The sequence below is a fragment of the Erpetoichthys calabaricus genome, chromosome 3, assembly GCF_900747795.2.
Source record: "Erpetoichthys calabaricus chromosome 3, fErpCal1.3, whole genome shotgun sequence".
In the NCBI taxonomy this organism is placed as follows: domain Eukaryota; kingdom Metazoa; phylum Chordata; class Cladistia; order Polypteriformes; family Polypteridae; genus Erpetoichthys; species Erpetoichthys calabaricus.
In genome coordinates this window covers 258,689,924-258,978,281 of record NC_041396.2, presented here as the reverse complement: position 1 = coordinate 258,978,281, position 288,358 = coordinate 258,689,924, and the positions used below count along the sequence as shown (strand labels likewise).

Below are 288,358 nucleotides of genomic sequence, written 5' to 3'. Positions count from 1 at the left end.
GTTTATTTGTTTTGAACCTATTTTTGTAAAACTTGACTTATTTGTATGGAATGTTATTTGATTTTCTGGATTTTATTGATTTTATAAAATAAATGCTGGGAAGTTAGTGTAGGTGAGCCATTCTCCATGCAGCTGCTATAAAACAGCATAACTGGCTCTATGATGATATCCAGTTCCAAGATGGATAGCATGCACTGAAAAAACGTCAATTAGTTGTGCTATTTACACTTCACAACAGGAGATATATTCTTTCAAAAAGATGTAGTTTTTTAATAACATGTAGTCAACAAAAAGGCACTACACCCCCACAATTTGAGGGATATATTTCTTTAAAACCTGAACAATACAAGAAACACAACCTGAAAACTGAGACAAAAGTGAAGCAGGCAATCTATTCTTTCATGGAAGAGAATGGCTGATGATCACTCACATATTTAATGGAACTAGAAGGAACCATGGTCATACAAATAATGTTCTTAGTATTGCACTGCACACTCATATCTGTATACAGTACAGTGGCTTCATACAACTTTAGCTTTACCTGGTATTGAATGAAGAAGCAATTTTAAAGGTTTGGCCTAAACCTCTGAGAAAGTCACCCTCATGGTACTCTTAAATTTTTTTTTATCACTGAGTGTGTTTCTTCATGGTGGTACCATGCTTAGGGTTGCTGGTTTACAACTCCAGGAGACAGATTTTTAAATCCCAATGTCATATTTTACAAATTCTATCAGGTATATGCCAAAGATATATAAATGTACATCAGTAAAAATAAGTATTGAACGCGTTAATGTGTGGATTATTTGGACCGTTACCGACATCTGGTGTAAATTTCATGTCAATTGTTCCATTAGAAATATATCTACTGAGAAAAATGTTGACGCGTTCATTACTTATTTTTCCCACTGTATGTGATGAGTTGTTACTTTGTACACACTTGGCTGACGTCCTGATGCTGCTGAGATAGGATCCAGCCCCCGGTGGCTCTAACAATGCTTTAAACACTCATTAAATAGACTCTCTCTCTCTCTCTTTCTCATTTCAAGATCTAACAATGTAAAATTTTATTACTCACAGGCAAAAATTAAAAGTTATCATTCCTCCTCACATGGCCTATGGCAAACGTGGATTCCCACCCTCAATTCCAAGTAAGTGTCAATTTGGTTCCCTTTTTCTCTTGGTACTATGTGTGGGACAAACCATAAAATAAAATCAGTTTTATTTTAAATTAGTTATTCAATTAATTGAGCAATTGAGGGTCAACAAGCGCCCAATTGCAATTGTTAAAAATTGAAAATTAACACTTTAGGAATAAATGAAATGTGTAATTTTCCATCCTTTTCCCAGAGATGCAATACAGATAGAAATATGTGAAAGGCAGTGGGTATCCTACAGTTAAATGTTCAGTCAGTGGTCTTCACTAAATCCCTGGACCCTTTGTTAAATGACAGTGTCAGTGGGATGGAAGTGTAGATATTGACTCCTGCAGCCAACAGTGACTGAATAAAAAGAAAACTATCGCACAACAGTTACCTGTTGTTGACAAAATATGATATTGTGCTTATACTGTTAGATATCACAGTTGTGATACATCTTGCATTATAAAGGAAAAAAAGCAGAACACTCTCCAGTACCATGTGACAAAGTTGAACTCCAGTAATGCAAAATAGAAAATTAACCTTACTTCTAATATGGTGTCAAAAGACTGAATCTATGTTATCCAAACTGCATTGGTTCCTAACTAAAAAGCATAACTTGTAATATTAGTTTACAGAACTGGTGACCTATGTTATTGAATTACTGAATCACTAATTATAATAAAACTGCAAAAGTAAAACCTTAATTCAAAAGTTTATTTTCCCAAAGCACTAACTGTCAAGGAAGTAATTGAATAATAGTAATGTCTCACATTAGCCAACAGTTTATTTTTCTGTACAGCAGTAGCCTCTATTGGCTCTATAATATACAGCCAGTTTCAGCTGTGCATCAAAGTTTCCCCTGCACTTATAAATATGGGATTGGATCTCAGTGGGTATAGGCAATGCAAAATGGATAGCATGTTATTTTTTGTATAGCTTGTGATTATTTTGGAATAATTTTCATTTATTTCATGCCAGATGAAATTTATTTATAGATGAGGTAGTAATATTATTTGGCATGCAACTTTTTTTTACTGCACATTTTACTTACTGTTGGTGTGTTTTGGGAAGGGCTGATTTTTTGTGTGCAAGGAGGGGTGTTGAAATGAAGTTTAAAGTTTTTTATTTAGTCATATTTACATATTGTAAGAAAATGTAAACATTGTCTTCTCATTTGGATCAATTGACCCAGGCATAAAAAGCACATAAAGAAAACATGTTAGAACTTTATAAATTCAGAAACCGTTACATAATTTACCAGTTAACAAAGGTTCATGATATACAGTACGTAGCATGCCTTTGAAGATACTCGCTATACTTCTGATATCACCTAAAGTGTGTTTAGCCCTCATTAAAAACTCATATGGAACTTAGGGAGAAAGCAGTTCCTGGGGTGGTCTGTAAGGGCTGTATCTGGTGGTTTGCTGTCATTAGCTGAGATGATTCCCAGTTTCTTCATCTCCCTCCAGCACACACAAATCAACTTGTCTACATCAACTCCAATAATTTTGGTTGTCTGTTCTGCACATGGCTCCTTCTTTATCCTCTTTATAGAAATCATCACCTATTTTGGAATGACATTTTGTATATGCTGTGCCTAATTTAATTTTAAACATTGTTTTGATGAGTCAGTTCAGCTTGAGCTTAAACACTCGGTTATTGTGGTGTTGTGGCCTTCTGGTAGCACCCTATTATAATGTGTATTGTGTAACAGTAATTTCAGTTTGGTCACTTAAGAAGAGGGGTTAAGTCAATAAAAAGATGAGAAATTTGATCTTTGTTTTGTGACCCTGAATTTCCATCTAGCCTAGTTGATGTGTTTGGTGGTTGGCTCACTGCATTTTGCTTTACCCTTCTATTTTGCCCCAAGCTCTGTTTTTTTGTTTTGTTCTCCTTTTCTGTTTTATTCTTTAGTTTTGTTGGGTTTTCAAGGTTTTAGGTTCTTGTTTAAGGTTGCTATTTATAGTTGTCTCTGTAAGAAATTCTAAATTATGGTTTGATTTTCTGCCTTTGCCCTTAATTTAGGAATAACTGTTCTTCACTTTTTTTTGTTTTTAATATTCAGGGTTGATTTTAGTTGAAGATTTTTACTTGTATTTATTTAGTAAAAGTTTCTAATTTCTTTCCAAACTTTTAAGCTTTAAAAAATCCTTTATTGTTTATTACTGGTAAAGAGCATTTTGCTTAAGTGTAAAGGAAGGTCTTTGGGCCGTTAGTCATGGTAGTTTTCTTTTTATTGATAATAGTTGGTTAAAAACTTTTTTTAAAACATTTACAATTACTTATCTGACACTTTTATCCAAAGCAATTTACAACATTTGAGATACAATTGGTTATATTTCTTTATTCCAATAGGAGCACAGGCAAGTGAAGTAACTTGCTCAGGGTCACACAGTGTCAATGGTGGGATTTTAACCCACAACCTCAGGGTTTGAACTCTAAAGCCTTATCCACTGCGCCACACTGTCTGACTGCTGGCCTATTAACAGTAATTAGTTTTGGGTTGCTGATCAGTTATCTCTTTTGTAGGGTTTTTTTTTTTCTCTTTCCAGTTTTACTTATTAATAAACTCTTATGCTAAATATTACCCCTTTTCCAGAATATTTACGGTTCTTCAGAGTTAATTAGTAATTTTTGGTTCATTAAGTGTAATAAAAATCCATATTGAAAACTAGCTCCATAAAAATATTCTTGTGTTGTATGTTTTTTAAATAAGTTACAGACTCTTCCCAGTCATTTAGTTTTGAGGACCTGGGTTGGGCTTTAGTTTTGGTCAATTCTGGGTGGTCCTGGGCTTTAACTAAGCCTCCCTTCTAATAACTTGCTATAGTATTATTTGTATATTCCCCATGAAACAATTTGGGAGTGTATTGGAGGATGCACAGCTACATGGGGCAGAGTGCAGGAATATGCTCGACATGCTTTTGTTTCTCCATAAATACTACTTTGTGTGTATACACAAGTGGGAATGATATGGAAGACTATGGCATCATTAATTTTTTTTCTCATTCCTATGAGAGATTTTGTGACCAAGTATTGTGCTCACTTACTGTACTGAAACGAATGCTTGCTTAAAATAGGACTAGGTTAGGAATTTTTTTTTCTGTCGGGAAAATGTTGCAATATTTGTCTTGTTAACCATTTTTGTAACCACAGTAGTTAGGTAAGTATTGACATTGGCTACATTTGGTTAGTATCTTCAGTTTTGAAGTCAAACTACTAACATATTACTTGGCACCAAGTGGTTTTTCATATTCCTGTCTAAATTTCTGTAGCTATCCTTATTTGTAGCTAAAATGCTTTACTCCTCATCCAAATCAATCAAAGTAGACATTTGTGATTGAATGGTACAGTGTCTGATATTCATGCAAAAAGTTTCAAGTGTATCAGCAAATATAAGTACTGTGAATTTAGTGACTGTCAAAACAAAATAAAAAACAATGTGATGTTTCACAGTCCTACTTCCTTTATAAACATGAGCATGACTTCCACTGTCTCCAGCCAGATGATGGCTAGATGATTATCTTGGATACCTTGACTGAAGTGGTTTTAAGTGCAAGTTGACTCAGTTTTAAAGGTTTAAAATTTTAATATCTACATTATTAAATTAATCTGAAGAAAATAGTTAAACAATAGGGTGTCAATAGTGTATGTTATAGAAGTATAGAAATAGAATTATTTAATTAATTCTGTTTTTATGCTATTGATTCAGTAAACAAAACAAACAAAAAAAGGAACAATGCTTAGGTGGCTAGGGTAATAGAAGACCACCATGGGCAGCATAGCAGCTAAATATCTGAATAGAGATTGGAATGAAATAACCTGTGTATTTAGTAAACTGAAGTTGTCGATGTTTGTGTTAACAATTTGCTTTGTTAAATAGTTGTGACATCAGGATAATTCTTACCTCTTCTGCACCACTTTTCTTTATGAGAGTTTATGGTGGTAACATGTTTAATAAGATAGGACCAGATCACTTTCCTCTCCTAACAGTTTCACCAGGGGATTTACCAGGTGATCCCACTTTAGTTAAGATCTCTAATCCATTTAGCAGGTTCTGATTTGGCAATTGGCTCCATTCCAGTGAGCTGTAACTGTTACATATGCCAAGATGCTTTGAAAGCATAATCACTAGATGCTTAAACTACCTCAGCTGGCTCATGTTCATTTGGAGTGGTCCGCGAACCCTGCGAAGTTTGCTTCCGTGTGAGTTTGGTATGGGCACAGAAGTATTCACCCAACTACGCAAAATGTTTTGAAGCCAATGGGCAAGGAGGAACTGAAATAGTTTTATATTTATATTATTAGTTATATAATGGTCTAATGGTATTCAGTGTCTCTCAGGACTAGGGAAACATTTGCCAAATATGCTGGACCAATTATTGTTGCCAGAAGTTTGATCTGAGCTGTGAAACAGAGGTACTAACTACTTTGCCACCATGCCTCAAACAACAAAAGATGCAGACAGAAATGCAAGAAATGGCATTAAAACTAGCAATAATTTTAAAAAGTATATATAGATCATTGTGTTCACAGAGTTCTGATCTTGGGCATGCTTTAACGACAAATCAGCGGTGTGGGACTGGCTCCTTCCATTGTTTAAAGTCATGGCTCTGGGTGCAGCTGGAACATCTTTTTTATTTCCAATTTCTATGCAGATGCTTTGCACTTTTTTTCTTCCATCAAAAACATAGAAATGCCTTGTAAATAGTAATAAATTGTTATTGTTTTTAATTTCACAGTGTCTCGTGTTTTCTTTCTAAGGGAGGAGAACAACTCCCTTAAGGCTTCCTTTGGCTCATAGCTGACACATGGCTAATTATACATGCAAAATTTGCTATGTGGCATAAGCCAGTTTACAAGGATCAGTGGTTCTCATTATGGCCAGCTAATGTACCCCTCAGAATCAAATTCTACTTTTTTTTTTTTTAATTCATGCAGGTGTAAATCCTCTGGAGTACCAATCAGTGTTAAGATCAGGAATGCACGAAGTAGATCAGGTAGCGATTATACAGTATTATAATATACTGTACATACCCAACGTTCCGTGCATGGCTGCTACAGCTCTGGCCTTGCAAAGCATCATGGTGTGGTGCACTGGGAAGCAATGTTCATGTAAGCAAACTGCATGCCAATTTTCCAGAAATATATTTGGCGAACAAAATCACTAGTGAACACATGAACATATTCAGTTCAAAAACCACTTTGGCCAATCAACACTAATTTGTAGCTACAAAACTACAGTATTATGTTGGGATTTAGGATCATCAAGTTCCACACCCTATCACAGAACATAAAAGGCACAAACACTCTGGCACTGGAATATGAATTTGACTGCTTATATCCACAGTTTCATTCTTTCAGTAGCAAGCCAAAATTCTGCCACAGAGAGGTGGATGTGGAAATAAACCAAATAAAAAATTGAGAGTTTAATTCAAAGACATAATTCTTTCTTCCCTTATTGTCTTATATTACACCCTCTGTACTGCAGACACCATGTAAGTCTCTTGGCCATTCAAATATTCCTTTCTACCTTTCCTTATTAAACAATGTCAATGGGTATTTACACTTGTGGTACCTACTCCTCCATCACCTTGCACAGAGTAAACCAATTTTCTTATGGTATATAATTGTGACAACGGGCAGGAAACCATTCTAGTAAATGCTGGAGACTGCAGCCAGATGATTCTTAAAGGATAAGATTATCCTCAAAAACATGGAATTTTCAAAACTCTCTTTCTCCGAAACATGATATTCTCCAAGGTAAAGTTGCATCTTTATATCCTCTTTATGAGGATCACAAACCAGTTGGGGGACAACATGCATCCCACATGGAACACATTTGACTTAACACTAGAAATTTGTATATAATTGTTAGTGTGCAAATACAGAGATAAGATGGCATGAGACCGCTTTTTGGGATTCTGTACTCTCACAGCTCACATAAACTTAGTAAGCCCTAAGCAGTCAACAGCATGCTTCCACGAAACCGGTTGCCTAATGTTATATACCCAACAACTCAATCCAAGTAGTCTGCTATTCACTCCAGTTTGATTTAGTCATAGGTGTGAGTTCTGTATTTTTGAGAATTGACAGCCAATAAAACTTCATCCGATAGTACAATGCATCTAGAGCAGCGACAAGGAATAAGAAACAAGCAAGTTTTGGAGTACCAGGTGATAGCACACATGAAAATGATACAGTTTGCATGCATTCTCCAGTCCTTGAGTTGGGAATCAGACCAAGGTGCCTGAAACTGTGAAGTAACATTGCAGATCACAATGATGCTGAGCAGTCTTAGGTCCAATGCAAAATTATCCAAATAGAAAATAAATGGTGGAAGTATTATGGATATATAAAGAATCTGCAAATGTCATCAAATCGGAAACTAAAATAAACAAAGTACATTTGAGTCATTTGACATCACAACAGAGAGAACATTATTATTGAAGACAGAAAATAAGTAAAGATGGGAATCACAAACATAAAATGAAAAGGAGGTGGATTTTCAGATGAAATTTGAAAGCTAGGATTGATGTTCCAAATAGTAGGAGCTGCAATGGCACAAATGGTGTGTTTACCTGCATAGCATATTAGGCCTTTGAGAGAGAGAGAGGGGAGGTCACCGTCACAAGATCTTGGGTGTTCTGGAGGTGTATTGAGTATACAGAAGACTATTTTTGAGTGCTTCTTTGTTGACTTTATAAATAGTAATGGCATATTTAAACAGAGAGAGAGTGGTCCTTTACCAGCAGCTGGAGGGAAAAAAATCAGCCAACCACAAATGGTTTACTCCTCTTGTTTGTAAAAATACAAAAAATGATGGTTTGGCTTGGTCCTAAATGTATTTTTGGTCAAAGCTCAAGAATGGTAGAGCCAATTAGAGAGGTTTTATTTTTGTAAAAAGTACAGAAAAGATTGTCTAGGAGCATTTAAATTAAAAAAATGTCAAGATTTTTTTGTTTAGGATAAACAGTATTTAGCCTTGTACACATTATGAGTACTTTGTGAATCTTTTGGATAGAGAGGAGGAATTGGTTTGATTGGGTTTTGATAGTTTTCAAGGTGACATTGAGAACAAGAAAACCAATTCTAATTGCTTGTGAGTTTAGTTTTGGAGGTTAGAAAGAAAGAAAAGTGTACTGTAAATGTCTGTGTAAGGCAAAACCATATTTAGATTAAACACTTAAATTATCAAATGAGTGTTTGATCATTTTCTGAAACTGCTGAATCCAATATAGGACACCGGTTATTTTTACAATGTCTGGTATTTTCAGCTGTTAAGGTAAAACTAAGGCAAGATGAAAAGAAAAAAAAATACTGTAATAAAAATAAAAGCACATGAGCAGATTTAGTTTTTCACCAGTTTGCAGACTCTGGACCTTCTTTTCTAGCTACAAAAGAATTATACGTGTTATTCAGTAGAGATACTGCCAACCGAATTATTGTACGAGCTGAAGTTTGTGTCACTTCACTGTTAAACAGCCTTTCTAAACCTTGTGATTTGTCAACAACAGTATTCTGCTCAAGCATGTAAAGTGTAGAGAACAATTTTATTTTCAAAAAGGATTTCTTAGTACTGTGCAAAGTAAAAAGCAAGTTGTTGTCAACAAAATGCAAGCACCTTACAGGTAAGCTAAAATGTTTATCACTCGTGATCAATATCCAGGATGGTCCATTAGGTGTTTCAAATAATGGTTTTGAGGATCAGTACTTTTCAATGTCAGACTATCAAATTATTATATAGTATAAGTGTAAGAAAAGCCAGCAGCTCATTATAACTGACATCAGACCACATAAGTAAGTTCAGTCACAATTACAGCTAAAATGACATAACAACGTATTAACATGCTGAAATTCTGTGCAAGATCATCTGTATCTGCTACATCTTCCTTGCCACCTGGAGATCAGTCAATGTTAGGTTTGACAGTTGCCCAAACCTAATGTTACACCAGCACATTTAGAAGTGGTGTCAGAGTTTACCATTCATCCATAATCATCACCTTCGTATGCTTCAGTGACCATTGCTGAACAACTAACATGACAAATGGCTTTTTTCTTGACATTCTTTCCTTTCTGACAGCCTTTATCTCTCATGATACCAAAAATGCTCCAACAGCCACCCTCCTTCACTGCCTGCAATTCACTGGACACACGTAAATTCAGGGATGCCTGGATTCATGTGACTAGCGGTGGATGAGTGATCTCAGTAATAACTGTAAAAGGGACTGGATTGTCCAGGCTAGTGGTAATAATGTTTATTTTAAAAAGAAAAAACAATGTGTTCTTCAAACATCCTAAATAATTTTGGGGTTCTGAGCTATAGCTTTGGGCGGCACGGTGGGTTCGCTTCCCGGGTCCTCCCTGCGTGGAGTTTGCATGTACTGCCCGTGTGCTCCGGTTTCCTTCCACAGTCCAAAGACATACACGTTAGGTGCATTGGTGATCCTAAATTGTCCCTAGTGTGTTTTTGGTGTGTGGGGGTGTGTGTGCCCTGCGGTGGGCTGGCGCCCTGCCCGGGGTTTGTTTCCTGCCTTGCGCACTGTGTTGGCTGGGATTGGCTCCAGCAGACCCCCGTGACCCTGTAGTTAGGATATAGCGGGTTGGATAATGGATGGATGGGCTATAGCTTAGGGTTATCCCATGCAGAAGCCCAGCCATGGGTATACTTATCAGATGGAGTTAGTGAAACTTGATGAAGGCCACAGAGCTGAAACAATGCATCTCTGATTTTGTTTTCTTTACTTTACATACCTATCACTGCAATTCACTTTTAAATTCTACAGACTGCAAAATCAATATTTTAGAGAACTTTTGGAAATGTGTTATTTAGGAGGCTTGAATGTTTTTTATTGAAAAAAGGCAAGAATATTGCTGGGGTATAAAATTGAATCAAACCCTCCTTTTAGCTGGTATGTGTTAGCACAATTCCACAATTGTGTAATCAACAGTATTTATGGGGTTAGAAGGTGATAATTCTATACCATTCTGTACCACTGGTATAATTTAGCAACAGATTGAACTGGAAAGTAAACCTTTTAATTGCTAACATTTCTTCCACTTAACATATTATTTATTTATTAACAGTTTGTAGTGAGCCCAATGGTAATTTATGTTGAGTTTTATATAGCCCAGAACAAGGGGCTACTGTATATTCACCAATGGGGAGACAATTTATTGTAATAATTCAGGTGGCTTGATTAACTGTTTTATGTGTTGTTTGTTACGTGACAACTTACTAAACATGTATTTAGTTGCTTCCATGTAATTGATGTTCTAAAATGGAAAACTTACCCCAGTTTGTATTTAAAATGATTACCTATTGTCACTGTATTCTCAAAAGACAGCCTTTAGGGCAGGACATGTTGTGTTGTACAAGACACTGGAAACAGAGGATGCAATGATATTCCTGTTAATTTGTAAACACACAAATTTGAAAAACAGCGGATTATATTGCCAGAGTAGATTCTGGGTGAGGAAGAAATTAGCTTCAGCAAGACTAGCAGTTGATGGCCATTGAGTCTGTATCATCATTTGAATCTTTTCTCTAAGAACAGACTTATTTGACTGCCTGGTGAAGGTATCTAATCCCTTGCCCTCCACAGCAGGTCGTAAGAGTTTGTTTTATACTGTTTTTACTTTTCTGATGTTAGCCAGGTAATTCTGCTAGATCTCATCATCTGTGTCAGGACCTTCCTACAAAACCCTATCTCCACTCTCTGACATAAGTGTCAGTGTAATTAAAAAAAATGATAGTGTGAAAAGAAGCTAGTTGCTGCAGTGATGGTGACTCAAACCTAACAGCCTGAAGTCCAGTTGGCATTTGCTAAAAAGCAAAGAGTATGTGCAAATCCATCTTCCAGAAATGAGGTACAGTACTTGGCTTCTTGGAATCGCTTTTGTCTGGATATACAGTAGCTACACAAAAACAACAGACACAGCACTTGGCAACGCACTTCATATTTATTTCATCACCTCCTTTGTAAAATAAATTTTCAGTTTAATCTCTGTGCTCAATTCTGTTGTTCTAAATCGATTTGTAAAGTTTGAATAAACTTATTCACTGTGCTAAGCACTTTGTAATGGTAGTTGAAATAAAAAGAGTTTCAGCACAGCCAGCAATTCTTCTTTTAAATTCATAAAACATGTGTTTGCAGGTGATGCGGCGCTGGAGTTTGAAGTGGAGGTGGTGACCCTTTCCAAGCAGACACCCTGGCAGCGAGTTGTAAACAACGTCATACCTTTGGTCTGCTTGGCACTGGTGCCTGGCTTGCTCTGCCTAATAGGAGTCTACTTGTATACCAAATCTAGCACACCCAAGGTATCGAAAAAGAAGTTAAAGGAAGAGAAAAAAAAGAGCAAAAAGAAATAAATTGGTTGTTTTTAACAAAGGTCTCCTACTTTTCTTTTATTCAGTAAGTACAATCTTCTAGATTTGTTGCTATCAATGCAGCTTTTTTTTCCAATATTCCCCTCGGGCAGATTCATAAGAAGCTTAATCTTGTGCTTGTAGTAAGGTGGGAACAGAAAACCAGTCCACCTCAAGGTACACTCATGGAGAGAAGGATCAATTTAGAGTTGTAAATCAAAGGAATGTCCTTGGATTGTGGACTGATGGGTAAATCCCTAAAGGAAACCCACAATACATAAACCGATTCCCAAATATAAAACTCTTTAAATGGCCTAATCTAAAAAGTCAATATTAATAAGCAATCAAAGCAATTTTTAAAATGGAGTCAGGCTCCAGATCCATAACTTAAGAATATATTATTACTAAATAGAGAACATTAGTACCTGCTGTAAGCAACGCTGTTCCTGATGTATTATTAAAAGGTACAATAAGGACTTTCTTGATTGGTAACTGCTCCTCTCAAAAATTATATTATTATATTATATTATATTATATTATATTATATTTTTTTTTGTTTCATTCTAGCAAAATGCTTGATTTTGAAATAGGTAACATTTTCTCAGATTAAGTCAAATTAAATGGGAAACGTCCTACCAGAGAAAAGAGTAGGCTTTAGTGTAGATTTTTTTACAATTTATTATCTACTAGGGGGCTTTGCCCCCTGGTCGCTTCGCCCACCAACCCACAGACCTGCGCTACGCGGTTTCGCGTATGGGGATGCAGATGTACAATTTTAACAGATTTTTATTTCTATAGGAATTGTTACATATGCATAATAGAACTAACTATTTTACATTACAGAGAGTAATTAACCATATTAAAAAATAGTAAAACGTAATCATTTGAAAGTAAATTATGTTTCATGTTGCGTTAGAGTTATTCAGTGAGTAATACAATTTCATTCTGTTTGGCTTTGAACTTCACACACAAATACTTTTTAAACTTATATTTGTATTGTAAAACTTCAGTAAAAACAATTTTTGAATTACCCGTGACCCTGTAGTTAGTATATAGCGGGTTGGATAATGGATGAATGGATGGATTTTCCTCAATATCACATTGAATTTTGATTCTATGTTTGGACTTTCGTCGTAACAACACAACGTATAATTGCCTGTGACTGAATTTTGTTTCTTTCTCTCTATTAAATAGAACAACTTTTTCGAATGTTTGGCTCTGAGATTTGTTAATTGTCTTTACAAAAGCTATTCTAATGGGAAACAACGTTTTAATATGAATGGCATATCAAGATCTCCTTTGTTTGTCTAATGTTATCCGCAGAAGATTTACTACATTACCTTTCGTGGATACATCCTTCTTTCTACAGTAATTCGTTTTTTGGAAGACCGGACATTGTTAACAGTTGTAGATATTCTTCGGGATATTGTAAGTTGATGTTTTCATGTTCTGCACGATCACCACATACTGTTTCAGCATAGCCTATTGATACACATTTATCCAATTTGCTGTGTAACCGATTGACATTTTTGGTGTTTATTCGTTTGACTTCATCGTTTCTCGGTGCTAGGATTGCCCGTGTACTCATTTCTTCTGTTGATAACCCTTCAGGATGAAATTCTTCAATAAGATTTGGACATAATACGTCTTCTTTAATTCAGCTCTTAAAGTGAGGACAACATTAAAATTTCTAAGAGCTGAGAGAGCAGGAACTGTGTCTGAAAAAAGCATTCACACGAATGAAAGGTGAGAGTACCATGTGTGTTGTTGAAAATGGTTGAGAAGAGGGCGTGACTTGAAAAAATCTCTTCAAAAAAAGTCTTGTCTCGTCACAGGATTTTTTTTATAATAGATATAAATCTTAAAAGATTATAGGATGAAGATAGATATTTTTTATCTCTATCCCTTTCTGTGTACTTGGCTTAATATTTATTTGCTTTTATTTACCTTTCTATAGGTTCCACTAAATTGGATTATATGGATTCCTTTCTCAATTTTATAACTCCTTAATGACCCTGTTTTTGAGAAAGATTAAAAGTGCTGACAGTACGGTAAAGCACAAATTATAAAATTAGTGAGTAACCAAGCTGTGTGATTTATTGACTTGTCAAATACCACAGGAGGTGGCTCAATATCTGAATTTTTTGTGAACTTTTTTTTATCGCACTCATTATAAAGAATTCTAGAAATGTGACTTGTGACATTTTGGAGAGACTGGCTATGAACAGCATCAGTGAGGGTTAATGCTACATTTTATCAACAAGTTAATGGTGAACAGAACCTGAACTGCCTTAACGCTTTCCCAGTCAGATTAATTTTTTTCTATATATTTAGTGCCATCAGATATTTTGTGATGTGTTACAAAGTGGACATTGCCTCATTTTGTTGGGTTTTCATTGCCACGCATGACATTCACCGTAGAACACAGCAGAATGGCAGAGATGCAGAAAGCCAGCTGCACGCCTCTGGCAACTGCAATCTAGGAAGACACTACATTGTGGCTGAACTATTCTGCACCACTACCAATATTTGGTCAGCTTCATTTCTGAGTTTCCATTTATAACAAGAAGTGTAAATCAAAGATGTGCTGACATGTTTGCAGTGACACATACAGTAAAAGGACATTCATCTATGCAGACACAAGCTGAGTTAACTACAAATGTACTTTGGTCCACACTGCAGTGGTAACACCTTCCTTTAAAACATAGCTGTATGCATCTCTTTCTCTGTTGAAATTAATTTTTCTTTTTATCAGGAAGGCAATCCACCCATCTTTGAAGCTAGCAGGTTCATGTATCTTTTTGGGGACTAGAGGCTTTTAAAGCTTGAATCCCTCAGAACAGTCTTGGAAGTGCACAATAGCATTGGAACCCGCTTTTCCAAGACATGCTACAGTATTTGCCAACAACTGAACCCAGCTTGGGAAATCTGAAAAGAAGCTTTACGTATAATTCAGTGCTAACCTTACTTAAACTCTCATGCCAGAAAGAGTCCTGCTTTTCCCTACAAAGTTGCAAAGAACTTAACACTAGCAGCAAGTGAATACAATGTCATACCATGGATATGGACAAATGACCACACGTGAATAAGTGCACTCTGTGGAAAGCAAAGTTCAGCACTTGAGTTACATGCAACTCCTCACAGCAAAGAACATCATCATCCTTAAAGACTTGATACCTTAAAACTGTTTTACCCGAGCCAAGAAATATTAAAAATCAACGTACCTAATACAGAAATCTAAAGACCTGCCTTCTCATGTTCAGGAGTTACAGTGTAACAAGCTCATGACTGACTATGTCAGGTAACCTTCTAACTTTAATAAGCGTTTAGCCAATTTGGAGACAAAAGAGGCTGAAGTCGCAGCCTAATGATTTAGTTCACTCTCACCCACAACTGTGCATTATAGCAGGGAGAGTGGACCGCGACATTATACTAAAATTCCAAAAGCAAAGTGCTAAACAAAAGTGCTTGTAAAACACTTAATAAATTTGCAGACTTTTCTGAAAACATGTTTTAATACACTCAATTGTATTATTTCTTAAAAGAGTTGTATTATTGCTCAATAGTTATTCTGTTATTTCACAAAGATATTGCTTGCTGTGGGCGGCAAAATGCACGCAAATGCGCCGATCATCTAGTGACAGCTAGTAAGGAGGAGGCTAAGTGCATGCATTGAGTCAAATGACAAGAGCTGAAGAGACATATATCTTCTTCTTATTTTGGCTACTCCTGTTAGGGTTCGCCACAGCGGATCATCTTCTTCCATATCTTTCTGTCCTCAGCATCTTGTTCTGTTACACCCATCACTTGCATGTCCTCTCTCACCACATCCATAAACCTTCTCTCCTATTTTCCTCTTCCCTGGCAGCTCTATCCTTAGCATCCTTCTCCCAATATACTCAGCATCTCTCCTCTGCACATGTCTAAACCAACACAATCTCACCTTTCTGACTTTGTCTTCCAACCATCCAACTTGATCTGACCCTCTAATGTACTCATTTCTAATCCTATCCATCCTCGTCACACCCAGTACAAATCTTAGAATCTTTAACTCTGCTACCTCCAGCTGTCTCCTGCTTTCTGGTCAGCACCACCATCTCCAACCCATATAACATAGCTGGTCTCACTACTGTCCTGTAGACCATCCCTTTCACTCTTGCTGATACCCGTCTCTCACAAATTACTCCTGACACTCTTCTCCAACCATTCCACCCTGCCTGCACTCTCTTTTTCACCTCTCTTCACCAATCCTCATTACTCTGTACTGTTAATCCCAAGTATTTAAACTCCTCCACCTTCACCAGCTCTACTCCCAGCATCCTCACCATTCCACTGACCTCCCTCTCATTTACACACATGTATTCTGTCTTGTTCCTACTGACTTTAATTCCTCTCCTCTCCAGAGCATATCTCCATCTCTCCAGGGTCTCCTCAACCTGCTCCCTACTATCGCTACAGATCACAATGTCATCAGCAAACATCATAGTCCGCGGGGACTCCTGTCTAATCTTGTCTGTCAACCTGTCCATCACCATTGCAAATAAGAGGTAATCCCACCTCCACCTTGAATGCTTCCTCACTCCTACCGCAGACCTCACCACTGTCACACTTCCCTTGTACATATCTTGTACCACTCTTACATACTTCTCTGCCACTCCCGACCTCCTCATACAATACCACAGTTCCTCTCGAGTCACTCTATCATATGCTTTCTTCAGGTCCACATTAAAGAGATATTATCAGTTTACATTTAATTCTGCATGTGCTGAGGGGTAAATTTAATCGAACCAGTTTAGGGTCGGCAAAGTAGCAAATGCACTGGTCCTTTGCAGAGCACAATTGAATAGCCAATCAGAAAGAGAGTGCTGCATGCAATGCAGTAACAGAAACCTATAAATAAATTACCTGTTTATTTTTAACCCAGTTTTTTGCCATAGACATTTAGAAACTGTGTGATCAGGTGGCACAGTGACCAGCATTCATACCTCAAGTCTTTGGTATCTCAGGTTGGGGAATGGAAAAGGGGATGGATTTTGTTTACTTCACAGCATGGGAGGAACTAAAAGTATTTTATTAATGGAGAATCATTACTGACACATTTCTAGTATTCTGTGTTAAAGCAGGCGATCTTGTCCTTCTAAGCACACTCATTAATACCAATCAAAATGCCTGGGCAGAACATGCAAACCCTGGCACTGTGAGAGTTGAATGCTAACTCTGCACGGCCACTCTAACTATATTAAAACATCTGTACTAAACTTACTGAACTTTAAGCTGTTAAAACTAAATGTGCACCAATAACTTTTGTTCAGTTCTTGTCACCTGTTAACATGCACACCTAATCGCTCCCTTAACAGCAAGTCACTAGACAACCGTAGTATGCACATGCTCAATATAGCCTACAGTAGGAAATATCTTTGCAAAATAATGCAATAATTATTATGAAATAATGCAACACTTTTGGAAAATAACACAATAAAAATTCTTTTTGAGTGGTTGGAATAAGCTTCGGTAGGGAATCCCATTTACAGAGAAAATAACAAGGGAGCCTAACTGGAATGTCTCATTAATTTTTATAGTTAGCAAAAGCAAAGCTTATACTTGATTACATGATTGACATCAATCAGTCCAGTTCCTCCCGCCTTCCACATGCACAGGTCTTTGATCCATCACATCCCTCAGTGCTGATGGACTGAATCGGCCACTGTTGTGAAGTATTTCCACGTTCCAGGTGCCTTTCCTTCATGTTGCTTACCATATGACATTCTCTTGTAGGAGTCTGTCATTTCCAAATGAGTAAGCAACAACTACGAAGGGAAATGCCAATCCAGCAATAAACATTCAGCTCTCCTGTGTTATGTGGCTAATATGCACCAGGAAAATGCTTCTTAATTCATCAGTGCCGGCCTGCCATGCCTGACTGTGACTGAGCTTTTTTATGTTTATGCAAGTCAGAAGTTTCCTTTGTTTTTAGTAATTCTGGTGTTTATTATTTACTGACCAGTAACGGCGCACTGCACGATAACGTGCATTGATACACTTGACTTGAGCATTCACAGTTTTCATATTCTTTAGCATCAGTTTGCTCAGAGGTTGATGCCCTTGCTGCTTCCTGAGCAGCTCTTCTTTTCTCCACCCTAGCGGCCCACTTCTTCTCTTCTTTCGCCGTCATCTTTTCACGTTAAAACTGATTAAGTCAGTGTTTGTGTTGCAATTACTTAGTACGTTTTCCTTAAATTTTCATTTAAGCTGGCACTTAAGTCTTCAATCTGCCTCAATAAGATATGAAGAGGTAGGGGAAGTGATGGCAAAAGTGGTAGGGAATGAGAACAGCGTCCGTATGTATGAGCTGCATGGCCGCCCTTGCTGGCCGCTGCCGAGAGTTGGTCCTCAATAAAATAAAAAGTGGAATAACCTTTGAGGTCAATCATCACCCCGAAAGCAGACAGTAGACATCACGTAGTATATGTGTACCAAATTTCAGGTCAATAGGTCAAACGGTTTGTGAGCTACAGGTGATTTAAAATCCCGGACAGACAAATGGACAGCCATTACATAAGAACATGTTCTATAGAAGCTACATATCCCCCCCTTGGGACAAATACAATTTTATCTATAGTATCTATCTATCTACTATTTATCTGGGGAAAAGATCTGGGATTCATCCAGTTCAGATGACATTTGTAGGTAGTTGTCCACTGTCAGTGTTTTTGTGTCTACTGTAGCCATTTGTTTTTTTAACGATAGTCCCCTGCTGCTACTCCCCATCCAGGACTGGACCTGACACAACTTTGTTTCACTGTGCCCATTATTTTGGTGATTTTAGCTAAAGTTTCAGCTTGATGGTTTCGCACCTCACATTAAGGATCATTCTATGGTTGGGACAATGTTTAAATGTTGGCCAGCTGACTGTACGCCATCCACCTCTTTGTATGAAGACAAACGTTTCTACAGCCATGTCTGACGGCGACTGTCAGTCTGTGTTCTAAAACCACCCTGTCTGCAATGCCTACTGCATTTTGTAAAGCCTAACGTAACTTGTGTGAAGTTATCATGGTTGGATTAAGTCTTGTACAATGATTAAAGAGCTGAAGCTACAAACTGGCCTCTGAACATATAAACACAACTGATAACTTGGGCCCTCACTGCTCTGTAAGCTGCAGTAACACATTGGATCACATGGGGGCACCCAGTGTTCACAAAGTTCAAAATCTCAGCCATGCTTTCATTTTCCGAACCTGCCTTTTCCCACAATATGGTGACGGGAAGGACAATCGTGTCTCAGGTGCATCAGGAACACAAGATGCTAAAGTTGATCCGCAATGACACGGCTGAAATTTCATCACTTACACTGTTTGTACTTCCATCATAAAAGACACATTCAGACAGTTAGGGCCTGGATTTGTATTTTGTTAAATGCTTTGGGATGGTGTTCATTGTAAAAAAAAGTCCTGTATAAAATAAAACAATCATATATTTTGTGTTAAATATCTACTTTATTTGTTACAAATCTATAGTTGTTTGCATACTTAAGTTCTGCACTCATAAGCTGTTCTGCACTTGGTGTGACATTCAATATAAGTGCTATGTACAGTGAGGTCCATAGGAACAGTGACACAAGTTTCATCATTTTGGCTCTGTACACCACCATAATGGATTCAAAATGAAGAAATCATTAAGTGATTGAAATGTAGACTCTCAGCTTTACGTTAAGGGGTTTAATGTAAACATTGGATGAGTCGTTTAGGAATGACAGCCATTTTTATACATGGTCCCCCTATCTTCAGGTACTCAAAGGTATTTGGACATTTGACTGATGAGCTGTTCCATAGCCAGGTGGGAGCAGGTCCCTTATTATTTCATTAAATGTTATGCATGTAGAAGGTCTGGAGTTGATTGTAAGTGTGGAATTTGCATTTGGAAGCTGTCCCTGTGAACTCTCAATATGTCCATTCAAGTGAAAACAGGCCATCATTAGGCTGAGAAAACAAAATAAACCCTTTAGAAAGATAGCAGAAACACCAGGAGTGGTCAAATCAACCATCTGGTACATTCTTAAAGAGAAAGAACACACTGGTGAGCTCAGCAACACCACAAGGCCTGGACAACCATGAAGGACAACTGTGCTGGATGATTGCAGAAGCCTTTCTTTGAAGAAGAAAAAAATAATTCAAGACATTTAGTCAAACCAAGAACACTCTCCGGGATGTAGGCCTATCATTGCCAAAGTCTACAATCAAGAGAAGACTTCATGAAAGTAAAGACAGAGGGTGTACCACAAGGTGCAAACCACTGGTAAACCTCAAGCACAGGAAGGACAGTTTAGACTTTGCCAGAAAACATTTTTTCCAGACCAGTTCTGGAACAGTTTTCCTTGAACAAAGGAAACTAAGATCAGTATGTACCAGAATGTTGCAAAGAGAAAAGTATGGAGAAGAGAAGAAACGGCTCATGATCCGTGAAACATGGAGGAGCAGTTTAATGGCATAGGCGTGCATGGCTGCAAATGGAAGTCAGTCACCGGTGTTTATTGATGATATGACTGCTGGCAGAAGTAGCAGGATGAATTCCTAAGTGCCCAGGGCTATACTGTCTGCTCAGATACAGCCAAACACTACAAAACAGATAGGACAACACTTCCCAGTACAGATGGACAATGAGCCAAAACATAACGCGAAGGTAAATCAAGTGATTTTCAACACAAAGTAGTGGAAGTCTCTTGAAAGGCCAAGTCAATCAACTGACCTCAACCCAATTGGACATGCATTTCACTTGTTGAAGACAAAAACGATGGCAGAACGTCCAACTAACAAGCAGCAACTGAAGACAGCTGCAGTAAAGGCCTGGCAAAGCATCACTAGGGTGGAAACCCAGCACTTGGAGAAGGCCATGGGCTCCAGACTTCAGGCAGCCATAGACTGTAAAGGATTTTCAACCAAGTATTGAAAATGATCACTATATTTATGATTATGTTAGTTTGTCCAGATACTTTTGAGCCCCTGAAAATAGTGGAACCGTGTATATAAATGGCTGTCATTCCTGAACAGCTCATACGATATTTTTGGTAAACCACTTAAATTAAAGCTGAAAGTCTACACTTCACATAATTATTTCTTTATTTCAAATCCATTGTGTTACTGTCCAAATACTATTGGACCTAATTGTAAAACATTATTTTGTGGTTACACTGCCAGTGGTCAAACATTTATATGCAAATAATAAGCACAGAAAAAGGGAAAGATTATTCCCATGCAAAAAAAAATATGGATGAGAAAGATAAAGACAGTATTTTGATGGTGTGGCCTACAGAGGGCACTCCTGCCACCCAAACCTGACACAGACAGACACAGGACACAAGTTCAGCAGACAATTTTTATTTTTCTCCCTATGAAAAATGCCTTTGCCTGTTTCCCACCTGCACAGCACAGCTAGAGCACAAGCACAGTACGCAAAAGCACACTTCTCTCTTATATTCTTCCTCTCTCTCTCTCTCTTTCTCTCTCTCTCAATCTGCCTCTACTCCTCCTGGCAAGCTTCATCGTCCACCTCCCGAATCTGGCTCCCGGAGTAGTGGTACTAGTATCGTAGATAGATAGATAGATAGATAGATAGATAGATAGATAGATAGATAGATAGATAGATAGATAGATAGATAGATAGATAGATAGATAGATAAAGACACTATATAACAATGACAGACACATAAATAAATAGACTGTCTTTACCTGTCCCAAGGGAAAATTTAGCTTTTACAGATAATTGTTAATAATAAAAAAAAATTGTTATAAGTGATGCCCACATTTGACATTACAGCTCTCTCCAATTACATTAGTTGTCCAGTAATGAACTTAGTTAACAAGCAGTATGGCCTAGCAGCTGATGTTTTTATAGGTTTATGAAGTCATTACTATCATATGTACAGAGTACGGTGAATTTCATACTTGCATGTGCTAATCAATAAGCAACACATCACCAATCTCTTTGCCTGGAAGCTCCTGTCTTCCTTATCTGAACAAAGTTGGGGGCCTCACACCAGTGACTGAAGCTGCAGTTTTTTCTTTTTGGTTGCTAAAAGCACAGTGTATGTTTGCAAATAAATGCATATTCGGGGTATATTCTTGTACTTTGTTATCACCACCAAATGTTTGCCACACCACTCATGATTAATACAGAATACATAATGTCACCAAGGCTCCAAGTATGGTATTCACAAAATAGAAAATTTACAATCCAACTGAGCAATCCAATAGCAACTTTTTAATTTGAATGATTCTAATAAGATTTAATTATGACAGTATACTGTAAGACTGCTAGTTTAGTCAAAGTCAGCACTGTGCTCTGTGACTTGAGCAAGTCACGTCCAGCTGCAGACTTCAGGAAATAAATGCAATGTTAACTTATGGTGGGCAGTCCTGGGTACTGCCCATGTGGAGTTTGTACCTTTCTGCTATTCTGCTGTTCGTGGGGTTACCATCCTACGTCCCCAAGACATGCAGGTTGTATGTTTCTTATATTTCATGATATAATTAATTGTACACCTGTAATATTCATTGACTGTTGTTTGTGCTGTATTACTCTCACTAGTCTGTGGGAGACATGCAAGTAAGAATCCCACTATGCTGTGTATACAACAGTGAATTCAAATTTAAAAGCTAAACTATCCAAATATGAGTGGGTGTGCTTATGTTCAGTAAATGTGCCCTGAGATGGACTGGCACCCCTTTCGGGGCTTGTTACTACATTATGCCCAGTAGCCACATGTTCCCTGATAAACTGAACTGGATAAGCAGATGGATGGATGTACACTTGTGACTTGTAAGACACTTTAGGCAGAAGCATCAGCTAATGTTCTTTAAATGTGTATTCAATGGATTGACACACATTGCGTGCCATTTCACATGATTGTAACAGCTACAGCACAAAGAGCTGATGTTCTGGCCCAAGAGACAGGTGATGCTGTTATGTACTGTATAACCATAGAATTAAAATATGACAAGGAGTTAAAAAAGACAAAACCAATCTGGTCAGAAAGAATTCTTAATTAAAAAAAAAATCTAAGAATTCAAGATATAGCTATGAAAAGTCAAGCAATTCAGATTAGTGAGGACACCCACCTCCCCTGGGTGCCCGCTCTTCTAAATAGTGCGCTGAACAATGTGTGCTGCCTCTATGATGTTGTGAGATGGCCTTGCCACCCTGTTTTCTATGACAGGCACGGCCACCGGCTCTGCTCTGACATTTGTGCGGTGGTTGACAATGAACAGGGGATTGAGCTCAGTCAGAATTTCATCGCTCACAGAGATTCCATCAAGGTACTGCTTGAGAAGAAGCCTAAGCTGGGAGTTTTCCTGGAACAGCCTTCTCTTCTCGCAGTCCAGAGCTAATTGGTCCAACTGGACTTTGTTGTAACGTTGCCAGAATTTTTCCATTGTTGCATAGTCCTTCAATGCCTGTAAGGAAGGAAAACAGAATCTTTACTGAATTGCAAAAAAAGAACTCTACGCTGATAAATGACAGTTTTACTGGGATGAGGAACTAGGCCACAAGAAAAATCACATTTATTAGGTGACACCAACGTCAGCTGGGCATATGTGTGTGTGAGGAGAAGCATTTGAAAAGTCACTGACAAAGAATGTCATGTCGTGTTAGGGTACAGAAAGGTTTAACTGGGAAAGATAAGAAGCAGCAACATGCCACACCATATTGTAGTCATACATAAAAACAAGAGAAAGCAGAAGGAGACTTAGAGAATGGCATTCACATGCCAATCCGATGGGTACCTGTGCCAGTGGTTCAACAGCAGGCTGTGCAGCCACAGATTCTACCTGGCTTCTTTCTTCTAAACCTAGTGAGGAGTTATAAAATGGCAACACTTTCTCCTCTTCTGTTTCCAATTTGCGACACATGTCCGCCAGCTTCACAATGCGTTCCCCCTAAAAGGCAGGGATAACAGAAAAGGATGCAATGAGAATGTGGAGAAGCATTATCCCCTGAATTATTGCAAGCAACATTTTATAAACATCTAACAAATAATCATTCTGTTTAGTGTCTTTCAGAACAATATACACAAAGGAACAATAACTTTATAATCTCTATGTATCTAAAATCCAGCGTCTGTATGTTTGTCCGCTTTTCACAACAGAGCTACTTAATGGAGGCTGCACGGTGGCGCAGTGGGTAGCGTTGATGCCTCACAGTTAGGAGACCCAGGTTCGCTTCCCGGGTCCTTCCTGCATGGAGTTTGCATGTTCTCTCCGTGTCTGCGTGGGATTCCTCTGGGTACTCCGGTTTCCTCCCACAGTCCAAAGACATGCAGGATTAGGTGCATTGGCGATTCTAAATTGTCCCTTGTGTGTGTGTGTGTGTGTGCACCCTGTGGTGGGCTGGCACTCTGCCCGAGGTTTGTTTCTTGCCTTGCGCCCTGGGATTGGCTCCAGCAGACCCCCATGACCCTGTAGTTAGGATATAGCGGGTTGGATAATGGATGGACTACTTAATGGATTTAGATCGGGTTTTTCCTATAATTTGCTTGAACATTTCTGTTGATTTTGCGACTTCTGTCATTGCGCTATGTATTATAGTTCACTTGCAGTACCCATTTATTTGCGCAAATCCGAGAGTCATGCAGCGGGGCGGGGACCTCCTCACTGATGCAACAGCCTCGGGGTGTGTACCTTACCTCCACTAAGCTAGCGAATGAGAGAACTACTTAACGGATTTAGATCTGTTTTTTTCTTTCATTTCTTTGAACATTCCAGTTGATTTTGTGACTTCTGTCATCGCGCTAAGAATTATAGTTCACTTGGGAGGGTTACGTCAGGAAGGGCATCCAGTGTAAAATATTGCCAAATTAATATGTGGACAACAATACAAATTTCCATACCAGATCAGTTGGGCCCCAGGTTAACAATGGTGCTGGCGGAAATTGGGCTACTTTTGGCCGAAAAAGAAGAAAGAGAAGAAGAGGGGGGAGACGTGTCTGGAGGCAGGAGGAGAAGAGGAAAGTAAAGAGAGTGGAACTGAGGGTAGGGACTTTGAATGTTGGCAGTATGACTGGTAAGGGGAGAGAATTAGCAGATATGATGGAGAGAAGGAAGGTTGATATATTGTGCGTGCAAGAGACTAAATGGAAGGGGAGTAAGGCCCGGTGGATTGGAGGTGGATTCAAATTGTTCTACCGTGGTGTGGATGGGAGGAGAAATGGGGTAGGGGTTATTCTGAAGGAACAGTATGTCAAGAGTGTTTTGGAGGTGAAAAGAGTGTCAGGCAGAGTAATGATTATGAAGCTGGAAATTGGAGGTGTGATGATGAATGTTGTTAGTGCATATGCACCGCAAGTTGGGTGTGCAGTGGGTGCGAAAGAAGATTTTTGGAGTGAGTTGGATGAAGTGATGAACAGTGTACCCAAGGGACAGAAAGTGGTGATTGGAGCGGATTTCAATGGACATATTGGTGAATGAACAGAGGAGACAAGGAGGTGATGGGTAGGTATGGTGTCAAGGAGATGAATGAAGAAGGTCAGAGGATAGTGGATTTTGCCAAAAGGATGGGCATGGCTGTGGTGAATACGTATTTTAAGAAGAGGGAGGAACATAGGGTTACGTACAACAGTGGAGGAAGATGCACACATGTAGATTACATCCTATGCAGAAGAGTTCATCTGAAGGAGATTGAAGACTGCAAAGTGGTGGCAGGGGAAAGTGTAGTTAAGCAGCATAGGATGGTGGTCGGTAGGATGACGTTGGAGATCAAGAAGAGGAAGAGAGTGAGAGCAGAGCCAAGGATCAAATGGTAGAAGTTGAAAAAGCAAGACTGCAAGGTTGAGTTTAGGGAGGAGGTGAGACAGGCACTGGTGGCAGTGAAGAGTTACCAGACAGCTGGGAAACTACAGCAGATGTAGTAAGGGTGACAACAAGAGGGGTGCTTGGTGTGACATCTGGAAAGAGGAAGGAGGAAAAGGAAACCTGGTGGTGGAATGAGGAAATACAGGAGAGTATACAGAGGAAGAGGATGGCAAAGAAGAAGTGGGATAAAGATGGAAAGATGGAAACGTACTCACAAGTGAGGAGAGTGTGTTGAGCAGATGGAAAGAGTACTTTGAGAGGCTGATGAATGAAAAGAATGAGAGAGAGAGAAGAGGTTGAATAATGTGGAGATAATGAATCAGGAAGTGCAACGGATTAGCAAGGAGGAAGTAAGGACAGCTATGAAGAGGATGAAAAATGGAAAGGCCGATGGTCCAGATGACATACCTATGGAAGCATGGAGGTGTTTAGGAGAGACGGTAGTGGAGTTTTTAAACCAGATTGTTTAATGGAATCTTGGAAAGTGAGAGGATGCCTGAGGAGTGGAGAGGAAGTGTACTGGTGCCAATATTTAAGAATAAGGAGGATGTGCAGGGCTGCAGTAACTACAGGGGAATAAAATTGATGAGTAGTGGAAGCAAGGGTAAGGAGTGAGGTGATGATTAGTGAGCAGCAGTATGGTTTCATGCCAAGAAAGAGCACCACAGATGCAATGCTTGCTCTGAGGATGTTGATGGAGAAGTTTAGAGAAGGCCAGAAGGAGTTGCATTGCGTCTTTGTGGACCTGGAGAAAGCATATGACAGGGTGCCTCAAGAAGAGCTATGGTATTGTATGAGGAAGTCGGGAGTGGCAGAGAAGTACTGTACGTAAGAGTTGTACAGGATATGTACGAAGGAAGTGTGACATTGGTGAGGTCTGCGGTAGGAGTGACGGATGCATTCAAGTTGGAGGTGGGATTACATCAGGGATCGGCTCTGAGCCCTTTCTTATTTGCAATGGTGATGGACAGGTTGACAGATGGGATTAGACAGGAGTCCCCGTGGACTATGATGTTTGCTGATGACATTATCATCTGTAGTGATAGTAGGGAGCACGTTGAGGAGACCCTGGAGAGGTGGAGATATGCTCTGGAGAGGAGAGGAATGAAGGTAAGTAGGAACAAGATAGAATACATGTGTGTAAATGAGAGAGAGGTCAGTGGAATGGTGAGGTTGCAGGGAGTAGAGTTGGCGAAGGTGGATGAGTTTAAATACTTGGGATCAACAGTACAGAGTAATGGGGATTGTGGAAGAGAGGTGAAAAAGAGAGTGCAGGCAGGGTGGAATGGGTGGAGAAGAGTGTCAGGAGTAATTTGTGACAGACGGGTATCAGCAAGAGTGCAAAGGAGGGTCTACAGGACAGTAGTGAGACCAGCTATGTTATATGGGTTGGAGACGGTGACACTGACCAGAAAGCAGGAGACAGAGCTGGAGGTAGCAGAGTTAAAGATGCTAAGATTTGCATTGGGTGTGACGAGGATGGATAGGATTAGAAATTAGTACAGTAGAGGGTCAGCTCAAGCTGAACGGTTGGGAGACAAAGTCAGAGAGGCGAGATTGCATTGGTTTGGACATGTGCAGAGGAGAGATGCTGGGTATATTGGGAGAAGGATGCTAAAGATAGATCTGCCAGGCAAGAGGAAAAGAGAAAGGCCTAAGAGAAGGTTTATGGATGTGGTGAGAGAGGACATACAGGTGATGCGTGTAACAGAGCAAGATGCAGAGGACAGAAAGATATGGAAGAAGATGATCCGCTGTGGCAACCCCTAACGGGAGCAGCCGAAAGAACAAGAAGAAGATATTCACACTAATCCGAGACAGAGGCTGTGGGTACAGGAGGAAGTGTGACGTCAGGAGTAGGGAGCTGGGCGAGGCCCTCCTCACTGTCCTGCTTCAGTGGGGCAGCTAGTAACAAATAAATTGGAAATAACAAGACTAAACAGTAGTACAGTGATTAGTTTTCTTCATCAAAGCTACAGACGCCTGACCCAGGCATGTCCTGTGGAGTTTGCACATCTCCTTATGTCATCACAGGTTCTCATGGTGGTTTCCATCCAACAACTCAAAGACATGCAGATCTCTCTGACTTGGCTAGGTCTGAGTCATTGTGACTTTCAATGGATTGGAGTCTCGTTCAGGGCGGAGTCCTTCCTTGAATCTTGTAAAGAAATAATAGTAAGTAGGCTGATGTAATGGATGGCCTAACTTAAAGACATCTGGCCTGCTTTGTGCCACGTTTTTGGTTCCTTCCTTTCTATTTTTGCATACTTTTGGACTTTTTTTTGTGTAGCGCCTATCACTGTCCTGTGTAAATCTCTGAACAATCAAACCCAGTAAAAATTAAAGAAAAAAGCCATTCATCCAAAGTGCAAACAAGTAACATGAGAATACAACCTAAAAAAGTACTGAAGAACAGAGTAGATTATATAGCAAAGTGTAAGAGCTGATATCGTACTGTAATGCCGGCAGCACTGTGAGAATTTTGTTTTTTGATTTCTCCGGTGCCTACAATACCATCCAGCCATCCCCTTTAAGTGGTAACTTAGAGATATGCAGGTGGATGAGCGTAAGGTGTCCTGAGTAATGGACTATCTGTCGGAAAGACCACAGTTTGTGAGACTGAAGGACTGTGGTACTGATATGGATGTGAGAAACACTGGAACACATTAAGGAAAAGCACTGGAACATTCTGTATACCTCAGACTATAAATATAACAGCAGGTCATGTCACTTGCAGAAATTCTCTTATGATTCTGCACTAATAGGGTATATTGATAAGGGGGATGAGACAGAGTATAGGAGTCAGGAGGAGAATTTTGGTTCTTGGTGTAGAAAGAATTGTCTGCAGTTCAACAAAATATCTGGTTATTGGCTTTTGCCACAACAAAGAGGCTCTACATCGGGTTACTATTCAGAAGTGCTGACATGGGGGTGCTGCATTCCTACAGTCACCTGTGGATCCACACCAGTGAAAATCAGGTCTGGTCTAGTAACACACAGAAACTATGCAAAAAAATAGCAAGCACACTGTTTTTTTCCTTAGGAAACTGATTTCTTTTAACATATAAACAGACATTCTTCCCATGTTCTGCAACTCTGTGATGACCAGTGAGATTTTCTGCAGGTAACATCATCTCAACAGAGACTTAAAAAAAATCAGCAAGCTGATTAAGAAGGCAGGCCCAGTTAAGTGAAGCACTGTTGACCATCTGGAGATAACAGCTGAAGAGAGAATGAAGACAAAACAGATGGTTTCTGAACAATGCTGTACATCATCTCTATGACACCCTATTAAATAAGAAAACTATGCCAACCAGTTGTTCAGCAGAAATGTGTCACAAAACTCTGCTGGGGCTCCGTCAAAACTATGGCAATATGCCTTTATGATGCCTCACTGTGACTGCTCTCTTATCTTTAGCCAAATCAGAAGTTTTTTCTTCTTTTTTGTAATGTGTGTCTGAGGAGGGTTTGTTGTTCCATGATATAATATTTTTATGTTCTTGAGCTTCTGAAAAAGCTAAAAAGTAAGACAGCTAGTTACTTACTTACTATCTATCTATCTAGGGTAGAAAAAAGCACAACCTGATGTGCCCACTGATCATTTTATTTCTCCACCCTATCGACCCGCTGCGTCTCTTATTTCGTCTGCATCTTTTCGCGTTAAAACTGATTAAGTTAGTTTTTGTGTTGCAATTACTTAGTACGTTTTTCTTAATTTTTCACTTAAGCTGGCACTTAGTCTTCAATCTGCCTCAAGAATGATTTAAGATATGAAGAGGTAGGGGAAGTGACCGCGAAGGTGGTAGGGAATGAGAACGGTGCACGTACACATGAGCCACACGGCCGCCCTGCTGCGCGCTGCTGAGAGTTGATTCTACAATAAAATAAAATAAAAATAAAAAGAGTAATAAAAATCATCACCCCGAAAGCGGATAGTAGACGTCATGTAGTATATGTGTACCAAATTTTAGGTTAGTAGGTGAAACGGTTTGTAAGCTACAGGTGATTAAAATCCTGGAAAGACAAATGAACAGCCATGGTAGCGTATTATATAAGAAGATAGATGGTGCAAATAAAATGCCTACCAGTCATTACTAACTATTACCAAATGACATTTTCTCAAATAAAAATAACATTCTTTCACAATATTCACTATTCCAGGATAGATTTTGTTGCATCAAGATCTTGAGCTGGATAAAGTGGATTGAAACAAGTTACAAAATGCATGCATGGCATAACACTCAAGTGTGTTCAGGGACTTTGTAAATTGTTTGTAAAGTTGAAACATGTTTAATTTTTGTTTGTTTACTTGACATATCACATTGATGAAATACATTTAAAACAATGAGCTATATTCAAAAACAACTGTGATTATAGAATTAAATTATATATATTGCATGAGTACATCAAATATATGTTTTAAAAACATACTACAATAACAATTTATTTCATGTATAGCCCAAACTTACACAAGGAATGCCTCAATATGCTTTAACAGGCCCTGTTTTTTTTTTTTTTTTTGCATCTCCCCCAGCCTTGACTCCCTAACAAGACAAGAAAAAACTTCCAAAAAAATAAACCTTGAAGGGAAAAAAAATGGAAGAGATCTTAGGAAAGGCAATCCAGAGAGAATTACTCCCCCCCCCCCACCCCCCTTCCAGGTATGTTGGGTGTGCAATGGGTGTCACACCCATTCAAATACAATGCACAAAACAGGACACAAGCAGTCGTGTACAATATCATGTAATTAGAAACTAAGCCCAAATGCTGGCTCAATAACTTTCACAGATGGCAGATTTCAACTCAAGTAATGTAAAACTTACATTATTTGATAATCTAATTTTAGTTGTTGGTTGTGGAGAGTCTATGGCTAATTGTATTTTTTTCTTTAAATTTTGAAAGCAGTTCCCAATGGAGAGATGCCAATCTACATTCCAGTCCAATCATGGCTCTTCTGCCATTACAATAACTTATGTTGGGTATTTCTTTTTTCCTTCTACAGTGGCTATTAGATTTATAAAAGAGGAAGATGTGCTAAGAGTAAATTAGTCAGCCATTGAGGCCACACCAGTGACCTTTTTTTGGCCATGCCCCACCTAGGCCTCTCTAAAATCAGGATGTCCCCCACTGTAACATATACCTTATTCTTATTATTAACTATTCAAAAAGTGAACTCCTACTTCCGTGGAGGAAGCCCATAATATCATTAATTTGGTCTAAACAAGTGTCCAAAGAACATGGAAACAAAAGAGGGAAAGGATAGCTGAAGTACTGACAAAGAAATCACTAAGAAATTGTGAAAAAAAAAAAATAATAATATGAAGTAATATGAAAATACAGCAAATGCAGTTTTGAAAACATAATAAGAGACGTGATATTCGTAAATATGAAATAACTTGAATAACAGCTTTTTCTGTAATATTCTGATCATTTTATATTTTTGTTATATTCCAAAATTGTATAATCATTGTTACAATTCATATTATTTTAATGGTAAAAACGATTTCAAAGAAGAAAAACCTAAGCCGGTTGTAAAATCATAAATTAAAGGGTTCTTCACCATCCCTTCTATGTTTATATAAATATATAAATGTCTCTATAAAAAATAAAAATAAAAATTATTTGTTTATTTTTTTCTATCATTTTTAACAGTGAATTTCAGTTTGTTCATTTTATAAATTGTTTAATGTACCTAAATTCTCGAATTGCCCCCCTAAAAAATCAAATTTCCCCCCAGTGGGGCATGCGCTCCATGTTGGGAATCACTGGGCCACAAAGAATGTTCAAGATAGGCGATTTCAACAGTCTTCTGATTCGTTTTGCAGGTAACATTTTGAAACTTTCATAATTTGTACAGTATGCTCTATTTGAGATGTCTCAACAAAAAATGAACTTATTTGATATATTTCCTAGAAGAATACATGTATTAAAATTCATTGAAATCAATGAGTTGTATTGTTTCATATCGGCCAAACGGACAGACACAACAACATTTATAGGTACAAAAGCATTAAAATGAAAAGATCAGTTCATCCATCTGCCAAAGCGATGTTTTCCCAAAGCCAGATTGCATGGAACCAGAGCCTCCCAACAGTACTGAGCTTTTACAGATCAAGAATATTCTTGCAAGTTTACTTTCTTACATATGAAACAACATGCCATTATTTATTGTTTTCCCCAGTGAATGGTAATTAGAGTGAAATACACTACAAATCTGATGTGAGTGCTCAAATTAGGGGTTAATATATGGAAGACATGTGGCACTTCCAAAGGTCCAGGGAATGAATCCTTTTTTTAATGGCCCACAGGATTGAGGTAAAGTCTGTGGCCCATATTGCTCTTACCTTGCTCATTATGTGGTTGAGCTTTTTTGCTGTTGCACTGCTCTGTAGAGTGAGCTGCACCAGTTGTTTCTTCCCTGAGGCACGAATCTGGTTCATTTCAGCCTTGACCCCTCCAGATTGCTGCTGAAACCTCTCCTTCTGCTCCTTCAAGCATCGAATTTGTTCTTCGCTTTCCCGGGCATTTGTTGACATCTGGTTACGAAGACCTGCAATCGAGTCCTGTGATAAAAAACATTCTTTTCAATTTTTGAGACCAAGAACGTACAATAGCAAATCTCAAAAAGATGTGTGGAGTAACTATAATTTACATTAAGCCATCTATCTATCTATCTATCTATCTATCTATCTATCTATCTATCTATCTATCTATCTATCTATCTATTAGTGTCATTTTGACTTTCAGTTTTAATACTGATTCAAACACATTGGTTTTCTTCAAAAGTGACATCATTGTATTTAAACATACTCCATCATGATCTATCAGTATGGATAAAAATACAATCACAAATCACAAAACACAAAAACAAATGCCTCACATTGCTGAACAGCCATTTAAATGAAGGGTCACATGATCCAATATCCTGATTTTTTCATTTCCCAGCCTCTTTTTTTAGACTACCTTAATTCAATTAATTCTATCAAAAAGGTTTGGTACACACAATTGTATTTCAGAGATTAGTGAGAAGTCAAATAAAATGACACCTTTTATTGGCTAACTAAAAAAAATTACAATATGCAAGCTTTCGAGGCAACTCAGGCCCCTTCTTCAGGCAAGATGTAATCAGAGATTATAAAGGTAATAGTCTTCGTTTCTACGATCAAGATGAAGCTAAAAAGTTCTGTAACAAACTCAATAAAGCTGTAGGCCAGACAGAATAAATGGATGCCTGCTTCAGATATTACAGGATTTGCAACAGCAGCCCAAGCTCTGGACACATGCCAGTGGTATCCAGTTTGCCACAAATGCACACTCAAAAGTCCCGAATAAATTCAGAGCAGGTGCCTTAACTTCCCATATCATTAAATCCTTTGGAAAGCGGATTAAAAGGGAGTTGATAAACAAACCACAGACTGATGCAGCCTCTTTGCCAATTTACAATGCTGATTTACCAATGCTGATTATAATAATTCTCAACTATAGATTTGTAAGAAATTATTTGTGTTATTTATGAAATGTTTACGTGTTTTTTTTTCCATTGTGTATAAATGTTATCATTATGGTGGTGACACCACTGCTTCAGCATCTTTTAGATGTAAGTGGGCAAGTCGTTTATGGCAATGACCACAGCTGGGGTTAACACAGTAACACACTATTGTTAACCAATTACAATTCCCAGTGTAACTCATTTGAATTTAAAGTGTAATCACATTATGGTTACAGACTTACATTAGTTGTGTTAAACAAGTACGTCTAACCAAGTAATATATAAATGCTGTAATTGCCTTGAAGAGCCAGAATTCCACTTCATATAATGTATGAAGAACTGTGACTATCTGATCTTCATCCCTCACCTGATTTGCACTACACATGCACATTATTTTCATGTTGCTGTGGAGTACGTTGAGTTTTAGAATACTGTCAGATCTGCACCAGAGATGCAATATTACATGATAAGTTCATTTGACTTCAGAATTATACTGAGCTCAACTTTATGTCTGCTAAGAAATAAAGATTTCAAGGTCATACTGTGAAAGGTAAAACTTTTTAGTTTTACAGTGTATTGAAATAATATGTTTAGAGAGAGAGAACTGGGGCAATTTTTAAGAGAACTGAATTCTAGTTTAAGGAGAGAAGAAGACTGAGAGAATTGGACCAAAGCATGTATCTGAGAACTTTATGATTAAACATATCTGTGTTAATATTTTTTTCCTTGTGATGTATGGCCTCTTGAAAAAATGACTAATAAGGAATTAGATTTACACAGGCAAAAAGGGCATTAGATATCAAATCAAAATTGGAAACACTTTAAGCATCATGTGTTACACAGTGTACCCAGATGTCGGTCAGTCAGTCATTATCCAACCCGCTATATCCTAACATAGGATCACGGGGGTCTGCTGGAGCCAATCCCAGCCAGCACAGGGCGCAAGGCAGGAACAAATCCTGGGACGGGCACACACACACACACGCACACACACACATACACACACAGCACACACTAGGGACAATTTAGGATCGCCAATGCACCTAACCTGCATGTCTTTGGACTGTGGGAGGAAACCCATGCAGACACGGGGAGAACATGCAAACTCGACTCAGGGAGGACCCGGGAAGCGAGCCCAGGCCTCCTAACTGCGAGGCAGCAGTACCCAGATGTGCATTTCGATTTTTTTATCATGTTCCCACAAAAATGGAGATGTCTATGTACAAATAAATTATCTCAGACTTTACCTTAATTGTTAGAGAAAGTAAGATAATAAATTACAAGATGTAAATGCTTTCTGTTTGACCATCACATGTCTTTTTTGATAGTGTAATGAGGACCCAGATGACAGAAACACAAATGTATTGATTGTTTTACACAATAAACTCTGCAGGTAGCTGGAGCAACCTGATCAATAAGTGCTCTTGTCTGCTAGCTATCATGTTAGCAATAACTTTATCATTTACCAGTTCCATGTTCGCAAGTGTTTGAGTGAATAAGTCTGTTTTACTTTAAATTGCTAAGATTTATTTATTCATTAAAAATTCTTTTATTGAACTAATGGTCGTTTACTTGCTGGTTCATAGCATATGTAGAAATGGCCCATTTAATGTAAATTATGTACAGTAGTTTTTTTGATTAACTGCTGAATTCACATTCACAGATATTAGTTATGTCCAACTTATTGAAATTCTGAAAGGACATTTGGGTGTTACTTTTCTGCTTTGGAACTCATATATATTTCTACAGCTTTAAGAAGTAATGTAAAATTAAAATAATTAGTAATCTGATTACTTTTCCAGAAAGCAATGAATAAAGTAATCTGTCTACAAATTCAGAGAAGGCATTAGTAGTTTAGAATGGATTAATTTGGTTGAATAACTACTCCAACTAATGCCAATGAGGTATGTTGCTAGCCACATGACTAGGCATTGTCACAACCTGTGACATAATATCTAATAACTAAATCACTATTTAAGATGTCAGCATCATATTATACGTTAATAAAGTATCAGGTTCTTTTAAAGAATAAAAACTAAGTGTCAAATTTGTTATGAAATTTTCTGGCTTTATTTTGCTTCACTGTTTTGTGTCTCCTTCTTATTTTGGCTACCCTGTTTTCCAATGCTATTACACTCTTCATCATCAAAACAAATCAAATCAAATTGTGCTTGTCACATACAAATTATACACATAGTACAATATGGAGTGAAATGCTTAATTGCTTAACTCCAATGACCGTGCCTTTAAAAAGAATAAAAAAGGACAATAACAATAATATTTTATATTATTAGAATAGTATTTATAGAATTGTAAATACATGATAGTATAAAATAATATCTAAATAAATAACTTAATAACTTTATGTGAGAAAGTTAACAATACGACACCATGTAGATCTAGACACTTTCCTTATTCAAGATGCAGATGGACTGTGGACAGAAACTCCTCCTCAGTCTCTCCGAGTTGGCCTTCAGGCAATGGTACCAGTCCGCAGTATAGAAAAGAGGCCACTGTTTGAATGGCTGGAATCATTGATAATTCTTCAATAATGCCCTCGTCTGATATCACTTGGTGCTGATGCCGCAGAGTTGTAGAGTGCACACCCAGTGATGTTGCCCAATTCACTAATATCTGCTTAGGGTTCTTATTTAATCTTTTCCTAAGAAAGTCTCTTCCCTCTTTTTTGAATCCTCTTGATTAAAATAATGTGCTGTCCTTCCTTGGCGACAGGCTCTGGAAGTCAAGCCTGGCACACCCTCACTCATCTGATCCCATCCAGCCTGGGATGCGCTTACAAACAGCTGCCTTGCAGTCTTGCCGGCCTGCAAAGGGCTGTCTGCACTCTGCTACAATGTTGTCTCTCAAACTCAGAAATGGGAATTGTGCAATTTATAATACAACATGTCTTTAAGTTTTTTTTTATTTGGGGGGGGGGGGGGAGAACCCCACCATAGTTTTGATTTTCAGGCTTTTGGAGGGTATATGGAGTTTATTAGAGTTCTCAGGCCCCATGGGACCTCGGTCATTTCACACACTGTCTCAAGGTCCTTCTACTTTATCCTGCCACTTTCTATGCAGGTAGTGAAGGACTACAACAAGACTGTTGTTTGTATTCATGGTTGCGTTTGTGTTCCTGCCCTTTCTGCTGTTGTACTGTTTTGTTTTACCATAATAATTGTTATTGTAGAAATGAAGGTTGAAATTTCAGTCCATCAACAAAAGTTGCATTTCTTTTTGATATTGGTATAGTTTGTACAAAAAGTGCACAGACATTTTAATAATAATTCTTCACATTTATATAGCACTTTTCTCACTACTCAAAGCGCTCTCCACACAGGGAGGACCCGGGATGCAAACCCACAGTCTCCTTACTGCAAAGCAGCAGCACTACCACTTCGCTGTTTAAGTGACTCACTCACTCAGGTCACACAGTGAAAGAGTGGCATTGATTAAACCAGCAGCTTTCTGGTGTAAAGTCAAATGTTAAATAAAATGAAATACAAACCAAGCTTTTTTCCAGTTTGTCTTCTAGTTAACTGGTTTGCTCAGAGTCACAAGTGAGTTAATGTTGAAGATTGAAGTGGCAAACAATAACTTGCCCACTATGCCATTACAAGAAATAGCACACATCTTTATCCATCGGCATACAAAGAACAGGAACTTGTGCAAACTGTAACCCAATCATTCTTATTGAAACTCCATATGAAAATCTTTGATCTGCTTATTTTCTACTTTAAATCTCTAGCTGACAAAAGTCCTTCTGAGTGTAACAGACTGGCCGCAGCATGGCTATTGTCATCATTACTAGAAATGGTTAATAGAATAACCCGAAAGTAGGAGGTACTGTATCTTTGTGGCCTACGACAAAGTGTGACACATTTGACACCCCTAAAATTGTCACATTTCCCACATTACTAAGCAAATGAATATTTCATAGAGGCAGAAAACTAAGGGAAGAAAGAGAACAATACACCCACCCTATCATCTGTTACACAAATAACCATCTCCTGAACATTCAAAACTGCTGATGCCATCTCTGTAGTGACACAAGCTTTAAATTTTACCATCTTTGGAGAAATTCTAAATGAAAATATAGCAAAACTTGAACAGTACAGCATGTGGTAAATGGCTATCAGGAGTACAAATGACAAAGGGCAGAACCATAACAGGGCACATGCACTGCAGGATTCATAAATAAAATACAAGACCACATTGGTAACTAGAAAGGAATTAAAAATATCTCCTGTGAGTGATGTGCCATAAATGTTTACAGAGTGTCCTGAAAGGAATTACTCAGAGGCAGGCCATTATGAATGGACAGAAGACCCTACAGCATGTGGTGGAGGACAGGCAGTACTAGCACCAGCAAGAGTGTTAGGTTACTTTAAGTCTGTACTGGGGCTGAGGAATGAAAGAATAATTGGGTTTCATAGGGAAAGATCTGGGTGAGATGGCCCCAGAACTTTCAAGGAGCAACTGAGTGCAGAAATGATTCCATGGAGGGCTCTGAAAGTAACCCAATGCCACCCCATAACCATGGCTCCCTGAGCTTAAAATCACAATGAAACTTGAGTCAAAGTATTGACTGGAAAATAGACCGCCAGATTGGTCAGAGGGGCCTAGTAGCCAGTTTAGGAGGTGAGTGGCAAAGCAGCACACGTATGAGGCTTGGTAGTTTTAAACCATGGGATTGCAACCCCACAAGACAGACAGGAGGTTAAACCCAAGACTTTCAAGAATAGGGCCCACTTATTTCTAACTGCTTAATGTAAAAACTAACCATGTACTCAACATTAAGATCAGTATCTAGAAGTTACAGGTCACAAACTTTCCAAAAACACTTAAGGTCCAATCTAAAGTAATTTGTAAAACATGTTGTATTAATACCAACACATTTTGCAGTACAGGTCTGTCCCTGAGATTCTCAGCAGCAGAATGCTTTGACATGGTGTAGTCATGGTGAGCACAAATGGAAGAACATAACAGGCCATTCAACCCAACAAAACTTGTCACTCAATATTCACCAACATGTTCACATGATGTGAATGTTCTCAAAGTAACAACTGCTTAGTATGATGAACGAGTACTATCAGCTGCCCTGCCACACAACATATCCCACGTATCTATTGTTATCTAAATAAAGAAAAACATTGTAACATTTGACTGTAATGAACCTTTATCTTCATCTCTAATGTTTTCAACAATGTTTTTAAGGAAGAAGTGAAAAAAAAACTACATTGGCACCCACCCTACTCACTTTTATACTATTTTATTTTATCATGTCACCTCTTACTTAATCTCTAATGTGTCAAAGACTTATGGAGGTTCTTCCCAAAGCATCATTATGGTATTCATTATAGGTTTATGGGGTCATTATTGTCAGGTGTACAAAGTACAGTGAAATTCCTGTTTGCACATTCTAATCAACAAGCAGCATGTCACCAAACACTCACATGTGCCATGATTGAGTAGAACTACCTTAATTTAATTGTTGGCAATAGAGACAGTTGCAGATTCTTTCCAAGTTTACATCTGTTCTTGGGCCTCAGTTATAAAGCTTCCATATGTACAAAAAGAGGCTTGAAATGTTTGTACACAGCTTTCAACACAAACATGGGCATTTAAAAAAGAAAATTTGAATGGAGAACGTGTGCATATTTAACAAGTATAATTCTGACCCAAGAGTACGCAAAATTATGGAGAAACTGAGAAATGACAACACCCTTGATCAAGCGGGGAAATGCAGTCAAACCAACTAAATGGCAACTCACGTAATTTATATCACCAAGCCACTATTATAATGTGCATTGATGTGACAAATAAATTACACCTCAAAGTGATGAATATGATGTACAGACTGTATTTTAATTCCCTTTTAAGGGGGCCAATATCACATTTTTGTACTGAAGAACTGGTTGACAGATAGGAATATCTGAGCCAAGCTTCATTCTGTCATACCCCTGTGCTAGAAGCCTTTAACTGACTGGTGAGGTGTTACATCCACTTTTCGTATAGTGTGGGTGCACATACATAAAACATAACATGTTTGTGCCAAAATAAAAAGTCAACCTGCAGCAGAGTCCAGTTCACCTAATGTAACTGGAGCACTTAACTGCACTCATGTTGCAATAAGGGCACCTAGCGAGAACGAAGCTGCTTTTTTAACTGTGAGCAGTGACATCCCATTAACACACCAGTCATCTGTGATGCCAAGGTGAGACTGACAAACGTCATTGCTTGGTGGCCTGGCTCAACTCATGATTCATTTATTTTGAGGTAAAGTAGCTTTGACAGACATGATGGTGCTGTACATGGTGGCTAGCTTATGGGTAAGTTAAATGGCTGAACCGTCTGTGTTTTATATGGTCTGTACTATTTATTGCAACAGCAATCGTGTCAAATAGTAGTGGCTATCTGCTCAGAAACTGGCACCTTAAGCCTTTCTCTGACACCCAAAATGCAGAGGAAGGGTGCTATAATGATAAAAATGATCTTGTGTGCTTAGTTGCAGAGCGCAGCCAGATACTCCTGAATGCAGTTGACAGGGTCTCGATGCATCAGGAGGTAGACGCTACTCTACCAGCCAATGAAGTATTGTGATTGCCAGTGTACAGTAGGAGGGTCATTCAAAGCGGTGTTCAAGGTGCATTCATGTATGCGCACTTACAAGGTGATTGTGATTTATAAAGGGTAAATTACATACAAATTTGTTTTATAAATTTGATTTATTTTTCTCATACACATTTTCCTGTTGTTTTTTTTTGTTACTGTGTGCATGTTTTCACACTCAAATCCATGTAAAGTTTTATAAATGGGGTCCTTGGTCTTTGTATTCCAGTGATTTCCCTTATCCAAACTAAATGCTTGTTACGTTAACTGATGGCTCTAAACTGGCCTGGCATTAGTAAGCATGGATGTGTACATGAGCATACCTTGTGATTGACTGTCATCATTTTCAGTGTTAATTTTCATGTACCCAGAGAAAACAAACATAGGTACATTGAGAAAGCGGCCCCACACGAACACTGACGGAGCCAGGATTTGAGTCTAATGTCTTGGAGATGTAAAGATAGTAGCAGTGATATCAACTGCACCATACTGCTGACCCATGCTGATCCAATTGTTCAAAGCAATTCCTGTGTGGCAGCTATGGCTTCTAGATATTGGAATAAATTAGTCTGAACATAAAACAGAAGAGCCAACCTGGATCCTTTGTATTTTTTTCATCTGCATATCAATTTCTTTAGCACTCTTCTCATCTTTAGCTTTCAGTGTTTCAAAGGCAATCCTGCGGTCCTCAGTAGCTTCAGTGTAACTTCGCTGAGCCTGCTGAAACTGCTGCCAAAGGTCCTCAACTCTGCCTTCCAAAAGAATCCGTAAAGAGTGTTTCTCTTCGATATTCTGAAATAGAGTAGTAGAAGTTACACAGTTCATAGTCACTCATGCTTACTACAATGTTTTTTTGGAGGCATTCTAAAATGTTCTGTACATTTCAATCCCGTAATAATCACCTCACTTTCTGACAGAGCCAAGCAGCATCTGTGCTGTCAGACTTTGATATGTGGAAGCAGCTTGTGTCAGCAACAGAGCAAAGTACAGAATTGGAAAGAATAATCAAAGAAAGCTATGGTTTGTGAACTCTCTGTCTTAGCTATGTGTACCTGTGGGTTGCAAAGGAAGAAAGAATTTCTCTAATGCCATAAAAAAGAAGTCTGAACCAAAACTGTCTGTACTGATTACACTATGTTTTCAGTAGGACCAATGTGAATTTCTTAGGGTGGGAATGTGTACCTTATTTTTGATGTCATCTCGAGTGCTGTGGAATTCTTGCCTGAGCTCATTTTCCCGGTCTGTATAATTCAGTTCCATTGCAAAGCATATATCTTCTAGTCGGGAGATCTCCGTTTGGTGTTGGGTGATAATCAACTCCCTGTTTTAAAATATCACATATAAAAAGTACAGATAGTAAATTTTGTATAATATTGTTATATTACAGAACCAGATGCAACTTATACAACTAATATGGTGACAGTTGTAGTGATTTTGGTTTAGTTTGGTTCACAACACAGATACTGTCATTGTAGATTTGCATGTTCTCCCAATGATCAAGTGTTATTTTTTCTTGCCAGTTTAGTTTCCTCCCAAACACCAAGGACGTATGTATTAGGTCATGTGCTGGTTAAATTATCCAATCATTAGTGTGTGTATGCACATGTGTTCTACAATGGATGAATGTCAAGATAATTAAATGGGACTCCTTTCTCTGTCCTTCATGAATGCTACAAATGAAGCCTTTTGAAGTCAGCCTTGTCCCAAAACCTCGTAGCAGTACCCTCGGCAAATTCTTATTATTGAAACTTACAGTACTTTCTTAAAATCTGTCCTATAGTCTCACTGTTAAAAAGTAGGGTAAAAGCTCTAATTGTCTATGTCACGTTAATAGGTGCATTAAGAATCACCATGCAACCATTTTACTGAACTTCAATTTTAGAATTAAAGACCTAATTTATTTAAAGTGCAAATATTGATCTATGGATATGGATATGGATACAGACACACATGAATTATAAAGGGGTGCCTGGCTGGCAAGAGACTGATAATGAAAGCCTTTTTCTCATATGTTACAGTTTGGATGGTTGATTATTTTTTGGTATTTTATTTTTGGTTTTGATTCTGTCTACCACACATGTGGTATGTTGAGTAGTTGAGTATAGCAATTGTTATGTTATGTAGAGTATAGCAATTTAAATTAAAGTAGATGATGTCTTTTAGTTTTCTTGAGTAGGCCCGCAATGCACCCTGTTTCTTTGCATTCATATATATATAGTGGCAGGTGGCAGGCGGCCGGGGTCCATGCCCAGCTGGGATGCCTTTGCACACTATATTCAGGGGGAGCAGCCCTGGACAATGCAATACCTCCCCCTGGACGCTAGATGGCCGCCCCCCTGGGTTGGAGCAGTGCCTCGGTTTCCCACAGGGCTCCACGGGAATTGGAGTTGGGTGCAGCCCTGTTGGGTCCCGCAGGCACCACCAGGGGGTGCTGTGTTTGGGACTCCTGAGCCCGTGTGGGCAGCCTGTCCATCACACCCAGAAGTGCAGCCGGAACTCGGTGATCAAGCACGTGGAGCACCTCTGGGCGAACTATAAAAGGAGCCAGCGACCACCACTCAGCAGCCAGAGTCGGGTGGAGGAGGACAAGGTTGCCTGGGAGGAATGGTGGTACCAGAGAGGTGTGCTTGGGCTTGTACTTGGGCTTTTACTTGTGTGCCTAGTACTTGGGACTGTGTTGTGTCTGTGGGTACAGGGAAGGCGTAGCCCACAGACGAAGAAAAATAAACAGTTTATTTATTTTACACGTGCCTCCTGTGTCAAATCTGTGTTGGGTCGGGCGCTATATAGCATTTTCTTACTATATTATATATATATATATATATATATATATATATATATATATATATATATACACATATTGCATAGTTTACTGTCAAATTATGCAAAGAGTACGCGACACGTGTTTCGCCCTCATTTGGGCTCATCAGGCGTACACACTCTACTGCTCCCCTCTCAGAGATCGAACCTCGGACGTCAGCGTCAGAGACAAAGCCCCTTTACGCTGCACCACGGCATGTGGTTTGTTTATTTGACAGCCTGTAGGTCTGGAGTAATTACATTCATTGCATTCGTAGTCTGAGTCCCGACCTGAATTGTGTGGGTGGTTGGTTACCTACCAGGTAATGCCGATGAGCCCAAATGAGGGTGAAACACGTGTCGCGTACTCTTTGCATTATTTGACAGTAAACTATGCAACATTCCATGATCTCCTTCTCGCAACTAAAGAGGGAACCATGGCGGATGTTTGCCGAATGGCAGACCAACCACAAGCGTTACCTGGTAGGTAACCACCCACACAATTCAGGTCGGGACTCAGACTACGAATGCAATGAATATATATAAATATCTACGTGTGGAAGTGTGTCTGTCTGTCCGTCCCGGAAGTGAGAGGTGGAGATGGGGTAAGGGCTCCACATCCGAGGATACACAAGCGAGGCCAGCACATCGGCAAAATGAACTCTCCAAAGAAAGATTCACACGCTTAGTGGCTAATACAGAAGCAAGGCAAGCACATCGGCAAAACGGTATCACTTTTACTTTTCCTCCCACCGCTAATACACAAGCGAGGCCAGCATGTTGGCACAACGAAACCACTGAAGAAAGAGTCACTTACTTAACAGCTAATACAGAAGTGAGGCGAGCACATTGGCAAAACGGTATCACTATTACTTTTCCTCCTGCCGCTAATACACAAGTGAGACCAGCATGTCGGCAAAACAAAACTCCAAAGAAAGAATCACTCACTTAGCGGCTAATGCACAAGCGATGCGAGCACATCTGCAAAACAAAACCTCCTAGGAGAGAGATGCCCAGAGTAGTGCAACACCAGAAAGACACCTAACCAAGCCCCCTGAGCGCTCCTGGAGATCCCGCCCCTTCCAGAGAGATCACTATTATATATGGTCATTCATTTCAGGACCCGCATACAGCGAAGGCAGTGTTCTTGTACTCCATGCAAGCCTTTTCTTTGTTTAATTCACAGCAGTGGCCATTTTCTTTATTTTCTTATCTTTGAACCCCAACCCTTAATGTATGTTTCATCCAATCCGTGATAATATACAGTATGCGTGTCAGCTATAAACATATGTATTGGTATTTAGTGTTATCATTTATATTTTTTATCATCAGTGGCATGGGGTAGATACTAAATTTGTAACTGATGTTACGTTTAACGGTATAATCAGGAGCTGATTTTCTCTACTTTTTCAAAACAGGAATGGTACCTCTCTGTACTGAACTGTTTCTTCAGATCTTCCTCCTCTGCGCAGTATAGCTCCCATAGACTATGGAGCCGTCCCCTTTGCAGCTCAAATAGATGATCCAAGTTATGAAGGTGGGCCCTTATCGCCATGGCATACTGATCCTGCGCCTCTTCCAGATCTTGAACTAGAGACTACAAGGATGCACAGGTAACAATTAAGTCCATTTTTTAACAAGGGTCTTTAAACTAAGCAACACTAACATTTTTGAATCTCTAACTCTTCTTGTAGACATAAATGAGTCGGTTCCTAGTTTAGTTTTGACACTCACCACATTCTGCTAAACTACTGTATATTGCTGACATTGAGTTTTAAAAAGGGGCAATGAAGGCATACTGCTTGAGTTAATGGTTACTCTGTCATTGTATTGTTTACCTGCAAGTACAACAGACACTGAAGCTTCAGATGCAATATATGGAATGCTTACAGTTTCTCTGGCTTGGAACAAAAGGCCTATTCCATGCTAGACTTACCTTGATGATACTGTCCTTACGGTCAACAACTCTCTCAAATGTCTGGCTCAAGATCTCAATGTCCTTCTTTAGCTCTCGTGCCTTTGCTTCCCTCATAAGAACACGCCACTGCTGAGTGAGCTTGTTCAGATTAAGTTTGCTGTTCCGTTCTTCTTTAGCAAGCTTGTCCTAAAATTAGATAAACATATTTCATTTAGATAGTGTGAGAATGCAGCATTTCTTACTCAGAATGAATAATTCATTAATTTTAATGTAACAGCTGAGTCTGCCTTAGGTGGACATCCATCATTGTCTCATATGCATGGATAGTATACCTCTCAGGACTGGCAATAAGACTCAAGTAAGTGACCAAGTTACAAATTATGCAAGTCTATGAGAGACACTGCTCCTTGTCACTTAGTCTAAGGATACTCTTATTTAACTCAATTGAGTTCACAAGGAGGTTAAAGCAGGCAGCAATGATTAATGGCTGAGGTAGTGGACTTTAAAACATAAGGCCCACAGCTCAGTCCCCACTTCTGCTTCACTGTTACACCCCAAAAGGTCACTTGACCTGCATGTGTGGAAATTCTAAAAAAGGGTGTAACAAATTGTGATGTATATTGATGCAAGTCAGCTTAAGTAAATGCATTAGCCAACTATGCAATATTAGTAATAAATGCTATATCCCGAGTAGGCATCCAAGAGAGCATGACCATCCTGACTACAGTACTGTTTGAATCTGCTGCACTCCCGTGATAGCATGACAAAATCAGATGTTACCATTTTCAACGTAAAAATATTGCCAGAATAAGAGAACAAAACAGAAAGTCTTAGTTGCCAACAATAGCAAGAAGAACTTATACCTAAGTTTAAAACAACTTAACTTCTCCTGTTTGCCACAAAGTTCCATAGGCAAAGTGGTGGTTCTGTGGCTAAAGATCTGCACTGGCATCTGGAAGATTGCCGGTTCAAATCCTGTTACTGTCAGAAGGGATCCTACTCCACTGGGCCCTTGAGCAAGGTCCTTAACCTGAAAATTCCTACAAGGGCACTGTACAATGGCTGACCCTACACTCTGACCCCCAAAGGTCATGAGAAAACACAATTTACCCTTGTGGATTACTAAAGTATATCAAATCAAAAAATCTCTAATCAAAATCAAAATGATCAATTTCAGTAAATTCTGATATGTAAAAACCAAACAAAATGCCCCAATAATGCACATAATTGCATGCCTGAAATAAGGCCATGAACTCAAAATGTCTCAAAAATGGTAGAACTTCTGTCAAAGTACTGTCTATTCTTTTACTCTTGTGTCTCTCTGTCTTTTGCAAACTTTCACTCTTGAAGCAGAATCCTTGAGAACTTTTAAGAAAAATCTGCATGAGTTATTGGGACAGCTTACTTGTTAGCTAAACAAAGGGGCTTGATGGAGTGAATATTCTTACTGTCTTCTGTCAATTCAGGATAAAGTTACAGTAGCCCATAGTGTCCTCCTATTTGTAAGTGCTTCACAGCCCTTAAAGGGCTAGGACTCCAAGACAGCTCCCAAATAATGGTGAAAAGCTGACTCCAGGATGCTGGTCTTAGAAACAACATCTAAAAAAAGCCATATCTGAAAATGGAAAATAAAATAAAGGGTAATTTTATTTTATGGTGGATGGCTGTAATATGGCCAGCATCCTGCAGTCATCTTTTCACTGCTGCAAATGCCATTAGCATTTGGCATGCATTTATTTAAGTAAGAAGCCAACTGAAGACCTTTGTTTCTCAAATTACACACTTTGATCTGCTTATCCTCTTCTGCATTTGTACATTTGGGATGTCTGCTTCTTTTTCTATCTGGGTTAGAGCCAGTTTACACTCTGAAGACAATAGTGGACACCTTAGTATGAAATCTTGCATTTCTTGGCAATCAGTCACTTGGAATAACTTCAGTTTTACAAGATAACATTAGACTGATGTGTTTCTTTTGAACCCGGTATGGAACTTTAGGAATACCAGTACCTTGCAACTCAAGGAAAGACAATTTACTTCCTTTATTGATCAAAATAACACGTCTCATCTATGCTAACACAATTACAAAGGTTCCTCTAATAACCAATTAGCATTTAAACATGATCAGTTACGGATAAGCTAAGACAGTTTACCATTAGACACTGGAATAATGTCTACTGAAAATGGAGCTTTGAAGCCATATGTGAATAATTTCTACTATATAATAAAGCACTAAGGTCTATGTGTCCAGTCCTTCAGAGAAACCTGATTAATCAGTTTGGCTTTGGTGTGAGATCCATGAGGAGGAGGAGGAAAGGTGCACACTGAGAGAGTTGTCTTCAAAGACGGCAATTATACAGGACAGGAGGTGAGAAAGGCACCTCAAAAATAAAGACGGAGTCTGAGAAGCACTCTTGAGAGGGAGCACCGGTGAAGAGACAATTCGCACACAAGCAAATACAGAGGAAAGGCACTGAAGGTACATGTAGGGCAAGAGATGGCAAGTATATTTTAATTACTTTGTTACCTGTCTTTGACAGGTACCATGGCAAATAAATTATAAATCAGTTATTTCAAATATACAGATATACTGTGTCACAGGTGGCTGGGGGAGGACCGGAAGAGGGCTTACGCCCTCCACAGACCACATGGGGGCGACAGCCCTGGTTCCTTTGGGGGCCACGTGTACAGAGCTGTGAAGCTCAACCCTGTAGGGGCCCGTGGTCACTGCCAGGGGGCGCCCGGATGCCTTGGGAGCCCTGGACCTCAGCACTTCCGCCACACCAGAAAGTGCTGGGGGGAAGAGGAGCAGGGACAACTGGAGTGCTTCCAGGGATGCAGCCGGCACTTCCGCCACACTGGGGCGTGTCGGTGGAAGATTGCCGGAACACACCTGGAGCACATCCGAGGGAATATAAAAGGGGCCGCCTCCCTTCATTCAAGGCGAGAGTCGGGTGGAAGAGGACGGAAGTCAAAGGAGAGGAGTGGAGGTGGTCCCGAGAGAGAAGGCATTGTGAAAGGGCCTGGACTTGTGGGGTGATTGGTGCTGCGGCACTGGGTTGTGCTTGATTGTTACTTGTAAATATTGTAAATAAACGTGTGTTGTGTGACTTTAAAACGATGTCCGTCTGTCTGTGTCCAGGCCAGGTTCCACAACTGATATGAATAATTTAGAAAGTCCAATAATGTAACACCATACAGTTTAGCTATGAGAGACCATTTACTGGAGCTATACAAAACCCTCATGAACATGCGGCAGAGACCACAAGTCCAGGCAGCAAGTAGGATCTGTGGAGGAGATGACAAAACACATCACTCCATTATTCATTCATGTTGACCCAAGATCCTTCATCATGGCATCAGAGGATGGCATTGTGTTCTTGTTGGTATGAAATGCAAGTAAGAAGTTCATTTTAATGTGTACACATGACAATAGCTACTACTACATTACATGTTGAAGGCAGAAATGTTCAATCGATATTTTAATATCCTGCCTTCTCTAAGTGGTGGAACCTGATCACTGAAGTACCTTTAGGAACTGTGTCAACATTTCCTCCTTTTTTTTGCTCATCTCCTCTTCAGCCAGCGCCTTCTTCTGCAGGTAGAGAAGCCGTTCTTCCTCAGTCATGCTGCTCAGCTTGGCTGACTTCTTCTGGGATTTCTTTGGCATGGTGCCAGGAAGATACAAGAACGCCTAGAAAAGAAAAGTTGGAAATTTATCTTTGAAAACAGTTCCAAAAAACTCCACTTAATCTGTGTGACTGGGATTTTGTTTAAAATACATTACAGTATATTTCTATTGCTCTTTAAAGAGTTCATATTAAATTTATTTCTCAAATACGGTTATAAAATGTGAGACTCAATTCATAGGTACTGAAAGTCATTATGAAATTTCAGATTCGACTTTCAAACATTAGCAGGGCTTAAACAAACCCTGGAAAGGATGCAAGGGCATCGCTGGGCACAGATCTACTGTATATTTTCTAATGCCAGGGTAATTCTGAATTGCTGTTTAACATAGCATGTGTGTTTTTGAGATCCACAGATGTCTCGTGCAAACAACAGGAGCTGGAAGACAGCAGTTCTAACCACTAAATCCCTTTTAATCTATCCATCCTGCTATTTCTGAGGCTGATTAATTTACTTTAAGGATATGAGGACAGTACCCTATGCCAGCACCATAGAGAGTAAGGCTGGAGCCAGCTCTGGGAGAACATCCAGTCCATCACAAGGTACAGTCACATACACACCCACACTTTCCCAAGTAAAACCACTTTAAAATCACTAATTCACATAACACAATGTGGGAGGTAGCTTCCTGAAAGAAAAAAAGCCCTACACAGAATTGGGGAGAACTTGCAATCTCTACATTTACTTTGAAAAGAGTAATACAAACTCAGTCTTCTGGAAGGGCATTAACCACTGCACCATCATATTGGTTGTTTTTTGTTTTCCAAAAGTAGTCATGAACACAATGGATTCCCAAATAAAATCCACACAGACGGTGCCTGACCAGGGATTCAAACTCTGGACTCTGGAGGTGCAAGGTAGCATTGAGAAATACAGAGTAACAAATCAAGCAGGGACTTTAGGTGAATGTGGCATTTCCATCTAATCTAATCTGAAAGGGCACTGTATTGTAGTCAAAAAAAAACTACAATTATGAAGTATACATTGAAGTGTTGGCCTTTCTGTAACAAACACAGACAAGAATGACACTGCTGTAATATCAACTGCTCTAAATTTTGAACTATTTAATCAGAAAAGAGAAAGAGATACACATGGTGCTTATTCAAATACACGTCAAATATGCCACCTCTCTCAGTACTGCTTAGGAACTTCATGAACAAATATTAAATCAACCACTCAGTGGACAAGGAGCAACAATGTATTTATGGCATGCTATGCTTCCAAACAGAAGAGATTTCAATCTGAATATTTTTTGTTCTCACAAAGTATAAAATACCACCCTGTGATAATATGGTCCAACATCTGAATGAATAGCTATGTGAAAATGATATTCTTGTTGTGCATTCTCATTGCATATTTTCCACACTTTTTTGTTTAATTAAAATTTTTGGTTTGGTTAATTAATTTTTTTTTATTCATATAAAGTACTCAGTTTGGTTCCCAGGTACTTTCTTCAGCAGCTATTCACAGTCTTAGTCTGGAATGTTTACTACTTCCATAATGCCTGCAATGCATAGCTGTTTCCCAATCCAGCTTAGCGTCCAACCAATGTCACATATAGTAGCATATAGTAGGGAGACAAAATCTACCCAGGCAGTGCTAGACACAAAGCAGGAAAAACACTCAATGGAGTACCTGTCCTGTACATGTCACAATAACACACACACCCACACTCCCTCACACCTTAGAACTTAGAATGAATGACTTTACTTAACATATGGAGGAAAACCAGAGAAAGCAGAAAAAAGCAAACAAACACAATATACAAACTCTTACTATATAGTAGATTCAAACCCAGGACTGCAGAGTTATGAAGCACAAACCCTAAACATTGCACTGTCATACAACAGCTGAGTAATATAAGCTCTCAAGTCTTTAGTAGATTCCTGCCTGCACAAGAAAGAGGTATACCTGTATATAAGGATGATTAATATACAAATTAAACTTTAAATTAAAGAATCAGCAGTTCTTGAGCTTATTTTGAGACATTATCAAATTTACTAAATATAGTCATAGTTCTGAAAAGGTAGTCACAGTTTCTAAATCTTTCATTGACAGTTACTATGTCTTAAATTATTTAACATATTAACACAATTCATACATTATTTAATACTATTTGTGACAGACAAACACAGAGCCTTTTTCTCCAGATAACACCCTCAATAATTTATGTTAAGTACATGCTTACTGAATTTCATTTCTTCGTATAAATTCATTTCACCAATGGCCCATTGTTATTTCACTAAGATAAACACCAACATCATTTCTTTCAGTCTCATCAGTCAAAAACATTTAACCCTAATCACTTTGATGTCATTTCTTTCAACATTAATTTTTTTCTATGTAGTTGAGTTCACTTCTGTGACAAATATGGTTAATTGATGCCTGAAGTATATAACAAAATGATCTGCAAAAGAATCTTGTTAATTTGAAGCCTATTGCTATTAGCGCTGCAAATGCATATTTCTGTTTAATACACTATACAGCAGTGGTAGTGCTGCTGCCTCACAGTAAGAAGACCTGGGTTCACTTCCCGGGTCCTCCCTGCATGGAGTTTGCATGTTCTCCCTGTGCCTGTGTGGATTTCCTCTGGGTGCTCCAGTTTCCTCCCACAGTCCAAAGACATGCAGGTTAGGTGCATTGGCGATCCTAAATTGTCCCTAGTGTGTGCTTGGTGTGTGTGTGTGCCCTGTGGTGGGCTGGTGCCCTGCCCGGAGTTTGTTCCTGCCTTGTGCCCTGTGTTGGCTGGGATTGGCTCCAGCAGACTCCCGTGACTCTGTGTTAGGATATAGCAGGTTTTATAATGGATGGATGGATGGATGGATGGATGGATGGATGGATGGATGGATGGATGGATGGACACTATACACATCGTACAGCATGGCAAACCTCTTCTGAACCTAGGTTGGGAGCATGCGCTGATGGTGCATTGCCACACAACAAATCACCTGGATTGGAACCCGAGTGCAGCGGGTGACCCCGCAGCATCCTAAATTAAATTGATCTCTCTCTGTGTGCCTTCTTCTTCTCAAAAGGAAATCAGGGTGTGACATAAGATGCCTTACATTTGTGACAAATCAAACCATAAAGTACAATACAAAAAATAAAAGGAGAAACTTTATATAATGTTAGGCTTTGACTTGTAATCTAGTACTGGATTAAGTGAATTTAATACTGGATTTATGGATAGACTTAATGTGAGTGTCACTGTGGTGCAATGGTAGTGCTTCTGCCTCAGATCTCTGGCTTGTCAAGTTGTTGCCTCTGTGGTGTTTGCAAGTCCTACCAGTACCTGCCTACAGAGCCTATAAAAAGGATTCACTACTTATAAGTTTTCAAATTTTATTGTTATGAAAGATTGACCAACTGAAAAAGACTCTTTAACGTCAAAGTGAAAGCCGTATAGGGGCTGATCAGGCATCACAGCCAGAAGAGGGGATGATTTCTTACCCGGACGGGAGACTCCTAAAAGGCAAATGAGCATCCCGGCCAGAGAGGAGAAAGGGATCAGACCCAGAAGGAAGGACCAGAAGAAATGGATGGACAGCCCACTGAAAATGAAAGATGCCGATGGGGTTTTGTTCTCCACCAGCACTCTAGATAGCAGCAGCCCCTGATATCCGTGCCCAGTGGCACCCTCCTTGTTATAATGGACTTCTGTGTGACCCAGAAGTGCTTCCATCGGGCAATCACCTTGGCACCCGAAGTACTCCCAGGTCAGTAGTAAAAGGGACCACACTCCCTTATCCAGGCGAGTCAGAGCTGGGAGGAAGAGAGGCAACATTCGACTGGAGGAGGGCAGTGCGGTGGTAAGACTTGAAAGGAGAGAGAGATTTTGTGTTTAAGGAGAGAGAATCCTGTGTTTTGGTGCTTTTGTTAATGGTTTAAGGCAGAATCTGGTGAATGAACCAATTTTTATTTCAACCCGGGACCATGTTTGTGTGTTGGTGTTGGGGTTTGGGCTCACTGACGCCCAGTTTCCATCACAGCCGATATCTACAAAGCGGTCTAAGTTAACTACAAATATATCAAGAAAGCCAAATTAAATCCACTGTAATACAATGTTACATAATAATAAAATATGAAAACTTGCAAGGGGTCTTTTTAACTTGTTATAGATACTGTATATTTTCTCTGATTCCCCCAGAAATACATGCCTTAGTTTAATTGGCATTTGTGTGCACCTGTGATGGAATGCTGTTCCACCTAGGATAGAAGGACGGATGGAAGGGGTACTTGATATTCCCTTCTTATGCACATTCTGCTGTATGTCAGCAATCCAGTAATTAATCAACTCTCATTCCACATGAGAGATCGGGCATCAAATTAAAAGAAGTGGAAGTTCTGAGTGTTGTTGTTGATAGATGCAAAATTGGCTCAGACACAGGAAGCAGAGGGTTATGGTGTGAGGAACCTCTTCAGAATTGGCTGATGTTAAAAGTGGTGTTCCACAAGGGGCAGTGCTAGGGCTGCTGCTATTTTTAATATATATATAAATGATTTAGATAGGAATATAAGTAACAAGATGGTTAAGTTTGCTAATGATACCAAGTTAGGTGGATTGGCAGATAATCTGGAATCTGTTGAATCATTACAGAGGGACTTGGCCAGCATACAGGCTTGGGTAGATTTGTGGGAGATGAAATTTAATGTAAATAAATTTAAAGTATTACATGTAGAAACTAAAAATGATAGGTTTAAATACACAGTGGAAGGTCTGAAAATCGAATATACCCCTTATGAGAAGGATTTAGGAACCATAGTGTACTCAACACTATCAACTGCCAGAAGCCATTAAAAAGGCTAACAGAATGTCATGTTATATGCGGCTGATGTGGCTCATCTGGAGTACTGTGTGCAGTTTTGGTTTCCAGGCTACAAAAAGGACATAGCAGAGCTAGAAAGAGTCCAGAGAAGAGTGACTAGGCTAAGTCCAGGGCTACAAAGGGCGAATTATGAAGAAAGATTAAAAGAGCCGAGCCTTTTCAGTTGAAACAAACAGAGATTAAGAGGAGACATTATTGAAGTTTTTAAAATTATGAAGGGAATTAGTCCAGTGGATTGAGACTGTTTATTTTAAAATGAGTTCAACAAGAACACAGGGACACATCTGGAAACTTGTTAAGGGTAAATTTTGTACAAACATTTGGACGTTTTTCTTTACACGGAGAACCACAGACACATGGAATAAGTTACCAAATAGTGTGGTAAACAGTAGGACTTTAGGGACTTGGTGTTATTTTAAAAGAATTAAGTGGATAGGAACATCAAGCTTTGCTGGTCTGAATGGCCTGTTCTCATCTAGATTGTTTGAATGTTCTAAGCTTAATTTTAACATAACTTAACATTTACAAACCCAATGCAGGTCTGAGGAGGGCCAAAGCTTGTGCCAGTAACACCGAGTAAAAAAGAGTAATCAACCCTGGATGGGGTGCTAGTCCATCACACAGCCAATTCATTGACACAATCATAATTTTAATTCACTTTATGTAATTCAGCTATAATTTATAACATTAAAACACAACTGTAGATATACTCTTGCATAGCTCAGCATTGTGGATGGCACAGTGGTTAACACTGCTACCTCATGGTTTCAGAACCTTGTACTCATCCTTACAAATACATGCCAAAGTGTCTGAGTATAGAGTGGGTGTGTTTAGGCATCATCAAAAGAACTGCTTTCAGTCTTGTGCTCAACACTGCTGAGATAATGCTACAATAAAGTCAACAGGTTGAGAAAATGGATGGATGGATGAAAACTGCATGGTATGTGTTTTTTATTTTAATTTTGGATAAAATCTTTATTTACAATTATATTAATAAACCAGCTGCAACATATCACATAGAGAAAATTTAAGGCATTTTGTTATATGGTTTACCAATGAGAATTGAAAGGATCATCATCTGCAATAGAACTTAAAACATCACATATTCCCGATACTTATTCTGACTCTCTCAATTTGATTCAAAACATATATTATGCAAATTACATTCTCCTTCTCCATTAACTTTAACAATTAATGAAGTTTCAGTGGTTAAGGTTCAGGTCGTATTATGCGTTGTTTTTAAAAGTGCGGTTTTGTGCTGTTACAGGAAAAATATGAAAACTAAACTGTGTTTTTCGAGAGGGGGCTATCAAAAAATAAAAATTACTTCAGAGAGAATGATTCCTACTCTTGTTTTGTTGTCGAAATAGATAGATAGATAGATAGATAGATAGATAGATAGATAGATAGATAGATAGATAGATAGATAGATAGATAGATAGATAGATTATTCACGTTTCCGAGCTATGCCCCTTCTTTTAAAATTGGCCATGATTCTCCGCCTATTATAAATATTAAACACTGAAGCTATTTACACCACTTAATCAAAATATAGCAAATGGATAAATATAGTTTGCATCTTAAATGCATACACTAGTAGATATTTTTTGCGCTAGAATTATAAGGAAAATTTCTCAAGATTATTTAATATAATACCAAAAGCAAAATCTCGTTTATTTTTTTTCAGGAAAGGTCCAGCTTTCCTTAAGCTTTTACTAAACATTTGAAGATTTAAACTTAAACTAACATAATTGAAACCATCAGTTTATCCAAACGAGGCAATGAAAGTTTATGTCTAATTTCCTTTACTGTATTTTCCCAGTCCTTCTTAGAACTGTAACTAATCTCAACTCTTACCTTTATAGTACAGACTCCACGCTCCGAGAAAAGCCAAGGCAGCCGACTGAAGTGTAAACAGTCACTTAGCAACGCGGTTCGGCCCTGTCTTGATGATGTCACTCGTGCGCCGACTACTTTGCCGTCCCCTTCCAGCTGTTTATTTTGCGGTGTCAAACTGAACTTTGCTTAGTTAATACAGAATCAACAGATAACTAAACTACGAAAAATTGGTGGTCGATTCTCAAAAGTTATGTACTTAAAAAATAGTTGTTCAACTTTTGCCCTGTTTTCCACAGTATTTTTGTGTATGTTGGTAACCTTGAATGAGATTTCGAATTCGACGTAATGCGGCGTTGGAGTCGAAAGCTATTAGGGAAACGATAAGACTACAGTAGTACAGAAATGGTGAAGTGACACTTCATCAGGTTGTTGTGTTCAACTTTCCTTAACAATCGACCGGATGCATCTGATTTTTTTTATCACATCGTATAGACGTTTAACTGAAACTTAGTGTATGAACGAGTGTATGGCGCGGCATCCGCATACACTACCAAAAAATAGACGTGTACCGTTTAAGTATGAGAATTACGGTAAAGCGAAATAGTGACGCGGTATGAGCAGTTAGGGGATTTGGAAAAAAAGGAGACTAGGGAGACATCCATCCATCCATTATCCAACCCGCTGAATCCGAACACAGGGTCACGGGGGTCTGCTGGAGCCAATCCCAGCCAACACAGGGCACGAACCAATCCCGGGCAGGGTGCCAACCCACCGCAGGACACACACAAACTAGGGCCAATTTAGAATCGCCAATCCACCTAACCTGCATGTCTTTGGACGGAAACCGGAGCGCCCGGAGGAAACCCAGGCAGACACGGGGAGAACATGCAAACTCCATGCAGGGAGGACCCGGGAAGCGAACCCAGTTCTCCAGGTCTCCCAACTGCGAGACAGCTGCAGCGCTACCCACTGCGCCACCCACTAGGGAGACATGTCTTTTCCTATTTTATTTTATTTTTTATTAATAGTTATAATTTATTATTGTTTATGAAATATATTGGCTCATTGAAAATCGTATCCCTGCGTTCACGCAAAGGCAAAGTTAGCGAGGTGGAGGCGCTTAACTTTTGGAGTTTAAATTACTAGACTGACCTACCCCAACCACAAATACTAACCTTCAAGTTAGTTGGGGTGGTGCATAGTTGCCTATAGGTCTCTAATGTTGATGTCCCGTTTGGGTGCCTAATGTTAAAAACGAAAATCCGATTTGCGTCACGATAATAGAAAAGGGTACTAGCCGTTCGTGTCATCCTTTTAATACTCAAGTACTGAAACATTTAGCTGGCTGGGATAAAGGAAAGATTCATACCCAGCAAGGAGGCCAAAATGGAAGGATTGGGCAAACGGGCTCACAGGAAGCAGTTCATTCATCCATATGGCAGGTGGCAGTGTTCCCCAGAGCTAAATTCAATTAGGACACCCACAGAGTGGCGTGCTAGTTGGAGTCCGGAGATGCAGCCCTGTCGGGATCTTTGGAAGAGGACTGGTTTTCATATGACACAGAAGTGCTTCAGAGGACTTGGACAGGAGACCAGAAGCAGTTCTCGGGTCTAATTTAAAGGGAAGTCCACTGCCTCACTTAAGTTGGGTCAGAGTTGGGAAGCAGTAGGCTCTGCTCTTTAGGAGGAGGAAGAAGAAGAAAGAAGGAAAGTTGTGGATAGAGTATTTTGCTGGTGTTGGGTAGAAAAGGTGCCTTTGTCAAATAAAAATTGTTTATTTGAACCTGGAATTGTGTGAGGTATTGCTGTGACAGTGGGGCTTAGGAATCAGTGGTGCCACCTACAGTAGTTGTTACAATTATAACTGTGGCAGGACAGTCCTACCCCAGCAGTGCCCTACCACACTAAACCAATAGCATGATTTGTGATATAATCGCTAATCATCAAGACAGAAAAAAGGGGTCAGAATGTCATTTTAAGTTAAATGCCTTCCTGAACAAATGAGAGGAATGAGCTCAGGATATGTTATGGAGGTGGAAAAAAAGAAAGTTTCTTATTGCGATTTATGTGGATAGAATAAGAAAGAGAAGATTCTAAAATATTTCTTCTGCTTTGTCAAGGGAACATGTGCAGTGCCAAGCTTGTAATCGGCAGTTCATCTCACCTCTGAAGTATTTCACTCACGGGCTTTCGTGTATATGTGATATTAATTTGTTTATGGAGTAATCCGGGATCCCATAGCCAGCAATTAAGTCACTTTCATTTTTTCCACTAAAAATTTCTTTAGTTGTCTGATAACCATTTAAAAATGCAAGGTTTCTAGTAATACTTTGTAGGATTCTCCACAGTTACACTCGGCATGTTAGGCAGAGCCAACTCTTACATGTTGGGCGACTTTGAATTGTCTGGCAAAATCTTGTGTGAATTGGTTTATTTTCATTACAAAATTTCTTAATGCGATTTATGTGGGTAGAATAAGAAAGAGAAGAATCCAAAATGACACTTAGATGCTTAGCAGAAGAAGAATGCCTAGTAATACCACCATTAAGAGCGATTGAAAAAGGAGTTAATTTTCATATATACTGAACTTTAGTGCCAATTAGCATGACTTTGGTTTTGTTGCAGTTTTAAGTTTAAAGTGTTTAAATTCCATCCAGGTGGGATTAGGCCACTGTCGGTTCTGTATACTGCTTCCCCTCATTTGGAGCATTTTGGTTAGTTCCCACTTTTTCAGTTTCCCATTAACTTGGTGGACTTCTGTGTAATGCCATGCCCAAGCATTCACATTGCTTCTTCTGTTAAACTACGCCAGACTTCCTTTGAGATATTCTCACCTTCACTGTGTTTCCAGGTCTTCTATACTTTAAGGTCTCCTATTCTTTACACCATCTCTGGGTGCTCAGTAAGTTGTTCAACTTTCCCACAACTTACTAGCTGTCTAATTTATTCTTGCTGCATCTCTGTCATTTAACTGGCACCATAGTCTCAGTTGACCACAATGCCTTTACTATCAATCGCTTCTGTTAACAAACCACAAATCCAAAGAATGCAGCAGCACCCTCTGCTGTTTATTTGATAGTCACTCATTTACTGCACTGTCTTGGCACTAAAACTGATTCAACCAAGTTCAGTTACCCTAGCTCAAAACATTTCATTCGCTTCTCTGCTTGCATCCAATAAACCCAACTGTAAGAAAATATACGCTATAGTCAAATAACATGCCTGAATAAATACTGTACTGCACGAGTCTCCACATTTGTAAGGAACTGCTCCTTTTTAAAATCATACTTAAACATCTCTATATATATTTAGCTGGGATTGTTAAGAACTTCAGGAAGTACAAAACATACAACATTGCAAAGAGAAGGCGGAAGAATCTCAATTATCCGCACAAATGAGGAGGAGCCGTCTGCTTAGCTCTGCGATTTTACCAAGGACTCGGCGCCTTCTGCAGTTGCCGCACATGCGCATATTCGCCTATTTTGCCGCGGTGCACTCTGGTCTCGACGAGATGCACGACTTTTCAGATCATACGGCACATTCACTGTAATAATCCGCGACACTTCTCTAGTTTTATCTGACATTCATAGTAGTCTTATTTAATTTATTGTACGTATACTCATAGGGTGTTACAGTGTACCCTGTGATTTTAAACGCAGAAAGCAGATAATCGAGATTGTCTGTGAATATAGTCCCTGCGGAAGGGTATTATTTAAAGGGCGGTACTGCGGCAGCCGGCCCTCTTTCTGCCTCCTGTTCCAAGATGGTGAGTGAGTTTGGTTGTGTTTAAGGGTAGATTGTTATAGTTTATCTGCATTTGGGTAAACCTTTTTCAAGATAAGTTAGTGAGTAATTACGCAGGCATGTGCTGTCGAGTGGACGACAATCGGATAAAAATGTAACTAAACAATGAGTGGCTTTTATGGAAGTTAGTGGCCTCGTGCTCGACGCATGGAGGCGTACACTGTAGGCCCTGGGCTCCATTAGAATGGATGTCTGTGAGCACACGGAATGGAAAGAGAATTGTCAGTGCATCCTGTACGGCTGAGTTTTCAGAGCTTTGTCAAGGGAACATTTGCAGTGTCAAGTTTGCAATCGGCAGGCCATCCCCCTTCAAAATATTTCACTCATTGGCTTTCGTGTATATGTGAGTTTAATTTGTTTACGGAGTAATCTGGGCTGCTATACCCGGCAATTAAGTCACATTCTTTTTTCCCCCCACTTTACTTCTTTGTCTAATAACCGTTTAAAAATGCATGGTTTCAAATAATACTCTGTACGTTTATGTATGGTTACAGTCGGGCATTTTAGGCGGAACCAAGTCTTACTTACTGGGCGAGTTTGAATGACAGTCTAGCAAATCTTGTATGAATTGGTTTATATTTATTATAGAGTGACCACTACGTTAAGTATTTCTTTAAACTTTTAACCAGACCTCCCGCTTTATATGTGTGCTGTGCGAGTAACTGAACTAAAGGTAGTTAAGTTTTTGTCGTCATTGTTTGGACTTCTCAATAAGATGTCAAGTTTAATTGACGTTGACGGCAGGTACAGTTACACACTGGGATTCGACATTAATGCCAATTTCTAGCCCGATTTCTTGTTTTTTTTGGCTCTATTCACATTGTGTTCTCAGTATTTTTAAAACGTGTGTACACTATAGTACAAAATGTACGTGATATAGTAAACCATAACTTGAATGAATTAACATCCCTTGGTTAATTGCAACAATGATTTGAGATTAATCTGATCTAAATTTCAGTTTTACTTCTGACTGGTATTGGGATAAAAGTTTATAGTAATTTTAGTTTAATTTGGATATATCTGTGGAAAATAGACACAATGCTTTATTTTCTGTTGTATGGTGTGATTTCAATTGAATTTAGCTGTAAATATTTAAGGGTATATTATTATCAAAATAAGCTGTTGTTAGTTTGACTCTTCAATGCATGTTTGTTCTTCGTGTTATTTGTAAATAATCAAACCTAACAAGCATACATCTCAGTGGCATTGTGTGGTTCTGCCGCCTTCATAGGTGGTTAGTTGTGTTGGGTTCCTGCTTTATGACCTGCTGTTTATGTTCCAGACCAAAAAAAAGAAGGAATAACGGGCGTGCCAAGAAGGGCCGTGGCCATGTCCAGCCCATTCGCTGCACCAATTGTGCTCGTTGTGTCCCGAAAGACAAAGCAATCAAGAAGTTTGTCATCAGAAACATCGTTGAGGCAGCTGCTGTCAGAGACATTTCTGAGGCCAGTGTGTTTGACTGTAAGTAATTCCCTGTTCACTTATTTCTGTAAATTAAATTCTCTTAACATGTAACTGACAAGGTAATAAATCTTACATTTAGAGCTATTTCTCCTAAAGTGTGCAACTACCTGTGAGCTTTGAAGTATTGAAACATTAATTTCATTTAGGAATTTCAGGTAGAGTGGTGTTCCAATATGTTTTACAAGTATAGAAAGACACTCTTTGCTTACATAAATTTTTCGACAGTTGGGGAATGGGGTTTAAAGCTGTTTCATTACACAACTTTTAATTTGTGGGGTATGTCAGATTTGTTGATCAGTTAATGTTGTCGTCTTTGACAGAGCAGTATCAATTTATGTGACTGAAAAATCACTGTGTCACATTTATTGACTGAGTCGCCCACCTTCCTATAAAGTTCTACTTGATGTTTTTTTCTGACTGCCAAAAGTGTGCTGCTTGATGGAGTCCATGCTGTATGAAGGGTTAACAGCTACCTATAATCCTTTTTTCCATTCTGTCATGGTACGTAAAACACAAGTCATCAGTGAGATGTGAGCAATCTCATACACACATTCCTTATTGCTTAGCTATATCTATTGTACTTCCAGACAACGACTCATTGGTTGTTAGCTCATATATATACACACACACACACAACCCACTAGAGGTGGGCGGTATGACCAAAATTCTATATCACGGTATTTTTCTAAATTCTGCCGGTTTCACGGTATTAGATGGTATTTTTTTCCCCATGCATGAGTGGATGTTAACCACATTTTCCACTGCAATTACTGCAGTAGACTGGCTAAGAATAACCTATTAGACTGTTATGAGAATTGTACATCGTACAAAAAGACATTTTAATGTGCACACAAGTATTAATCCATGTTTGCATGGCTCCATAAAGTGATAGTTTTCAAGGGGGTGGCACTAAAGAGAAGGAATCACATTGCATGACAGATGCAGTCAAAATATAGAACCTTTAATTGAACAAATTTTGCAAAAGCTTAAACTATGATTTTGACAACATATTTTCAACCATCCAAAGAGGCATTTAGACTTAGTAAAATATCCAGAGGTGTTTGTCAAAAGTTGGATTGCACTGAACACGTCTTAGAAAAGGAATAAATAGTAAATATTTTTTGTAAACCAACTACACTTTCTGTTAATGTTAACAATCTCTGTCCACTGACACGTTTAAGTGACTTTTTAAACAATTTTGCCATCATTAAACTGCATAATATTTAAACTAATAAATAACAACAATAAAATACATAATAGTATTACTGATAGCTGCACCATTACTTCAAGGCTTCAAGCCCAGGTGCATTACACAGTATTCACCAAATTAAAATAAAATAAAACAAGTGCAACTTGGTGATGACATCTTACCAACTGTATCATCATTTAGGCAAACTGCATTAATATGGACCTTGTTTCAAGCTAAGCTATATACATAAATAATAAAAACTGCAACTTGCATTTATATTGCTGTTTGTGGTATAGCCCTATGGAAGCGCATTAGGGCCACTGTGAAGAAAAAAAAATATGGACACGGAAGAAAAAAAACAAACTATATGTCGAGAATAAATTCGACATGTTGACTATGTCAAGATTAAAGTCGACATTTCCACTTTATTCTCATAGTTTATTTTATAATTAAAGTAGAATGTTGTAAACTAAACTTCATCCTAAAATCAATGTTTAATTTACTAGATTTTCTCAAACCCCGTCACAAGTTAATGCAGCACATCAAATACTTTGTGTTAAGTGTTCCCCGACCCAGTCGTTAATCACTACGCTTCTTAAACTGACTTCCTCCGCACCAACAGCAGGCGCCTGCAGCAATCACCGCACAGATAAACGTCTTTGTGAAATTAAAACTAGTTATTAACTTAGCCGACGGAGTATTCAGAACTTTAAAAATATCTTCGTTATACATGTTTAATTATGCCATCCATTCAGAGTTGCGCCCATCTCTGAACGAGTCGCCAGCACATCGCAGGATCAATACAAGCAAAACATACACTAGCAAGTACAAAAACAAGTACAACTTGGCTTGCAGTGTTATCCAGTAGTATAGAAACAGTATTTACACATCTGACCTTTTAAAACCAAAGTATCTCCAGGAAACGGACGTGATTCCTTTTTTTTCGGCAAAACTTCTTCTGTGTCATTATGTTTAACTTTATCGTCAGCTTCAGTTTCGGAATGCTCTCTGTTCCTTTTCACCGCACGGCATACCTATGCTACCGCCCACTATTTGGTGGTGTAGCAGTGAAAAAGAGCCCTAGTGCAACAAATCTGTGTTTAGCAGTGTAGCAGTGAAAAAGGTCCCCACTTGAACAGTTTCCCGCTGCGCCACTTTCCGAACGTCGTTTAGGCAATTTAAACCGGTGTTGCGGTATAAGAAAAATCCATATCATAAAAAAAAATTAAAAACGGTTTTCGGTACTAACCGGTATACCGCCCAGCAATACAACCCACCCCTACGACTAAAGACAGGCTCAGACCTGTGATTTTATTTGAGCAAGTTAGACACTAGCTGGATTGAGTCGCTAGTCATGTCATATTACATGGCTGGATTCATGGGAGCATGCCACCTACTGCCTCCGACTCATTAAATTATGTAAACGAAGGCAATAACTGTAAATCGCTGGAAACGAGGCATAATGTGACACAACCTTAAGTGATCATGTTTTGGATCAAATTGCTATGGTCCATGTCTGAGAGCCCTAGCCACTGTGTTGCTTTGCCAGAGTAGTAGTTTCATGCAAATAAATTTTGACTAGATAAAAAACACATGCAGCTCTCCTTATTTTGAGTTTTGTCCTGAGCACCTGGATTGAATCTTTCATGTCCGCTGAACCCAAAAGTAACAGAATGATACAGCTGAATGAACTCTGCTTACAATTATCATTATTATCAGCAGTCTGTCAAAATGTGTATAATACATCTTTTTCTTTTCCTGACCAAAATATTGAATTGGATTCATTATATTGTCACGAGGAGTAGCTTTTCTTTGTACTCTTGATTTTTGTATTGTTTGTGCTGGATCTGTAAAGTATGTTCTTCCCTAGTAACAGAGTTGAAGTTACCATACAGCTGCATATTAAAGTTCTGAAAGTTATTTATTTTATTTATTTTTTTTTGAGTATTCTGATTAAGTTCAAATGAGAGCACTTGGCAGATTGTTTTAGATTACACAGTAAATGCTTACTGTGCTGTTTGATCTTTAGAAATTTTACTTTGTAATTTGTACACTTTTTATCTTGTTGACTGGGAAACAAAGTGAAGAAAGTATGGCAGCAGGTTGATGCACTGACTTGCGTCTGATTGTGCTACAGCTATCTTAATGAAACAACATCCTGTAGGTATCTTCCCATGTGTTCCTCTGATAAACGTATTTGTGTTTAGTTTTGTGCACAGGTTATGCAGCACCTTGGTGTCATCCACATCTTTGTTGATTTAAAGATGTGCCTGATTTGTGTGTATATTTTATCTATGCATGCATGATGAGCGTTCTTATATTTCACCAAGTTGTTCTCTACATTATATAGAGCTAGGCACAAACGTGTTTTCACTTTAATCTTCATCTATTTGATTAAGTCTAATGGATTTAACTGTGCAATCACTGATCTATTCAGATGTACATGAGAGTTAACAGCTAGACTGCTGATTACCTAATGAACCTTTAAAATCAAACAGCCCAAGTTTGGCCTGTTCAAAACATTTTGTAACTTGATCTGGACCAGTGTAACTTTTAAATACAGAGGATAGATTTAGTGAGTGCATTAAGACTGTAGACTGTTCCCTAAAGTCAGAACACATTTGCTTTATGTTGGTGCAAGTGAATATATTTGTTGTGTGTTACATTTTACATAGCTGATGTTCGGCAACAACCACAACCTCTCCTGAAGTATGTAAAGAAAATCAGGTTGCCATTAATCCTAATTTGCCCACTGCAAAAAAAAATTGATTTTAAAGTAGTTTATGTGCTGTATGTTGTATTCTTGGAGTTTGCATCTAGGTAAGGTCTGGTAACACGCAGGCATACTGCATATAATCCATCTGCAAACTGAGTATACAGAAAACAGCCATTTGTGAAATACAGTGATACCTTGGAATCCGAAATTAATCCATTCCAGAACCCCGTTCGAGTTCCAAGACTATTTTTCCCCTCTAAAATAATCTGTTCTTGGGTCCCACTAACTCAAATTTATAAAACGATTTTAACAATAAATACGCTAGATTTTAATGTAAAATATTAACAAATAATACTTGAATAAAAATGTAAGTTAATAAAATTAAAAATATAAAAACCTGTATTTACCTTAAAAAGGAATGATGATGGCACATGAGGAGGAGGAGAGAGATTATTGCTTGGAAGGCTTTCCTCTTACTATTATTTTCCTCACTACACTTTTTAGGACCCATGGCGAATACACTAAGTTGTTATTATATAAAAAAAAAAAATAACAAAACAGGCACAAAAGCATAAAATCACACAAGATGCTTTCACTACAGCTTCCGACAACGAACTGAACAACAGAGCGTATGGGTGGCCCGAGCCCTGGGGAAACGTACACACACACACATGAACAACGTGCTGGGCATTTGGATTCCAGGGCAAAATTTGCTCAAATTTTTTGTTCAGATTCCAAGTTGAGTTCTGGGGCGTTCAGATTCAGAGGGCAATACTGTATGTGAAAGTGACCAAATAATATAAATACTTTAGAAAAGCGGAATCGGACAGATGTAAGGTTTTATTGTTGCACATTACATCTAAGGAAATCTAGAGTATCTTGTGAGACGGGAAAATTTTGATCTGCATTGTAAGTGTCCTGATACAGTTCTTTTTGAATCAAACTTTCCAAGTTTGAAGGGGTCTGAGACTGAGTTACTTAATAACCTGTCATTGGTATCTATTTTAAATTCTAAAAAATAAAATCAGCTACACATAATGTGTTAAGATCGTATTTTCTTTCAAGTTGCTGGAAGGCAGTTGGTAACTTCAAAAAGAATTGTCCATTACACTCTTGATGTTGTAGGGGAACTGCCAGCTGCTAAATGGGTGGTTGGTTCCTTCCTCATAGTTAAATACCAAACTAAAATTTACTGAATATGGTATTGATAGCATCGACATATCGATTTCTAAAAACATAGTGACCACAGAGTCGGCAGTTAATGTTATGTTTTGTAATTGACAATTCAACTGCTTTGGCAAATAAGATTAGTGAGCTGGTTGCAAAATTGAGTGCAAGGGAACTGTAAACTACAGTTCTGAATAATTGTAAGGCCTCACATTATATATATCGAAGAGAGTCAACTAAAGTATCCTACAGCAGATTAAACAGCAAGTGAATAAACATTTGAACCTTGTAGCCGGGGCTTTGGAGTCGGTACACACAGCCTTCGACTTCTTCTCAATTTATGGTACCTCTGACTCCTCTATTTGTAATTAGTCTAATGTATTTACTGTATTGATTGAAAGTCTAGAAGATACAAGGCATTTCTTCACTACCAGCATGATTCATCAGGCTACGTTTTTACATGCTAACCCAAGTTTGAGTTTAAAGGCTGTAGTAATGCCATTGTGGCCCTTTTACATTATTAAAGAAGCTACAAGCTTTGAGTAGCATTACATGAAAGACAAAACTTAGAAAATTAAAGAGGCTATGTTTTCAGAAAAAATACTTTAATCGATTTAGTGTATGAAAAAATGCAAATTGTAACAATGTGTTAAAATTTCCATTTATCAGCAGGAGTGGACGACTTGAGTCACGTGACTTGCCTAGAGTTGGACTCGAGACTTAATTTTAGTGACCTGTGCTTAACAATATTTAAAAAAAAAAAAAAAAAAAATGACTCGCCTTAGTCTTAAGAGAGATGACTTTCATAGTCTCATGTTATAGCACCACAGTTTTTTTTTTAAATACATTCCTTTAATTTACATTCCATTGATATATTGTAAGTACTCCTTCTCTGCCTAAGTCATCTGGACTAGTTCACACTTTAGAAAGTGACAGCAATGGAGGGATCAACAACAGGGATTATCACTTTTAAATATTTTCAGTGTACTGCAAAGAATGGATTGGCAGTCTGTAAGACTTGAGGGTCAAAAATCACTGACATGACAACATCTTCAAACTTTGTTTGAATATTCATAAAGGAGTTATGCTTGCTTGAGAGTTGACCCCAAATAAGGTGAAGTGTCAATGTACCACTTCAGTTCAGAGCCAGACGCCGGTCTCCAAGTGCATGCCAGCTTTGCTGACCTTGTTTCACGCTTCCCCTCTCCAATCTAGATCCAGAGTCTGTTGTGTTGATTTGGATGTTGAACTCTCAGCATTTGGTCAGCTCGACGAAACATGTTTTCTTTGAATTCCCTCTTCCAATGTTGCTTGTTCCATTCATTAATGTACTCTTTTGACGGAAGGTTTTTCAAAAATATTTTTCATTTAATTCTGGTGTTTTATTTATATTACATGAAGAAAATTTCCTTTTTGCCTTTTTGTTATGTTTTCATGTTACCTTTTTGTTGTAATAAAGCATATCCCCATATGTGTTACATATCTGTATTCAGTGATCTACTTGTTTAAATTATCTTGACAGTCCAGTGCTCCTTTGTTGCCATCATTACATTGTTATATATGTTTATTTTTTCTATATTTTATTTTTCTCCATCGATGTTCATAGTGTGACTTCTACTTGAATTGTTTTTCATAGCAGTTGACACTGCCTCTTGATTCAATAAGGTAGTCTGGAACAAGATAATTGATTAGCTGTTGATAGCCCTTTGCTACCGTTTTATTTACTCATAAAATTGTCATGTTTTGTCATTGTTCACACGTTCTGTGTGATTTTCTCTGACCATCATTCATCGGTTTTTATTTCCTAATGCTGCTAAACATGGTGTTGCACTTTCACTCTGGAGAATATGGTGTGGTCGAAAAATCTGTATTATGATAGTTAAAAATTCTGTTTCGGTAGACATTAGTATTATATACAGTGGGGCAAAAAAGTATTTAGTCAGCCACCAATTGTGCAAGTTCTCCCACTTAAAAAGATGAGACAGGCCTGTAATTTTCATCATAGGTATACCTCAACTGTGAGAGACAAAATAAGAAAAAAATTCCAGAAAATCATTGTCTGATTTTTAAAGAATTTATTTGCAAATTATGGTGGAAAATAAGTATTTGGTCACCTACAAACAAGCAAGGTTTCTGGCTCTCACAGACCTGTAACCTCTTCTGTAAGAGGATCCTCTGTCCTCCACTCGTTACCTGTATTAATGGCACCTGTTTGAACTCGTTATCAATATAAAAGACACCTGTCCACAACCTCAAACAGTCACACTCCAAACTCCACTATGGCCAAGACCAAAGAGCTGTCAAAGGACACCAGAAACAAAATTGTAGACCTGCACCAGGCTGGGAAGACTGAATGTGCAATAGGTAAGCAGCTTGGTGTGAAGAAATCAACTGTGGGAGCAATTATTAGAAAATGGAAGACATACAAGACCACTGATAATCTCCCTCGATCTGGGGCTCCACGCAAGATCTTAACCCGTGGGGTCAAAATGATCACAAGAACGGTGAGCAAAAATCCCAGAACCACACGGGGGGGGGACCTAGTGAATGACCTGCAGAGAGCTGGGACCAAAGTAACAAAGGCTACCATCAGTAACACACTACGCCGCCAGGGACTCAAATCCTGCAGTGCCAGACGTGTCCCCCTGCTTAAGCCAGAACATGTGCAGGCCTGTCTGAAGTTTGCTAGAGAGCATTTGGAAGATCCAGAAGAGGATTGGGAGAATGTCATATGGTCAGATGATAAAAACTCTACTCGTCGTGTTTGGAGGAGAAAAAATGCTGAGTTGCATCCAACGAACACCATACCTACTGTAAAGCATGGGGGTGGAAACGTCATGCTTTGTGGCTGTTTTTCTGCAAAGGGACCAGGACGACTGATCCATGTAAAGGAAAGAATGAATGGGGCCATGTATTGTCAGATTTTGAGTGAAAACCTCCTTCCATCAGCAAGGGCATTGAAGATGAAACGTGGCTGGGTCTTTCAGCATGACAATGATCACACCGCCCGGGTAACGAAGGAGTGGCTTCGTAAGAAGCATTTCAAGGTCCTGGAGTGGCCTAGCCAGTGTCCAGATCTCAACCCCATAGAAAATCTTTGGAGGGAGTTGAAAGTCCGTGTTGCCCAGCGACAGCCCCAAAACATCACTGCTCTAGAGGAGATCTGCATGGAGGAATGGGCCAAAATACCAGCAACAGTGTGTGAAAACCTTGTGAAGACTTAGAGAAAACGTTTGACCTCTGTCATTGCCAACAAAGGGTATATAACAAAGTATTGAGATGAACTTTTGTTATTGACCAAATACTTTTTTTTCACCATAATTTGCAAATAAATTCTTTAAAAATCAGACAATGATTTTCTGGAATTTTTTCCTCATTTTGTCTCTCATAGTTGAGGTATACCTATGATGAAAATTACAGGCCTCTCTCATCTTTTTAAGTGGGAGAACTTGCACAATTGGTGGCTGACTAAATACTTTTTTGCCCCACTGTATATTTGTGTATATTCATCAAACTAAAACTTGTTTTTAGCAAATCTGATACTGATAAATTGTGTACAGCGATGGACGTCTTTTTGAAGTGCTTGTTTACACAAGATATCAAATAGATTCAATGGGAGATGCTTGTCTCTCTTGAAAGGTTAAGTACTGTAAAATCTTCCTTTAGCATTGAATCACCAATCGGGTTTGAACCACACAGATCTCTGGGAAATATTCCTAAAGGCTCACATTAAAACGCAGTTCACTTGAAAGTCCATGAGCAAAGACATTACTTTTAAGACAGTAATGCACAAAGGGACAGTTGCATTTCCCAATTCTTTTGGCCTATGTTTTATCTTTAAATTGTTCCACGGTTTCCACTAATTTTTAGCATGCCTGTAAAATCAATACTCAAAAAATGAGTTTCATGCAGTATACTGCCCAATACAAATTTTGTTTTGTATGTGATAATGGATTATAGATGTGCCATTTTTCTGTTTCGGCACAGTATTAGCTTTCACTGAGCATCACCCTCTTGCTTGAAATGTTCCAAATTCAAGCTATGTTCAGTTTGCTCCATTTTCTGGATGAGAAACAGTCTGTGTAGCGCATATCTTGCACTAATGTCTATTTAAGTGGACATTTCTCATAGTAAGTTGCAGTGGAATGCAGATTCCCAAAAAAGTTCATATAATCAAAAACATGACTTTAAACTATTAGCATAAATTGATTGAATAATCTTCAGTATTAAGCACAATCTCTGTTCCAGATTAGTCTTGTTTTAGGACTTTAATTGTTCTAGCTTGATCACATTTTATTCAGCATTGCAGACAGAGCTATTGGCAAACCTAATTTCCGGTGGAAACATTTATGACTGTATGAGCGTTGTAGACCATAAAATATACATCTGAACAGTCTGTCAAAATAGTGGTATATTTTCCAAAACCCCCATTGAAGTGTTGTCTGTGAAAAATAACGTTGAAATCGGCTTTTAAGTGTTTTTGTATACCGCGGGCAACAACCCTACAAAGCAGAAATAAATGAGTATTTGCAAAAATATTGGGTCTTTTTTTTTTTTTTTTTTGTAATTTTAAGGGTTGGGTATATACTCTGAACCAAATATACTGGGTACTATTTCATTCACATTTATGCTTTGTGCAATAATGGTAGATTACAGAAAGCTATAAGCAGAAGCCACATCATTTACACTTCTTCTGGGTATCCCAGACAACATTCTGGCTCTGTGTGAAGAATGAGTAATTAATGGTTCATGTGAACAAATTTTTGTTAGTGGTAGGCTGTGTATGGATCATCTGTCTTGCCCTTCCCTGCACACAAAAATAAAACTAGCCTTTCTCCAAGTATCAGTCATGAAAGACAGAAAAATAAAAAATTGCAATGAAAAAGAACACCGTAAAGCCTCCCTAAATCGGTCTTTATTTATTTAACTGGTCTAAGTAATTTTAGGTTGTTGCCATCAATCACATTGTCTGTGACTAATGCAGGTAAACTTTATTGGAAAATAGTTTTTTAGTTTAATGTTAATGTTTCCATATACCATGTACTATAAATTCCACAGTTTGATATTTTGTGCTTGCCTTGGTTCTTTTTTCAGTGGATGCTAGTTTATCCTTCAAATTGTTGTTGCATTAGAGGGGAATACTAAGTTTTTGAAAATGCTTAGATTCCCTCTATGGTATTTTCGCACCTAAAGAGGCGAAAGTTTGCCCGTGGATGTGAAAAGCAAGTGAAGGACCTTTATTGCTACAATAAGTATGAGCAATATGCATGAGGTTTTCTATTAAGTGATAACAGCATGAGCCATATTTTACATAAGCACCAGTGTTGCTTGATTTACATTTTCTTTTGAAGACCCTTTCTTTCTCGCCATACTCCTGCCTTACTTGTAACTTAACCTAAGATGGTATCATGGTTGAAAGATTACGTTTTACAGATAATAGGCCATTTGTGGCATAACGCCTCTAACAACATGATGTTTATAGTTGTTGGATAGATGCACTTGAGAGAAACAAAACCAACATTATACTTCAGTAATTTCATTTAAAAATGAATCCTGATGCATCTGGTGGGTCTTTCGGTTATACATGGTGGAATTATGTTACGCAGTAAGCAACACCAGCATACAGGCAATAAAATTCATATTGAGTGTCTGCATGGTGTCTCCCTCTTAAGACATTTTGTCAGAGTAGGCAACATTTCATTACCTTGCTTGGTCATTCCATGTTGTAAAGAAATGGTCTTCAACCTGGACTGAATTGCTGGTATGAAAGAAGCTTAAGGTGATTATTGTAAGCCATGTTTTACAGGTCAGGGACATTTGTTTGGTAGCTGAGGTTATTAGGAGTGGAGACTCTTTGCTGTTCATTACTGCAGGATTTTATAACACCTAGACACTTGTTTAGGGCGTTTTCCTTAAAAAGAAACCGGATATGGCTAAGCAAAATACAGTAGTTGGGTAGGGCATAGTGTTAGGAATTGCAAATGCTGATGAGCTTTGCTGTTAAGTTTCTAGAACATGTTACTTGCTTTGTCGGCAGTGCACAGTTAGAGCAGGTAGTATCTTTGAAGCCTCATCACAGTAAGTGAAACTAAAAAAAATGAAGTATAAACCTCTTTTGTATTTGTGCTTCCCTTTCATAGCAGGAAAGGGTCAAGTGAGCTTGGAGGGCAGAGCTGTCATTTGTTTTGATTCCATCAAACTGTACATAAAGGCAGCGTCATCCTCAAGGAATATTACAGTAATCATTTCAGCGGGTTTTGGGAACACCTTTAAGAATAAGCTTTTTATTTTGTTTCACGCTGTTTGCCAACATTTGCCCCCCAGGTGTATGAGTATATAGTCTAAAGCACCTTGCTCACAATTTTTTTTTTTAATAAGATTTCTAGATCATCAGTCTTCAATATTAGGATATTTAGTTTAAATTTGTAAAACTGGCTTTTGGCTTTCACTTTATCTAACCCAGCAATATTTTCTGCTTTGTCCATCTCTGAATGCTTTAAGGATATTTTGAATCCCAAATGAGAATTGATTTGCTACCAGCAATTCCATATTGACGATTTGTTGCGTTTTCTCTTTCAGCTTATGTTCTGCCCAAGCTCTATGTAAAGTTGCACTACTGTGTGAGCTGTGCCATTCACAGCAAGGTAGTGAGGAACCGCTCCCGTGAGGCTAGGAAGGACCGTACTCCTCCACCAAGGTTCAGGCCCAGTGTGAGTATGACACTTGACATGGTATTGAGGGGCTGTTTTAAGAAAGATGATGATTTACACTTTGTTGCGATATTTTGCTTATGGGGAATTTTACTGAGCACTTTGTGTTCAGTTTGGTCATTGGCTAATTTTGTTTTCCTTTTCTTCTCAGGGTGGTGCGCCCAGAGCTCCTCCAAAAACCATGTAGAGAGCTGAAGATAATGTACATTTATTAAAGAAATAAAGCCTTGATTGTGAGAAGAAACACTTGAATGTATTTTGTTTAGGTTTTCTACCATTTTGCTTTCAGAAGTGTGGGGTTTGGTCATGTGGTTAAGGGGCTTCTGCTACCTTGTTTCTTTGACTACATAGTTTATAGTTATTGTTGCACCATATTTAGCAGGCTATATCCACATCAGTGTAGCTTAGCAATGTAGCGCTCTTTTATGTCATGTCTTTTTTTAATATACATTTATTTTGTTTAAACTACATCTTGTAACAATTTTTATACTTACATTTGTGTAGTCTCCAATAGTAAATTGGGTCCCAGTTTTGTCGCCTTTTCTATGACTGTGCAATATCCAGCTTCCAACCTTCTATCCATTTCTTTAATAATTAATACACTTTTAAGACCTATGAAGAATTGAGAAGACCCTGATGCGGTTACACCAGTTGTGTAGTGGTATTATGGATACAAGGACCCCTCTAGTCATGTTTCAGTTTGCTTAAATATACCAAGCAACATTGAAAGAGAAAAATGTAACTTTGAAGCCTTCACTACAAGAAGTCCTGTTGCAGTTTAATTCTAGGTTGCATGCTAAATTTTTTCTGATGGAGGTTTAAACTTCAAATTTTGTAGTTTTAAGAAACCTTAATTTTTGTAAGTATAACTAGTTGCCGGGGACAGAAGAAATAGTTTGGAATGCTGTAATACAATATGATGAAAACAGAAAGCAGGCGATGTTGTGATCAAGTCCCAAAGCCAATGGAGTATAGCAAAGGTCACACTGCTGCCATCAGTTGGTTTTAGGGAATCCATTCCCGGGCTCCCGGACATTTTTCATTCCCGGGAATGAAACTGCTAAATTCCTGGGAAAACGGGAACGGCTAAGCTTGCATATATAGCGTGTAAAAGTGTTAAAATCGATCAAGAAATAAGTTGAAAATAATTAAGGTGGTGCCATTGCTGCAGCTACACTTCATCAGATAACAGCTTTGAACAGCAACTTGAAATTGCAAAGTGTCAGTCCGTTGCATCCGCATTATCAGTGCTAAGAAACTTGCCATCACAGAATGATAACAAGAATCTGGATGCATCAATAAAAGCTGAAATGGCAGTGTTTCAGAGCAACGGCAAGCGCGGGTGTTGTTTAGAACAAGTGTACCAGCGGCTGGCGTACTCTGCACGAAGGTACTCTCGACTGGACGACCGCACGCTCGACACGTTAATAATAATTACATTTATATAGCACTTTTCTCAGTACTCAAAGTGCTATCCACACAGGGAGGAACCGGAAAGTGAATCCACAATCTTCCACAGTCTCCTTACTGCAAAGCAGCCGCACTACCACTGCGCCACCTGTGAGGACGTTGTGCTTTCTACACTCTCACTACCACAACTAACTAGATACGTGTACTTATATGACAGCATGAACTGCTTGTAGTTAAGTTTAGTCCTTTATTTGTGTCAACATACTGCAGTAGTTTTATTAAAACTAAATGTTGGTCGTTCCAAAACCGTTCACATGTCAGATGCCCGTGCACTGTGTCATCCCCAGGATTCCCGGGAATGAAATGCGGGATTCCCGAGAACGGATTCCCTAGTTGGTTTTGATGACGGTGCTGCCATGAGCTTTATGGTATTTTGTGAAGTGTTCTGCAGGCCTGGCAGGTGGTGGTGTGTGCGTCTTTCACACAAGTAAGTTTTGTCGGGTTATTCACAAGGACTTTGACGAGTAGGCTGGCCCTTTTGTCAAATTGTGGAATAAACTGGATGATAGGTTTCCAACCTGCATTGGATAATGGAAAGTGGTTTGTGTACCTACAGCTGGATAAGTAAGTGGTCCTAGACAAAGACACAAGAGGTGTGGATACATATCAAGTGTGGTGTATCAGAATGGAAGTGATGGCAGACATAACTGCTACAGTGGCACACCAGAAGTGTCCCCTTGGACCGTCCAGAATTTTTGAAGGACTGCAAATTGTATTTACCCCTGGTCAAGACTGCGGTTTACATGTCACCACCATAAATTACAAAACAGTGAAACATATTAGCGAAATTGTCCATTGAAAACACTGAATAATATGCAACATTCACATTGTCATTTGGTACCTCCTTTTTTTGTTTTACAGTGCATCCAGAAAGTATTCACAGCGCATCACTTTTTCCACATTTTGTTATGTCACAGCCTTATTGCAAAATGGATTAAATTCATTTTTTCCTCAGAATTCTACACACAACACCCCATAATGACAACGTGAAAAAAGTTTACTTGATGTTTTTACAAATTTATTAAAAATAAAAAAATTGAGAAGGCACATGTACATACGTATTTACAGCCTTAGCCATGAAAGTCAAAATTGAGCTCCGGTGCATCCTGTTTCCCCTGATTATCCTTGAGATGTTTCTGCAGCTTAATTGGAGTCCACCTGTGGTAAATTCAGTTGACTGGACATGATTTGGAAAGGCACACACCTGTCTAGATAAGGTCCCACAGTTGACAGTTCATGTCAGAGCACAAACCAAGCATGAAGTCAAAGGAATTGTCTGTAGACCTCCGAGACAGGATTGTCTCGAGTCATAAATCTGCTGCTTTGAAGGTCCCAATGCGCACAGTGGCCTCCATCATCCGTAAGTGGAAGAAGTTCAAAACCACCAGGACTCTTCCTAGAGCTGGCCGGCCATCTAAACTGAGCGATCGGGGCAGAAGGGCCTTAGTCAGGGAGGTGACCAAGAACCCGATGGTCACTCTGTCAGAGGTCCTCTGTGGAGAGAGGAGAACCTTCCAGAAGGACAACCATCTCTGCAGCAATCCACCAATCAGGCCTGTATGGTAGAGTGTCCAGACAGAAGCCGCTCCTTAGTAAAAGGCACATGGCAGCCCGCCTGGAGTTTGCCAAAAGGCACCTGAAGGACTCTCAGACCATGAGAAAGATTGAACTCTTTGGTGTGAATGCCAGGCGTCACGTTTGGAGGAAACCAGGCACTGCTCATCACCAGGCCAATACCATCCCTACAGTGAAGCGTGGTGGCAGCATCATGCTGTGGGGATGTTTTTCAGCGGTAGGGACTGGGAGACTAGTCAGGATAAAGGGAAAGATGACTGCAGCAATGTACAGAAGAGACATCCTGGATGAAAACCTGCTCCAGAGCACTCTTGACCTCAGACTGGGGTGATGGTTCATCTTTCAGCAGGACAACGACCCTAAGCACACAGCCAAGATATCCAAGGAGTGGCTTCAGGACAACTCTGTGAATGTCCTTGAGTGGCCCAGCCAGAGCCCAGATGTGAATCCGATTGAACATCTCTAGAGAGATCTTAAAATGGCTGTGCACCTACGCTTCCCATCCAACCTGATGGAGCTTGAGTGGTGCTGCAAAGAGGAATGGGCAAAACTGGCCAAGGATAGATGTGCCAAGCTTGTGGCATCATATTCAACAAGACTTGAGGCTGTAATTGCTGCCAAAGGTGCATCGTGAAAGTATTGAGCAAAGGCTGTGAATACTTTCCGGATGATCTGTAGTGTATAGCTATCTGTATGCTCATTGTAGAGTGGTAGAACATTAAGCTGTACTGTTTTATTAAACTGACCATTAGTAAAATATCACAGTTAAAATAATATTATGCCATTTGTCCTCATTGCTCATTTTTGCCAGCAAAAGAAAAAAAAAACAATAATGCAAAAATAGGTTAAAAAGGTTATTTATGTGTGCAATGTAACCTACACGAACTTCACGTTGGAATCGCCAGAGGTGGCTTAAGTGAGGCAGACGTCTCTTGATACTTCAATATAAGACTTGAGTTCTTTATATTTGTAAGTAATTTCACCAGCATATCAAATGCCACACTGCACAGGTCCGAATAGCCACTGTACCGATGCTTTGTGTTGTGAACACCAAAAGGCGCCTTTGTGAAGCTCTTTCCGCAGTACCTAAACTAAAGTGTTAATGTGGAGTATTCATTTAAATGGTAAATGTCTCGGCTAAGTTGGACCTACGTAAGTTGCATATTTCCAAGTTAAATAGGGAAATTACCTTTAGCTAGCATGTTTACTATATAAATGACATATTTCTTGTGTAAAGTTGCACATGGAACCTAGAAATGGTGTTACTTCTGAGTAGTTAAGTCTAAATGACAAAGTTAGTGCAACTCTGAACTGTCACATGTAAATCGAAAATGCATTAATATGTCAAAGTAGAGAGGGACAGACAAGGGACCCATTTAGTCCCTGGAATCCACAAGAAGGGGGGGGGGGGGGGCTGGACATCTCTGCTTCATACAAATGATGAAGCTCAAAGTGCTTAACAAGACGAAAAAAGAAAAAATATATAAAAATAAAATTAGGCAATACTAATGAACAAAGAATAAAGTAAGGTCCGATGGCCAAGGAGGACAGAAAAAAAACAAAAACTCCAGAGGGCTGCAGAAAAAAACAAAATCTGCAGGGGGTCCAAGACCACGAGAGCACCCAGCCCACACACTGATCTCAATCAGTCCGCATGGTTTTCAGGCTTCATGTAGAAGAATTAGTTGATGGTCAGGACTTGCATGTTTTTATGAATGTCCGTGGACAGCCATGTCCTCTCGTCTGCAGTAAGCTAGAGGCCGCTCAACACAACACTTCCAACGCATTCTGAGTGAGCTCACAGCCAGCCTCGTGTCCCAGAAATCCATGGGGTCATCACTGCGCACCAACGCAGTCCAAGAAAGCCACTCACCATGTGGTCCTGCCGCTGGCACTGACTGCTGCTACTGCCACCCTGAGCCTGGAGAAAGTCTGCACATCCTTTAGAGTGCCACGTTCACAGCTGCTGTGGGTGACAGCTCTCTCAATTTTTGGATGCCAGTCCTTGCCGCTGCTCTGAACGGCTCGTGCTGCGTTTGTGGTGTTGCCCCAATGGCCTCTTTATGCAGTACAGTGAATTCAGAGACTTTCACTTTATTATGTAGGACAGCGACAAATTAGCTGGTGATTATCACCCCTCTCTGCTGTGCCTGACTGCGCAGTGGTGGGAAGTGCCAGGCATGGTGACGAGACAGAATAGAGGAAGGGGCTGGACAGGTTTGTTGACTGGTGGGAGATGAATCAGCTAAAGAACTGGTGGTGGATTTAAGAAGATCACGATCTCCAGTTACCTACCCTTGGGTCTATTAGGGGTAGGGATGTGGAGATCGTTCAGGAATACAAGTATCTAGGGGTGCTGCAGCTAATGGCAAAGTGAGAACAAATGTTCACGTCAAGGATAATTCAACACCCAGCAGCCATTTGAAGTGGCACAGCAGAGGGTCTGAATACTTACAGAAAGGCGAAATTTCACTTTTGGAATTTTAGTAAATTTGCAAATCTTTCTGAAAACACTTTTTCACTTTGTCATTATGGGTTATTAAGTGTAGATTGCAAAATGTATCCATTTCAAATTACAGTGCATCCGGAAAGTATTCACAGCGCTTCACTTTTTCCACCTTTTGTTATTTTACAGCCTTATTCCAAAATGGATTAAATTCATTTTTTTCCTCAGAATTCTACACACAACACCCCATAATGACAACGTGAAAAAAGTTTGCTTGAGGTTTTTGCAAATTTATTAAAAATCAAAAAACTGAGAAATCCCATGTCCATAAGTATTCACAGCCTTTGCTCAATACTTTGTCGATGCACCTTTGGCAGCAATCACAGCCTCAAGTCTTTTTGAATATGATGCCACAAGCTTGGCACACCTATCCTTGGCCAGTTTCGCCCATTCCTCTCTGCAGCACCTCTCAAGCTCCATCAGGTTGGATGGGAAGCGTCGGTGCACAGCCATTTTAAGATCTCTCCAGAGATGTTCAATCGGATTCAAGTCTGGGCTCTGGCTGGGCCACTCTGGGACAGTCACAGAGTTGTCCTGAAGCCACTCCTTTGATATCTTGGCTGTGTGCTTAGGGTCGTTGTCCTGCTGAAAGATGAACCATCGCCCCAGTCTGAGGTCAAGAGCGCTCTGGAGCAGGTTTTCATCCAGGATATCTCTGTACATTGCTGCAGTCATCTTTCCCTTTATCCTGACTAGTCTCCCAGTCCCTGCCGCTGAAAAACATCCCCACAGCATGATGCTGCCACCACCATTCTTCACTGTAGGAATGGTATTGGCTTGGTGATGAGCAGTGCCAGGTTTCCTCCAAACGTGATGCCTGGCATTCACACCAAAGAGTTCAATCTTTGTCTCATCAGACCAGAGAATTTTCTTTCTCATGGTCTGAGAGTCCTTCAGGTGCCTTTTGGCAAACTCCAGGTGGGCTGCCATGTGCCTTTTACTAAGGAGTGGCTTTCTGTTTGGCCATTCTACCATATAGGCCTGATTGGTGGATTGCTGCAGAGATGGTTGTCCTTCTGGAAGGTTCTCCTCTCTCCACAGAGGACCTCTGGAGCTCTGACAGAGTGACCATCGGGTTCTTGGTCACCTCCCTGACTAAGGCCCTTCTCCCCCGATCGCTCAGTTTAGATGGCCGGCCAGCTCTAGGAAGAGTCCTGGTGGTTTCGAAATTCTTCCACTTATTGATGATGGAGGCCACTGTGCTCATTGGGACCTTCAAAGCAGCAGAAAGTTTTCTGTAACCTTCCCCAGATTTGTGCCTCGAGACAATCCTGTCTCGGAGGTCTACAGACAATTCCTTTGACTTCATGCTTGGTTTGTGCTCTGACATGAACTGTCAACTGTGGGACCTTATATAGACAGGTGTGTGCCTTTCCAAATCATGTCCAGTCAACTGAATTTACCACAGGTGGACTCCAATTAAGCTGCAGAAACATCTCAAGGATGATCAGGGGAAACAGAATGCACCTGAGGTCAATTTCAAGCTTCACAGCAAAGGCTGTGAATACTTATGTATATGTGCTTTCTCAATTTTTTTATTTTTAATAAATTTGCAAAAACCTCAAGTAAACTTTTTTCACGTTGTCATTATGGGGTGTTGTGTGTAGAATTATGAGGAAAAAAATGAATTTAATCCATTTTGGAATAAGGCTGTAACATAACAAAATGTGGAAAAAGTGATGCGCTGTGAATACTTTCTGGATTCACTGTAAATGTACACCACAATGAGGGCTCAGAAGACGTTCAGAATCCACTGTAGGTCTTTAAGGTGATTTTTGGTTTAAGTCGTAACTGCACAAGCAGTGCTCACCATTACAAGCCAACCCACCCATACAGAATTTTAATCAATATATGATCATTTTTACAATTTAATACAAGTATATACTTAAATGAAGCTATAACAATGAATGATTAAATATAAGAATTGAATGTATGTAAAGGATTACCGGTAACTCAACATGGCTTAAAGCTTGGGCATGTGAGGCTTTTGCCTCATGTAGAGGAGCCACCAAGATAGTTGCTAACGTTAAAATGAAGTAGATGTGTAATGAAAACCCTTTTTAAAAGTGAGAACAGACTAGTTAGAAAACCCAAACTTATAAAGATGGGATAAGATCAACGGGAAAACCTGCAAGACAACCCTGTTAACAAAGCAATGCTTTGAATAAATGAAGAATCGACAGGTCAACAAAGTTGCTGGTGGCTGTAATCGATTGGCTAAGATGATAGAATTCTGCATATTAAGAGTCAGTTGACGTGATGTATTATTAGACAGGATGAAAGGGAACGAGTTGTATATTAATGATAACTCACTCCATGGACTGAGCCATTTGTGCATATCGATGTGCAAATAAAGAACCGTTCTGCATTCTCATCTGATCTCTACAAATGACTTCTCTGAAAATGTAGATTTTTTTTTCCCACAACACCTGCTGCTTGCTTCAGATATCAGGGGTGATGGGTTTTTAGTTTTGGGGTTCATAATACGAGGCCAATGCAGTGCCCTCCAGGGAGAAGACGCTAAATGTTGGGTGATAAAGTGACCAGAGGCTATTGGAGATTAAGAAATAGACCAACACATTTACCTTTATAAAAGCAGATGATGAGCTACTGCAGTCGGGGTGTTGTCTTCTAGGACCATCATGACCAAGACACACACAAGCAGCCGTGAAGATGCCAAACAGAAACACAAACGACTGACCAGTGAGCGCCACCAGGTTGTATGGATTGTGGGGATTGTCATATCTCGGTTTTCTTTTGATTGTAGAGTGTTGTTGTTCTGAACATTACGGTATTATTAAATTAAATTCATTGCCTGCTTCTCTAGCTTGCATGTCTCTTGAGTCTACCGCTGCCATCATAAACTACATAATTGCATTAGGCGGTTAAAGCAATGAGAGGCAGATGACCGCGTTGGTCCAGATAAGTCCTCAAATGTTCAATGGTGTTTTCATCGAAACTCACACCTTGAAGATCTATATGGGTAAAGTTCTGAGAGATAAGCCAACTCACCGGACATGGCAAAGGAGCTCCACTTTCCCATCAAGTCTAGTGAACTGCTAGAAAGGAGGACGTGGAGGACATCATCTGCTTTAGTGCAGTCACTGCTTTACACCAGTTTTTGGAACCACTTGAGAAACTGAAGGGGACTCGTCACCTATGGAGAGAAAAATGTCGGAAGGGTGTTCTGTGGTTTCCGATGAGAGATGGTCAATGAACTATGGTGAGGCGACTACTTGTTAATTTAATAATTCTGACCAAAAACACTGGACATGCTTCCCTAGAAACTTTCAAGCTAAAGACAAATAAAATTTCAGATTGACTGCACCTCATAAGAATATTGAGAATTAGTCAGTTAGTGTGTTTAATCTCTTAATGTTGCTGACAACACTGCATTAGTTCAGTTGAGCTATAAAAGGTTTTGCTGCCAATGTTTGTTTCTACTGGAGTACGTGAATTTCCCCTTGGGATTAATACAGTAATCTAATCTAATCTACTCAGCGTCTGATTCTTCTCATGTCCCGAAATAGTTGGCCACCACCGATGGATTCCCTGTTACTGGTTTCTCATTGTTTCAATGTCCTGGTGAAACCTTTCATCAAGTTCATCACTGACTGCACCATCACTAACTGGGAAGAAGTCCAAGTGTGAATGCAGAAAATGAATCTTTAGTGACATGTTGCACTTCATGGCTTTGTACTCTTGAAGCAAGTTGTCAATCAGCTGGATGTAGTTCGGTGCTTTGTAGCTACCAAGAAAATTCTCAGCAGCAACCTTGACTGCCTTCAAAGCAATGTCCTCCTGTTCCACTAGCAGACCTTCAAACTGCATGTCATTGATGATATGTCTGATTTGTGGACCAAGAAAAATGTCTTCCTTAACCTTGGCATCAGTTATTAGTAGAAAAATCTGTCTCAAATGACAAAACCTTTAATCTATCTTGTTCGGCACGTTCAAAAAATGTTTCATCAGTCTAAGTTCTGTATGAATAGGAGGCAAAATGTTGGGTCAGCAAGTCATGTGCAACACTCTTCTGCCCTGAAACTGAACGCTTATGGAGTGGCCAGCAGTTTTCAATGTCATGAGACTTTCATGCCCAGCCATCCCATTCCAGCACTTGGACTATCTGAGCTGCAATCCTAGCAGCAGTGCTGCTTCTTTTAGATCAACCCAGATGTTCCAGTTGTTGTATTGTATACAGTGTCCTCCATAATGTATGGAACAAAGACACATTTTTGCTTGATTTAGCCCTCTGCTCCAGAGTTTAAAACTACAAATCAAACAATTCCAGACACGATTAAAGTGCACTTTGCAGACATTTGTATACATTTCAGTCTTAAGTAGAAATGACAACACATTTTATATATGGCCTCTCATCCCTATTTCAGGAAGTCATGATGTTTGGGATAATTGGCATCACAGGCATTTGTGATTCCTCAGGCTTGCTTCTACTCTTTGGAGTCTGGAGTTGCCATCGTTCAACATGAGGACAAGAGCTGTGCCAATAAAAGTCAAAGAAGCCATTATGACATTGAAAAACAAGAATAAAACCATTAGAGACATCAATAACACCTTGAGATGAACTAAATCAACTTTCTGGAGTATCGTTAAGAAGGAAGAGCACACTGGAGAGCTCAGTAGTCGCAAAGGGACTGGTAGGCCAAGGAAGACCTGCACTGCTGAGGACAGAAGAATCCTCACTATGGTTAAGAAAAAGACCCAAACGACTGTCTGACAGACCAGAAAGAGAGGCAGATGTGGATGTGTGTGAGATGACTATCAGCAGAAGACTTCATGAATAGAAGTAGTGAGACCACACTGCAAGATGCAAACCACTAGTTAGCCACAAAAACAGGATGGCCAGGTTAAAGTTTGTGAGAAGTACTTAAATGAGCCAGACGAATTCTGGAAAAAGGTCTTGTGGACAGACAAGACAAAAGACGAACCTGTACCAGAGTGATGGCAAGTGTGGAGACAAAAAGATCTAAAGTGGACCACCTGATCTGTTAAACGTGGTGGTGGGGATGGTATGGCTTCCACAGGCACTGGCACACTTATCTGTATTGATGATAGAACTGCTGATGGCAGTCACACAATGAATTCTGAGGAGTATAAAAACATCTGATCCGCTCAAGTTCCAGAAAATGCGTTCAAACTCATTTAATGGAGCTTCATCCTACAACAAGATATGATCCCAAACATATTGCTAAGGCAACACAGGGGTTCCATCCATTCATCCATTTTCCAGCCCACTGAATCCGAACACAGGGTCACGGGGGTCTGCTGGAGCTAATCCCAGCCAACACAGGGCACAAGGCAGGAACCAATCCTGGGCAGGGTGCCAACCCACCGCAGGACACAGGGGTTCTTCAAATCTAAAAAATGGAAACTTTGTGAAAGGCCAAGCCAGTTACCCACTTTAAATCCAATTGGGCATGCTGAAGAGTAAAGGAGACAAGTCCCCACAACAAACAGGAGCTGAAGATGGCTGCATTAGTGCTGATGTCTGTGAGTTGCAGATTTCAAGCAGTCACTGCATGCAAGGGATATGTGAAAAAATCCTAAATATGACTGCGTTAATAGACCTGCCATTTCTGTGTGTCAAACATTACGGTGCCCTGAAATGTGGGGATCATATAGAAAAAGTGTTGTCTTTTCTACATGGTGTGACCAGAATTAATGCAAATCCATCGAAATGAAAAGTCTGCAATGTGCACTTTAATCACATCTAAATTGGTTGATTTGTAATTTTAAATTGTGCCGCTGGGGGTTAAATCAACATGAAAATATGAGTTTGTACCAAACATTATGGAGGGTACGGTAAGTATACTTATAATGTGAGCGGAAATCAAAAAATGAGGCGATTGCAATATGACGCTATGTGACAGGATCATTTTAAGGGGATTTTTGCGATCAGCAGGACAATATACTGTAAGATATCCCCCAAAGCATTCAGGAGGCAGAACCTTCACTGTTCAGTGTATTATCAGTGAAACATGAAACCTTTGCAAATGGACGGTCCTCAAAGAGTGTGGCCATGACTAATATGTGACTAGAACGCCATCATCTTGGGGTAGCGATGGGCTATTCTTCTCGTCTTAATGACCAAGTCTTTGCTATCCCTCTCAGAAGCCACTGCTCAGGCTCTCCTCACTAATTGTATTTTGTAGTTCTTGTATTTGTAAAACGCATTACAAATCTGCTAAATTTCATTGTTTTTATTTATAATAGACCTTCCGCCAATACAGTACAAAACTTACAGTAGTTATCTCCATTACACAAATATATCTAATTACATTATTATACAGAAACAAAGGCTCTGCAGTAGAATTTTTTTAAAGCGATCCATACCGTTCACAGGAAAAATAAGTAAAACGCAAAGACACTAGCAATCCAGAACAAAGTGTACAAATTGAAACATTTTCAGACAAAGGTTAAAATCAAGAGTGCAGGGAAGGGAAAAGGCATATTGCACTTTGGAATTGTATACATTAGTAACAAAAGAAAAAATAAAAACAGTTTCTGTACAAGGATGTGCTAAGACTGGAATAGAAAAGGTTTAAACGTCGTCAGGGACCTCCCGTCTGGGAGCTGAGCCCCGTTCAGTATAAGATGTTAGAAAAACATTACAAACTTCAATTCTTCATTAAGTAACGTAACAAATATACTTCTGTTTTAGGCCAGGTCTCTAAACACCTGTGGAACAAATGCCGGGGACTTCACTCCCCACTCCCAAAAAAAAAAAAAAAAAAAAAAACCCACAATCCTCCCCAAAGAGTGTGAAAAGGTCCTAGAAATACCATCCAAGAACCTTGACATCCCAAAAAACCCTTCAAGGATGGGTTTTGGTTGAAAGGCTGTAGAGGCAACTGTTTTTCATTCCAGATCTTTTATAACAGATGAACCACTCGACCCTGCTAAGCTGCAATGGTCTGCAACTGGTAGACTCCCATCATCTCCCTGGGGTGTTTTAATAGCAGCCTGCACACGGGGATGTGACCTCCCCAAAATGCTGAATATAGAAAAGTGGAAAGATGAGTTCATCTCCTCAGACCAATAGGTTTTCTTGCGTGTCCATCAAAATTTCCTCCGAAAACTTGTTCTGCTTCTTCGGAAAAAACTGCACTTGAGTTGAGGGTGGTAGAGACCTTATAATCAAAGGCCATTCCCCACCTTTCTGGCGTTATTACTAACCAACATCGAAGTGACAGCTCGATCAATGACAATGAAAGCTGGCTACTCAACAATCAGGCCAATGAAACAGACACTGAAACTGGCTCCTCAGCAGTCAGACCAATACTACTACCTCAAAGCCCCCGATATATGAAGACCTTTACATATATAAATAAAAGCATTCTTCACACAGTGTCATCAGCAGGAAAAGAAACATTTTCAAGTGAGGTCACCGAGTGGCAGCCATGCTGTCCCTCCTGAGTGTCACCCAAACCTGACCAATGGTCTGAACAAACTGGAGCTATTTAAATAACTGAGGTCCATGTGTGTGTTTCACAGTCCATATAAATTCACCTCCTTACTTTCTTTCAGTACTTTTACACTCAATCTCATAATGTTTTTTTTAATCTCACAAAAATGAAGAATGCTAAAAGCAACCCAGGTTTTTCATAGGATCAGATGTCTGAAAAATGCATATTTCAATTAGAAAGATAAAAAAAACAAACAACAAGGTGAATTATGACATATATTGAAAATAATTTAACCCAATAATGGGACAAAGTGGCCGAGTGTATAAAACAGCACAGGAGGTTTAGGTTTAGCTTCCATAAACAAAGTTGGAACTTCTGCCTCTTTGTAAAGCACCCATGACTGAGTCGTTCATAAGACCTCAGTGTATGACGTGAAAGCAGCATGTAGGACAGCGTAGGTCAGACGACACAATGGAAGTACCACGATAGGCAGCCAATAATAAGCCAACCTAAAGCTCCCGGCACTGAACTGATGACACAACGGTGTAGCAGCAGTCTTCTGTCTGTGTGTACATGAGGTTCTGCTATGAAGTCACGTCAACTGTGCCCAGCCAAAGAAATGTCACTCGCTCCAGCTCTGAAACCTGCAACTTAATGACTTCCTACAGAAAGACATGCCAACCATTCAACACAGCAGATCAATAGGCTGCCGGCCACACCGAGTTTAGTCAACATATGATTAGAGTGCAAGAATTACTCTCTTTGCTCAAACCTTGGCTTTTACTTTCATTCTGCACTTTCAAATGCAAAAGTGCTTTTCTTTCACTTTGTGAAAATATTACCATTTCATGTAACATTGGCACTTGGCAGCAATTTTTTTTTCCTTTTCTTCTGTTCACTATGGGCTAAGGAGCTTTGCTCTAACAGTATCTGCAGCTGCCATCACTTCTGTATTTTTTTTCTCTTTGAACTGAGAGGATCTGAACTTTAATAAATGATTCTATTAAACACATATTAAGAAGTTCTCTGTTATTAAACAAGTATAAAGTACCACGAGAGTCATCACTCATCACTGAAGGCAGAATGAGGCCAAATGGCTGCTGGAAACATTTCAGCTCAAGACACTCTTATCCCCTTGACATGCATTATGCTTATTTAGTACATTTAAGTGTTTTTTTTCTTTCATTTTTTTAATTTCTTACAGCTACTACAGGGTTGGATTTAGTACCATAACTCCTTTCCCTTCTACTTTCATCTGTTGTATGAGAATATTTCAGAACTACCCAACATGGCCACCAGTCTTACAAGATAATGGAAAAGTGCTTAGTTCATCTTTATTAAAAATATGGTATTTTATTTTTTTTAAACGAAATAGTTAATTAACTTTTTTAATAAATATATAAAACATAATCCCACCTCCAATAAAAGCCCCCCAAGTTCAGCACTTTGCTTGATTTGACCAACTCAACAGAGTACCTCTGTCCTAGAAGAGCATCAGAGCCTTCTTTTGTCCCCAGTCGAAGGAGGCAGATCAGGGCAGGGAGCTGTCATTTCTTCATTTGTTTTTTTTTGTTTTTTTTTTTAAATCAAAATCCAGCACAATATAAATTAAATTAAATACAGTGCCATTTAAAGCTTAGAAGTTGAGGGCTTGATAAAATGCAGCAACATTCCTGAAGCATTAAGACAAACCCCAGAGCAACACTCTGTAGACAGAGAATTAAAGCTCCTTCTGAACAAGCAGACATCCTACAGTGGAGGGCCTCTGCCTCCCCCCAAAAAAATAAAGAAAAATGTGTGCACTGCTCTCTCTTAGTAGGTTAGCAGTATCCCTGTAAAGTCTGCCACAACTTTAACAATCTGAATGTGTAAAAAAAAAAAAAAAGAAAAATAGAACACATTTATAATCAGAATTACAATTAACAGCAGCTAGAAAATAGCCAGTTGCAGCAAAGGCCTTTTTCCCCCTTTAGTAAAATTACTTCATAGAAAAAGAATGTTCAGAAGAGACCACAAGTCATCTTTTCTTCCCGTTTGCCTTTTCTTGGACCACTTCCCTACTTTTTTTTTTGGTTTTGTTATATGTAAGTCAAGGTGTTTTGTGCTAAAATGAAAAGTGTAACCAGTACTGTATCTTGAAAACCTAAAAAACTGTTAGGTGTGAGTGTAGGCAAGTGAGAATGTGCCCCAGCTATGGCGCAAGAAGCGGAATTAAAAGCAGAAATCACAAACTTGAAAAATAAACCTCTGATTTGCACCCTTACAGATTTTAAGAACCGTTTTAAAATATTTTAAATTAAGAAGTAATTAAACACGGCAAACTTTTAAAACAAACTCGCTTCTCAGATGGGGCAATACGTTTGTACTTGTCCGGAAATGATGAATCCTGTCCAGCAGGTGGAGCTCTACGAACAGATACATGTTAATTATATACAGCACTTTTGGATAGAGAACAGCATTAGCTTAAAACAAGTTTGCTTCTTTTCAATAGAGATGTGCAGGAAAAATAAAATAAAAAAATGGCTTAAGTGTTACTGTACACAAACACAAGATGTTCAGAACTTTCCCCACTGGAAATATCTTAAAACCCAATCAATGCAAGGGGAAAAGCTTTCCTTAGCTGATTCCTGCAAAGCACAGGTCCTCAATGCATGAATGTAAACATCAGATTCAGATCTGTTATCATTTTTGTACATAAATCTGGGAACAACAGTGCAAATTTAAGTATAATGACCATGTTTAGTATGAGTTTCACTGAAAGATCCACTGAAGAAGGGGATAAAAAGAAAAACAAAACTGACAGTAACAAATTTGTTTCATTTTCTGCACACCTCTATTTCTAATATGCAGAAGTCAGTGCAACAAGAGTACTAAAAATAGACATGTTAAGTGCAGTACTTAGTTTAGAGGCAGAAACCCACCCCATCAGCCCCATCCACACTGATTCAGCCAACCTTGTGCTCACCCCGCACAATATGTGACGAGAACTCATACCGGTCCTGACTATGATAACCACAGATGTTGCACTCAAAAGGGTCTCTGAATCCATGGCAGCCCATGTGGATGGTGAACATAACATGGTCGAGAAACAAGATGCGGCAGTGTTCACACTTGTATGTGCGCACCGTTTGGCCCTCGCCATCTACCACACGGACAGTCTCTTTGGCTGGGCTGCTGGCAGTGGCTTTGGTGGGGGTTCCCGTTGACACCAGCACTGGTTGTGTGCTAGCTGGCAGAGAAGGGGGTCCAGGGTTAGGGCAGTCCTCTTTGGCGTGGCCTGGGCTCTGCCGTTCTTGTCTTGTGCTGCTACGTTGATGCTGATGTTGCTGGTGGTTATGGTCTTCAGTAACACTCTCTGTATCTGTGGAGTCATGGCACCCATTACTGGGTGAGGCTGCGAGACTTCGGCCTTGCTGTAGGTCTTCATGACCTTCACCTGCTTCTCTGTTGCTAGGCATTCCTCCAGGGCATTCCAGCCGTGCTCGGAGTGGTGCCAATTGAGTGTATACTGAGCTAATAACCGGAGTCATGTCTGAGAGACAAGTGGAATGAGGTGGGGGCAACCGCAGAGGTCTAAGAGGCTCAGGACACCCTCCTCCCATGTATGCTCCACTTCCACCAAAACCAGCAGCATCTCCCACTCCACTGTGCTGGGAGCCAATCAGTTCATCTTTCTCAAAGCTGCAGTTCATCTCAAAGGGGATTTCAGACATGTTAAGTCTCATGTGCTTCTCTCCTACAAAAAAACAGAAATTAACATATAGCTTTAAAAAGAAAAGATTATTATTTCAGGTGGAAATCAACTTGATACAGAAAAAGTGAACTGTTGGAAAATTATCACTTTTTGAATGACTTTATTCACCTATGAATCGTATAGACAAAATGCTAAATTAATATTATAGATATATATATATATATATATATATATATATATATATATATATATATATATATATAAGTCAATGTATGTGTGTGTGTATGTATGTTCCAGCATCACGTTCGAATGGCTGGAGTGATTTTCAAGAAACTTGGTAGACATGTTTCTCATTGGTCGACTAAAAATACTGTAGGGTGAAATCAACTTAACCCACCCCCTTCTGTGTATGGTGGGGGGGTGATCTTGGGTGTCTTGTATGCATGTTATCATCCAGTTAACACTTGGAATGAACCCAGACGGCGAACTGGAGGTGACTGCAAGCATTCTTTATGTTTGAGCACCAACGAGCGCCTGCTGCTTTTGATATTAAATAGAGTCGGCCGGGTTGGCATCCCAACTATTTTTGGTACTCATTCTGTCTTTATGACTTGAGATGCCAAATATATACAGTATATATCAGGGGTGTCGAACTCCAGGCCTGGAGGGCCGCAGTGGCTGCAGGTTTTCATTGTAACCCTCTTCCTAATCAGAGAGCAGTTTTCACTACTAATTAACTCCTTTTCCCTTCATTTTAATAGACCTGCTTTTAATAATAATAATTCATTACATTTATATAGCGCTTTTCTCAGTACTCAAAGCACTATCCACAAGGATTCTGTCCTTTGAATTGATCCTGTTCTTCATTAAATGGTAGTCAAACAGAAAGAGATGTGAAACGAGTCGACAGATGGATCAGCAAAATTGGTGCTTTAAACTCCAACCAATTTCACTCCAATCAGTCTCTTAACAACAAGAATCAGCTTCTCCTTAATTAAACCCGTTATTTAATTCCATGGCTTGTTGCTGCTCTCCAAAACTTGATTTTTCTGTTTTTTCAAAGAACATTGTGAAAATGTTTTGGTGACCGGAGAGATCAACCTTACTGCAACCTTCACCATTCTTTATTTTCAGATATTGTGTGATGGGCACAGGTGAGCTGGTCATGTGGCGGCTTGTTTTGTTTCTCATTATTGTTTAGCTGCTAATTAAGGAAAAAGAAACAACTAAGGGGTCTGAGCCACGTCAATTAAAACTAAAGCAAAATAAGTTAATTGGCAGCAAAAATTGATCATTAATGAAGAAAATGGTTAGAATGAAAATCTGCAGCCACTGCGGCCCTCCAGGACCGGAGTTCGACACCCGTGAGATATTATATATATATTATATATATATATATACATACATACAGTCATATGAAAAAGTTTGGGAACCCCTCTCAGCCTGCATAATAATTTACTTCCAACAAAAAAGATAACAGTGGTATGTCTTTCATTTCCTAGGAACATCTGAGTATTGGGGTGTTATCCAAACAAAGATTTTTAGTAAAGCAGTATTTAGTTGTATGAAATTAAATCAAATGTGAAAAACTGGCTGTGCAAAAAATTTGGTTGGATTAGCTCGATAAGCCTTGAACTTCATAGACAGGTGTGTCCAATCAAGAGAAAATGTATTTAAGGTGGTCAATTGCAAGTTGTGCTTCCCTTTGACTCTCCTCTGAAAAGTGACAGCATGGAATCCTCAAAGCAACTCTCAAAAGATCTGAAAACAAAGATTGTTCAGTGTCATGGTTTAGGGGAAGGCTACAAAAAGCTGAGAGGTTTAAACTGTCTGTTTCAACTGTAAGGAATGTAATCGGGAAATGGAAGGCCACAGGCACAGTTGCTGTTAAACCCAGGTCTGGCAGGCCAAGAAAAATACAGGAGGGACATATGTGCAGGATTGTGAGAATGGTGACAGACAACCCACAGATCACCTCCAAAGACCTGCAAGAACATTTTGCTGCAGATGGTGTATCTGTACATCGTTCTACAATTCAGCACAATTTGCACAAAGAACATCTGTATGGCAGGGTGATGAGAAAGAAGCCCTTTCTGCACTCACGCCACAAACAGAGTCGCTTGTTGTATGCAAATGCTCATTTAGACAAGCCAGATTCATTTTGGAACAAAGTGCTTTGGACTGTGACAAAAATTGAGTTATTTGGTCATAACAAAAAGCGTTTTGCATGGTGGAAGAACAACACCGCATTCCAAGAAAAACACCTGCTACCTACTGTCAAATTTGGTGGAGGTTCCATCATGCTGTGGGGCTGTGTGGCTAGTTCAGGGACTGGGGCCCTTGTTAAAGTCGAGGGTCAGATGAATTCAACCCAATATCAACAAATTCTTCAGGATAATTTTCAGATAGATACTTTATTAATCCCAAGGGGAAATTCAAATACTCCAGCAGCAGCATACTGATAAAGAAAATATTAAAGAGTGATAACAATGCAGGTATACAGACAGACAATAACTTTGAATAATGTTAACGTTTACCCCCCCGGGTGGTACTGAAGAGTCGCATAATGTGGGGGAGGAACGATCTCCTCAGTCTGTTAGAAGAGCAGGGAAGCGACAGCAGTCTGTTGCTGAAGCTGCTCCTCTGTCTGGAGATGATACTGTTCAGTGGATGCAGTAGATTCTCCATGATTGACAGGAGCCTGCTCAGCGCCCGTCGCTCTGCCTCAGATGTCAAACTGTCCAGCTCCGTGCCTACAAAAGAGCCTGCCTTCCTCACCAGTTTGTCCAGGAGTGAGGCATCCCTCTTCTTTATGCTGCCTCCCCAGCACACCACTGCGTAGAAGAGGACGCTCGCCACAACCGTCTGATAGAACATCTGCAGCATCTTATTGCAGATATTGAAGGACGCCAGCCTTCTAAAGAAGTATAGGTGGCTCTGTCCTTTCTTACACAGAGCATCAATATTGGCAGTCCAGTCCAATTTATCATCCAGCTGCACTCCCAGGTATTTATAGGTCTGCACCCTCTGCACACAGTCACCTCTAATGATCATGGGGTCCATGAGGGGCCTGGTCCTCCTAAAATCCACCACCAGCTCCTTGGTTTTGCTGGTGTTCAGGTGTAGGTGGTTTGAGTTGCACCATTTAACAAAGTCCTTGATTAGGTTCCTATACTCCTCCTCCGCCTGCCCACTCCTGATGTAGCCCACGATAATAGTGTCATCAGCGAACTTTTGCACGTGGCAGGACTCCGAGTTGTATTGGAAGTCCGATGTATATAGGCTGAACAGGACCGGAGAAAGTACAGTCCCCTGCGGCGCTCCTGTGTTGCTGACCACGATGTCAGACCTGCAGTTCCCGAGACGCACATACTGAGGTCTGTCTTTAAGATAGTCCATGATCCATGCCACCAGGTATGAATCTACTCCCATCTCTGTCAGCTTGTCCCTAAGGAGCAGAGGTTGGATGGTGTTGAAGGCGCTAGAGAAGTCCAGAAACATAATTCTTACAGCACCACTGCCTCTGTCCAAGTGGGAGAGGGATCGGTGTAGCATGTAGATGATGGCATCCTCTGCTCCCACCTTCTCCTGGTATGCGAACTGCAGAGGGTCGAGGGCGTGATGGACCTGTGGCCTCAGGTGGTGAAGCAGCAGCCGCTCCATGGTCTTCATCACATGCGACCGTCAGAGCAACAGGCCGGAAGTCATTCAGCTCACTAGGATGTGATACCTTTGGGACTGGGGTGATGCAAGATGTTTTCCAAAGCCTCGGGACTCTCCCCTGTTCCAGGCTCAGGTTGAAGATGCGCTGTTGAGGACTCCCCAGCTCCAATGCACAGGCCTTCAGCAGTCTTCAAGCATCAGTCACAATGTTGTAGTTACGCAGGGGTTGGATATTCCAACAAGACAATGACCCAAAACACAGTTCGAAATCTACAAAGGCATTCATGCAGAGGGAGAAGTACAATGTTCTGGAATGGCCGTCACAGTCCCCTGACTTGAATATTATTATTATTATCATCGAAAATGTATGGGATGATTTAAAGCAGGCTGTCCATGCTCGGCAGCCATCAAATTTAACTGAACTGGAGAGATCGCGTATGGAAGAATGGTCAAAAATACCTCCATCCAGAATCCAGACACTCATCAAAGGCTATAGGAGACGTCTAGAGGCTGAAATATTTGCAAAAGGAGGCTCAACTAAGTATTGATGTAATATCTCTGTTGGGGTGCCCAAATTTATGCACCGGTCTAATTTTGTTATGAAGCAAATTACATATTTTCTGTTAATCCAATAAACTTAATGTCACTGCTGAAATACTACTGTTTCCATAAGGCATGTTATATATTAAAAGGAAGTTGCTACTTTGAAAGCTCAGCCAATGATAAACAAAAATCCAACGAATTAAAAGGGGTTCCAAAACATTTTCATATGACTGTATAAGATAAGTAAGCAATTTTATTTTTATCTACCATAAACATTATATATTTATTGTGTAGATTCAGTGGCACTCTTTGCGATTTTTGTTTATTTATTAATGAACTAAATGTCATTTGTTTCACAACATCATAGCTAATGTGTTGGTGTTACAAATTTTTTGTAAAAAAAAAAAAAATTTTTAATACATTCATAATCAAAAAACTAATTTAATTAACTTATCAAAATCGAAGGTAAAGTATACACCAAATATTGCTATGATATTTAACTTATATTGGAAGAGATTAATTGAAGATTCAGTGTTGTATGTCTTATATCATCCACTTGACGTTCGGAACGTTTGGACAATCATTGAAAATTGCTGGAATCAATTTGGACACAGCCTGTTTCTCACATGAACAACTTTATGTGGCATGTTCAACAGTACGAAGTCATAAGAACCTTTATATATTGGCTAAACATTATATATAACATGGCACTTCAGTAAACAATACAAGCACATTAGTGAGTCTTCATTGTTTGTTAATTTATTTTTAAAGTTATGTTTTTGTTTTTTTTTTTAATTATATTTTTCTTAAACAATTAAAAAATACTATATTTTCCTCCCAAGCAATGCCAGGTATTTCAGCTAGTAAGCAAATAACGCAAAAAAAAAATCTCTACTAATTGATCTAAATGTATTAGAACAATTAAAAACAAAATAATAAATTGTCTAAAAATCCACCCCCTTAATGTCAGTATTTAGTTGGCAAGCCTTCAGCAACCATTAAAGCCTTGTGTCTATGTGGATGGGTCTAAGCTTTGCCCACCTGGACACTGCATTCCCCCTCCTCCCCTCCAGTCTTCTTTGAAAAACTGCCCAAGTTACCTAAGGAACTGTGAGTGAACAGCCTTTTCATGTCCAAACACAAATTCTCAATTAGCTTGTGATTGGGATTCTGACTGGATCGCCCTACAACATTTAATTATAGTTTTCAAGCCATTCCAGTGTAGCTTATTCTTAATGCTTGGGGTTGTCATGCTGCTATAAAATAAATCTTCTCCAAGGCGCAGGTTTCTGGCACACTTATGGAAATCCAAGAGGGAAACCTGTCAATTTAGCTGCACTGATTGTACCCCTCTACCTTCAAGCCTTTCAGGATGGGCCTGCTGCAGAGAAGCATCCCCACAGCATGAAGTGGCCGTCATCAACCTTGACTGTGGGGATGGTGTATTTTTTTTAAAGATGTACAATGTTTGGCTTAAACCAAACACACAACAGTTTAGGAAGGTGAACAAAAAGTGCCACTGTGGTCTCATCAAGACCACAGAACCTTTTTTCACTTTATTTCACAGTTATTTGGACGAAAGCAGTTGGATCTCTCACAAATGGGTGATATTAGTAATAGAATCACTTGAAACACACTGATGCACAAATAAGACTATTGTGTGACTTAAGCCATCTGGCAGCACCAGAGTTGATTTAGCTGTGCCATATTGAGGGTCTGACTTCTTACGCAATCAATAATTTTTTGCTTAATAATTTCAATATATTTAGATCGATTTACAGAAAGCTCTTTTCACTCATATGTCAAGGACACTTTTTCTGTTGATCAGCATCAAAAAGCCAAATTAAATACACTATAATTCAATGTTGTTAAATAATAAAACATGAAAAAGTCCAAGGGGTGTAAATATTTTTACTGGCACTTATATAAACCCATTTTCCCGGCTCAAATCTCTGTTAATGTTTATAGCCTTTAAGGCACAGCAGCCCATAAATTATTTTGTAATTTTCAATCACCTTGCTGTTAAAATGTGTGCACTTAACTTTTTTCCAACTAGCAACAAATTAATCAAATACAAAAAGCAATATGATTAACAGCAGAGCAACTAACTTTGCACCATTTGCACACCTGTATGTTTACTATGACTGTGTGAATATGTGCTCCATGCTGGTCACTAGTCTCTACTGAAGCAAACTGATCTGCTAATCTATACACCTGTTAATTTCTCCAGCCACTGTTTATTACTCTATATGCTTATCCATTTATAAACACAAATAGTTGCTAGCTGGACCAAATGATAGGCTGGCATAGCTAATGTCTCACACTTAAGTTTTTACATTACTTGAAAATTTAAATAGCAAAGGTTGAGAGTCATTTCGTGAGGGAATAAAACAATATATTGAATCCTATGTGCAATGCTTTGACCCCTAATGTGACCCACAGAAGAAAGGGTTCTCTTTACAACAATGGTAACAAATATAAATCTTTGCTGGCTGGCTCAGTTTCTTGTATCATTTATGACACACTGTCCAACACAGTAGTTGATCATGTTACAGTGAAACAGCAAGTCTCTATAATAATCTTTTAACTTTTTGTTGTTCTTGGACATCTATTCAATTCCTCACTATAGCCCATGGGGTGACATCTTCATTGTTGTAATCTTAACTATACTGCTAGAAATAGAAATTTATCTGAACCCCTCTGTCATGTTTCCTCATTCAGTGACATGTTGATTATTCAGACAAAAATAGAAAATGTCTTGAATAACTAAAAAAAAAAAACTTCTGATCAAAATGCACAATAATTACATTCATTATGTATAGGGACATCATTCTCTTGACCAGGCATGATCATCATTTCTTGTTTGTACCACAAGCACTCCCATATTCTACTCCAAAAATATACTTTTTGTGGGTGGAATTTTCTGGCTAATGTACTGTCTAATTCCAAAATAATCATTTCAGGGTTTAGAAGAGAAAAACTTCTAGATTATACGAAATCCTAAGAGGGCTATGGCTACAAGAGAATTAAGTAATACAGGGGAAATTTTGGAGGTTCTATAAAGCAGGCATGTCAAACACGCGGCCCACAACAGAAATCTGTGCGGCCCACATGACAGATCCTAGTTAGCACTAAACTTGTACAAAATGATTGCTATCGTTTGTGATTGAATCATTCTGCATCTTCGGCGTTACTTATTGACTTTTCTTACTTCTGCCTTCTGACAAAAGCGCGTTTTCTCATGGCCTTACGGTACCGGAAACGTCATCTGCTAGTATAGCCACGAGCCTTGTCCAATGTTAATGAGCTGCGATGTCGTAACTGAACTGCTAGGCTGCTGCTGCAGCAGCCTGGCAGCAGGGGCGGCCTTAGGCATGTGCAAACTGTGCACCTGCACAGGGCCGCCACGCCAAAATATATTGAATATAAATCAGAAAGAGAAAATAACGACACAGCTGACGGCAATGTGGCTGAAAAACATTGTGTTTCTTGTTAATTAGTACGCTGTATTTACTAATGTTGCTCGAGTCGGAGCAGTAAGCTATATGTAGTATTAAAACGTTCTGCTGTAATGAGAATATCATGGGCCGCCACTTGGTTTTCAAGTTGCGGACATGTGCATATAGAAGCGTGTCATGAGCACGAGGCGGCTATGCAGTGTCTGCAACTGACGTGGTCATCCGCCGTGCATAAGATACCATATTGACATTGGCGGGCGAAGGGGCCACCGATTCTTTCTCTGCCACGGCCGCCACGAGCCGCCCCTGGCAGGCTACACTACTGGCTGGGCTGTTGAGACTGGCCACTGGGCAGAACTGACCATCACGAGTAGTAATAGAGCGTATATTTTCACATTTTTTGCTCTAGTTTTATGTAATTTGGTGCTAGTATTGTAACGAACAGTTAGTGCAGACTACAGCTAAAGGTCTGAAGTGGACATGAGAAGTTGGTGAGTTGTTTATTAACAAATTTTTGTGATTTTGAGTTTGTAAAATTAGTGTAGGTCAGGGGGCTTTTTGCATATCGGCTTATTTTACAATATAAACTTTGAAGTAAACTTAGTAAAGTAAAATTTGATTTTTGGAGGATTTGTTTTCCAACTTGAATTACTGAGCAATGAATTCAGTGAGCGTTTCAGTTCACACAAACAGGACTTTGCGCTGTTTACGTCACCCTACTCTTACAACATTGAGAATGTGCCTGAGAATATCTAAATGGATTTGATTGAACTGCAGTCAGATTCTATTCTGAAGGCAAACTACAATGAAGTTGGTGCACCAGGCTTGTATGCTTACCTGCCACCCTCGTATGTGCAGATCCGTAAGTTGGCATCGAGAGTACTGTCTATGTTCGGAAGCACTTACCTTTGTGAGCAATTGTTTTCGTTAATGAAAGCTACCAAACCCCCACATCGCTCAAGACTTACCGTCGAGCACCTTTCATCCCTCATAAAAGTTGCAGCTGCACAAGAGTTCAACCCTGATATTGACGAACTGGTTATTAACAAGAGATGTCAAGTGTTGGGATAAAAGAAATAGATCTCACACTGTAAGACTCCTACATAAGCAATGAATATAATATAACGAATATAATATAATAATATAAGGACCTAGCTAAGAGGCTAAGACTCTAATTGTACGATGTTGTATGGAGATTGTATGGAAATAAATTGCTTTTCTTTAAACTTTAAACTTTAAGTGTTACATTTTTTAAAGTTTTCAGTATTGGAAAGAACGCTACAGTGACTTTGTATAATACGTATTTGTTACAGTGCGGCCCTCTGATGCACATATGGCAGTCGAAGCGGCCCACCAATGGTAGCGAGTTTGACATGCCTGCTGTAAAGTATGTGAAGTCTTCTTGGACTTCTGTACTTACCCACAAACTTCTGTGGAGTAGACCTCTTTCTTTTGGTGATGCTATTGGCGAGGCGATCAATGAAGGACATCCTTTCAGTGGATGAGTGAAGCATTGCATCAGGCATCAACTCAAGATCTCTCATGTCTTCTGTAGAAGGACATGAATATCATTAAGTAATTTATTTTGCATTTCACTAAAAGGTATTAGATTAACAAATACTGTATCTTCTAATAAGTAAAAACATGAAGGCTGTCCCTGAATATTAACAAGTGAAGTCTGATGGGCTTAGAAAACATGGCCCAGTAACAAAGTGGGTGTAAAGAATAGAACAAACGAAACATTGATGTTTCAAAGAAAAACTATTCAGAAAATGAAAAAAACAGCAGTGGACAGCTAATTCAAAGAGATCAGCTTTTATTTCAAAATTAAACAAAGGAGATACGATTACTCAAATTACCACATTAATATTTTCTTACAAACATCATCATTCAAGCAATGATGCAAAACACAATTATTTCATAAAGGTTAGAAAATGTTAAAAAATAAATTATGTTCGAGACTTTACCAGTACGACTTAACATTAAACTTGTAAGTGGAACTTAAACTTCAAATTGTGAAAATCAAAGGCCTAGCTAGCCGATTACTGGATAACTGTAATCTGGAATGATCTGAAAGGTAATAAAAACCCTGAAACATTACATAAATTGTTACTGACATTAGACAACTGAATTGATACAATAGTATGAATAAAGCTCATACTGACAATCAGCTTAAAATGGTCTGAAAAAATAAATGCACTTAAGCAGGATTCAGAAGATAATGAAGAATGGAAAGCTACAGACAGTACTGTCCAACCTCTATTTGTCAACACGATTATATGGTGTTTGTATGTGCAAAATACTGCGTAACGTGCGGCTCAGTAGCGGTACACATACCGAAAGAGCAAGCAAAACAAAAGTCTTCCTGAAGGCATCCATATAGGTCTAACCTCTATTTGTCGAAATGATTATATGGTGTTTGTATGTGCAAAATACTGCGCAACGTGTGGCTCAGTAGCGGTACGCATACCGAAAGAGCAAGCAAAACAAAAAAGTCTTCCTGGAGGCATCCATATTGTTTTTCCAAATGTTTTACTGTAACACGATCACCCAGGTGTGACATCATTCCCAGCTCCGACATCCTAGTTCCAAGGTAAGTGGAACACAGCAATATAGTCTCTTTCTCTGTCTGCTTGTTTAATGGCCATTTTATGGGATCACCCTTATAAGGCTCGTTACCCTTGTCAAGTAAAAAAAAATAAAACAGAACAAAACATTTTTTTCCTTCCCTAACTGATTTGATCACACAAAGGAATGGACACCTAGAAATAATTAGATCTATTCACTGAGTGACCCATATAATGAAAAAATCAAATAATTGGAAAGGGATACAAAGATATTATTTCTTTACCATTTCTATTCAAAATATTTGACACATACTGTACAGTATGTCACAAGAAAGCCTGGAGCTGTGAAACTCTGATGAAATAATGGCAAAAATAAATACATCTAGTAAAGCTCCAAAATGGCCAAATATACAATATGCCAGAATGAACAATTAAATACCAATATTTCAATTAATCCAACTACACTTCAGCTTTTTGGAAATAAATATTTTCATAGACAAAGAGCTTTGAATTGAACCAACCACTGTCTAAATGTAAACTGCTCAAACTTCTATTTTATATTAACAGAAAAGTTCTCACTAGAGACAAACATCATGCGCCAATCAAAAAAAAAATAACATAAAATAACAAAAAAAAAAAAAACTTAACTGATGCATCCCAATTTCGAACTGTTCACAAAACCAGTGATTAAAATTAGGGCCTTAACTGAAAGTCACAGTCCTAAAATGAAAACAATATGGGACAACACAGAATCTGATCATGTGGATTCCATGTTAGAATCACTATTAAGATTAAACCATTCAACATATAATCCACTCAACATTCTCGAATACGTAGAGATTATATAATAATCGTATTATTATATCCCTTCTTGGATCGAGGCCTTGTGTGGTCTAGTGATCCTCGGAATTATGTTGTCGGGAGCTACATGCTCCTGGTAGGGTTTTCCAAGGCAAACAGATCTGAGGTGATGATCCAGACTAACTCGATCCTGAGACCCCACATGGATTTAAATCAAGGATCGGCGTTTCCCTTGCCTGGAAAAGGGTACCCGGGACCCCACCCTGGAGCCAGGCCTGGGGAAGGGGCTCGCTGGTGAGCACCTGGTGGCTGGAGCTTTGACCACAGGGCCCAGCCAGGCTCAGGCCAAAGGAGCAATGTGGTTCCGCTCTCTTGTGGGCCCACCACCTGCAAGAGAGGCCCCATAGGGGTCGGGTGCAATATGATATGGGTTGTGGCCGAAGGTGGGAGCCCTGGCATTCCTACCCTCGGTTACCGAAACTGGCTCTTGGGACATGGAATGTTACCTCTCTGGCGGCAAAGGAGCCTAAACTGGTGCGAGAGGTTGAGAGGTACCGGCTAGATATAGTCGGGCTCACCTCTACGCACGGTCTGGGCTCTGGAACCATTCCTCTTGAGAGAAGCTGGACTTTGTTCCACTCTGGAGTTGCTGTGAGTAAAAGGCGTCGGGCAGCAGTGGGCTTGCTTATGGCCCCCCAGCTCGAGGCCTGCAGATTGGGGTTCTCCCTATTGGATGAGAGGGTTGCTTCCCTGCGCCTTCGAGTTGGGAGAAGGACTCCGACTGTTGTTTGCGCTTATGCGCCGAATGGCAGTTTAGAGTACCCAGCCTTCTTGGAGTCCCTGGAGGAAGTGCTGCGAAGCGCAGCTCCTGGGGACTCTATTGTCCTGCTGGGAGACTTAAACGCTCACATCAGCAATGACAGTGAAACCTGGAGAGGTGTGATTGGGAGGAACGGCCTCCCCGATCTGAACTTGAGTGGTGCTCAGTTGTTGGACTTCTGTGCTGGCCATGGACTGTCCATAACGAACACCATGTTCAAGCATAATTGCACTTGGCGCCAGGATGCCCAAAGTCGCAGCTCGATGATTGACTTTTTAATCGTGTCATCGGATCTGTGACCTTATTTCTTGGACACTCGGGTGAAGCGAGGGGCTGAGCTGTCAACTGATCACCACCTGGTGGTAAGTTGGATCAGATGGAGGGAGAGGCTGCCGGACAGACCAGGCAGACCCAAACGTATAGTGAGGGTCAGCTGGGAACGTCTGACAGAGGAACCGGTCAGAAAGATCTTTAACTGCCACCTCCAGCAGAACTTCAATCTCATTCCGAAGGAGGCGAAAGACATTGAGTCTGAATGGGCCATGTTCCGAGCCTCCATTGTCGAAGCAGCAGAACGGAGCTGTGGCCGCAAGGTTGCCGGTGCCTCTCATGGTGGCAATCCACGAACCCGGTGGTGGACACCTAAGGTTCGAGAGGCAGTCAAGTTGAAGAAAGAATCCTATTGGGTCTGGTTGACCAGCGGGATTCCAGTGGCAGCTGAGGGGTACCGTCGGGCCAAGCGTGTGGCGGCATTGGCTGTTGCAGAGGCAAAAACTCCGGCATGGGAGGAGTTTGGGAAAGCCATGGAAAACGACTTTCGGTCAGCACTGAGAAGGTTCTGACAAACCGTCAGGTGCCTCAGGAGGGGAAAGCGGTGCTCCACCAACACTGTGTTCAGTGGAGATGGAGCCCTGCTGACTTCAACTGCAGACGTTATTGACTGGTGGAAGGAATACTTCGAGGATCTTCTCAATCCCACCAGCATGTCTTCCTTAGAGGAAGCAGAGCTGGAGGACTCTGTGTAGCCCGTCCATATCAGAGGCCGAGGTCACCGAGGTAGTTAAAAAGCTCTGAAGTGGCGGGGCCCCTGGGGTGGACGAGGTCCACCTTGGGTTCCTCAAGGCTCTGGATGTTGTGGGGCTGTCCTGGTTGACACATCTCTGCAGCATCGCATAGACATCAGGGGCAATGCCTCTGGATTGGCAAACCGGGGTGGTGGTCCCCTTTTTTAAGAAGGGTGACCGGAGGATGTGCCCCCACTCCTCAGCCTCCCCAGTAAGGTCTATTCAGGGGTGCTGGAGAAGAGAGTTTGGTCGATAGTCGAATCTCGGATTCAAGAGGAACAATGAGGATTCCGTGGAACACTGGACCAGCTCTACACCCTGGCCAGGATCCTAGAGGGGCATGGGAGTATGCCCAACCAGTCCACATGTGTTTTGTTGATTTGGAGAAGGCATTCGACCGTGTTCCTCGAAGCATCCTGTGGGGTGTGCTCCAAGAGTACAGGGTACAAGGCTAGTTGGTAGGAGCCACTCAGTCCCTGTACAGGAGGAGCAGGAGCTTGGTCCACATTGCCGGTAATAAGTCAAACTCATTTCCTGTTGAGGTTGGACTTCGCCAGGGCTGCCCTTTGTCACCGATTCTGTTCATAAGTTTTATGGACAGAATTTCTAGGCACAGCCAAGGAGCAGAGGGGGTCTGGTTTGGTGACCTCAGAATCTCGTCTCTGCTATTTGCGGATGACGTGGTTCTGTTGGCTTCATTGGACAGCGACCTCCAGCTCTCACTGGAGCAGTTTGCAGTGGAGTGTGAAGCGGCGGGGATAACAGTCAGCACCTCTAAATCTGAGGCCATGGTTCTCTGCCGGAAAAGGGTGGAATGCTCTCTCCGGGTTGGGAACACATTACTGCCTCAAGTGGAGTAGTTCAAGTATCTTGGTGTCTTGTTCATGAGTAAGGGAAGAATGGAGCGGGAGGTCGACAGACAGATCGGTGCGGCATCCGCAGTAATGCGGGCTCTGCAACGGTCCGTTATGGTGAACAAAAAGCTGAGCCAAAAGGTGAGGTTGTCGATTTACCAGTCGATCTATGTTCCTACCCTGACCTATGGCCACGAGCTTTGGGTAGTGACCGAAAGAGCAAGGTCACGGATACAAGCGGCCGAAATGAGTTTTCTCCGCAGGGTGGCTGGACTTTCCCTTAGAGATAGGGTGAGGAGCTCAGTTATCTGGGAGAAACTCGGAGCAGAGTCGCTGCTCCTCCGCATGCCCCTGACGCCTCCCTAGGGGAGTGTTCCAGGCATGTCCCACTGGGAGAAGGCCATGGGGCAGACCCAGGACATGCTGGAGGGATTATATCTCCCGGCTGGCCTGGGAACGCCTTGGGGTCCACCCAGAGGAGCTGGAGGAGGTGGCCGGGGAAAGGGAGGTCTGGGCTTCCCTGCTTAGGCTGCTTGTGTACATATTCAAATTTCAAGCTTATTTGATAGTTCTTATATCTGATTAGATAAATTTCCAATTATGGTGCTTTTTTGTGTTTGTACCATGTAATTTCTTTGCATCGTTGATAAGTGAAATAACAGTTAAAAATAATAATATGCGCATCGTAATTAATAAATAAACTGTTACTAAATAAGATATATTATTGTAGCCCTGTCTTTAACTCTTTCACTCTGTTTATATGAAAAAATCAGAGCGTAAACGTGTATGCAACTGATTAATTTTCTTCTGCCTTTCTGATGCTGTTTGCTTTTTAACTCTGATGTTCAAATAAAAAATTAAATGTAGGTAATAAAAAAAGTTTAGGCAATCCAAAAAATACGGAAAATTAGAAGAAATGTCAATAAATTCACACAGAGTACAAAACTGACTGAAGATCAAAACATATATGAAACATATATATAAGCACAATTCATGGAATTAAACATAAGGACAAAGAAGTAAATGCATAGCTCAAAGCAGAAAGGTACGGTATGTAAATTTCAAAAATTTTAATTTTAAAGAATATCTATATTGTAATTAAAACTATTCTCTTACCAGAATAATTATAAAACAATGATTTCATTGATCGTAATATAATTTATTAATTAGTTCAAACAACCACCGTAATTACCAATAAAACGAATTTCGTTCGTTGACAAAATAACGTGTAACAATGGAAAAACAAACTTACCAACTGTTAGTGTTAATATGTAACCAATCATACATGATAAGTATTGAATACAAATACTAATACTAAGTTTTGTAATTTCACCAATGAATTAATAACCTTTTGTGGAAACTCGGAACCAGCACAATGAAGAAAATTTCACAAACACTATTAAATCACTAAACGTACTATATTTTAAGCACAAAACCAAAAAAAAGCAAAAAATAAATAAAAAAAAACACAGCTCAAAACAATTTGCCTTAAGACAGACAGCAACAAGTACCTAAATGACGAAATATGAATTTGTTTAACAGATAAATCTGCTTCAACAACATCACAGAATCAACTGTCAAAAAAGCCCATTGAAATGCTGTCAGTCAATCAAAGTGGTGGGATGAATTCTAGAAAAATCCCTAGTTCTGGGTAAAAAAAGGTAGACACAAATCTGATGTCCATAAAAACGTCAATCCTATGAGGCAATAAACTTTTATTATACTAGATGTGTCACAATGATCCATACCAAATGTTGGAAGTACCATATACTACAGTTATTTTGTTCAGGGCATTGATGAGTGTCAATTTGCCAGTCTTTGTAAAGCACCACATGCAAAGCATAAAAAATCTGGACTGTTCTCCACTCAGCTTTCCTTATACCTGTTCAGGTAAAGTAGATGCCACTTCTGGTTGTCCGATTATAATGAAACTTCATATCTGCGTGTTTCTTACAAAATTTCAATCACTTACCTTTGTTTATAATGTAAGTTTATATGGCAAAGAACAACTTCCGGTTAAACCGATTAAACTGAAATTTCAAATCTGTTTTTTGTGGTCAGTAATATACTACTTCCTCAGTCACCTATTCAAGGTCAAATTTTATATCTAATGATAAGTAATGATCATACAAAATTTAAACGATTTACCTCTATTTATATAATGGTAGTAATGCATACTGTATGTAATTGATACCAGTTAAGATATCATTTCCGGTTTTCCGATTAAGGTGAAATTCTGTATCTATGCATTTCTTACCCTAACTAACGACAATATAAAATTTCAATTATTTTTCTCTTCTTATAATGCAATTTCACATGAAAAACTACTATACAAAATTTCAATTAATTGTTTATTTAAACTATTTACCAGTTTTTTTGTAAAATTTTGAAACATGTCAACCAGAAGTGGTACTTTACCTTAACATATGTTACCCAAAAGTTGATAGAAAACTAACATCTATATGCCAAATTTCATTTGTCTAGCTCAAAGCGTTCTCAAGTTATGGTGTTTCCATACATACACACAGACAGACATAATTGCAAAAATGGTCAAAACGTGTTCAGGAGTGCATGAAATGTGGACATTCATCAGAATCTCAAGGTCGGATTTTTTCATGATTATTATACTTTCTCTAAACTACGTATACGAGAAAGTAACAAGGAAAAAACACAGAACATCATGCACATACTGTATCTGTAAACCTATAGTCTCAGCTGATGTCCTTATTTTCATATTTTTTTATAGAAATTGATACCTTTTTTATCAAGATACCAATAAATTGATTTAAAAATACAGTCTAGACATTACTACTCCCAAGACATTACTAGTGTCTTAAAATACTTCTTGAAATGACTCATTTTTATTATTTATGTATGACTGCAATGCCCTATTTGTAGCAACCATTCCTACAATGCCCTAATGGTCAACACCCTTATCTTTAATTAGTCATAACCTGTAGACATTATTTAGTTAATACTTAAGTTATATACGCTAATTGGTCGTATTATTTTGTTCACATGGATTGCAATGTATTGGCATTCCTAAAGTTAAGTTCTGGGCTCAAAAATGGCAAAAATGAAACAGCTTTGTCAAGAAACATGTCAGTTTATGTATTTAATTTTTGTGGAATGCAAGTTATTCCATGTGAATGATTGCCAAGAAACCAGGATAAAAAAAAGAAGGGATCCATATCCATAACTGCATTAAGCGCATACACATCAGAATCTGTAGTTTGAGAAACAAACATCTTACAGGTTCTGAGTTAGCTTCTTTTTTAACCTCCTTGGTGTTAATCAGGAGTGTGACCTGGGGCTCGAAACCTAATGTAATAACAGTTATATCTGAGTCAGAACTTTGGGTGACATTTAATGATCCGCTTTACAGCGTAAAGCCCGAATAACTCCCAGGACAGTATTCTGCTTCCGTCTAGTGGATAAAATAATAATATGCTGAAAAAATCATGTATATTTCTGTGTGTTTTGGTAATGCACTAAGGTAAACGATCAATACCCATGAGTGGGGTAGAGCCTTCAAACAAAACACAATAATCTGTAAATGAGAAGCTGTAATGCCAGTTTTACAATAAACTAAACCATTACTAGAATTAAGAGAAAATTAGGACAATGTGAATTGGACAGTAGACATTGAAACAGAGAGTGACACTGATGTACGACAGATTCACTGTGATATGCCTGGGGAATTCTGCCATCTGAAGGTTCACTGTGGTGCAAGTTGCTGCATAGTAAAAAGGACAAGAAAGCCTTCTAAGCACTGTTTACATTGCAGCAACTGTCCATTCGTGTCAAGGGAAATGTGGAAGTCAATAAACCTTGAACTGTGCCAGCCTTCAATAACATATGGGTCATATCAATTATGCAGATCAGGCACTGACATTCTACCCTCTCATGCTCAAGTAACAGAAAAAAATATTATAAGTGTGCAAAGAAACACGCTTTTACTGTCCCAATTGCAATGTCGGGGTGTGTGTTGGTGATTGTTTCAAAACATGTCACACGAAGGATGCGTAGTAAATCTGCATCACTACAACAATGAACACTAGACATACCTTTACTGTATATATGTTGATGTTTTGATATTTACACACTTCTGTTACATGTAATGACATTTTTTCTTGTTGAAAAAAACTGAATTGTTTTTCCAGGGGTAAACATAACAGAGAACAGAGAAAGTCGACTACAGGATGTTAACCATAACATGTTTTTCCAGTCAAATTCTGCCCAATGTCAGAGTTGTTTTGCTCATTTAACCTTTTCTTTTTACTAGCCAGTTTTGCAAATGGCATTTTCTTTGAAACTCTGCCTTTTAAGTTAGCATCCTGGAGTTGTCTTTTTATTGCCGCAGATGACAATGTATTTGGCATTACAATGGTATTTGACATTTATTTAAAACAGAAGCCAAATAAGGACCTGTAAGGCACTTGTTTCTCAAACTATAGACTCTGATGTACATATCCTCTTATACAGTTGTGCATCTGGGCGTTACCCTTCCTTTTCTATTCTGATTAGATCCAGTTAGCCTTTTTTGCCAGACAGCAATAGACATCTTTGTATGAAATCTTCAGCTTCTTCATAATCTGTCAAATAGAATAACCTTCAGACACCATGTTTCTTGAGAAAGCTGTTCCATTGAGGCCATTTTTGAACCTCGAATGGAACTTTAGTATTGCTAGTACCTTGAAACCCAAGTCAAAAGAATAACACATTTCAGCAGTGCTAATGCAATTAGAAAGGTTGCTCCAATGACTAATTAACATGTAAAATGGCTAACAGAAGACAAAGGAGCTGACCATTAAGACACTGAAAGACTGGAAGGTGAAAATGACGATTGGCAGTCATATTTCAACAATAAATGAAAAATTAGTTATTCAAGCAGTAATAGACAGCAACAACAAAAGTAATATGTCTTGGATGTATTTTTAAATCAATTAAATGGTATTATGCTAAAAAATTTGTAGTGTGTCCATGCACAAATGTAGAAGAGAAATTAGATACTCAGCTCACTGCAAAAAAGACTGATAATGATAATAAAAAAAAAATATGATCATAAAACAATATAAATCCACTTCACAGAGATGGTGCCTATTTCTGAACATTATTTGACATTACATTATCTTGTAAAATAGGATTGAAAGAAGCATAAATTCCCATATACTATAGTGACTGGACAATATACAGTGATCCCTCACTATATCACGCTTCAACTTTCGCGGCTTCACTCTATCGCGATTTTTTCTCATACACACTTTCGTCACTACGCATGCGCTTTCTGAGAACTTTTATCTAAGCCCCACGATGGCTCCTAAACGTGCTGCTTTTTCTAAGCCTTCTGACAATGAAACTAAGCGCCGGAGGAAGATGCTTACCATCCAGGAGAAGGTGAAACTCTTGGATATTTTCAAAGATGGCAATACCCTACAAAAGCCTCCTCACGCATATGAAAAGACAGTGCCAGCAACTGCCTATCAAGATGTTCTTCAGCCGCAACCCAGACACCCACTGCCTACTCCTAGTACTCCTTCAGCGGAAGAAGACAACGACGCACCTGCTGAAGATACTGCACCACCTGAAGACTCTCCTACTGAGCTCGTGCCTTCATAGGTTATTGGTTGTGTGTAAGAAGTGTGTGTGTGTGTAATTAAATGTACAGTACAATAATAATAATAATATGATATTTGTAACGTCTAATATGTCTTATTTTCTCTTATTTTGTCTAATATATTGGGTAATACGAGTGTAATGGTGACTAAAGGGTGTTATTTCATGTCTAGAGGGCTCTAATAATGTTAAAAAATGTATTCAGAAGGTCGTAAACAGGTTTTCTATACTCTAACTGCAAAAATATTCGATTTATAAATAAAGAATCCTACTTCGCGAAAATTCATTTATCGCGGGAGAGTCTGGAACAGATTAACCGTGATAAACGAGGGTTCACTGTACACCAATATCAATTTCTTTAATTAACAGCAGATTCTCATCACAGCAGACAAAAGATAGGATAACTTTCATGTCTACTTATATTTCCCTTGAAAGCAGAACTTGAAAAGATGCTTGCAGAGCTGGATGCGAGACATAGTAAAGGTATGTCTAGAAATTTCCTGTCCTATTTCCAACATATCATCTATTTGAAAACTATTCACAAATGTCATAAAAAGATATCAAGTGGGATGAGTGTGACATGGTGCCCTAAGCCTCTTTACTTTCTACTTAATTAAGTAATTTTATGTATGTAGAGCTGATGAATTTACTAACACACAATGTAATATCAGATTGTCTATAGTTTTAAATTAAGTGAAAACTTCAAATGGTAAAAAGTGCAACATGTAAGGTAGAACAGACACCTAAAAATAAAGAAGTTCAACAGAAAGAAGAGGCTTATGTTTCGTATATAAATTAGCAAAAACTTCACATGCTGTTTAAAACATGAACAGGTAAGATCTTTAATACATAACTCCCAGTAGGTCAAGTATATCACAATTAAATAAACCGTTTAATTTTTCCGCAGGTGGAATTACATTGTTTACATTTTTTTTTAATATCAGCTTATATAGTGAGTAAAAACAACAAACATTAAAATGTCGCACACTACAAAGACACAGACAAAACGAATAAAGGAAAGCAGCCAGTCAAGATTTGTAAACATGGTGGCAGATTAAACAAAAGTAGACTACAAATAATTATTAGACAACTAGAGGAGTTTCAATCATCTTAAGTAACAATATCTCTGTATTAGTAGTGGTTTAAATATCAATATGCTAATAATTGTTTATATTTTTTAAATCCATGTAAACACTTTTCAAAATGAGTATTAAGGACTTTGTACAGCTAAACATTTCATATTGTGCCTAATAAACCAAATACTGTAACTATCACCACATCAATATTGTACTACAAATCTGTACTCATGTAACCATTCTTACCCTGGGGCTGCCCAGTAGGAGGTGGCTGCTGTGGGTCTATGCTCTGCAAATAGCTATGACAACGTTCCCTGTGCTCTTCCAGTGTGCTTTGCTGCTTGTAGCTACGACCACAATAACTGCATTTGTAGGGCTTCCCAACTGTTGGAGATGACACTGAGGAAAAGGAAAGATCATGTTAGACCATGTGTTATTTTCAGTAAGCAGCAAAATCCTTTAGCAGCTAATTCTTGACTGTTTGCGCAATCACTCTCTGCCAATTTCCCCTAACTACTAAATACTATATCCTCACACCAATATTTTCTTCCGGCTCTGAACTCATCATCCTCTCCTGCAGTAGTTATTTCTTCAGGAAACTTCTTCCACTATGTCCCACTATTTACTGCATTTCCAAAGTTTATGGGTTTAAAAGCCATCATATAACATTTAAAAGCCTCCAAGACAACTCCAACTATCACTCAAATATCATATCTCTATGTACCTGTTAAATTTTGGAAGGCAGAAAATTGTAATATGATGAAGTTAGCAAATTCATTGTTACAGCTCTGTCTTCAAAATGAAACAAAAGTAAAGCTTAATCCCTTACTAAGGAAAAAGTTAGACATACAATGTCGACTATTTAGCCTTCATTTTATGTTGAAACCTTCTTTTCTTTTTTTCAAAGTGGGAATAATCTATATTTTTTTCTTTTTGCAGAACAGAATACATTTTAATTGTTTCACTTATAACATTATCCATTTCACTCAATTAGATGTTCTATTTGCCCAGTATTAATTCTTTTTCCACATTCCTCTTAATTAAATCTGGGCAAGCAAAGAGCAAAATGCATCTAAGATCAAAGCTGTACCCAATAAAATCAATTATATTCTGAAGAATAGTTGGGCTAATCCTTGTAGAGTACATCTGATAATGTACTTGTACATTTACCTTTGTAAAATTGCATTCCTTCATCCTTGAAACATAGCCAAACTCCGTCCCTACCTCTCTCTCTGTGATGCTGAAAAGCTGGTTCAAGCCTTTGTCTCATCCAGACTGGACTATTGTAATGCACTCCTCATCGGGATACCCAACAAGAGCCTTCAAAAGCTCCAACAAATTCAAAATAGTGCTGCAAGAATCCTGATGAGGGTGCGGAAATATGAACATATCTCACCAATCCTTCGGTCACTCCATTGGCTCCCTATCCATCTCCGTATCAAATACAAACTCTGTTTGTTTACTCACCAATGTATCCATGGAAATGCTCCACAATATCTTAAAGAACTCCTTATATTACAATCCATTACAAGAAACCTCCGTTTTACAAATACCTACCGCCTTCGCCCCCTTGTGACCAAATTTCATACAACGGGAGACCGAGCCTTTGCAGTTGCTGCTCCACGGCTCTGGAATGCCCTACCAGAGAGCCTGAGAACACAGCAGATTGTGGGCTGTTTTAAAAAACAGCTAAAGACTTTTCAATTTAGGAAAGCTTATTAACAAGAATGCTATAATTATTGTTGTTTTATCTCTGTTTTTATCTTGCCGTTGTTTAATCTTTTTATGTTGCACTTTGAGATTTACTGCTAATGTAAAGTGCCCTATATATAAAATGTATTATTATTATTATTGATTGATCTCCAATAATATAACAATTGCCACTCTAAAATATAGGATAGTACAGGCTCTTTTAAGGTAAACAAAATTAAGCGTCAAGTAATGAATTATACTATACTATCTCTTTCTGAGGGAGAATGCTCCATTTGTGATAAGACGGAGAAGGTTTAGCTTAAACTTCCAAAACAAAATTAAAAAGAGGTATAGCAGAGCATACATTAAGGGCAAAGCCAAAATATGTGGCAAAATTTGGCTTGTACAATATCTGATTACAGTTCTCTCATGCTGGACCACCTCAGTTAGATTTACACTTGCACATCTTTCTAAAACTGACTAAACAATTCATAAATGTGTTTGTCCCAGCTTTGCTCGACTACAGTTTGTCTCACTATGTAGTGCTCTCTAACATAAATTAAACTTCTTCCAAATCTTTGGGCCTTCAAATTCCATTGATTGTGATAAGTCAGCTCCTGTCCTCTCACTTAACTAATGAAAACTGGAGAAGAGGCAATAAGGCAGTATAAATACACAATATACAGTGTAATTATTCTAACACAAATTTTATGTATACTATGTATCATAACATAAGAGATAGCTCACAACAATACTATGAATCCAGGAACTCTTTGATGGTGCTCCTGTCCACAATGTTGTGAGCATATTTAGTGAAATTATGCAAACAAGGCAAACAAGTAATGTCAGAATGCAATTTATATTAGTCTCCATATTGATAAAACAACTAAACAGGGGCTATTCAAGCTTTACAGGTACATGTAAAAAAAATGGGGAATAATTCAATGCACTGGAGTAACTGCAATATTTTTCATTACAATATATTAGCAATAAATTGAGAATAATTGTTATGAATTTTTTGCACTATATAGGAATTTATAGGCAATGCATTTTATAGGCAGTTGCACATATAAAGGTATTGCTTTTAAATTCCTATAGATGATGTAGTTCTAATGTTTGTACTGCTGATAGGATTCAAAGTGTTCTGTCTATATTTAATTTGACTGAATTAGGTCATTCTGGATTTCACAAGGGAGGAAAAGTAAACTTTATATGAATCATGCAATTCTCAAACACTGTCATATAAAGATCAAATACTGTGGCGACACTACAAACTAAGTCCACCTCTCTTCTTCATCTACTCAGAGCACTTGAAGACTCAGTAAAAATAATCTTTGAATTCCATGATGTAAAAAGTAGTGGAGCACACACCTTTCCTTATACATCTGGTTTTGCCTGTCACACAACGGGATATATGAATTTTAATATGACAAAACTTTCTCAAACCTGGTTAATCTGATTTATGGTTACATGTGGCTGGGGCCAATCCTTGCACCAATGGGCTTTAAATTGGGAACCACTTATGGATACTGCACCATACTCTCACAAAGCAAACTTATGCACACACCGATACATATTGAGAGTCAATGTTGAAATAAAAATTAAACCAGTGCACATCTTTTGGGATGAAACTAGTGTAACCAGAGGTAAAACCAGGCAGACGAAAGGAAAGAAGGCAAAGTCCACACAATGATTGTACATGGATTTCAAAACCAGGATAAAGGATAAATGAGGCAACAGCCCCTACCACTGTGTGATCTTGCCACCTTCTGTGAATTATGCACAGAAGAAACCTCAGCTAAAAGGATGTTATCATTCAGCTGCAGCGTTCACACGTGTCTTGTGGGTGTTTTGTTTGCTGCTTTCTCAAGTACTTAATATACTGCAAATTTGATAAAAAAAATGCTATGCATTCAAGTAGCTTTCAGTGTACACATGAAAGAAACTTAATGTAATATTGACATGAAATTACTTGAGCAAAAATCAATATTTTTTTTAGCAGAGGATTGAAATAATAATAGAAAAGAGGAATCTACCATAGCTAGACAAAAAAAAAACAGATTTCAATTTCAAACATAAAGTAGGAGGCAGAGTTTTTAGCATAGAAACACCAAACTCTGGATTGATCAGTACTGAGCACCACTGGTTGAAGACTCACTAAAGTTTGTTCTTGTTTGAACTTTTGCCAAGGACAACCATATTGCTTTTTAATTATTATAGTCAATCTACTGTGCACATAAGTTTCTTGACTTCTCTGCATCAGCTATCCAGGATTTGTTTGTTTTTTTTCCCCTCTATGTAGCAGATTAACTATTACCTATGAAGTCCTTCAGCAACAAAGGCCTGTGAATCCATTTACTCAAAGAGTAATACTCTTGTTGGATCTGAGCAGCAAAATATAGCCAGGAGTGTAACTGGGGGTGGGTGCCACAAAAAACAGTAGAAGCATGAGAGACCACACTTAAAAGCAATCTTTGCTTTAGCAAGACAGATAAAAGAGTTAACTGATCACTCACTCTCAGTAGAGATATGTTATGGTAGCAAGGTATGACCACCGGTGGAATAAGTACCTATAAGCTGCTCTATTGTGAGGGTGCTTTACTTTCACTTCATAATTACAATAATACTTCCTCTGCATCAATTTAATCTAGAGCATAATTTTATAATTTTGAAAATTGTAAAAATCAAAAACTGACTAATAAAATGAGTGATGAAACATAAATGGCATACTTTGTATAAAAAACTAGCCTGAAACTCCATGGAGTTAAATGTGCAGATCCTCATCATTCTGTTATACTATACCTTTCAGAATCAATGATTCACACTTTAAATAATGTGTAAGCATAAAGCAATATTTTACCATAACTTCATTGTCCACAAAAATGGATATCAGAATTTTACTGTCAAATGATCAATACGTCTTTCTAGAAGTTCACTGTCTATTCATCAATATGCAATGGTGTATTTGAGCTGCATTTTAAATTCTCAGGTTTGCACTGATTTGATTGTGGGTGTATGTGTCAATGTAATGCATGATAAATTGGAGTCTGTCCAGGGTTGGCTCCTGCAAAGCATAAAGTGTGAGGCATTTGAGTGAACAAGTAGTTTTATTAGCATGAACTTGTTTATTAAGAACCACTATATAATTAAAACAATCATGATTAGCATAACACACGGAAGAAATAAAACAGGAGCAATTCTGTAATTCAACAAAAAAAAAATGAAAGCTATCTGTCCATCTATTTCCATTCATCAAAGTATTGCTGATCTTCTTAATTAATCTACCCACTTCTGACCTTTTAATCCAGTTTAGGATTAAATGGGGCTAGAATTTGTATTGGAAACACAAAGTTGCAAATATGAATAATGTGGCAGTTCATTACAGGATATATATGTATGCACACCCAAGTTCACGAACACTGGGGGGATTTTATAGTTGCCAAGTAACCCAACACTCTTGCATTTGGAATGTAAGAAGAAAGACAGAATGCTTGCACACATGTACTGTATAATCACAGGGAAGGGAGTGGTCTAGAACTGTAAGGCAGCAGAACTCACTGTAACATAACCACTTAGCAGGTGATCAGATTTGAATGATAGCTCAACAAATTAAGTTTGTGTTAAATGTTAAAAAAAACATACAAACAAAACCAGACATATAAGTCACCATGTAAACTTGAAACATTTGACGAAACACAATTAAAGCAGAAATGGAAAAAAAATTCTCTTACGTTACAGAATAATTTTAGACACATTCGTTTACAACAAAATTAATCATATTTAAATAACATACACAGAAAAAGTAATATTAATTTTCATTATTTGATATGAATTACCTTATTTGAGTATAGTATTTCACAGTGATTTCAGCAGCTTGAACAAGAAGCTGAATTACAGACCTGTATATGTGAGAACTAGGGGGCTCCGCCCCCTGCTCGCTTCGCTCGCCAACCCCTGGTGTTGGGAATGACAAAGAGCGCGATGTATGAATGAGATATAGAATAGTGTGACGGTGTAGATGATGCAAATAGAAAGCAAACAATAAAGTGTGTGGCACAGTGTAAAGGTTTATTTGAAAATTTCTTTGTACACGCCGTTTAAGTGTAAAAGGTAATTCCAGCTCAGAACTTGTAAGGTCAATGAAGATGGTTATTGTTGTGATCAGAGTCAAGTTTGTCAGAGCTTAGAAAGAGTTGTGTCTCTCCAGGAAGTAATGGAATGACTTGGGTATTTATGTTTTGCACATTAATATTTTTTGGACCTAATATAGTGCATTGTGTTAAAAGGGGCATTTGGTCTAATGAGATTGCTGTTCCAAATCTCTCTGTAACTAAGTTGTCGCAGATAAAGGCTTGAGGAATTGTAATAATATGTGGCTGAAGTCCATCTGTATTGGTGAGTGTACCATCTCTCAGTTGTAATAAGTAATTGTTATGATTTGGTTCTGGACATCGTATCTTTTTTACTAACTGTATCTTTTGAAAGCAATACCAATTGTCTGCGTATTTTAAGGTGCACTGAACAATAGCTGAGTGCAAGGCATCTGGAAGAATAGCTAAGCACTGTCTAAAATCTCCTCCTCATAAAAGTAGCTTTCATCCAAATCGAATATTATTATTCATAAACGTTTGTAGAAGTTTATGAATGGTGTTGAGTAAGTGACTTCATGCCATTGCACATTCATCAATAATTAACATTTTTTCAAGACGGATGTCACGTGCAGTGCCACCGTTAATGTTCATAGTGGATACCGATTTGTAGGATCTAATGCAGTTGATAAAGATTTCACTTTCAGGTACATCGTTAGTTTTCGTAAGCTTTTGTAGATATTCAGTATATGAATGTAAAGAAGGCAGTCTAATTTGACCCTTTTGACAACAACGTGTAAATGTATTACTTGTATTGCCAGTTGTTTCTTCAGGGAAGTGAACTGAATGACAATGATTGCAAATGACATTCATTAATCCGAATGAATTTTCCTGGTGTATATTTTGCTTGTGCCATTTGAGAGGCGTGTTGTTGCATGTGTAGTATTTGGGACGTGTTGTTTTGGAGCTGTAATCGATTTGCCTGTGCTGTGTGAAAAGCCTGTTGTAGCCTTCCTTGCCGTTAACGTATGTCTGAGATGGGAGGTGTTTCGTTTTGAATCCGTGACTGTTGCGATGCAGCACTTTGATTGATAGCTTGCGTCATGTGGATCTAGGATGTAGATTTGTGCATATTTGCGTTGTTGATTTGTTTCAGGGTGCACTGTTCCAATGCGATTCAGTATTTGTGCACATATGCGAAAGCAGTATGGGCCATTGCCTTTTGGTGGGCTGATATTTACTCCGGTAGATGCAAAAGCAAATGAACTATTGTAGGATCTAATGCAGTTCATAAAGTTTTTACTTTTAGGTACATCGTTAGTTAGAAGCTGTAGTTGAGCTTTGCGTTTTTGGAGTCGAGACATTTTTTCTTTTAGAAATATGGATAAGTAATAAGGAGTATTGCACTCACTGTTAATATGGAGCCTTTTCTGCAGTTGAACGGTTAATAGTGCCTTATTGTAATGAGATCCACCTATGCTGCATAGCCGTCTATTTTGTTGTTTCTTTCGTGTTCGTGTGTTTGTTCCTGTTATCCTTTCCTTTTCGTTTTGTACCCGTGACCGTGTATTCAAGACTTGTTTCTTTCTCAGCATGCGAAATATGGATAAGTAATAAGGAGGATCGCAGTCACTGTTAATATGTTTCCTTTTCTGCAGTTGAACGGTTAATAGTGCTTTATTGTAAGGAGATCCACCTATGCTGACACCTATGCTGTCTAGTGTGAAGGTGTTGACGTTCACTTTAGAATATGTGGCTTTGGGTGTCACTTCTTATGGATGTGTGTGTGTGTGTGGGGGGGGTGGGGGGGGGGTGAGGATTGTTGTTGCGCGAGCGTCTTCTTTCTTTTTGTGTTCCTGTGTCTTGTTGAATCCCCCTCTTTGTGTGTGTCCCGTCCGTTGCTTGTAGGGTCTGTGGGGTGGTTTTGTTGTGTTCTTTTTTTTGTGTTCCATGGGCTTGTTGAATCCCCCTCTTGGTGTGTGTCCTGTCCGGTGCCTGTAGGGGGGGGGGGGGGGTTGCCTTGCTGTTGTGCGCGAGCCTCTTTTTTTTTTTTTTTTTTTTTGGGTCTAGTTTCGTGTGCAATGTGTTTCGTGCTTTGCCTGCATTTGACTACTTTTTTATGTGCCTTTTCCTTTTTTCGGTGCTCCTTGCGCGTCATTTCTCCTTTTTTGTCTTTTTTCTGTGCTCACTCCTTTTTTCTGTGGTCTTGTCCGTCTGTCGCGGCCCCTCATCCGCCTCTCGCGGCCTCTTTTGTCCCCCTCTCGCGGCTCCTCATCCGCCTCTCGCGGACTCTTTTTGCGCCTGCGCAGTACGTCTTTTTGCAGCTACGGCCCATGGCCGGATGTGCCTGCGTCCATCATCCGGTTTAGCATTCTCGGTTAGTAATATGGATTATTTTGTTACTAGTTTGCATCTAATAGATAAAGGGAAAACTGCTTTAGTAAGAAGTAAGAGACTAGGGTGACTGAACTACAACATAACTGCCATCATTAATTAAAACATATTGTTAATAACAACAAAGCTTGAGAGACATACAATAAACAATTTTGCATTACTCTGCACACATGACAATTATCTTGAATTAGTAAAGAATTAGTGTATCCCCAAATATCCACAGTATTTTATTTTTGTCCTTTGTTCTAAACAAAAACGTTTCACATTTCAATTGCCTTTATATTTTTATATGCGAAAAGGTATTTTTGTTGCTAGAGCACACAAGTTATTCAATGGGTTATCAAGTAGTACTAGGGTGTTGTACTGTGTTAGCCATTATGAATGTAGTGAAAAGTCAAGCAAAATGACACCTTTTATTGGCTATCTAAAAAGATTACAATATGCAAGCTTTCGAGGCAACTCAGGCCCCTTCTTCAGGCAAGAAAGCTTGCATATTGTAATCATTTTAGTTAGCCAATAAAAGGTGTCATTTTGCTTGACTTTTCAATACAATGGGTTATCAATAAATTTAAAACCATGAGTTAGTTTAGGTATCAGCACCAATAATATAATCCAAAAATATTTTAAAGGATACTGGAACATAAAGCACCTCTAAAAATGATTTTGTGGTGAAGTAAAAATCCTATTTTTTAAGGAACTACTGTACATACAACACAGCTAATAAAGGGGCTTTTTGTAAACCAGCATTTAAGTTGGGCCAGAATACAGTTTTGGGAAATGACCACACTGTATTACTTAGGACAGCCCCTCTTCTTCCTGTAATACTATATCCATTCCATTTCTAAACCAAGCCCACTTATCTAGTTCAGAGTCATAATAGGGATGTGCCTATAAGCAGTTTCTGAACAGCCGTCAGAATATCACAATACTAGGAACTTCATGCACTCTGAATGATGGACAGCTAGTGTCAATAACCAAATGTAATGCTGGGAACAGTTAAGCAAACACTTTCAGAACAGTATGGCACAGCACTGGAGCAACTTCTAAAGAATGACAGTGCCACATCATTTGTTTTTATCAGTTTACTGTATATACATTTAATGGTAAGACCCACATGGAGCCAGTTCAGGACAACCATTTTTCATATTTTATAATTCTCTGCAAATTTTAATAATATTGATTTTAAAACGCATATCCGTTTACCACTGCTTAGAAAACCACTTTCACTTTGGAGATTTGTTTTCAAAGTGGGGAAAAAAAAACAATTTCTTTTACTATCTGATCTGAGAGTTACTTGTTCTTCTCTCTTTGGGTGATATCAGGAAGCACAAAAAATGAAAACTAAAAACAACTTTTAATGTTGATTTCATGTTCAATTTAGAAGCATTATCTATGACTACTTACCAAAGGAGAACAAAACTATGAGATACCTGTTCAGAAAAATGAGGTAAATTACAGTCCTTGAGGCTTTATAAGCTGCCTTACTTCTACCAAACTTGTGTGGCTCACTCAAGTTGCCTCTGCATTCATTAAATGGCATTAACTGGACATTTCCTATCTCGAGTGATGACCTTCTTTTCTAGAATTTTTGCCTGTCTATGTGACACCTGTGAAATTTTATCATGTAGTCCCAATCTCTAATGAACCCATATTGTGTTACACTATCTATAAAAAATGTCTTATATCTTCTAATTAACTGGCTGTTGTTTGACAGGTTCCATGTCTATTAGCAACCACTTGTGTGATGTTGGCATATTAAAAATGGGCATTTGTTGCCATTTTCCTGGAATAAGATCTTAATTGTACTCAGCATATTCACAGCTAACAATTTTAAATGAAAGATTCCTGTTTTCTGTAAGTTTTGTTGAATTAGCACAAACATTCACTGTGTTTCTATAATATAGAAACATTGTGATACACAACACTGATAATAGAGTTTAATGATAGTTCTACAGTCGGTGATTAATTGGTCTAAGACAGTGCTCCCCAAACTTGGTCCTAGGGACCCACTGTGGCTGCAGGTTTTTGTTCTAACCAGCTTCTGTTTTTTAATTGGACTCCTGGGCTAATTAAGAGAACTGTTATTTCCTAAGTTCTATGTTTTGGGAACAATTTAGAAATCTAAGTTTGGCATTTAAAAAAAAAATGTACCAAGCGTATAAAAGTATATGGGAATAATGTATTTTTTTCATTTTAATAATATTTTTATCTTGATTTTCATTCTATTTTTCCAGGTGTTCTAACTATTTAATTAACCCATTATTTACTAATTATTGGGATGGATGCTAAAGTAGTTGCAGCCTTTTGATTATTCAGTACTGTTTGCCTGGGTGTCTACTCTGCTCGTTTTTAATTGTCATTAATAAGATACAACGAAGTGGGAAAAACTACACAGAGAAAGGGCAAACTATAATGAAGTCAACAAAAGATGGTTAAGCACTTACATCTATAGCAAAAGCAGAAATATTTCTAAGTGTCTTATAAATGTAAAAATCATGCTGCTGTGCTTTTCTGACTGTAGAATAAGAGAAAAAAAAACAGCTAATTAAATGAGATCAGTGCTATCAGGTGTTGTCACTGATTAAGAATCTGGTTGGAACAAAAACCTACAGCCACAGTGGGTCCACAGGACCGAGTTTAAGAAGCACTGGTCTAAGAAATATTATCTGCCCACCAGATTGTTACCCAGGCACATGCACTTTGAGGTTTATATTCTTGCCCTTCCTAATCTGCTTAAACAAATGTCGCTGGCAGCTGCATTACAGTTTACAAAAACAGAATTTAAAAGTGTACTTTCTTAGCTGGAGGTTAGCAGTTAAACAGATATTATGTGGGATGCAAACATGGCAAGAGCAAGCTAATGGATTAACATGTGTGGTGGTATCGACTTAAGTTTTGCAATAAGAAGATGTGACTGCTGATTAAATGTTGAGCATGGTTGTATGTATAAAGTGCAACAACATACACAATGCAATGTCTGAAAAATGACTCGCATCCAGAAATTAGTACAATATATAAAAAAAAGTCACAACACCTAAATTGGAGCTAATATATGGGATTGTGCATAGAATGTCACTTCACCTTATGCACAGTGGGATCTGTATTGTTTTGACAATTTTTAAAATGGGTTTTGCATTGTAATTCAAGCCTGTTTTGTGAGCTCACAGCATCGCCTTATATTGCTGTTGTTTTATACTGAAGGCAAGTTCCCTTAATATTTTTTCTCCAAAATAAAGCACTGAAACTGGAACCAATACTTGTCCTATACTTATTGCATATGCAAGCAAGTACATTCTAAATGTTACTTAAGTACATCATGTCTAATATCTGAATTAACTATTAAAAAAAAACCTTACTATAATGGAGAGCATTTCAGTTTTATAAAAATGAAAATTCGATACAAAAAGTATGTTAATTTTGCAGGCAGGATATGCATTCATAATATTTCTATTGATTAAACATGAATAATTAATTTGAACTACTGTATGTTTTTAGCAATTGCACAAAAGCTGCTGATACCCAGTAAGTTTACTAAGAAAAACAACAGAAATTTTTTTTATGTCTACTTTTCAACAAAAAATGATTAATATGTCATTGCTACAGCATCAACAATAACATACAAAACTTTTGTGATTTTTCAAGGGGAAAAAAACAACAACAAAAATGATACAGTTAATAATATGATTTATTGCACTGATGTGCCATTTTTTTTTCTTTAGTCGAATCACTGGATTATTCATGACATTACACTTAAGTATACTGAGCTACTATCCATTCAGAATTTAACATCTGTATATTGCTATAAAGCCTCCTTAAAATCAACTGATTAATTATTTTGAAAAGGTGAAGGAAATAATTTTTTTATATATAAATACAAAAATAATGATTTTATATAAACTTTTTATTGTAGATGTTGTTTACATTAGCATGACTGATCTAGCTATAAGATGCAATAATATTCTGTAGCATTGTCACTACTAATGAAATAATGACTAGAGGGAATATCTATTAGATGAAAAAAGGGACATAGTGATAAAGATGTTCCTCAAATAAATTAATAGCTTGAAATGGGAAATGCTGATTACTTTTCAATTATGGGAGACATTGCCTTGTTTTCAACAAATGTGAATTTTGACATAAATGCATGGTTCTATAGAAATGTAAACTATTTAAAACAAATCAGTTAATTGAAGATTTTTTTTTATTCTATATAAAATTCATTAAATATTCAAACTCCTTGGCACAAAGCTTAAAAACAAGGTAAGTCTTTTCACCACCCCAGGATTATCTAACCTGTACCACATAAACAAGTAAATCACAAAGGGTGGAGAAATTATTTAACTACAAGACTGCTACAAGATTGGTGTCACAATTTGCTGTGTTACAATAGTTTTATTTGGATTTTTTAAAAATGTTATTGGCAGATATACCAACGAAATAACGTCTGTCCGTGTGTAAAATTAAGTGTGGACAAAACCTAAAACAAAGACACTCCATCCAATTAAAAGTTTTTAACAAAAGTGCAATGCTAGAAGCCCATTGATTCCGAGCAACATGGGGTCAAGATTCAAAATGACAACTTTGTGGGTCAAGTCATGTGCTAGATATATCAGATTTCTTTTACTTTTCTACTACTAAAATTTATTATGTCTTATCAAAATAAAAAATATGCTCTGTTAGCCATGACAAAAAATATCAAATTTAAATATGCTGCAACTTTTGGTTGTAGAAAATCCTACAGACAGTCTAGGTTGGGGTGAATTCTTTCTATACCCACTTATTTCTTTTTTGAGAAAAGTCTTCCATGCTGCGGTCACTAGCAGCCAGTTATAATGGAGAGAAATCGTACAACTAAGTGCATTGCTTTAATGTGCTTTTATGAAAAGAAAAATGGTGATTTCCACAAAATCTGAAAAAAAGAATGTTAACAAAATGAATGTTTTTAGTCTATACTGTTTACTTCCAACTGTTTGGTGTAAAATATTCTGTAACTGAGGCTTTAATGAAAAGTTGTTTATAATAAAAAAGGTGCCATAAAAACAAGCATGTCCTGTACTGTGGTTTAACCTTTATAAGAGTGTTTTTTTTAATATTGGCTCTGTGATATGAATAGGTTAGACTCTGTAAATTCCCGTTAACCACACACCTGCTGTAGTTGGGGAAAAAACTAACTAAAGATTAATGGATTGTAATTAATGAGGGCTGGTTATATATTCAATTGTGTTAAGAAAGTAAAATTGGCCTAAATGTTTTCAAGAGCACATCAATAGAACCTCAGGTGCCATTAGATGACAGATGTAAAACAAGCAGAAATAATCAGAGGTGTAAAGATGGTTGGTACATTATTTACCAGGGTTATAAGAAAATTAGAAGCTCTTGATGAAAACACTATAGTGTATTAAGAGAACTGGATTAATCTAACACAGCTTTCACACTTCAGCAGGCAAGAGAAAACTCAGTTCTGAAAAGGCTAATGAAGAAAATATATGTTTGGACCAGTCAGAATATTGTCAGAACGAAGGCTGAGAAACACACTTAAACAAGCTAAGTCTGTAAAGGCTCTTTGAGACCAGCATCTCTATTTAAAGAGCACATGTGACATTGATTGGACTGGGAAAATAGGGTTACACAATATATAGCACAGTGTTTTCTTGATTATAGCAACTTAAATCAGATACATTGTTTTGTGACCAATATGTTAATAAATAAAATGAGAGGTTTATCAAATAACACCAGAATCTTACAAGATGATGAGAGGACTCCAATTCTAGATGGACAAAGTAATCTACATTACTTGAAATCTATGTTAATTTTTTAACCTAACAAATTTACCTGAAAATGTATATGTTATAATAAAGAAAGTCTGTATAACATGCTAAGAACTATAATGAGGTGATCCACTGAACATAGTTCATAACCCACTGCAATGCAAATGCTTCCATACTTCTTTCATGATTCAGCAAAGGGAAGTTAAGTGACTTGCTAAGTTTATCAAGCGAATCAATGTGGTGAAACACATTTATTTATTTTTTGCTTGTGTAGCTCTGTTGCAGCTTGGTGCCAATTTCCCCGTTAGCTGGAGATGCAAGGATAAAAATTCTCACCAACGCTCCATTAGCTAACAGGACCGGTTGTGCCAAGTTTCAGATGATCTATGTTGAGAAGCTAGCATTTGAATAGCAAAAGGTGCTCTCTCTCTTCAGTTAAAAAACTGTTCACTGCATTCATGATAAAGAAAGGTTATACAATCAAAAATACAAGTGTGCTGTTACTTGAAGTGATATACGAGTACAGTCTTATACACACAGTCATTTTGAGAGTAATACAACGATCAGTGAGGAATAAAAATTTTGAATATTGAAGATGTAATAAATAGTGGACATGCATGTGACAGACATAAAAAAATTCTCAGACCACACAGAGTCGGCAAGATAGTGGAATTAGCAACTTTGTGGTTTTACAGTCTAACATGAAAACTAGTAAACCACATTACATGCTTAAATTTAATGTTTTATACTGTCTGGCTTTGTGATTGAGGATAGAGAAATCAAAACATTTATAAAAAATACACTGAAGTTTGATCATGTCTCTTTAAAGTCCTTTTTTGGGGTGTTTTTCCTTTGATGAATGAGTTATGGTTTGGAGCCTGATCCTATCCAGAAACATCTGGACAAAAGATAGGAGCCTTAAAGCCTTGACAGAATGCCAGTCTACTATAATAATAATAATAATTCATTACATTTATATAGCGCTTTTCTCAGTACTCAAAGCGCTATCCACACAGGGAGGAACCGGGAAGCGAACCCACAATCTTCCACAGTCTCCTTACTGCAAAGCAGCAGCACTACCACTGCGCCACCTGTGAGGATATGATACTATAAGTCACAAATATGCAGAAAACAACACCAAGTCAATTTAGAAATGCCAAATAACCTAATATGCAAATCTTTTGAATGCAAGAGGAAACTGCAGTGTCTGGAAAAAAAACACCATCGGGGATACATAAGTAATACAGAAACTCCAGATAAACAAGAAGAAATCAACCCCTGGTCTCTGGAGACACTGAGATAGTAATGTTAACCACCGTTGTTAATGTGGCACACTAAATTAATGGTAAGCTAAAAATATAAACTAAGACAACATAGCATTCATTGGGTACAGTTTGGCAGGATGTTTACATTTAGCTACATGGAAGAAATAATGTGGCATCCTATGAAATCTTTAAAAAGAAAACAAAATAAAGAATAAATTCAAGTAAAATTTATTTTTCTACTTCAATTGTCCATCATTTTATTAAATAAATAATACATATTTTTATTCCTCCCTAATGTATTTTTAATGAATAATGAATGTATATAGTTTTTCATCTTTCTAGCTGTTCTACTGTTGTGTAAAAGAGCAAAGTTTAAATAATACTTTCTCCAGTAATATTCTCCAAACACCTTAATTCAGTTTAACTGTGGGGACTAGAGCAAATCCCTGCTACATCAGGAACAAGACAGAGGGCTATACCTTATCCTGGCGGGGCTGTATGGTGCAAAAAGCAGAACCAACTCTTGATGGAACACAAATCAATTGCTTGGCCCACTGTCAAAAACCCTATACTTGGTATATTTGTAATTTACAAGATGCCTAATATACATATTGGCATTGTGGCACAGTAGTTTGTACTGTTGCTTCATCACAGCTACAGAGTCCAGGGCTTAAATATCAAGTCGGTGTGGATTTTCTGTAAGTGCAAAATTTCTTTGGATTAATGGGAACACGAAATGTGCACGGGTTGCTAGTATGTCAGAAATTAAACTTTCCAATGGACTGGCACTCTGTCCTGTCTTAGTTTCAATCTTGCCTAGGTATTCTCTGGTCCCCTATAACTCTGCATGGAATAACTTGATAAAATGTTAAGAAAATGTTAGCCTTTTGGCTTCAATATACTATATATAAGTTAAAAAGAGGCAAATACTACATGTTTCCCACAAGGGCTGACAATTCACTATATATCATAACACTAAATATTTTCAAGCATTATAATCTAATTTTTAAAATGTCACCTGAAATAACAAATTACGCTTTACTTCATATTACATGAACAAAGTTATCCAACACCAGCTATGCGCTTTATGAAAAAATAATTGCCCCTTTACACTGAATAAATTACTGAGCCATAGGGTTTTCCTAACATAATCAGAGTAACTGACTACACTCAGATTGCGATAAGGGCACCCGGCAAGAATGAAGCTGCTTTGTTAACCGTGTCTTTCCATTAACACCCAAGTCATCTGTGATTCTAAAATGAGACTGACAAATATTATGGCTTCGTGGCCTGGGTCATATTCTGGCTTGTTGGTAAGGTAACTGGCTGAACCATAAGTTTTTCATATGACCTGGCACTATACATTGTAATAGTAATAATACCATTACATGTGCCATGTGATAGTGGCTACTTGGTCAGATGCTGGCACCTAACTCCTTTCCTTGACTCCTAAAATGCAGAGGAGAGATGCTATAATGCCTTGCATGCTCAGTTGTGGAGTGCAGCATTGGACTACTCAAATGCAGGTCATGGTGTCTAAATGTGTCAGGTGGGAGGCTGTTCTACCAGCAAATGAAGGTCTGCAACATTGTGATTGCTCTTGCTCTTACAGTATCTCTCAACATTTAAAAGAATGCCACCATTAACTTAAGGCTTCATCACATCTGTTCGAGATGTACCTTTCCCCAAGTTGTTTGAATTAAATTCTGCTAAAAACTAATGTGAAACTAATTTTATTATAACTACTGGATCCTAACAGGATTCTAACTATTTAAGAAAGGTATTATGCCTTGATTATTACAAAATAGTAAATTGGAACAGACTTAACTTTCCATTAGCAATATGATTTGAGTTTAAAAACAAATGTGTTAAATTTTGGAATTACAGTTCTTGAGCTTCACTATTTGCTTAATGTTCTCAGTTTATATTAAGTTCTTTCAAGCTTCTCATCTCTATAACATCACTCCTATATATCTATTTTTTGAGGATTATAAAATCATTTATTTACAATACTATCTTCATTTTTAGTCTATCATAAGTTTGTATGCTTAGTAGTTTCTTTCTAGCTCTATTATCCTAAGAAGTGGTTCATCGCCCACCTAAGGAAAATACAAGGCTGCACTTCCATATTTTTAAATTAGTTGTTTTTAAAATGCTTATGTAGGTATAAGCCACGCAAAACTGTCGAAGACAGGTAATAGAATAGGTAATATAATAACTTAAAATATTTGCAAACTCTTACCTAAAGTATACCTGTGGTGCTTTTTTTCGGAATCTGCTATTGTCTGAACCTCTCTTCACTGGTGCTCTTTCTCAAGCATGTTCCTGTAAAGCCTGCTTCTTAGATTCTGTCATTATTTTTGAGGCACCTTTCTCACATCCTGTCTGCTTTTATACTTGCTATATTTGAAGGTGACTCTTTTCATGTCTCCTATGTTGTTTTCCTCCTGTGTCTCAATTGTGCACTTTCTATTTTGTCGCATCACCAAAGCCAAACTGACTGATCAGATTGTAAAGAAGGAATGGACACACACACTATTGTTTTAAATATAGTAGACAGTTCCTCGTAAAAACATTTAGACCCTTGACTGTCTAATTTTACTGAACAACAAATCCTACAATTAAATTTTGTTCACTGTAATATTTTTATTTCAAAGCAATGACACTCAAATTTTCTTAACAAAGCATTTTTTGGATAACACTACACAGTTAATGGGTCATTATTCTAGTTGAAAATCTGAAGAAGAGCTTTGAAAATGAATACTAAAGATCTCTTCAAAACAATAAAACATAAAATCACATAAAAAGGGTACATATCAATATCTATTTGTTTGAATGTATTACTGGGCAAAAGCTACATGAAATTAATCAAATGCTATCAAATGTTGTATATAGTACCTGTCATCTTGTTTTGTGATCTGAATAATGATGTCCTGCATAGGAGGGTACCACAAAAGCCATTCCTCCACAAAAAAAAAAAAAACATGTGAAAGCACATCTGGAGTTTACCAAAAAAAAAAAAAACATTTTGGATGTGGAAAATATTTTTAATGGTCAGAAAAGACCAAGATAGAGCTTTCTGGCTGAAGTTCAAAGAGATGTGTAACAAGAATGTAAAATTGCCAACACCTTGAAAAAAAAGAAAACAAAAACCATACCTACAGTGAAGTATGCTGGTGTTAGCATTATGTTGTATAGCTGCTTTTCATCAGCAGAGACTGGACATCTAGTTAAAATAAAAGGAACAACAGAAGGTAGGAAATACAAACAAATATTACAAAATAACCTGTTTTAGTTTGCTAAAATCCTAAAGATTTGTCAAAACCAATCACTGCAAGACAATGATCTCAAATACTAGACCAATGTAATTTTGGCGTGGCTCAATGGCATAAAGAGAAATATTTTACAATGACCAAAGCTTGGCTCTCAGACCAATTGAAAATAGTATTTTAAATCTGCAATGCACAATTCTCATCCGGCTAACCTGAACCTGGAGCAAATTTGACGTGAAGAATTGGTCAGAATCACTCCTGAGCAGTTAGCAAAGCTAGAATATGCGAACGCCAAAAAGAATATTACTACACAATGCAACTCTACAAAATATTATATAGTTGGAGACTGAATACTTATGCAAATGGTATGTGAATGGTATGCTTCCTTTTTCCTCCTAGTAAGATTTTTTTCCTATTATAAATCAAAGTCCCTGATAAAAAATTAAATATTATAATGAAATTATAATATTATACAAAATACACTTTCAGTATAGGATTTGCTGTTAAGCTAAACTAAAAAGCTGGTCTAGTGACATTTATCGTTCTTATCTTTGTCTATAGCAAAGCACAACTCATTTGCTTTTGAAACTTATCACCATGTGCAGAAATGTCTCCCATACCTAAATAAACCAACAATTATGGGTGCAACTCTAACTACTGATATTCTTAATAAATGAGTATATTACCAGTATGACTTTCCTCGGTAGATTGGGAAAAGCTGACCTATTAGGAATAATTTGTTCTATGGAACAGCTTAGAGGACTCAGATATGACACTAAGCTCTGCAATCTGCTTAAAACAGTCGGACAACTCAAAACCCAATTGAAATGTTTTCCCCTCTTAAAAGACTCCCAAATGTTCACTTATCAAAATGATCTTTTCTTGCAAAAGCTAACAAGAAGGGAGTGAGAGGGTGATCAATATGTTATAGATAAAAACTGGATTGTTTTTCTAACAGGCATGTTTTTTATTATAGTCATATCATATGAGTAATGCTCTGTATGATGTCAAAAGGAACTTGACCACATATCACCATTTTTTCCTTGAATCTTGTCTGGGCAGTTTTCAAGTAATACTTTACAAAGTTAAAAAATCTGATAATGCAGGATATTCACATAGATACACGTAATATTGCTGAGAAAAAGACTAAAATATTATTGTCAAATCCACTGGAATATTTTCAATATGTCAATGAATTAAACATTTTTGCGGTCTTTTAAGGTATATAAAGAGATGTCTGTAACTGATAGTGCCAAAACATAAGTACAACAAGTCAAGGCCTTGTTCATAGGAAAACACTATTTCTGCACATATACAGTTAAGCCCATATATATTTGAACAGAGACAACTTTTTTCTAATTTTGGTTCTGTACATTACCACAATGAATTTTAAATGAAACAACTCAGATGCAGTTGAAGTGCAGACTTTCAGCTTTAATTCAGTGGGGTGAACAAAACGATTGCATAAAAACGTGAGGCAACTAAAGCATTTTTTTAACACAATCCCTTCATTTCAGGGGCTCAAAAGTAATTGGACAATCTAAATAACTGGAAATAAAATGTTCATTTCTAATACTTGGTTGAAAACCATTTGCTGGCAATGACAGCCTGAAGTCTTGAACTCATGGACATCACCAGATGCTGGGTTTCCTCCATTTTAATGCTCTGCCAGGCCTTTACTGCAGTGGCTTTCAGTTGCTGTTTGTTTGTGGGCCTTTCTGTCTGAAGTTTAGTCTTCAACAAGTGAAATGCATGCTCAATTGGGTTAAGATCAGGTGACTGACTTGGCCATTCAAGAATTTTCCACTTCTTTGCTTTAACTCTTTTAGGGCTGATGTCGACTTTTGTCAAAAGGAGGAGTTGACGATGCTAATTGACTGTAAACTATGACAAAACCACCCATTATGTTTTAGTTGGACTCTCGTTGCTAGAAGAAAAGTTAGATTCATTGGTATGACTGAGATTTCCTGCACTCGCATGAGTAGCAAGGCGTAAACAGCGGCAGAAATGGTACTGACATCTGGCGAGAGATCAAAGCGAATGTGTAAAGCAAAATACTCCGTGGACAACGTTTTGCCTATTATTTCTGAACTGGACTATGACTTGTCGGACTCAGATTTTGATACAAGTGATTGAAAACGAATGTGAGGTTCCAGCTTCAGCTGATTGGTCCCCAGCTAATCATTGTACTGAAATTGTTCGCCAGGGAGGACTGCCACTTAATAATGATAAGCGGTAGAAACCAGATTGCAATGCACTGCGACTTTGTCCCAGCCACGCAAAGACCACCTGATGCACATTCTTAGCAAACTGGCAGCCACAGCATGCAGCAACAGTTGTTTTATGTTGATTTCTGTGTGAAACCATTGTTTTTTGGAAAAAATATTCAGCCCTCAAAGAGTTAATAAACTCCTGGGTTGTTTTGGCTGTATGTTTTGGGTCATTGTCCATCTGTATCATGAATCTCAATCAGTTTGACTGCATTTAGCTGGATTTAAGCAGACGGTATGTCTCTGAACACCTCAGAATTCATTCGGCTGCTTCTGTCCTGTGTCACATCATCAACAAACACTAGTGTCCCAGTGCCACTGGCAGCCATGCACGCCCAAGCCATCACACTGCCTCCACCGTGTTTTACAGATGATGTGGTATGCTTTGGATAATGAGCTGTTCCACGCCTTCTCCATACTTTTTTCTTGCCATCATTCTGGTAGAGGTTGATCTTGGTTTCATCTGTCCAAAGAATGTTTTTCCAGAACTGCGCTGGCTTTTTTTAGATGTTCTTCAGCAAAGTCTAATCTAGCCTTTCTATTCTTGAGGCTTATGAGTGGCCTGCACCTTGCAGCGCACTCTCTGTATTTACTTTCATGCAGTCTTCTCTTTATGGTAGACTTGGATATCGATATGCCTAGCCCCTGGAGAGTGTTGTTCACTTGGTTGGCTGTTGTGAAGGGGTTTCTCTTCACCATGGAAATGATTCTGCGATCATCCACCACTGTTGTCTTCCGTGGACGTCCAGGTCTTTTTGCGTTGCTGAGTTCACCAGTGCTTGCTTTCTTTCTCAGGATGTACCAAACTGTAGATTTTGCCACTCGTAATATTGTAGCAATATCTCGGATGGGTTTTTTCTGTTTTCGCAGCTTAAGGATGGCTTCTTTCACCTGCATGGAGAGCTCCTTTGACCGCATGTTGTCTGTTCACAGCAAAATCTTCCACATGCAAGCACCACACCTCAAATCAACTCCAGGCCTTTTCATCTGCTTAATTGATAATGACATAACGACAGACTTGCCCACACCTGCACATGAAATAGCCTTTGAGTCAATTGTCCAATTACTTTTGAGCCCCTGAAATGAAGGGATTGTGTTAAAAAAATGCTTTAGTTGCCTCACATTTTTATGCAATCGTTTTGTTCACCCCACTGAATTAAAGCTGAAAGTCTGCACTACAACTGCATCTGAGTTGTTTCATTTAAAATTCATTGTGGTAATGTACAGAACCAAAATTAGAAAAAAGTTGTCTCTGTCTAAATATTTATGGACCTAACTGTAGTACACAAATCAATGGGTAAATACATACTGTATGCAAAACACTTTTAAATTACATAAAGAAAATGTGTAGTCGAAAAGTATTCCAAGAGTAATCTGCACTATATACAAGTAATTATTTCCAAATCTGACAAATTACAAGTGACTTTCTATAAAAGCTGTATGGTTTATGACTTCAGTAATAAGCCCAGAATGTTAAACAATTTGCTGATAACTGTTTATTATTTATATGAAAATTTTCCTATTTGTTAAGAATGACCACTATACCTTATAATATCAGGTCAGGTCAGGTTGGGGAGCATGCACTGGTACAGCACGTTACTGCTTCCACCACACAACAAAACACCTTAGGATCCTGGTTAGCAAACACCCAGGCAGACATGTGGTCCAGTCCCACCTTCCGGAAATGACCATCTATCTGCCACAGCCAGGTGTTACATGGGTGTCCCTTTGGCCTGGTCCAGCCACTTGGGTCCTCAACAATGAGGATCCTACGAGCTGGATGACCCTTGGTAAATCACGCCACATGGCCATAGCGCCGTAACCGATGCTCCGCAAAAATCGCACAATCGTCAGCAAAGTCAAGATCAGTGAATCTTTCTTCACCAACAGATGCCCAACAGCCACAGGACCACAAAACCTTGCCCAACACCCAGTCCACGCAAACACTGAACACAGTAGGAGCAGGAAAACACCCCGACAAACCCCAGAATTAAATGGGAAAAACACAGGGGTTTTGCCTCCACTCTGCACAGAGTTCACAGTACCAGTGTTCAGGCTGGTTATGATATCCAGCAACCTTGATGGAATCCCGTGAAGTCTCAGGATGTCCCACAGGGCAGCTCGATTAACTGAGTCGAGCACTTTACGAAAATCGACAAAGGCTGCAAAGAAACTCTGCCGATATCCATGTTTGCATTCCATGAGAACCATCAGTGCCAGGATGCGGTCAACGGAAGACTACTTAAGCATAAAACCTGACTGCATCCTATTGAGGATGACCCTAGCAAGGACCTTACCTGGCACCAAGAGCAGTGTTATCCCCATGCAGTTGCCGCAATCCGGGCGATCATCCTTCCCATTCCAGATGAGAATGACAAGTCACATTTTCCAGTCAGTTGGGATGACGCCCGTTTCCCAAATGGAAGCAATGATTGCTTGCAATGCCATGAGGACAGCCTTACCACCAGCCTGGAGAAGTTCACTCCAGATACCACAGATCCTTGCAGCCTTCCCTACCCCTCAGATGGTTCACCACCTGTGCAATCTCAGTGAGAGTGCGTGGTTCACAGCTAACTGGAGGATCAGCATACTATGTAGTAATGGGTATGGAACCAATTACCATTTGTAAATATAAAAACAAATAACATTAATAACTTGGGCAATACAAAGTTGTTAATTAACTGAGATTCTAAAATTGATTGTTTAAATCAGTAATATCAAAACCTTTATAAAGACTAAATTTACAAGGCAGATTTCTATATTTTTGTAATTTCTTATTATTCTTCTCCTTTTTTGATTAGGAAATAAAAAAAAAAGGTTCTGCCACAAAATTGTGTTGCCAGTTGTAAAAGACAAGATTCCAAAACACCCATTTAGATTCACAGATTGTTAGAATATGTATTTTAATTCTCTTCTTTCTCATGCATTTATTAGGACAATAGTCACTAATACTTTTGGTAAAAATCCTGCATTCTGTAAGTATAAGTTTAAGTAGGGTATGTTTACCAGGGTTTTTTCAAATTAGAATAACTCAAGTTTATTAGTCAAATCGGAGTGTTTTTTCTGATAAATATAAGCACCACTCAATGTTTGCGTTTAAGAATTAACCTGTTTGATTTTTTAAATAACTCTATGTTAGGTAATCTGCTCAAAGCTTCAACTGGAGGAAGGAAAATACAAAATATGTCATGTGAGCTACTCCCAAAAGTTAATACAATTCATATTGCTTGTAACTTAAATTAGTAGGAAAAAAAGAAAGAGAAAAAGCCAAAATTAGTGCAAAATCATCCAACCGCATGCAGGCATGATCAGGTTTCATGCAGTTTTATGAAAAGGTTAACGTTAGGACCATACAACCCTTGGTGGCAGATAAATTTGTGCTGAGGCAACTCCTAAGTGTCATTTGCCTTTCCTTACTTACATCTTTTGCTAATGTGAACACATGAATAACTTATTTCTATTTCAGTTTACATTCTGCTGCGTAACAATTTCTTCCAATGTGAGAAGGTTCTACAAAGTAACAGCCAGCCTGACATAAATATCCTTATGCTCCATGTACACCAGTGGTTTTAATGTGGAGACACCACTGTACAACATAAAAATCAATAATGGCTGAAAAGCTGGCTGCTATGAAGGACTCCTCTATGAGCCATTTAGCAAAAATGAAAAAAAGATCAAGGACAAACAAAGGAAGATTTCATTGGAGGTTGGGAAAACGAACTAAAACCTCCGACCATTGTGACAATGCAGGTTCGACTCCATGCTCCCATCTTCCATTTGGATAATGCTACCGATGAGCTAGGCAGTGAGGCACAACAATAGAGCAAGAGGATGGTGTACAAAAAGTGTCAAGTACTTTTATTAAAACACAATCAAAACAATGTTCAAATTAAATAAAGTGCAGTGCTTATCAAAGTCTTCAATCCATAAAAACAATTGTGAAATGTGGAGGTTAAAACAATAGAAATAATCTTTCAAACAACGAGGTTAAAATAATGCAGGAAGCAGTCTTTTAATAACACAACACAAAGCCTGGTGTCTTTACTTGTCGGCTCCCCTACTTCCCCAGTCTGGACTTCTCAATAGGGGAGTCGCCCTACATGCAGCTGACCTTCTCATTGCCTACTTCTGCTGTTCAGATCGACTCACCGACTCCTGGCTCCGGTAGGCTCCTCCTGACAGCGACTTGGGTCCATCAACGACCAGGGCGCCCACGCTGGGGAATACACACCCCAAGTCCCGACTTCCACTGCCCCCCGTGGAGAGTCATCCACCATCCGGTCACTCCCGCCCTTCAGAATCAACTCTGCGGGAGTGACCACTACTGCTACTCCTTGGGTGTCGGCCTAATACCCAAGCTACCTGTACAGCTGCACGCGAGCCTGCACTCACTCGCTCTCCCGCACCGACTTTCTCCTTCTGCTTCCTGTCTTCTCTTGCAACCTCCGTTTAGTTCAGTCTCTTTTCCACCCCCTTAGCCGACTCGCGCTTCTATTTATCAAGAAGGCATGGCAGCTGTGGCAAATCAGCAGCCCCAGGAACAATCACAGATGTGGACGGTTTCTCACCTGTGCACTAAGGTGAAAAAACGCCCACATCGCGAATCGCCCTGAGAACCGCTTCAGCCACACTACCACCACACCCCCTCACCAAGCCACGAGCGCGGTGATTATTTATTTTAAAACTGACCTTTGACGGGAGCTGTGGACCCGCTATACCAAAACAATCACAAAAAAAAATGCTTGAGGTTGAGTTACAAACGGCTCAAATAGAAAGGTAACAAACCCAGATGATATTCCTATTGCAATAATGTTTGTATTGTAGGAATACAGGAGAATGCTGACAGCAATAATGCTGTTAAATTAAAAAATTATGACCTGTAATCTTGTTTACTTTGCTTGACTTGCTCCCAACAGCAGTTAGGTATCATTCCATTCACGGTATCAACCATTCTTCGCATCCTAAGCTACTAATTCTTAAATTTCTCAATTATATAGACTGACCATCCCCCCCCATGAAACACTTCCAAAATCCCAGCTTGTCCTACAAGGGCTGCCTTTTTGAATTCCTTCATAGCTGCAATGTGATCACAGTGTAAGTGAGGAGGGTTACGTCACCGGCACTGAAGAAAGCTTGAGAAACTGCTCCGCATCCATTTCTTTGATGCCTGGCTTTGATTAAGCTAATGTACACTCCCTTATTGTCTACTATAAACACCTAAGGCTGTAGGGGCTAGTCAAAATTTTGTTTCCTAACTTTCCTTAATTTTGGCTAGGTTGCATCACTTAATTTTCTAGAGACTTTTTGGCAGCTCTACTTGATCTGATGAAGTAATGTATTTCAGAATGAGCCACTGCTTTAGAGTTCCTCTAGTTTTGCAAGACAGATGTATATATTACACATCTGGAAACAACCATGAATTTAAGGGTGGGAACAAGTAGACAGTTCAAAAAGTAACATTTCTATACCAATCCACAGTTTCAAGCTGGAGTTCACAACAGGGGGTGGTGATTTTAACAGCAAAGAAAAAATGGTACTCTTGCCAGTGTGGACTAACTGACTGCAAGCTGGTGGTTACAAATGATAAATCATCTAAGGCTGAAAAGACTCCAAAAAACACCCTTTATAAACATATACAGTAAATGTATGCTGTGTGTGCATTAAATATGTTACATATGTTATGAACAAAGATAACTGGTTGCAAGGAAAACCATTCTGTTAAACCAGGTTATTCTTTGGCATTTAAGACATTACTGGAGTGGTGTTAACGATACAGTCGGTATAAATGTGAGGTTGTAAAAAATAGAGGCTATGTCTGCAAAAAGATAAGCTCTAGAAAGTGCATTTGAGATAAATGGTTCATAATTATTTAAAAAGAGCTCCTGTTTAGTGAAGTCTTTATGCTGAGCAACAGGAGATACAAATTACTGCGCATGCAACAGGAACAACTCTTATACTGGCAGAAACATCGACTACGGATGTGGCTGCACAGCATCTAAGTTCTGATAGCGCATAAATGATTAACCAAAGTAAGTGAAGATTACTGTCTAATTGTCAACAGAATATATATATATTATAAATTCAGTAAATTTTGCTAGTCATCAAGATGTTGTTTAAAGTTGTACCCCGAGAGTTTACAATGCACATATTGAAAGAAACTTTGGGCTGTTTTAAAAAAAAAAAAAAAAAAAAACTAACTCTGAAGGCATAACCTTTTCAGTGCTAGATTTTTCAACCATCTACCACCAAGATTTTACTGAGTTATCCTCAGATGTGTATTCTCATTTCGAGAATCATGTCTGGCCCTGTGAGACTGCAGTTTCTCAAACTTTAATCACTCATAATATTGCTGCAATAGCTTTATGCACACAAGAACATGTTACTGGTCCTTGTAATGATGATTGTGTTAATTGCCATCCCACAAAATTAATGAACATGGAAGTAAAATTGTTGGATAATCAATTACAATTGGTCATTCATTTAAAAAGTAGCAAGGCTGGGATGGCCCCTTTCTTCTTTGCCTTTTAATTTTTCCCTCAAGTCTCTAGCTATAGCTTTGCATAATCAGAATAAAACCACACCTATATCTACTCATGGTATCTGCTGCAAGATCTCAGTTTACGCTGATAACATGCTACATTTCCTTGGCAATGCCCTGACTGATGACATGTCACTTTTCGCTGGCAGTGCCCCCAGTGACCTCCAACATGTTTTCATTATCTGTAACACCTACAAATGTATCTAAGATTACATAAAATACTGACCAAAGTCTGCACTTCCTCCATTTCATACACTCCCTAGGCCGGATTTATACTTCACGAGACGCGACGCATGCTGCAGAGGATGCTCCTGCTACGCAAGCGTTGAACTGTTTATACTTGCCGCGTACTTTACGTAAATCTGAAGGAATCCACCAGGTGGCAGTGCGAGATATTATCACGGTGAGAACAGGTTCGGCTTCGCTATGTTGTGAATTGCCTGGAACACCCATTAAATTCTGATGACACCTTACCGTAATATCTCTGAAAAGGACGTTTAATGATTAAATCCATCAGTCCAGGGATTTGTCCATTTTAGCTAGCATTGGGCACGAGGTAGAAACAATCCCTGGACGAGGCATCAGCTCATCGCAAGATGAATTACAAGCACTCACATAAACTAGCGTCATTTTAGTGTAACCAAATCTGCATATCTTTGAAAGGAAACCCAGCAGGAAAACATGTAACAGCAAGACAGCAGCGCTAATGCTCCCACACCGTGTCACCCCCATGTGTGTATTTATTAACAGTATTCATTATTTAAACGAAATTATCGATTTATCTGTAAAATGTAACATACATACTTTAATGCATTTCAGCATGAAAGTGATAAAGTATAAATCTAAAGATTTATGTTAATTATGCAGAGAGTTGGAATATCAAACATTTAATGTGCGCAGTGTGGCGATCCGCTGCTGTCAGGACCGGAGGAAGCCCTAGAAAAAAAGACGGCACAGAAGACAGTATGTGAGACTTTTAAAATGTATCGTGTCATTACGATTGGGAATATGCGACACTTGAATATAAAAGCACCACGAATACATCTTTATGTCGGCATTCTGCTTCACCACATCGAACCATACATCAAACATCAAAGTGCGCACACAGATCTCATAGGATCCGCAAAGCGGTTTTCTGTCACATGTAGATAGTAAACAGAGACTCTGACATCACATTTCAACTTTTAGCACACTGCGCACCCCCGACTTTTTGCTGGTACTGCAACTCGCGCACGCGTCGCGTTCATTTCTGAGGACCTGCTCAGAGGATGCATCAAATGAACGTTGGGAACGCGTGGCAGCCATGATGCGGGCGTATACGCGTTCTGAGCGTGAAGTATAAACGAGCCCTTAGACAATGCAAGTTTCCATCATTCAACCTATTAGTCATTCTGAGTAAACAACTCATTATAGACATTTCTCCATTTCATCTCTCAACAATAGTTTTAAGGGGTCCCAGACACACTGGTCATCAATTCAGCTGTCATTCCATTCCAGACAAAAATAAGTACCGCTCCAACATAAATTTTGTTAGTGCAATGTTGCTGCTTCCACCTCCTGCAAAATACTGCTCTAATGTTAGGTCTCTGTTACATAATTATTTATTGAATAAAAAAGACCAACTATCAAACACTCCAAAGAAATTTGCAACAAGATTATGGGTTGAATATTCTTGCCAGATCTGGTCTGATCACCGGGTTTACATATTGTGTACAATCTTGCAATAGCTGACTTTCTCAATTAATCTTCCATCCAGTTCATAATGGTTCAGCACAACAAAGCATTTACAAATAAGGATCAACCATTTACTGTCATTTATTCATTCAAATGTATCATATTTCACTTGCTTTAGCAATGAGGTATGGTAACATTGATATATGCACCTTGGTCGATTATTTGGAGTTATCTTGGTTTGGTTAACAAACTAATACAGAACTTTAAACAAGCTAAATAAAAGGACTGCCTTCTTACCAGAGTGTGTTCTTAGATGTCCTGTCAGTGCATCACGTCGACGGCAGGCATAGCTGCAAAAGGGGCACTTGAAAGGCTTTTCTCCAGAGTGCAACTTGATGTGTCGGAGGAGGTTTCCCTTCTGTGTGAATGAAGCGCCACACTGGTTACACTGGAAGGGTCTTTCTCCTGTAACCAAAATATACTACTAATAATATTCTCTAAAAATACAATAAAAAGCTTTTTTTTTTTATAATAAGAAAACACATGAGAAAATTAATTTTTCTCTGGGCAGGGAAGTGTCCTGCCAACAAATAGACTGGATTGCAAAGCTGAAGGTTCAGGACCTTAAGAAAGTCACCTCACCCGCTAGTGTCCTAAATGAAGCAATAAATAAATAAATGTGTGTTAAATATGCAATTTTAAGAGATGTTGGAACTGCAAATATACACTTGAAAAAATTAGTAATTCTTATTTTGAACTTATTGAGAAAGCTACAATTACACTCTTTCTGACCTTTGTATATAGTTAGTTTCTCTTCCGTGTCTCTCTTTTTATTATTTGAAAAATATAGTTCATCATCTCTGTTACAACCTGTTCAGATACAGATATTAAAATATACACTTCTGGACCTCTAAAAGGTATCTGGCAGTGGCATTACTAGAGCTTTATTTTTTTAATAATATTATGACTGTTTACCTGTGTGGCTACGTTTGTGCACCATCAGAACGTTAGGGCCAATGCAGACCATTCCACAAATGTCACACTTGAGCTTGCCGTTGGGGAGACGAATAGCTCCTGGGGAGATAGGTTCCGAGTTTGATTGGTCACAGTAGCCTCCCTGTTCAGGCCCTCCTTCATCCATCATTCCACCATCTTCCCTCTCTTGACTTCGTTCATCTTGAGGCAAAAGTCTTCCTGGCTCTTCATCACTGTACATTTCCACCTTGATGGAATTTGCTGAAAGGAGGGGGAAAAAAAGGATTTTCAAAAAAAAAAAAAATTGTTATGTCTATATCATCCTTAATTACAATTTTATTAAAATTAGAGTCATTATACCTTACAGAGCAATGAAAAATATTTGTTGCTGGTCCCACTTCAGAAACATCACAACTGTAGTGGCAATAGAGTATATATTATGAAAACAGAAATGGAAGACGATCACTAAAGAAAACAAGGGTAATAGACAGTAACAATAAAAAAAATATACAAATATCAAAAATAAACATAGCATGTACCAAACTGAACAAGTAACATTCAATTATGCAAACTGACTGCTAGTAAATGCACTTACATATGTTTTGGTCTCTGGTCAAGCAGAAGTCTATAGCTGAGCTCAATGGCCTGGGAGTAAGACTGTTTAAAAGTCTGCAAGCAAGTCACTGAATGCTATGATATTGCCTGGTGGACAGCAGATGTGTAAATAGGTTGTTGCTGGTTTGTGTGGTCTCAAATTTTGGAGAAGTACTTTCTTTGGACATCACTTTTCATAAATATCCTATAACATTTTGACCATCTGCTACATGGCCTTGGGACCCACCACATTCCTGGTGACATACCAGGCTGGGTAAGAATCCCAAGGTTTGCTGCTAGTTTTAGCTCTAACCAATTCTTGATGACAGGGATGATTGTCCTAGGCCAAGGGTTTGCAAACACACAGCCTTCAAACCGCATGCAGCTCTCCGACTGTCAACTTGGGGCTCTGAAGCAGACTTAAGTCTCTGCTCTTCTTGAAGTGATGCAGTGAAAACACTATAAAATACTTAAAAAAAAAAAAAAAAATCTAAAAAAGGCTTCCAAAAATATCACAAATTGATCATTGGTGGCTTGTGATTTCATCTTTTAACTGGTCAATATAGGTCTAATCAGTACCACTTTCAATTTTAAAAGCGCAAAGTCTTGCAAAGGAGTCTAACAGTAAAACGTAAAAAGTATCAAAACAAATCTAAGTAAATCATGAGTCAGCTACAAAACTGTAAAAAAGAGAAATCTAAAAGATGAACGAGTATTTTGAGATGAATGGACATATGCATTCACAGCTACTCCGTAAGGTTTCCTTCCCCATGTGCATAATATACTAAAAAACTTTCAAACAATAGAAAATTCAATGTTGAAAGAAATTTCACATTCATCATTCATTGAAAAATTTCCCACTGGAGATGCTTGAAAAACAGCAATCAAATTGAAGCTAAAAGCAAAGCAGTGTAGTTGCTGCTAGATTTGTGGTATCTTGGTAGATTATAAAACATAGAGAGCCCTTAACCGATGCTGAATATTAAAGGAGTGTTTTTTGTAAAGTACTGGGACACCTATTTACCAATATAAAACAAAAATTTTTTTTTGCAAAGAGAGGACAGCAAAAATGGCCAACAATACCAGAAGTTAAAAATGAAAGATTTACAGTCATCTCGGTATTTCTCTGTTGCGTGTGATAAGTCATGCAATATAGAGGACATTGCAACATCATATTCGATGATGTAAAGAGCACATATTCTGATATCCCATACATAACCAAGGTTTAACGGTCAGGTGCAGAAATAATTTGCAGCCTGTTTAGAACATGTTAAAGCTTTTCTACACGAGTAAAGTGACCCCTCAAATTATCTTGATGATCCTTTTTGGCTGGAGAGGTTTTAGTTTTTGTTGATATTACTACACACTTAAATAGCCTTAATTTGAAACTGCAAGGAATGGGAAATATGACCATTTCGTTTTAAGAAGTTTTGATGTTTGAGGTCAAGCTTTCATTGTTTGAAAGAGACATTGATAGTGCTGCACTGAATTATTTTCCTTCTCTGAAGCCGTTTACATAGCAAACGTCACAATCAATACAAATAAAATGAATTAAGTCATTCTAATGATGAAGGAATCTTACCTTACAATTTTTGGAATTCAGGAAAGAAAAATCTACATTTTCCTTCATCTTGAAGCCACTTGACGCAGACACATCCGATTAGTCAAGTGAATATGAGATTGAACTGGCGTATCTAGAGGAGGAGGACATCTGGGTGTCCAAATTTAAAGATTTGGAGCAAAACCTTGAGAAATTGGAGAGACAGCGAGCTACTTTAGCAAAGAACCACAATTGGAAGGAAATGCAGGAATTTAAAAGCAGGACCGACTTCTCTGATGTATGGACTGCTTAACCTGATAGTTATATTAACTTGAATAGGTGTGTTTTGGGAATTATGTCCATTTTTGGGTCAATGTATTTCTGTGAACAGATTTTTTTTGAACATTAACTATATCAAAAGTAAAATCCAAAACTGTCTAAACAGCGAATGTTTGAATTCTTGCTTGTCTGTTCAGACATTGAGAAGCTTCCTAAAGATGTACAGGCAGAAAAATCACATTGAACAGGTAAATTACATTTTTGTTACATTTGCAGCTATGACCCACCAGGTATATTAAATTTTAGACAACCCCAATAGTTTAGCATACAATATATTGGCATATCTGGCCTCATTAACACCTCTTCCAGCAGAATCTTAAAGTTTAGATTATCTCCCATCCAAGTACTCTGGCCAGGCCAAAGTATGCTTAGCTTGAGGCATATGACCTCTTCTGAAGTACATGTGGTTAAACAATTCTGATATATTGAACTAAACTTTAAAATTCTTAGTTATATTTCTTTTTTTTCTAGCAAATATCTTTTAGAATAAATACTTATTTAAGGAAATACAGTCATATAAGCTAAAGTAAATGCTTAATATCTCAACGCATTTATATCTATGCAACGGACATTTTAAAGCAAATAAATAAATCAAGTGAATAGCACAACTGGTCAATATTTTTATATTTGGGGTACTGGCAGGTTAGAAGAGATGCCAACTGTCACACTGTGAGCTAGTGATGGGGTCTAAAATCACAGCTTTATGGTTTACAGCTTAACACTACAGTATATCCTGTTGGTCATACCTTGCTATGTCCAAGAAGATCTACACATACTGTAGCTTCCTGATAATACAATCGTTCGTCAAAATTTCTAAACCTACTTCTGCATGAACACTTGTAGCCAATGTAGTATAAAAGCATCAACCCATGGAGGAGTCAAGTCACAGAGCAACTCAGTTTAATGAACTGAAAAGCATATGGAGATCATCTGACACAAAAGCACTATGCAGCACAAATTCCAATACATTTTTAATACGCAGTTTAAAACATGGTTTTGTTTCCAGTTTATGTAACAAATGGAATTGGTGCACATGGGTTGAATACCTTTTCAAAAATGACAACCAACTGTGAATGCTCGTTTTACTCTTTGGTATTTGTTTATTGTGAAAATGTGTCACCCATGTTCCTGGCTTACACATACTAACACAGCCTGCCCAGATCTATCCCATTGCCATCAGACACGAGGCAGGAACAAAACTTGGACAATATGCCAGTACTATACAAAGGACACCCACTTGCACTTATTCGGACAGAATTTATAAATATGTAAGCAAATATGGGTACAACAAAAAACTCTCCCTTTTTATGTTAAATTTTCCTGTTTTCTTAAATTACTTCTGAGAAAAAAAAACTTGGCGAATATTTTAGGAATCAGAGAAGGGAGTGAAAATCCCTGAAATTTCATTATACTATGATCTTTTTCTGAATAGATCTGTTCACCGACATTATGGAAAAACATCTGAAGTCCACTAAAATGAGGTGTATGAAATCAAGGGTATACTTGAGGTGGCTAAACAGCATGGGAATAGACTTGCACTTCACTCATTGTAACAGTAATTATTGTTTCCCTTCACTTACCAAACCCATATATATAAATAAACTGATATTTAAATAAAAATATATATATATACTATTATAGCATGCAGTGGTTTTAAACCTATCACCATATGATTATAAAACAAAGCATTTATCAACTGCATCACAAAATCTATTTACTTCAGACAGTACACCTGGACTTTAATTTTTATTACACTGGACAATATAAAATACCACTTATAATTTCAAAAATGTTACCACCATAATAAATGTTAAAATAACATAGGGTTAGGGTTTTATGAATAAAAACATTTACTCAAATATGTCCAAATTGTTTTTGGTCTTTTTTCTCCTCTTCAGTTTTGCCACGATGTTGTTGTGCCTTACCATTCAGTACTTACAGTGCATCCGGAAAGTATTCACAGCGCATCTCTTTTTCCACATTTTTTTATGTTACAGCCTTATTCCAAAATGGATTAAATTCATTTTTTCCCCTCAGAATTCTACACACAACATCCCATAATGACAACGTGAAAAAAGTTTACTTGAGGTTTTTGCAAATTAAAAATAAAAAAACTGAGAAATCACATGTACATAAGTATTCACAGCCTTTGCTCAATACTTTGTCGATGCAACTTTGGCAGCAATTACAGCCTCAAGTCTTTTTGAATATGATGCCACAAGCTTGGCACACCTATCCTTGACCAGTTTCGCCCATACCTCTTTGCAGCACCTCTCAAGCTCCATCAGGTTAGATGGGAAGTGTCGGTGCACAGCCATTTTAAGATCTCTCCAGAGATGTTCAATCAGATTCAAGTCTGGGCTCTGGCTGGGTCACTCAAGGACATTCACAGAGTTGTACTGAAGCCACTCCTTTGATATCTTGGCTGTGTGCTTAGGGTCGTTGTCCTGCTGAAAGGTGAACCGTCGCCCCAGTCTGAGGTCAAGAGCGCTCTGGAGCAGGTTTTCATCCAGGATTTCTCTGTACATTGCTGCAGTCATCTTTCCCTTTATCCTGACTAGTCTCCCAGTCCCTGCCACTGAAAAACATCCCCACAGCATGATGCTGCCACCACCATGCTTCACTGTAGGGATGGTATTGGCCTGGTAATAGCGGCGCCTGGTTTCCTCTAAATGTGATGCCTGGCATTCACACCAAAGAATTTTCTTTCTCATGGTCTGAGAGTCCTTCAGGTGCCTTTTGGAAAACTCCAGGTTGGCTGCCATGTGCCTTTTACTAAGGAGTGGCTTCCGTCTGGCTACTCTACCATACAGGCCTGATTGGTGGATTGCTGCAGAGATGGTTGTCCTTCTGGAAGGTCATCCTCTCTCCACAGAGGACCTCTGGAGCTCTGACAGAGTGACCATCGGGTTCTTGGTCACCTCCCTGACTAAGGCGCTTCTCCCCAGACTGCTCAGTTTAGATGGCCGGCCAGCTCTAGGGAGAGTCCTGGTGGTTTCGAACTTCTTCCACTTACGGATGATGGAGGCCACTGTGCTCATTAGGACCTTCAAAGCAGCAGAAATTTTTCTGTAACCTTCCCCAGATTTGTGCCTCGAGACAATCCTGTCTCGGAGGTCTACAGACAATTCCTTTGACTTCATGCTTGGTTTGTGCTCTGACATGAACTGTCAACTGTGGGACCTTATATAGACAGGTGTGTGCCTTTCCAAATCATGTCCAATCAACTGAATTTACCACAGGTGGACTCCAATTAAGCTGCAGAAACATCTCAAGGATGATCAGGGGAAACAGGATGCACCTGAGCTCAATTTTGAGCTTCATGGCAAAGGCTGTGAATACTTATGTACATGTGTTTTCTCAATTTTTTAATTTTTAATAAATTTGCAAAAAATCTCAAGTAAACTTTTTTCACGTTGTCATTATGGGGTGTTGTGTGCAGAATTCTGAGAAAAAAATGAATTTAATCCATTTTGGAATAAGGCTGTAACATAACAAAATGTGGAAAAAGTGATGCGCTATGAATATTTTCCGGATGCACTGTACCTATGTTCATATAAGACCAAATGGGGGAGCTTTATAAAGTCGTTGTTTTATTACCACATTATAATGTACTTTATTGTAGTTTGTTGTTATTGTTAATGATTACCATCTCACTAATAAAAACTTAATCAGGAAAAATAAAAAAATTGTTCACCTCTGAGACTGAAGCCAAATGATTCAAGTACACATCACTTAAGAGCTAGAAATGGGTTGTAAAGTCATAAGTTTGGTTACTACTTCAATCAAGCTTTATATACAAAACAATTATTTTTGTATAGCCCAAAATCACACAAGAAGGTGTCATTTTGCTTGGCTTTTCTCTACAAGAATTGCCGCAATGGGCTTTAACAGGCCCTGCCTTTTGACAGTCCCCAGCCTTGACTCTCTAACACGACAAGGAAAAACTCCCCCAAAAAACCCTTGTAGGAAAAAAATGGAAGAAACCTTGGGAAAGGCAGTTCAAAAAGAGACCCCTTTCCAGGTAGGTTGGGCGTGCAGTGGGTGTCAATACAATACAATACAATACACAGAACAAAACAAATCCTCAATACAGTATAAAAATTAAAATTTTACAAGTATGGACCAGAATTTAACAGTAGATGGTATCACATAATATGATTTGGATTTGTTTAGAGTCCTGGAGACCTCAGCCATCAAGCTGCCTCCCCCATTTGACCATTCCACAGCTGAAACAGTGTTGGGCCAGCCAATCCAATGTATTATATCAGGTTATCATGATAAAAACAGTTCTAGTTTTATATATGAAGAAAAGAGAAAAAAAAGATTTGTGTTGATATATTAAAAAAATCCCCAAAATGCTGCATTTCTTTTTAACTCATCCATCATCCATCTAAAAAAATTGTGGTATCCGATTTATGAGCCACATTGGTTTGTTATAGGCAAGATGCTTAGACTTTGACCAGTTGGTGATTTCTTAAGGAGTCTAATACTGTGATGTCAGATAAGCAAAAATTGCTGGGAGAAGATGAGACAGCATAATTGCATTGTAGCCACCAAACACTGAATATCACGATGGCACTGATGATGTTTACAGCACGGACCCAGCTAAGTTTGGCAGTAAGACTGACAATGGCATGTGTGCTAACTGAGCCAAAAAAGAAACCAAACCCTTTAGGAATAGCGATGCTAAATTCTCTAGCTAAAAGTATCATTTCAAGCATCAGCGTCGATTTTTCTCCAAAGGTGCCTTGAGTTGCATAAAGGATAAATAGCAAACCAGAGAGTGGCCCTGTTACTGTCATTTAAAAGTATTTTTCTTGGGGGATACAACTGAATATTTAACACCATTTTGTCACTTAGGGTATAGTGACTGGAAAACAAGCAAGTGACCATACAGATAAGCATCAGGGCTTTGAAATTTACGGAAAACATTGTGTCTGTATTAAAAAAAGAAAAAAGCACTGATCATGAAGTAAGTGACACATAGTTCAAAAAATAACTTGAAAATAAGTCCGAGTATTGATATGGCTATATCTTTTCTTGACTTTGCCAGTGACCAATATTAGCAGACAGCAGATTTTATGCAAACCTATTTATTATGAAAAATAGTCAATTATCTACTATGCATCAAGAAAAAGTGAGCCACCTTACTCTGATGTTAACCATGAGTGACATTTTAAGAAGCTTGAAATTTCAGGAACATAATTAAAGAATTTTCAATTAAGAACTAAGAAAAGCTGGAAAAAAAGACTTAAAAGTAATACATTTTTACTTTCTTTATTATCACCTTCTATATGTTGGAGCAATAGTGCAGGATTTGTTCTTGTGTGTTCTAATGTAAAATAAATAGTACTTTACATCTTTCCTGTAGACCTGGATATGCCATACCAAATATATGGTTTTACTCAAAATGCATGCATCCTTTCATTTTGCGGATTATATAACTCCTTGAAGTACTGACTCCTTCAGTTTTGCTTAGACATGTATAAAACTGGTCATGCCAGCCAGTAGGGAGTTGTTACTGTGGCATGTTATATCATACTAAATTAACAGGTTTGCAAAAGGGTTTCACGAAGGCCGGTAGCCCTAAAGCCCCAGGGCCCATTGCCACATTGTAACCTCTACTATTAAAACTATTATTAGCAGCTAGAATTTGAAGTAATTATTTTCCTATATGGAGTATATGTCTCATATCACATGGGAGTAACTTTGGTCCATCACTCCTTAACATGGAATAATTAATTTTGGCCCACTAATCTTTAACACAGCTTGATTTCAATAATGTTTTACAGCAGTTGTTTATGTACAAATTCTTTTAAGGCTCTGTAACAACATCTCAGTGTAGCTGAGGTATGAACTTTGGCTTGGCAAGTCCAAAAGCATTGATTCTTTTCCTATTTTTAGCCATTAGTTTAAAGATCTGCTGGTGATCTTAGGATCATTTGTCTTTTGTATTAATCAATTTCATCCAACCTTTAGCTTCAAGACAGATGACTTCAGAATTTCCTGCAGAATTTAGTGATTCAGAGATATGCAAATTCTACTATTGAAAAACAATGCCCATTTCAAACAACCTGTCCACTACCATGCTGCACAGCTGGTGATGCACTTTTCTTGGTTTGCACTACACTTAAACCTGGAGTTTAGCATAATAACCAAACAATTCCATTTTGGTCTTAAATGTCAGGGATTCAGACATCTTCTGGTTTCATCAGGTGAAACACTGAGAATCTAAGATGTGTTGCTATGTTCCTTTTGAATAAGTGACTTGTAGATCATCTTATTTATCTTATGAATTCTGTATGATTTCTCGGGGACATTATTCTGCCCTGTCATTGGGTAAATTTGCTAGGAGACCTGCTCCATGAAAGACAGGCAACTGTCCTGAATATTTGTATTTTTCTAATGACATATTTTTTAAATGTAGAGTCTCAGAGATGTTACACGAATAATATCCTACACTAATAAGCTATAAATGCTGTCCTCCAATAAATACGTATTTTACCTTTACCATGGTATTACCACAAACATGAATGCACCAAGATGAACTGTCAACGGTTTTGCATTTAGACAGAAGAAGTGGTACTTCAATGCAATATTCAGCATCACTTGGTCAAATTATTGTATGGATGAATTAAGAGTGCTTTTTTAAATGTGCAGTACAATTGCAAAATGTGATTTACATCTTGTTGGCTAAAGATCACATGAATTGTTCAAATAAGGAAATCTTTTTACTCAATGCATTAAACATAGCAGGTGATATGTTTTCAACAACATGGTCATGCAGCACTTCTAGCACAAAATATTTTTATTTGCTGAGCCAGAGGTCCCAATATGATTCCATTATACCATGGGGTACCTTTAACTGTAGGCTCTCTCTCTTTTCACTTGGGTGCTTCTCTAAATCTGAGAGGTAATGTGAATGGTTTGAAATATAATAGGTAATGGAAATATAATGGGAAATAATCTATTCACTGTCTTTTTTGTACAGTACACATTGCCAATATCTTGTCAAGCTAAACTAATTTTTAGGAATGGTGGCAAACAAAAATATACCATTCATATTTGACTGTGCAACTTCCTGTAGACACTGCTACTGACTTATCAAAGGTACATTTGTTTTATCTAGAAGCTTACGCTCTCTTTTTTTTTCTTACATATGCTAGAGATCACTATACTATCTCTCTGGCATCCAGTTTTTTGTATCTTATTTACTACTGTAAGAAAGAAAAAAATATATGTGAACATTGTTTTGCAATCAACATCATCTATAGTATAAACTGCATTATTTCATTTTAGTCTTTTTCAAAAATGGTGCACTTTACAGGTATATAACCAAGTGATAATAATACCACTTAAAAACTCAAATACAATAGAAAATCAAACAGAAAATACTTTTTACCTCTTTGTATAACAATAAAAGGCACCTTGGATGGCAGCCACTGTAGTTTGGTGTTCCGTCTGTCTGTCTTTTTGTGTTAAATTTGTTGTCACCATGCAAAGTCACGTAACAAATACATGAAAACAGCTTCTGAATATCAGTTGCAGCATACCACCTGAAGTGACTCCAGGTGTTATAATTATATCCATGGACCTTACAACTTTGTTGTTCACAAGTGCTCATGCAGCTAAACAGGTAGCTTAACGGTGGAGGACCAGGGGCAGAAGAGCTGGTTTTCTAGTTTGATTCAGGAAACAAGGACTACAGTAACTACTCGCCTGGAATATGTATATCTAACGTGTGTTCGCTGCTATTAATAATTACTAAAATGGACTTTTCTTTTTTATCTGCTCTGTGCTTTACTGAAATGTGTCTGAATACCTCTATTCCCAACTCTGCATTGGACTTACCAGACTTCATGGTGAACTTTGCAACACAACAAAGCGTGAAGGAGTGGGCTTCTACATTAATCAAGGTTGGTGTATCGATGTGACAGCTCTTTTTAAATCATGCTCTCCTGACTTAGAATTGTTTATTATAAACTGTAAGGTGTTTAACACTAGAATTACCAGAGCCTACGAAAAAACTCGTAGATCTGGCCCACCTTAAATTGCTTCTTAAATCCGTTCACTCCTCTCCGCAAGCATCCTTTGTCCTCTAAATGTGCTAATAAAAGACAAGCTGCCAGCAGCCGACTATTCCATCCCCCCACCGACTTACAACGTGCACGAACTTCTCCCAGCTCAGGCCTTGATTGATTATCTGGAAGTGAAGTGGAGTTTTGGAGTGGAAATAATAGATCGTTATTTGGAACACACGCATTTCATGTGTTTTCCGTTTCTACAGTAATCTGTGTAAACACATTGTTAAAACAGAAACTTTTTCATATTTTAGTAATAAATGTTACAAAATGTAGTAGGCATAAACTATAGACTTGTGCTGTTACTTAGAGAGTCAGATGGGGGGAGGGGTGATGTTAGAGCATGTGAGCTTATTTAGTGCAGCAGGAACAACGCACATGTTGATCTTTTTTTCTTTCAGTACATGTGCCTTCCCTGTTTATTTATATATCTCTGCCTGTCTGTCTCTCTATTACGCAGTGCTCTGTCTGTCTGTGTGTTATGGATCTTAAAAATAACAGTTATAGGGACAGTTGTTCATGTTAATTGCAGTCTCAATTGTTAAAAAAATATTTTAAAAGAAGCATCCCACATGAAAATATCACGATCTCATTAACTGATAGTGCATACCAATTTATAAATTTTATGTCCGTTTGAGGTTAAAAAGAAAAAAAAAAAGCAACACTTTATCCCCAGCGGGGAATCGAATTCAGGTCTGTGAGGCACGGCAAAGCTACTGCGCTCTAAGAAGAAAATCTTAGCGCGCTACGCCACGGAAACTGTTATCAATCATTCTTGAAGCTTTTGTGAAAGTGTTTATTTGATCTTTGGAACTCAGGCTTTACACATTCTATAGTTTATGCCTACATTTTGTAACATTTATTACTAAAACATGAAAAAGTTTCTGTAGTAACAATGTGTTTACACAGATTACTGTAGAAACGGAACACACATGAAATGTGTGTGTTCCAAATAACGATCTATTATTTCCACTCTAAAACTCCACTTCACTCCCAGATAATCAAGGCACGAGCTGGGAAAAGTTTGCGCACCTTCTAAGTCGGTGGGGGGATGGAATAGCCGGCTGCTGGCAGCTTGTCTTTTATCAGCACACTTAGAGGACAAAGGATGCTGGCGGAGAGGTGTGAACGGATTTAAGAAGCAATTTAAGGTGGGCCGGATCTACGAGTTTTTTCGTAGGCTCTGGTAATTCTAGTGTTAATTTACCATGAGAGTTTTCCTCAGTAATCCAAGCTGGTGTTTACATTTGCTCACGTGCTAATGCTCACAAAATGTGGTGGTGACTCGTTGATGTAATCACTGAGATTGAAAAAGACAACCCTGACTCACATATCATGATTTTGAGTGATTTTAACCATGTCAGTTTTAACCAGATCCTTCCTAAATATCAGTAGCAAATAAAACGCCCTACCAGAGATGGAAATATTCTAGATTACTGCTATGCACATATTAAGGATGCTTATCATGCCCTCTCCCATGCCCCTCTTGGTAATTATGACCATTCTATGATTTACCTTATTCCAGCTTACAAACAAAAGCTGAAAAGTGTCAGTAAAAAAGAACAGTTAGAAACTGAACCAACAAGGCAATAGGGGAGCTTCAAGACTGCTTTGCCTGTACAGACTGGAGTGCCTTCAAAACAGACACTTCCAACATACACAAATACACTGATACTATAACTTCACATATTAGTTTTTGTGAAGATGTTAGCATTCCAACAAAAACAATCGTGATGTTTAGCAATGATAAACATTGGTTAACACCAGAGCTCAGGCGACTACGCTATGACAAAGACTGACACTGTGGTGCAGCCACAATAATTTGGACCTTAACATGCAAAAAAACTAAGGAGATTATCATAGATTTCAGGACACAGTCACCTGCTCACGTATCACTTGCTATAAATGGCTTAGCCGTTGGTATGACTGAATCATTTAAACTTTTGGGCACTGTGCTGTCACAAAACCTTAAGTGGGACAATAAAATCACATGCATTATTAAGAAAGCCCATCAGAGAATGTTCTTTTTGTGTCAGCTGAGGAAATACAATATCCCTCAAGCAATACTGGTCCAATTCTACACAGCCATCATCTAGCCCATTCTGACCTCATCTATAACTGTCTGGTTTGGTGCTGCCTCTGTTCAGGCTAAGGGCTAAGGCCTATCTGCAATGGATCAATGCAAAGCCTGTGAAAGAATCATAGGCTGTAACTTACCACACATTGAAGTCTTATATGAGTCTAGGGTATGAAAGTGGTCCGCAAAGATTATTGTTTATTCGATTTTCCCAGGGCATCACCTGTTCCAAAGACTCCCTTCCAGCAAATGTCTTTGTACAGTGAAAGCTAAAACAACACCTCACCTAAACATTTTTTCTATGTGTAGCTATTCTTAATAATCTTCTACTAAGTATCTATGTATACCAGAACACAAGACTGCCAGGACATTTGAATCCTACTATCTATTTTTTTGTATTGCCTTTGTATGCTGCATCATATTTTATTATTTTATATTTGTATTCTGTATTGTCTTTGTGTGTTGCACCAACACTGCCAAGACAAATTCCTACTATACATTAGTGTACCTGGCCAATAAAGTGAATTCTGATTCAGATAACTTATTTTAACCATCAGATATTTTGAAGAAATTCTGTAAGTTTAATTTTATTGACATACCTCAGTCAACTATCACTTCTTTCCAGGTCTTCTTGCTTTTACAAGCTGCACAGATAAAGTTCAAGGGTAGTTTTTTTTTATATATTGTAGCCTAGATTCTCCTTAACTCATGGGCAAAGTTATTCTCAGTAACATGCTCATAAACACAGATATGGAAAATTTGTGTTGGTACTAAAATTTCAAAAAAAAAACAAACCTTTGTAACTCTTGTTGGCTTTGCAGGCAATTCTAAAATATGTTTTAATTTCTAAAATGGGTCCTTGGACCAATAAAGGTTTCAGTTAAGTGTTCTTTCATTAACTGTCATGGTTTTCAGGAGGCTTTTTCAGATGAAAGGAATTTAATGTAAATTTAGGGCTGAAACAATTTATTAGTGCTACATATAATTTTTTCATTTTATTGCCTTAACAATAACTTACCACTGAGAGATCGACTTGGAGATGAGTGCTGGCTATTTGGAGTGCTCACAGTGGGCCCCATGACTGCTCCAGAAAAGTCCTTCTCCAATGACGAGTCTCCACTGCCTAAAAAACAAATGAACCAAATGAGAATTGGGCAAATTAAAATCCAGTGAAGCTGAAGGCCAAAAGCAATAAAAAGGTAAATTTTCCAGAAAAACAACAGTTTTGATGGAAGTGATGATCAAAGAAGTGTGCAAAGGATTACCTTGGAATTTCTTGCTGTATGCAGATGATCTCATATTGATAGCAAAAAGTGAAATAGAATTAAAAGAGAAGATGCTGAAATGAACACTAGTTTGGAAGTGAATACACTCAAATGTTACAAAGATCAAGGAAATGAGCCAAGTGAGGAGTAAGAAGTGAGCTCCTAGGTAGTAAGATGTGAATGTTGAAGGCAAAAGATCAAGCATATCTGGAAATGAACACAGATGAGACTGACCAAGTGGATGTCTGGAGTGCCATGGACTGAGAAGATGAATAGAGCTAAGAAAAAAACTTGGGAGCCAATAATTGCTTTTCTGTGACTTAGGAATGTGGAGCTAAAGGCACAGGATAACTGACTGCAAAGGTGGACCAAGATTTTGATTTTAATTAGATGGAGGTAAATAGAATGAGGTTGAAGGGGAGGCCAAAAATTATTAAGGGCGGTTGGATATTATGAAAAGAATGGGATACCCAGGATACCCAGGAACAAAGACAGTGGCAGAAAAAGATTTGAAGCCAACCAGCTAATCTGGGTAAAAGAGGAAAATTACCATTAAACTGGTTGTGGAAAAAAGTTACTGTATTGAGCTAAAACTAAAAACACATCTTAAATAAAAAGCACTTACTATATACAGAAAAAATATATAAAGACTCACATCAATAGTAGTTTTCCTTTACAATAACAATAACTTAACAAAAGCACTGCTGTTAACAGTCTGACACCAAAAACAGGAAACAAACAGTGTGGAATATTCAAAAGGGTGAAAACCTGAAGCAGATATATACATAATCTTAGATTCTAAAAAAAATTGTCTCCTTTTGATGTTAAGTCATTTGAATGTATATCAGTTAAACTGTGAGAAACAAATGATCTGAATAATTTTCTTTTGCCTTATATTGCTATTTATTTAACAAATTATTCTGTTACCTGAAACATATGAACGTCCATTGCAGTCCTCTAAATCCATTTTCACAGAACTTGTCTGAGGATTAGAACAAAGAAAAAACATTAAACCCTTCTTTGATACTAGGATAACAAGCACTTGCGAACATGCATGCATTCTGAATTCAGAGGGGAATTTAAAACTGTCCCTAGAACATTTTACTATTCCTAATATTTCCGTATAATTTTAAATATTTTGGTATCTGTTATAAAACTAGATGTTTCAAACTCACTTTTTTTTAACATTGTTTGTTATACTTCTGTTATACTTTCTGATTGTGTGAAATACTACTACTGAAACAGAGCTCCACTGCACTGCTGTTGAATAAAGGTTTGTCACCTCTATAAAGTCTACTCAATCCTCCCATGAAATGCAATGCTGCCTTTCCCACAAATCCATGATCTTCTACCACAGATGGGGGATAACATTTATACTGCACATAAGATCAACTGAAGAGCCCTTTATCTACCTTTAATGTACTTAATGTACAATGCCTTCCTGAGATTTGGCTGTTTCATTAAAAAAAACAACATACATGATAGCTAAGATGTTGTCTGCTCTTCCTATGGCAAGCAGACAAGCACAGCAAGAACATTTCACAGTTATTAAGTGAGCCCTCTATACTGAGATTGACTAATTTGCAAAATATTCAAGAGTACACTTCAATGCCAATGTTTTGTTTTTAAACTTCTGTAAACAAGAAAAAAATAGAGTCTTTAATTGTGGTAGGGCAAAGTATCTTAATATTCAACTGTTATAATTCAAAAAGATATATATCTCTTTCTTTACCCATAAATTGCCACTCTACAATACATAAATGAAGAACTGCTAAGACAATATACAAGACCTTTTTTACGCTAGGGAGTAAGATTTTATATACATATATACACACACACACACACACATATATATATATATATATATATATATATATATACACACACACACACACACACACACATACATATACACACACATATATATATATATATATATATATATATATATATATATATATATATATATATATATATATATATATACACATACATGCACATATACAGTACTGTGCAAAAGTTTTAGGCAGGTGTAAAAAAATGCTGTAAACAAAGAATGCTTTCAGAACTATAAATAATGATTGTTTATTGTGATCAATTTACAAAATGCAAAGTGAGAAAACAAAAGAAAAACCTAAATCAAATCAATATTTGGTGTTACTACCTTTTACCTTCAAACCGGCATCAATTCTTATAGGTACACTTGCACAAAGTCAAGGATTTTGTAGGATTATAGTCAGGTGTATGATCAACCAATTATACCAAACAGGTGCTAATAATAATCAATGTCACACGTAGATTGAAACACAGTCATTAACTGAAACAGAAACAGCTGTGTAGGAGGCTTAAAACTGGGTGAGGAACAGACAAACTCTGCTACCAAGGTGAGGTTGTGGAAGACAGTTTATTGTCATGGCAAGACTGAGCACAGTAACAAGACACAAGGTAGTTATACTGCATCAGCAAGGTCTCTCCCAGACAAAGATTTCAAAGCAGACTGGGGTTTCAAGATGTGCTGTTCAAGCTCTTTTGAAGAAGCACAAAGAAACGGGTAACACTGAGGATCGTAGACGTAGTGGTCGGCCAAGGAAACTTAGTGCAGCAGATGAAAGACACATCAAGCTTATTACCCTTCGAAATCGGAAGATGTCCAGCAGTGCCATCAGCTCAGAACTGGCAGAAACCAGTGGGACCCAGGTACACTCATTTACTGTCCGGAGAAGTCTGGCCAGAAGTGGTCTTCATGGAAGAGTTACAGCCAAAAAGCAATACCTCCGACGTGGAAACAAGGCCAAGCGACTCAAGTATGCACGAAAACATAGGAACTAGGGTGCAGAAAAATGGCAGCAGGTGCTCTGGACTGATGAGTCAAAATTTGAAGTATTTGGCTGTGGCAGAAGGCAGTTTGTTAACAATAATGAGTGTCTGCAGGCAACAGTGAAGCATGGTGGAGGTTCCTTGAACGTTTTGGGCTGCATTTCTGCAAATGGAGTTGGAGATTTGGTCAGGATTAATGGTGTTCTCAATGCTGAGAAATACAGGCAGATACTTATCCATCATGCAATACCATCAGGGAGGCGTATGATTGGCCCCAAATTTATTCTGCAGCAGGACAACAACCCCAAACATACAGCCAAAGTCATTAAGAACTATCTTCAGCATAAAGAAGAACAAGTCCTGGAAGTGATGGTATGGCCCCCACAGAGCCCTAATCTCAACATCATCGAGTGTGTCTGGGATTACATGAAGAGACAGAAGAATGTGAGGAAGCCTACATCCACAGAAGATCTGTTAGTTCTCCAAGATGTTTGGAACAACCTACCAGCCAAGTTCCTTCAAAAACTGTGTGCAAGTGTACCTAGAAAAATTGATGCTGTTTTGAAGGCAAAGGGTGGTCACACCAAATATTGATTTGATTTAGATTTCTCTTGTTCATTCACTGCATTTTGTTGATTGATGAAAATAAATGATTAACACTTCCATTTCTGAAAGCATTCTTTGTTTATAGCATTTTTTCACACCTGCCTAAAACTTTTGCACAGTACTGTATATGAATGGAAGAGAAGGTCTGTGATACGGTTTGCATATTTGCAGCTGGAGATCCACAAAGGGAGAAAAATGAATCACGTATCAAAGTAGTTCAGGAATAAAAACTACTTTATGATACGTGATTCATTTTTCTCCCTTTGTGGATGTCCAGTTGCAAACATACATATATATATATATATATATATATATATACACACACACATATACATACATATATACATACATATATGTAAAAGAATTCTGCAACTGAAATTCACAGGGAAAGTTTACATCTTGCCTGAAGAAGGGGCCTGAGTTGCCTCGAAAGCTTGCATATTGTAATCTTTTTAGTTAGCCAATAAAAGGTGTCATTTTGCTTGGCTTTTCTCTACAGGGAAATTTATGTAATGCGACAGGGTCTTCAGACAGTAGTTCAAAAGGCAAAGTGATTCACTGCTAAATTCAGAAATGGATTTCAAATTAATATTAATATTTCTGTACTAACCATTTTTTTTAACTTTGTAACTTTCTAAATACATAACAATTTTCAGCAATTTCTAAAACCTTGCTGCTTGACACCAATCATTATTTAACCCTCTTCACTTACTAGATGCTATTCATCTGACTCTTTTTGCAATGGTAATATTGGATTCATTTTTCCTTTTCTACTATCCTTACAAGTTTAAAAATTACTGTAATATAAGCATTAATCTTTTCTTAACGTTAATCATCCATCTCCATTATACACAATAAGTGAGACCTTGTTATGCAAAGAGCAAAAGAAAAAAAAGTCTAAGGTTGCTCTTTGATAATAAAAAAAAAGATGTTTCAAAGACGACATTCCAAATTTCACAGAATAGCTAGCCTGATCTCAACAGAATAAGCTTTACTTTTTTCAGGTTTAACACATATTGTAACACATTTAGAAAATTAGTTTCATCATTTGAGTAAAACTAGGTGGTAAGCTTGCAATGTACTGTAATTAAGACTGGAACTGCAATAAAAAATATAAATTATATTCTTAAAACTTTCAAGGGATTATTGGTTAAAAACTGGGTCACGGAAAAGAGGCCACAGTGGCCCCGAGACTTGACATACTGGAAAGGCCTCAAAAAACATGCAACAGAAAAATTAAACCACAAACAGAAAGTGGAAAACTTCTGCTGTGGTCTGCGGGAAAAAGACTGCAGTAAAAGATTATACTACCTCAGCAAAAGTTTGACTGTATAAAAACCTTTAAAATCCTTTAATATTACATAAAAACTGAAAATATTACTAACACTACCACAGATAAATGAAAGAAATCTTTTGAGTTTAGATATAACCCAGGAGGTACAGAAGCAGTCTGCTTGACATTATTGTTTCTCGCAGTTAATAATGTTGAGCAAAGACTATGCTGTTGTTCAATACCACAAAAATAGTCACAGAAGACATGCATTGTCTGCCACCAACTACATAAATGAGCTGCATATACTGTATTGATTTTGAAATACTCAAGTAAAAGAAAAATATACTCTCTTTTATCAATTTTTTCACTTTTGGTTACAATGATCCTTTAATCTCACTATTGGGGAAACAGTGACATAACCTGTCTCTAACATTGATCAACTGCACTTATCAGCTGTCGATAAGCACCATCTCTAAAGAGGTGAGGACCAGATATTTGTCTCCTACAAGCAGGCATGACACATACTCAGACTTTAGAAGAACAATCAAAATTATAGCTGTCATTTTACTGGATAAATCATTTTTATGAGGACCAAATATTCTGTTAAAGTTCATAAAACTTGATTAAGATTTATTACTTTAAATAAACTAATTGATAATTAATGTTGCTAAGAAACCATAATTCATGCAAATTTTATAGTTACATTTTAATTGCTACATAATAGAACTAATAATATAACAACTTAATAATTCTTCACTAGAAATTTAGGAACAAATGAGATTAACAAGCAATTATTTATGCAATGAAATGTTATTGTAAATACAGTATCTGATACAGGCAAAGACCTTACAGATCAGTTGTTCATAGCCTAATGAGACTTTAACTGCAGTTGAGCCCCTAAAAGTGGAGTATTTCTACTTTTTTAAAATTTACTTGTTTATCATCTATTATTAATTTACTGTAACATTTGTCAAATCAATTTTTCATTGAGTAACATACAAAATAAAAAACATCAGGCTAGTTTATTAAAAAAAAGAAGAAAAAAGCCCATGGTCACAAATGTAAATTTTATGCTTTTATTTTTGCACATTGTGTATTCACATTGTATTGGTCTGTTTTCTCAAATTACATTTACAGACCTGCTATTGTATGTCAATCATAAGGAACAACGCTCTTTTCAGGGGGGAAAAAAGTGTGGGATTCACAGGCATTGGTTTAGGAAACATTTTAAATAATACCAGTGGTACAAAAGTACTTACAAATTATGAGCTAAGCACAGCTCAACAAGTCCAGTATTATACAGCTTTTTTTCAGTCATTGGTACTTGGTGTTTTATCATTTTCTATGAATCAACTACCAGCCTATCACAGATTAATGTCTGCTGGTCACTTTCAAGAGAAATACAAGAGAGAAATACAAATTTGGAGTTACTGTAACATACCCAGTACTAGGTTGAAAATCCATATACTGTATATGGAAACCAAAACCCAAATAAAATATTAAAATAAAATTTTAAATTAAATATATATTTAACTAATACAGAAATCCATTTCCTATGTCTAAATGACCCGAATATAACAGCATATTTTCTCACTTTGGGTTTCAATTGGACATAAACATATGTACCGGTAATTTTTTCTTACAATCTGTGTGTGCTCAAAAATTATAAACATATTATTATTTTTGTGAAAATACCAAGAGTGAATATAGGATGCGTCTCATTATAAATGAGAAGTTATTTTCCCCTAGTAAGAAAAAAAAATGAAATTGTATTTATTTGGTTTCTCCAGTATATACTTCTGCATCTCAACTATTATTAGAGACAGAACATGTTAAAGCATCTTGCATTACACTGTGGGACCAGAGTGCCTGAATTCTAAAATGTCCAATATTTAAAATTACTGCTTATTAATATTAACACTTCTATCTCTTCCCAGATTGGTTTTGTAACCAATGCTTTTCAGTGGCATCTAGCATACTCCACATATATAAATAATTTTTATATGAACTGATAGAATTACAGGTGAAGAAACACATGCTACATAACTTCAATATATCAAGTAAGGTTGTGTTTTAAATAGTAATTAAGTAAAATTGAGTTTTTAAAACATGACAAATAAAAACAGGTTAATACAAACAATCATTTTTAATGTGCATCCAGTAATTTGGTAAATAATTTTAAATAATCGAGACCAACATCATGTAACTGTGACAATCAAACATGTACTTACTGAGCTGATAAAAATGCTGAAATTACTTTTGCGCATTTTGTTTTTTCACATCCTGCCAACAGCCCAGTGCTTTTCAGTCGTAATGAACCTGAACATCATCTTATGTGACACTTAAAGGGTTAAAGTTGAGTCAGCCGTTCCACCCCAGAGGAAATAACAGGGGTAAACCCAGCATGAATTGTACAAAATAATAATCTTGTCAGTACAATACTATTTGTTTACTGTACAATATGTTTAACAAGCTTATGGTTTTTATTCCATTTACATTCATTAAGAAGATTCTAAAATAATAATAAAAAGGTAATATGACTTAAGAGAATTGGCAAATATTTTAGAAGACTTTTATTTTGAAGCATAATCTGAATAATGTATAAACACATCACAATTAAAACTCTGATTTGTTTAATAATTTACTTTACATTTATTACAGCATGCCTATTTGTATTTGATTTAATATAACATAAATGTTAATTGAGAAAGCACTTCTGGTCAGGCACCAATGGCTTTAGTTCCAATAGAAGACCAAAGCAAAAACATCACAGGAAGAAATGCATAGCCTTAGTCACAACCTAAGAATGATCATCTGTGGGTGGGAGTAAAAAAAAAACCCAAAACAGCCTATAAAAATACAGAGGCCTGGGAAATCCGTGTCAAGAATCAGTGTACTGGAACTCTTCAAGATTAAACACAAGTTATAAAAATGTATTTGGGTGCCAGTTATTTTTATGCCAAAAGGTTTTGTTGTCATGTTAGATGATACACTTTATAGAAAGTTTTAGCTTTCTTATAAAGGTTTACTTCCAGAATCTGCCAATATTTTTCTATCCAGTTTCCTATCTAACCTGAAAACTGCACCAGTTCCTGCTGAGTAGAAACACCATTATAGCTGAAAGTTGCTTCCTGAACAATGTTTCACAGTGAGAATAGTAAATCCTTGGGTGACGAGATGCATAGGGTGCTTAAAAGTATCTATTTTGGCCAAAACATTATCTTTATCACACAACCTAGGAATTTCTAAAGTGGTGATTTACAGACAATATGGATTTTAATATTTTTATTTTTTAATAAAAAAAAAATCTTTTTTTTTTTTTTTTCAGACAATAAGGAAGATTAGCATTCTCTCACTGTGGGTGTGCTGCTCCTTTTTACACTGAATTATTTAAAAACTAGTCATTTAGCCCGTTACAATAACGGGCGCTAGAACAGTAGAGCATAAACATTAGTGGGAATAGTCTATATTAAATGGCAAGGGACTTTGACCTCATTCTTTTTGTTGGTCATATTTTTCTTTCTTTCGTTGATGTTTACTTGCTGAGCTGACCGTTCTTCGTGGGCTGCCACCGTGTATTGTGTGTCTTTAATTTTCTGTGACAGTAATACTGTCTTGTATGGCTCTATTCAATAAGAGCGCGCACAAAAAGGCGAGCTTCAAAAGGGCGACCTCAATTGAGCACGGCGAATAAAGGCGTTCGTAGATAATTTAGTTCAAATGGCTCTGGAATATGTGAAGAGCACCAAAGGTGCAGATCTTTATTTACACGCGCCTTTATTTGCTGCGCCCAATTGAGGTCGCCCTTTTGAGGCTCGCCTTTTTGTGCGCACCCTTATTGAAGGATACCGTCTTGTACATCCGCTGGCTTGTACGTCCGTAATATACCTTTAATTTTCTCTGGCGGTAATACAGGTGTGCGCATCGGTAATATGCCTTTAATCTCCTCTGACAGTAATACTGGCTTGTATGTGGCTGTAATATGCGTCACTGTATTGTGTACCTTTAATTTCCTCTCGCAGTAATACGATATATATATATAAATAAAATTAAATAAAAAATTAGTCCTGTTTTTACATTGAATTAATTTTTTCAAATAATTTATCTGTTGCAAATTATGATTGCTTGAATTTAATTTTTTTTCACATGAATATACCGTTCAAGTTGTTTTCATAAATATTTTTGTGCATAAAAACATAACATGCAATGAAGTCATAATTAGGCAATATGTTTGACCACTGCTTTCTGGGCTACGGATGCCTAAATCACGTACAGCAGTCAAAAAGCTTCTTTGCAACAAGCATGCAAACATGAGATGTAACCAAATACTCTACACACCATGAAATCACCTGCATTTGTTGGACAGGGGTTCACCTGCTTTCTTATGTGGACTGACATGGGTACAAGACTCATTTTATAGTAATAATATTATTAAGTAACACAGTGCTATGGCAATTAAAACTGTTTATAAAAAGAACACACTCCTTGATCTCAAATCATATTTACCAACAGGAAATTACAGCTTTTAGTGCGACTTTTACTCTTATGGATTTCAATTTTTACATTTGGTTTGCTGTTAGGTTTTTACATTTGGTTTAAAGTTAAAAACCAAGCAATGCAGTGTAAGGAGTAAGGACTTATTGGAAATGTGCCGATAACAACAGAAAACAGCTAATAGTTGTAATAATGGCATAACATGTTATATTGAAAGAAGTCATGCAACAAGACCCGTAATGAACATAAGGGAGTGCCTACTCCAAAATGACTTACAGAGGAACTTCTTCATGAAGAGGGACATAATACTGTGTCCTTAGTGAGTATACAAAGCTGACCCTTTTACAGAGGCAGAACTGTACTAGGTGCGACTAATATAATAAAATTATAATATAATAAAAATGTAACTCTTTATTATAAACCTTTTCTTTTTCCCCACTTTTCTTCAGTATTTTTGGCAACTGCATCAAACCTGCTGGAACAGATATACTTTCTCTGGAAAACTCTTCAGCTTTAACAAATAACGTAAGCAATGCAGAAGTCAAAGCAAGTGTTAAGTGACTTAGCACTCAAAGCTGGTTCGTGTAAGGAAACAAATAGAGGAAACACCCATATAGAAAAAGGATGAATAAACTGTTTCTAGGGGACAACATAACTATATGATTTCCTAATATAGTAGCAAGAGTTATTTTAAAAATATACTCATTGCACTGTTTTGTACTAAAGTATAAAAATATTAGATAAGAAATTGATGATCTTTAGGCATTTAACATTAACACAGCATTCTTTTTGTAACACTGAACTCTATTACCATTGTAATCATAGTGAAAGTACTGCAGTGTATCATGCACTAAATTAGCCATCGAAAGCACCTGTATCATTTACAGATAAAGTGTGGATTTGCAATTTGCTGTGTTCACATTATTCAAAATAAAAATATGTTTAGTTTGTAAGCATTCCAGGATTCAGATGTTAATGCAACTTTTGAAAACTTTTGCCACTTATGAGTCATTAGTATAAAATTTAAGTTTCAAATTTTATTACAGTCCAATAAAATCTATTTTGTTAGTTTTATGTTATATACTTATTAAGCAGGCAATTTAATCCAAAATGACTTAAAACTCACAACAAAGTTTTAATGTGCAACAATGATTTATGCTTGATGTAACCTAACTAGATCTCACATGATAAATGAGGAAATAACGAACTATTAAATTTATAAATAAAGCTGCTATAGCAAAAAAGAAGCATTATAAAAATTCCTGTAAGATCAACATACTATGCTTTTTTTTTTTTTTTTTTTAAAGACCCCGGTCAAAACAAACATTAGTCTGAATCAAATGGGAAGCACAATGGTGTACTGGTTAATGCTGCTGCTGCCACATAGTTTCAGGAGACTTGGTTTAAATCCTACCCAGGTCGCTGTCATCGTGGAGTTTGTACATTCATCCCACAGTTGCCTATTTTTTTCCAGATATTGCAGTGTTTCTTCCATAATCTGCCATGTAGGTAAGGTTTACTGGCAAACCTAAATTGGCTCTTCTCAAGCACGTTCCCTATGACTGACCTGTATCCTGTCCACAGTGATCTTCTGCTGTGCAAACCTATGTTGCCTAGATAGATTTCAGGTGCCTTAACTGAATTAAGCAGGACGCTAAATCAATGGAAGGTTGGATAGGGGAGTAAATGAATGGACTAATAAAGCATTATATACTGCGGATGCCATCAATGTTCAACACAGCATGTAAAAATAAAACATTTATAGTTGATAAAAGCATAGTTATGGTCTATATTGACCCCTTATTTTGGAAATATATTTGAAATAATGTTTGATAATAGCATTTGAAGAGGAGATACCAACAGACTTATCAAAGTAACCCATTATGACTAGCTCTCTTCTGGACTCTGCAGAGGTAGTAAAAGCAGGTAGCAGGATATTGGCTAGGCTATGTCATATTACGTGACTACCCCAGCAATTTTCAGTCATAGCCTGTTAATCCTGTTGAGTCTGAACCAATCGCCAAATATGAATTACCCAACAACTCAGTCCAACTAGTCTGCAACATAGTCTGTTAAAAATCAAAGAGATTTGATTCTGTCTTTAGTCGCAGAGGCAGGTACTGTGTGCAAGAGAGCCATCAACTAACAACTGTTCATCTGGAAATACAATGCATTTAAGCGTAGCAACAAGGATTAAGGAACTCTGGTGTTTTGGACTTCACAAACAGAAGTATGTATGTCAGATGTCTCATGTTTTACATGCCACAAATGAATGTAGGAAAAAAAAAAAAAGGCCCAAGATTACAGCCAAACCTGCCGCATACTTTATAACTCTTCATACCATCCCAGTTCTGTCAGGCAGCACACTATTGGTCGTCATTAAAATTATATGTGCAAAGCACTCAATAATTTAACTGAAAGGCATTTTTACATTACACTTATCCTATTAAAAAATGTCCAAAATGTATCCAGGCATGATCCAACCTATAAGCACTACAATCTAGCTCTAGCCTCACTAGGCCACATGTTTTGGGAGTGTACCAAATTAACATAAAACATTTTAAATACTTATCCGACAGTCTTTTTGTCACAACCACTTCTGACACATAGTTATATTTGGTGTACTTGCAGATGGGCTTAAAATGGAGAAGGACAAATTGATTGTACCACACTAATATACCGCACTACTAGCACATAGACTTATCCTGCTTAACTGGAAGAATTCCAACCAATATTTTAAAAGTTCTATATTATTTGAAATTGGAAAAAAAATTAAATTCTTGGTTAAAGGATCTTTCAAAAACATTTCTAAAGCTTGACAAGACTTGATTAAAAAAATACAATAAGCATTCTTTTAGGCCAAAATTTATAATTTCCCTTTTTATTTTTGTTTAATTTTTTATTTATTTTCCTTATGCTCTTGGCTTTCCTCTCTCTTGGGTGGGTCTGAATTCTTGCTTTGTTAGGTTTTGATGTTATTAGTTGTATAAAATCTGCAAATTTTATTTGCTTGAATGAATAATATGTTACTTTCATGAAATGTCTTCTTACCGGCCACCACAAGACTTTACAACTTGGTTAGACAGGATCGCAAATATCTATTTAGATACACTATATCAGCATTGTCATCTGAATGGATCATAGATGAGGTGTTATTTAACACCTTAGAATTGAAAGTAACCTGTGTAGTTTTTGTGTATATCTGACTGATGAGTGCTGTTTTATCTTGGAATCATTACAGTATCCATCAGTCTTTACTATTCACATTACTGGGTTACACAAGCGCTCCTTTTCCAGCTGAAAACTAAAGGACAATTTAAAATAAAATCTATGAAGAATACACAACAAATCATGCAAGTGTTTATTTCAATCAGCGGTAATTACTGCAATGTTTTATTCACACAATGTTCATATCCTTTCATTTCCAGCCTGCACTTAATTTAGAAATGTTGATGTAAGGATCACTAGTACAACTAGGAAATAAAGTAACATTACAACTCTCTATATCAGCTTCTGGTTACATTTAGGGCAATTTGACAACCCTGCTTCTAACATACAAATTTTTATGCACCTTTATTAACAGAAAATGTTAAAGAATAGAATACAATTTCAAAATACAGGTCTTCACAAAATTTTAAGAATAAATGACAAGCTACTAGGTAGCTTTAGTTATATAGCCCCTAAATTATAGAATGGTCAGCTTACTGGTATAAAATGCTCCTCTATTTTCTGCATTAAATACAAGCCAAAGACTTATTATTACAGTCTACCTTTTCCATATTAGAGCTGAAGAATAGGCTGATCCCATGGGCAACATATTTAATATGTATTTTTTAGAATGGAAATAACAACCTGCTGTTACTTATTTTTTCTCTTCTTCTCTCTCTCCAGCAATTATAGATTCTTGCATAAAATTACTTTGTTAGGTGTATGCTGTGTTTTGAAAGGGCCAGAAAAAGAACTATGTAATATTTCAAGTCAAAACAATAAACTACTTCTATAATGTGAAACTAAAAAGAATATAGCTATTCTCCCCCAATTACATTTCAATTTTTCAATGGACTTAGGTTACTTAAAATTGACAAAATTAAAAGTATGAGACTATATTTATTCTTTATCAAGAAGCTTTACTTTCATTATTTTACGTCTGTCTATAGTATGAATTCTCTAAAAATGCTTGGTCCTCAATGACAGCCTTCCTAAATCATAAAATATACAAAGGAGATGAGAAATTAACAAAAACAGTATCTACATTATACAATTTATACAAGTTTCTCAGCATTAGAAAAAGAGAGGAATGAGTGAGCACGGGATATGTTATGGAGGTGAAAGTAAGAATGTTTTTTATTGTGGTTTATGTGGGTGGAGTAAGAGGGGGGGGGGGGGGGGGGAATCAAAAGAGACAACAAGATTCCTTGCATCAGAAGAAGGTCTGATTAGATCACCATGAAGAGTGGCTGAAAAGGAGCTCATTGTCTTAAGCTTTGCTTTAGTGCATGTTTGCAGGAGCACAGTTTTGTTACAATTTAATTTTAAAGAGTTATCCTCCATCCAGGTGTTAATTTCAACTTGAGCTGAGAAAGCTCTAATGAAGTATCGCTTTACACACTGAAATAGAGTTAAGTATCATCTGCATAAATGTGATAACCCAGTCCATAGCTATGAATAATATGGCCAAGGGAAAGCATATAGATACAGAAGAGCAAAGGGCCGAGGGCAAAACCATGGGCAACTCCTTGTGTGACAGGCGCTGAGCTGGATCTCCTGTTGCCAACTAACAAACTCTTGCCTATCAGTTGACAGGACTTAAAACCACTGGAGGGCAATCCCACAGATTCCCAGAATGTTGTCCATTCTGGAGAGTAGAATGTCATATCTGACAGTGTCAAATACTGCACTAATGTCTAACAAATTCTGAATTACACCATAGAGCTGAACGCATAAAGGAAACCTCCTTATGTTTTAAAGGAGCTGTTTAATCTAGTGCTGAATGAACTGCTGAGTTATAGTAGTTAACCAGATTATCTAGTGTTGATGGAATAGGGGAAGACAGATAAAGATCAGGAATGGATCCAGCAAGGATAGAGAACAGGTATTTTTAAGGTTTCTGAAATAAATTTCACATTTACAGGTATGAGGAGGGAGAAGTAATGAGACAGTGAAAATCAATGCTTTACTGTATGTAATAGTGTTAGTTTCTTGTTTTTCCTGTCTCTATAAACACAGTGGAATCCTAGTAGTAAAGTGATACTAAAACACATGTTAGGGTCACATCTGGGGTTGGAGTCCTAGATTTTCTCCAGGGACACCATACTAGAAATCCATCTCGCACTTTGGTTCTTGCATCTCCTAGCCCTCTGTTGCCCTTTATGCTCTGGGTCTGCAAGAGGGACGGCATGGTTCCATAAATGCATTCATTTTTCTATGGCCATGTGTCCTCTAAAGGCCAGGAGGGGCTGCACCTTTCTGGCCATTTCACCTCCAGCAAATCATCATGGGCCAGGCATGGTCAATTTCCTAGCCTCCCAGATGAGCAGTGCATCTCCCCCCAACCACAACCATATGGAGTAAGATTGCTGTCAAAAACAACTTGTAATAATTTAAGTCAAATTTACAATTCACACATGTCAATTATGCTTGCGCTTCTGAAATTTATTCTTGCTTCTGAAAATAATGCTTGCTCCTAAAAAATACGCTTGCCCTCCTAAAAGGTACGAGTACGATTCTCAGGCGTGGACAAACTGTTAAAAATATGCCATTGGACACACAAGACATTTGCTATCGAGGAAGAAGCAATCGATTTTTTTTGTATTTAAATTAGTCTTGACTGTAATAAACTGGCAATACTCACATGAAATGACCTAAACAATAAATGATGGCTTTAATGTTTAAACAAATGTTACTTTCATTCCTAGTTCATAATTGACAGTGCTGAATTGACGAGAGAGCTGTCTGAGACCACCAGAAAATGATTATGGCCAAACATAAAAATGCAAAAAGGTATCAGGTCATATGTAGAAGTATATTGCTCATGGAACTGTCAAACATCCCAGTATATACTGAGAAGGGGAAAATTGATTAAACAAGTCTTCAAAGGTAAGCATGAACTGTTGACGAAATTTCATGTTAAAAATCCAAACAGCTTAAAACAGAACAGGGCTGATACTTTCAACCTGTACCATATACCACACACTAAGCTGAGAGGGGCTCATTTTTTTTGTAAAGGCTAAGAAGGACCAGATTGTTAAAAGACAAACATAAAAATGCAAGGCTGATCTTTGCCCAAATCCACTTAAGAAAAACAAAATCATTTTGGGAAAATGTTCTGTGGAATAATGACAACAAATTAGACCTCTTTGACATTGCAGACCCTGGTCGGTTTATGGGCTATGAAAAATAGCATAAAAAGCATACAAAGAAAAGGATAATCTATCTATAGTTAAATTAGGTGGATATTCCATAATGTTGTGGTTCTGTTGCTGGAGGTCTTGAAATGTCCTAAGGGAGTCTTGAAATCGGAGGATAATCACGGCATTTTAGAGTAGAATATCCCACAGTGTGAAAAAACTAGATATACTGTATGCTCAATATAAAAGAGTCCTCCAGGAAATCAATGATCAAAAACATACATCACAAAAGAATGGTTAGAAAGGGAAAATGGACTGTGTTAATCTGTCAGCAATGAGCCTCGATCTCGATCCAATTGAAACCCTTTCAAAATACAGTAGCTAGAATCTGCAGTTATTAAAACGGAATCCTGCAAACATTCTAGAGCACGGGTGTCAAACTCCAGGCCTGGAGGGCCGCAGTGGCTGCAGGTTTTCATTCTAACCCTTTTCCTAATCAGTGACCAGTTTTCACTACTAATTCACTTTTTTCCCCTTTATTTTAACAGCCATGTTAGAAAGAGGATTCAGTCTTCTAAATTGATTTGTTTCCTCATTAGATGACAGCCAAACAGAAATGAGATGTGAAACGAGCCAACAGATGACCAGCTTAAACTGGGGCTTCAAACTCCAACCAGTTTCTTAATGAGAAGCCAATGCTTGCTGTTAATTAAACATTTTATTCAATTCCACGGCTTGTTACGGCTCTCATTCTGCAACAGCAAACATTTCCAAAACTGTTGATTTTCTGTTTTTTATAAGAACATCGTCAAAGTGTTTTGGTGAGTTGAGAGATCAACCTTACTGAGACCATCACCTTTCTTTATTTTTAGATATTGTGTGATGTGGTGGCTTGTTTTGTGTCTCGTTTTGTGTCTCATTATTGTTTGGCTGCTAATTAAGGAAAAAGAAACAACTAAAGGGCCTGAGACAAGTTAAATAAAAGAAGTAATTAGCAGCAAAACTTGGTCACTAATTAAGAAGATGGTTAGAATGAAAACCTGCAGCCACTGCGGCCCTCCAGGACTGGAGTTCGACACCCCTGTTCTAGAGCAAGAACACATTTCAGTTGAAGAGTGTGAGAAACTAACTGCAGAAAGGTGCAAGAAGGTAATAGATGGCTGCAAGTAAAGTTTGGAAGTTGTCATCATTGGTTGGTCAACCAAGTAGCAGGGAAAGGTATCTGATTTTCATTTTCTTCTGTGGAAAAAAATCTACATGTAAATAGAACAGACATCTTTTTTGTTGTGTTACTTTGAACAGACTACTAAAATATTCTGATAAAAAAGTTGGTGCATTACCAATTACTTCAGAAGGTATAGTGTGGCATGGTGGCACAATGGGATTGCTGCTAGCCTTGAAGTACAGGGTCCAGGGTTCACATCCTGGATCCTCCCTTTATGGAGTTCTTCTCGTGTCTACGTGGCTTTTCTCGGAGTCCTCCAGTTTCTTCTCACAGGCATAAGCCATGCAGGCTAGTTAGACTAGTGACTCTAAAGTAGCTCTGGTGTGTGTGTTTTACCCTGCGATGGAATAGCGCCCTGTCCAGAGATTGAACCTGCCTTGCACCACATGATTGTACATAGTATTTACCTAAAATGCCATGGTGCCAGTAATATTAAGTACAATTAGGAAATTAGTCAACAGGTGAAACTGTCCTTTTAGCATAGGGTGCCCAAAGCCAGCAATTTATGGATGGTGCCAAAACTTTGACCTTTTGTCATTATTGCGGTCATCTTCACAAATTCACATTCACAACTGTATGCTAAACCAAATATTGTTAAAAACAAAGTTTTCTTTCAGTGGAAAATTAATTTGCCAAAACTCTGTAGCACTCACTTTTTTCTAGTTGTACCTTTCAAGATTTCAACTTTTAAGTCAATAGTTAAGTTTTAGCAGTAAGTGGCTGAAATGTGGGAATTACATTTTTGTCAAAGAAGATCTGAACATTGTCATGAAAAAATGTCCTTTTCCTGATTTCCTCTCATTAGTGGTTTTTTTTACATTGAATATTTTCAATGTGGCAAATACTGCATATTTTCACAGAACTATAGATAACAAAATTACAGCAGTGTCTTAAAGGACAGATACTCAAGTCCAATTTGTGTCTCAGCAGAAGAGTCACTTAGCTCTCTCAGGGGGGAGAGAGAGATATTGTGTGTGTATGTATAAAAATGAAATTACATCAAAGGCAAATTAATTATTAGCATTGAACTTTAAACTCAAAATATATCATTGATGGATAGCACAGTGGTAGAGGTAACACTGCTGACTCTTAAATTTAGCATCCTGGGTTCCAATTGTATACCCTTGTTGCTTTCTGTGTGGGGTTTGCACATTTTTCTAATGTCTACATTGGTTTTCCTCTCACATCTCCAAACACATGTAGGAAAAATTCAAATCCTGTGCATGAGTGTATCTTACTGTTCCCAAGATAGGTCAGAATAGGTTCCAGCCATCAACACTTCTGAATTGGATTAGGTGGATTGGAAAATATTATATTATGCTATGTTATGCTATAAAAATAATAAAAGTCCCCAAAATGTGACGATCCACCACCCTAACTGAAAACTCATTACACCTTACCTTCTCAGAATGTTTTCCTGTGCTTCTGTTGAAGAACTCATTGTACCACATTATAAGAAACATAGGGGGTGGGGCATTTAAATCTGTGATTTTTTTTGATAAAGTGATGATTTACTTAACGATGTAAATACTTGACAGCACAGTGCACAAGGCCAGAACAAACATTAAAAGAGATCATCTACATTCATACAAGGCCTATTACACTATGCAAACTTTTGAATTGCTGGAGAAAACCTGAGCATGTGAAAGTAACCTTTACCATTGTGAAGAATTTGGAGACACACCGTGCACATGAGCTAATTACTAATCACCAAGAAAAGTACTAAAAATAAAAAAAATCCATGAAATACTGATGAGGATTAGTAATAATAAAGTCATTTTTTAAAATAGTCTGGGTTATTTTGTAAAGGTAATGAATGCTAAAGGAAGTAAGCATTTTCCTTGTCAAGCACATTTGCTGAAAATTCAGCATAGCCAAAGAACCAGCTAGTTTCATATAGTTATCAGGTGAAAATTCACATACACACCATCTTTATTCTCTTTTCTATTTTTGAGGTAAAAATGTGTTGTTTCATTGGTGGTGCAAAAACCTGAAGCATCAATTCATTTCAGACCTACTTTGTCCCAGTTTACGGTTTTCCTCACAGAAGATTCAAAATAAATAAAAAAATAAGTGTGAGCTTCATTGTTCAAAACTTTTTCATTTCCACATGGTATAGTGTGAATTCTGTGCATGAAGCCTCCAACATTGCACCACAGATAACAATAAAACATCCATTGATGGGTTTATGGTAATACATTTTATTAAAAAGTAGTCTCTCTTAGTCAGTCTCTTACCAATCCTTTTCCCCACACAAGAAGCCTTTTTCTTAGTGGGCAACCTATGCTATGTTCACACTAACCACCTTGTGTATTGTACAAATGCAACTTTTCCGTAAGTCCTAAAAAACCAGGCTACTTTCTGTGTTACGTGCTGTACTTATTTCCATTTTTTACAACCTCCCATGAATTCTTGCAGCTTCTCTGATTGTTGCTTCTTACATACAACTTTCACTATTGGGAAAACTTTCAACAAGGCCATATAACAATGAGACAACCACTGCTGCAGTTGTTGAGATACTGTAATTGGTACTATTTTTTATTTAAGGAAACACATTACATAGTTCAAGAAAATGTAACTAAGGCAGTCAAAATACAATCAATACAATATTACAAACATGTTCCAAAAAAATTCCAACAAAACAGAACACAACCCCGAATCCACTACCTTGGTACAAGAATAAAATGACTATTGTCATATTGTCCAGTATGAAGTGGTTCCCCATATAAGAGGCACATAGACCTTGCTTGCTTACTTTTGAATTTCTTTCTTTTTTTTTTTTTTTTACATTTTATTAGAATCAAACAACAATCCATACAAGCAAGTCAAGTTTAACAAAACTAGGTTTGAAACAGATTCACAAGCGAACATAAAACCATTTTGCCATTCAGTTTCCACTTGGGCATGGGTTACGAATGTTCCAGCAATTAAGAAAAATAAGGCTTTATATGAGTAGTGTAGCATAGTATATTACAATAGTTTCTTAACTATGTAGGGTTACCTCATAAGGTATTACTCCAAATACTGCTGATTGAAATTAATTTTAGATACAAGGCTGTCTGAGAGAAATGCAAATATTTTAACAGAAAAGTGTAGAGCATTCTCAGAACATTTGACCTAGACTTTGTACAGTTTTACCTGAATTAGGACAAGCTTTGGACACACTTCATTTATAGCTGAATACCATTTCTCATCCTAAGTTTTAAATAAAAGACCCATTTCCCATTCCTAAGATTGCCAAGGAGTGAACTCCTTAACATATACGTAATTGATGAAATACTTCATTGAAACTAGCTGATAATGCTTTAGGGACAGATACTGATTGGGGACGAGGGAAGTAGAGCACACTACTATTGATAAAGTTTCTAGCTTGTTTATTTAAAAGTAGTATGTTGCTGGAAGATTATATTTAATACAGAGCTGATCCAAGGAGACATACACATTAGGTACAGTAGACATAAAACTCTAAATGTTTTATTACTGAGTGATTCCCTTAAATGAAATACTGTACAATTTCAAGGAGGCTGGAATTAATTATTATGATGCACAGGGAAGCTAAATATGCATCTTTGTACTTTGTAAAATAGTACTATACTGTCAAGAGTGAACTCACTGAAGTTGCCTGAACCATAGGACAAACAATAACAGGGAGGATTTTGGACAAAATTAAATATTTGTGGCTCAGGTTTTGTGGTGCTATCATGCCATGATCTGCTCTAGCTCTTCATTAAGATGTCTTTTTAATACATGGCTTTTATAAATCCAAGGTAATTTAAATTTTCTCGCAACAGCAACTTAAGGTATTTCAACTTTTCAGCAACTTTTAGCAAAAAAACTGATCTAGTCCAGACAACTTCCAAAAGAATTTACTAGGAAAAACCACTGTATTGTTCGCATTAATTTAGGAACCACAGCCATTATTAAAATTCACCCAATAGATAAACATGAGAATAATGAGGAGTATTGATGCAAACAATATGACAGAACTCTAGATTTTAAAAAAAATCATAAAACTAAACATTTAGGAACCAACTGACTTTTTAAATCTCTGAAGTAGACTCAAAATAGCTCATATTACCATAATATAAAAATACTTGTCCACTGGTCTGTACCTCTCAATCTATCTGTCTTCCTTTTTAACCGACTGATTCTTGCACTACTCCATTATACCTGTCCTCTGACAGCTGAGGTTCACTGCTATACCTGCAGGAAGGTGTCTCCTTTATGAAATCATGTTCCTTCTTTCTGACATGTCTGCCCTGCAATCTGTTATGGCTACAGTATGTAGTTGCTCTTCTGCAGCTCTTCCAGTCTATTTCCTTTTGGTTAATTTGCCTTGCATCTGATAAATTCAGCACAAACTGTCTCATTTTCTAATGTCTTTGATATATTCACCCCATTTTTTCATTACCACAATTTAAGAAATACATTTAGTGAATGGGAGGTCTTCAAGAGCAATCAAACTTGATACTGTTTTCAACTATTTTAATTCTTTCTCTGCTTTTTTTCTCTGGAATGAAAAATGGACCAAGCTAACAGCATATGTTCAGGCATGCTATTAACCAGGGCTTCAGAATCAGAGTCGAGGAGTCCGAGTCGTAAAATTCTTGTTGTACCTGACTGCTACACTTAAGTCCGAAGTACTTTAATAAACACGACTACAACTGAAACTGCGACATCTGTCAGTTTTTTAGTCACTAACATACTAATAAAAACACACCAACTGCAAAGTGCAAATGAAATTTGATTTAAACGTCACACAAGAATGCTAACACCAGCATCAAGGTGGGCTACACTGGTTACACTGGGAATGTCATGATTTAAGCCTTCAACATAAGTAAGATTTGCAAATAATGTTATGGAGAGACAGTGACTGCCAATGCAGCTCCTCGTATGTATGTCATACACACATTTCAACTATGTGTGTAACTGTTTTTTTAATTACTTACTCATAGATACTTTATACTGTTTTCTCCACAATGCACTGTTTTCTAATGAACTTGGTCAAATTCCCCAACATACACAAATAATAAAACATTTTTTGTTTTAATGAAAAGGACAGAGACAAACATCAGTTGCTTAGACTTTATAAAGGATTGTGTGTTAGGCTACCTGAAAAAAACAGCAACGTTTCGAGGCTGCTTTAGACGGATTGTTGGAAAAAAATGACTTTTTGATATATAGGAAAATCACTTGGGGTAAGTCATCGTAAAATTATAATTAGTAATGTAGGCATGTGTTTTTGAGATGAACACGTTTTCATTTTCTAAAATGACATTTGGTGTGAGACGCAAAGTTTCACTTTTGTTTACTTGGGGTTGATATGGCAAATGTGCTCCATGAAGCAAAACTGTGTTCATAATGAAGGCAGATGTACAGTAACATCTTCATTTAAGAGCTGCTGTGGTTTAAAATGTGCATGGTTACATTGTAACATGCACTGCAATTAGAAGCATTATTCACATGTGGATATCAAATCTGCCATGTTTATCAGCTCTGCCAACAAAATATTCAGAAAGCTGCACAAATCTTTAACTAGCCACAGGGTCATAGGGACAAGAGTCTTCACATAAAAGCTCAACACAAACTTCTATTTTTTTCTTTTTTTTGCTTAATGCTAGCAGGAAGGATGTATTGCTTCTCTCTTAGACACAATTTGGTTTAGCAGATATGCACTAAACAAAGCTCAGGTAGTTCAGCTCCTTTCCATCCTAATCTAAAACCAGTAAAATCCTGCTGTAGATGTTTGAATTTCACATCATTTTTACCTAGTGACTAGTTTTTGCTGCTAATTAACTTCATTTAATTTATTTTCTATTTAAGACTCAGATCGTTTAAATCAGGGCTGAGCAATGTTGGTCCTGGAGGGCTGCAGTGGCTTCATGTTTTTAATTGCATCATGAGAAATCATTCATGCTGATGAAGCACTTGTTGCTCAAATGACATTTTTCTGGTTCATTTTAGTTGTCTTGCTTATTAAGATTTTGAACCCTTATTTGCTTATTTTAGTCTTAAACAGCTGTATTCATTGTTTTAACTGCTTCTTATTAGCAAATTATAAGATGCAAATGATAAAGGAACTAGCTGTTCTACATCCAGCTTGTCTCCATTTCCACCTATGTATATTCATCATTCACTATTTGGTTTAATTACATACTAAGAAGGAAACTGAAGAGAAAGTAAAGACCTGAAAGTTATTCATCCGTTTTTATGCTTCAAATCACTTGGATGTTACATGTATCACTAGACAGGAAATAAAATCTATGATTTAAGAATGAACTGACATAGTAGAGTTAAAACATTGACAAGCCAAGAAATTAATTAAGATCTGTTAGTGGTGAGGACTGGCTTCTAATTAAGCAACTTGGGTTGGAACAAAACCCTGAAGCCACTCCTAGAATAGTCTAACAGCTAGTTAAGTAAATATTTCTCTAATTCTACTCTTATAATCAACTGACCACTTACGGTAAATTAAGATAGAACAATTTCATTTTAGTATCTTTTCAACTTTGAAGCATTTCTCTTTACAGTCGACACTTTTAACAAAAGTAAATGCAATGTACAGTATTTTAAAATGTTTTCTTCTCCCTTGCTTCAGAAACTGAGAAAACGTTTTTTACTTTTTATTTGAATTATCTGAGTATATCAATTAAATCTCAGAGGCAGTTTCAAAGTCAATATTTTGTTGATTATATGTTTAATTGAAAATGGTCAGAATTTCAATTGAGAAAGTTGATGATATCTTGCCTCAAACAATCAACTTTTCAAGTGCACTATTATTTACAACGCATTTTGTATTGCATTATGTTATAAACATCTAATGAAATACATTGTATTTTTCATACCAAATGTGCAACTAGTAACTTGAAAGAAAGAGTCAAATCTAAGTGCTCCCTGCAAAGGGTTATGCACATCTTGAAAAAGAAGTCTCTGGACTGAGAAATGTATCCTGAAAACCACTTTGATTTTAACTTTAGTTTATAGTTGTTAATTTATATCTTCTACTTTCATGTTCAATAATAGGGTAATACAGGGGTGGGCAAAGTCATTCCTGGAGGGCCGCAGTGGCTGCAGGTTTTTGCTCCAACCCAATTGCTTAATACGAAGCACTTATTGCTCTAGAACCACTTCTGCTTCATTTTAGTTATCTCCCTCATTAAGATTTTGAACCCTTACTGCTTATTAAGTCTTAAACAACTGTATTCTCGGTTTTTAATTGCTCCTTATTATCAATAAGATGCAAATGACAAAAGAAACCAGCAGTTATCCATTTTGCTTGTTACCCTTTACACGTGTATTTATCGTGCACTATTTGGTTTAATTAAATACTTCAAAGGAAAGAGAAGAGAAAAAAGTGAAGGATTGAGAATTACCCATCTGTTTTACACTTCAAAGTATTTGCATGATATCCTTAGAATGGGAAAAAAAATCTAGGATATGAGAATGACTTGACATAGCAGAGTTAAAGTACTAACAAGCCATGAAATGTAATTATTGGCAAGGATTGTTTTCTAATTAAGCAACTGGGTTAGAACAAAAACCCGCGGCCACTGCAGCCCTCCAGGAATGACTTTGCCCACCCCTGGAGTAATACATAGACACCTTTTGAACTGTTAACTCTCCTGCGTTAAGAGTTGTATTACTGAATAATTACTGTCCTTATACATTGGGTGAGCTCCTCCTTCTCAATTTAGATGCACCTGTCTCCCACACACTCACTTGTGCACCTTAGCTATACATCATAAACTCAATATCACAACAGGAATATCAGTAGAACAACTTTCATAAACACATAATTAAAGACACTGACAATTAAAATGCTGATATTCATTATATTTTTTACTCTGAAATATTTTATCCTCTAAATTTATGAACTTATCACATATTTGCTGCTACCCTGGGTGTTACATAATCCTAACATTAACTATCAAAAAGTTCTACAGAGAAAGATCTCTGTAATTTTACCATTTCTATTAATTTGCGCAAAGACTAATTTATTATTAATATAGCTACTGAAATATCTTGACGATGTAAGATTAATGTACAAACACTATGTCCACTTCAAAGCAGAAAAGGTTTCTATATCAGGAAACAAACCTTTTGTTTTTCTGAGGTATTTGTATGACAAAGAACTTGCTGTACATAACATAAAATATACCTGCTTGAAGCAAAGAACTATTTATTATCAAAAACTACTTATCATCACACAAATAAATGCAAAAGACCAAAGCAGCTTATATATCTATCTATCTAAACCAAAAAATATAACGTAATTAATTAACTCTCCTGATGTATGTTGCTTTACAAATCCAACAGACAATACTCAATGCCACAGGCAACAATTTATGACTATTACATATTACTAACGCTATTACTAGGAAACATCCTCTTGTTGAATGAGTGTAAAAAATTATTTTTTATCATAATACATGGAGAACAAAAAATAAACTCTTTGTGAGAAGTTGGCAAATTTTTTTTGAAAAGTGCATCAATTACTCAGTAACAGATATAAAGTCAAAGTATATTGCCTTTTCAGGGGAAGTGGCTGTGTATTTAAATGGAAGTGTCTAGGAGTCTTGCTGGGTACAGTCAGATCCTTCTTCATCTTGTCCTGTAGCCCTGCCCAGTCCGTGAACCCATAATGCCATATTTTTTATTTTTCTGCACAATCCTACAATATACTGTAATTTGCTGAATCAACAGAAATGCTTACAGAAACATATTTTTAAGACTCAATAATTTCCAAGTGTTTCCTACGACAATTCAATGTTTTTTTTAATTTCCTGGGATTTTCCATCATTTTGTTAATGTTAAAGGATTTCTAGGCTTTCAAAGGCCTGTGGGAACCCTAATTTTCTCAATATGCTTTAAATCTTTCTCAGTAACATCATGAAATAATGTTACTATAAGAGATATTTAATGCACAAACAATATATTGGATAATGCTATGGTTTTTATTCATATTCAAAGCAGTAACATTTTCTATTTCACATCTTACTCAACTTGTCACCCCACATTTCTCAATTCTGACTGCCACTTCAAGTTCTAATTCTAATGCACCTCTAAAACATATCTTCATTCACTAGCATGTTCTTTTGCCATACAATATACTATGTGGGATGTATTTGTGCATTGTAATTTACAATATTCATTCACGAGCATGTTTTTTACCATACAGTATGCCACATGAGATGTATATGTGTGATGTAATTTACAATATTTACATTTATAATGGTTTTAGCCTTATATAGAGAACCATATCATTAACACAAAGACATTGTTTTTGTTTGATCCCTTCCCTTATAATTGCATTTTATCTCTGACTACTTCTAGATATGAACACTTAGGGCTTCAACAGCAATCGCAAAAAGCATTGAAAATAATGAATAATGGACGCCCTATCTGGTTCTTTGTTCTAAAGTGAAAAAGTGAGAATTTATACTGTTCTATCCAAAACTGCAATATATAGTAAACAGATGTCTACTTTCAACTTGATGAAAATATTTTTTTCTGACCCAAAGTTAACAGAACCATTGGGAGCTCAGATATTCCAATGACATATAGTATATAAAACAACCTTCAAATATTTGATGCCTGATATCTGCACTTGATACATCTAGTTTGACTTCAAGGACAGAACTTTCTTTATTCTTTAAACCTTCACCAGGATCTTAATGAAGCCATTCAGAAGAGAAACAGGTCTGTAGAATGTGCAATCAAGCAGGTCTTCATTCTTAATTGGAAATATTTGATTTACATGGGGCATTGAGTTTTTGGTACAATGTTATGTTTTCTGGCTTTCTTAAACATTACTAACATTAGTTATACTAATATGATGGAGACATTTTTACACAGTTATGCTGGCCTTGCCATCTGGACCCGAGGCTTTTCCACTCTGGAGGAATCACTGGCATGAGCTTCATTTTCACTACATTTATACATATAAGACTTAAAAGTATTCTATAAATATGTTTGTTTATATTAGTACATCACTTTGTTTCTCTTTTAGCCAAAGATTAAATTAGATTATTATTATTTTAAATCATTAATTATCAATATTTAGTCATTATTACTAGGAATGTGCAGATTTGAATAATAACTACAGTATTCTATCCTGTGATTTATAAGCATTATTTTTGGTTAATACTAGGGGACTCTGCCCCCTGCTCGCTTCGCTTGCCAACCCCTGGGCAGGCGCTACACACTAGCCACTTCGTGGCTCTGCCACTCAGGTACGGGGAAGTGGATGTACAATTTAAACATTGTTATATTCATGGGAATTGTTACCAATGCATAATAGAACTAAATATTTTACATTACAGCGAGTAATTAACCATAGTAAAAAATAGTAAAGTAATAAATTGAAAGAAAATTATGTTTCATGTTGCGTTAGAGGTATTTGTTGCGTTATACGTTTTCATTCTCTTTGGCTTTGAAATTAACACACAAATACTTTTTAAGCTTACACTTTTACTGTAAAACTTCAGTAAAAACAATATTTGGAATTAACTTTTCATCAATATCGCACTGAATTTTGATTCTGTGATTGGACTTACATCGTGACAACTCAACGTATAACTGCCCATGAGAAAATATCGTTTCTTTCTCTCTAATAAATAAACCAACTTTTTCGAATGTTTGTCCCTGTGATTTGTTAATTGTCATAGCAAAAGCTATTCTAAAGGGAAACTGTAAATGTTTTAATACGACTGGCATATCAAGATCTCCTTTGATGTCTAATGTTATCCGCGGAAGATGTACCACATTACCTTTCTTGTCGCCTGCTAAAATTTTACATTAGAATTGTTCAAACAATTTTGAATACAACTAATCTTGTCCTATTGCATGTCCCATCACTCATACATAAATTATGCAATTACATTACGATACCTCCTTCTTTCAACAGTAATTTGCCCAGTGGAAAACCGGACGGTGTTAATGGTTGTAGATATTCTACAGGATATTGTAAGTTGATGCTTTCATCGTCTGCACCATCACCACCAACTGTTTCAGCATAGTCTATTGATACACATTTAACAAATCTGCTGTGTAACCGATCGACAATTTTTGCATTAATTCATTTGACTTCATTGTTTCTTGGTGCTAGGATTGCCCGTGTACTCATTTCTTCTGTTGATAACCCTTCGGGATGAAATTCTTCAATAAGATTTGGACATAAGTCTTCTTTTAATGGGAACTTGAAGTGAGGAAAATGTAAAAATTTATAAGAGGTGAGAGTGCAGGAACGGTGTCTGACAAAAGCATTCAAAACAAACGAGAGGTAAAAAGCCCGTGGGCGTGGTTGAAAATGGTTGAGAGGAGGACGGGTCTTGGAAAAAATCTCTTGGCAATAGTCTCATCTTGCGGGACTTGAAAAAATCTATTGGCAATAGTCTCGTCTCAAGATTTTCTTTTATAATAGAGAGATATGCCCATGGTTCTTGAGGCTGATCCTCCAATTAGCTGTGAATCACCCAATCTCACTGATATTGCACAGGCAGTGAACCAGCTGAGGATAGGGAACACTGCAGGGATCTGTGGTATCCGGGGTGAACTTCTCCAGGCCAGTGGTAAGGTTGTCCTCCTGGCAATGCAACTGACTGGAAAATGGGACTTGATGTTCCTATCTGGAAAGGAAAGGGTGATCGCCTGGATTGCGGCAACTACAGGGGGATAACACTGCTCTTGGTGCCATGCAAGGTCCTTGCTGGGGTCATCAGGATCTGTTATCACTTGCTCATCTACCAGCGACCACAGCAGTCTTGTTTTACACCCAAGAAGTTTACCATCGACCGCATCCTGGCACTGATGGTTCTCATTAAGCGCAAACGCGAATATTGGTACAGTTTCTTTGCAGCCTTTGTTGATTTTCGTAAAGCATTCAACTCAGTAGAACAGAAGCTGCTCCGTGGGACATACTGACACTTCGCGGGATCCCCTCAAGGTTGCTGTATATCATGGCCAACCTGGACACTGGTACTGTGAGTGCTGTGCAGAGTGGAGGCAGAACCTCTGTGTTTTTCAGAGTTGATTCTGGCGTTCGTCAGGGTTGTGTTCTTGCTTCTACTCTTTTCAGTGCTTGCATGGACTGGGTGTTGGACAAGGCTGTGGGGCTTCTGTTGGTGATGAAAGATTCACTGATCTTGACTTCGCTGACAATGTTGTAATCTTCATGGAGTCAATGAAGGCTCTGATCGGGGCTCTCGAGAGACTGAGCAAGGAGTCAGAGTATCAGGACCTGCATATGTCCCGGATAAAAACCAAGATCCAGGAATTTTATGACCTCTTAGGCACAGCCATCAGCAGTATGTCTGTCTGTGGAGAAAGCATCAACCTTGTCGACAGCTTTCCTTAACTCAACAATGACATTCTCTGTCATTGTCATATGTCTCTGGTGACTCTTCCTATTAAGTCAGTAGACAGATTAGGAGGGCATGGGGGGTCATGAGGTTGCTGGAAAGGGGCGTGTGGTGCTCCAGTTATCTATGCAAAAGGATGAAGGTCCAAGTCTTTAGAGTCCTGGTGCTTCCTGTTTTCTGTATGGTTGCTAGACATGGACACTATCCAGTGACCTAGACGAAGACTGGACTCCTTTGACACTGTGTCTCTTCAGAGCATCCTTGGGTACTGCTGGATTTTCTTTGTGAAGAGTGAGTGGTTGCTAACGGAGTCCCAAATGAGAAACGTTACCTGCATTGTGGGCAGCATCAGCTACGGCACTATAGCCATGTTTAATTTTCAATTAAAATGGGTAATCAGTAAGAATAATATGAAATTTGGGTATATATTGTAATGAACTGCTGTAGTGGGATAAAGGAAATTAACACAGTGTAAAGATTTATTGAAGTCTGACTATTTGCCTATGCATTATAAATCAAAATACTGGAAAAATTATAATCAGCCGAGAAACTATTTATATCAAGCTACTACTTTCCATTAGGGGGAGTAAAAGTACTACTTATAAGCTTTGATTTTTAAGCCTCAGAGCATGCTGCAAATGTCTCTCTAACCCGTTCTGGTGTTCCGTGCAGGGAGCATGCCTGAAAAGTCTCTGCACTCTGCTTCACTGTTCTGATCTGGAAGTACGTCACAGGCTTCATTGCAATCTGCTTCAGAGTTCTGACCTCAGAGGATGCTATGAATGTCTCTGCATCCCGCTCTGCAGCTCCTGAGCACAGTAACAGTAATATCTCAAGTATGCTCCAATGTTCCAACTTCAAAGCATGCTGCTTTCCAGAGAAAGTTCCACCTGAGAATCCCGTTGTACAATGATTATCCTCTTATAATCCATGCTCCAACAACAAAAAACAATGCTTGCTAACCAAAGAGTGTCACATTTTCCTTGGGCTTCACCGAACTTTTTCTTTCCATTTCACAACATGTCTTTTCCTGTCTAGCACACTGCCTTATTACTGGCTCATCAATATTACTGAAGGATGTTTTATTTGCATTAAGTTCATTCTCAGTGTAGCACACATCATATACTGTATGCAGCATAATATTAATAACTATCGGGAAAAAAAAACAAAAAAAAACATCAACTAATTAAAAAAAATTGTCAGTAATTTTCTTTTTTCTATGTCACCAAATTTCAATTAAATCCTTTCAAGCATTTTTGAGATTCTGGGATATAGTAGATAGTAGGTATATCATACACTGCAATGTATATTAGAAGTGGAAGCAGCATTTTAAAGCACCACCACCTGGCATATGTAATGCCATGATTACTGTTACATTGAATAATACAGGCCATACGAAAAACTGAGGGTTCACCCAGTTTCCTTGCCAACAAGCCAGCTATCATACACAGCAGCACTGAGAGCAAGTCATCTACTATTGGTACTTTGATTCAAAATAAATGAATCATGGGTTGACCCACACCATCGAGCCCGGACTTGTGTCAGTCTCATCTTGGCATCAGAGAGGTCTTGTGTGTTAATTAAATACAACTGGTTACTGCAGCTTCATTCTCATTAGGTGCCCTAATTACAAAATGAGTGTAGTCAAATGTCCCAATTACATGAGAAAAACTGGACACTGCTACAAATTACCTTCTTATGTTGACCTGTATACCCAGACCCTATAGAAACTGAATGTAGCGCTCTGTCAGTTGGTTTATGGCTTCTAGTTCAACAGGCATGATGGAATTGAACCTTGACTGAGATATTCCTGACCTGTTAGCCAGTTCCCTCTGGTAGATGCTTGATTCCAGAAAGCCAACCACTATTAAAAGCATTATACTGTATGAAAAGGCACAGCCTAACTTCATGCAGCATGTCTTTCTAATGCTGGGTTCAGATCAGCTCATAGTTCCAAGAGAACAACTCTTGCAAGTCTAAATCAGCTCATAAGTCAGTCATCATCATGGCCAAAAAAAAAAATCATACAGGTCTGTAAAAGCTCATTCCATTTGTATATGACCATCTGCATAGTTTTCAAGCAGCACCAAATAAGGCATCTTGTGTCAAACCATTAGGCTGTGAAAAGGTCATAGTACATAATAGCTATAGCTTTCTGTACACAGGGAGTAAATGCTTAATTCAATTAAGGTAGCCAAAATAAACTGAGGAAAACCCAGGTAAGTTCTTCAGTATTGGCCTCAGTGAAAGAGAACTACACAATAGTGTCTGTACATCATATTCACTACTTTTGAGGTTTAATGTGTTTGTCACATCAATTATAATAACCATTTGGAGATTACATCTTGCCTGAAGAAGGGGCCTGAGTTGCCTCGAAAGCTTGCATATTGTAATGATTACATCTTGCCTGAAGAAGGGACCTGAGTTGCCTCGAAAGCTTGCATATTGTAATCTTTTTAGTTAGACAATAAAAGGTGTCATTTTGCTTGGCTTTTCTCTACATTTGGAGATATGAATTACTGTAGTATATGCTTGAGACATCACTTAGCTGATCCTAGCTGCATTTCCCTACTTGATCAAGGGCGTCATCATTTCCCACTTTCTCCAAAATGTTGTGTAAAGATGGGTCAGAGCTGCCGTAAAAATACGTAAGTTCTCCCATCAAGCTGGTTTTTATAAATTGAGCCTCTTTTTCAGCACACACAAGTTTAATAAATCTGACCCCAGGAGTTTGTGACAAATTTGAATCAATTTGACTCATCTGTTAAATAATACTCTTCAATTAAGTTTTTTTTTATCCAGCTAATGATGCAAATGTAAATCTTACATTGGCAAATGTTACAAACCTAAAAGAGTGATTCTCTGACAAACCAGATTTTAAAAGCATGCTGTTTAAAACAGTGAATTAATAATAATAACATTTTATTTATATAGCACCTTTCTCATGCTCAAGGCACTTCACAGAGAAAAAACAGCAGGGTATATGTAACATTGGACACAAATGTTTTCCTGAATAGAACAATGAAACAGATAAAGCATTAAATAGTATAAAGAACAATAAACCAGAGTCCGTCCATCCATCCATTTCCGCTTATCCGAGATTGGGTTGCGGGGGCAGCAGCTTGAACAGAGATGCCTAGACTTCCCTCTCCCTGGCCATTTCTTCTAGCTCTTCCGGGAGAATCCCAAGGCATTTCCAGGCAAGCCAAGAAACATAGTCCCTCCAGCGTGTCCTGGGTCTTCCCCGGGGCCTCCTCCCGGTTAGACGTGCCCGGAACACCTCACCAGGGAGGCGTCCAGGAGGCATCCTGATCAGATGCCTGAGCCACCCATCTGACTCCTCTCGATGTGGAGGAGCAGCGGCTCTACTCCGAGTCCCTCCTGGATGACTGAGCTTCTCACCCTATCTTTAAGGGAAAGCCCAGACACCCTACGGAGGAAACTCATTTCAGCCGCTTGTATTCACAATCTTGTTCTTTCGGTCACTACCCATAGCTCATGACCATAGGTGAGGGTAGGAACATAGATTGACTGGTAAATTGACAGCTTTGCCTTGCGGCTCAGCTCCTTTTTCACCACGACAGACCGATGCAGAGCCCACATCACTGCAGATGCCGCACCGATCTGCCTGTCAATCTCACGCTACATTCTTCCCTCACTCGTGAACAAGATCCCGAGATACTTGAACTCCTCCACTTGGGACAGGATCTCACTCCCAACCCTGAGAGGGCATTCCACCTTTTTTCGGCTGAGGACCATGGTCTTGGATTTGGAGGTGCTGATTCCCATCCCAGCCGATTCACACTCAGCTGTGAACCGATCCAGAGAGCGCTGAAGATCACGGCCTGATGAAGCAAACAGGACAACATCACCTGCAAAAAGCAGTGACCCAATCCTGAGTCCACCAAACCGGACCCCCTCAACGCCCTGGCTGCGCCTAGAAATTCTGTCCATAAAAGTTATGAACAGAATCGGTGACAAAGGGCAGCCCTGGCGGAATCCAACTCTCACTGGAAATGGGTTCGACTTACTGCCAGCAATGCAGAACAAGCTCTGACACCGATCGTACAGGGACCAAATAGCCCTTATCAGGTGGTCTGGTACCCCATACTCTCGGAGTACCCCCCACAGGATTCCCCGAGGGACACAGTCGAACGCCTTTTCCAAGTCCACAAAACACATGTAGACTGGTTGGGCAAACTCCCAGGTACCCTCCAGGACCCTGCTAAGGGTGTAGAGCTGGTCCACTGTTCCACGACCAGGATGAAAACCACCCTGTTCCTTCTGAATCCGAGGTTCGACTATCCGACGGACCCTCCTCTCCAGCACCCCCAAATAGACTTTTCCAGGGAGGCTGAGGACTGTGATCCCTCTGTAGTTGGAACACACCCTCCGGTCCCCCTTCTTAAAGACGGGGACCATCACCCCAGTCTGCCAATCCAGAGGCACTGTCCCTGATGTCCATGCGATGTTGCAGTGGCGTGTCAACCAAGACAGTCCTACAACATCCAGAGCCTTGAGGAACTCCAGGCATATCTCATCCACCCCCGGGGCCCTGCCACCAAGGAGTTTTTTGACCACCTCGGTGATCTCAGTCCCAGAGATGGGGGAGCCCACCTCTGAGTCCCCAGGCTCTGCTTCCTCCTTGGAAGGCATGTTAGTGGGATTGAGGAGGTCTTTGAAGTACTCCTCCCACCGACCCACAACGTCCCGACTTGAGGTCAGCAGCGCACCATCCCCACCATATACTGTATTGACACTGCACTGCTTCCCCTTCCTGAGACGCCGGATGGTGGACCAGAATCTCCTCGAAGCCGTCCGAAAGTCGTTCTCCATGGCCTCCCCAGCAACCACCAAAGCCACATTCCGCTTGGCCTGCCGGTACCTATCAGCTGCCTCCAGAGTCCCACAGGACAAAAAGGTCCCATAAGACTCCTTCAGCTTGACGGCATCCCTCACCGCCGGTGTCCACCAACGGGTTTGGGGATTGCCGCCACGACAGGCACTGACCACCTTACGGCCACAGCTCCGGTCAGCCACCTCAACAATAGAGGAATGGAACATGGCCCATTCGGACTCAATGTCCCCCACCTCCCTCGGGATGTGGTCGAAGTTCTGTCGGAGGTGGGAGTTGAAGCTACTTCTGACAGGGGACTCTGCCAGACATTCCCAGCAGACCCTCACAAGACGTTTGGGCCTACCAGGCCTGACCGGCATCCTCCCCCACCATCGAAGTCTACTCACTAACAAGTGGTGATCAGTTGACAGCTCCGCCCCTCTCTTCACCCGAGTGTCCAAGACATGCGGCTGCAGGTCCGACGACACGACCACAAAGTCGATCATCGAACTGAGGCCTAGGGTGTCCTGGTGCCAAGTGCACATATGAACACCCCTATGCTTGAACATGGTGTTCGTTATGGACAATCTGTAACGAGCACAGAAGTTCAATAAAAAAACACTGCTCGGGTTCAGATTATGGGGGGGGGGGGGGGGCATTCCTCCCAATCACGCCCTTCCAGGTCTCACTGTCATTGCCCACGTGAGCACTGAAGTCTCCCAGCAGAAAGAGGGAGTCTCCAGAAGGTATGCCCTCTAGCACCCCCTCCAGGGACTCCAAAAAGGGTGAGTACTCCAAACTGCTGTTTGGCGCATATGCAGAAACAACACTTAGGACCCGTACCCCAAGTGAAGGCAGAGGGAGGCTACTCTCTCGTCCACCAGGGTAAACCCCAATGAACAGGCTCCAAGTCGGGGGGCAATAAGTATGCTCACACCTGCTCAGCGCCTCTCACTGGGGGCAACTCCAGAGTGGTAGAGAGTCCAGCCCCTCTCAAGGAGATTGGTTCCAGGGTCCAAGCTGTGCATCGAAGTGAGCCCGACTATATCTAGCCGGAACCTCTCAACCTTGCGCACAAGCTCAGGCTCCTTCCCCTTCAGAGAGGTGACATTACACGTCCCAAGAGGCAGTTTCTGTAGCCGAGGATCAGAACGCCAAGCTCCCCACCTTTGGCCACCACCCAACTCACACTGTACCCGACCTCCTTGGCCCCTCCCATTGGTGGTGAGCCCATGGGAAGGGGGACCCATGTTACCTCTTCAGGCTGTGCCACCAGGCTCTCGCCATCGAGCCCCACCTCCACAATAAACCAGAGTAAAATACTAAATTCAATACTAAAAGAAAAACCTAACATATAACCTATTGTGTGATATAACAGACACACAAATTATCCTGAGCACCTGGACAGACAGGTAAACTAAAAGAAAGGGCAGAATGTTAAGTTAAAAGCCTTCCTAAATAGATGAGTTTTAAGTTGTTTTTTATACGAATGAATGGAGTCAGCTGATATAATTAATTTTGGGATGTCATTCCAAAGTCTAGGTGCTATGGAACTGAAGGCCCTGTCACCCACAGAGTGCAAATTAGTGTGAGGCACAAGATTAAAAGAATCAGAGGACCTTAATAGGCAAACAGGAGCATAGCGATATAGAAGGTCACCGATGTAGTCCGGTATAAGGCCATTTAAAGCTTTGTAGGTTATTAATAGAATTTTATATTCAATCCTGTAAGACACAGGGAGCCAGTGAAGGTGAAACAGGATGGGTGTGATGTGCTCACTGTTGCTGGTTCAAGTAAGGACTCTTGCAGCAGAGTTTTGAATCAACTGGAGCTGTGATATAAGATTAGAAGGGGCACCTGCCAGCAGCGAGTTACAATAATCAATGCGGGATGTGATAAAAGCATGGACAAGTTTCTCAGCATTAGAAAAGGAAAGGAATGAGCGAACATGGGATATGTTACGGAGGTGAAAGTAAGAAAGTTTCTTAATGTGGGCGGAATAAGAAAGGGAGGAATCAAAAATGACACCAAGATTCCTTGCATCAGAAGAAGGTCTGATGAGATCACTGTCAAGAGTGACTGAAAAGGAGCTCATTTTCTTAAGTAGTGCTTTAGTGCCAATTTGCATGAGTTCAGTTTTGTTGCAATTTAATTTTAAAGAGTTCTGCTCCATCCAGGTTTTAATTTCACTGAGGCAAGTTGTGAGCTGAGAAAATTCTGATGATGTTGCACTTTTGACATTGAAGTAGAGTTGAATGTCATCTGCATAAAAATGATAACCCAGTCCATAGCTACGAATAATATGGCCAAGGGGAAGCATATAAATATAGAAGAGAAGAGGGCCGAGGACAGAGCCCTGAGGGACTCCTTGTGTGACTGGCGCTGAGCTGGATCTGCTGTTGCCAAGACTAACAAACTCTTGCCTATCAGTCAGATAGGACTTGAACCACTGGAGGGCAGTGCCAGAGATACCCAGCATGTTCTCCATTCTGGACAGTAGAATGTCATGTCTGACAGTGTCCAATGCTGCACTGAGGTCTAACAGAATTAATATGCTGGTTTGTCCAGAGTCTGCTGCCATAAGCAAATCATTGGTTACCTGAAGAACAGCAGTTTCACAGCTCTGCTGCACCCTGAAACCAGACTGAAAGGGTTCCATCAAATTATTAGGGGTTAAGTAATTGGTGAGCTGGGAGGCTACAACACGCTCAAGAACTTTTGACAGAAAAGGTAAGTGGGAAATTGGCCGAAAATTGTTAAGATCGTCACCATCAAGACCAGACTTTTTTAACATGGGGGTTACAGAAGCAATTTTAAAAGTGGCTGGCACAAACCCAGTGTCGAGGGATGTATTGACTATTGTCATGACAGTCGGGATTATGGCATGAAGGCAGGATTTAAGAAGTGTGGTGGGGATGGGGTCCAGTACACAAGTAGTTGGCCTCATCTTACAAAGCAGGTCATTAAATGTGACTGGTGAAAATTTAGAAGAGGAGCTGGATGGATTGGGAAGACAGGGAAGGATATAAATGGATGATGGGTTTACGTTAGTTGAATTATTTAGATTTTTAATTTTATTGCGGAAAAAGTAGAGGAATTTTTCACAGACTTCAGTAGAGGAGGTAATTGGGCTAGATGCAGGTTGAAGTAATTTATTAACTACAGAGAACAAAACCCTTGGGTTTTCATGGCCATTTTCTATTATTCTGCCATAATGTGTGTTCTTGGCTGCAATTAGTGCATCCCTGTAAGCCCTTTGATGGTCAGAGAAAGTCAGGATGTGAACAGTGAGGCCAGTCTTACGTGACATTCTCTCAAGGCGTCAGCCATTTGCTTTCATATTTTGTAGCTCTGAATTATACCATGGAGCTGAATGCTTAAAGGATACCTCATTATGTTTTAAAGGAGCTGTTTTATCGAGTGCTGAATGAATGGCTGAGTTATAGTGGTTAACAAGACTATCTAGTGTTGATGGAATAGGTGAAGACAGAAAAAGATCAGAAATGGATCCAGCAAGAACAGAGGGACAGATATTTTTAAGGTTTCGGAAAGAAATTTGACGTTTACAGGTAAGAGGAGGGAGAGGTAATGAAACAATGAAAAGCACTGCTTTATGGTCAGAGACAGACAAATAATCCAGATTTGCAGATCTGGGGGGTATTTTCCGTATGTCGCTTAAATCATCCGAGATCAGATGCCTGATCTTGGATGAGTTAATGCCGGTGAAACTCATCCGGGATAAGTCGGTTTTTCAAACGCAGCCACGTAGTAGATTAGTCTAGCCGGATCTAATCATCCGAGATGAATGCCCGCGCCCGTGCTGAGTGAAAAGCCCATATATATTGAGTCTAGAAAACATGATCAGCAAGTCTTTGATAGGCTGCAACAAAATGACAAAGAACGGGCGCATTTTTTTTCACACAAGCTGTGTGTGTGGTTGTTAGTTAGTTAGTTAGTTAAGTTAGTTAGTCGAAGGATTTTAAGATTTAATATGCACAAGGGGTAACACTGCAAAAGCAGCCCAAACCAGAAAAGACAGCTGGCAAAAAGTGGCTGACAAATTAAATGCGTGTGCATTGTACTTACTGAAAGCAGCGTTTCATTTCCTATGTGTCAGATTAATTATTATTCAATATGTCATAATTCCAGATCAAACATGAGCACAAGGAGAACACAGGAACAGGTTAAAGTGAAGTACAAGAATATACTTCAAACTGGTAAATATTGGTATATAACTATTTAAAGAATTGTTGACATAAAGAATCATATACAATGTAAAGAACATTAATTTTAAAGCTAATAAGAAGGCAGACAAGCAAAAAACAGGAGGAGGTCCACACGGTCCAGACTTAACCCCTGCAGAAGAGTTGGCTCTCCAGCAAAATGTCCATCGCCCTGTTTCTGAGGGCATTCCAGGGGGAAGCTCCTCCTCAGAACCAGTGGCAGGATGCAGTGGTCACTTCATTTCAGGTAAACGATGGTCATTGCATATATTTGTCCTCAATGTGTGCCATATGTATGTTCCATACAGCCCTGTTTTTTGTTGGGTCAGTTGCAGGGAATGTCATATCCCTAGAACCTGTGTCTGACCAATGAGATATTGACAAAGGTCAAATATTTGATGAAGACACTGTGTCTGATTATTCATAAGGAGGAGAGGTGCATTTTCCAAATCAAACTCCACTCTGATCAGTCCCATGTGCCCCAATCACATTTCGAAATCCTGGGTAATGAGAATGTTAGGCTGACTGTGAGGTTCTTTATGGAACTGTGGGTGTTTTTGCCTGTGTATTACCTACCTGCAATGGCATGAAATGCCTCTTTTATTGTCTGCACATGCAGGTGTCCAGGAAACACTATGAAAACCCGAAGGAAATATTTCAGAGCCAAACAGACTTTACGAATTGCCTGGCAAACTGCACTTTTAGAAAGATTTTCCACATCGCCTACAGTATATAAAAAAAGTGCCGCTTGCAAAAAACACAAAGCAATGCATACTGTCTGTGTGGTTGTGAGAGCCCGGCTTCACCGAGTTTGACTTCGAATATAAGGTCCTAATAAATTTTTGAGGTACAATATTCCCCCTTGGCTAAAGCGGTATCTTTCTAAAAGAATTTCCTCCAGAAGCAATAAAGGATCTTGCCGATCGCGTAAAAACCCTCTCTATATGAAATTCTCTTCTTATAATTTGCATAGCGATATCAATTGGTCTCTCATTCGTGTATGGCGAAGTCATGACTGAATGACACTGATTAAGTGTGTGAGCTAATCCTTGTTTACACAGAACAAACCTGCTCCGAGCAGGTTTGAGGATTTGGATGTGTTGCTATGACAAAACATCCAGCAAGAGTTTCAAAAAACCGACAAAACCAGGATCATGCCAAATCGTCAACAATTACATCCGGCTAAACGAGTAATCCACGTACGAAAAATACCCCCCAGGTCCAGTATATGACCACCAGTGTGGGTGGGAAAATCAACATGCTGCACCAAGTCAAAACAGTCCAGTAAGGATAGGAATTAATTTCTCTGTTTACATGTAGTAATGTCAATATGGATGTTGAAACAGCCAAGAAGAATGACTCTCTCGGAAAGTGAACTTAAGTGGGTTAATAATTCAGTCAGATCAGACAAAAAAGACGCATTGTATTTCGGGGGACGATAGACAACAATAAGTGAGACAGGACCAGATTTTGTTATTAGCTTAACAATGGACCATCAATGGGGATTCTTTTGATGTTTAAGTTCGATTTAGCAATTACTGTGACTCCTCCCCCTTGTCTTGAGCTGCGAGGCCCTGTGAAGTGAATGTATCCGGGTGGGGTCACCTCCGTGACAGATGTAAAATCATTTGGTTTTTGCCAAGTTTCTGTTAAGCATAGCAAGTCAAGGTTTGAGTCTGTAATGAATTTTGATAGCACCAGTGCTTAGCCGTTAAACAATCTTGAGTTAATCAGTGCAATATTAGCCAATGTGGGTTCGTTGTGCGCAGATCCATGACCAAAGTTTATTTTAGCATATTGCAGATTTGGCACACTGACACTCCTATTTCCAAAGATGTGAGTAGGACGGCATATTTCTGAGCAAATTCTGCCGGTGAACTTTTCATTTGCAGCCCTGCTGTGGCGGCGACCTGATCCGCGATGTAAATATTTCAGGCACCGCACAATTCCATTGTCTTTTAGGACATTCCAGTCTGACCATTTGCTCTGGACAAACAGTTTAATATGAAGGAGTTTGTCATGAGAGTATTTTATCATAGTAGAGAGCAATACATTTTTTGATAGTAGCAGAGGAGCAGCACAGCACAGCGGAGAAGGTGAGACATGAGGCGCAGATGAGGGCAAGCAGCAGAAAAAGCGTAGTAGGAGATGTTACAAAATGCACATGAAGATACCTAAATTTGGAGGTTCCAACATACAGTCACAAACATATAACGCTTGGTATTACAGTCGTGGTCGCCCAGAGCCACATCCAGCTGGGTGTAAACCTCAGATCATTTCTTAGTCATAAAGCACATATAGAATGAATCGCGAGCAATCCAGTGTATAAAATATAATCAAGAAGACAGACCATTCCTGGCTCATAGATCCTCACAGTGCAAAGAAATGTCCATAGGGCTCGTCCAGTATACCACAGAAAGATTCGGTTGTCCCCGAGGCTGCAAACCCAGTCAAGGCAAAGTCCATAAAGTAAAGTAAGTAAAGTAAATCCAAATCAACACAGTTTGAGTCAATTGCATCCATGAACTATACATACAATAAAAATTCCAAAATAAGTAAAAATATTCTAATTCAAAAGTACAGATACAATAATGTTTGAATTTTTATTTTTAGTATAGACTGTAAGCAGTACTTATTAGTTATTGGAGAAAATATGTCCGAGGATAAATACAGAATGTGCACTATGTGAAAGAGAATGAAAATGTATGTAAGTATTTAGCTTAATAGACTTCACCAATGACCACTATTCAAATTCCGTTTTACTTTATTCCCTTTTTTTAAGTTAAAATAAGGCTGTAGGGCTAAAAACAAACAGGAACAGGCAAAATGAGCTATATGTCAAAAGCCACTTTATTGTCTTCTTCATGTCTACCATGCTCTTGCTTCTAGCACAAAGACAGAGTATAAAGCAAAAAGGCAAAAATTGGAAAAGTGAAAGGCATCTTAATAACAAGCAAATGAATACTTGCTTCACCTCTGAAATCCTACCTCCCAACTTTTAAAAGTGAATTAGCAACATTACCATAAAATATAAAATAACTAGTGGAATTTTCCTGTCATGATTTTAGACACTCCAGATTCATAGTGTGGTGCATATGTCCTTCCAGTGCTCTAAAGAATAAACTGAAAATTGAATGTACCATTTATGAGTGACTGAAATTAATTACAAATTCTATGAAAATGTCTACATATTTCTGATTTTTTATATAAAACCTTTACAAAATTTATTGTAGTTTAACACCCCTATTTTAAACCACTTTCTTTAGTTAACTTTTTTTTTTTATTTTGTAAAATGGCACAAAATGGAGTTGAGCGAGATGGACGGAAAACTACCGTAAATGTGCCCATTGATGTTTGGGCTGATAAAACATTCAGTTCAACTTGGAAACTCTTAAGTATATAGATAATGTGAATTTGAAAAAGCTTGGAAGAAATGAACACAACTGCATATTATAAAATGGTACAGTGAAAAAAAAAAGATTTAAAAGTAACAAAATGAATAACAAGTACCACAGTTAATATCTTCCAAGAAGGTAGGCAACAAAAAAAAAAAAATAAAAAAACTGAAAAGTCTCAAAATAAATCAATCAGATTTCTTACAATTCTCAGAAACCAGATAGAGTTTGTAAAAAATTACATAACATGATAAGGAAGACTAAATTATCCACTTTATTATGTTCATTAGCCACTTGTTTTTCCTCCTTCAACTACTCTCCTACTTAAGACACACACAATTGACTGTACACCACTCACAGGTAAATGGGAACTATTGGCTTAAACTGCTACAAGGTACATATTATAACAAACCATTTTTTCAACATATGAAAAATTAAAGAAATTTTAGTAAACCATTACTTCTACTACATTTTCATTCTCTACACAGTATCACGGTAATTATGTAATCCCTATACAAACAATCTCATACTTCGACATGCGGTCTCATCAAAATAGCAAAACATGGTCAACTTCAATGTTCCTGGATTTGGACGTGCTCTGGAATATTATGTCACTGCCACCATGTTGCATATATGTCATTAAAGATTTTATATGGTACTGCTGGATGTGGAGGGGTGAGTTTGGAAGCCCTCTGACCATAGGCATATATTTAGCTGTTTTCTTATTTCAGAAGCACTTTCCATATTTGAAATTCTATTATCTTGCCTTCAGCTGTTTCTCAGAATCAATGCAAAAAGCCATAGTACTTAGCTCACAGCAAACATATGCCCAGCTCACATTCTATTGTATGAAGGCACAATAAACACTGTAATGCACTAAAGGATAACCCACACAGAATCAAGTTTGAGTTACTTTTATCCTGTCGTTTGTGTTTTACTAGGAACTGTAACTGACTCAGAAAACTTCAAAATATTAGTGAAACAGTGCAGCTAATTTTTCTGAATAAACAAGACTCACTCAATCACATTTTAAATCCGTCTGTCTCAATCCTCTGCCACTATCTACATCAAAAATGTTCTGAATTACCGATAAGTACTATACAACCTTATATAACATTACAAGCTTGCTAACTTCAAAAAAATAAAGCCAAGTAAAACAGTGAAAAGTCTAATCTACTGGGAAATCAAGACTCTTTAGGTCAGGGGTAGGCAACGTCGGTCCTGGAGTGCCACAGTATGTGCAGGTTTTTGTTCCAACCCAGTTCCTTAACGAGAACTCAATTATTGCTGATGAAGCACATATTGCTTAAGTGACATTTTAATGCTTCATTTTAGTGGTCTCGCTTGTTAAGGTTCTCCAAACTTAATTGCTTATTTCAATCTTAAACTGCTGCATTCAGTGTTTTAATTGCTCCTTATTAGCAATAAGATGTAAAACAGGGGTAGGCAATGTCGGTCCTGGTGAGCCGCAGTGGCTATAGGTTTTCATTCCAACCCAATTGCTTAATTAGAAATCAATCATTGCCAATCTCAGACCTTATTTAATTTTATGGCTTGTTAGTCTGTGCAATGTAAGGCTTTTATATCGTAGATTTTTTTCCTTTCCAAGGATATCATCCAAATGATTTGAAGCCTAAAACAGATCATTTTCAGTCTGTCACATTTTTCTATTAAGTGTTTTATTAAATCAAACCGTGCATGATGAACACACACAGATGTAATTGGAAAAAAGCTAGCTGGAGAACTGCTGGCTGCTTTGTCTTTTACATCTTATTGTTAATAAGGAGCAATTAAAACACTGAATGCAGCAGTTTAAGATTGAAATAAGCTATTAAGGTTGGAGAACCTTAACAAGCGAGACCACTAAAATGAAGCATTAAAATGTCACTTAAGCAATATGTGCTTCATCAGCAATAATTGAGTTCTCGTTAAGGAACTGGGTTGGAACAAAAACCTGCACATACTGTGGCACTCCAGGACTGACGTTGCCTACCCCTGCTTTAGGTTATGTGGATTATAATTTTTAATTAATTTATGGTATTCTGGGTCCATGAGGTGGCAGCACTTCCCACTGCACCACTGTGCTGCCTGCAAGTAAAAAATGCACACCAAAAAAGAAGAGGAAACCCATATCAGGAGACTGATCTCTAGTCATTTTTTGGATTAGTCCATGGGAAAATGTACAAAAATACAACCTTAATAATACATTTCTATTGATAAGTCCTTTAAAGATCTATATGGAATTATGATGGTGGCAGAATAATACAGTAGATTACTACCAAAAAATGCAAACACACAGGGCGGCACGGTGGCGCAGTGGGTAGCGCAGCTGCCTCACAGTTAGGAGACCTGGGTTCACTTCCCAGGTCCTCCCTGCGTGGAGTTTGCATGTTCTCCCTGTGTCTGTGTGGGTTTCCTCCAGGTACTCTGGTTTCCTCCCACATTCCAAAAACATGCAGGTTAGGTGCATTGGCGATCCTACATTGTCCATAGTGTGTGCATAGGTGTGTGGGTGTGTGTGCCCTGCTGGCGTTCTGCCCAGGGTTTGTTTCCTGCCTTGCGCCCTGTGTTGGCTGGGATTGGCTCCAGCAGATCCCTGTGACCCTGTAATTAGGATATAGCGGGTTGGATGATGGATGGATGGATAGATGGATGCAAATACACAAATCCAATATTGGGTATAGAAGATATATCACAGAAAAACATTTGCTCCTGACCGCATTACTGAAGTTATTTACATTTTACAACTGACACAAACGGAAAATAAATGTACAGAAAATCACTTATCTCTGATTGATACCATTTTTAAATGAACACATTTCTTATATTTTTTCCAAAAAAGGCAATATTACAGAATGATTTCCCTTTTCTAGATTGCAAACAAACTTTTGGCCTACTATTTCACTCAACATATTAACTGACAGTTTCTTGTTTGCTAGTCATTTTAATGCTCTGAACAAAATCAAAGAGTTCAATACAAAAATAAGTTATTGTTGTATCACAACTACCAATTCAGTTTCTTTCCACAACTGCATCATGTGGCTGGCTATAAAAACTTAGTTGTACCATTTACAGTAGCATATAAAAAATATTCACATGGAATTTAATTTCAGAATGAACAGCAATAAAAGGTAAAACTAACAAACTTTAACTATATTCCATTGTTCAATTACATTTTCAGATAATGAATGAATTTCAATAAAATACAATCTAAGTTTGTGAAAAAATTTGTCTAATTTAACACAAAATTGTATATTATACACATCTTTCTTATCAAAGACTATTCAAAATACAGTATATCCTGACCAAGATCCTAAATGAGAGCAATGTCGCCAGGCACCTGCTTCATACAATATCATGTTTTAAAAAGGTTATTTCTGCAGAACTCAATGGAACTATATTTTCTTATATATATTAAGCAGTCATAGAGTCATACTAATCCCTAATCTACCAATAGCTCATTATGAAGCATCATTTCATGGGGCAATAACTGCTTAATGAACAATGTATTGCGATATTTTACAACATACTGCTAGCATGCTATGCAATCTTCTTTATCTGTATTCTAATCTATCTTAAGCAAGGATGGAAAGAGTGCTTTATTTTACTTACAAGTATAAATAATTTCATTAATTTTACAAAGAATGGTTAAGAATGTCTTTAGAATCTGACAGGCATTTAAGAAAGTTGTCCTGAATTAATTAGGCATTCTCAAGCCTTGACCTTTTGGATATAATTTTATCTGATCAGAACAAGATATAATAACATATGTCTGAATTAATTTTAATGTATAATTAAAATATTATAAAGTTTTCCACAAATATCAATGAAAATAAAAAAAGCATTTTATCTCCCATTTTCTTATCAGGCAAGTACTACTCAGTTCCAATTAGGCTTTTAAGTATAGTCAGCAATTTGAACAAAAGTAAAACAAAAACCCAAATACACAGAAGCTCAAGCCCATGATTTAGAAAATGAATGACAAGCTTTTCAAGAAATTGCTTGCATATATGAAGAAATAAAGTCGAACAGAGAGAAAGAAGGTTAAAAGCAAGAATGCCTCATAACTTGGTAATGTGGGCTTTTCTCACTTTTAACAAGAAAATGTGTGTTTCCACTTCGAAGTGCAAAGACCACCAACGCCAGTTGTATGTTTCTGTGTGGGCAAAATTTAAAAATCTTCGACATGATACTCTTCAATAATTAATTTAAAAAAAAAACTGCTTTTTTGAAATTAAACAATGGTTAGAAAAGATTGTTTTGTGCTGTATACGCTATATAATTTAAAATGCAAAATATTTAAATGTCATTGTTACACACAAGTGATAACATCAACAAATGGTCTATCCATGTTAGAAAATAAAAACAGGAAAAAAACATAGGTTATCATGCTCTGACACAACGTGTAAAATATTACAGCATATGAATCTCAAGGCTGGCGCACAGTGAACAGTGATTTGAGGCACATGGAATGGCAGTAACTCAGACACAGTCATGTGCTTCAATATTCTACACATAGTGGTCAACCTTACCTTAGGATTCCACTCTGAAAAGCAGAGAATCCCATAAAGACAAGAAAAGACAACTACATTGCACTTTTTCTGATGTCCCCAAAATATTGGTGCATTATATTCTCTCATTCACTCATTACCTGAACCCAGTTATGTCAATACAGAGTTAGAGGGAACAGCAGCCTATTGTGGAAGCATTAAACAAGGCCGGAATGATCCCCTGGCACCTAGTTCATCAGAAAAGATATTCATCTACACACCCTCATATTGGTCCAATTTAAAGTCATTAATCACCCTAATTTGCATATGCTGAGGTTAATGCACAAAAACAAAGTAGTCAAAGAAAATCCAAACTTATTTAGGAGACTTTTCAAACTCCAAAAAGACTGTTCTAAACTCCATACAACCACACTTCCACAGATTCTACTTCAGTTGTTGCACACATCCATCCATTTTCCAACCCGCTGAATCCGAACACAGGGTCACGGGGGTCTGCTGGAGCCAATCCCAGCCAACACAGGGCACAAGGCAGGAACCAATCCCGGGCAGGGTGCCAACCCACCGCAGTACAACTCACACAAAAGTGACAATTTGACAAGAGAGTCCATGTTGATACTTGCATTACTTACTACCGAAAATAGATAGATTGACAGAAATACTACCCAGTCTCAAGAACATACTGGCACTGGGAACCATCCATTCCTAAGAATATACTATCTACACTGAATCAATCAGACATATTTACATGAAATGATCTGTAGCACCACAGTGCCAGCAACAGAAAAGTACTCTTAAGAGTACTGTAAAAGCTACTGAGACATAGGCAAAATGTGTTGGCAACTTGGTGACATGAAAATCAGCATAAATGATAACTCAATAGGAATATGGATTCTTATCCTTAGATCCCGTATCCAGCTGGCCCTTTGATGTAGCCATAACAATATGGAGCTAGACACACTGAAAACTGTGGCGATTACAATACACTTCATGAGGGCCTTCACAATTTTACCTCCTCTCTCCATACTTAACAATAATGTCATAGATGTGAAGCACTTTAAGTTTCTGAGATTGATAATCACCAAGGACTTGACATGAAAAACCAACAAAGATTCAATCATAAAAAAGCACAGCAGTAGATGTGCTTCCTGCAACAGCTGAGGGAGTTCATTCTAACATGAGAGGCACTGATTCAAATCAATACAGCAACCATCAAGTCCATCCTGAGCTCATCCATTACAGTATTGTTTGGATCAGTAACTAAACATGAGAAGAACAGACTACAATGTATACAAGGGATGGTCAAGTCTGCTGAAATGATCACTGGCATTGATCTTCCCATCATACTAATCCAGAGTCATGAAGTAATCAGGAAAAATCATCACTGACCCTTCACATCCAGACCACAACCTCTTTGAACTTCTCCCATCTGCCAAGAATAGCAGACTAAACTACACAAAAACAAACACATATAAGAACTGTTTCTTTTTACAGCCTATCAGACTCACAAAAGGTTAATTCAACTGTCTTTCCTCAGTCTGAGTACAACCCCAAAGCCCCACATCTTGCAATATTTTTACATATAACTAATGCTTAATTAATATTCCCTGCACTGCCTTGAATTTTGTGTGCATATGTTTGCATTCTTTATCTTGTATTTATCTCAGGTGTGTACTCATCAATGGTGTGTATGTCTGGCATGTAACTGTAATTGGAGAGTCATCGTGCACACACACAAAAAATAGTCAAAGTCGTTATATGCACGCATACTTGGCCACTAAATGTAATTTTGACTCTGAAAAAGAAAGACATGAAAGCATTCTGTCATCAATGCACCACCTAGAAATATGCTACCTTTTGACTCCATAGGTTTTATATTACTGACTTGTTGCTTTTTCTAATCTTTTATGTTAATTACCAATTAACTATTTGACTTTGTCAGTCTGATCAGAGTTGTGAGCCATTTAAGAAGGTAGAGAATAGTCCATTAAATGATATTAAGGATTAAAAATAAAGTTCTGTCCAAGCGTAGAGTGAACTCTTGACGCTTCTGGCAGAAGGCTGCAGCTCAGACTGAACAGCACTCACTTACTCCCACACACATGCAACACTTGGAACAAAGGAGCCACCCAGACACCTGTCCACTCTGCCACTGCCGTGACATTCGGCATACCAGACTGTTACGTGTATTATGACGTTTAAGTGCTAAGCAGACAAACACATCCACAGACTTCAACAGGCTGCCACCAAGACACAAATGACTCCTTGACACATCCCGAATGCATTTAACCCTGGCATGACCATGCCATCCAGACACAACTGCACTGACACTAGGGTGCCACCCATACACATGAGCACCATGACAACAGGACGCCACACACAAACAGGTGTCTCTCCCTGCATTGAACTCCACGTTCTGAAGCGCGCGCTGGCACACACGCGCAGCCGCCTGTTTCCTCACAAACACCTGGCACCCTTTCCGGCCCTGTTCCCCTGCTCGCAGACTCGGGGTCACTGCTGAGGTCCGCAGTTGGTCCGGGGTGTGCAAAGCGTAATGACACACAGCTCTCGGCACTTCGTAATACTTGTCACAGCTGCCTCCACGTCCCTGCGCCTCAGTTCCTTACCTGTCGTGCCCGTCGCGATTTAGCTCGGTGTCTCAATTCGTCGTCTCCCCGCCGCCGACGGCAGCATCTCCAACAGCTTCACCTGTACCGAGCGGCTTCCGGTCTGACCGGGAGACAGGGCGGCTACAGAGACCCGACTCGTCGATTGAGAGGCAGTGCGGCGTGTCGAGTGGGAAAAGTCGATCGATGAGTAGGCGCGAGGGAGGGGGATACGAAAGACTGTTAGACTCGCTGAAACCCCGATTATCATAAATGATATGTAGTGCGGCTAATTAATACTTTTACGTGCGCCAATATGTTATATATAGTGCTTTAAAGTCAAGTACAAATGAGCAAAGAGAGAAATAGGATGGAATGCAGTTTCTTCGATAACGCTATAAATGTAAGAAATGAACGACTGTTTTGAGTATTACTGTTCATTCGATGTGAATCTTTGACGTATTGAGTATAAATCAATGCATCTTATTTTTATATTTATCTTGTGGTTAATAAAGATGGCAATCACAGTATATCGATAGAACATATTCTTCAAGCAAATGTGACGCCTCAGGGACATTGGATTCGTTCCGTTGCAGACTGTGCGAACTTTCGCCCCGAGTTTACATTTACATTTTCTCCAACACACATGTAATGATTAACTGGCTACGCTAAATTTGCCAGCTCAATTATGTGCTGAGTGCCTCAGTGTGCAGCGACGGTATGCCCACAGTTGGCTCCTCCTTTGCTCCCAATGCAGTTTTATATGCCCCTTTCATTTAGGTGCTTTCCAGTGCTGAGGAGTGTATTTAAATCAGGGAAGCTACGTGATTTGGAATGCTGTCGCGACTTCTACGTAATCCCAGGACTGTCTGGAGGTAAATCCAAAGCAGGGTTTAAGAAGTTGTTCCCAATTAGGACGTATGCAACTTGAACCAGCAGGCAGAAGAAGGAGTTCTCCTTGGGAGGGCGAGATGTCAAGAAGATTGGCAGAGGAAGCTATATTTTGAAATCATAATTCATGCAAATGCTTCATACCAAAGCAATCATTCCCAACCCAATCCTGATAACCCCTGTGGCTATAAATTATTTGATCCACCAATTTTCCCAATCAGTTATTCGTTTTCCCTCTAGCTGATGTCTTTAGCTGGTCTTTTTTGTTTTAATATTCTGCATTTAGAGAAGAGCATCTGTGTGAGATTTACATTCATACAAATGTAGAAGTATTCGTAATTTTATATTCAATATTAAATTCTTAACTCTCTTGGTTAATTTTTCTGTTAGTTAACATTTGTCTGTGGAGTTTGCTCCCTTAATTGTATCCTCATAAAGATAATTACTAATGACAGAAGTGCGCAAAATATAGACTGAGGAAAAACCTGACTTCAGAAATTTCAAATCTGGGCTTGCTAAATGTTGGAATGCAGAAACTGCTAATATGAGCTGCATGGAAACAATTTAAAGTTTATATCTTCGTTTTTAACATCTTCATCATGATTTTCATTCTGCTCATCCAGGTGTTTATCATTTAAGCATGGTGTAGTACAGGGGCCCTCAATCACAGTCCTGGAGGGCCACAGTGGCTGCAGGTTTTTGCTCCAACCCAATTGCTTAATAAGAAGCACTTATTACTCAAGTAACACTTCTATTTCACTTTAGTTGTCTCACTCGTTAAGATTTTGAACCCTTATTGCTTATTTTAGTTATAAACAGCCATATTCTTGGCTTTTAATTGCTTCTAATTAGCAATAACATGCAAATGACAAAAGAGACCAGCATTTCTCCATTTAGCTTGTTACCATTTACACCTGTGTGTAATCATGCACTAATGGGTTAAATTAAATACTTGGAAGGAAATTGTAGAGGAAGAAGTGAAGGACTGAGAAGTACTCATCCATTTTAGCCTTCAAATCATTTGTATGATATCCTTAGAAAGGGAAAGAAAATCCAGGATATAAGAATTACCTGACATAGCAGAGTTAAAGCACTAACAAGCCATGAAATTAAATTATTGGCAAGAATTGCTTTCTAATTAAGCAACCAGGTTAGAACAAAAACCTGCAGCCACTGCGGCCCTCCAGGACTGTGATTGAGGACCCCTGGTGTAGTATGTAGTATGGCGGGTTTAGAGAATGGTATTAGTACAGTATGGTACAATGTAAAAACCCTTTACTTTTGTACATTTTCATAGTCTGGTATTGTGACAATCCATCAACAGCAATATGTGCAACCTTTCCTTATTTTTGTAAGTATATATATTTAAATAAACTGTTAACACAGTCTGTACAAAATAAGAATATGAGGAGTATTGGATGTCTCCTGGACCACTGTTTTCACATGCTTATTTTGGCTGTTGATCACTTAAGCAAACAGCTAATGGATATTTGTACAGAACTATTGACCATCAAATGCAGATTCTATGTAGACAATAAAAACAAATACGTCAGATAATTAATTAGTTTAATTTTTTTTTCATCACTGGTCACAAGTGAACCTGTGCTACACCAAGTATGTTCAGAAGATGAGCAAAAGTGAGTAGGTGGCAAGGTGGCTCAGGAAGTAATGGGTAGCTTTTCTCCTTCTTAGTTCTTGAACTCTGGTTTAGGTCTGGGTTGATGTGCCTTCTTTGTGGAAGGCATGCTTTTCTAATCATTATAAGGGTTTCCTACCGAGTTCTAAGTTTTGATTTCCTACTACACTGAAAAGATTTCCAGTACAAATGAAGTAATGCAGATATGTGTGTGATGTCTCATTTCTTCTCATATTATTAAGCTGTCAATTGAGGGTTAGAAATCAACATGTAATAATAATGTGAATTTGGTCAGTCCATACGATTGTCATGTCCCAAAACTTGTCTGGGTACTATCAAGAGGTGCAACATGAAAACTATCAAAGGATCGTGAATGAGGAGTGTGAATTGATCCAGTTTGTGACTCATGTGCAGGACATATCATCTCACCAATAGACACCCAGTGAAGCTGGCAAAATAATATATTTTTTAGAATAATTTACCCTGATTTGCTGTGTGCAGTCTGCACATGAAATATGAGTTGGCTACATACTGTATAATGTGATAATATATCCCAGGTTCTGTCCATTTAAGTCAGCAGTGTAACTAAGTCCAAGGCATTTAGACCTCTACTCCAAACCTTCAAATCATGGCCTTAATATGTGATACTGATATTTATATATCCATTAGTTTGTGACAGAGATTTTCATTAACCACTATTATGAAAGTCATGACATAGACAGGACCAGTTTCTCCATATTGGTAGAAAATAACAATTTATCTCTAATGTATTATCCTAAAGAGTAAATTATGTTTACCTTGTGTCAGACACATATGAGTGGGGAGCAACTAATAGGATATGGAATGAGAAATACCACTGCTGGGCTTTGGTAACACCACCTACTCTTTTGCCTCCAGGATGGATTCCACCCTGCAGCATTGACATCACTTCCTCTAGAAGGCCAACAGAAGTCCTTCCTGCCTCTTTCTCCCAATTCTACATTTAAAGGACAGTTGCTCTAGATGTCAGTATTCTCTATTGGAACCCAAATCTGGGTGTTGCCTCTGTGTACTGGAAGTAACTCAATTTGACCATCAAGACCGACACAAATGGTCTTTATTGTTTTTGTACCACAACTAACATTTGTTTTTTCTTTCCAATATATAGGGCATACTATCAGGAATGCCAGCCTTTCTTCTTGTGTTTTCTCGTCTTATTACAGTTGATATGTTCTAAGAGAATTTACTGCCTTGATCTCTTTAGGTTAATATCATTGGTGGGCCATGTAGAGCTAGCCTATTAAAATCATCTTTCATGAATTCCCACTTGCACATCATTGTCCTATAAATACGCCAGATTTTTTTGCACTTCTCAGAGAAAGATTTGAGTTCCTTAACAGAAACCTCAACAGAGTCATATTTCAAAGCATCAAGTAGTGCAAAACTTTGAGGATGCCATTTCTGTTCATATTCCTTGTTTTGATGACTGTGACTTCATAGTTGTGGTGTATGAGCAACTGGGAGAATCTGAGCTCTCCTTTGAACTCCTCAAAATGTTCAGCACTGCACTATAGACAAGACGAGAGTAACTCACAATCATCAATTGACTTTACTTATTAAAGTCAGATAATCTGGAATATGATTCAGTGACTTAAAATAGTTACATGTACCCTCGCTACAGGGCTGTGCAGAAATAACTCCCAACCGAGCTGGCACTATCTTGCTGAAAATTCCAGACTCTAGTTGAGAAAAACAAAGTCCACAATGAGTAGTGAAGATTCAAATAATCTGTTACACGATTGAGGAAAAAAATGTAAGGACTCCAGTTGTAATATAAAAAGTATGTAATAAGTAACATTAACTAAATAAACATTAACTAAATAAAACTTTTCTACTGTGAAGCACCAGAGAATAGTTAACCATCACAGAATAGCAAAGTCTTTCGCGGTTAGAAAAGTGGGAAGGCTTCAGGCTATGAAATTACAACTCTAAAATTTTTTTCATTAATTGGGATCACATGTTATCTTGGTGTATTATTGGATACAAGTCTAATACAGTATGGTATATGATACTCATCTAAAGGTTGTGGCAATAATGTTCAAAACACATAACAGTCTAACTGAAAAAACTACCGGTAGGTTTTCCATGGCTAAAGAGATCATACACCATTTGATTCCAACTCTCTTGAAACATGAGCTCTCTGTTGAAATGACTTACACTTTTGGTGGTATCTGCAGCAAAGCCCCAAAAAACAATGGAGCTATTGTGCCAGGATCAATTTCCTACATGTTAAGAAACATGCAATTCTTTGTATTTTTAGAAAGGAACCGCTTAACAAAGGTCACTGTGGTGATCTGGCATTGAAGAGAGATGTTCAGACTGTGGCATGGCTACATCAGATTGCTGCATAAGTCAAATAACTAACACGTCCTACTCTTAGGGAGGACATCAGGGTGGTGCTGAAGTCAGCCAGGCTGCCTCACTGCCTGAAGCATTGTCTGTGTGAAGTATATGTGTGTCCATCAAGTATTCTACAGGCATTCTATTCATCCAACAGAACAAAAAATGGAGGTTGGATTGACTGGCAGCTTTAAATATGCACAAGTGTTCTCTGTTATCTGTAATGAATTTAACATATATTTATGAATGACACACTCTCAGAAAAGGGAAGGTGGGCTTGTCATTCAGCTTACTGATATGAGTAGGGCATACTGTAATTAGAACGAAGAATTCAAAAGCAGTCACACTGGCTCCATACAGTTCATGTCTTTAGCCTGTCATAAGGAGCACATAAAAAAAAAGAACAAACAACAGTGAGAGAGAATTGTTGACCTACATCCATTATATGCAACCTTATATCAAATACAATTGTCCTTTCATTTGTGGCTTTCTTATCAATATGATTTTTGATGCACAATATCAACGACAGTACATGACAATGCTCTTACATTCTTACTACTTTAATCATCCATCATCCATCCCACCATATCCTAACTACAGGGTCACGGGGGTCTGCACGGGGGAGCCAATCCCAGCCAACACAGGGCACAAGGCAGGACACAAACCCCGGGCAGGGTGCCAGCCCACCGCAGGACACACACACACACTAAGCACAAGAACATGCAAACTCTATGCAGGGAGGACCCGGGAAGCAAACCCAGGTCTCCTAACTGCAAGGCAGCAGCGCCACCGTGCCGCCCTACTTTAATCATTTTGTATTTTACCAATTGAGTTATTACATTTCTAATTCAGTTAGCAAAATACAACCCTGTTTCCAAAAAAGCTAGGACACTCTGTAAAATGTAAATAAAAACAGAATGCAATGATTTGCAAATCATACTAATCCTATACTTAATTGAAAATATTACAAAGGCAACATACCAAATGTTGAAACTGAGAAATTGTATTTTTTTAATATATGCTCATTTTGAGTGTGACACTAGGAACACATTTCAAAAAAGTTGTTATGTGGTGTGTTGCACCACCTCTTTTTTTAACAACACTTTGTAAACGTTGTGGGACTGAGGGGACTAATTGCTGTAGTTCTGAAAGTGAAATGTTCTTCTGTTGTTATAGGATTTCAACTGCTCAACAGTTTGGGTTTCTCATTTGTCAATTTTTTTGTTTTGTAATGCACCAAATGTTTTCATTGGGTGAAAGGTCTGGACTGCAGCTGGGCCAGTTGACACCCAGACTCTTTGACTATGGAGCCATGCTGTTGTAATTCATGCAAAATGCGGTTTGGTATTGTCTTGAAATAATTAAACAAGGTCTTCCCTGAAAAAGACATCTAGATGGCAGCGTATGTTGCTCCAGAATCTGTATATATCATTCAGCATGAATGGTACCTTCCCAGATGTACAAGCTACCCATGCCATGTGTTACTAATGCACCCCAATGCACCCCCATACCATCATAAATGCTGTCTTTTGAACTGTATGCTGATAAGAAGCTGTTTCTTCTTTAGCCCCGAGGATATTGCATTCATGATTTCCCAAAAAAAAAAAATTCAAATTTTGATTTGTCAGACCATGGGACAGTTTTGCACTTCGCCTCAGTCCACTGTAAATGAGCTCAAGCCCAGAGAAGGTGACTGTGTTTCTGGATCATGTTTATATATGGTTTCTTCTTTGCATCGTAGAGTTTTTAACTTACATTTATGGATTCGGAGATGAACTGTGTTCATAGACTTCATAGACAATGGTTTTCAGAAGTGTTCCTCAGCCCATTCAGTGATTTTCATTGCAGAATCATGACTGTTTTTAATGCTGTGCTGCCCAAGGGCCCGAAGATCATGGCCATCCAATATTGGTTTTGGGCTTTGTCTCATGTGATCAGAGATTTATTTCCGGATACTCTGAATCTTTTAATGATATTATAGAGCATAGATGATGAAATTCACAATTTCTTTCCAATTTTACACAAAAGGAAGTTAATCTTAAATTGTTGCACTACTTGCCTGCACAGTCTTTCACAGAGTGGTGAACGCCTCCCAGTCTTTACTTCTGAAGGACTCCGCCTCTCTGGGATGCTATTTTTACACCCAATCAGTTTACTGACCTTTTGCCAATTAATCTAATTAGTTGTGAGATGTTCTTCCAGCCATTTTTTTAGCATTAAACAAGTTTCCAGTTTTTTGTTGCCCCGTCCTAACTTTTTTTAAATGTGTTGCTGTCATCAAATTCAAAATGAGCATATATTTTTCATAAAACAATTAACATTCTCAGTTTCAATATTTGATATGTTGTCTTTGTTTTATATTCAATTAAATATGAGTTTAAATTATTTGCAAATCATAGCATTCTGTCTTCATTTACTTTTGCGCAGTGTGCCAACTTTTTTAGAAATGAGGATGTAAATATTTCAGAATATCCTTTTTAGGTGTGATTTATTAATATACCTATTTGTATGTCTCAGTAGCTCTTCCTCTGTCCTCTGTTGACACGATGCCATCTTTGAGCATGGAACCTCTTTACTAGCTAGGTAAACCCCAACACGTTGCAGAACATTTTCTTGTTATAAGAAAAACTCTTGCAAAAGGAAATTGAGACTCAAGGCAAAGATCTGCACAGTGAATCAATCTATTATTTAGTCTGTATTAGGTATCCTTACTCATTGTACAAAGACTGTTTTTTTCTAATTGAGTTTTTTTTTAATTTATTCTTTTATACCCTATTACTTTTAAGACATTTTACCATAAGTGCTTAAAAATATCCTTTAAGGATGCACACCATTAGGAGATCAGCCTATGTGGCAAGGTTTATTGAGGCCACAATTTTGAATTTTCAGTAAGCTGACACAAGCTTAATATCCTCCATTTCTACCACTTTTGATTAAATTATTTAACTTGTTATACAGGTGAATTTATAATAAGGATTTTGTTGACCTTTGGTCAGGTTTATTGACCAAATTTAGTCAATTTTTTACATACAGGATTTTGAAGTGCAGCTACGGCTTTTGCAAAACTATTCTCTTAAAACGCTTCTGTAAGATTGCATGTTTGCTGTTTGCGTCTATTGCCTTTTGTCATGAATTTAATTCCAATGATGTCTTTATGGGAACTGTAATAAAGAGTATTCAGGTAGAGTCAACATCAATACCCCAAAGAGTAACATTTCTATCTTCTCCTTATTTAGCTCAGACATCAACAACCAAGAAAAAGAGGAAGAACAAGTGATGACCTGAATGTCCACCACTCACACAATAAATGTCTGCCTTGTAGAGTTAATGACAATTTGGTAACTTGGGCGGCAGAAACTACAGACATCACACTCAGGCAATTCTTTGTGTGCTACAGGAGCTGCTCAAAGTGCAATTAAGAAGCTAAACTTTATTCATTTGAATACCCCAAAAATTTGAAGAACCCCAACTTCTTGTGCTTGATAGGTGTTTCTATTTATAAAGGATGCAGCGAGAAGAAGTTTTAAAAAACAAAATCGCTATTGTCTTACATGAATTAACCAGCTCTAATCACAAGGAACATGATGGCTAAACCTAATGGTGATTTACCAGTAAAAAGATGAGCATGGCCACTTTTAAAATGCACACCAGAGGACACATTCTAGAAAGAAAAATCCAGAACATATTGTTGTCATCATAAATAGAAAACTAATGGGACATAAGACAAGGAGACAGTTGCCATTCAAAGAATGAACAGCAGAAAAAAACGAAAGCAATAATTTTAATTTGTTTTATCAATCTATCTAGGCACTAACCATATTTATAAGTATTTGTTATTTCAAATTAAAGGTGTTTTTGAAAGCCTAAAAAAATTCATAAAGGAAAGTCTCACAGTAGTAAACTGAGGTCAAAAGGACAACCCTTATTGTACCTGACGATTAATGCAGAAAATAGGAATATAAAAGATTTCATTCCTTATGTTCTTTACATGGAAGCAATTATGTAAACCATTTACAAGCTGACTTTAATGGGAATGTAAGGCTAGATGTTACCTGGGATTTCTGAAAGACTTACCATTATTGAGGCAAATGGACCCTTAGAAAGATTTTCTAAACCAGGTAATGTTTGTCTTTCTGTGTGCTTCCCTCCCTTATAAGTGGAAATCATTTTTTTCCCTATACACAAACATAGTGTCTATCAAACTAAGTACAGATGTGGATCCCAGCCCATCATCTCAGAAGTCCAAAGCTCAAACAATCAGGTCAATATAAAAAAAATGTGTACCTATTACAGTGGAACCTCTAGATACGAGTTTAATTCGTTCCAGAACTGAGCTTGTATAGCGAATTTCTCGTATCTAGAACAAACTTCCCCATTGAAAATAATGGAAATCCAGTTAATCCGTTCTGCACCCCAAATATATTAACATAAAAATCAATTTTCCTAACAAATAACACTGATAAATTATATATACTGTAGTCTACCTTTAATAAATAACACTGGTAAATAATATAACTGATTATTAAAAGAATCAAAACAGGTGTCCAAAGTGCAGTAGAGCATTCAATAAATGTTTAAATAAATAATCCTTAAAACAGTTGTGAAGTGCAGGTTTAAAATACACAAGAATAACAATCCTTTAACACGAGGTTAAAACGTCAAAAGGATGCCGTCTTTAAAAAACAGATGACAATCCCCGGTGCTTCTTCTCTGTTAGCGTCTCACCTGCTTCTCCCATGCAGGCTCTGCAACAGGCGAGACACTCTTAATGCAGCTGACCTTCTCTACACCGTCCTGCTTCAGCTGTTTGGCTCGCCTGCACTCGCCTGCCTGCCTGCCTGCCTTCCCTCTCTCTCTCTCTCTCTCTCTCTCTCTCTCTCTCTCTCTCTCTCTCTCTCTCTCTCTCTCTCTCTCTCTCTCTCTCTTTCTTTTCTTTTACTTTTTCTCCCCCTTAACCGGCTCGCGCTTCTCTATATAAGCGGGGAGGACATGGCAGCTGCAGCCCATCAGCCACAGGAACAATCATGGATGTGGGCAGTTTCCCACCTGTGCACTTAAGTGAGAAACGCAGACACCGCAGATCGCGGCTCGCAACTGCTACCACGCCCCCTTGCTAAGCCGCGAGCTATACCCACAGCCTGGCTCGTGGCTCGTTACGCGAACCAATGCTCGTATTTAGAGCTGAATTTTTCGCTCATACTTTCCTCGTATTTTGAATTTCTCGTATACAGAGGTGCTCGTATCTCGAGGTTCCACTGTATCTGATAACTAGACATGTTAAAATTGAATGGAAATAGTCATGAAAATTGAAAATCCTTCAGGCATAGTTTGGAGCTGTATATGCTGGTGATAGGTCTGGATGAAAGAAATGAATGCTGGAAGATTGCATTGCTTCTTATGGTGGCGGGTCAAGCAGTGAGGGACATCTACAACATGTTTGAATTTCCAGAGGAGTTCAGAGATAAGTACGCAGTTGTTATGGGAATGCTTGAGCAATATTGCATTGCGGGAAAAAATTAAACATACGAATGGTATTTTTTTCACAACAGGATGAAAAAAAGAGACAGAATCTATAGAACAATGCGTAACAGACCTACATATAAAAAGTCAGTCCTGTAACTTTGGCGCACTGTATGACTCTATCATATGAGATCAGATTGTCATTGGTGTTTTAGACAAACAAGTGAGAATGCAGCTACTCAGAGAAAATGAACTAAGCCTTGAAAGGGCAATTAAAATTTGCCAGGCCTCAAAAAACACAAAAATGTAGCCTGATGGCGAGGGCATGGCAGTGGACACGGTGCAAAAATGTGTAAAAGAAACTAATAAGGATAAGTCATGCAAAATTAAGCAAAAAAACAGATTACAGGGATTGTGTACACTGTGGGACCAAGCATACACCAAAGAAATGTCCAGCTTATGGCAAAGACTGTCGGAAATAAGGAAAGAAAAAAGCACTTTTTGTAGTACTGTTTTCCCAAGAGAACAGTACAAGTTGTGGAACAAAGCAACAGCACCAGCGACAAGGAGGACGTGTTCTTTGCAAAGGCTGAGACTGAGAAAAGCAGCAACAAGGACAAGTGGATAGCCAATTTAAATATTAACGGAACAACAATGCCTTTGAAATTAGACTTTAACAGATTGTGCAGAAAACCTAAAATTAAACAGGAAAAAATACATTTAAGAACTTGTAACAATGAGCCAATTCCTACTAAAGGAGTGTGTAATGTCACCTTACTGGGAGAGGGAAGATTAATTAATGCTGTTTTCGTACTGGTTGAGGGTGACAAGCAGAGAATACTGGGCCTGAAAACCTGCGAGAATTTGGGGCTTATCAAAAGAGTTAATGTACAGCACTCAAGTAACACCTCGAAACAGAGCGATTCAAAAGTTGCAAATATACAGGAGGTAGTGAGCAATTACAGTGAAGTATTTAAAGGCATTGGTCGCTTACCTGGTCAATACAAAATTCAACTAAAGGATAATGCAGTTCCAGTAATTCAACCTGCAAGAAAAGTCCCAGTAACTCTCAAAGAAAGGCTGAAATCAGAGTTACAGTCCTTAATTAAGAAATAAATAGTGTGAAAAATAGAGGGGCCAAAAGAGTGGGTAAAAATGGTGACATGAGACTGCATAGATCAGAGAGACCTAAGCAACTGGATACAAAGAGAAAACTACAGATTGCCTATAAAGGCAGACATCACAAGTGCAATGGGAGGTGCTTGATATTCTCTAAATTAGATGCATCTTCAGGCTTCTACCAAATTGTCTTGGATGAAGACAGTACCAAATTATGTACTTTGCTTCCTCCATTCACCTTTTGGAATATAATCAGCCCCAAAGGTATTTGGCAGAAGGTATGGAAGGTTTAGGATTCTTCCTTGATGACATAGCTATATGGGGAAAAAATCAAACAGAACATGATGAAAGGCTGTGTAGAGTGCTGGAACAAGCACAAAAATTGAATTAAAACCAATCAAGCAAAAATGTGAATTCGGTGTAAATGAAATCACTTACCTTGACGACAGATTGTCGGCAGCAGGAATACAGCCTGTTCATGAAAAGACGAATTGCAAAGGGCTCTAGGTTTAGTGAATGACATGGGAAAGTTCATTCCAAATCTATCAGCCAACACAAAAGCTTTGCGTAGCTTATTAACAAAACACCATGAAAGGCAGTGGAAACAGGAACATGTCAAAGAATGGGATATGTTGAAAAATAGTCTTATCAAAGAGTCAGTGCTAAAGTTTTTTGATAAGACAAACCAGTGAAACTGTCAACAGATACATCTAAAGATGGATTAGGAGCTGTATTACTTCAACAACATGGCATAGAGTAGTTCCCTGTAGCTTAAGCTTCATGATGACAGCAGCTGAAATACATTATGCACAAATTGAAAAAGAAACATTGAGTGCAGTTTTTAAACTGTGAAAAGATTCATAAAGTGCTATATAAATTTAATGAATTATTATTATTATTATTATAAATATGTTTATGGCAGTAAAGTTATATTTGAGACAGACCATAAACCACTAACAAACATTTTGAAGAAGGCTCTGGGAGATGCACCACCACTCATTCAACACCTTTTACTTCATCTTCAAAAATATAATCTGACTTTTGAGTTCACTCCAGGCAAACACTTTATTGTGGCAAATGCCTTAAGTAGACCAAGCTTGTGTGACACAGGATCAAACATTGAAAAGAGGTACAAATTCATGTAGACAGTGTGCAAGCCCAGTACCCTGTGTCTGTAGAGAAATGGATGCAGATAGCAAAAGCAACAGAGAGTGACCAAGAGCTGCAAAATGTCTTTCAGATAATTAGCTCATCACTTGAAGAGAAGCTACATAACCCTTACTAACACATCTGAGATAACTTATGTGCAACTGATGCAAATCTCTTGAAAGGTAACAAAACAATCATACCTACCATAATCACACCACAAATGACTAAGCTGGTACATTAAATACATTTAGTTGTTGAGAAATGCAAAAGACATGCACATGATGTTATGCTTTGGCTATTTATGAATAGAGACATCGAAACACTCATACTGTAATGTGACATTTGCCAACAGCATAGGCACAGACAGTCCAAAGAACAATTTTGGCTTATAGCAAACCAAAAGAGCTGTGGATAATGGTCAGAGAAAATTTGTTCAGGCTAAATGGGAAAAACAATTTAATTATAATTGATTACCACTCAAAATATCTAGAGTATGCATTGTTATCAGATACCAATGCAAAGCAGATAATTTTACATTCTAAGTCTATTTTTGCAAGGCATGGAATCCCAATTACTCTAATGAGTGATAATAGCCCACAGTTCAGCAGCCAAGAGTTCAAAGACTTTGTAAAACAGTATGGCTTTGAACATGTAACCTCTGGCACATTATACCCAGTCCGATGGACTGGCAGAAAAAGGGGTGCAGATTGTAAAACAACTTCTAAAGAAAGCAGCACAGGTTGATGAGGACCCGTATCTCACTGTCCTAAATTACAGAGGATCGCCATTAGAAAGTGGCCCAATCACCAGCTGAGTTACTCAGGTACAGGAAATTAAAGACAAGACTATCATCAGCTCAACATCTTCTTCAACATGCAGAACAACACTTACAGAGGCATAACAAATGCCACCATTCTTATTCTTTGAGTCCACTAGAGCAGGAGGACCTAGTACGAGTTAGATGTGATGGAAGATAGGGACCAATTGCAAAGATTTTCAAAGAGACAGCACCAAGATGATATGATTTAGTTACTGATTATGGCAACACACTACACAATAATCAACAGCATCTACTAAAAATCCCACCTAGGGAATTCCAGGATCCAGAGAGCTCTGATGGCACAGGATTATCAAATGCACAGCCCAGTGCTCAAAATAAACAATTGGATACTCCAGCTGAAGCTGAGAGCGCCGAAAAAAAAAAAAATCAGTCCCTCTGACAGTTGGAGCCGAAAGGCTAAGGCGAAAGATTATTAAACCTAAAAGACTCATTGAAGAGTGCTAGTTAGCATTGTTAATTTCTCATTAGCATTATGCAGTATAAAGGACTGGAACCTTGTTCTGAGTATTTGATAGCATACCATTGTTTACAATACAAGTAAAATTTACAATTTAAATATTTATTGGAATTACATGTTATGTTTATTCATGTGAAAAAATACTTTTCCAATCCTGTTGGTTACTTTTTTACCCCTGTTGGGAAAGCGGAAATGTTACCTTCTTCAGAAAAAAGGGTATGTACTGATAGGAAACAGTAGAGGGCGTTCTAGCTGTTATCTATAATAATAAAAGGCAAAGCCCTCACTGACTGACTGACTGACTCACTGACTCACTCATCACTAATTCTCCAACTTCCCGTGTAGGTGGAAGGCTGAAATTTGGCAGGCTCATTCCTTACAGCTTACTTACAAAAGTTAGGCAGGTTTCATTTCGAAATTCAAAGCGTAATGGTCATAACTGGAACATATTTTTTGTCCATACACTGTAATGGAGGAGGCGGAGTCACGTATCGCGTCATCACGCCTCCTACGTAATCACGTGAACTAAAAACAAGGAAGAGATTTACAGCACGAGTCACACGCGGGAACGAAGGTAAATGACGTTAATTTTTGACTGTCTTTTAATACTGTGTAAGCATACATATTAACACATGTGCAATTAAACGTGTGCATTTACGGGGTGATTTCTCAGGCTTAAAAGCTCACCTTTTATCAAACGCAGGAACAAAGGTAACTGACGTTGTTCACTGTCTTTTAATACTGTGTAACCATACATATTAACACATGTGCAATTAAACGTGTGCATTTACGGGCTGATTTCTCAGGCTTAAAAGCTCGCCTTTTACTAAAAAGGTAAATGCAAAACTATTTTCAATCAGTTTATTGAAATGCTCCCGTTAAGGATTGCAATAACATATTCGCGAGATAAAAGAACGAAGTAGGGGGAAATGGAGGAAGAGCCGCGAACAGCTAAGAGCAAAAAATTAATTAAACAATTGAGAACGGAGCGAGTTAAGCATACAAGCATGTTCATAAGGGAAAGAAAGCACGGTGTAAAACGTAAGTTTAAATTAAGTTTATAGAAACGCTCCCGCTGCGGATTGCAATAACATATTCGCGAGATAAAAGTTTAATGAGAACACACGAGGTATAAACGAACCACACGCCATGGCGCAACGTTAGGGGCAACAGTTTCAACCATTCTATGATCTGCTTCTCGCAACTGAAAGACGGCACATGGCGGATGTTAGCCGACTTGCTGACCGCAACGTTAGGGGCTTCAAGTATGGCGCTGACGCCACATCTCAGTGCCAACACTTTGCAGACTGTACTTAAAAGACACGCCCTCCTCACTGGACAGTTAAAAACACCAATCAAACTAACGATGACATCAAGTATTACCCAATCAAAAGTAGGAAAGGAGGTATCTTCATAAAATGCGTGTGGGATGATTTGCATGAGACGCTGCTTTAAAAAAAAAATGATAAAAAAAATACGGGATAAATCCCGTCCAGTATTGATTCAAAACGGGACGCGCAATTTCATTCTCAAACGCGGCACGATTCCGTATTTTAAAGGACGGGTGGCAACCCTACAGTGCCAGGTAACCACCCATACAATCACATTGTGATTCAGACTAGGAATGCAATGAATGTAATTACCCCGATCTACATACAAGGCGAAAGTCTTGCAACATTCAAAGATGATGGTTTGGGATAAGTACACCATACAACATAAAAGAGCTTATGAAGCCTTGAACCGAAAAAAGCAAGATCTCAGAGATCGTAAAAAAAAAAATAGGAGGTAATGTCGTTTTACTCGCTGTAGATTTTAGTCAAACATTACCAGTTATTCCACGAGGGAGACCAGCAGATGAACTCAACGCGTGTTTAAAATCCATGCTTCTTCCACGCTCGGTTATATGTCGCGTGTTCTCGGGTAGGTGCACCAAAAAATGTATACATTTAAGCATGTAATGGGCAAACAAAAAATGAGGTATACCCGAAGGCACTGCAGTAGTACTTAATGTAACTTTACTTCTTAAATGTTAATGTTTTACTGTTTAATAATTTATACGCTTCTTATATGTTGTTCAAATTCTTTTATCAAAATACCACTGACAGCGCAATGCACGATAACATGGAGTGAATACACCATACGCATCCGCCCACGGCTGCCCTGCTGTGCGCAGATAGGAGTTGATTCTACAATAAAATAAAATAAAGATAAAAAGACTAAAACAATCATCACCCATAAAACGGATAGTAGACGTGACGTACTATATGTGTACCACATTTCAAGTGTATAGGTGCAACGGTTTGCGAGCTACAGGTCATTTAAAATCCTGGACAGACACACAAATTGTCACGGTAGCAAATTACAGAAGAAGATTTTACTGTTTAATAATTTATATTTATATGAAATGTGCTTCTTATATATTACTTCATATTCTCATATGATAATGATGTTAATGTTTATATTGATTTCTGTGTTATTAAAACTGCATGTATGTGTGTATATGTATATATATATATATATATATATATATATATATATACTAGCAAAATACCCGCGCTTCGCAGTGGAGAAGTAGTGTGTTAAAGAGGTTATGAAAAAAAAGGAAACATTTTAAAAATAACGTAACATGATTGTCAATGAAAGCCCGTTTCACTCAGTAAGTCTTATGTGTGTGTTTATGTATGTGTGTATATATATGTAGATGTGTATATGTAGATATGTATATATATGTATATGTATATAAATGTTTATGTGTGTGTGTATATTATATATATATATATATATATATATATATATATATATATATATATATATATAAAAAGACAGCAACAGTTATAACAATGACAACACAATTACATTGACAATCATGTTACGTTATTTTTAAAATGTTTCCTTTTTTTTTCATAACCTCTTTAACACACTACTTCTCCGCTGCGAAGTGCGGGTATTTTGCTAGTTTATTGTATATAGGAAAGGACGTTTCCAATTAAGTTATTACATTACTTACTGGCATGAGCGTGCATATTAACAGTACAATAACTTTTGGCAAATTTTCTTTATTAGCTCAAAAATAAAACAAATGAAATTTTTAAATTTTAATTTTCCTGACCTTTACTATTTACAGAGTTCCAATCCTTTTTCTAAAATCGAACATCAGCAATTAAATGAATGATTGCAATGATTTTGGGGTTGGGCACTTTAGCTTCTATTTTTATACCTTTCTGTTCTTATTTTAATTGTTTTCTGTTGGTTATTTTTTTATCGTTATTTTGCTTATATTTTAACTGGTGTTTTCAGGTAGGACAGCAATGTTGTTGTTGGTAGCATGTTCCTGTTATTACCAAATAACACCTACAAGTGCCATATCTTGAAATCATCATTTGGACGGTATTTAAGATGGTATACTTTTCCTGTCATCTATGATTTTAGATTGTGTTTCAAAAGATATTTGTGGTACTCACTTTTGTTTAAATGCTTCAGGCAAGTAAATTTTGCATGTGGTTTTTGAATTTTTGATTTTAGACGTTTTGGGCTTTGATACATCGGTATCATATGTGTTCCTGGATTTGTTCACAGCCTGTTTTAAAATTTAATTTTTATTTTTTCATTCCTCAATCTCTTTGCCTCCTGACTGCTAATACCAACATGGTTGTACAATTAAAAACTACAAAAATATTTCTACAAAATCAAAATGATTCTATTTTCTTATCTTAATTTGTTTAAGCATCAGAAACTTGTTCAGTTTTCACCAAGCAAAAAGAACTCAGATGACATGAAATGCAAGAACGTTGCTGCATCTTCTGCCTGACTTTAATTAAAAATCCAGTTGATAATGCCATTCACTGGCATACTTTTTCATATGCACAAAATACAAAGATGCTCACTATGTCATGGCAATTACGAAAATGCCTACTGTGTAACATCAAGAGAAACAGAAAGCAACTAAGATAAACATAAAATAGTAAAACTATTGGTAAAAAACATTAAAATACAGTCAGTGCTCTAAACCCCAGGCAAGAATCAGCACCACAAAATCAGAAGTCATGAGTTTTTCTAGAAAAGCATAATAAAGTGTGCATAATGAGGACTTTAGGGAGCATGTGCCACTTGGCACCCCTAATGAATTGACCAGATCAGGTCATAATCACCTTTCTGAATTTTTTGGTGCAGATGCCTTGTTCAAACCCCAGCAAGACACCTCCTTGGACAGCAGCCCATACGTACAGTAAATCTACCACTGGGTAAAAGAGTAGCAACTGTACCAATTAGAACAGTTTAGGTAATTTAGTGTCTTATTTATCAGTGAAGGCAGAGAGGATTTTAAGGTTGACCAATGCAGTACTGGAAAAATGTTGGCAACTGGGAGGGTGTAAGAGACAGAGTAATGGAATTAGTCTTTTCTCTGATTAGTGGTGAGTGGCACTAAAAAGGACCATTGGTTTCTTCACTGTTTCTCCACTGCAACACCCTGATGTTCAACAGTGCTATACACTCCCAGCTGCTTTATCTCGTTGTCTGCTCATATTTGTTGCCCAGCTCCACCTCAGTCCGCTCACATTGAGGCCAAATGCAACCCATACACCACACTATTTGTGAGCAGACCTAAGCTCAGGGTCCACATCCAAGGCTCACTGTTACTCTCTAATTGTAGCCCCCTCTTTGGATAAGATGTAAAACCAAAGTTCTGACTCAGGGGTCATAAAAAATCCCTTGGAATCCTGCGTAAACAGCAGGGTGTATCACAATGTCCAGGCTAAATTGTCCTCCATGGCTTAGTCATTCTGGCCCCCTAATCATTCTCTGTCTTTAATTTTAATCTCTCTCACCACTTCACCACCTAACAGCCAATGTATGGTGCACATACCGGTGCAAAAATGTCTGCCATTGCATCATCCAGGTGGATGCTACACATTAGTGGTCGTTGAAGTGCCTCCCAAGTCTCTGTGAAAAGCGCATTGAGTAGTGAGAAAATCAAGATATAAATGCAAATTGTTATTATTATTACTATTATTATTATTATCTATTATAAAAAAAAATCTTGGAAGGAGACGAGATGTGATTTTTATCAGAGAGACACTTTCACGTCTCGCGAGACGAGATAATAAAAGACAAAGAGTAGATGACAAAGTAGAACGTCGTAAAGAATTCAAAAATGTTGGCGCGGTACACATACAGAGCAGATTAGAGATAATGGAAGTATGAAAATTCCAAAAGCTCAAAAAAAGGATAGTAAAGATAGCATTAGTGCAAACAAACAGAAATTATTACTCAGTGAAATAACGGAACAGCGAAAAGAGATTGAATATATTGTTTGGATTTAAACTTTAAGTCGGAGACTTGTAGATCGCCCCGCGAGACAAGAGCTTATGCAAAGAGATTTGAAAAAGTCCTGCCCACATAATCATGCACATGCTTTAATCATTTCTCATTTGTGTGAATGCTATTGTCAGACACATTTCTTGTAGAGAGAAAGAAACGATATTCAGTTATATGTTGCATTGTCATGATGTAATTCCAAACACGGAATCAAAATTCAACGCGATATTGATGAAAAGGTAAAAGCGAAAAGAGATCGAATATACCTGTATGGACATAGGTGATATGACAGAAGTATGCAGATATTGTTTTACTTTAAACTTTAAGTCGGAGACTTGTAGACCATCTAATTTGTGTTGCTACCAGGAAAAAGTAGTGTTTCTTCCCAATGAAGAGACCTATCCGTGAGAATTAAAAGTTTTGTTGTTTTGTGAAAGTGAAATCCACATACGTGAGAGACAGAGGCACGAAGTTGCTGGCGCAAAGCGCAGGCAGGGAGGTTCGCGAGTGAAGCGAGCCCCTAGTTATTATTATTATTATTATTATTATTATTATTATTATCTGCTGCTCATGGGCTGCTTTATAGACAGCTCCCCAGGTTATTCCTGCCACCTTGGCCAGGACCTGGGGAGTGGCTCCCTCAGATGGACCCTAAGGCTGCTATACTACTATTGAACAAGGGGTTAGTTACTCATGAAACTTTTGATCGACTGGTTAAGATGCATCTTCATTATTCCTTATGGTCAGTATATGTAGACAGTAACCATGAATATAAAAACAGGTATATGTTACTGGAATTAGAATACTCTTTAGGCTTTCAAGGCTTGATTTGTATTGTACAATATGGTAAATTGTGCACCAATATATATAGTGCAGTGGAAAAGTGTGCCTTAGGTAGGTATGAGTGAAAAGATTCCCACAAAATCAAATCTGCAGTGTTTGGAAACTTTCCTCTCTCCTTCCACTCCTCGTTGTTATGTGTTGTCTTCCACTTCCCGACTCTGACATCCTAAATGAAGCAGAGTGATTCCTTTTATGTGGGACCCAGGAGTACTTCTGGTGCCATAGCATTACCTGCCAGAAACACTTTTGGGCCACACGGACCAGAGAGGTTCTCTCCACACAGTGCCCCTGGTGGCACCTAAGGACACCTATAGGGCCTCTGTTCCACACTGTACATCCTAGGCAACCCTACAGGTATCCAAACTGGAACCAAACCAGAAGGATACTGCCACCTCTCACACTGAGGGATGAATTGAGCGTGATAGTGTATGCTCCCAAGTCTATGAATTATCATTTCTGTCTGACTGGGACAAGACCCGAATCCCATCCCAGGTCAGTTGCACTGTCCTCCATGATGAAATTCCACTCACTATGACCTCCCAACCAGATAAAGAATTGACCTCCATCCCAGTCAGGATGACTCTCTATTCATTGTGGCATTCACAGTTTTTATTTCTGCTTCTGGAATTTATTTCTGTGTTATTTATTGATGTTGTAACTGCCAAAATACTGAAACTGGTGATAGCCATCATGATGAATTGATTTATTGTATTGCTTAGCAGATAAGCTCCTATTCTACATGAAGATGTTTTGGTTTAATACTGTTTTAAGCTGCATCTTTGCAAGTGTGTAAACTAAATTTTAAGTTTAGCTATGCATATAGCTATGCATATAATATTTAATAAGGTTTCTGGAAAAAAACTGAAATTTAAAATCAATGTTTACAAGCGTTTGCTGAAATCTTTTGGTTAATCTCACAGGTAACTTAAATTGAAGTCATTATTTGGAGTTATTTCTTTCCTTTATATACTGTATCAGTTACTGAAGTTGAGTCTTATTCAAGACTGCAATGTCTGCCTACTCTTTAAGAAACAAACTTTTGACTTTCTTTGTCACAACTGCAGATTCTTAATCACTTCACAATGACAGCCAGTGTTATCTTATCATCTTGGCTTTAATAACCAAATGAAAAGTTAAACATCATTAAATAAGAGAGCTGACTACTTTACCTGAAATTATTTTGAATTTAGTCATTCATATTTTATTAGAATTAGTGCAAAAAGCATGATAAAAATGAAACTTAAATAAAAACACACTTCAGTCTGAATACTACAGTTTATACAGTATATATTTTGAAACTGACAGCCTTTACAGGAAAACCACAAAAAAAATCTGCTATTTAGTTTGTCGGGCAATTAAGGTAAGCTTGCATAAAAGATGATTAGACACTGAGGTGTTTGTGTGTCCCAGAAATAACAGAATAAATGTTCAAATGCAGTCCAGTAGAGAATTGAAACATAAGCTACATTTGTCATACGGTGAAGCTGGGAAGTTGGAAGTCGCATTTGTATCATTTATGATCCCCCCCCCCCCCCGCACCCATGTTCACACAGCCCAAGTGGGAAAGTAAGCATAGATGCCACCATGAAAGTGGGTGTTGCAGCTACAAATGCTAGCTCTATAGTCTGGATTAAAGAAGAACCCGAGGGACAAGAAAGGCACTAAAAACATGTTTTCATGTATGAAAAAGATTATTATGCATCTTCTCAAACAATACTATTTGTGCTTGAAAGCTGCAATTAAAAAAACTGCGCAAAGCAACCATTGAGTGCAACGAACACATAACAGCGCATATCAAATTAATATCAGTTAGACCATTTCTTTTTGTTCTGTAATGTTAACGTTTACCTTCTCAGTACTCAGTATTATGGGTTAAAGTGATTCATTTAAATTAAATTCTTCCAATAAACAAATTAATCCTATAAAGTGTTATTGTACTTACTGTATGTTGCCATTTTGAACTGACGTTATAATATGAAGTTGAACAAACTTAGACTTGAAAGACCAGGAAAAAGTTTGAGAGAGGTAATTCTGAGTCTGGGGCATGTTTTTCTTTTTTTGCATTTTTTGAGTCGGAGTTCAGAAAATGTGTTTTAGTGAAATGCAGCATTAAACTAAATTTACATAGAAATGATTTTCATGAAGAGCTTACTATCAGTGGTATACAATGTTTTCTCATTTTTTGTTATACAACATTGAATTACAATGGATTTAATTTGGCTTTTTTCGCATTTCAATGAATTATTTTGTGTTTTACATTTGTTTTTTCAATTTAGAGAAAAGCCAAGCAAAATGACACCTTTTATTGGCTAACTAAAAAGATTACAATATGCAAGCTTTCGAGCCGACTCAGGCCCCTTCTTCAAAATAAAATGTTAAAACTTCCAACAAGTTGATACTTTCTATAGGCACTGTAGATGGGAAATGTAGCATGTATTTACATAAGGTGACCTAAAGACATTATAAAGCTGCCAAATAGCTACAAGTTAAGAAGGCAACCTTTAGCAGATGTCAGCTATATGCATCAGGGATGGGTCCAATTCCTTGGGGCTTGCTTCACTTCTCTGGGCCCTCACTGTCCGGCTGAATCATCTTTCCTCTGATTTTTCCATCTGGATCATTTGGGGTTGGCGCTCTATTAACCTCTCTTTATCACACTGGGTGGACAAGGTGTTTCCCTTGAACAAGACACTTTTGGTGAGATTTTCCCAGGGACACAGCCAGCGGGCCAACTTGTCCCACAAGTCAAAGGCCTCAGCATGTGCCAATCACTCAGGATCAAAGGATCACTCCCAACAGCACTATGCCTGACATACGGATGTGAGACTGTAGTGGGCTAGGATCTCATGTTTGAGAATGGGGTAGTCCGCAGCGTCTTTTTCCTTCATTTCATAATACACCTACTACACCTTCCCTGATAAAAATGGAGCAAGGAAGTGCGCCCACTCTCTCTATTGCCAATAGATGTCGGGTGGCAGTGCACTTAAATATCAACAAGTAGGATTCAATAACATTCTGTGGGTGCATCAGAACAAGCGGCTGGGCTGGTCCTCAGCCTCAAGCCGTGCACCTGCATCAATGTAGTCCACTTGCTATGCGACCACTTGGAGCTGAAGCTGATTTACCTGGTCAGCCAATTGCTATACCCAGTCTGTGAGGTTAGCCAGGTTTGCTATCTCCACTGAAACAACCAGCTGACTATACCACCTGTCATCAACCAAAGAAACAGACAAGTCAAAAAAGGATTGTTGGGGTGTCAACCAGGCTTCCCCTTTTAATAAAGGTGTGGTCAGGTGCATAGCAGTGCAAAACAAGAACTAAACAGTTAGTAGGCGGAAACACCTCCAAAATAGGTTGAGTCAAGCTCTGTAGATCAGGCAAAGCTTTAGGCTGGAGCTTCAACAGGTGATCTGTTCTTTTTTAAAATTAGACACCTCCTTCTTGGACCAGAAGGAGCAAAGTCAGTTTACTTTTTTTGGGTGTCTTCTTGGAACTGTAGGTGGAAAAAGAGAAGAAACAATCAGTGACAGTGCCCCCTTATGACCCAGAGTGGTAGTGGTTACCTCTGTTGAGCTGAGAAGATGACCCTCTGACGTGCATACATGACACAACGCATGTGATGGCTATGTAGGTGAGTGAAGTTGCAGGAGACAATTATGAAGGGTTGAAATGGGGGTTAGATGTGCCTTCAGGAATGGAGGGAAATTTATAATATCAGAAGCACTATATGTAACACATATAATTACCTGCAAAATTCATCATGACACAAAACCTAAGTACTGCACAGTCAATGACACAAACAGGACCAGATCAACAATGGTAGGACCTGCACCCATCAGGGTCAAAACTATGACTGACTCGGTTGGCAGAAAATGAAATCCTTACAATATTAGCACTAAACACCTTCCAACCAAGTGAATATTTTGTGTTGATCCATTCAATATAAAAATGTCATACAAGACTTGAGCAACAACCTTCTGATTTGTGAGTTTGAGAAAGCTAACAGTGTCACTATGGACCCTCAGGAAGTGCTCTGGATGTAACAAAATGTGGCTCATACAGTCTTCTAATCAGGCCCCAGTGAAGATAACCCTTTACATGTGACACTTCCTGCCAGAAAAGTGCCTACTGTACACCTCTAACATATGTAAAATAACTGAGGTACAGTGCATCCGGAAAGTATTCACAGCGCATCACTTTTTCCACATTTTGTTATGTTACTGCCTTATTCCAAAATGGATTAAATTCATTTTTTTTCCTCAGAATTCTCCACACAACACCCCATAATGACAACATGATAAAATTTATTAAAAATAAAAAAACTGAGAAATCACATGTACATAAGTATTCACAGCCTTTGCTCAATACTTTGTCGATGCACCTTTGGCAGCAATTACAGCCTCAAGTCTTTTTGAATATGATGCCACAAGCTTGGCACACCTATCCTTGGCCAGTTTTGCCAGTTCCTCTTTGCAGCACCTCTCAAGCTCCATCAGGTTGGATGGGAAGCGTCGGTGCACAGCCATTTTAAGATCTCTCCAGAGATGTTCAATTAGATTCAAGTCTGGGCTCTGGCTGGGCCACTCAAGGACATTCACAGAGTTGTCCTGAAGCCACTCCTTTGATATCTTGGCTGTGTGCTTAGGGTTGTTGTCCTGCATAAAGATGAACCGTCGCCCCAGTCTGAGGTCAAGAGCGCTCTGGAGCAGGTTTTCATCTAGGATGTCTCTTTACATTGCTGCAGTCATCTTTCCCTTTATCCTGACTAGTCTCCCAGTTCCTGCAGCTGAAAAACATCCCCACAGCATGATGCTGCCACCACCATGCTTTACTGTAGGGATGGTTCCAGGTTTCTCCCAAATGTGACGCCTGGCATTCACACCAAAGAGTTCAATCTTTGTCTCATCAGACCAGAGAATTTTCTTTCTCATGGTCTGAGAGTCCTTCAGGTGCCTGTTGGCAAATTCCAGGCGGGCTGCCATGTGCCTTTTACTAAGGAGTGGCTTCCGTCTGGCCACTCTACCATACAGGCCTTATTAGTGGATTGCTGCAGAGATGGCTGTCCTTCTAGAAGGTTCTCCTCTCTCCACAGAGGACCTCTGGAGCTCTGACAGAGTGACTATCGGGTTCTTGGTCACCTCCCTGACTAAGGCCCTTCTCCCCCGATCGTTCAGTTTAGATGGCCGGCCAGATCTAGGAAGAGTCCTGGTGGTTTCGAACTTCTTCCACTTACGAATGATGGAAGCCACTGTGCTCATTGGGACCTTCAAAGCAGCAGACATTTTTCTGTAACCTTCCCCAGATTTGTGCCTCGAGACAATCCTGTCTCAGAGGTCTACAGACAATTCCTTTGACTTCATGCTTGGTTTGTGCTCTGACATGAACTGTCAACTGTGGGACCTTATATAGACAGGTGTGTGTCTTTCCAAATCATGTCCAATCAACTGAATTTACCACAGGTGGACTCCAATTAAGCTGCAGAAACATCTCAAGGATGATCAGGGGAAACAGGATGCACCTGAGCTCAATTTCGAGCTTCATGGCAAAGGCTGTGAATACTTATGTACATGTGCTTTCTCAATTTTTTTATTTTTAATAAATTTGCAAAAATCTCAAGTAAACTTCTTTCACGTTGTCATTATGGGGTATTGTGTGTAGAATTCTGAGGAAAAAAATGAATTTAATCCATTTTGGAATAAGGCTGTAACATAACAAAATGTGGAAAAAGTGATGCACTGTGAATACTTTCTGGATGCACTGTAAATATCATTATTAGGAAAAGGAAGAAGGAACATTTATAAAAATTGACATTCAGTACAAATTAAGAAAAAATGTCAGTTAATTGAAATGAAAATGTCCTGAAAATGTGAAATTTGAAAGATGTTCAGGCAAAAACTTTGGCCAAGGCATTGTCCTCTATTTATAAGAAAGAAGTGCAACCTGCTCAGAAAGAGGTTGTACTCTGACAAGTATATGGTCCTTGGAGGAAACACAGTGGTGTCTTGCTCAAGGTGGCCTAATAACTACCTTCAGAGAGCCAGTCCTTTAAGGTCAACGTAAGGATCAGTGGTTCTGGAACACCATAAGTCACAATTAATAGGTCTACCCTCCAACTTCAAAGTTTGGTCTAGTAGTGACCCCAAGATGGAATTTACATGATGCTCCCTGTTGGTGGCTTGCTGAAGTTGAATTCAGTAGATAGGTTGTGGCAAGTGGTAAGCTTGGTCGGTATGGTGATTTTGTGGTGGTTTAAGAGTAGCAGGAAGTGTGTATTGAGGTACTTTAAGATGGGCAAGTGCTTTAGCCATCCTACCTGAGATGGACTTAGACTTGTACAAAAATGCAGCAGAGATTGATTCCTGTTCTGTTTCTTTGTTACTTTTGTATATCTCCTTTTCTTCATTCCTGTATATTTTTGTCTCTTTGGCTTTATTCAGAGTTTTGGATCACTGGAAGAGTACCTCTGTTGTTTACTGTTTATTGTTTATTGTTGGCCCTATAAAAGAGGAAGTGAGAAACAATTCTATCTGTTAAAGAAAACTGACTGCATCCAGCCAAAAGGACAAGAACATCTACAGGAGTACAAGGTATTGTCAGTTCTATTTTATTACTCTTATTACTTTTACTTATTACTTAGTATTAATCCAGTATTATTGGAGAATGTATGGTCTAAAGGGTCGAAAGTATACACTGTAGCTAAATTTAAGAAGCACACAATAAGATGCTATTCCATAGTCAGCACTATAATATAACTATTCAGCAAATGCATCTCTGCAACAATTGTTGATGGTATGACTGATAATAAAACTACTGATTCAATCAGATAGTTATTTTTTAAATTCTGTGGAAGGTAAGAGGAAACAATGTGTTGGAACATTCCTAGACATAAAATGCTATGTTGAGATAACTGGAAATACGACAAAAAGAACAGATTGTTCATAAGATACTTTTGTCAGTACATCTTTCAAGTCTGTGGGTAACAGAACATAAACTGTGATGTGGAACAAAAGGAGAAAAAAGTAACAGTGTCAGAAGAAAAAAGCTGGCAATTATTCATTTTATGTAGCAACTTCTTATGATGTTGAAAAAGTCACAAAGGTACATACCGTATATAACAGAACACAGGTAGGTGTGTAACTACTTGAGGATTTATAGTGGAACTGCACTTGAACTTGAGCATAACCTTTAATGTTGTGTGGAAAGGAGACACAGAAGTAGAATTTCATAAACAGTAAACCATTTAGCCTTTAAGATAATTTTGCTACATTTTGGGCTTAATGTTTTGCTTTCAATAATTTGGTTTAATTGTCTTAGTGGTGTGGACTTTATCTTGTTTTTTGACTAGTTTTCTAGTCACAAATCAAATCCATACTGCCTCCTTTTACAGGTATACCTAGGCAGGACATGAACTGCACTTCTTTTAGTTTAAGGCCATACCTTTTGGAGTATGTAACACACCTATCGCATTTGAAATCATGTGTACTAGCCACATTCTCTCTTGGCCAATCATGCATTTAAATATTTTTTGTATCATCTGTAATTTGGCCCATTGCAGACCCTTTCTGCTTAATCTCAATAAGGGCCTTTTGATATGGCCCAATATTCTACCTTATTTCTTTTCTTAGGTATTAGCTATTCTTTACTTTTTTGTTTGGCTCCTTTTGTCATTTTCCTTTGTGTATTTTTTTAGTCTTTTGACCATTCTAGTTTGGACTTTTTGGTTTTCTTTGACTTTGCCTGTTATCTTTTGCTTGTGATTTTTTTGGTTTCTGCATTTGCTTTTATCATTATTTAGATTTCCCTTTCTCCCTCATTGTTTTGTTCTATAATTTGATTTTAGCTTTGCTATTTTATCTTTGTTTTTTTTCTTGCAATTTTTCTTTGGAATTGTAAATATGTAAACATGTTAGAGTTTTGCTGGAATTAACAAATTAAATCTTGTTTATTTAGGCTATGAGCTTTGGTGGTTCATCTCTCCCTTTTTGAAAATATTCAGACCTTTCTAGGATAATAATAGCACAATGCAAACTCTCTGCGGAGAAAGACTTTCCTCAACAGTGATTGCAGAGAAAAAAAAGGAAGATCCTTCTCTGTAACAAACATGTCCATTTTTGATAGAACTGCTTTACCGGTCTAGTGATGACACCAGTGTAGTCTTTGCTCAAATACAATCAAGAACTAAACCAAGCATTCTTCAAGATTTTTTCTTTTCTTAAATTGCAAACACGTTATTAAAACAGAAACGTCTTTTGGGATGGTTGGGAGGTTGTCATAGTGAGGATATGGGTTCTTTAACTTGTGACCCCTGTGGTTCTGTTTAATTTTCTATATTTGAGAATATTCAATGCATAATCAATCAGAACAAAAAACAGATACCTCATTATAAACACAAAGATGTGAATGAGATCACATGGCTTTTCTCTTTCATTTTTGCTTCATAGTTAATTGGCAAAAAGAGGCAATTAAAAGCAGTGAATGCAGACAAGAAGTAGTTAAGGGCATGTGTGGAGTATGACATTTAGGGGATAGGAGTGGGGGAAGCAGACAAACTATATAAAAAAAATGGCCTTTTTGAAGGCCATGCCCATACTGCTACACATTTACATCGTAAAATATCATAAACTGCTCATAATAGAAAGTAAATCTCACTTACATTTGTTTTGAATTGTCTGTGCCCAAGTCATCCATAGTGAACAAACTTGGCACCTGTGATTTAGTCTGAGTCTGCTTGGTACCTACATCATGGATACTAGCAGATGCCCAGTTCTTACCACTTGTTAACTGAATTCTGTCTCCAACCGCCATCTATGTGAGGGTCTTTAGCTATAATAACAGTTTGTGAGGTAGAGTCTTTTCCAATTTTGTCTCTAATAAAGGCTGTGGGAGTTATTTTATGCAGTTCATAATAATCATGCTATAATTTTTGAAAATTATACTCTCTGCTTTCTTTTTTAATTATCAATGATCTATATTAAAAACTTTGAATGCACACACTAGGTCCTGCCTAACATAACGCTATGTTACTACCAGTGTCGAATATCCAATCAGTTTAAGTACCTATAGAGAATTCAAATGTATTCAAAGAGACACATATCCATCCATCCATCCATCCATTGTCTCCCGCTTATCCGAGGTCGGGTCGCGGGGGCAGCAGCTTGAGCAGAGATGCCCAGACTTCCCTCTCCCCGGCCACTTCTTCTAGCTCTTCCAGGAGAATCCCAAGGTGTTCCCAGGCCAGTCGAGAGACATAGTCCCTCCAGCGTGTCCTGGGTCTTCCCCGGGGCCTCCTCCCGGTTAGACGTGCCCGGAACACCTCACCAGGGAAGTGTCCAGGAGGCATCCTGATCAGATGCCCGAGCCACCTCATCTGACTCCTCTCGATGCGGAGGAGCAGCAGCTCTACTCTGAGTCCCTCCCGGATGACTGAGCTTCTCACCCTATCTTTAAGGGAGAGCCCAGACACCCTGCGGAGGAAACTCATTTCAGCCGCTTGTATTCGCGATCTCGTTCTTTCGGTCGCTACCCATAGCTCATGACCATAGGTGAGGGTAGGAACATAGATCGACTGGTAAATTGAGAGCTTCGCCTTGCGGCTCAGCTCCTTTTTCACCACGACAGACCGACACGCGCACCGATCCGCCTGTCAATCTCACGCTCCATTCTTCCCTCACTCGTGAACAAGACCCCGAGATACTTGAACTCCTCCACTTGGGGCAGGATCTCGCTACCAACCCTGAGAGGGCACTCTACCCTTTTCCGGCTGAGGACCATGGTCTCGGATTTGGAGGTGCTGATTCTCATCCCAGCCGCTTCACACTCGGCTGCGAACCGATCCAGAGAGAGCTGAAGATCACGGCCTGATGAAGCAAACAGGACAACATCATCTGCAAAAAGCAGTGACCCAATCCTGAGCCCACCAAACCGGACCCCCTCAACGCCCTGGCTGCGCCTAGAAATTCTGTCCATAAAAGTTATGAACAGAATCGGTGACAAAGGGCAGCCCTGGCGGAGTCCAACTCTCACTGGAAACGGGTTCGACTTACTGCCGGCAATGCGGACCAAGCTCTGGCACCGATCGTACAGGGACCGAACAGCCCTTATCAAGGGGGCCGGTACCCCATACTCTCGGAGTACCCCCCACAGGATTCCCCGAGGGACACGGTCGAATGCCTTTTCTAAGTCCACAAAACACATGTAGACTGGTTGGGCAAACTCCCAGGCACCCTCCAGGACCCTGCTAAGGGTATAGAGCTGGTCCACTGTTCCGCGACCAGAACGAAAACCACACTGTTCCTCCTGAATCCGAGGCTCGACTATCCGACGGACCCTCCTCTCCAGGACCCCTGAATAGACTTTTCCAGGGAGGCTGAAGAGTGTGATCCCTCTGTAGTTGGAACACACCCTCCGATCCCCCTTCTTAAAGAGGGGGACCACCACCCCTGTCTGCCAATCCAGAGGCACTGTCCCTGATGTCCATGCGATATTGCAGAGGCGTGTCAACCAAAACAGTCCTACAACATCCAGAGCCTTGAGGAACTCCGGGCGTATCTCATCCACCCCCGGGGCCCTGCCACCAAGGAGTTTTTTGACCACCTCGGTGACCTCAGTCCCAGAGATGGGGGAGCCCACCTCTGAGTCCCCAGGCTCTGCTTCCTCATTGGAAGGCATGTTAATGGGATTGAGTAGGTCTTCGAAGTACTCCCCCCACCGACCCACAACGTCCCGAGTCGAGGTCAGCAGCGCACCATCCCCACCATATACAGTGTTGACACTGCACTGCTTCCCCTTTCTGAGACGCCAGATGGTGGACCAGAATCTCCTCAAGCCGTCCGAAAGTCGTTCTCCATGGCCTCCCCGAACTCCTCCCACGCCTGAGTTTTTGCCTCAGCAACCACCAAAGCCGCATTCCGATTGGCCTGCCGGTACCTATCAGCTGCCTCCAGGGTCCCACAGGACAAAAGGGACCGGTAGGACTCCTTCTTCAGCTTGACGGCATCCTTCACCGCCGGTGTCCACCAACGGGTTCGGGGATTGCCGCCACGACAGGCACCGACCACCTTACGGCCACATCTCCGGTCAGCTGCCTCAACAATAGAGGCACGGAACATGGCCCATTCGGACTCAATGTCCCCCACCTCCCTCGGGATGTGGTCGAAGTTCTGCCGGAGGTGGGAGTTGAAGCTACTTCTGACAGGGGGCTCTGCCAGACGTTCCCAGCAGACCCTCACAACACGTTTGGGCCTACCACGCCTGACCGGCATCCTCCCCCACCATCGAAGCCAACTCACCACCAGGTGGTGATCAGTTGACAGCTCCGCCCCTCTCTTCACCCGAGTGTCCAAGACATGTGGCTGCAAGTCCGACGACACGACCACAAAGTCGATCATCGAACTGAGGCCTAGGGTGTCCTGGTGCCAGGTGCACATATGAACACTCCTATGCTTGAACATGGTGTTCATTATGGACAATCCGTGACGAGCACAGAAGTCCAATAACAAAACACCGCTCGGGTTCAGATCGGGGGGGGCCATTCCTCCCAATCACGCCCTTCCAGGTCTCACTGTTATTGCCCACGTGAGCATTGAAGTCTCCCAGCAGAACGAGGGAGTCCCCAGAAGGTATGCCCTCTAGCACCCCCTCCAGGGACTCCAAAAAGGGTGGGTACTCCGAACTGCTGTTCGGTGCATACGCACAAACAACAGTTAGGACCCGTCCCCCCACCCGAAGGCGAAGGGAGGCTACCCTCTCGTCCACCGGGGTAAACCCCAATGTACAGGCTCCAAGTCGGGGGGCAATAAGTATACCCACACCCGCTCTGCGCCTCTCACCGGGGGCAACTCCAGAGTGGTACAGAGTCCAGCCCCTCTCAAGGAGATTGGTTCCAGAGTCCAAGCTGTGCGTCGAGGTGAGTCCGACTATATCTAGCCGGAACCTCTCAACTTCGCGCACTAGCTCAGGCTCCTTCCCCTTCAGAGAGGTGACATTCCACGTCCCAAGAGCCGGCTTCTGTAGCCGAGGATCGGACCGCCAAGGTCCCCGCCTTCGGCCACCACCCAACTCACACTGCACCCGACCTCCTTGGCCCCTCCCATAGGTGGTGAGCCCATGGGAAGGGGGACCCACGTTGCCTCTTCGGGCTGTGCCCGGCCGAGCCCCATGGGTGCAGACCCAGCCACCAGGCGCTCGCCATCGAGCCCCACCTCCAGGCCTGGCTCCAGAGTGGGGCCCCGGTGACCCGCATCCGGGCGAGGGAAAACGCCGTCCAAAATTGTTTTCCATCATAGGAGGTTTGTTCTACCGCTCCTTGTCTCATCCCTCACCTAGGACCAGTTTGCCTTGGGTGGCCCTACCAGGGGCATAAAGCCCCGGACAACAGAGCTCCTAGGATCATTGGGACACGCAAACCCCTCCACCACGATAGGGTGGCGGTTAAAGGTGGGGTAACACATATTCATATGCATAAATATTGTCAGCGATGGCTTCAGGTAATGTAAAAGTTAAATATTACAAGCTTATGCCCATACTTTTTATTCTCCAAGTAATCTGAGATGCCACCAATATTTACAAAAACAAATTTAGAAATGTGAGAAGTAATTAAGACGTGGTCACTCCTTTGGCTAGATGGTGAATCCCTCCCAGGTAAAGATAATGGTGGGAGGTGATGGGTAGAAGGCAACTATGTCCATCAGAAAATGATTAATACCCATTAAGCACAAGAAAATATTGGTTGTGTAAGAAAAAGAGAGGAATGGAGGAGTTGGGTACCGGGAGTCAGATAATGTTGAAAAAAATGCAGAGTGAGGTAATCTTGTGATAAGAATTGTAATAAATACGAAGTTCCACTGGACTAACGATGCTCACTTCATTGAACTGAGTCGGCTTTGTGCTCTATGAAATAAAATCTTATTCTAATTGCTCATCCAGAATCAATGCATGTTTTCCTCCAAGCAAGAATGAGTTTTTCTATATGGCAAATCCTAATCATGGTAGCTGGAAGGATTCCGTTCAATCAAAAAAATATAACTGTTTAATTCTTAATGAATTCACTCTCTGCTGAGAAAAACTTTTTTTTATATACTGTATATGTTTAGGGCAGGATGGATTTAATTCTCAAATTTGTTGATTATTAACACATTTGCATTTGCTGTGGCCTTAAAAAAACTTTTGAGGAAACAACTTTTATCTGAGATGTACAGTATTTCACTAACCTAGCACATCCTTTGGGGGTCTTGGCTCTGGCTGACCATACCTTAAACACCGCCCATGATTAAGGGTCAGGAATCTTAAAAAGCAAGTTAATAAAAATGAAGCACAAAAAAGTTGCTTTAGTAATAATTGATTTTTCAATAAGAACAAAAACCTGAAGCCATGGTAGTACTCCAGATCCAAACACAAGGAGCTCTGAAATAAACAGTTAAAGATATAAGAGAAGCGCAGAAGGTATTACATGTCTAGAGTGACAGCTATCTTCTTGGAAACTTGGAATGATGATTTTTCTGTTTTCACACTTCAAAGAACTGAAATCTCCACTCTCATTTTGCAGCCACTTTTAATGATTCTGTATGTCACAGAAAGGCCCAAATGTCTTATGCAGGTTTTGAGATCAACCACATTTTATTTTACTTTCCACAGTTATTATCATGCACCATCTCAAGGTACATTGTAGAGAAAATTAAATTACAATACAAAATCAGCATATAAAAACTGTATAGGAGAATAAAAACACAGCATGGCACTAGTCTGTTAAGTTGAAGGCATTTTCTTCTGTGCCAAAGGAATGATCTAACATATCTTTCATCCTGTGGGATACACTGAAACATTTTCTAAAACATTATTCTTTACAGATTAGCTTTACAGTGCCAAATGATACCCACAATGAGAAGGGGGAATTTAACTTCACAAGACTCTTAGTAAAAACTTAGTAAACATTTTTACAAAAAAATTGTAAATTCGTAAATTTAAATGCAGTCCAAAAAGTTCTCAAAGCGGATAGGACAACAAATGCTGAGGAGTAACATCCCTCCTGACATCCTCCATTATACTCTAATATGCTATTGCAGTCTGTAATTTAGTCAACGGGTCTTTTACATGTGAGTGTTTTCTAGATCCTTATAAAATGAAACATGTTTTCAGCAGATCTCACATTCTGTAGACTTAACTGCGCACTCATTATTTGCTCTTACATTGTATACTGATTTGTTTTTCTTACTTGTGTTCTCTAAAATACATACTTGTTTTGCCCTCAGAAACGTTTCTCTCTGATATTGCCTGATCTGACTGTGTCCAGAGTTTGTTCTTCCTGTGTCCAATCCAAGTGTAGCATCGGATTGTGAAAACTGTGAATAAATTATAAATTATAAATTGTGAATTTCCCCTTGGGATTAATAAAGTATCTATCTATCTATCTATCTATCTATCTATCTATCTATCTATCTATCTATCTATCTATCTATCTATCTATCTATCTATCTATCTATCTATCTATCTATCTATCTATCTATCTATCTATCTATCTATCTATCTATCTATCTATTTATCTATCTATCTATCTACCTACAGTAAAATTAAGTAGAAATCTAAATTAACGGTGGCCCATCCAAAGCTAGAATGAGTCACATTATTTAGGAACTCAAGGTATCACAAAAATCCTTGCTTAGCCTTTTCCTATCTGACTACCAAATGCATTTTCTGTCTCTGCAGCCTATACAATAGTACTTAAAGGAAAAGGTTTTGAAGTTCAAATTAAAAAAGTCACTTTGAAATCTTATGCATTTTTCCAACATCCTCAAAGGCATTGATAAAACTGATACATAAGAATTCTATCAGTTAAATAGTCATGTACTCAAATGGTGGGATTTATGGGGAAGTGCATGTCAGATGGAAGGAAGGAAACACTTCTTCACACTAAGCGTAACACAAGCTATCAAGTCACATAGCTGAAGCAGAATCACTGAAAACTTTTTAAACACACCTTGATAATATTGTAAAGACAGACAGGAGGAATTAGCCACTTTATGCCAAATTGGAGATAGTTAGCTCATAAAAGGACCATTGGCTTCTTCAGTAGCCGCTCACGTCTTCAGCGATGGCACACACTCTCAGCTTCTTTGTCCCATGTTCACTCATACTCATCACTTGGTTCTGCCTCACTCTGCTTGCCTGGGCTTAGAGGCAATCCGCATGCTACACATTCCCCTAGCTCTGTGAGCCAACCCAGTGTCAAAGTTCACATCCGAGGCTCACTGGTTGCCACACATCATGGTTGATAGGCTTTAGCAGCCAGAGAGAGTGTACCTGAAGTGGTAAAGGTATTCTTGCCCCCTCAGACAGTTTGCCACCACCTGATGATCATGTCCCTCACAGGTCTGGACCCAGTGGTGCTACAGTATAATCGGACAACTTTATCTTTCAAAATAAGCTTGTTGAACTGAATAACCTCCTCTCATTTGTCAAATGTCATATGTAAACATCTCTCCTAAACTGAACATCAGTTAAAGCTATGATTTTAATTTTTAGGTTGTTTAAAGGCAGAGAAAATGAAATCTACCATTTCAGATCTGTTATGTTTGCTGAACCATATCAAGTACTGCAAAATTAGTGGCTTATGTATTTCTCAGAAATACAAGTCAACAGGCAAGCTGCTGTTGTGGTTGTGCTGGGTGCTGCTGCTGCTGCTGCCACAGCTTCTAATACCACACTAAAATAAATGTTAATAGCTACCGTATAGTGAAAGAACCACAAAACTCTATATTCAACATTATATCCAGGCAGTACTGTGATTAAAAACACAAAAATCATAAGCTTCAATAACGGCTTGCCATTTTATTGTTGGTCCAAATTGGAGAAATAAACAGGTGCTGACAGAATAAGTGGTGGGATAAACAATTTGACGATGAGATTTACCCACCACCAAGGTTGGGCACTTACTTAAATCATATGCTTGGCCATTTAGGAGATCTCAGCCTCAATGTGCACAGCATCCGCAGAGTGCTGCAGTAAAAAAGTAATCTACAATTAAACGTAGACTTTTCCTGCTTAACTAGAAGAACTTCAACCCACCTGTTATAAGTCAGTGGGTAACTAATATTCTGTACTATTTGAATTTGGAAAAAAATCTATTTCTTGCTTAGAAGATCCATTCAAAACTTTTTAAAAAATATGGCAAGATCTATTTAATACAATTTTAGAGTAAGCATTTATATCAGTGAAAAAGGACATTCTCCCTTCTTTCTTGTTTATAAAGTTTTGCCCTTGCTGTTGGCTCTCCTCTCTTTCTCTTCATTAGGATTTGAATTTTGATTTAAGTTCGACTTGATTGTATGTAATGTTATTTTCTTTGTTGCATAACTTGGACTTGACTGTATTTAATTTTATTTTCCTCAAATAAAATAACAAAAAGAATTGTTTTGATTAAATTGTGAATCACATACTCGAGGAAATGAATAGGAAGTGCATTTGAGACTGAAGACAGGAAACACTTCTTTACTTAAAGAGGTGTGGGAGTCTAGAACAAACTATCAAGACCTGAAGTTGAAACAGAAACCTTGCCAACCTTTAAGAAGTATTTGGATGAGATAGTGGAACAGTTCGAACGAGATTAGTGGACTGAATGGTCTCCTCTCATTTGCCAAATGTCTTATTTGAACATGATTAACTCAGGTTTTTGACATATAAGTTAGACTTCAGGATCAGAGCCAACCCACTAGCATTTGTAAACCAACAGATACCTCAAGTATCATAACAAACTGGAATCACTCGTCATATTTAGTCTAAACACAATACTTTTTCCTACTTAACATTTTCAGCAAAGTTCTGAAATAAATCCTAGGCAAAGACATGAACATGAGATACACTTTCACAATAGTGAGTAGTGTGAAATTTTACAGTGTGATCTAACGGAAGAGAGATAACACAGATTGTGTGATGTGGTGGATGGTTAGCTTGCTTGTCTTCCAGTCAGGAAATATGGTTTTGATTCCCACCCATTATGTTTAATATTTACTTTAATCACACATTTCCCTTTCTGATTTTTTCATGGTCACAAGCCTACCTGGTTAGAATCATGCTGTCACTGGAGTGTAGCAAGATGAGGTTCTTTACACCAGAAGCAAATTACAGAGTGCTGCATGCAAGACATTTTCTAATACCAATTGTTATGTACTGTGAGAGATTGCCAGCAGTGTATCCCGGCCAATACCCCCACGCCGCTAGGTGGAGTCCTCCCTGCAACATGGAGGTGCCCTGAATTCCCGCGGGACATCATGGACATTGGAGTTTTCCTTCACAGCCCTGCTGGATAACGTGGGGGCCTCCAGGGGATGCTGCAGGGAGGCACAAGGATTTATATTTTCACTATAGCCCGGAAGTACTACCTCGTCACGAGGACGGAAGAAATGAAGTACTTCTGGGCTGAAGAAAAAGAAAAGTTTTGATCTGACCTGGAAGTGCTAGGAAGTCACGTGGACTGAGGGACAGAGGAACTTCTGGGTCAAGGACTTTTAAAAGAACTGTGGGAGATCCCACAGTGTTTATTGATTAGTGTATTTTTGATTATTGAGTATTGTGGAGTGGAGGGTGCTTTGTGCACATTTTGTTATAATAAATTAATATTTGGACTTTTACCTGGTGTCAGAACGTGTTATCTGAGGGTTCAAGGGGACGACAGTGCCCCTATCTGTCGCAGTACTAAATACAACAAGTTTGACAACAATACGGATGTGAGCAACACTGGAGCACCCCAAGGAACAGTCCTGTCTTCTTTTCTCTTCACTCTATACACCTCCGACTATAAATATAACACCAGGTAATGTCACTGGCAGAAATTACTAGATGATTCTGCACTTATGTGGTGTACTGATAAAGGGGATGAGACAGAGTAGAGGAGTCGGGTGGAGAAGTTTGATTCTTGGTGAAAAGAGAATCATCTGCATCTCAGCATCAACAAAACCAAGGAACTGGTTATTCACTTTCACCACACCAAAGAGCCTCTACGTCAATTCACTATTCAGGGAGTGAGTATAGTGGTGGTCCACTCCTAGGTATACTGTACTTGGGGGTCCATATCAATAACAGTTTGGGCTGGTCTTGAAAGACAAGGGAACTATATAGGAAAGGCCAGAGCAGGCTCTTCTTTTCTTTACAGACTACAATTTTGTGATGGTCAGTGCAATTTCTATGCTGTGATTCGTGGGGCCACTAACATCACTTTAAGGGAGGCCCATCAAATCATCAAGCTAATTAAAAGGGCATACTCAGCTATGTCTCTCTGGTGTGTGTTCAGACTATAGGGTGTGTCTATCTATCTATCTATCTATCTATCTATCTATCTATCTATCTATCTATCTATCTATCTATCTATCTATCTATCTATCTATCTATCTATCTATCTATCTATCTATCTATCTATCTATCTATCTATCTATCTATCTATCTATCTATCTATCTATCTATCTATCTATCTATCTATCTATCTATCTATCTAAAGAGCTTCTGTAAAAATCCAAATTTCCCCCTGGGAAGAAAAATTTCTGGCTAAAAATAAAACTTTGTTAATACAGTATATAATCTGTAATTACTTTTTAAGTTGTCTTCTTTTCCACTTTCCAATCCCGCAATGCCAGGTAATTCAGTTAGTTCTTAGTAACAATCAGCAAGCGGTTATGTGAAAAGGATTCTGACGAATGAATCAATGAATCTTTTGTCCAGGCAGTTTAATTAGCAGACAAATGCAACGCACACAGCTCAATTTACTTAGAGTTTTGAAAAACATTTGATATTGCAACAAAAAAAAAGCAATTAGAAGTTAGAAGCCCTTGGCATTAATACATTTCAAAAATGGATTTCATGCTGACAAAGAGAAACAGAATGTGGATAAGAGAAGAATGTGCCACATGGAGTGAGGTCATTAGTGGTGTCTCCCAGGGATCAGAGCTCCAGAGGTTAATCTTTGTAATTTACATTAAAGAAAATGATTCAAATTTAGTTAGAAAATGCACTTGAACTGTTTCTATTTCTATATTACATTACTGTGGAATTTACAGATGATAAAAAACACTTAGCTGGCAGAACATTCAGAACCAGGTCTCATACAGGTAAACAGAGAATTAAATAAAAGAAACAGTGAAACACACCATGAAAGTGATTGAAGGATTTGTATTTTAACAAACTGTCTAGTGTCAGAGAAGTGCAAAAATAAACTAAAAAGCAAATAACATGTTGACTTCTAATGTAAAAAACGCTGAATAAAGATCACGAGACATTATGTTTAGATCCTATAATGTGCAAGCGCAGTGGTTCTCAAGTGCACTCCAGCGCTTATGTTGTCAACCCAGCCATATACTTTTTTTATTTGGACTCCAGCCACAATTAAGCAAGTTGTTGTTTCCCAAGTTATATGCTTTTTTGTAGCAATCCAGAAATTACAAACTGATTATGTTTGCCTTGAGAGTTGTCGTGGAGTTCTGCACCAGCTCTTGGTGAACAGCATTTTGCAAGAACAAAGCAGTTTGTACTGTTGTATTGTATTTCTGAGGTGGCAATGATACATTGGCCATCTAGCTCTGTGAGGAGGTCTTCTTATATTCTGTTTTGTGTGTTGTATTTACCCCATTTATTGACACCCATTGCATGATCAACCTAACTAGAAGAGAGTTTCTCTCTGAATTGCCTTTCATAAGATTTCTTCCATTTTTTAGCCCTACAAAGTTCTTTGGAGTTTTTTCTTGTCTTCTTAAAACATTATTAGAACACTCTAGATGAGAATAGCACAACAAAGCTCCCCAGTCCTATCCACTTAATTCTTCCACAATAACATCATGTTGAGTTTTAAAGGCCCCTAAAGTTCTACTGTGTACCACACTACTTGGTGATTTATTCCATGTGTCTATTGTTCTTTGTGTGAAAAAAAACTTCCTAATGTTTGTGCATAATTTACCTTTAACAAGTCATGTTCTTGATTAATTAATTTTAAAGTAACAGTCTTGCTCCTTCAATCAGCTGAGTCACTCTTCTCTGGACTTTTTCTAGCACTGCTATGTCCTTTTTGTAGCTTGGAGACCAAAACTGCACACAGTACTCCAGATGAGGCCTCACCAGTGCATTATAAAGCTTGAGCAGAACCTCCTTGGACTTGTACTCTACACATCCTCTCTATATACTGTATATAAAATCCAAATATATAAAGTCAGTCAGTCAGTCAGTCAGTCTGTCTGTCTGTCTGTCTGTCTGTCTGTCTGTCTGTATGTATGTATGTATGTATGTATGTATGTATGTATGTATGTATGTATGTATGTATGTATGTATGTATGTATGTATGTATGTATGTATGTCCGGTTTTTGCGAGAGAACTACTTAACAGATTTAGATCAGGTTTTTTTCCATAATTTGCTTGAACATTCTGGTTGATTTTGCAACTTCTCTCCTCTCACTAAGTATTATAGTTTGCTTGCAGCACTTATTTATTACAGAAAGGGTTGACATCAGGAGTGGGGAGCTGGACAGGACCCTCCTCACTCATGTGCCAGCCTCTGTTTGAATCGGTCTGCCTCTCGCCATGTGTTGGAGTGTAAATTGCCTCCGCTTAGCTGGCCATACATACCTGTTTGTTTATTGATTTTTAAAGGTTGTCCTGTTTCACTACTATTTGGGCGGGCCCATGGGGGACAGCTAGTGCTATATAACCTAACATTCTGTTAGCCTTCTTAATGGCTTCTGAGCACAATCTGGATGTTGATAGTGTAATGTCCACTACGACTCCTAAATCCTTCTCATAAGATGGTACTTTCCGGTTTCAGACATCCCATTGTGTATTCAAATCTAACATTTTTACTTTCTACATGTAATACTTTACATTTACTGACATTAAATTTCATCTGCTACAAATCTGCCCAAGCGTGTATGCTGTCCAAGACCCTCTGTAATGATTCAACGGACCCCAGATTATCTGCCAATCCACCTATCTTGATACAGTATCATCAGCAAACTTAACCAGCTTGTTACTTATATTCCTATCTAAATCATTTATATTATTAAAAAATAGCAGCAGTCCTAGCACTGACCCCTGAGAGTCATCGCTCTTAATGTCAACCAAGACAGTCAACGCTGGGGGGCTGTCAAAAAACAAGGTCTATTAAAGCCCATTGAGGCATTCCCGTTGTGGTTTTGGGCTATACAAGAAATAAATTGATGCTGTTGTTATTCTAAATTGTTACTGAATTAAGAATTCATTTTTTTTTTAAATTGTATTTATTAATTTTATTGTAATCATTCCATACAAACAGATCAAGTTATAACAAAAAAAAAATTGAAGACAAATCAAACTCACCCCTGAGAAGGAGAGCTTAGCCAAAGGAGAATTGCTTAGGGCTTTTTAATAAGGCAACAATAAACAACAGAAAGGAAGAAATATATATAGGTAAATAAAAAAATGGAGAAGGGAATTAAATGTGGTAATAGTTATTTCTCTTATTCTAAAATAATATTGATTGGATCCTGCCAGGTTTTAAAAAAATTCTGTACAGATCCTCTAACTGAGAATTTGATTTTTTCCAAATTCAAATACAATATATTACAATTTTCAAATACTGTAATATAAAACATTGGTTTCCCACTGACTTATCAGTGGAGAGTTAGGATTCTTCCAATTTAACAAAATAAGTCTGCGTGCCAAAAGTGTAGTGAATGCAATCACAGTTTGTTTGTCCTTCTCCACTTCAAGTCCGTCTGGAAGAACACCGAACACAGCTGTTAATGGGTTAGGAGGGATTGTGACCCCAAGGATTGCTGAAAGGCACTTAAAAATTTTGGTCCAACATGATGTTAATTTGGTGCAGGCCCAAAACATGTGACCCAGTGAGGCAGGAGCTTGGTTGCAGCGTTCGCAGGTTGGATCTTGCCCTGGAAACATTTTGGACAGTTTTAAGTGAGACAGATGAGCTCAATATATAATTTTTAGTTGAATAATTCTATGCTTTGTGCATATGAGGCTCGAGTGAATTCTCTGCTTTGCTACCTTCCACTCCTTTTCTGATATATTGATTAAGAGATCTTCTTCTCAATGTCCTCTTGGGTCTTTAAAAGGTAGGGACTCTAATAAGATTTTATATAATGCGGAAATACTGTGTTTAATTCCTCGAAATTGAGCAGTATTTTTTCCAGCATGGTGGAGGGTACGAGGTGAGGAAAATCGGGCAGGTTCTGTTTAACAAAGTTTCTGATTTGAAGATAGTAAAAGAAATGTGTAGCTGGGAGGTTGAATTTGAAACGTAATTGTTCAAAAGATGGAAATATGTTGTCTATATAAAGATCTCTGAGCATTTTAATCTCAAAACTTTTCCAGGTATTAAAAACTGGATATGTTTGCGAGGGTTGAAAGAGGTGGTTCTCTTGCAGAGGTGCCATGGATAAAAGATTTTCCATCTTAAAATGCTTTCTAAGTTGGTTCCATATTCTGAGTGAGTAAAGCACAATTGGGTTATTAGTATATTTGCGATAACTTGAATTTATTGGAGCGCAGAGCAGGGAGTATAAAGAAGTACTACAGGATTTTACTTCTATTGCGAACCAAGCCTGTGTATGTTCATTTTTTGGTGTATAAGTTTTTATGGCTTGTATGTTTGCTGCCCAATAATAAAGCTGAAAATTAGGTAAAGCCATGCCACCTTCTGCCTGAGGTCTTTGTGGGGTCGATCTTCGGATACGTGGGTGTTCTTAGTTCCAAATGAATGAGGTTATTGTTGAATCTAATTGCTTAAAAAATGATTTATTGATATATATTGGAATGTTTTGAAAAAAAAAAAGAAGTTTAAGAAGGATATTCATCTTAACAACGTTAATTCTTCCGGCTAGAGTGAGATGAAGGGTTGACCATCTATGCAAGTCTTGCTTAATTTTTTCCATACAAACGACAAAATTTTGTTGATAAAGAGCTTTATGTTTACTTGTGATATTTACCCCTAGGTATTTAAACTGATCTGCTATGGTAAAAGGTAGGGTGTCCAATCTAATATTATATGCTTGTGAATTCACTGGAAAGAGTATACTTTTATTCAGATTAATTCTAAGACCAGATATCTTTTGAAATTCTGTGAGTGCTGTTAGAACTGCAGGCACAGTGTTTTCTGGGTCTGATATGTATAAAACCATATCATCTGCATATACAGTAGAGAAATTTTCTGTTCCAGTCCTTTTCTGATAATCCCCTTTATCTGATAAGAATTTCGACAGTGAACCGCCAGTGGTTCAATGGCGATTGCAAACAGCAGTGGCGACAAGGGACATCCTTGTCTGGTACCACGTTCTAGCTTAAAGTAGTCTGAGCAAATGTTATTAATACAAACTGAAGCTTCTGGATTGGTATACAGTAGTTTGATCCATGCACAAATATTCGGGCCAAACCCAAATTTCTCCAATGCAGTGAAAAGGTAGTTCCATTCAATCAAATCAAATGCTTTTTCTGCGTCTAATGATAGTAATATCTCTGGGGTGTTTGATTTTGCTGGTGAATATATAACATTAAGCAAGCATCGGAGATTGGAAGATAGGTGTCAGCCTTTAATAAATCTAGTTTTGATCCTGTGATATTACCGAGAGCAGCACTTTCTCCAAGAATTCATATATGTTAAATGGGTAAATTCACTCTTTTTAAATTCACATCTTTTTAAAAATTCTAGCTATTTAAGTCAATGTGTAAGAGCCAATCTTAGAAAGTTAAAGCTTTGAGTTAGTATTGGCTTAATTTGAAATGAATATAGATTTCTTTCATAGTCATAGACAATGGTATAGTCTTTTCCCCCTGTAAGTTGTATGAGATAGAACTTTCTTGCTAAAATTAAGATAGTCAGTTGTTGTTTAGAATAGGACCAAGTGCACAGGGACTTAAAAGACCCATTTTTCAACATAGAAATGGGATAGACATACAGTTTTCTGACTATTTTTAAATGGTTCAGAAATGTTTAGAAGTGATTTTGTAACAATTAGAAATGAAACAAAATTTATAAGCTTCAAAAAGAACTTCTCTTAAACAAGAACTTTTCTAAATTTTTGCTATTTCAATTTTCTCTTTTTTGTGTGAACTGTTTTACTTTGAATTTTATCTAAAACTTTTAAAAATGAAGATATTTTGTCTGTGGAAACATTGTAATATGTCAGGCTTTTACTGAATTCCATTTACAAGCTAGAGCCGCACAACTTTGGTAATTTTGGGTAAACCCAGCTACACCATGAGTGTCAGTGTTAAAAACCAAAATAGCTATCCTTTAGCATTTAGCATAGCATTTTGTTGTTTGCACTTATGTCCCTGCTGTTCATCATTAATTATCAGTATTTTGATACAACTGGGTGTGCAAACTCCAGAGAAAAAAGTGAATGGAAAACAAATGATAGAGAAGGTATTTAAAGACATAGTAAAAAGTACAAATATTTATTCATTTCTTATAAATGTAAGTCACATAGTACTGCACTTTTCTGAATACAAAATAACAGAGGGAAAATGTCAGCTAATTACAAAATTAGATCAATTAGACATAAACATTGCTCACTGATTGGGAAATTAATGAGGACAAAGATGTAAACCACAGGGGTCCTAGCACTGTGCTAATAAAGCAGGAAAAAGGAGCTCAACCTGTTTAGAATGGAAGAGCAAAGGCTAAATGGAGAACTAATCCAGGCCTTCAAAGTTCTCTAACACACATATAATACTGACATTGCAAAAATATTCTGCAGTAACTCAAACCTTTATAAACATACATCTTTTTCATGCAAAGGCACACAAATGTTCTTAAAAGAGCAGTGCTGAAGGGATCTGTAACCATTAGTTAAATTGTAATGGAGGTTATAGAAACAGTTGATGAAAAAAAAAATATAGGGCCTGTTAACAACGAAGGATAGGAAAATGGAAACTCCAGTGCCCATTGGAACAAGCAAAGTTACAGACTGGTTGACCTAGGCAGCTGATTGTCCTTCACATTCAGGGCATTTTAACTTTTTAATATTGCAACAGATAAGAAAGAGTCCATGATGTGGACTGCACTAGGCAGTGGAACCAGAAATAGAACCTGGAGATGGAGATGGAGATGGTTGTGGTGAATATCAAGTGAGTAATTGAGTAACAGGGCCCGGAATATGAGACAAAAATTGTACTCAATATTCTAAAAAAGAGAGAGTCAAAACTACGAATTTACACATAAGCTGAACCAGAAGATAAATTGAAGGTCATGGTCAAAGGGTCCAGAGTCAAATTGGGAATTACAGAAAATAACAATATGCTTTTTAGTTTGTATTTACAATTTTGGACAAACGAAGAAGTCTCTGATGCTCAGTTCACTTAATGTCCCATAAGGAAGAGGAAAACATCAAACCATGGCTCTGGAAGGAAAGTAAAAAAAAAACACACACATACATATTATATATTTATATACAGTATATATATATATATATATATATATATATATATATATATATATATATATATATATATACAGTAATCCCTCCTCCATCGCGGGGGTTGTGTTCCAGAGCCACCCGCGAAATAAGAAAATCCTCGAAGTAGAAACCATATGTTTATATGGTTATTTTTATATTGTCATGCTTGGGTCACAGATTTGCGCAGAAACACAGGAGGTTGTAGAGAGACAGGAACGTTATTCAAACACTGCAAACAAACATTTGTCTCTTTTTCAAAAGTTTAAACTGTGCTCCATGACAAGACAGAGATGACAGTTCTGTCTCACAATTAAAAGAATGTAAACATATCTTCCTGTTCAAAGGAGTGCGTGTCAGGAGCACAGGCTGTCAGAAACAGAGAGCAAAGCAAACAAATCAATAGGGCTGTTTGGCTTAAGTATGGAAGCACCGCGGCACAAAGCTGTTGAAGGCGGCAGCTCACACCCCCTCCGTCAGGAGCAGGGAGAGAGAGAGAGAGAGAGACAGATAAAAACAAAGAGTCAAAAATCAATACGTGCCCTTTGAGCTTTTAAATATGTGAAGCACCGTGCAGCATGTCGCTTCACTAAGCAGCTGCACACAGAAGGTAGCAACGTGAAGATAATCTTTCAGCATTTTTAGACGAGCGTCCGTATCGTCTAGGTGTGCGAACAGCCCCCCTCCTCACACCCCCTACGTCAGGATCAGAGAAAGTCAGCGCAAGAGACACAGAGAAAAGTAAGCTGGGTAGCTTCTCAGCCATCTGCCAATAGCGTCCCTTGTATGAAATCAACTGGGCAAACCAACTGAGGAAGCATGTACCAGAAATTAAAAGACCCATTGTCCTCAGAAATCCACGAACCAGCAAAAAATCTGCGATATATATTTAAATATGCTTACATATAAAATCCGCGATAGAGTGAAGCCGCGAAAGGCGAAGCGCGATATAGCAAGGGATTACTGTGTATATATATATATATATTTATATACAGCATATATATATATATATACTGTATATATCTACTCTATATACTGTATATAAAATCCTAAGCATAAAAGTGCAATTATTTTGTGTGTTTTTATGTCACGTTTTAAATCTGGCTTATTTTAAAACCTACATAAATATGCTTTGTTATCATTCTTTTCAGAATTTATCAAACTTTAATGTGATGTTGATAGATTTTCAGATTCTTATTCCATTTTCAAATTATAAACTAAAAAATAGCAAGAACTCACATTCCGCGAAACGAGAATTTGTGCCAAGAGATTTAACCATACCTGGGGCCAGAAATAAAAGACAAAGAGTAGGACAGCTGCTGTACAGGCTTTTAAATGATCGAAGCGCCGTGCGAGATGCAGATCACGCGGCACAACAGCAGCAACAGCAATCCAGCAGCTGAACGAGCAAAGAGGAGGTAAAAAAAACTGTATTTGTTTCCCATTGTATCACTGTTTAAGAGGGGTTTTCAGAGAAGAGACCGTGTCTCCTTGGGGTGCGTTCAGCGCCTCTCTTCACAACATGTGCAACAGAGATGCAAAGTGGCTGGCATGTAGCGCAAGGGTTGGCGAGTGAAGCAACTGACTCAGATGGTGACAAAGTGTACTATTATCCCTTCTCCCACCTCTGCAGATCACAGGAAGAAAAAAAAAAGCCTAAACATCCACTTCTGCCCCAGACCACCCCCTCCAATTAACCTCACTTTGCCTAGTTCTGTTGGACCCCACCTCTTCCTGCCCCCTGCATATAAAGCTAACCACTTGCCTCCTACAGTCAGTTGCAATCTGGACTTAGTCTTTGTAGACTACTCCCTTGCCTGATCCTTATTAGGAACCTGTTGTTAATACACAGGGTGGAACCCCAATCCTATATATATATATATATATATATATATATATATATATATATATATATATATATATATATATATAGGTATATTGTAATAATAAGGACACAAAGTCTTATAAAGGTTTGGGGTTTCCGACCCCGTATACTGTACAGTTTTCAAAAAAGAAATAAAACAGTCAGTGATATGACTTGTCACCATTACAACAGACGGGGAGCATATGTTGGAGGGACCATTTATGGGGTGGGACCGGAAACTGGTGAATGGAATGCTGGGAAGGAACCGAGATGCTGTATGGGAGCCATGACATCATCAGGAGGGGACCAGAGAAAGGGATGGAATGCGGAAGTGGTAGCGCGTGGCTTAGGGAATCCAGGCAAAGTTATGGCGGCGTTATTTCTGCCTTTCTGTGAAAAGAAAAGAAAGAAAGGTTGCTCGTTGGGTCTTTACGCGGCTCCCTATGCGCGCGCGCGCACGTGCGTAACTATATATATACACAAACAAAAATAAAAACAAGAAATAATCAAAAGAGTTTGCCTAAAGAAAAGCACACCACACAAATCAAATCCAATCTCTAAAAAAGAAAAAAGAAATAAACTGAAAATCAATCAGCATACTCACTTTAAAGAACTTCACTCCACTCACACACCATGCTGATCTGAAGGCTCAGACTCTCAGCCTTGAATAAACAGGCAGTGGGTGGTCCTTCGGCTGATCATCATGGTGGCCACACCCCCAAAATATTTATTTTAAGGGAACTGGACACATAATTAATAATAAACATAATACAGACAATAACAAATAATGAATAAAAAAATATTTAGAACATAATGGAAGTGGGCCAAAATATTTTTTGCAAAATGCAAATGTGCAAAATTATATTTAATAAGCAAGAAAAATATTATCAAAGAATATTATTTGAGCCAGTGTCAACATGCAGACACACTTCCTATTGACCTTGCCTAGGGATGACTTAGCAAATGAGACAACAAAGAGCACAAAAGAGAAGGAGCCATAACAAAAAGAAAATTTTTCTGCAGAAGAAAGTAATGTGTTTTTAAAGAATGAAAATATTTCGAATAAAAAAAATAAATGTAATGACTACTGTATATTCATTGACCTCCAAAACCTCAACATGATATCTAAAATATTTTTAGAGGCCACGGAACGACTATAGAAAATTTAAAACAAAAGTCAAATAATGATGGGTGCCATATTAGAAGAAAGCATGAATTTGTCTGAACTTTGGAGTCACTCCTGTTAGCTTTTTATGCTGAAAATGAATTTAGTCAACGTACCATAAGCAGACAAAAATAAACCATTTAAAGGTAGATTTTATGAAAGCTGGCTGTTATATTATTTTACGCTCATGCTTTATTCAAGTGTGTGAAGACAGTACAGGAGGTTTATTGTATATTTCACTTGTAACTCTGTCTTACTTTTTAAGACTTATTCTTACTTCCATTCACAAGTTTTATGTGCCCCAATCTGCCCACTGCATGGAAGAGAATCGGCTTTAAATGTTCTAATTTGCATTGTAGACTTTTGAAGCCTGCATTTAAGTCTAGATTGAGTGCATTTTAAGTTAGTGGAGATATAAGCTTCTCAGCTTTTAGATTTAGCAGCCGTTACTTAAATGCACTATTTATACATCTATCCACCTAAATAAAAGAACAAGTGTCTGTGTGCCCACCCAGTAGCCATGTCTCTGTCATTCCAACAGATAGTGCACCACCAACATTTTTAGTAATAAAATGATTTGCATCATCATGGTGCATCCACTAACATTAGCACTGCTTTTATTACAACCATACTAAATGGCATATAACAGAAACATATGCATTGCATGGTGCACTGCAAATGTTAATGCTGAGGTCTACATTGATAACTTATATTTCAACCTGTCATAGATGAGTAACACACCTAGTAGTTTAATAAAAGGGGAAATTCCTGTGTATCTGCCTTGTCGCTATGTCTGTGCCATTCCAGTATATGGCAGATCACAAACATTAACACTGCCTTTACAAATACAATACGAAATGCCATCTAACAGATACTTATGCACTGCGAATGTTAATACTCAGGTCTACATTGATTATGTAGATTTCAGCCCATCTTTGACAGGTAGCACTGCTACTATTTTAATAAAAGGATAAATGTCTGTGTGTCAGTCGGGTTGCTAAGTCTGTGTCAGATGGTGTATCACAATAGATGGTGCATCACAAACATTAACACTGCTTTTGAAATCCCACACCAAATGGCATATAAAAGAGACATTGTGCACTGCAAATGTTAATGCTGAGGTCTACTTTGATTATTTAGATTTCAACCCATCTTAGATGGGTGGTACAGCTAATACATAAATAATACCTCAAGGCCATTTAATCAAAGTCAGACTCTTGTAGGGATGGGGCCTATCCTGAAAGCACCAGGCACAAGTTGAGCAGTAATCCAGGACATAGCGTCAGTCCATCTTAGAGCCTCACTCACACACACCCATTGATACTGCATAACTGTGCCACTCAGAATTCAATCTATACACACGCTTTGTTTTATACAGCGTATACATCAGTTTTGTTATCTTGCTGTTCAGGAAATGGAGTCTTCAAATGTTCTATTTTGTTTTTTGCAATTTCAAATGATAGTCAGGCAAAAATGAAGGAGCAACGTAATGGAACATTGAAGGCTTTAAACCCTGTTTGTTCAATTGTTATTTTACTGCAACCTTTTTTTTTACTAGGGGGCTCTGCACCCTGCTTGCTTCGCTCGCCCACCCCTGGGTTTGGTTTACCGGATATACAATTTAAAGAGATTGTTATTTTAATGGGAATTGTTACATATGCATTATTTTCACTTTTACTTTAAAACTTTAATCAAAACAATATTTGGAATTAACTTTTCATCAAGATCACATTGAATTTTGATTCCATGACAATGCAATGTATAACTGCCTGTGAGTGAATATCGTTTCTCTCTAATAAATAAAACGACTTTCTCAAATGTTTGTCCATGGTCTTTCTTCTTCGCTTCGTCGTTGATGTGTCACCTAGAACGTTTAAAATTATTGTCCTGATAAAATTTATAACAGCTGAGTACGCAGGAAGAGTGTCTGCAAAAAGCATTCACACAACTGAGGTTACCTGGGTGGTATCCCAAATCTTTATTGTTGTCTTGTCTGTTCTCTTGCAACCCAGATTGTTTTAGAACAAAAAGGATTAGACTCCTTTGATCTGTTTTCATAGCACATAATCTGCAGTCCAGACTTTGACTAGAGTCGTGAAATCATGAGGACAAAACTGCATGCAGTGCACCTGATGTCACCTCACAACTACATTATGTGGATTAAATATAATTTGTTTTGACTTGAACTCCAAGCAGTGTGCTATATCATCAAGTTTTTTACATTGCTTCTGCACTCTAATAGTGAGCAATGAAGAATAATCTCAAAATCCCATGTCTTTTTAATACAAATTAATTCCTCATCGTGTGATGAGCTCAGAGTTGTTTCTTGCCTGGCGCTGAGTGTTCTAGGGTTGGGCAAATGACATGATTCTAATTTTGTATAGATTTTGATATTTTTATGTATGTATGCTTAACTATTGGCTGCTAAGCCATCTATAGCTGAGAATTTTGTGTCTCCTTTCACTTAACATGATTCAAAGGCATTTTGTTAGAATTGTATGTCATAATTTTAAATGAGAAAAGGAAAAATAAATTTCTCTTGTGAGAGTGATACCATGTAATTAAGCAGCATTCTCAGCTACTAATAGAGGACTACATGTTGCTTTTATTAACTTTAAAGGTTATCTGAAGTGCTTCTTTCTACACCCTTTACTGGGTGCACACACTTTTTGTCTCATGCTCTACCTCTTGCATGCAGGAAGATAGTGTCTTGCCTTTGACGTCCTGGTTAACCACTGTGATTCAAAAGCACTCCATGATGAGCCAGTTTTTCAGTTTCACACAGGAAGCCATATAGCCCCTTAGCTACTGTAAATGTCAGCAAAGTCTCTGTGCACATTCAATGACTTCTTGGCTTTGATTCTAAGAAGTTTTTCAATGTTTGATGTTCCAAGAACACATAGTTTACTTAAAAATGTGAAAAAAGTGACACTTTTCTAACAACAGGTGGAATCACAAAAATAACCATGTAGTTGATTATGAAACCTTGTAATTTTCTTTGGTATTACTTCACAGATAATATCTGCTGTTATTGTCATTTGTGTAATCCATTTTATGTGAACATTGCATTCTGTCAAGAAATGCAACACCAAAGTCATGGGTTGGTATGAAGAATTAAAAAAAACAAACAAAACAATGCATAATAAGAAGAAAAATGAATATTGTCATGAGGTAGGAGTCCCAAAAGTCCCAAAAGCACTTCCAAAAATGCCCACTAGAGGGAAAGATCCTACAAAAAACCCCGGCTAGATTCAAAAAGAGCTACACAGAATCTTTATAAAATTAAAAGGATTATTTTCACAAAATGCCCAGAGGCACAAAAGAAAATGGAATTGCCTGTAACACAAAGGCAATCCAAAGCAAACAAGTCCAAAAACTGGCTTTCAGTTAAGTTCCGCATTGAATTCAAAATTCTTCTGTTAACATTTAAGTCCATTCATAACCTCGCCCCTCCATATCTGTCTGACCTCCTTCATGTTGCCATTCCCTCCTGTACCCTTAGATCCTCTTCCTCCATCCACTTGACTGTCCCCATTTTCCATCTTACCACTATGGGGAGCAGAACATTCAGTTGCTCTTCTCCCCAGCTTTTGAACTCACTACCATCTGAGCTTAGAAATATTGAATCATTTTCACTTTTCAAATCTAAACTTAAAACTCATTTGTTTAAGACTGCTTTTTCTCTTTGATTACAATTGCTCTGTCTGATTTCAAATTTTGTATTTTAGTTTTGTTTATAATCTGTGTTTTATCTATTCTATTGTTCGGTGTCCTTGAGTGTTTAGAAAGGCACCTACAAATAAATAAAATGTATTATTATTATTATTATTATTATTATAAAGCAGGCTAATTCGTTAAAAAACAGAGCACAAATGGTCAAAATCCAGAAAATTCACAAAAAATCAGAAAACACAGCGAAAGACACACAAACTCAACAACTCCACACTGAACTGCCAGGAACTGTGGGAGACCCCCTGGATAGTCAGGGGGAGGGCAGTTCCTGGTAGTGACTGACAGATGGCTTTGCCACCAGGGGGACCACCCAAAACCTAAATGGAACATCACCAAATACAAACACAAATAAACATAAATAAAATGAATACATATAAAACAATCAATATTGAACACATACAACATAAAACATAAATTTGAACCTCAGCAGAGGGGGAATCCTGGCTGAGATACAACAAATATTTAATATACAAGACAAGTGGAAATACCCCAGCATAAAAGGCATGAAGCAGTCCCCTGATGATTCAATAACTGGACACAGCCAAACCTCAGAGGAAATAGAAATTGATTTCTTGGTTTTAGCACAAAATGATTTTTCGGACACTTCAGTCTGTTGCTAAGACATTGACTTTGAGCGCAGTGGATGCTGGCTCAGTCTGCACTTCTTGCTTACACAAATGGGCACTGAGGGGTGGCTACAGTGGCTCATACGCCTAATCTTTTCACCTAATTTGCCCAAGTGCCCTCTTCTTCTGTTAGTAACTACTTGCTAGCACATTTTCATTGTAAGACAGAGAGAAAAGGCAGTGATAAGCAACATGCCTTGTTGGGGCTAGGCAGGCTTATGACTATTATCCACTATAGACATAAAGTATGATCTATGATAATTACTGCTATTAACTCCACAAAAAAAGCATAAATATTTCTGTGTCTTGGCTTGTATGATGCTATGCCATGGAAGGCAGCGCTAATGTCTACACACTGTTATGATTATGTTACATTATTAATTTTTATTCTCATTTTTTCAAATGGGTTTTTGTCAAGATTTACATGATTGTTATGTTTTCTGTGCCCCTTAATCCAATTCTGATAGTAGTTTGTTGTTTCAGTTTTATTTTAGTATAGTTGAAATGTATATATGCCTTTTTCCAACACGATTTTTTTGTTATGGGTGCTGCCATTTCATGGCATACAGTAAATCAGACTGGAAGTGTGTCTGTGTGAAGACACCATTGCAACAGAATAATGTTTAGTTGGTCAGAGATTTTTGGTTGAAAGGATTATTTGGTTATGTATTTCAACTAAGAGTTGTGAATGTTGTTTTGGTCTTGGCAACTGCTATGCTAGTGAACTATCAAGAAGAATTTTAAACCGGAAACAAGGAGACAAGGCAAGTCAAAGACAGCAAAAGGTCAGAACTGGGAGATGTATTGTTCTGAATATGACAAACAAAACACAACATGAATATTCAAAAAGTCAAAAAAAAATCACAAAAGACTAAGACAATGAAGGAGTTGAAAATGGGTTCTGTCAACCTAGATACAGAGATAAAGGTTGACCTATTGTATCTCTGAAGATATGCCCCTGATAACACAGAAGCTGCCCTAAAGAAGGGGATAAAAAATGACAGCAATCAGAAATAACCAAAATGAAGGTAAAAATGGTATAACATTTATGTTACCCCATTGGGAACCCCCAAATGGAGTGCTTAAGCTCTAAAAAAAGACTGCATAAAATGTACAGAAAATTAAATAATGAATCCAGTTATAACAACAACCTGTCGATTAGAACATTACAAAGACTTTTGATGAGAACAGGCCATTCAGCCCAAAACGCTTACCAATCTCATTCCCCGAATTCCTCCAAAACAACATCAAGTTGGGTTTTGAAGGTCCCTAGAGTCTTACTGTCCACCACACTACTTAGTAACTTATTCCATGTGTCCGTGATACTCTGTGTGAAGAAAAACCTCCTAACGTTTATGCAAAATTTACCCTTAATAAGTTTCCAACTGTATCTCTGTGCTCTTGTTGAACACATTTTAAAGTAACAGTCTCGATCCACTATATTAATTCTTTTTATAACTTTAAACGCTTCAAAACGCACTTTGATTTGACTGTTTAGCTAACAAACTTGGCTACATCTTGACTAAGGTTCCATCTGGTATTTTCCTTAGCAGAACATACACAAGTCACACATATTCACTTTGGTTATAATGCTAGCTTTCCTAATTGGCTTGCTACAGTTAATCATATGCTCCCCGTGTTCAAAAAGTATTAGAGATTTATAAATGAACTTTTTCATAACACACAGCATTTTGTTACTATCTACTCAAACTCATTGCAACCAAGCTAAGCATTATAAAACCACTGGCATCTGTGTGAATGTGTCCCCCAGTATGAACTGCAAAGAGAGGGACCAGTTTCAGGTTTCAGATCTGGTAGGACCTTTCAGGTTTAGTCTACTGACAGAGCTGAGAAGATTTCATTCTGCACCATCCTGCCTAAAGAACAGTGTTCAAACAATGCTGGGCATTTACAATTTAAATTAACCCTCCCTATCTTATTGTTTGTATCAACAGCAACTGCTAAATAAAGATTTTCCAAGCTCAATTTAGTTAAGTCCCAACTCAGAAACCTACAGTATGTGGACAAAAACAGCTCTCTGCTCTTCTGTTCCTGTCAATAAAGAAAGATCTCATTATTGACAAAGATAAAGTCATTGCAGTCTATCAAAACATGGAATCCAAAAGGAAGATTTAGCTATAAAACCCAAAAGCTGAAAACAAAGAAAGCAAAAGGGTATTATAATTTTTGTTTTGTTGTGGTTACTGAGAGATCTTAACACATGTAGCTCTACCACTGCACCACCCATCTTCTACTATACATCTACTTATTTCTGAATTCTGTTAAGGTCCATTTGTTATAACAGTAGCTGATTCTGTCATTCTGTCCAGCTGAATGTCAAAATGGCGTTATATAAATGAAGGGATGTTTATCTCTGTCTAAACAAGGGTTTACAATTCTATAGCTGTTTTGGGGATTCAGGTTTAATATAAATGATTCTTTAAGGTGTTTTGCTTTATATTTTATAAGATTGTACACATAAGTACTTTTCTTTTTCTTTTTCTCCAAAAGCAATTAAATAGAAAAGTCTCCACTCTGACATTTAAAATAGTCTAACATAAATATTCCATACTGCATTCACCTCAAAAACATGTGTAGACATCTACATAAGCGTAAATGTCAAAGTGAGACATTTAGATAAAGTGCACGATAACAGCAGAAAAGTCTTATTCTTAATTGAAAGCGTTTTCTGATACAAAAGATGATGAGAGTCATGAAACCTAAGAGCTCAGGTTGTGAGAGGGTGCAGACAGAGTAAAACCGCAAATGGCACATAATAACAGTTAGGTACCAAAGTGCATGCTGCTGCTGTGCCGCTCAACCCTTTCCCTTTTATACATAATACCGTAAAACAAATTCTTTTGAATTTGCAGCATGGAATGGGTTCTCCTCTCAGTGATGGACTATCACCACATATACGGTTGTTTCCAGCATTCTGCCCATGCCACCTCCAACTGGGCGAAGTCAAAGTCAAACGAAACTGTGTTGACATCTCAACCATATTCAAGTATACAGAGAGATGAAATGATGCAGCTCAGCGCCCACAATGTATACTTGGTGCAAATAAAACAAGACAATGTGCACAAACACCAAACCATGCCACATACTCTAAATAGTCTCCATATTGTTTGGGACTAAAGCACATTTTTTCCCTTGATTTACCGCTCTGCTCCACATTTTAAAATTAAATATGAAACAGTTCAGATGTGATTAAAGTGTGCATTGCAGACTTTCATTTAAGGGGACTTGCGTACATTTTGTTCACACCGTGTAGAAGTGACATTTTTTCTGCATGGACTCCAGTTTCAGGGCACTATAATGCTTGGCACACAGCAATGGCAAAGATATATTAAAGCAGCCATATTTAGGACTTTGTCGCATATCCCTTGCATGCACTGATTGCTTGGACTCTGCGATTCATAGGCATCACCAGGTGTTGAGGATCTTCTCTGGTGATTCTCAGCCATCTTCAGCCCCTGCTTGTTTTGGGGCCTTGACCACTTAGGTTTTCTCTTCCACATATTGAAGGCCTGCTCAATTGGATTTCAGTCAAGTGACGGGCTTGGCCATTCAAGAATCTTCCATTTTTAAGCTTTGGTAAACTCCTGTGTTGCCTTAGCAGTATGTTTGGGATTGTTATCAGATGAAGTGCTTTCCAATGAGTTTGGAGAAAATTACTAGAACTTGAGCAGATCAGATGTTTCTATATACCTCAGAATTCATTGTGCTGCTACCGTCAGCAGTTCCACCAGTAATGAACATAAGTGTGCCAGTACCTGCGGAAGCCATACATGTCCAAGCCATAACACCCCACCACCATGTTTAACAGATGAGGTAGTCTGCTTTGGATCATTTGCGGTTCCTTTTCATCTCCACTCTTTGCTCTTGCTGTCACTCTGATGCAGGTTCATCTTTGTCTGATCTGTCCACAAGACCTTTTCCCAGAATTCTGCACACTCTTTTAAGTACTTCACAAAATTTTGTGGCCAATTAGTGGTTTTCATCTTGCACTGTGGCCTTTGTATTTCTGATCATGAAGTCTTCTGTGGATAGTTGTCTCCGTCACACACACATCTGCATCCATAAGACTGTTTCTGATGTTTCGGACAGTTGTTTAGGGTTTTTTCTTTATCATAGTGAGGTTTCTTCTGTCCTTAGCACTGGAGCCTTTCCTTGGCCTACCAGTCACTTTGTGATTATTGAACTCACCAGTGCATTCTTTCTTCTTAACGATATTCCAGGCAATTGATTTAGGTCATCCTAAGGTTTTACCAATGTCTCTAATGGTCTTATTCTTGTTTCCAGCCTCATACTGACTTCTTTAACTATTTAATTGGCACAGTTCTTGTATTCATGTAGAACAATGGTAACTACACACCCCAAAGGGAAAAAGCAAGCCAAGGTATCTTATGAAACAATGAAACACATCTGAGTAATCAAAAACACCTGTGACACCAATATTGACAAACATTATGGTTCCCTGAAATGGGGGTTTCGTAGAAAAGGTGTTGTCATGCAATGTATACAAATACCCTTAAATGAAAGTCTGTAATGTGCACTTTAATCATGTCTGAATTGTTTGATTTGTAATTTTAAACCATGGAATCGAGAGGAAAATCAAGGAAAAATGTGTCTTTGTCCCAACATTATGGTGTGCACTATAAACAGGCAATATGCCAATACAATTAACTACCACATCTACATAGAGATCCCCAGTTCCACATTTTCATGCAATGATTTATCTCTGGACAGTGCCTTGTGCATGAACTAGAATGAGAAATCATGATCTAAGGTCACTGGGGGCTGCAGTACTTTGAGGAACGTGACAGCCAGGGGAAAAAGCTATTACATAACATGGCAGATCAGGTTCTGATGCTTCAATATTTTTTACCAGATGGCAAAAGAATGAAGAATCTATGAGAGGGTGAGAAGAGTCCCTCATGATGCAGAAGGCCTTGAGAGCACAATGTTAGGAGAAGGTGTCTTAGAGAGAAGGGAAACTGATGGGTGGATGGATGTTCATCTTTAACAAGCATATGGTGCTCCCAGTGCACCTGCAGCATGTCTGGCATTATGGAACATAAATATCCTGGGGACAAATAAAATTCTATCTATCTATCTATCTATCTATCTATCTATCTATCTATCTATCTATCTATCTATCTATCTATCTATCTATCTATCTATCTATCTATCTATCTATCTATCTATCTATCTATCTATCTATCTATCTATCTATCTATCTATCTATCTATCTATCCGCCCCTTTTATCTGCTGCAGCTGATTAGGACAGGCAAGAAGAAGGAGACACATGTTGTTAACTAATGAGAAAAACTAATGTTAGATCAGTTTTCTGCACCTTCACAGTTGTAACATAAAGATGTGTTACATGTCGATCTTAAAACATATTTTTTGCCAAGGATTGCAAACAATTCATTTTGTGAATATAATAAACAAAATTTTCTTTTTTGACTGACATCTAATCCACAGTTGGCCTTGCTGCTGGGATTAGATGTTTCTTCCTGGCTACCCCATATCTGATAAAGGTGGCTGAGAAAATGGATGCATTCAATTTGGTGTTTCAAAGTAGAAAAAGTCATCAGCTGTAAGTCAGTATCTGGGTAGGCTTTATCTTCTCAAGTCTGTAAAACGTCATAAAAAATAGAATGAGTGAGCGATACGGTTTATGAAAAATATTCACTTTGAAAATTTAGAATATTTTACACAACATGTCAGCCTGTAGAGAAGGGCCATATACTGTAATATACATTTTTTTTATTATATTATGTCAAAAGGCCACAGTAAGTACAATGTAAAGAGTTAATGTTGCAATTTATACCATAAGGGTTTTATTATGAAAGTGATATGGCTTTTTTTACTGAATGGTCTTTGTTCCATTCTACTCCTCATTTAGTAGGCACAAACTGTCATTTATGCATTTATCATTTGTCAAACGTGTGCTTAGGAGACATATTGCTTCTTTTCTTGAGTACATCATAGTTATTCAAAAATGGATTATTTCTTGATTATTTTTTTATTATTCTTTATTATAATAATTTATTGCCCACTATTGAATCTTACAAGTATGATGCTATTGTTATCTCCGATCATGCCCCTCTGATCTTGGCGCTTAAATCACTTTGCCCCACACACTCATTTTGTAGCTGATATCTTAACCCACTGTCATTAGCACATGATAACTTTACAGAATTCATCTACAAAGAAATTAATTTTTTTTTTGAGACAAATGCATCCTCAGAGGTTTCTGCAGGAATACTTTGGGAAAGTCTGAATGGCTTTGTTAAGAGGACAGATTGTTTCATATCTTTACCATAAACATAAATTGGATACTAACAAAGAACAAGAAGGTGACGTTAATCAGCGAAATAATCAGTATACTATAGATCAAGAATATACCAAGTCTCCAAAAGAGTCACTTTATAGGCAAAGACAGGTCCTGCAATCAGAATTTAACCTTTCGACAACAAAAGAAACAGCACAGCTCATCTTTAAACTGCGACATCATTGCTATGAACGTGGAGAGAAGGCTAATAAGATCTTAGCTCAACAAATCCACAAGCAGGAAGTTCACAACGCAATAACATTAATTACCAACACTGACAGAGATAAATTAATCCATCCATCCATTTTCCAACCCGCTAAATTCTAACTACAGGGTCATGGGGGTCTGCTGGAGCCAATTCCAGCGAACACGGGGTGCAAGGTAGGAAACAAACCCCGGGCAAGGCACCAGCCCACTGCAGGGCGCGTGCACACACACACACACGCACACCTAGCACACACTAGGGACAATGCACCTAACCTGCATGTCTTTGGACTGTGGGAGGAAAACTGGAGTACCCGGAGGAAACCCACGCAGACACGGGGAGAACATGCAAACTCCATGCAGGGAGGACCCAGGAAGCGAACCCGGGTCTCCTAACTGTGAGGTAACAGTGCTACCCACTGCGGCACCGTGCCGCCCGAGATAAATTAATTGACCATAAAAATATAACCCACACATTTAAAGAGTACTATAAGTCATATTCTATTCAGTTTAAAGAAGAAAAGACATAATCTAATGAGTTTTTGATGCATTACAAATACCACAGCTAGATACTCTAAAGCAAAGGAACTGGATACACTTGTGACACTCTCAGAATTACTTGATGCTTTGAAATTAATCCAAAATGGGAAAGCAGCATGCCCTGATGGGAACCCAATAGAATTTGATAAAAGAAATTTAAATAACTTAGCTCCACTATTATTAGCAACATTTTTAGATGCTAGAGACAACAAATTTTTACCTGAAAAGTTTTGCCAAGCATTAGTTACCATCTTTCCAAAGAAAAATAAGGACTTATTACAATGTGAATCATACCGGCCAATTTCACTTCTGAATAATGATGTTAAGATACTCTCCAAAAGTTCTACCTAGCCGGATAGAGATGAGTCTTCTTCTGTAATATCACAAGACCAAACCAAATTTATTAAAGGCAGGCATGTAGCTTCCAATCTTCAGAATATGTATAATGTAATATACTCACCCATACAATCTAACAAGCCAAAGATCTACACAGAAGAAGCATTTGGCATGGTTTAATGGGATTACCAATTCCCCACATTTCACAAATTTGCCCAAATATATGTGCATGGATAAAATTACTTTAAACAATCCATAAGTCTCTGTATTAACAACATTATCTCAAACTGCTTCGTACTAGAATGTGGTACTTTATAAGGATGCTCCGTATCACCATTGCTTTTTGCAGTTGCCATTAAGCCATTGGCAATTCACTTTCAAAATCTATCAGAGATAGAGGAAACTATCAGAGAAGGACTTGAACAGAAAATATCACTATATGCAGATGATATGGCACTATATATATCAGACCCACACACTTCCTTACAAGGAGTTCTTAATGCACTGGCAGAATTTCAAAAGATACCTAGACTCAAAATTAAATTGAATAAAAGTTTGTTTTTTCCAGCAAACACTTTAGCACACAATAGTAGACTGGACAGCTACATATTTATTTTATCAGATCAGTTTAAATACTTAGGAGTAAACATCAGAAGTAAATATAAAGATCTTTTTAAACAAATTTTTGTTTTCAGCATGGAAAAAATTAAACAAGATGTGAACAGATGGTCTTCCCTCCATTTCACATTAGCAGGGAGAATCAACACTGTCTAGATGAACATCCTTCCCAAGCTTCTCTTTCTATTTCATAGCATCCCCATATACGTCAACAAGTAGCTTTTTAAGAAATTAGACTCAATTATAACCTCATTTTTTTGGAATTTGAGACATCCATGTTCTCCAAGTGTCCAGTTCTCCCATTGTAATCAGAGCTTTTGTAAACCATAAGGCAGTGACATTCCATTAACACACAAGTCTTTTGTGATGCCAAGATGAGACCGACAAAAGTCATGCCTCAGTCCTGGGTCAACCTGCCATTCATTTTTTTGAGACAAAGTAGCTTTGGTTGCTGACTTGTTGGTAAGGTAACTGCCAGAACCCTCAGTTTTTCATATGACCTGTACTATTCATTATAACAGCAGTCACTTTATTACATGTGCTAACTAATAGTGGCTACATGCTCAGACGATGGTGCCTTACACCTCTCTCTAACCCCCCAACATGCAGAGGAGAGGCGCTATAGTCTTGCACATGATTTTGTGCTTTCAGTTGTGGAGCACAGTCAGATTCTCTTGAATGCCGATGGCGGGTCTCGATGCATCAGGTGGGAGGCTGCTCTATAACAGGATTCTTTAACAGGTTTGACCACCCTAACCCACTCTCACTCTCACCTTAGAGTACTGCAACCTCCACACATCCTTCTGCTGATACCAGCATAGGAGAGACATCCCCACCCACAATTACAACAGCACAGGTAAGCAGAGAGCTGAGGAGACTTCGTACCAGCAAAGCAGCAGGTCCAGATGGAGTATCGCCACGACTGCTGAAGGTCTGTGCATCGCAGCTGGGGGGTCCTCTACAGCGCATCTTCAACCTGAGCCTGGAACAGGGGAGAGTCCCGAGGCTTTGGAAAACATCTTGCATCACCCCAGTCCCAAAGGTATCACGTCCTAGTGAGCTGAATGACTTCCGGCCTGTTGCTCTGACGTCACATGTGATGAAGACCATGGAGAGGCTGCTGCTTCACCACCTGAGGCCACAGGTTCAACATGCCCTCGACCCTCTGCAGTTTGCATATCAGGAGAAGGTGGGAGCGGAGGATGCCATCATCTATATGCTACACCTATCCCTCTCCCACTTGGACAGAGGCAGTGGTGCTGTAAGAATTATGTTTGTAGACTTCTCTAGCGCCTTCAACACAATCCAACCTCTGCTCCTTAGGGACAAGCTTACAGAGATGGGAGTAGATTCATACCTGGTGGCATGGATCGTGGACTATCTTAAAGACAGACCTCAGTATGTGCGTATTGGGAACTGCACGTCTGACATTGTGGTCAGCAACACAGGAGCGCCACAGGGGACTGTACTTTCTCCGGTCCTGTTCAGCCTATATACATCGGACTTCCAATACAACTCGGAGTCCTGCCATGTGCAAAAGTTCGCTGACGACACTGCTATCGTGGGCTGCATCAGGAGTGGGCAGGCGGAGGAGGAGTATAGGGACCTAATCAATGACTTTGTTAAATGATGCGACTCAAACCACCTACAACTGAACACCAGCAAAACCAAGGAGCTGGTGGTGGATTTTAGGAGGCCCATACCCCTCATGGACCCCGTGATCATCAGAGATGTCTGTGTGCAGATGGTGCAGACCTATAAATACCTGGGAGTGCAGCTGGATGATAAATTAGACTGGACTGCCAATACTGATGCTCTGTGTAAGAAAGGACAGAGCGGGTTATACTTCCTTAGAAGGCTGGCATCCTTCAACATCTGCAATAAGATGCTGCAGATGTTCTATCAGACGGTTGTGGCGAGTGCCCTCTTCTACGCGGTGGTGTGCTGGGGAGGCAGCATTAAGAAGAAGGACGCCTCACGCCTAGACAAACTGGTGAGGAAGGCAGGCTCTATTGTTGGCATGGAGCTGGACAGTTTGACATCTGTGGCAGAGCGACGGGCGCTCAGCAGGCTCCTATCAATTATGGAGAATCCACTGCATCCACTAAACAGTGTCATCTCCAGACAGAGGAGCAGCTTCAGCGACAGACTGCTGTCACTGTCCTGCTCCACTGACAGACTGAGAAGATCGTTCCTCCCCCACGCTATGCGACTCTTTAATTCCACCCGGGGGGTAAACGTTGACATTATACAAATTATTGTCTGTCTGTATACCTGCATTGTTATCACTCTTTAATTTAATATTGTTTTTGTATCAGTATGCTGCTGCTGGAGTATGTGAATTTCCCCTTGGGATTAATAAAGTATCTATCTATCTATCTATCTATCTATCTATCTATCTATCTATCTATCTATCTATCTATCTATCTATCTATCTATCTATCTATCTATCTATCTATCTATCTATCTATCTATCTATCTATCTATCTATCTATAAGCCAATGAAGCTCTGAAGCATCATGACTATGTATGAGGCTGATTAGCATGCTCCGTATGTGGCTTTTTCAGGGTACCATTGAGGCGCATTCACGTACACATAATTACATGGTCATATAGATTCATTAAGGGTAAATGGCATTGAAATGTGCATTTACCAGGTTTTATAAAACTTATTTTTTCATGTGCCATACACATTTTTCTGTTTTTCAGTGTGCACATATTTTTCATGCTTGATTCCACGTAAAGTTTCATAAATGAGGCCCCATGACATTATACAGTACTACAGATAAAGTATCAATTCTGAATTATATGTTCTAAGAATATTATCCCTCAAGGTATATTTATCATTTATTATAATATAAACTAACATTTTATTTAATTGCTCCTGAACATTGCCTATATGATGAGAATGTTGTATCAATATACAGAACTTTCAGAAAGTATTAAGACCCCTTCACTTTTTCACATTTTATTATGTTTAAGCCTTATAATAAAATAATTTCAAATCAATTTCTCCCTCAACAAACAACACTCAGGTCTGAAAATTTATAAAACAGAAAAAAAAAATGAGTGGTACGCTATAGTAGATAGATAGATACTTTATTAACCCCAAGGGTGGGTTAATACTGTGGGTGCCATAAGAGAGCACTGCCATGGGTGGACTGCCATGGTTTACATATGACTTGGAAGTGTGCCAAATGTCAACTGCTGTGACACCAGAAGCCAAGTAGGTCAGCCCAGAATTCTCTGCTCCCAGCTACAGATTCCAATTCTTGCTGGATAATTACACTCACAAACTCATTCTTTTTGTCATTACACACAGCTCAAGACCATAGGTGAGGACAGAGATGTAGATCAACTGGCAAACTTGGAGCTTTGTCTTTAGACACAGCTCCCACTTCACCAACATAAACTGTTACAGCTGACGATGCTCCAATCTGCTTGTCGATCTCACATTTCCTTCTTCCATCACTTATGAACAAGACCCCAAAATACCTGCGCTCCTTCACTGAGGGAGGTTGTCTTGTCCTCACCTGGCAGTCCACTGTTTACTGAGAGGAAACCATGATCTCCGATTGGTTTAATTATCTCACACTTACTTCTTACGTATCTGAATTAATCTCTATGCCACGTTATCATAAACACTTAAGAAGTCTGACAAAGGAGACCATTCCCTCCATCAAGCTTGTGTGGTTAGTTAAATTGTTCCAATATCACATCCCGGTACTTTTTGAAAGTTGTCAGATTTAGCTTCATCTGCATGAGTTAGTGCTTTGCTTGAGATTCTAATGATTTTTTTTCTTTCTTTGTAATAAAGAAAAAAAGTTTGAAATCCATGCATTACGGAAGTTATATAATATAAAGACTGATCTCATATATTATAGAAATCACCCTAAGAGCCCCACCCTCAATCAACAGCCCCATCCCCATCTAAAAGCTAATTACTAACATAAAAAAGAGGCCCACTGTGTTACATGACCTCTTATTAATTCAAGCAGTAGGAAAGCAGCAGAAACACAGACTGGAGCTCAGCAAACCCTTTACTGAATAACATTAATGAAATCTTGTCAAATTCTAAAGAAGTACTGCACAGTTCCACTCAAGGACAATAAGATTTTTATAGCTTCAATTAATCCATCCATCCATCCATTTTCCAACCTGCTGAATCCGAACACAGGGTCACGGGGGTCTGCTGGAGCCAATCCCAGCCAACACAGGGCACAAGGCAGGAAACAATCCTGGGCAGGGTGCCAACCCACCGCAGGACACACACAAACACACCCACACACCAAGCACACACTAGGGCCAATTTAGAATCGCCAATCCACCTAACCTGCATGTCTTTGGACTGTGGGAGGAAACCGGAGCACCCGGAGGAAACCCACGCAGACACGGGGAGAACATGCAAACTCCACGCAGGGTGGACCCGGGAAGTGAACCCAGGTCCCCAGGTCTCCCAACTGCGAGGCAGCAGCGCTACCCACTGCGCCACCGTGCCGCCCAGCTTCAATTAATATAAAATATAATTTTCTCATTGAATTATGAAATGGATTCTTCCAATTGAGCAGAACTACTCAACATACTAACAATGTAATGAAGGAAACAATGTTCAGTTTATCACCAGATAATCTAAACTCATCTGAAATAACTCCAAAGACTGTTGTAAGAAGACTTTTGGTGACCGTACATCCTGTGGGGGGTTCCGCATTTTTATATTTTCATTGGAAATGGTAATGGCGGGAGGAGTAGTAATTGGGAATTAAAAAGTCGGTACGACGCTAGGAAAGTTGCATCACAAAGGAAGGCGACTATGTAGAAAAGTGATGTAATTTGTTTTTGAAATTCTTAATAAATAGACGCCCCTCGTAACAACAGCTCTTTTCCCAAAAATGATTTAATTTTGGACATTCCCAAAACTTATGCCTGAGTGAAGCTTGAGCTACCTGACATTGTTAAATATTTGAGTCCAATTCCTGATAGATGCTTTAATTTGGAGAGGTGTGTCTGGTGTACGATGTTTAGCTGAATTGCAGTGTGTTTTGCACAAATTGAAGAAGAATGAATGCTTTGAATCAACTATCAATTTCCAATCCTTGAATGAGATATTAGAGAGGTTTCTTTCCCAGCAATGCTGATGGTGGTCTAGCAGCACGTGCTGTGACAATATTTGGTAATGTAAGGAGAAAAATATGATAGCATTTCCAAATTAGTCTAAATATTTTCAGGTATGGCATTGATTTGTACAAACACATACAGGGAAAAAAATCTACCTAGTGTGCAGGAACAGGTAACGGCTGAAGCAGTAGCATGTTACTTTTCAGAAATTGTTGAATTGTGCATTTTTCAGAAGCAGTTGCAATGGGATATTCATCTGAGAATCCCTCACATTTCCACAAGGAGAAGCTTTTACGCAAGGTGCTGTTCCAGTTAATATGGCATGTCTTCTCTCTAGCAAGCACACAGATAACCTAATTAATAAAACCAAATGCTAGCGATTTACAAATACCACTCCCACTTTCTGGACTTGATATTTTAAAGATACCTGAAAATGAAAGTTGCACAATGGGCCTTGCTTGGTATAGTGCCTACTCTAATATCGTCTTTCTAATTGTGAATTATTTAGACAAACACAGGATGGCCACTCTTTCAATTTTATCTCTCACACTCTGCTGTGTTGTGCAGCATACCCACTGCAGAAGGTCCCCTTTCACCCATTATACTGTGTCCACTCTTCTCTCTAAGCATGTTGTCTATGCAGCGCCTAGGCTGTTTGCTTGTGCATTGTCAAGACTCCATCCGCTCTGATCAATGTTGCTGAAGTTTGTTCAGGCGAACTAAAGTCTCATATGCCTCTTGGATCTCCATGAACTGCCTAGTGGCTTCTTCTTTGTTGTGTGGATTGTGATCTGGATGCCACATTTTCACCAGTTCTCTGTAATTGTGAGAGATGACTTCAAAGGTGGCACCATGGCTGACACCAAGCACCTAAGGGGAAATCAGACATTGTTTAAAGTCATCTGCAGGTTATACTGACTCATCCTAGAGCATCATCTTTATCTCTTTTAAGAAGACAGCTGTATTCTGTTTTTGTCAGTGAAGTTGAAATAGAAATTTCTACATTCCGTTTTTGGAACTGAATTAACAGAGGGCATTATGACAGTCAGACTTACTGAAAGATTGAGTTTGAGTAGAGGAAGACCAACTGACAGACATATGGACGGAGAGAGAAGAAGATATTGGAACAACGTGGAAGAGTACAGACCATTCAGCCCAGCAAAGCACTTCAATCTACTCACCTAATTTCTCAAGCTGAGTTTTAAAAATCCCTAAAGTCTTATTTTCTATCACAATACCTGGTAATATATTTAATTTTTCTCTGGTTCTCTGTGTGAAGAAAAATGTTTTAACATTTGTATAAAAATTGCTTTTATCAAGTTAACATATGTGTCCCTGTTGAGGAAATCCTAAATAACAGCTTAGATCCACTGTACTAATCCGTTCATCATTTTAACACTTCAGTCATGTCACCTGTCAATCTGTTTCCTTAAATTGAAACAGTTCAGCTCCTTCAGTCTTTCCTCATAGCTCATACCTCGCAGTTCTGGGATCAGCCTGGTCAATCTTCTCTGGACATTCTTTAGTGTTGCAATGTCTTTTTTGTAATATGGAGCCAAAAACTGCACAGTTCTTTAGGTGAGGCCATATTAAGCATAACCTCCCATGACTTGCATTCAATTTACACCATAACATCTTATTTGTCTTTTTAATGGCTTTTGTACACTGTAGGTAGTGACGAGACTACTATGATACCCAGGTCTACCTTATAAAGGGTACTTTCAAATTTCAGTCCTCCCATTGTGTATTTTAATTGAACATTTCTACTCATTTTATGTAATATTTTACATTTATGTTAAATTTCATTTGCCATAAATCTGCATTGCGTTGTATGCTGTCTAAATCTATCTGTTATGATTCTGCTCATTCTAGAGTATGTACTGTGCTCTTCCACCTAGTCTGGTATCACCTGTAAACTTAACCAGCTTGCTATGTCTATTACTATCCAGGTCATTTTTGAAATGTTAAAGGACACAATATTTTAACATCACCTAATTCCAAAAAAGGTCCCCTCAGCATATCCTTTGCTTACTATATTTGTGTCAATTTTGTATCCACCTAAACACTGCCTTGAATTCTCGCTTGTTTTATAGTCTGACCACTAACCTTTCGTGGTACTTTATCTTCTGAAAATCACGTAAATAATATCATATGCACCTGCCTTGCTGTATTCATTTGATGCTTCTCATAGAACTCCAGTATATTAATATAGTGTACCAGATATTAGTAAAATAGAACCTGCCCATCTAATCCATACTGAGTGTTTTCTAATACACCTGTTTTGCAAGGTGATGCCCATTCTTTTCCTTAATAATTTTTTCCATTAATTTACCCATGATGCCTGCTAGGCTTACTGGCCTATGGATATCTAGAATTGGTTCAATCACCTTCACTATATCAGAATATTAGAATAATCTAGACAAGGACACACCATTCACCCCAACAAAGCTCGCCAATCCTATCCAGTTAATTCTTCCAAAATAGCATCAAGTTTGTGTTGAAGATCCCTAAAGTCCTACGTTCTACCATACTACTTGGTAATTTATTCCATGTGTCTGTGGTTCACTGTATGAAAAAAAAACCTCATAAAGTTCTTGATGAACTCATTTTAAAATAACAGTTTTGATCCACTGTACTAATTTCCTCAATAATTTTAAACACTTCAATCATGTCTTCTCTTGATCTTCTTCTGCTTAAACTGAAAAGGCTCCGCTCTTTTAATCTTTCCTCATAGTTCAACCCCTGTAGCCCTGGAATTAGCCTAATTGCTCTTTTCTGGACCTTTTCTAGTGTTGCTATGTCCTTTTTGTAGCCTGGTGACCAAAACTGCACACAGTACTCCAGATGAGGCCTCACCAGTGCATTATAAAGGTTGAGCAGAACCTTCTTGGACTCCCGCACTGTGCCAAATAACATTCTGTTAGCCTTCTTAATGGCATCTGAACCCTGTCTAGCAGTTGAGAGCAGAGTTTACTTTTGACTCCTAAATCCTTCTTATAAGGTGTACATTTTCAGACCTTCCATTGTGCATTCAGACCTAACATTTTTACTTCCTATGTGTAATACTTTACATTTACTTACATTAAATTTCACCTACCACAAATCTGCCCAAGCTTGTATGCTTTTGAAGTCCCTCTGTAATGATTCAACGGATTCTCGATTATCTGCCAATCCACATAGTTTGGTATCATCTGCAAACTTAACCAGCTTGTTATTTATATTCCTATTCAAATCATTTATATATATATATTAAAAATAGCAGCGGCCCTAGCACTGTCCCCTGTGGAACACCACTCTTAACATCAGCCAATTCTGATGAGGTTCCTCGGACCATTACCCTTTGCTTCCTGTGTCTGAGCCAATTTTGCACCCATCTACACACTACACCCTGAACTCCCCCTTCCTTTAGTTTGATGCCCAACCTCTCATGTGGCACCTTATCAAATGCTTTGTTAAAGTCAAGATAAATAATATCATGTGCTCCACATTGATTATATTCTTTTGTTGCTTCCTAATAGAATTCTAGCATATTAGTAAAATACAACTTCTTTCTTCTGAACAAATGTTGACTGTCCAGTAAAACTCCTGTTCTTGCATGAATATATAATGCCATAATATACTATATAACGGGACAACATCTTCTGGCTTCCAATTAATAGGAATTCCTTCATGGATGTTGATTTTTTGAAAAATACATGTCAGGGGTTTGTATATATGTACTCGCTGCCCTGTTCAAGCAATGCAGATAAATATCATTCAGTGATTTCATTAATTGCAGCCATTTTAATCTAAGCAGTGCTTTTTTCCTGTACACTCCTAAAAATAATGGGTGTGTAATGATACTTTATTGGGTTTTGTGGTTCTTTGTAGGCCCTTTGCTTGACAAAGAATCATTTCATTCTGTGAAGGGCTCTTTGTATATAACTTTGGTTCATTGGTCTTTTCAAAGGTTTCTAATGTAGGGATGAAACAGAAATCTTTAATCTCCACCTCAAGAAAACCTGAACTAAGCCTGAGTAATTGTATAAAGCAAGAGTCCTTTTAATATTATGATGTCATTGTCACAAATCTATATTGTCAATTCATGGTTACCTTTGAAACCCGTTATGAAGTTAAGTAAATGGATGATGTGGAGCGCCTTTTTCGGGGCCCAGAATTGGTTCCCCTATGGCATGGCTCTGAAGAACCACTTTGGCACCTTCATTTTTAAGAGGGCACAGTTTACATGTGAAAACTTAAAAAAATGGGAATTTAGACCATTTGCTACTTCACAGCCCGAATCTTTTAGTTTGCTCTCACTGCTGCTAATACTCCTCCTTCACTGATCATTTACTGCTGAAATACTGAAAATGTCTTTGAGTCATCTTTTCCATTTTCTGCAACACTTCTCTCCAAATGCACTTAATCATTCCTTTTGTAAATGTTACTCTCAAGGTCTCACATACCCAAGGATTAACAATGCAGTTATTTATCTTGTACACTTCATACAATTACTGTATTTTTTTTCTTTGAAATGTCTTTTAAGCTCCTTATGTGTCAACTGCAGAGTTCTCTTTCATTTGTTACTGCTTCTAAATTTTGGGATAAAAGTGTCCTGCATTACACATTAAAAACTGTTTAACCTGTTCCACTAATCCTCAACTTTCTCCAAGCCTAAATGTTTGTCCTGTTTTAACTTTTTAGACTTTGCTGCATCTGGTCAACATTTAATTTAGGTAAGAGCATGGATGTGCGTTAGTTGCACTGCTGCCTCACAACGAGAAGACTTGGGGTTCATGTCCTTTGTGCCCTTTGGGTGTTTTCCCCATGTCTGCATGGCTTTGCTGTGGATGCTCTGGTTTCCTCCAATAGTGCAAAGACAGTCAGGCGGGCTGGACTGGCGTTGTTAAATTAGCCCTTATGTGTGTGTGTGTGTGTGTGTGTGTGTATGTATGTTCACCCCGTAACAGAGTGGCACCCCACCCAAGGATTGTTTCTGCTTTGTGCCTGATTATTTCTGGGCTGCAGCAAGCCTCCACTGGATAAGTGGGTTCAGAAAATGGATAGATACAACATTAAATGTAACATTTTGAGCTTTTGAGTAGGCATTCTGCTCTGAGAAATGTGTAATATTATGGTCACAAGATTCTATTGGATCAATCAACTCCCCCCTGCACTCTGCAGTGATAATTACTAATATTGATGGGATTCTCCTCAAGCTGAAGCTTTAACAAACAAAAGTCACTGATTATGTCCAGGAAATCTGGTTCTAATACTCAGCTATTTATCTGATAGAACATATAGGGACAGACAAACACAGAACAAATACAGAAGGACAGAACCACTGACAAGAGATATAAAGTTACACTCAAACTGGCGGAATACTTAAGATGGCTGCTTGTCAAGATTTAATGCTACACAACCTAATAAGATAGGCAGGCACAGATGTAAGGCTGATTTTGTACTTATGTGTCAAGCCTATGCTGTAGCATGTGTAGCCTATGGTGTATTACGGACTGATATGCACCTCCTCAAAACTGTGACTACAAATTGTGCCAACGCGGATCTTACGCAGACCCCTATGGCTCTGATTGGTCAGTTTGGTAACTACATATAACCTTAAACAGGTTTCTGTTCGTCTTCCACTTAGAACTCAGTGAATGTATTGTAGTATAGCAAATCCATGACTTAGAAAAAGGTGTCTGCTTTTTAATAAATAAATAAACAATTGGCTGGCCCGATCTCTGTGGGTGTGCGTGTTCATGCAGCTGCGGGGGAGGGTGGGTGGATTTATTGGGGTGAGACGCACCTGCACATGAGAATGAGGTCTATCTGAATTACTTCATCAGCTTTCCACAGTTCGTGATCAAGATGCTGTACCCACGGAGGCAGATAAAAAGGGAGCCGGCGCAGTAAGGAGGGGTCAGAAAAGAATTGGATAATGAAGGCAAAAGGAAGAAAATTAGCTGGACAAGTGAGAGAAAGACCAGCGAGAGACAGAAGTTAAATGGAGAGAAGACAGAACCGTGAAGAGAAAGTGAGAGTGCCTGTGCTGCAGGGAGCAGGAGGCCGTTGGTCCAGAGTGAGCTTCATGGCTGCAGGAGTCTGAGGCTGAAGAAAAGGCGCTCCTACTGAGTCATAGCTAGCAAGTGGGAGCAGCCCTATGGATAGTGTCTCCCGCAACGGCCAAGTGTGAGTGGCGGGAGAGGTGCGTGTGGATCAAAAGGTTGGCCCGCAGGGAATGTAGCCAGGATATGAAGGTTGACTGCACCTGTCGGTTGGTGTCTCATCCTCCTGCGAGTTCTGAATGGGATAAGGAGAGAAGGCACCAGGTATTAAAGGGCAGTATTTAAGAATCAACAATTTGTGGATTGTCTCTGATTTTAATGGATTATTTATTTGTTTTTAATCTTCATCTTCACCTTACTTTTATGGATTATTTGTATTGAACATTTTGAACACTGCACTTATTGAACACTGTTTTGTTGTTGTGTCATAATAAAAGCACTGGAGCAGCAACCTCTTGCTTTGTGTGTTGTGTACTCATTCGTTGGCTCATCCTTGGGTAAATTAGCAGCGGTGGTGGGTTCAAGAGGCTCCCAGGATGCATCTGGTATTGTGGAGCCGACCCACACCATCACACGTATGAAAAAGGGGAAAAATGAGAGAGACAAATATGTTCGCTTATGGAAGAAATGTGTAGCAGCAAAAGCGGTGATCCTGGAGGGAAAAAACTGCCCGCATTTTATTTTCTTGCATGCTACAAACATTGCTAACTAACGTTCAGGCATGTGCCTACAGTATAGTACAATGCAGAAGTATAAACTGCTTTCAGCGTAACTATGGCATAGGCCCGACACAGAAGTATAAATCAGCACGTAGGCAGTCTGTGAAGTTAGGCTCACGTAACTGTTGTATATATTCAGTACTTAGGAGGTGGCTTTCCCAAAGTGCTTACTTATTCCAGCTATTAATGCTGACATATCCAATGAAGAAGTTTTGAATTTGAACTTGAATACGATACAGATACACTTTCTTTGGCTTTGTTGGACCTCACCTGCATGGCTGCCTCCCTTCTCTCATTGTGAATGCTGACAAACCGCTCCAGGACTCTCTCCCAGTCTTCCAAGATGAGACGCCCTCCCCCAGTTACCAGGCAGAAGGCTCGGTAAGGCAGCAGAAGAACTGACTCCAAGAGGACACGCAAAGAAGGGAAGAACCATAACCAGTCCAACAGGGCAGCAATACTCTCAGCTACATAGGAGATGGTGGCTGTGGTGTTGTAGACTACACAATAAGCCAAAGGTGCAGAGAATGCTAGCCAGGCGAGACTGAGGCGGTAAAGTCTCACACCTAGGTTAAGAGAGAAAAAAATACTATGAAGTTTCTTGTGATCAGATATCCAACAGTTTGCCCACAAAAAAGATTTATAGGTACATTACCTAGGGGCTCCTCAAGAGTTTCTCCACCTTTGTAGCGTCGGTTCTGAGTGGCAGTCAAGCTGGCTACTAAACTAGCTGGAAAGGTACCTAGTGGTCGGCCATAAAACACAGTTGATGTCACCAGGCTGGCCATCAGGGTCTTGTGAAGATCAGAGGTCTCCTCACCAACACTGGACACCAAATGAATGCCCATGCTGACAGCCAGAGGCAGAACCAGGAGGTAAAAGTAATTGAGTGAGGAGAGGCAGATGAGAGCTACCATTCCAAAGTAAATGCCCATGCAAACCTGGCCCAAGAAACGAACTGGGCTTATGGGAGGTACTGGCATCCCAGATGGGCGACGCTTACCATTCGTCTTTTTCACGTATGCTGGCAGTCGGAAGAATTCCCGTAGCCAGCCCACACCAAAGCCTCCAAAGGTCAGCATCCACAAGAGGGCATGGCTATCCCTGCGTAGATAAAGATGATGAAGCCCTAGTGGGCCTCCTACTGCCCAAAGGGCATATGTGACCCAAAGCCGTCGTTGCTGCATGCTATGCCATGAGGATTTGGAGATGTACCAGGAAATTTTCTGCAGGGGGGAAAAAATACAATGTGAAGTTGTCTAAAACTCTTATCTTAGCTTGCAATGACATTGTCTTGGGGATCTTCAAGAACATCTATAAATTTAATGTGTGGGCTTAAAGACTGGGGTGCCAGGCTATTTTTGACTGCCATTGGTATGATCTTGGTGGTACTATGGCTTAGTTGGTTGATCTAACAACAGTGCCTGTTGACTTTATGGTGTTCGTTGAAAAACATGTAGATTATTACCCAAAATGGCATTCGTATACTCTCATCTTCAATATCCCTGCTTTTTTTTTTAGGTGGCCATGCCATGTTGTTTACCTCATGAGCCTACCTTGGCATTTCAACTCTTGCTGACATTTTTGACAATGCCAGGTACTGGACATTTCAGTCCCTTAAGTCTGAATTTGAAATTTCATCCTCCTCTTTTTCCTTTTACTTATAACTCAAAACTTGCAATGTTTCTGTATCTTCGCCTCGTCCTTTCCATCCTCTACTGCAAGACCAGTGGCATCTCTGTATGCTCATCTGTGTCAGGCTTCATATCACCCATTACTAATTCTTTGTTTGGAAATTAGACATTCATTAAATACCCCCTCTTTCTTGGAAAGCTATTTTTACTAATCTTATATCTAAACGTCTACACATGGAAGTGTGTTTCCGTCTGTCCGGCCCAGCCGGCTCCGTTATCTTCGATTAGATTTAAATCATGCCAATGTGCCCCCAAGTTAACAAGTCTGAATAAGAAAGAAGTGCGAAGCTACAGCATGAAGCTGAAAGAAGGAGACTCTGTCTAAGGACATGCCACAGTCCTTTGCCAAGTGAGCCATTCTGTGCTAAAAAAATGAGGTTGTTTAATGACTTAACAATCAAGTAACTGACTTCATTGTTGGTGAGTATGTTACTTATCTAAGTGATGACTCCATTGAAACTGTTCACGACCATGAAAGACAAAACTTTCTTGTGGACTTTTTGAACAGCATTACATCATCTGGAATGCCAAATCATAGTCTTACGTTGAAAGCAGGATGTATTATCATGCCCCTTCGAAACCTAAATACAAAGTGTGGACTCTGTAACGGAACTCACTTGGTTGTTACAGATTTGAAACAAAATCTAATTCAAGCAGAAATTCTTACTCAATCAGCTGAAAGTGATACAATGTTGATTTCTCAAATCGATTTATGTCCTTTTGAAACTGCGACAGTTTCCCATAAAGCCAGCCTTTGCAATGACTATTAATAAGTCGTAAGGTCAAACATTGTATTGCGTTGGAATTTATTTGCCAGTTTTTGGGCAAGGACAGTTGTATGTGGCATTCTCCACAGATAGACAAATGCAAAGTGTCAAAGTAAAAGTAGAAGAATCCTCAATTCAGGGCAAGTTCATTAAAGATTACGACAAGGTTTTTATACGGAATGTCGTTTACCGTAAAGTTTTTTAAGGTGTACAACATCGAATGTAAAGCCTGCAGGGACAATGAAAATAATATCATGAGTGCCTACTTAACTGGGCCAGTGGGACAAAATCACAGATAGATCCTCATGCCTTGCCCAGAGTGGTTACTTTCAATTACCTGACATCTTTGCATTTCAATTTTTTTTATCTGACGATTTCAATAGTTTATAGGAGCCCAGGGCTTTTTACAGCATGGGCTTACACAGCTTGCAATTTATATTTGTCTAAGGACCCTGATGTTCAAAACATTCAATGTAGGAGTGTTCACCGCCATTATTTTACTCACCAAAAGTGTTTTGACATGGGTCTGTTCGTTGATTGTGATTGCCGTTGCTCTCGTCTTCTTTCTCCCTAAATTTTACTTCAAGGGGAACTGACATCTGGACTGCATTTCCCCCCTAGATTTTGCTCAGGCTGTTTTCTTTTTATCTTTTTAACGGGTCAGATTTTGTGAGTGGTTTGGAGTGGGGTAATTTTATTGTTATTACTGCCATTATGCGTTCATTTTCTTTTATAGGAAAGCAGTTGGCTATTATTACTTACAGTATATTACACATTAGTGTTATTTGAACTGTGATGAACACTTGATTACAATAAAAGAAAAACAGCAGTGCTTTAACAGGCAAAGTGATGCAGTGGATAACATACTGCCAGTTCAAACCCCTCCTCTGACTGTCTGTCGCTGAACCTGCACGTGACCCAATTATAAAGAAATAAAATGCCTTGGGATGGTCTTCATTATAGAAAAGGCTCTATATTAAATAAAGGATTCTTCTTTTTTATTATATATCATTCTGATTCTCAATACAGAGGTTGGGAGTCGGGAACAAAGTCTTATCAGACAAAACATCTAACAGTGTTCTATTTCACAATAAAAGTTGTTGTCCAGATTATATTAGATTGAGTCTCATCCATTGATTGCTGTCACCTCAGCAGGACATATTTTGGGGAGCCCTCAGTCTGCTTTGTAATGTTTTATCAGCCTAATTTAATTCAGGGTGACTTATCATGGAACAGCAAAAAAAAAGAAGTGTTTATATGCACAAATATATCCATCCATATTGTAATCTACCAGCGCTTGCCATCTACAGAAATGTTCAGATGACTCCTCCATCATAGGCTGCATTAATAATGGAGATGAGTTGACATACAGGAAGGTTGTGGAGGACAATGTCTTGTGGTGCAGGTACAACAACCTGCAACTCAACATCAGCAAGACAAAAGAACTGGTGGTGGACTTCTGATATGCCAAGAATTCTCTGAGACCAGTGACCATTCAGGGGGAGGATGTTGAAATGGTTGCAAGCTACAGGTACCTGGAGGTTCACATAAACAACAAATTGGACTGGTCTGACAATGCAGTGACACTAAATAAGATGGACCAGAGCAGACTTTACTTGCTGAGGAGACTCAGGTCTTTTGATGTGTACAGCAAGCTGATGGAAATGTTCTACCAGTCAGCAGTAGCCAGTGTGGTGTTCTACATTGCAGTCTCCTTGGGAAGCAATTTGAGTACAAAAGATGCACAATGCCCGAACAAATTGATCAGAAAAGACTGCTCCATCACAGGGTAAACCCTGGGCACACTGGAAGCTATTGTGGAAAAGAGGATGGTGGCAAAATCGGATGCCATCATGAAAAATCCCTCCAGGAGGCGATCACTTGGAGAAATTTTAGCCACCGGCTCATTCCACCATAGTGTACTAAGAAGTGCCACTGGGGGTCTTTTCTGCCCGTTGCTGTTAGGCAATTCAGTGCTTCCACCTGGCACACTTGTTAAGTTTATTTATTTATTTATCAATTGATTGATTGAGTGTATTATCTCTCCTGTGAGTCTGTACTCTTGTTTTTTATGTTTCTGCTTCTGAATTTACCCATGGGATTAATAAAGTTTATCTAATCTAATCTAAAATGCAGATACAAATTAATGTTAATTAGTTAACTAGTTGACTGACTAACCAATTGAAAACTTGATTAATAATAATCAATTATGTAAATTTCAAAGACACTGACTTTGATAGACATAACAGACCCTCTGTTACAGGGGTATTCAATTACGGTCCTGGAGGTCCACAGTGACTGCAGGTTTTTATTTTAAACATTTTTTTAAATTGGAACCCATTTATTTACTAATAAAGTAATATTTGGGGGAGGGGGGTAATTTTAGTTAACTTGCTTGTTACAGTTCAGAATGCTTAATTGCCCAATTTAATTTTAAACTGCTACATTTTGGTTTTAATTGTTGACTGTTCTCTAAACCAGCCTTCATTTAATAATGAGGTGCAAATAATAAAGGAAAGTGCTTCCATTTAAACCTGCATGTATGCATCATGAAGTATCTGTGTTAATACAATGTTTAGAATAAATATGACAGAAGGGTGCAACCACAAAACATATCGATAAAGTTCTTAAAAAAAATTGTGTCTTGGGAGAATGAAAGCACAAACAAGCCATAAAATTAAATACCAACTTTCATTATCTGTTAGGCCTTCTAATTATGAAACTGGTTGGGATGAAAACCTACAGCCATTGCAGACCTCTAAGTACTCCTGCTTTATTAGATACTGTACATCAAGGATATTCATTCATGGCTCTAAAGACTCCCTGCTGTACATGGATAGCCACAGTGGATTCTTTTGATTTCTAATTGATGGAGAAAAGTGAAAGGCACTAGACAATTTTCTTCTGTTCTTTCTCCTAAGATGTGGCAGGAGCAGTCTAATCCTCGTCAAAGTCTTGAACATGCTTCTAGTTGCAAAGCACCATAGGATATCGTTGACAAGACTGACCCTCCAATTCCCTGTGTCTATGGCTGAACTGACCCTTTAAACAGGCAACCAGCGATCACTTTATACTTTATATTGTCTAATGAAGCAAATGTGTTATGTTAATATTGACATTGCATAAAAGAGTGTGACATATAATAAACATAGATAAGAGAGTGAAAGGTGTTAAGACCATAAAAAATTTGACAAACAAGAGGAGACCATTCAGTCCTTTCATCTCATTTATTTAACTCACAGCTAAGATGTCTTGATATCTCACTCAGATTCATCTTAAAGCTTGTCAAAGTTTCTGTTTCAGCTACATGACTCGATAGTTTGCTTTAGATTCTCACAGCTCTTTGAGTAAAGAAGAGCTTTGTGGCTTCACTCTTAGAATAGACAATTACATCAACTGTAATGGGAGTAATTAAGTTCTCTCTGAATATTCTGAGAAAGCAATTTTATATGGTAGAAAAATGTAAGAATTTCTATGGGTCCACCTCGTTTGGCTTTGGAGCACATATTACATGATGGTTGGGTTGGGGGACACAGAGGTAGATAAATACGCTGGTCAAGACAGAGGAAAGAATAGACTCTACTGAGGTGGTGCTTTTCTATTCCCTAAATTCGTTTGGGGTTGGCAGATTATGAGCCTTTCAAAACTTACGAGAGCTCCATTTCTAAACAAAGTTAGTTGTGACTGTAAGATCCCTGGTAGTTTTGGCTGAAGGTGGAGACCAAAGGGTTTATTACACACTAGGTAAACATTGTTTTATACTTAAAAATGTTGTCAAGACTGAGGCACTGTATTAAACAGATAAATGGTTCTTGAATATACTATACACATTCTCTCCTCTTCCATTGTCTCTCATGTTGGAGGACTCAAACTAGGCAGCTGTCTGGTGGTCAGTTTCAATCTTCTTGCATGATGACGTGTTTTATGTGAGAAAACAGAAATAGAGGCTGTCTTGCTTGTTCTGTAATGTTTTGAAAGCATTCTTCCCTTCTTTCATTTTACTTTGTGCTGGAAAGCAATTAATACAGTTAAGACTGTCTCACTATTTTCCAAACATCCATGGTGTTCTTTTGAAGGTCCAGGTGGTAATTACAATACCTCTATATGTGAAGGGTCTACCTCTGTTTTGTACTGTTGACAATGAAGAGGTGTATTACTGGTGCAGAATTTTCTGGGAAGCTTAATAACACACCAGTTTAAAGGTATACTAAGATGGCCACTACAAATGGCCAAAATGAGACAGTCAAGAGGGGTTAGCGGTCTCACACTCTGTGAGATGGTGATGTGCTCAGCAATATGGGGGAATCTTTGCAACAGAAATATGGCTTCTCCAGACTGAAGGAGAAGTGGAGGTGGTTTGGCATGTGGTTAGAACGTACCCAGACTCTGCCCTCAGGAGTTGTATCTCATATAGTCCAATGGAAGAACACCCCTTACACACTGGTGTGACTAAACCTCTCAGATAACAAGGAAGCATATGGAATACTCTACGAGGTGATGGAAAAAGCTGTCTAGTCAGCCCAACTCAGCATATTGCTAGCACAACCCTCATGAAGATGAGAAAAGTGAAGATGATAATGATGATGATGAATGTAATTTTCTCAGTAATTAATTTTAGCCTTCTTTATAAAATACCAGCTGCTGTTTGAATGCTGAAGTGGACAAGTTCATATCTGAGTAAGCTTTAAGATCTGCTGATTAATTCCGTTTTTAGATTTTTGACTTAAGCTGAAGTCACATTACACAACTTATAGTCAGAGAGGATATCAGACATGACAACTGCAGATCCTGATTTTGTTGTCGGGCCACAATTTACACAACTAGAAATCATTGGGCATGTCACGTCAGGTTTTCAGCACATTTTCACATTTCCAAAGTAATGCAGGCTAATCCGTTTTCTGACAGCCAATAATGTGCTGCCTGACAGAGCCAGTTGTCATGAAAAGGGTTTGCATGCACAGCGAATTCAGACACTCTATTTTACATCTTATCACAGTACTTCAAACATGAGATATCTGAGAGATGAGCTTCACTTCTGTTTTTAAGATTGTTCTTCCAGGTGGGCACTCATTGGTTGTTATCTCTCATGCACACAAAGTCCACTCCTATGACTTAAGGCAGAAGTTACGGACGAGCTGGAGTGAATTGCTGGGCATGTCACATTATGTGATTGCCTAAGGTTCACTTATGGAACTGAAGTCTACAAGTGGAAATCTCTAGAAAAGTCATCAGATGTGACGCGACCTTTAGACTAAAGTCAGTCAGTGGGGATTTGCTGGAGATGCACTCAGACCTTAAGGGCCATCTTGTAGATGAAGAGTAGTAATTAGTGCTGGTGCAGTTTTGCCCTGCACACACTTGTATGCATTTACTTCTACTTGATTTTATTTTATTTAAATTTATTTGGCAAATGTTTTTACCCAAAGGGCATACAAATCATAAGTGCAGAAAAGCAATGTCATGGATATTTTATCAAAATGATTTTCTCAGAGGAGTGCTTCTAACAAGAGTTAACGGTACTCTTACTTAGAGTGCTGTTAAAGGTTTAAAATAACCTTCTTCTAACTACTGACACTGGGGATTCTGCTATTCTCGTACTGCTAGATCTTGCCTCAGCTTTCGATACTGTGGATTGTGCAATTCTTATATCTCACCTTGAACAGTACGTAGGCATCCAAGGCAATTCCCTTAAACAGTGTATATCCTATTTAAGCAATAGGAGTTTTTCTATTCACCCAGGTGTGTTTTGATCCTAGAGACCCTCTTACTTGTGGAGTTCTCCAGCATTCCATTCCTGGGCCAGTTCTCTTTTTGATATATATGCTGCCTTTAGGCTCAATTGTTAGGAAGTATGGCTTCTTTATTCATTGCTATGCGGATAACACTCAAATCTGTCACTGAAATCAAAGCAAAGCACCACAATACAGTCCCTGACGTTGTTCTTGGATCACTCACCATACATTATAAATCTTCAGTTAGGAACGAAGGTGGGATTTTTGATAGCGCATTCAAATTGGGCAAACAGGTAAACTCTGTGGTAAAGTGTAGTTTTTTTCCTAAGGTTTTAGCTAAGGTAAAGACCTTTCTTTCCTTCAGTGATTTTGAAAAGGCTACTCATGCTTTTATAACATCGCACTTGGACTAGTGCAACTCTCTGTATGTAGGTACTGATCAGGCATTGTTACAACACCAGCAAGAAGTCCAGAATGATGCTGCTCACCTATCGACAGGCTCTCACAAGTGTGACCACATCTTACCAATACTGACCTTATTCCATTGGCTTCTGATTCACTACATAATTGATTTTAACATACTGTTACACGTTTTTAGACTTCTGAATGGGATACCCCCCCACACACACCTTTTGGAGCTCCTTCATGTTTATATGCCAATGAGAACAGTGTGGTCTACTAGCCAGATGCTCTTAGTGGTGCCAATGTTAAGGATGAAGTAAAGGGGGGACTGAGCTTTTGTGGTGTCTGCTCCCTCTATTTGGAATACTTTACCTTATTAAATTACTTCTGCCCAGACATTAGTTACTTTTAGGTCATCATTAAAGACATTTCTTTTTGCTGGTATTTGACCCAATAAGATGTTAAATATTATAATGGTATATGTTGGTTCAAGTACATTTATGATTAAGTGTGCATGTGGGTATTTTAAGTATATCTTTTATATAGTTTGTCATGATTGTGAATTTGTTATGTGTATAGTTACTTTTAGCTTATCTTGTGCAGCATTTTGGTTCAGTTTAGGCTGTTTTTAACGTGCTTTACAAATAAAGTTTAACTTTTAACTTTAGATCTGAATCCAGTTATGTATAACCAATGAATTGTGCATCAAATGTTTAATGATATACTTCATACAAAGAGTTGTTTTCAAATGCATAGCATGCTTAGCCCTTTGCATTTTTACGTTATGATCATGAGCAAGTTACTTCAGCTGCCTGTACTCCAAGTGGGAAAACAAAAGAAATGGGACCAATTTTATCTCAGATGTCATACGTTGCCTTGGATAAAGGCATCAGCCAAAGAAAAATTAAAAATATTTTTTCATTAGACAAGCAAGTTCTGAAAACTTTCACAAATATCCATCCATTCATTTTTCGAACCTAGATGGTCCAATTTCAGGGTATCAAGCTCAAGACATGGAATCAGTCTTGAACAGAGCCTGAGCCAGAGTCTGTTGCAGTGCACACACTTAAAAATGGCACATATATTCTTTAATGGCACATTATGGCTCTTTACTAGGTTGTGAGGTTTCTTATAGAAACATTGCTTAACCAAGCACCATTTCATTATGGGATGGGTTCTTCGCACATGAAGCTGGATTTTTGTGCTTGGAAAAATTTCCTAATGTGAAGAAAAAAAACCCTGAAATATTTAAAGTATAGGGGATACTTAGCAGGACACTAACAGATTAAGCAAACCAGAATTTAGCGTGTGTTACTGTATGCAGCGAGAGTCCTTTTAAAATCCAGAGCCATTTCCATTTTACAAATCTCTTACCATCAGTTCATGGTTATTTACTGTATGGAGCCTGTTATTGATCTGAGTAAAAGTTATTTCTAGAACCTTCGTGTGTAAGAGTCTTTTAGAAACCAAAAATGGTACCCCTATATGTCTCAATGAAGAGATACTTTACTTTTTAGAGTGCACATTCACACACACACAATTGTTACATTGATACAACTTAAGAGTTGTCCATCAACCAAACACATGTCTTGGGAGATCATCCAGCTTACTGGGGCCAAAACGTCTATGTCCACACAAAGAACATTCAGGGTCCACAGTTGACACCACGTCACTCAGATCAGCAAGGTCGTGATGAAAAGTACAGCACAACCCAGGCCAGGTACTAGACAATCATGCAATCGATGAACTTAGGATGAGGAGAGGTTGGGAGCATGCATTGATACAGCATTTCCACTTCCACCACACAATAAACCACCTCCCCATCCCAAATCAGGACCGACCTCAGCACCATACTACTTTGAATGGAACCATCCATCCATCCATCCATTATCTAACCCGCTGAATCCAAACACAGGGTCACGGGGGTCTGCCGGAGCCAATCTCAGCCAACACAGGGCACAAGGCAGGAACCCATCCCGGGCAGGGTGCCAACCCACCGCAGTGAATGGAACCAGATTTTACATATATATATATATATATATATACACACATATAAACACATTGGCTGGAGTGCCCATCCTGCCACCAACCCCCAAGTTTTCTCTTGCAAGTTAGATTTATGAAAATGAGAGGGAAACGATGGACATGACACCATTTAATGTGAAGATGTGAACTGTACGGTTCAGGTTCATTTCACCTGGAGTGTGCTCGATGGACTGAAACGAGAGAAGGGCGTGGAGCGAACGCGGACGGTCCAAGAGACGTCCATCTTATCTCAAGAAAACGTTAAACAGTACGAAGATTAACCCTGTCTTACTATGTAGTGGTGTTATTACACGTGCAAAACGTGCCCGTAAAAGTTAAAACTGAACTACTCGTGACTACGGCTAAGGCAGTTCTCGTGTTATTCCGCGATACAGAAAAGCTCCACCTGACATACAGAAAATGCAGCTTTCTAACGCTGGTGTGTAAACGCGTTCCACTGAATGATTTGTCTTAATTAATCTAAGAGATTAAGTACATTTAAGAAGTATAAACCAAGAAATTATTAAAGTTATCGATTTAGCGTGTAAAATGATCGAACAGACCTACCTGCGTCCCTCCCTCCGTCGATGCGGACTTTACCTTCAGAGCTCCCGTGTTGCGACATAACGCGCCGCGTGTTTCACCTTCAACCTGCCCTTCTGATCAATACGCAGCGAAGGCGAATTTGAATTTGACCTCCGATTTACAAATCGGAATTTGAGTCATAGAGTTGATAGCGTTGTAAAGATGTCAAAATCAGTGCATTCGCCTATTGACGTGTAAACGAAATGAGCGTCACCACTCCGCTCACAATGTAACGAACGTGCAAGATGATCAAAAGAAAGATTTCAAAAAGAAAAAAACGCACTGTATCGAAGAAGACAGATATATAATTTATGTGAAAATGTGTCACTCTCTCTCTGTACCAGTAGAGAGCAGCATTTGCTTACTATTGGCGTAGCACTCCGTACTTTGGTCCTATAGAAATAGAACGGGAGAGCGCTCACATACATGGGGACGGTTATGCGCTTCCACGTTATTAATCAATCAGCGATTATTCGCAGCCCTAATGATCAGTTCTTTTCCATCATTTGGAAACCTTAGCCCCTTAAAAGGCTCAGAGAGGAGGAGGAATAAAAAATTTCCCTTTCCAGTTGAAACGGATTAGATATACAGTGTAGCAGGGCAGGGTTACTACAGTCCAGGGGTTCCTAGTTTTTAACATACCACGCCCCCCCTTGGCGGACCATAAAAAAAGTTGCGGCCCATTTATGGACGAGACCATCCTGACTACGTTCAGAAATAAACTAATGATTTACCCGAGTATTAACACCGATAATCTAAGAAAATGTCACCGTATAGGGAAATCTCGAATACGCCACCTATGGCCCCTAGGACCTCTGCAGCAGAAGAAATTGCCTTCACTGTAGCCTAATTATTCCCCTTTTGGTTCGAAATATGGGGCCCAAAGAGAGGCAAAAATGATAACGCTACAACGGGCCGATCAAATATTTTACCACATATCTTGTTTAAAACATGAAAGTAATTAAAAAACTATTACATAAAAACACTTTTTTCTTCATGTTTTTTAAAATTGTGTAGTCTTCAAAAATAGATCACCCCAGCATTATTTAGTTTGATCCTTCAGCCACCAGAGTTTCTCAAAGACCCACTCTCGTGTGCCTGCCATCTGCTCGAGAACCGTCCTCCTCTCAAGGGTGAAGCTGCAACAACAAAAGGAAGGAAGAACTCGTTTAAACAGCAGAACCAGAACCGCCAGCGCTCGATCGAACGAGGTGCCGATTTGCCACCGTCCGTGATTCGCCCCTCAGGATTTTAATAATACTTAACTTTGGCCCGTCGGGTACTTGCTTGCACAGGGAAAACCCCACCAGTTTCAGCTCACGGACCACTTGGCGACGACCCTCCGGAAATTGAACTTTCGTTGCTGGCTTCCCTGTAACCACTACCACCTCTTCTAGGACGTGCTGCGATTTTTTTTTAATCACTTCAGTTCCTTTACTTTCGCATCCTTAGTTGAACCGAATCGTCTTCTCTCTTCCTCAGAGTCCCCCTTTGTTTATGTGAACTGCACCCCTTCAATCCAATCCCCACTCAATTAAACACACACGTAAAAAATCCCAATCAGTTAAATACAATTACAAACAGTTAAAATCAAATAAACAAGTGCTCAATCAAAAAAAAGTGCATGTTTACTAAATCAAATAAAATATACTTTAAAAATAAAGAATCCTCCATCCATCCATCCATCCATCCATTGTCTTCCGCTTATCCGAGGTTGGGTCGCGGGGGCAGCAGCTTGAGCAGAGATGCCCAGACTTCCCTCTCCCCGGCCACTTCTTCTAGCTCTTCCGGGAGAATCCCAAGGCGTTCCCAGGCCAGTCGAGAGACATAGTCCCTCCAGCGTGTCCTGGGTCTTCACCGGGGCCTCCTCCCAGTTAGACGTGCCCGGAACACCTCACCAGGGAGGCGTCCAGGAGGCATCCTGATCAGATGCCCGAGCCACCTCATCTGACTCCTCTTGATGCGGAGGAGCAGCGGCTCTACTCTGAGCCCCTCCCGGATGACTGAGCTTCTCACCCTATCTTTAAGGGAAAGCCCAGACACCCTGCGGAGGAAACTCATTTCAGCCGCTTGTATTCGCGATCTCGTTCTTTCGGTCACTACCCATAGCTCATGACCATAGGTGAGGGTAGGAACATAGATCGACTGGTAAATTGAGAGCTTCGCCTTGCGGCTCAGCTCCTTTTTCACCACGACAGACCGATGCAGCGCCCGCATTACTGCGGATGCCGCACCGATCCGCCTGTCGATCTCACGCTCCATTCTTCCCTCACTCGTGAACAAGACCCCGAGATACTTGAACTCCTCCACTTGGGGCAGGATCTCGCTACCAACCCTGAGAGGGCACTCCACCCTTTTCCGGCTGAGGACCATGGTCTCGGATTTGGAGGTGCTGATTCTCATCCCAGCCGCTTCACACTCGGCTGCGAACCGATCCAGAGAGAGCTGAAGATCACGGCCTGATGAAGCAAACAGGACAACATCATCTGCAAAAAGCAGTGACCCAATCCTGAGCCCACCAAACCGGACCCCCTCAACGCCCTGGCTGCGCCTAGAAATTCTGTCCATAAAAGTTATGAACAGAATCGGTGACAAAGGGCAGCCCTGGCGGAGTCCATCTCTCACTGGAAACGGGTTTGACTTACTGCCGGCAATGCGGACCAAGCTCTGGCACCGATCGTACAGGGACTGAACAGCCCTTATCAGGGGGGCCGGTACCCCATACTCTCGGAGTACCCCCCACAGGATTCCCCGAGGGACACGGTCGAATGCCTTTTCCAAGTCCACAAAACGCATGTAGACTGGCTGGGCAAACTCCCATGCACCCTCCAGGACCCTGCTAAGGGTATAGAGCTGGTCCACTGTTCCGCGACCAGGACGAAAACCACACTGTTCCTCCTGAATCCGAGGCTCGACTATCCAACGGACCCTCCTCTCCAGGACCCCTGACTAGACTTTTCCAGGGAGGCTGAGGAGTGTGATCCCTCTGTAGTTGGAACACACCCTCCGATCCCCCTTCTTAAAGAAGGGGACCACCACCCCGGTCTGCCAATCCAGAGGCACTGTCCCTGATGTCCATGCGATGTTGCAGAGGCGTGTCAACCAAGAT

The 288,358-nt window shown here is 38.6% G+C and overlaps 5 protein-coding genes across 6 annotated transcripts in view; 2 read left to right on the top strand and 3 right to left on the bottom strand.

Moving 5' to 3' along the window:
- The window catches only part of fkbp11 (FKBP prolyl isomerase 11), a 19,393-nt gene extending 7,863 nt beyond the window's left edge, over nucleotides 1-11,530 (top strand). Inside the window, exons 5-6 of the mRNA XM_028798120.2 lie at nucleotides 1,078-1,148; nucleotides 11,297-11,530. Coding sequence (XP_028653953.1) covers nucleotides 1,078-1,148; nucleotides 11,297-11,511 — 286 coding nt within the window. The 3' untranslated portion in view covers nucleotides 11,512-11,530. The remainder of the gene's footprint in view (nucleotides 1-1,077; nucleotides 1,149-11,296) is intronic.
- Nucleotides 11,531-21,912: 10,382 nt separating this feature from the next.
- Nucleotides 21,913-54,664, bottom strand: ccdc65 (coiled-coil domain containing 65). Its single transcript, XM_028798119.2, has 9 exons — nucleotides 54,541-54,664; nucleotides 47,697-47,861; nucleotides 44,189-44,356; nucleotides 43,680-43,849; nucleotides 40,636-40,774; nucleotides 40,048-40,245; nucleotides 31,697-31,915; nucleotides 23,289-23,441; nucleotides 21,913-22,958 (listed from the first exon to the last, which is right to left on the bottom strand). The coding sequence occupies exons 2-9, from the start codon at nucleotides 47,835-47,837 to the stop codon at nucleotides 22,644-22,646; spliced, it is 1,503 nt and encodes a 500-aa protein (XP_028653952.2). The 5' UTR covers nucleotides 47,838-47,861; nucleotides 54,541-54,664; the 3' UTR covers nucleotides 21,913-22,643.
- Nucleotides 54,665-59,569: 4,905 nt separating this feature from the next.
- Nucleotides 59,570-71,815, top strand: rps26 (ribosomal protein S26). Its single transcript, XM_028798118.2, has 3 exons — nucleotides 59,570-59,786; nucleotides 71,441-71,571; nucleotides 71,723-71,815. Exons 1-3 carry the CDS (start codon nucleotides 59,585-59,587, stop codon nucleotides 71,756-71,758), a joined length of 369 nt encoding a protein of 122 aa, XP_028653951.2. The 5' UTR covers nucleotides 59,570-59,584; the 3' UTR covers nucleotides 71,759-71,815.
- An 11,478-nt stretch (nucleotides 71,816-83,293) lies between these two features.
- ikzf4 (IKAROS family zinc finger 4) lies at nucleotides 83,294-201,762 on the bottom strand. 2 transcript variants are annotated; one of them, XM_028798116.2, is made up of 8 exons: nucleotides 201,249-201,762; nucleotides 153,465-153,519; nucleotides 152,291-152,395; nucleotides 138,639-138,899; nucleotides 137,961-138,128; nucleotides 108,949-109,101; nucleotides 97,325-97,453; nucleotides 83,294-88,282 (listed from the first exon to the last, which is right to left on the bottom strand). In XM_028798116.2, the coding sequence occupies exons 2-8, from the start codon at nucleotides 153,502-153,504 to the stop codon at nucleotides 87,492-87,494; spliced, it is 1,647 nt and encodes a 548-aa protein (XP_028653949.1). In that variant the 5' UTR covers nucleotides 153,505-153,519; nucleotides 201,249-201,762; the 3' UTR covers nucleotides 83,294-87,491. The 2 variants fall into 2 exon arrangements, with proteins under 2 accessions (XP_028653949.1, XP_051780032.1); XM_051924072.1 differs by lacking the exons at nucleotides 153,465-153,519; nucleotides 201,249-201,762 and adding an exon at nucleotides 152,538-152,766.
- Nucleotides 201,763-266,185: 64,423 nt separating this feature from the next.
- On the bottom strand, nucleotides 266,186-285,489 carry dnajc22 (DnaJ (Hsp40) homolog, subfamily C, member 22). The gene is made up of 4 exons (XM_051924087.1): nucleotides 285,232-285,489; nucleotides 274,704-275,270; nucleotides 274,315-274,614; nucleotides 266,186-268,148 (listed from the first exon to the last, which is right to left on the bottom strand). Exons 2-4 carry the CDS (start codon nucleotides 275,229-275,231, stop codon nucleotides 267,969-267,971), a joined length of 1,008 nt encoding a protein of 335 aa, XP_051780047.1. The 5' UTR covers nucleotides 275,232-275,270; nucleotides 285,232-285,489; the 3' UTR covers nucleotides 266,186-267,968.
- Nucleotides 285,490-288,358: the final 2,869 nt, after the last annotated feature.

What these genes read in the sequence shown, in the direction of transcription:
- ccdc65 (XM_028798119.2), bottom strand. Translation starts at nt 47,837, where the DNA reads ATGCCAAAGAAATCCCAGAAGAAGTCAGCCAAGCTGAGCAGCATGACT. An exon ending in GAGATGACATCAAAAATAAG is followed by an intron (nt 40,246 to 40,635) that starts GTACACATTCCC and finishes ACTCTATTTCAG; the next exon opens with AATATCGAAGAGAAACACTC. An exon ending in TCAACCACATAATGAGCAAG is followed by an intron (nt 23,442 to 31,696) that starts GTAAGAGCAATA and finishes CCTGCCTTTTAG; the next exon opens with GGGGAACGCATTGTGAAGCT.
- rps26 (XM_028798118.2), top strand. Translation starts at nt 59,585, where the DNA reads ATGACCTGCTGTTTATGTTCCAGACCAAAAAAAAGAAGGAATAACGGG. An exon ending in TGAGGCCAGTGTGTTTGACT is followed by an intron (nt 59,787 to 71,440) that starts GTAAGTAATTCC and finishes TTTCTCTTTCAG; the next exon opens with CTTATGTTCTGCCCAAGCTC. An exon ending in CACCAAGGTTCAGGCCCAGT is followed by an intron (nt 71,572 to 71,722) that starts GTGAGTATGACA and finishes TTTTCTTCTCAG; the next exon opens with GGTGGTGCGCCCAGAGCTCC.
- ikzf4 (XM_051924072.1), bottom strand. Translation starts at nt 152,742, where the DNA reads ATGCTTGATCTTTTGCCTTCAACATTCACATCTTACTACCTAGGAGCT. An exon ending in ACATCTAAGAACACACTCTG is followed by an intron (nt 109,102 to 137,960) that starts GTAAGAAGGCAG and finishes CCTTTTCCTCAG; the next exon opens with TGTCATCTCCAACAGTTGGG. An exon ending in TCCTACTGGGCAGCCCCAGG is followed by an intron (nt 97,454 to 108,948) that starts GTAAGAATGGTT and finishes GTCCTTCTACAG; the next exon opens with AAGACATGAGAGATCTTGAG.
- dnajc22 (XM_051924087.1), bottom strand. Translation starts at nt 275,231, where the DNA reads ATGCAGCAACGACGGCTTTGGGTCACATATGCCCTTTGGGCAGTAGGA. An exon ending in GAGAAACTCTTGAGGAGCCC is followed by an intron (nt 274,615 to 274,703) that starts CTAGGTAATGTA and finishes TTCTCTCTTAAC; the next exon opens with CTAGGTGTGAGACTTTACCG. An exon ending in GAAGGGAGGCAGCCATGCAG is followed by an intron (nt 268,149 to 274,314) that starts GTGAGGTCCAAC and finishes ATTTCCCCTTAG; the next exon opens with GTGCTTGGTGTCAGCCATGG.